Genomic DNA, 269498 nt, shown 5'->3' with positions numbered 1-269498 from the left:
ATTTAACTAGTTCCACATCCCCACCCTATTCTCATAGTATTTTGCATTCAATGCCATGTACACTACGTTAGAAAAAAGTGTTCACTTATGTTAGTTAAATCAGTTCCTTCCTGTTCTTGACTCTAATGTGAGATGTGTCATACTGTTTTCCTGAGGCACACAGTTTTGACAGAGACCAGGGGGCTGGACTCTACATTTCACAGCCTCAGGCCTGCCTTGAAAGCATTTGATGCTGTCACTGAGTTTCAGAACATTCTGCTTCCTATTTATTGTTTTTAGCGAACTCAAATCTATAATGATATATCATAATGTTAAGAATCAGCTTTTTGCAGGTCTCTGTTGGAGCTATCGAAACATAGAATAAAGAAATATGAATACTGAATGGCCTGGGCAAAGTGGATGTTGGCAAGGTGTTTCCATTGGCTGGAGAGATGAGGACCCAAGGGTACAGCCTTAGAGTAAAGGGAAGAACCTTCAGAACAGAGATTAGGAGAAACTTCTTTAGCCAGAGAGTGGTGAATCTGTGGGATTCATTGCCGCAGAGGGCTGTGGAGGCCGGGTCGTTGAGTATATTTAAGTTCTTAATTGCCAAAGGGATCAAAGGTTGCAGGGAGAATATGGAAAAATTAGTTTGTAAAACCTATCAGTCATAATTGAATGGAGAGCAGACTCAATGGGCTAAATGGCCTAATTTCTGCTCCTATGTCTTATGGTCTTATGGTAGGCCATTTGGTTCACCAGGTCTGTTGTGTCATTTGATGTGATCACGGCTGATAATCTGTCTCAACGCTAATCCAGATTCTCTGTTCAAACCCCTTGATGCTTTTATTGTTGAGAAATTGATCTGCTTCTTTCTCAGATATTTTCAGTGACTCAGTCTTTATAGCCCTCTCTGGTAGGAAATTCTACAGATCCATGACCTTCTGAGAAAAGAAATTTCTCCTCTTCACAATCCTAGGGAGGAGAATCATACCTGTATCCAGTCTGTCTGAAAAGCACAGCAGGTCAGGCAGCACCCAAGGAGCAGGCTTTTTGCCCGAAACTTTGATTCTCCTGCTCCTCAGATCCTGCCTAACCTGCTGTGCTTTTCCAGCACCACACTCTCGACTTTAATCTCCAGCATCTGCAGTCCACACTTTCACCTTGTAACCAATCTGTCCAGCCTCGTCAGAATTGTATAGCTTTCAATGAGATCACCTTACATTCTTCGAAACTCCTGAGAAATCAGGCCCGATCAACACAATCACACGTCGTACGACAAACCTGCCACCCCCAGAATCATTCTGGTGAACTCTCCCTCCCCTCCCTCTATACCAAGTGTATTTTGTGTTCGGTAAGGAGACCAAACTGCAAGCAACGATTCAGGTGTGGTCTCAACAATGCAGATGAGGTGCTGAACAGATGCAGAAAAAAACCTTTTCTCCTGTACTCAAAGAGTCTTGCAATGAAGGCCAACATTCAGTTACCTTCTTAACTTCCTTCTGCAACCACATGCTTGATTTCAATGACAGTGTACAAGGCCACCTGGGTCCCTATGTACTTCGACATTTCCCAATCTATCAACATTTAAGTAACAGGCCAGCATTCTGTTTTCCTACTGAAGTGGATAACTTCACACTTACTCATGTAATACTGCATCTGCCATGTATTTGCCTACTCACTCACCTTGTCTCAATTGCCTTGAAGCATCATCACTTCCTCCTCATCACTCATGATTCCTTCTAATTTTCTTTCATCCGCAACCGTGGAAGTATTACATTTGATTTCCTCATTCAAATTGTTGATATTTATTGTGAATAGCTTGGGCCCAGCACTACTACCACTAGTCGCCACCTTCCATCCAAAAAACTATTATATCTACCCTCTGTTTCCTGACTGCCAAATAATTTTCAATCCATGCCAGTATATTAACGCCAACCCATGTACTTAAATCTTGCACAATAACTCTTACGTGGAGATGTAAGTAAAACAGTTCAGCAATGGCTGCTTGCTACTAAGCATGCATGTCTTTTCTCATCACAGTGTTACAGAAAATAATGTCTATTTGCATGAAATTTCTTCTCCATTTGAGAAATTCAGGACTGAAAAACAGGGTTGTGGTGGAGGGTTGCTTTTCAGACCAGAGGCCTGTGACCAGCATTGTGCCATAAGGATTGGTGCTGGGTCCACTGCTTTTCGTCATTTATATACATGATTTGGATGTGTGCTTAATAAGTTTGCAGATGACACCAAAATTGGTGGTGTAGTGGACAGCCAAGAAGGTTACCTCAGAATACAACAGAACCTTGATCAGATGGGCCGAGGAGTGGCAGGTGGAGCTTAATTTCGATAAATGTGAGGTGCTGCTTTTTGGAAAGGCAAATCAAGGCAGAATTTATAGACTTAATGGTAAGGTCCTGGGAAGTGTTGCTGAACAAAGAGACCTTGGAGTGCAGATTCATAGTTCCTTGAAATTGGAGTCACAGGTAGACAGGATATTGAAGAAGGCATTTTGTATGCTTGCCTTTAATGGTCAATGCATTGAGTATAGGAATTAGGAAATCATGTTGCGGCTGTACAGGACATTGGTTAGGCCTGCTTTTGAAATACAGCATTCAGTCTGATCTCCCTGCTGTAGAAAGGATGTTGTGAAACTTGAAAGGATTCAGAAATGATTTACAAGGATGTTGCCAGGGTTGGAGAGTTTCAGCTATAGGGATAGGCTAAAGATCAGCGCTGTTCAGAAGGTCATAGTAAAAACAAAACCGAAATGTTAAGGAGAATCACAATAAATGGAGTTGTCTTAAAGAGACTGGGTACATTAATGTAGGAAGATCGGAGAAAGATCCTGTCAGTATCATGTTAATCATTTGCTTCAAACAGAAAATCTAACAAAGGGAGAGCACCTTCCAAACCCATGTTCAAACACCACCTAAAACAACAAGGCTACCAGAGACATGGGAACACCCCACTTTCAAGTATTCCTCAAAGTCATGCAGATCTCCAGTTGGAATTTTGTTGCCATTGCTTAGTTACAGCTAGGTCACAATTCTGGTAATCACTCTCGAAAAATTCTGTGGTTGTACTTACATCAAATGGACTGCAATAGTTATATGCAAGCATCCAAATTAAGAGCAGGAGTAGACCATTCGGCCCCTCAAGCCTGCTGAATCATTCGATAAGATCATGGATGATGTGTTTGTGGTTCTTCTACTGGGCCCCTGAGCGTCCATCCACTACAAACACATCCAAAAAAAAGTCAACCTGACCTAACTTGTATCAAGTCCAATTGACTCTTTGTCTCTTTTTTTTCAAACACATTCTGAGTTCACCAATTCATGAGACTTACTGGACAAGTTATCTGTGCAATGTTTGCTCGTGGTGAATTCCTAACCCTAGCTAGACTACAATTACTGAGACAAAGTTATGGCTGGCAAAAGAAGTAGGGAAAAATCATTTTGGTAAGGTAGCCATGTAAGTCTTGGAAACATATTTCTATCTGCCTATATTAATGCACCCAGTCTCTTTAAGACAACTCCATTCACGTGCTTCTCCTTAACATTTCGGTGTTGTTTTTACCATGACTTTCTGAACAGCGCTGACCTCTCTTAGTTTCAGGCCTTGTCTTTCATGATTCATCTTCACTTTGTCTTGCTACCTCTTGCTTTGCTGTCATGGAGATAAATGCAGCTGATGTCCAAAAAGATGAGAAAAGTAATTTACAAAATTGAAAAAAATTAAATCAATATACAACTAAGAAAAATCACACTTAAAAATATATAGCAAAAACAATAATGTTATTTCATTCTGACCAGTTAATGCACAAATAACGCAGTTTCAAAGCAAGCTTCAGCTTAATATCATTATTTTCACTTGTTTGAATGATTCAGGTGAAATTGAGATAATTAGATCTTGTGGTGGGCAGAAGCGTGTTGCTTTAAGGGAAGAACAATTCTTTTCCCACATTCTGTTCAGTAATGATATCTACATAACAAACTGTTCACAAGTTGAACAGATAATTGTTTCTGTAGAATCAAGGCGCAAAAACAATACAAGATTAGGTATTTAGTGACTCCTAGTGGAACAATTAGAAAGTTTTGAAAATGGTCAGGACTGAGCTGGGCCAGGATGCATGAGATTTGGCCAAACAGTTAATAGGAACAATCTATTCATGTGGGAGAATCTCGGGTTTCAAGGTCTGTTATCATCTTCTCAAAGAGCAAACCCAAATTGCCAGCAGTGCTCATATCGTCAGAATTAACGTTTTGCTTATTCTGCATTTTGGACTGTGGATTGTAAGTTTTCAATTTATAAAGGAGTGTTTTGGGATTACACTTGTACTGTATGTTTAAAAGTCTTTGCATTTATGTTATAGGTAGATGGTTTAGTTTATTCTATGTTGTCTTCATTTCTTTTGTTCATAAACTTCTGTTATATTGTTAAAGCCACATCTGCAACATTGCATGCAATATTTCAGTAAGAGACCATTTCATTAAAACTAGAACAAATCAAATCAGGTTCCTGTCTGGGATATGACTTGTCAGGTAATAACATCAGGTGGGAATATGACAACACGTTCATGATGTGGTGCGGTAACACTGATTGATGGAGCAACCTGAAGCAAGAGAGTTATATTGCAAAGGTCAGTATTATGTGCAAAGATCAATATTACTTATAATACTGTGTAAATAAAATTATTTGTTGTAACTCCTGGGAGTCAGCCAGTAGTCATTCTGTTGTCTGCTTGCTGACATCACACTACATCATAAACCAGTCATCCATCCAACTGAGCTAACCAATCTCACACTCACTGGGGTTACTATGAAGGAATTTTCTTCTCAACCTATCCTGTAGCCTGAGGTGTGGTGGCCCTCACGTTAAAGCACCACCAATCTTTCTTTCTGCCTCTCTCCGTTATGAGACAGTAGATCTATGATACAATCAGACAATAGACCCTATACCTCCTTTTACCCTTAAGTCAGGTGTAAGGCAGATGTTGAGATTGTAAGGAGATCAGCCAGTTGGACTTCATAGAATATGAGTTCCCTGATTGGGCCAGTTAGTCTGGTAATCTGTCAGACATCCTGACACTCTGAGAGCTTCTGTGAGTCAAGGACTTTCCATGTGTAAATAAAGGGTGATGGGAATACAGTCTTCTATGGAGTTGTTTCAATGGTGATGAGAGTAAAGCACATTCCTGAAGAAATTTATCCGCAACTGTCATTTTTGCATTTCTGGCCTCATGCCATTATTTGGGAGCTTGACTTGCTTGACCCTGCTGTCAAAGGCTGGGTCCAGTATGTGGAAAGAATGTGTTAATTCTTCCAGGCAAATGACATTGGGGCAGATGAAAACCAACAAGTAATTCAACTGACAGCTTGCCGCCCCACAGCTTTTTTGGTTATTTGGAGTCTAACTTTCCCTGAGGCACCAGAGTCTGTTATGGACTAGGCCAGACCACTCAAAACATTCTTAAGCAGGTAGTCTGGACCATAACTTAGCAATTTATTTCAGTAGGTGTACAGTAAAAATTGCCCAGATTAAGTTAGTCAGATTGACTACCAGGTTTAAAACAGACAAAAATCTATTCACAAAATTACATAATGAAACACGAAGAAAAGAATAAAGAACCCCTACAGAACTCAGTCTATCCAAACTAGACTTAAGTATGCTGCTATGAATATACACAACAGTCCCAATAAGCAAATTCCCTTAAAGACCAGTATAAATGGAATACATGCTTACATGTTGAAGTTAAAAGAGAGAGAGAGAGAGAGTTTCCACACAGCTCCCTGTTGAACTCCCAACCAATACTGAACTGAACTAAACTGCTCAGCTCAGGTAGAGCTGACCACTCCTCTTTCATTATACAAGTCACCTCTAAAACATGACAACTTTGGCCTGAAGTCTCAGCAGTTTACATATAAACAAAAAGGCCTCTCAATACCCTTTAATCTCTGTACCAAACCAGACTGATTGGAGCTTGGCCTGGTTTAGTACCCTCTGGAAAACATCAAGGACAAAATATCCTCGAGCCAAGGAACAGCTTTTAGGAAAAAGGATCTAGCTTTGTTACAATACTAAAACCGTTAAAGTTAATTCAATTAAAGAATATTATGATCTCAAAGCACCTCTAATTCTGAGATGCTATCATTTTTACTGAGCAATTCGAGAACCGGGGAATCTGTATCAGGATTTTTAACTAGGTTAAGATGACTGGCAGAGGCATGTGACTTTGGTTTAACCCTAACGTTTGTGCAAGAGCTTGGCTAGTCAAGAACATATACTGGGGAGCCTTTACTGATTTAGGGTACAATGTCCATTCTGGTGTCTTATGAGAAGCAGATGGTTCAGTTACTGCTGATTGTAGTAAAAAGTTCGGCCCAAGTTTGACTGGCCGAAACTTGTTGATGGAGATTCTCAGGTTGATACTCAACTTGCTTTATGGCAGTATGCACGCGTGGCCAAAGATGGGAGTTGCACCCAGGTCTTCTGATGTAGACTAGATGAAAGTGAGGACTGCAGATGCTGGAGATCGGAGTCAAGATTAGAGTGGTGCTGGAAAAGCACAGCAGGTCAGGAAGCATCCGAGGGCAGGAAAATCGACATTTCGGGCAACTTAGAGGCAAGGTCATTACCCATTGTACCACAAGACTTCCTCTGGTTGGCATAAATGGCTTCAACATGAATCACAATGAATATAGTTTGAGATGTCCTGGCAACTCCAACTGTTACTAACTTTACACTAAATAATTTGACCAGCGTTTGTAGTTTGGAAGCAAGCTAAATTAGAATATCATGTCTTTTTTATTCATTCATGAGATGTAGGGAGATGAGTCAAAATATATTGCCATGCCATAATTGATCTTGACAAGGTGGTGGTGATCTATCTGCTTCATCTGCAGATGTATACCAACATGTTGCTAAGCAAGAGGATAAACTTTAATCTAGCAACCATGAAGAAACGGGGAAATATTTTCAAGTAAGGATGTTATGTAACTTAGAGGGTAGCTTACAAGTGAAAAGTTTTGGTGTGCATTTGTCAGGCAATGGAGATGATGGGCTTGGGGAAGATGGTGGTGTAGGGGGAATGTCACTGGGACAGCAGTCCAGAAACCCAGGGTAATATTCTGGGATTCAAAGTTTGTGAGAAGATTTGTAGCTCGGGTGCTTGTTGTTGTGGTTCTGTTCGCCGAGCTGGGAGTTTTTGTTGCAAACGTTTCGTCCCCTTTCTAGGTGACATCCTCAGTGCTTGGGACCCTCCTGTGAAGAGGAAGAAGAACACCTATACAAGGTGCTCACCAAAAACAGATACCCGTGCAATTTTATCAACAGATGCCTAAGGGAAAGACAACGAAACGAGGACATGCCACAGCCCAAAGGACTGGCCACACTATCATACATCAGGAGCATTTCTGAACTGACAGCCAGACTGCCGCGACCACTAGGACTCATAACAGCACACAAACCAACAGCCACGCTCAGACAACAACTCACCAGGACAAAGGACCCAATACCCAGCATAAGCAAAACCAATGTAGTGTACAAAATCCCATGCAAGGACTGCACAAAACACTACATAGGACAAACAAGAATTCAGCTAACAACCCGCATCCATGAACACCAACGAGCCACGAAACGACATGACCAGCTATCCTTAGTAGCCATACACTCAGATGACAAACAATATGAATTCGATTGGGACAACACCACTATTATAGGGCAAGCCAAACAGAGAACAGCCAGGGAATTCCTAGAGGCATGGCACTCATCCACAAATTCTATCAACAGACACATCGACCTAGACCCCATATACCGGCCACTGCAGCGGACAGCAACTGACAACCGGAAGCAGCAGATTCAAACCATTATAAATGCCCGAGGAATCAGCACAGAAGCGCTTCACAGGAGGCTCCCAAGCACTGAAGATGTCACCTAGAAAGGGGACGAAATGTTTGCAACAAAAACTCCCAGCTTGGCGAACAGAACCACAACAATAATATTCTGGGAATATGAGTTTAAATCCCACATTGGCAGCTGGTGGAATTCAAATTCAACCAAAATAGGGAAAATAAAAAAAACTATTCTCAGTATTATTGACCATGAATTGCAGTAAATTCTTCTGGTTTGCCAATATCCTTAGGTCAAAAATCTGACATCCTGACCTTATCTAATTTATACATGGATCTGGACTCATAGCAAAGTGGTTGGTTCTGAATGTTTGCAAGCTATTCAATTCAAGGGCAATTAGAGATTGCAACAAGTGCTGGCCTTTACATTAAGAGACAAAAAGAAAGTGATGGCAAATCACCCTCTCTTAATTGCAACACTGTGCCAGCAACAGTGGATAGATACTGATCAAGTGGGTTACTTTGTCCCAGATAATATTGGCTTTCTTGATATTTGTTAGAGCAGCATTCATCCAGGCAATCGGAATGAAATCCATCACACTCTCCACACTTGGAGATGGTGGACAGATTTTGTGGCATCAACAAGTGAGTTACCCGCTGTAGAATTCTTTTCTTTTGGTTATGTGTCTATATGGCTGGTCCAGTTAAATTTCTGGTCAGGTGTGATTCTTAGCAAGTTGTTTAAATTAAAATAAATACAGGTATAAATCATTGAATAAACCCAAATTAACGTAGTCAGGCATAGAGATATTTAATCTTTTTTGCTGAGGTGAAATATCAGGAATTTCGCTATATCGATGCTAAATAAACCAAAACCACTGCTGTTAAGCAGAATTTGGTATTTCCTAGCTACATTGATACAGAGTATGAGCTGAAATGTTCACCAAGCAAAAGGTTAGTGCTGCAAAATGTCATTGCTGAAGTCTCAGAGTCTGGGATAAAGAAGAATGCAAGCTACTTTTTTGCAGCACTGTCAAAATGAACAGCAGTAGAGAAGTAATCGAAACGGTAGCATGTTATTGTAGTCTGCAGTAAGCAATCTGTTACCGCAAGGATGTGTTTTGAATTCACTGCTGTTTGTCATTTTTATAAATTGAGTAAAAAATGAGATCTGCAGATGCTGGAGATCACAGCTGCAAATGTGTTGCTGGTCAAAGCACAGCAGGCCAGGCAGCATCTCAGGAATAGAGAATTCGACGTTTCGAGCATAAGCCCTTCATCAGCAATTATTCCTGATGAAGGGCTTATGCTCGAAACGTCGAATTCTCTATTCCTGAGATGCTGCCTGGCCTGCTGTGCTTTGACCAGCAACACATTTGCAGCATTTTTATAAATTACCTGGATGAGGGTGTAGAAGGATAGGTAAGTAAATTTGTGGATGACACTAAGGTCGGTGGAGTTGTGGATAGTGCCAAAGGATGTTGCAGGTTATGAGGGACATCGATAAGTGCAAAGCTGGGCTGATAGGTGGCAAATGGAATTTAATGCAGAAAAGTGTGACGTGATTCACTTTGGAAGGAGTAACAGGAATGCAGAGTACTGGGCTAATGGTAAGATTCTTGGCAGTGTAGGTGAGCAGAGAGATCTCAATGTCCATGTACATAGATCCCTGAAAGTTGACACTCAGGTTGATAGGGTTGTTCAGCAGGCAGACAGTGTGTTAGCTTTTATTCGTAGAGGGATTGAGTTTCGGAACCATGAGGTCATGCTACAGCTGTACAAAACTCTGGTGCAGCTGCATTTGGAGTATTGTGTACAGTTCTGGTCACAGCATTGTAAGAAGGATGTGGAAGGTTTGGTAAGGTTTAAAGGAGATTTACTAGGATGTTGCCTGGTATAGAGGGAAGGTCTTACAAGGAAAGGCTAAGGGACTTGAGGTTGTTTTCATTAGAAAGAAGAAGGTTGAGAGGTGACTTAATTGAGACATATATAATAATCAGAGGCTTAGACAAGTTGGACAGTGAGAGCCCTTTTCCTTAGATGTTGATGGCTAGCACGAGGAGACATAGCTTTAAATTGAGGGGTGATAAATAAGGACAGATGTCAGAGGTAGTTTCTTTACTCAGAGAGTAGTAGGGGCGAGGAACGCACTGCCTGCAACAGTAGTAGACTCACCAACTTTAAGGGTATTTAAATGGTCATTGGATAAGCATATGGACGAGAATGGAATAGTGTAGATTAGATGGGCTTCAGATTGGTTTCTCAGGTCAGGGCAACATCAAGGGCCAAAGGGCCTGTACTTTGCTGTAATATTCTATTAATTTGGTTATTAGTTTGCAAAGCAAGAAGGGGGATATTTTACCCTATGCACTGGGGAGTTGTTGCATAAAGGGATTAACACGTCAAAAAGACCAACATGTTATAAATCTGACATGACTCCACTGATTTCTGTATTTAACCAGTGTGTGTTTGGAGGCAGAAAGGTCAACCTTTACAATGTACAAAGGAGAAACTCGATGGGAGTCCAATTTACACAGCTGAGAGAAAGATTGAATTTGCTTGACTGATATATTTATGTAGTCATAATAAGTTTTGCAGTGATCTCTTTTTTTCAATGTCTCAACATTTATTTACAACTATTACAATGTGTGAAGAGCTCAAAGCTTCTGTTGTTGACACTTTCACTGCTTTGTTTCATTGACACATTTATAGAGTTGGAGGAACATTAGTTTTTCTCCCCATGAATTGTGAATGTGTTTTATTTTCTACTACACTGGGTGCTAGTATTGGAGTTATCCTTTCTGAAGAAAGTGTGTACTGGGTGAATGGGCATGAAACAGTCGTGAACTGACTTAAAGGTTATGAAAGTCATTGGGGTGAGCAGACTCTTGAGTTGAAAGAATAAAACCTTTGAACTTACCCTTCAAAAGGTTCCTGAATACAGACAATGGTTCACAATTCCTCCGAGAAGCATCAAACAGAAGTCACAGAGAAACTGCCCAAACACCACAAAACTTGCAGGGGAGTTTATAGGCGCCAAGAATTGGAGTGGAAATACCAGGATATGGTGCTGCCCATACATTTAAATAGCACAAGAGTTCATAGAATCATCATAGAATCCATACACTATGGAAGCAGGCCATTCAGCCCATTGAGTCCACACTGACCCTCTGAAGAACATCCCTTCCAGACCCACACTCTATCCCTGTAACCCTGCATTTCCCATGGTTAATCCACCAGCCTGCATATCCTGAAAACTATGGCCAATTTATCATGGTCAATTCAATGAACCTGCAGATCTTTGGACTGCAGGAGGATACCAGAAACGCCTGGCAGAAACCTACACAGATATGAGGAGAATGTACAAACTCTTCATAGTCACCTGAGGCTGGAATCAAATCTGGGCCCTTGGACCTTTGAGGCAGCAATGCTAACCACTGAGCCACCGTGCTGTCCCATGTTGTTCCTAGTTGAGATGTCCCAGCCAGTTGCTTCATAAAGATCTCCTGGGATAGGCAATGATTCATCCTGCCGCATCCTGAGAAAACAAAGTTGGCTTTTCTCAGCACTGCAATAAAGTGAGGCTTCATAGGAATTAGCTTTTGCAAAAGGGATGATATCGAAGGTTTCTATGGGCACATCATATTTTGGAGTTAGTTAAGCAAGTGGAGAGATATTGTGGTTCAAAAAATGTATAAAAGCCCAAAAAGAACTCCCAACAGATGTTCTAGAATATCAATACCCAGGGTCAAGACTTGAGGACATGGCAAGAACTACAAGACTGAAAGAAGACATACAAATTGGCAATGTCAGTGAATGCAGCTTCACATGATACCTCCTATCCAACACATCACGAGACCCTCTCATGCTGATCAATGCAATCACCCCATGACTTCACCAGCAACACTCCCTCCCATTCAGGACTCACATCTATCATCCACATACTCCACCTCATCCTCATAATTATGGGGAAACAAGAAAATGCAGAGAAGCTGATTAATTACCTTTTAGTATTTAATACTCATCTGTCTTCATGGCAGAAGACAGTAATAGCATTCTAAAACTACTAAATAACCAAGAGGCAAAATGGCAGGAGGAAATAAATGCAATAACTATCACTATAGAAAAGGTGCTAGGGAAACCATTGGGGATAAAGATTGATATTGCCCTGTACTTGATGGATGCATCCAAAGATATTACAACAAGTAGGAATTGAGATCGTAGAAAAATGCCAGAGGATTGAAAAGCTACCAATGTACTACCTTAATTCAAAAAGGAAGTGAGGCAAAAAAATGACAACTATAAGTGAGTTTTCATTATACATGTTAATGGGAAAATATTAGAGTCTATTTTAAAGGATTTAATAGAGCATTTAGTAGATCAACCAGAGTCAATATGGCTTCAGGAAGTGGAAATCATTTCTGACAAATCTACTCAAATTCTTTTAGGAGGTAACAAGCAAGATAGATAAAAGGGAAGTAGTGGATGTAACACATTTAGATTTATGTAGATGTTTGACAAGTTATCACACATGGGGCTACCTAATGAGAGACAATGATGTTTGGTGTAGTATATAATCAAGGATAGTGGACTGGCTAACTAGTACAAGACAGCAAGTTGTGATAAAGGTGGCATTTTCAGGATGGCAGCCCATAACTAGTGGAGTGCCACAGGAATCAGTGCCAGGGCCACAATTATTTCCAATGTATATTAATAATTTTGATGAGGAAAGTGAATATATTATTGCTAACTTTGGGGATGATGCAAAAATAGGTGAGAAGGCACAAGGGATGACAAAAAAATTTTGCAGAGGAATATCGTCAGGTCAAACAAGTGTACAAAAACTTTGTAAATGGAATACAATGTGGAAAAATGTGAGGTAATAAATAAGAAAGAGGAGAGAAGCTGGATACTATTAAAATGGAGAAAGACTGCAGAAAGGTCCAGAACACACAGATTTGGGAGTCCTCGCGCATTAATCAGAAAAAGCTTGCATCCAAGTTCTGTAGTTAATTGGAAATGCCAAGAAAATGTTGGACTTTATTTCAAAAGGAATGGAGTATAAAAATAGTGAAGGCTTTAAAAACAATCACAAAGCACATCACAAAACTGTGAAGTTTTGGGTCCCTTATTTAAGGAAAGATATACAGATATTTGAGGCATTCCAGAGACGGTTCACTATGTTGATCCTGGCAATGGAGATATTTTCATTTGAGGAGAGGTTGAGGTGGTTGGGCCTGCAAACATTGGAATTCAGAAGAATGAAGGGAGACCTTATTAAAATGTACAAGGTGCTAAGGAGACTTGACAAGATAGATGTGGGGAGGATGTTTCTCCTTATAGAAGAGTAGAGGACTAAAAGGGCACAATTTCAGAATAATTCGTCTAACTTCACAGAAGGAATTTCTTCTTTCAGTATGTAGCCAATCTTTACCACAGAGAGCTGTAGTGGTTGGGTAATTCAAAAGATTCAAAGCTGATGTTTAATCAGTAAGTGTTATTTAGAAAAAGCAGGAATGTGGATTTTAAGATCATCAGATGAGCTAGAATCTTATTGAGTGTCAGAGCAGACATAATGGGCTGAATATTTTACTTCTATTCCTATATTTTAATGTCTTCTTGTCTTATAATGTGGAGGCACTTATAGCGATTAGATTAGATTATTTAGTGTGGAAACAGGCCCTTCGGCCCAACACGTCCACACCAACCCTCCGAAGAGCAGACCCATTCCACTACATTACCCCTTCACCTAACACTACAGGCAATTTAGCCTGGCCAATTCACCTAACCTGCACATTTTTGGACTGTGGGAAGAAACCCATGCAGACACAAGGAGATTGTGCAAACTCCACACGGCCAGTTGCATGAGGCGGGAATTGAACCCAGGTCTCTAATGCTGTGAGGCAGCAGTGCTAACCACTGTGCCACTGTGTCCCCCACTGGTGGAATTTGTACTTGGAAAGTCTTTGTGGTACTACAGAGGAAAGGTTCTTTGGCAATTCATTGTAAGTTAAGGTGATGGACAAATGCTTTTGCAGATGATTCAGATGAGGATCTCAATGCGGCAGGATACGGGAGAGTGCTAAAAAGCATAAGGACCTTTTTATTTTTCATCTTTTTAAAAGCTGTGGATTGAAATGAGAAAGAACTGTTTTGAAACCCAAGGATTTACAAGGATGGCTGAATATTTTGAAAGCAAGGAATTTGATACCTTTTGTGAATGCTGTGTGGCTGAAGGTTCCAACAATGTGCAGACGTATTGGAGCTGTGGCATGTTTACAAGGGAAGTTGATTAATTTGTGGACTAGGAACCAGTTATCATTGATTAAGGTTCTCTGTTTGCCAATAAGGCAATCATTTGTCAAGTAACTGAACAGTATGGGCTACGTGCAAGTTAGTCAAAGTCTGCTCAGACCATAAGAGAAACAACAGATCTGAATAAGCCAAAAAGTTTGTTCAACATTCTCTGCAGTAAGACACCTTAAACCTGAAGGGAATCAGCTTGTCTTTCTGAAGATCTTTAAAGTTGTGGCTTTGAATCAGACAAGTGAGAGACCTTTCTAAAGTGAGCCAGTCACACAGTACCTCTTGCAAACCAGAGGAAGTATTCAGAAAAAGAGAGGTTGAGGAGAAACCTTCAGATCAACAAGAACAAGCCCAAACAGATCTTGTTGACAAACTGTTTTACCAATTTTCCCATGATCAATTGTTTCCATATTTATGATGGTCTGTCTGTACCTGTAAGTGGTGAGTTTATAAGAGGTCCAGAGTTTTCATTTGTAAAGTTTACTTAATTTAGTTTAATTTTTTTACCTATGCCTAGAATCTAATGTCCTGTGAAAAATAATGATTTCTTGTTAAGCTTTCTGTTGACATAAGTCTGAAAATCCAGTAGTTTGGGAATTTTGTATATTTCTTTTAAAAGTTTTAACGTTTGTGGCAAATTCAGGAATCGTGGGACTTGGTTTTCACTGTGCTATACCAGTGAGTCATAATAAAGTTTGGGGGCTCTTGTCTGGATTGACTTGGATTGGATCAGATCAGATAGGATCAGATCAGATTGAATTGGATTGGATCAGATCAGATTGGATTGGATTGGATCGGATCAGATGGTTGAGTTAGCAAGTAAACTGGAAGAAGCATTGCCTGGCAGAACTAAAAAAGCAGAAGTAATTTAGGTACCATAATAGCTTTTGGGTTTATGGGTAATACAGAGGAGGCTGAATAATGAAACGTTAGAACTAGGTGATTCACATTTATCATGAAAAGCTGCTGGAGCATAAGAAGAGAATGAAAAAAAAATCTACAGATGGCAGAAAAAGACAAAGAAAGAGCACAGGATGATAAGGAGAGGGGAGACAAAGATAAGGGGAGAGCTGAGAAAACTAAGGAGAGAAGGAAATGTATGCTTCACCATCAGAAGAGATTTCTTGGGATTATGAACCTATAAAGTCAATGACATTGGCTGCATACAAGTTAGGGCCTGAGGGATACAGGAAAGGTTCTGGAATTTAAGGAAACAGCCTGGCCAAATCTATCTTAAATTTAAAAGGGTTAAACAAGATAATTTTGATAGGTGGTTAAGACTATTAGAAGCTGAAATTCTGTATGAAGTTCTGAAAGAAATTATTCTCTTAGTGGAATTCGAAAAAACACAACCTGTCATAAGAATTCATGTAAAGAATCAAAGGGTTGTAACTGCTAGATGGGTGACAATAATGACTATAAGTTAATTTATTAAATTAAACCATTTTTCCATCATATTCATAAATTTGAAAATGGGACTGACAGGAAAGCAAGTGGCCAAGATAAGGAACAAAGAGTTAATAACTCCCTAAGGTCTCCTGCTCTGATCAGAAAGGAGGGTGGAGGTGAAAATTAGAAGCCAACATGTTTCCATTTGGAGGTATTCTTTTGCAGTAGAAACAGACCCTTCAGTCCAACCAATCTGCACTGACCAGATATCCTAAACCGATCTAGTCCCATTTACCAGCGTTTGACCTATATCCTTCTAAACTCTTCTTTTTCATGTACCCATCCAGATGCCTTTTAAACGTTGCAAATATACCAGCCTCTACCACTTCCTCTGACAGCTCATTCCATGCACACACCACCATTTACGTGAAAACTTTGCCCCTCAGATTCCTTTTAAATCTTTCCCCTCTCATCTTAAATCTATGCCTCTAGTTGTGAACTTGCCTACCCAGGAAAAAGACCTTGGCTACCTATCCTAGCCATGCCCCTCATGATTTTATAAACCTCTATAAAGTCACCCCTCAGCCTCCAACGCTCCAGGGAAAATAGCCCCAGTCTATTCAACCTCTCCCTATAGCTCAAACTCTCCAATCTTGGCAACATCCTTGTCAATATTTTCTGAACCCTCTCAAGTTTAACAACATTTTTCCTGTAACAACGAAACCATAAATGAATACAGTATTCTAAAAATAGCCTCAGCAACGTCCATAGAGCTACAACATGACATCCCAACTCCAATACTCAATGCACTGATCAATAAAGGCAAGCATACCAACACCTTCTTCATCACCCTATCTACCTGCAACTCCACTTTCAAGGAACTATGCACCTGCACCCCTAGGTCTCTGTTTGGCAACATTCCATAGGACATTCCTGTTCGCAGTAGAAGTCCTGCCCTAGCTTGCCTTACTAAAAAGCAACACCTCACATTTACCTCAATCAAACTCCATCTGCCACTCCTCAACCCATTGACACAAGTGATTAAGTTCCAGGAAATCATTAGCAGTTTGAGTATAAAATGATTGAAGTCAACTGTGGATCATCTGTAGACACAGGGAGAAACAACAGAGAATACTGAAGAAACTCAGCACGTCACGACTGTTCTGAAGAAGAGTTATTCTGAACTCGAAACCTTAATGAGTCAATGAGAAGAAAAAAAATAGGGTCTGGGCTGACTTCACAGATGCATGGGTAGTGAATCAGTGGGTAACTCAGAGTAAATGTATGACATTAGCTAGACATGATATGGACATTGGAGAGTCAGGACCAGGAGAGAGTATCATCATTGGTTGAACTGAAATTGAAATTAACACAGAGATTCAGTACATGCTAGAAAATCACTTGATTGAATCTAGACAAAGTAGCTAGAGTACAGCAATGGTCTAGGTTCCTTAACTGGATGGATCAAGTAGACTTCATGTAGATTATAGAAAGCAGTTATAAAGAGAGATTCATACTGAATTTCACAGCTAGTATGTGCTGATACATGGGAAAATCACACGAGACAAGTGGAAGACCCATCTAAGCAATTACTGTTGGTTGATTTATAAATAAGGAAAAAGTGAGGACATTCCTGACGAAGGGCTTATGCCTGAAATGTCAAGTCTCCAGCTCCTCAGATGCTGTCTGATGTGTGATGCCTGTCCCACCACATTTTTTGACTCTGGTTTATTCATAAATTTAGCCAAGATGGAATTTGGAAAAGCAGGAACAACTTGCCTGGAAATATTGTTGAAAGTGAGGACTGCAGATGCTGGAGATCAGAGCTGAAACATGTGTTGCTGGGAAAACACAGCAAGTCAGGCAGCATCAAAGGAGCAGGAGAACTTATGCCCAAAACGTCGATTCTCCTGCTCCTCTGATGCTGCCTGACCTCTGCGCTTTTCTAGCAACACATTTTTCAGCTCTGGAAATATTGTTGGACAAACACTTGTGTTGCCAAGGGTAGCAAACGTGTAAACACTAATAGAACTCTCTGTTCCTAAAATTAAACAAAATGTCATGAGGATTTTAGGATGGTGTGGACTTTGCAGGAAATTCGTGTGTAATTTTAATACATTAAGCATGCCTTTTTCAAACCTTTACATGAAATAATCAAAAATAAAATGGTCAGAAAAATGTCAAGTAGCCCTTGAGAAGCTGAAGTCAGTCATAATAAATGAGCCAGTGTTGGGTGTACCTGATTTTCCCAGACCTCTCAAAGTGGCAATTGATTCCAGTGACTTAGGAGTAGACACTGTCTTGTTACAGGATGATGAGTCAGCAATAGAGAATCCAATTGGAACTTCTGTAATAAATTTAATTAATACCAGAAAATGCAATCTACTGTGGACAAAGGAAATTCGGAATTGTTGTTAGTTTTTCAATAATTCAAAGTTTAAATCCAGTGCCATACAATGCCAATTTACACTGATTGTAATCCACTAACCTTCATCGAAAAGTTTAAAAATTGGAATATGGGACTAGTTAGATGGAATCTTTTGTTACAACAATTTAATATAAAAAATATTCTTAATACAGGAAAAGAGAATGTAATTGCGGATGCACTGTCCTGAATGTAAAATGTTGGTATAAATGAAATAAATAAATGTTAAGATTGCTTAGGGTTGCATAGGGAATAAGAAGAATGAATGAATTTAAATCTTGTTTTTGTCACAGAGTCATAGAATCCTACAGTTTAGAGACAGGTCAAAACTAGTCCATGCTGACCAAAATGTCTGTTCACGCTAACCGCATTTCCCTGCACCTGGCCCATGTCCTTTGTATATTCCATGTTTTGTAATGAAATGCATTTTTGAAAAGGCATTTTAAAACTGGTGGACTAAAATCAGAAAGGTAAAAACAATGACTGCAGATGCTGGAAACCAGATTCTGGATTAGTGTTGCTGGAAGAGCACAGCAGTTCAGGCAGCATCCAAGAAGCAGCGAAATTGCTTGATCAGAAAGACCTGGCTTTAAACCCAAGAATTTACAAAAACGGCTGCACTCTCTCTCCTGTAGTTGGAATCTACTGCCTGTAATAAATAATGATATCTTGTTAAGTACAAAAACCTGACCTTGCTTTCTATCAACCTCAGTCTGAAAATCAGGTAGTCTGGGCATTTTGCGTGTTTCTTTTAATATCTTTAACTTTTGTGACAGAATAATGGAGCTTCATTTACCATGTGCTACTTCAGTGACTCGTGACAATAGCATGTACAGTAAGATACTGGGTGTGCAGACTAGACTGTTACAGCCTTGTATCACCGTTAATGAGCTTGGAATAAACTCCTTCCAAACTAGCAGGGGGTATTGAGCATGGCATTTGTTCAGCCCTGCTCCATCTCCCTGTAAGGATGCAGGTTCAGGGTACCTGCTGCTGTTGTTCCCATATACTACTGCAGTCTTTTGTGTGAATAGAACATTTATTCCACCTTGCCCTCTCCCCACAATTGCCATCAATCATGAGGATGCAGGAAACCCAGGTACTCACTAATAAACCATATGTAATAGCTGAAAGATTGATACAGTCTGTCATCCACTAGAAGACAACACCTTCAAAAAAGGAGGAACAAAATGAAAAATAGAAAACAATTTTAAAAGCCCATTGACAAACATTATTCATTTGGTAATCCACAGAGGGGTTTTTTCTGTCAAGCTCTTTTTGAGGTTTTACTTTGTAAACTAAGTGTGGCATATCCCTGATGATTCATCCAAAGATAATCTAAATGTATTCAAAAAGAGCTTACTTACCAATAAGCAGGCCTTTTTCCATTATGCAGCCAAACTGGTTGGCATGTTAAAGAGAACAGCTGATTTCCATATTATGTGTTATCAGCAGATGAATAAAGCTATAATTGCTGTCAACATTTTGAACGATTGGTTGCTGCAGGTAAGATGGAAGCACTTGAGGTATCCCTGAAGACCATGTTGCTAATATTTTATCTTCATGAAAGACAACTTGTCTCCAGCATGATTGATACTTGTGTGTTGTCACTTTACTCTCCAGCAATAATTTCCACAAAATTGAAATTAACCATGGTCTTAGATTTCTGTTGCTATCCTCTCCCTGTGGCAATGTTTACTTGTTCAAAACAAGCAAACTTAGTAATGAATTAATAGCAGTTCAGATGGTATATAAGCGTAGCGTTTCTTAAAGGGAGGATACTGGCCATAGAAGAAAATATTTTGCATCTAGACGATGTTCCGAACTGCTTTATGGCCAATTAATTATTTTGGAAGAATAATCAGTCTTGTAAAATAATCAGTTGACCAGAAAGCAGTTCAGAATATTGTCTGGATGTATAATAATCTCCCTTTAAGAAACCCTATGCTCATATACCATCAGAGCTGCTATTGTAAAATATTATACACAACTACACACAGAAAGCTCACAAAAAGAACAATGTGATATGATAGACAATTAGTCTGAAGTGATATAATGTGTTAATGTTTCAAGGCTGGTATGACCCTTGTGTTTTGAAAAAGAGTCATTTCACTCTGTTTCTCTCTTCCCAGATACTCCCAGATCTGCTGAGTTTCTCTAGCATTCTCAGTTTTTGTTTCATATTTGCAGCATCTGCAGTCCTTTTCTTTAATATCACTGCATTGTGGCTAACACCCTTAATACTCCATTGTTATCTAACAGCAAAGAAAATCTTACTGAGGCAAACACATGTAACTACAAAAAGTATAATTTCATAACATAGAATTCCTGGATCGTAGTGTGTTCTATCATAGATGCTTTGCATCTTATATTGGGAAATTGAACTTTTGTTAGCACTATAGTATTGAAAAGCTGTGCAATCCTTACTTTCTTACTGCAATTACACTGTGTATTATTGAATGATGGTGATTAGGTTTGTCTTTATGTCTGTGTCCTAGCCATGACTGAGATGTGGTTGAATTGATGTTAAATATCCTGCAATAGCAGGTGGAAACATTCAAGACATTACACGATATCTAGAGCACAAAGTCCTTGTAATGTAGAATTGGAATTTATTGCAATTTACTTATCAAATCCCATTAACTCTTAAGAAGAAAATCGAAGTTTTCACCAACATCCAACAAGCATTTATCCCTCAACGAAGATCTCTAAAACCAGGTTATCTGGACATTAATTCATTACTGGTTGTGGGGAACTTGCTGTGTTAATTCTATGTTAAGTCTGACTACACTTCAAATGTATTTCATTAGTTACAATGTGTCTAGGGACAACTTAGATATGTGAAAGGGTGCTATATAAATGCAAGTTTATTCTTTCTTCAATACGACTGTACTTATTGGTTACAGAAGTAGTCAACTCGACTGCATTGCAGAATTGACAGACCAGCAGACCTCACTTCCAACCAGCTCCACTGACAACCTTATTGGCGGTCACACTGCAACATTAATCGAACCAGCTAACAATTGCATTTTTCATGCCAACAGAAGTGCATTTCTCCGGCAAATTAATTGGTATTCCAGCGCAAAAGATATAACACCAAGCCCTCTCATCAATTTGTCGACCTCCTGTTGAAAACTGAGATTTGAAAGAAAAGGCTGTATTCGAGGGAACAATTTGCTGGCTAGCACATTACAGTCCTAAAAATAGCAACTGATGAGGAAAGCAGGAAAGTATCCCCTCACTCATATTTTGCTGTTGCAGCCTCTCCTCACAGCTTCTTGCATTACCTAGCAGATTTTTTGCAGCAAGCAGGCTGTGGTTTGCACAAAGCTTCAATGAAAATGTGACCTGAGAAATGCACATGCATTTTACACTGAGCGTATTTTCTAGCCTGAATATGCTGCAGCCAACCTAGTTGACAGAAAGTGAAATTGCAGGGATGAGATTGATTTATGTCACGCTTAAAAATAACAATTTGTATTTATGCACTGCCTTCCATGGAATAAAAATAACCCCAAGGCACTTTGCTGGAGTTCTATAAAGCAAGATTTGACTCCAAGCCTCAGATGACATTAGAGCAGATGACCAAAAGCCTAGCCAATGAAATAATTTTTAAGGTATGTCTTCATTGGAGAAACAAGCTGAGAGGTTTAAGGAGGGAGTTCTAGAGCTCTGTCTCACCAACAGAACAGACTCAGCAAAGGTGGTAGTACATGTATACACAGTGGGGATGGGGTTGACCCTCAACATTGACTTTTGACCCTATGAAATCTAATAGCATCAGGTCAAACAAGGACAAAGAAACTCCTTGTTGATGATTAAGTACTGCCACCTCCTCTCCCCAGGGATTAATCAGTTCTCCATCAGGTTGAATGCCATTTGTTTGTAGGATTGGGTAGGGATTTTCAATGTCCATTATCAAGAGTAGCAGAGCAACTGACTGAATGCTAAAGATACAGCTGCTGGAATGGGTCTCTGGCAGGTGATGAGGGAACTAACAAGTGAATCATAGAATCACTACATTTGGCCCATCGAGCACACACTAACCCTCCAAAAAGCAACCCATCCAGACCTAGCCCTCTGTGCTGTCCCTGTAACCCTGCATTTTCCATGGCTAATCCAGCTAGCATGCACACTCCTGGACACCACAGGCAATTTAACATGGCCAATCCGCCTTAACCTGCGCATGTTTGACCTATGGGAGGAAACCAGAGCACCTGGAGGAAATCCATGCAGACATGGGGAGAATATGCAAACTTCACACAGACAGTCACCCGAGGATAGAATTGAGCCCAGTTCCCTGGCGCCGTGAGGCAACAGTGTTAACCACTGAGCAACTGTGCCACCCAGTGGGAAAAAAAACATATTTGACCTCAGCTTCAACCTCAACCCTCTACCTGCAGCAGATGCATCTATCTATCAAGTATTGGTTACAGTGGCCATCAAACAGTCCTCGTGGATATTAAATCCCACCTTTACATTATAGATAACCCTTATTAGTAACTCAACACGAGGCATCCATGAGGTGCTATGGACTATCAACAACAGCAGAATCATCCTCAAACACAATCTATAATTGCATGGCCCAGCATATCCCCCGCTTCGCATCATTATCAGGCTAGGGAAACAACCCTGGGTCAATGAATATTACAGGTCAGTATGCCAGGACCAGCACAAGGTATACCTAAAACTAAAGTGTCAGCCTGATGAAGCTTCAACAGAGGACTATTTGCAAGCTAAACAGTGTAAGCAGCCTGCGATACACTGAGCTGGTTCTGTGGGAGCTTGACCCCATCCCTTCATGCTACTCCTATTGTTCGCACTTTAAAAAAAAAACCAAGGCCTCACTAGCTGTTTACTTCATTGGCTTGGAATAGACCACTCAGTACCTCTGTCTCAACCTCTCTTCATTAAAAAACTAGGACAAAATACACTTCTTAAAACCAACGTATCATCACACTTCCCAATCCATTTATATCCTCTTGTAATCTAAGCTTCTCCTTAATGACAACCACATGGCCAATCTTCATATCATTCTCAAACTTACTATCCCTCACATTCTCATCTATATCATTTATATATATCATGAACTATAACAGACCCAGCGCTGAACCCTGTGTTATGCCACTGCACATTGAACTGCAGTCACACTAATAGCTTTCTACATCACTCTCTGTCTTCAGCTACTGAGCCAATCTTGGATCCATCTTGCTAAATTACCCTTAATCCAAGTGTTTTTACCTTCTTTATCAGTGAAATCGTATAAAAGACTTTGCAGAAATCTATATAAGTCACAACAACTGCACTAGCCTCATCGAGTTGCTTAGTCACCTCCTTGAAAATCTAACCAGGCTATTTAGATTTGAGGAAAAGTGTGGCGCTGGAAAGCACAGCAGCTCAGGAAGCATCCAAAGAGCAGGAGGATCAGGCATAAGCTCTTCATCTGGAATGTGGGGGGTGTGGGGGGTGGGGGTCAGAGGGGGCTGAGAGATAAATAAGAGGGGAGTGTGGGGCTGGGAGGAAGTAGATGGGAAGGGGTTAAATGGATGCAGGTTGGGGGGGGGGGTAGGACAGTTCAAGAAGGCAGTGCCCAATTGAAGGGTTGAATCTGAAATGAGATGGGGGGGAAGGGAGATGAGGAAACTGGTGAAATTGACTTTGATGCCGTTTGGTTGGAGGGTCCCAAGGTGGAAGATGAGGTGTTCTTCCTAGGATTTGATGATGGAGGAGACGAGGGACTTGCATGTGTCCGTTGTTCTCGATGTGATCTGCTCTACACCAGGGACACAGGATGCCAACTCACAGAACATTTTGGAGAACATCTCTGGGACACAAGCACTAAACAACCTCACTATTCTATGGCCAACCACTTCACCTCCCCCTCCCACTCTACCAAGTCCTGGGCCTCCTCCACTGCTAAGCCCTAGCCACCTGATGTCTGGAGGAAGAACACCTCATCTTTCGCCTTGGGACCCTCCAGTCACACAGCATCAATGTTGATTTCACCAGTTTCCTCATCTCTCTTCCCTCCAACTCATCCCAGATCCAACCCTCCGTCTCGGAACTGTTCTCTAGAATTGTCCTACTTGTCCATCTTCCTTCCCACCTATCTGCTCCACCCTCCGCTTTGACCTACTACCATCACCTCCCATCTTTATCTACCTATCGCCTTTCCAGCTACCTTCCCCACAGACCTAACCCCTTCCTATTTGCCTCTCAAGCCCCTTCTGCCACCCCCCTTCCTGATGAAGGTCTAATGCTTGAAACTAGGAGAAAGTGAGGACTGCAGATTCTGGAGATCAGAGTCAAAACGTGAGGTCCTGGAAAAGCACAGCAGGTCAGGCAGCATCTGAGGAACAGTAACTCTTCATTCCAGATGAAGAGCGCATGCTCAAAATGTCGATTCTCCTGCTCCTCGGATGCTGCCTTATAGGCTGTGTTTTTCCAGCACCACATTTTTTGACCCTTATGTCCGAAACGTCAGTTCTCTTGTTCCTCAGATGCTGCCTAATCTGCTGTGCTTTTCCAGCTCCACACTTTTCGACTCTAATTTCCAGCATCTGCAGTCCTCACTTTCTCCTATTTAGGTACAATCCCCTTCTAATAATGCCATGATGACTATCCTGATTAAACTTTGCCTCTGTAAATGGAGATTAATGACATCCTTCACTATTTTTTCCAATAGTTCTCTGACGACTGATGTGAGATTCACTGGTCTGTAATTCTCTGCTTTATCTCTACCATCCTTCTTGAAAAGTGGAGCCACATTAGCTGTCCTCCAGTCCTCTAGCACCTCTCCTGTGGCCAGAGAGAAATTAAAAATTTCGGTTAGAACCTCTGTGATTTCAGCCATCAACACCCGTGGCATCATGGGCAGAATTCTTCTGGACCTGGGTATTTGCCCACTTTTATACCAGCCAATGTTTCCTCACTCCTCATGTTAACTTGCTCAAGAATGTCACAGTCCACTCTCCCTAATTCTGTACCTCGATCCTGCTTCTCCAAATTGAAGACATATACGAAGTACTTGTTTAACACTCTATTAATATCCTTCCGCTTTTGCATGAACAACATGCAGGCACTGATACACTTCCTGAACAGACATGTATAAAGTTGTGAGGGACATAGACAGGGAGAAATATTTCCTTTAGTTAAGGTGTCAATAACTGATGGGGCCTATTTTAAGGTAAGGACCAGGAGGTTTAGAGGGGATTTGAGGAAAAATGTTTTCTCTCAGAGGGCTAAGGGTAACTGGAACTCACTGCCTAAAAGTGGCAGAGGCAAGAACCCTCACGACATTTATGAGCTGTTTAGATGAGCACTTGAAATGCCTTGGCATACAGCACTATAGGTCCGGTGTTGGAAAATGCAATGAGAACAGACAAATGTTTGATTACTGGTGGAGACATGATGGTGTGAAGGCCCTCTTTCTGAAAATCTAAATTCTATGAACTCCATTGCTCTGGGATTTTCCAGTCAGGAGAAAAAAAATTAAGTTCCTGCAACTGACTTCTGTCTCCTTTCACCACTCTGACGCTATTGGTCTTCAAAATCAGGAATCAGGCCCTTCGGCCCAACAATTCTACACCGACCATCCCCCATAACTCTATTTTTAACTCTGACTAATGCACCTAACCTACACATCCCCGAACCCAATGGGCAATTTAGCATGGCCAATTCACCTAACCTGCACATATTTGAACTGTGGGATGAAACCAGAACAGTCAGAGGAAACCCACACAGACACAGGGAGAATGTGCAAATTCCACAGTCACCCGAGGCTGGATTTGAACCGAGGTCCCTGGTGCTGTGAAGCAGCAGTGCTAACCACTGAGCCACCGTGCCACCCTAAACACCATTCTGCCATGTCTTCTATCTATCTGAAATGTATTTGTCCTCACTTTGTCTGAGAAGAACTGTCCACCCTTGGTTAGTAAAACTGTCCAAATGTTGATTCTGATTTCAAGTCATGGTATACCGTAGCAATATTGTACCACTTGGGATCATTTTACTGGACGAGATTGGTTGAATGTCTCCTCAAGAAAGTCTAAGAGCTTTGCCCTACCTTCCTCCTCTTAATGAAAGATCAGTCATGATGAGCAAGACACAAGGGTTATGTTTACAATGACTGAATCAAAATGTCCACATCTCTCAATGCACCAATAAGTAACCTTCTGGCAAATAAGTTACAACACACTTGCAGAGCAATTTCCCAATCCCATACTTGCTTCACCATTCAATTCCCTGCATCGTTGAAAGCCTTCAGTTTCATTTTCTTGACAGAGTCATTAAACCAGCTTCTCAGTCCTGTGGTATCTTCCAAGAAGAAGCTATGAATGGTTCCTTACCATTTTCCTTCGACTCTGTAAGATCCTTGTTGAAAGGTGTTAATATAAATTGGCCAGATATGATAAAACTAATTTCACTCTAAAGAATGATCAAGACAAGTAACCGTATTAGAAAGGTGTCTTTGCCATTATTCACACCTTTTCAATCATGTTCCTTTCTTGTTTTATCCAAATTGACGTAACCAGCAATTGCTTGACACTTTCTGCTCAAAGCAGTTCTCTCGTACTGGGCATGGTCCATCTTTGTATCACTCACTATTTGACAATTACATGTATCAGACCTCTCTTTGACTTAAGTTGCAACTGCCAGCTGTTCAAAAACTTGATCACATGCTGTCTGAGAGTAGTCATACTTTTTGTTATCTCTGGGAATCAAGTCATCCTGCTGTCATTCTGCATTGATATCAGGATGACTTTCTTTCCAGCTATACATTTCCATTCAATATGTTGAAAAATAGCCAGTATAGTTGATTTAATCAGAAGTAAAGAACCATGACTGTATGGAATGAACATTTGAAAGGTGCATGTCTTAGCTATTCACCATATTGTTGTAGCTGTTTAAGAACTGAACAGTCATATTGCTTTTTCCATTCTAAAAAGGAGATGTGGCAACTAGTGGTTACAGAACATAATTATAGAGTCTTACAGCATGGAAACAGATCTTTCGGTCCAATCAGTCTATGCTGAATTTAATTCCAAACTAGACTAGTCCCACCTGCCTGTCCCTGGCCAATATCCCTGCAAACCTTCCCTCTTCATGTACTTATCCAGGTGTCTTTCAAAAGTTGTAATTGGCCATAGGAAGCTCATTCCACATGCAAACCACCCTCTGTGTAAAAAAATTGCCCCCGTGTCTTTTTTAAATCTCTCTCGCCCCACCTTAAAAATACATCCTCAAGTCTCGAAATCCCCCATCCTAGGGAAAAGACACCTACCATTAACCCCATCTATGTCCCTCATGAGTTTATCAACTTCTATACGGTCACCTCTCAACGTCCTATGTTCCAGTGAAAAAAAAATCCCAGCCTTCCTTTATAACTCAAACCCTCCATTCCCAGCAACATGCAGACATCTTGAAGTTTGTCATCAAAATCAACTATTAGATTGTGAGTTGGGTCTTTCCAATCATTTGATATGGTGTCTGGGTAAGCCTGCCACTTAATCTCTGCAGAGCCTCACACATAGTCTTGTGAGTTCTCACACTCTGGTTGTAACAATAGTCATTAAGAACACATAGACAGTTTAAATTCAGTCAGCATGTCTTGAAACTTGGGTTGGCCAATCTTTTCCCAATGCCAGCTATAAATTCCATTGCAGTGTGAATGCCCCCATGTGAAAAATAAGTCTCTGCATGAAATAGCGTACCTCCCAAAAGTGTCCTGTACAAATATTACAGCAATCTTGCCCTATCCTAACTTGTTCACAATAACACTGCATCATTACAAGATTGTGTTCATTGCACTGAGCTCTTCTGGGTTGGCATTCATGACTGAGAGGTAGACGATCACTTTACTTTCATGTGATTTCTGAATAGTTTAGAACAATATTTTCCATGAGATGTTCACCTTTTTTTTTAAGATGGGAACATTCATTTTTGGAATAAATTATCTTAAATGAATAAATACAATTCTTGAGACTCTGATCACAGGTTTATTAAGGTAAATATAGATTTAGATTTTATTGTCACATGCACTCGAGTATAGGAATACATCAGGACAATACAAAGTTGCCATTCTGTGGCACCATCTTGGTTACAAAATCAGAACCTTTACAAAATGGCAGAAATAAAAGAAAGCCAAAAGGTAACAAAAACACTCACATCTTAAAGTCTATAAAGTCTTGTTTCCACAAAGGTGTTTGGAACCACCGAAGCAGGCACCCAGACCTAGTCACGGTCTGAGGTCTCGGTCAGCCTGTGAGACTCGCATTGATCACCGGGAGGAGCCATATTCTTGCTGTCGCTAACATTACCACCGCCTCCAATCGCTGGAGGAGCCGTATTCACCCCACTGCTAGCCCCATACGCTGGGAGGAGCTGTGTCCTTGGTGCGGTGTCCAATCGCTGGGAGGAACTGCGTCTGCCGCTGCCTCTGACTGCTGGGAAGTTGCTGCTATTCTATGCACGGCCCACTCTTGTTGCTGATGTTGCACTGTCTCCGGTTGACAAAAGGAGCTTGGGAGGCACTGTATCTACCACAACAGCCTCCAATTGTGAAGAGCAACCACATTTACTGCAACCGCCTCTGATCCCTTTGATGAACCACAACTGCTGCCTCAATTGCTAGGAGGAACTGCGTCAGCTGTCGCCACCACCTTAGACTGCCAGGAGACTGCCGCCATTCCACACATGGCTCACTATTGTTGCTGTGCTGAAGCTGCTGATTAACCCACTGCAAAAGGCTTGAAATGGAAGATAAATGAAAGAAAAAAACCAAAAGCAGACGGAAGCGGGGCGACCCCTGGACTTAAGGGTCCACACGCAGCCCTGTTGGCTCCATCGCCATAACTGGTAATGCCAATACCAAAAAAGATAGGAATATATCAGCATTTATTGCTGTTTCTACATTTCAACCATTTTTGACTATGAAGTACATTGAAATGTTGTGGAAGTTGTAAAGGTGCTATATAAATGCAACTTTACTTATTTCATTCTAATCACCAAAAAGTTCAAACTTTCTATATAAAATAAAACATAAATAAAATGGACTTATGTTCACAGATCTAAAACCCTGAATTAACTTGCTAATTAAGGCACATTAAGTGGTCATTTCTCAGAAAAACAGAATCAAAATGTTCCAGATGCCGGCATCTGAAAAAAGCAGAAAGTTATGTAGGAATTCAGCGGGTCTGCTAGCATCTGTGGAGAGGTAAATAAAGTTATTATTTTGAGTTGGATTATATTGAACTTGAAATGTTAACTTTGGCTCTCTCTCACCAATTGCTGTCAGACTTGTTGAGTTTCTCCAGCTGTTTCTGCTTTTGTCATTTGTCACAATCTTTTGCTTGTCAGATTTTCCAACATTTGGGTGAGAGATTCTTATTCTGACTCTTTTAGCAGGTCACAAAAGGTCGCTTCCTCCCTCTCTTTGTGGGGGTTAGCCAGGGCACGTCAATACCTGTATCTGACCCATATCGCTTATCTAATCTTTTGTTTAATTGCTATTTGTGAAGTCTTGCTATATGCAAACTGCCTGTAATGTTTATTCACACTGCAAATGTTTGCAGTTACAAGAGCCAGTGAAGTGCTTTGGGATGACATAAAATTGCAAACTCCTTGTCGATAACTCAGCATCATTTAAATTTGCAAGTTACAATGTACCAGCTGAAATATATTTAACCAGGACCAGAAATCACTTGAGTGGCTGATTAGCTATTTCGGTGAGATGGCCAGCATGTGGCTTCCAATAATGACAACAACACATATTTGAATCAAGTTTGCCTCTTCACTTTGCCCCTGAGAGTGGAAGGCACTGGGAAAAATAATCACCAAGAAAATGGCTTGAGATTAAGCATCAATGTACAACAGGGCAAGGGCCAGGCTTCAGGCAGACTGATGGAAGGGTCTACATAGAATAGCATAGCACAGGAACAGGTCCTTTGGCCCAACATGTCTGTGTGAACCATGATGTCATTCTAAATTAATCCCATCTGCCTGCACATGGTCCATATCCCTCTATTCCCTGCCTGTTAATGCCTCTTAAATATTGTTATTATATCCACTCCTAACACCTTATTTCCCTGGCAGCACATTCCAGGCATCTATTACCATCTGTGCTCACACATCTCCTTTAATCTTTTCCACTCTCACTGTAAACCTATGCCCAGTTTTGACATTGCCATCCTGTGAAAAAGACTCCAACTATCCACCCTGTTCATGCCTCTCATAATTCCATTTCCTTCTAACAGGTTGCCCCTTCGCCTCTAATGTTCAAGTAAAATCAGCCTACATTCGTTCAACCGCTCCTTATAGCTAACACACTCCATCCAGGCTACATCCTGGTAACTCTCTTTTGCATCTTCTCCAAAGCCTCCACATCCTTCCTATGATGTGGGGGCCAGACTGCACACAATACTCCAAACGTGGCCTAACTCAAGCTTTAGACATCCGTAACAAGATTTGCTAACTTTTATTCTCAATGCCTGACAATTGAAGGCAAGCATGCCATATGCTTTCTTTAGCACCTTATCCACTTGTGTGACCACTTTCAGGGAGCTCTGGACTTGCATCCCATGATTCCTCTGTATATCAAAGCTCCTAAGCACCCTGCCATTTACTGTACAGTTTCCTCTTGCATTTGACCTCCCAAATGCATCACCTCACACTTGTTCAGATTCAACTTCACCTGCCATTTCTCTGCCCAACTTTTCAACTGATCTTATCCTGCTGCATACTTTGACAACCTTCCTCATGATCCCAACTCCAACAATTTTATGTCGCCTGCAAACTGAATCAGATCCACCTACATTTTCAACTAAATCATTTTGACGTGTTCCAAATAACAGTGCTCCTAGTACTGATCCTTGTTGGACACCACTGGTGAGGTTCTGGAATTGATCCCACTGATATCTTTGGCCAGTGCAAATTATGATCCTAATCCATGTTGGATTTACGTCTTCTCACTTCCTTTTGCTAACATCTCTCCACTCCAAACCTAAATACATTCTGCTCCCAGATTACATCATCCATGTGGCACTCTATTTATATCCCACATTTAAATCATCACATTACATTACTGAACTGCCCACGGCATGTTGAAATTACACCATATACAAAACACCCCCCTATACCTCAAATTAAAGGCCTCAAATATACCACAGACATTCAACACCCTGTTTGCTGATATCTCAAAGCACATTGCTTAGAATGCACCATCCATGTGGCACCCTATTTATATTCTCCATTTAATCTCCAGGTTACACTACTGGACTGCCCACAGCACGTTGAAATTACACCATACACAAAACGCCCTCTACACTTCACACTAAAGACCTCAAATATACCACAGACATTACACACCCTGTTTGTTAATATCTCAAAGCACATGGCCAAGGTTATACAACCCACATTACCCATTGTTTAAACTGGACTCATTGTAACTCCTGTATGTACACCATATATAGACCCCCAATTATGCCAAGTTCATATCACCCAAATTTCACCCCTTATTTCTTTCTCGCATATCATGCCCTTGCACAGACCACTCACATTACCATCTATACACCTCATGTATACTTCAATTATACCAACCTGACAGTGTTTATACCACTCCTCATTCAATACACCCCTGTGCACACCCGCCCACCTTTTGAATCAAGACATATACTTTTTCATTAAAAAAACCTTCATATTCATAGTTCCTGAAAGAGTTTGGTTTTGCAGAGTAGCATGGGATGGAATAAACAAGCATTGGAGTTTGACCCTGTCCAACAAACAAACCAAAGGTTTTCCTCACTTGTGCAAGACAATATTTACATATATTCTGGATCAGTGGTGCTGGAAGAGCACAGCATCCAAAGTGCAGCGAAAGCGACGTTTCGGGCAAAAGCCCTTCATCAGGATTTGCATATAGTTGATGCACAGAGGGTCCTTGTGTATGCCATTCATGTTAACCCATGTACATTGTTCAGACTGTGTATATTCAGCCACATTTACACCGCAGTATACCCCACAGGATGACCCAGATTGCAGCCCCGTTGTTTATTCCACCACATGTTACACTCTCCACCCGAACATGTGTACTTTGGGGCTGGGTTACAGCTCATCTGCCTCTTTCCCTCCTCCCTATTCCAGTGTCACTTCCTGTGGGAGGAAGATAAGCCCCGATGCCGTCTCTCGCCCCGTGCAAAGTCCGGGCAGAGAGCGGGGGCTGGTGTTGCAGACTGGCTGCCGGGGAAGGAGCAGGGAGCAGGGAGCAGGGAGCAGGGAGCAGGGAGGGATCGCTGCTGCTGCACCCGCCGCCGCTGCTGCACCAACACACCGGGACAGGGGAAGGGCAGCTTGCCTGCACCGCTCCTCTCCTCTCTGCTGAGCCATGGGGGCCCGGCTCCTGTTCCGTGCTATCATTATGGGGCCTCCCGGCTCGGGCAAGGGGACCGTGTCCGAGCGCATCGTCAACACCTTCGGGCTCAAGCACCTATCCAGCGGAGAGCTGCTGCGGACCAACATCAAGAATGAGACAGGTACCCGCTCGGGTTCTCTCTCTCTCTCTCTCTCTCCCGGAGGAGAGCGGTCCTCCAGCTCTCTCTCTCTCTGTGTCCCTCTCCCTCCATCCCTGCCCATTAGGCTCAGTGAAGCAGTCCCGTTGTTCTGTGGGCTGTACTGCATTCAGTCTTCCCCGGAGCATCACTCACTCCACTGTAAAGGCGACCAAGTCTTCATTCCTTGTGTAGCATGTTTGGCTGCAGGAATTTCTGATGCCATTCCTTCTGCAGCCTCCCATCTATAGAGTCCATCTACCAGGCCCGCTGTCGAGGAAAGGCCGCCAGCATTCTCAAATATCCATCTCACTCTGGCAATGTTTTCCTACAACCTCTACCATCAGGGAGAAGCCCGAACACACACACACACACACACACACCAGCTGGTTTTGCAACAGTTTCTACCCTCCTGCTGTTAGAATACTGAATGGACTCACAAACTCTTAACAATCGCCTGTACCTGTGTTTTTGTTTTTGCTGTGTATTAGATTAGATTAGATTAGATTACTTACCGTGTGGAAACAGGCCCTTCGGCCCAACAAGTTTACCAATTGTTTACTTATCTATGCTACTTAACTACGCGATCTGCTTGTATTGCTTGCAAGACAAAGCTTTTCACTTTGCCTTAGTACACGTGACAATAAATTCAATTCAATTCAACTCAATTCAATATCTTTTGCTGCAGGTCTTTCTGATGCCATTCCTTTTGCAAAGGATTGTTGCTGGATTCATAATTTATATAAATGATATGGATGTGAACGTAAAAGGTAGTTAATACGTTTGCAGATGACACCAAAATTGGAGGTGTAGTGGACAGTGAAGAAGGTTACTTTCGATTACAACGGGATTTTGATCATCTTGCAACTGTACAGAACATTGGCTAGGCCACTTTTGGAATAATGTGTGCAATTGTGGTCTGCCTGCTACAGGAGGGATGTTGTGAAACTTGAAAGGGTTCAGAAAAGACTTTGTTGCCAGAGTTGGCGGGTTTGAGCTACAAGAAGAGGCTGATTGAGCTGAGGCTGTTTTCCCTGGATCATAGGAGGCTGAGGGGAGACCTTACACAGGTGTATAAAATTATGAGAGGTAAGGATAGGGTAAATAGACAAGGTCTTTTCCCTGGGAAGGGAGACTCCAAATCTAGAGGGCATAGGTTTAAGGTGAGAAGGGAAAGATTTAACAGGAACCTAGGGGGCAACGTGTGTGTGTGTGTGTGTGTGTATACAATTCCATTATCTGGACGGGTGTATGCATAGGAAGAATTTAGAGGGACGTAGGCCAAATGCTGATAAATGGGACTAGATTTATTTAAGATACCTAGTTGTCATGGACAGGTTGGACCCAAGAGTCTATTTCCGTGCAGTACAGTTCTATAACTTGATGACTTGAGAAGAAAATCCTGGGGAGAAATTATGTGAAGCCCAGACTGAAAATGAAATGACATAGTTTAATAATGGCCACATTGAACCTCATTAGACCGTTTATTCTGCCAAGTTTAAAGAAAAAGAACGATGCTGGAACTGCTCAGCTGGCCTGGGAACATCTTTGGAGAGAAGCGAGAGTTATCATTCAGGTCATGGTGATCTTTCAACAAGAAATTTTTACTTGAAACAATACTTTTTGGTTTTATTTTGCTCCCTTCAGTGTGCTGAGTATTTTTCAGCATGTTTAGCTTTTATTTCAAATTGCCAGCATCTGCAGCAGTTTGAGTTTGTGTTGCAATTTTTTCTCTTCTCTCAGTGGCAGTATTCTTGGTCTGAAATTTGTAGGTTAAAAACCCCTTGATTCAGTCTTGCATTATTAAAGGAGCACTGTTGGTTAAGACAGTAAGAATCATAAAATAGAGTGCAGAAGGAGCATGTTGAATCTACGTCAGCTCTATGGTGACTGTACATGAAAAAGATTGTTTATTTGAAATTTTCACAATCTGCAATATTTTGCTTTTCTGTTAGCTCTGCCAGTAACCTTGCCAATATTTATCATGAAAGCAAGTTATCTCAATGTTGTTTATAGGAGTTGCTGACAGAAAATTGGCTGCTGAATGTCCTACACATCAAAAGTGATCATGTCAAATTACTTTGTTCTTGCATGGGATGTTGGTGTTTCTGCCATTTTCCCCATTTGATAACTCATTCCTTGTTGCCCTTGAACTGATTGACTTCCCAGGCCATTTCGGAAGGCTTAGATAAAGAGTCATCTAGACTTGAAATGTTAGCGTGCCTTCTCTCCATGGATGCTGCCTGGTCTGTTGAAATCTTTAGCATTCTTTGTTTTCAGTACAGACTCCAGCGTTTGCAGTAATTTAGTCCTGCATTTTAGAAGGTAGTTAAGACTCAACAATATTGCTGTGGATCTGGAGCCACATGGGTGAGGATGGCAGATTTCCTTCCCGAAAGGATGTTATTGAACCAGATGGGTTTTTACAACAATTGGCAATAGTTGCATGGCTGCCATTAGCTGAATTTATAATTCCAGATTTTACTGAATTCGCATTTCACCACCTGTCATGGTGGGATTTGAACCCTCTCCCCAGAACATTAGCCTGGTGTTAAGATTATTAGTTCAGTGACATTGTTAGTGTGCCTACAGGTAGTTCTTCTATAACACTCGTTTATTAAATACGATTTGTCTAACACGATTTATGAATTGCCGGCCATTTTTCCTATAAAGGGAAATCCCGTTCACTGTTACACAATTCTCATCCCCATCAGTAGGTGTAGCGGTGTGCGGAGGACTGGACTCCGCATCGGCATCGTGCAATCAGTTAGCTTGAGCGCTTTCCAATGAAGAGCTTCATGAAAGGTTTTGTGAAATGTTTGGACTGGTGGACTTGGAAAAGCATCATGAAAATGTCTCTACAGCCTGAGGAAAAGAAGCTGGGAGCAGTCTGTTAACTTAATAACTTAAAACAGTTGAGATGAGTGAAATTTTACTAACAGTAAAAAAAATGTATAAGTAAAAGGACAGTGTTGTGAGCAGTTTGAAACTTAGCTTTGTTGTTTGTATGAAGAGCTTTTTTTTCTCTCATGTAAACTCATGTAAATCTGTTTCAGTGATTAATCACTCTGGTAACCAACTGCAAAAAAAAAATCAGTACGGGGGCTTGGACATGGGTGGTCAGAGTCAGGAAACTCTACACACAGTGGGTGAGGGAGAGAAAGGTGGGTGGCACACTGTTGCTTTTGGTTCATGTGTGGAAATGTCCGAAGGGCATGAGCAAGCTGTGCAATAGAGATTCAGGGATAGTCAGGGTCAGATGTTAATGAGGATATGAGTGGGGAAGACGTTGCAGGAAATGGCGGATACAGTAGCAGAGATAGTGAGTGTGAGGTATTAATGAGAAAATGATGGCAGAGTGGAGGAAGTCGTTGATCTTCTTCCTACATTCTGTGCATTTTCTTTAGAATACTTAGTGTGGAAACAGGCCCTTCGGCCTAACCCACCCAGACCCATTCCCCTACATTTACCCCTTCACCTAACACTACGGGCAATTTAGTATGGCCAATTCACCTCACCTGCACATTTTTGGACTATGGGAGGAAACCGGAGCACCCGGAGGAAATCCACGCAGGCACAGGGAGAATGTGCAAACTCCACACAGACAGTTGCCTGAGGCCGGAATTGAATCTGGGTCTCTGGCACTGAGAGGCAGCAGTGCTAACCACGCCCAGATGGTTGAGACTGCACTGGACTAGATGGTAAACCTGGTCCAGGTTGGCATGGTTCCAGTAGGATGGTCTTCTCTGTTAACCTGGAAGAAGAGGACATCCCGCCTCTGCCTCACCCCATCCCCATCAGCAGCATCTTCATCTCCCGGCCCAAAGAGAGACGCTAATTTTCCATTGCAATGTCCAGGACCAATGTCAGGAACCATGCAGGGTAGCTCTGATCTGACAGCTCTTGTCTGGGCACACCATATCATTTTAAAGATGGTGCTGCACCACAGAAGTTGGACAATTCTGGGATATCCAGGAAGAGGTGAATTGTTTTAGGAATGGCATGATGGTGATAGAATGTGTGAGAGGGGTACCAAAGGATGGAGTAGGTAATAAATCAGGTGTTAGATGTCCCAAGCACCATGATGTGTGACCCTCTGAGAAACTCATCAAAACTGACTCTTAGCAAAAGAAATTGAATATTCAACCCTTGATCTATGAAGGCAGGTTTCATTCTGGGATCTGACTTGTACAGTGTTATCGTTGGATGGGATCAGAAGATTGGCTAGAATGTAGTGCAGCCCGCAGGTGTAGATGCTAATCAGGAGAAATCCGTTGAAGATTCTGATGAATTGCAATGCAGAGTACCATACAACAGTTCAAACTTTACTTAGACTGTGCTATCATTTGTGTTAGGCTAACGACTATTTTTATTTCGTTTTCTTTTACTGGTACTTTTGGTGACTTGCCCAAACCTGTTTTTCCCGTCGGCCCCTTTATTTCTTTTGCACAATTTTCTATAACACTGTCGCACGGGAGCACAACTGTGGCATTATGTGCTTGGGGACGTCCTCAAGTTGTGAAAAGTGCGATGTAAATATAAATTCTTGAATTGAAACAAGGTTTTGTGTTTCTGTGGATATCGTGACCTGATATCTGATTTCTGTCATATGTTTCAAAGTAAAAAATGCAATAGTTGCAAGTTGAAGGTTGTGTAAATAAATGTTATCAAAACTGTGTAAGGACATGCTAAACCACTTTTTCTTTAAAAGAGAAACATTTTCAGTGAGCCTTGTTTTCTAAATCTACTTTATATTGAAATAAATGTGAAGGATTTTGTAAAGGGTAGCAATAATTAGCTTCAAAATTGGATTACTATGCTTGTGTGTTTATTTCAATCCAGCTTTTGCAATAGGTTAGTAAATTGATTATTGATATTTGAAAAACGGAATTGAGGAAAAGGTACCTGTGTACCTTCACAACTTCCTTTATTCCTATTTCACACACATACTACAGTTCCCGAAAGGAAAAGCATAAGTTTGCTGAGCACTGAGCATTTGAATAGAGGAGCAATGCAAACGCTCAAAGGCATTTACAGCGCAGAAGGAGGCCATTCAGCCCATCCTTCTATATCACTTAATAAAGATCTGACTATGCTTACCCATTTTTCAGCTTTTGGCCAGTGACTATCTAAATACTGTTTAAATGTTTTGAGGGTTTCTGGGTCAACCATCCTTTCAAGCAATGAGTTTCAGACTCTGACCACCTTTTGATTGAAAATGTTTATCCACCACTCTCCTCTTAGCTTTCTGCATCTTCCCTTAAATTTATGCCTCCCCTGGTTATTGATCCCTCGAGAGGGTGGACAGGAAGGTACCTTTTCACTATCTATGTCCCTCATAACCTAATGCATCTCTCAGATCCCCCCTCAACCTTCGCTGCTCCAAGGAAAACAACTTCAGCCTATCCAATCTATTCTCAAAGCTCAGATTCTTTACCCAGGCAGCATCCTGGTAAAGCTCTGCTGTGTTCTCTCTACTGTAATCACATCCATCCTTGTGCTGCCTTAACCTCTATCTATTTGCTCTGCTACTTTCAAAGATCTGTGCATATGCACACCAAGGTCCCTCTGATCTTCAGTAGTTTCCAGAGTCCTGCGATTCATTGTGTCATCCTTTTTTTTTGTCTCCAGTGCAATTCCATTTGTTATTTCTGTACCTACCATCACAGTTCTTTGATATTCTCCTGGAGTTGATGGCTATCTCTCTCACTATTTCTCACCTCATCAACAAATACGTGCACCATTTGTACAGAACACTGGTGAGACCACACCTGAAATATTATCTACAGCTCTCCCTACCTAATGATAGGTATACTTTTTTTAGATTCCCTACAGTGTGGAAACAGGCCCTTCAACCCAACAAGTCCACACAGACCCTCCGAAGAGCAACCCACCCAGTCCCATTTCTCTCCGACTAATGCACCTAACATGATGAGCAATTTAGCATGGCCAATTCACCTGACCTGCACACCTTTTGACTGTGAGAGGAAACGGGAGCACCCGGGGGAAACCTACGCAGACACTGGGAGAATGTGCAAACTCCACACAGACAGTTGTCTGAGGCTGGAATCGTATCTGGGACCCTGGTGCTGTGAGGCTAACCACTGAGCCTCCGTGCTGCCCAATGAAGGGAAATGAATCTCCAGTTTTTCATTATTACCAGAAATGCTCAACGCATTTCAACATTAGTGTCAACGCGTCCTTCTATATGGGTTATGGTGATGTAAATCAGAGTGCTGTTATTTGTTAATTAGAAAGAACAACAGCTGTATGCAGCACCTTTTGTATAGGAAGGCTCAAGATGAGTACAGACAGCATTCCCAAGATGAGCCCTTCACTTGTATTTGTTGTACTATTGTTGATGAGAAGCTAATCTCAGCAAGAAGTTCCCTTTCATAACCTTGTCTGCTAGAGTGCTTTCTAGTTGATGAGATGCAGCAGGTTAGCATTAGCTTAAACATCATTTGATAAAAATATTAATAGTGATTCCAAGGGCGAAGTTATTTAATTAATGATCTATAGCCTATCTAAAGCTGTATGGCCCCCACAATTTATGGAAATGGAAGTTGTACTCTAATTAGTAATTCCATTAAAATATCCATTGGAACCTGGAAATTATTAAGCAAGAAAGACCACAGTCCAACCACTAAGTCCTCGTGATAGTTGGCCTGGAATTTAATGGCAGAGTGCTAGCGTTCACCATTATTAGTTTACAGAATGTGACTGCATTTTTAGGACTTAACGCAAAAGCAGATAGATGCAGAATTCTGAATTTGTGGTCCGTCTTTCAGTTTTCCACCATTGTGGTGAATACTCTTGTTTTACCACTGACTGCAAATTCCAGACTGTTGGTTCAACATAGATCTCGGTCTTTTTTCTTTGTTCATTTGCGGAACTGGTTAGGGATGTGCTTATTATCCATCCCTAGTTGCCCTTAAGATTCATGTTGCAGCTCACTACTTCTTTCTCAAGGAAAGTGAAGGATGGACAATAAATATGCTGCTTATCAGCGTTGCCCTCACCCTGTGAATAAATAAAAACTGTACTGAGCAAGCATGCTACACCTAATTACTTTGCCTTAATTGCACATGCACTGGAGTTTTGAATTTTCTGAAATAGATTTATCTTGTTCATTTGAATGATGCAGTGCTAACTGCTTCCATCCAGTAATCGGTTCGATTTGTTGGATAAGTTGATCTAAAACATTTTCTTCCTATATTGTCTTGTGCCAATTAATATTGATGTATAATATATGAAGAAGATGGCTGTCTTGTGAGCGATACCGTTTCTCTTGTCTCACCCCAGAACAGAGTATAACTCCTTATTTCTAGGTATTTAGTTTTCATTATTGTGTGATTAGTGCGAGCATTCAATTTTGACTTTACTGCATTACAAGCTTCTTGAAACTAAATTATTTTCTCCCAAAATGTGTGTTGCATCAAGGGGATATGATGACGAAAGGTCAAGGAAACCACTACAGTTCCTTTTGTGTGAAGGGGTGAAAGCAGTTGTGTTCAGTGCTACATTCCACGCACTAATCTCTCCTGCACAATCAGAACTGATGCAAGTTCTGTCCTTATCTATACTGGTATTATTGTTTTAATTTCTAAACAAAAATAGCCTAGTTATCAGCAAACAGCTGAGAAAACAACCAATTTTGCACTTTGCTTTTGACCCGAAGAATAAATTGAATTATCTCAAAGTGCTGAGGTTGCTGGAAATCTGAACTTGAAAGAGGAAGTTTGGAGACACCCCAGTGGGACAATGTCTGTGGAGTGAGGAAAACAGAATTCGGTTTTTAGGTCAATGATCTTTTGTCGGAACTGGAAGAAGTTAACTTTAACTAAGTACGAAGCCATTGAAAAATAGAAGCAAAGCGTCAAAACAGAATTTCTGTGATAGGGTGGCAAACAGGAGTGATTAAATTAGAAAACTAATGGCGTTGCCTTCACAGTGTTTGAGCTACCTTTACAACTTTTACCTGGTTTAAGTAACAGTTGAAAAGCCTTTGTTCAAGGCTGAAGGTTTCTATGCAGGATGAGAAAAGGACTTGTACGCGCAAAACATTGGCCCAAAAATGGATTGTCTGTAAGTTGTATGGGAATATTGGTCATTGACTTAAAATAGTACTATTGGTGTCGAATTCTGCTCCATTCTGGAATCTAGGATTTAAATTGAACTTAACATCCCCATTCTAAAATTTGAAGTAATGAATACCATGCATTAAATTTATAAGTGAGTCACTACAAGAAGGACCTGTAGCTATAGCTGTGTTAAACATTGCATTCTTTCATGTTAATCCTGCCAATTAAACAAATGATGATTTTCCAAACCGTGCTGTTCAGGTTTGTAATTTTAATGATTGAAGTTAAGAAAGAACTTAGGCATTAGTTTTGAAGAGTATCCTAATGAGCAGAAATGTGGGGGATGATGTGGTTAGACAGCAGGGCCATAACGTACTGTGTGCCAGCAATTGCTATTAACAACATACAGCCTCAGTCAGAAGGTTGAGAGTTCAGGCCCTATTTCAGAGAATAATCAAAGCTAGTACTTTAGCACAAAACTATGGCAATGCTGCATTATTAGATTTGATGTCTTTCCAATGAAATGATAAACTGAGGTCATATGTATAAGAAAATTTTCTTGTTCAATATATTGATGTACCTACGTGAGGAGGGGCAGAACAGTTGGGAAATAAAGCAGGGCCAGCGACTGAGGTGTCAGTAGGGGGAGCATTTGGGGCAATTGATTCTAATTCTTTTAGTTTTAATGTAGTTATGGAAGAGAATAGAACTGATCAAAAAGTTAAACTTCTAAATTGGACAAAGGCCAATTTTGACAATATTGGACAGAAACTTTCAAAAGTTGATTGGATGAAGTTATTTGCAGGGAGAGTGGCAGTTAGGAAGTGGGAAGCCTTTAAGAATGAGATAACGAGACAGTATGTTCCTGCTGGTGTGAATTGGAAGGTTTGTAGGTGTAGGGAATGCTGGGTGACCAAGAGAAATTGAGGCTCTGGTCAAGGAAAAGGAGGCAGCATGTATCAGGTATTGACATCTTTGATTGTGTCAATCCTAGGAAGAGTATAAAGACAATGGGAGTATACTTATAAAGGAAATCAGGAGGGCAAAAAGGGGACATGAGGTACCTTTGGCAAATACAGTCAAGGAGAATCCAAAAAGATTCTATAAATACATTAAGGGCAAAAGGGTAACAAGGAAGAGAAAAGAGCCCCTTGAAGATCAATGTGACCATCTATGTGTGGAGTCACAGGCGATGGGTGAGATACTAAATGAACATTTCACATCAGTATTTACTGTGGAAAAGGGCATGGAAGCTAGGGAACTTTGGGAAATAAATAGTGATATCATGAAAGGAGTTCATATTACAGAAGAGGAGCTGCTGGAGCACACAAAGTTTGATAAAATCCTCGGACCTGATTGGTGCAGAACTCTGGGAAGCTAGGGAAGAGATTTGTTGGGACCCCTTCTGAAATATTTGTGTTATTAATAGCAATGGGTGAGGTGCTGGAAGACTGGAGGCTGGCTGATGCGGTGCCATTATTTAAGACATGCTAATAGGAAAAGCCAGGGAATTATAGATTGGTGAGTATTATGTGAGTGGTGGGTAAGTTGGTGGAGATTTTGAGGTACAGGATTTACATGTATTTGGACAGGCAAGGACTGATGGGAATAGTCAGTGTGACTTTGTGTGAGGGAAATCATATCTTACTAACTTGGTTGAGTTTTTGAAGAAGTAACAAAGAAGGTTGAAGGCAGAGCATTAAATGTTGTCTGTGAGGACTTCAGCAAAGCATTCAACAGGTTCTGCATGGTAAACAGGTTATTAAGGTTAGCTCATATGGGATCCAGGGAGAGCTAGCCATTTGGATACAAAGTTGGTTTGAAGGTAGAAGACAGAGGGTGGTGTTGGTGGAGGGTTGCTTTTCAGGCTGGAGGCCTATGACCAGTGGTGTGCCACAAGGATTGGTGCTGGTGCTTTTCATCATTTATATATCTGATTTGGATGGGAATGTAGGAGGTATAGTTAGTAAGTTTGCAGATAACACCAAAATAGATAATGTAGTGGACAGTGAAAAAGATTATCTTGAGATGTTAAAGGGTTAATTTGTTCTACTGACCGGCAAGAAATTGGAGGTTAGGGTGGTATGTTTCTCTGTCTTGCAGGTGGAATGTAAAAAAATTTACATTGCCATCACCTGTTGTTCAGAATCAATAAGAACATTGCAGATAAAATTCTAAGCACACCCAGCAGTTTAAAAAAACAATTTACACCAGATCTTGCCATTAAGGAATGATCTAAATCATTGTTTCTGGAAATAATCAAATCACTACATTGTGTCTTGAGTGACATGTGACTATGGGGGGAGTGGCTGGGGGTGTTTTGTGGGTATTACTGACTGTGACGTAAAATCTTGTATGAAGGAAAAACTAGTCCCTTTGTTCAGGGAAGTTGCTTGACATGGCTCTGCAAACATTGCAAAGTGTGTTAACGGTTCTTCCAAAGTTTGTACTTAATAAATTTTGACTGTTCGCAGAAGTTGGAATATTGTTGTTGCATCAAGTGTGTAAGAATCTCAAGAAAATGAACCTAACAATCGCGGAATACAACGGGACCTTGATCAGAGAGGACATTTGGCTGAGGACTGACAGAGTTTAATTTAGGTAAACATGAGGTGGTGCATTTTGGTAAGGCAAATCAGGGCAAGACTTGTACAGTTAACGGTAGTGTCCTGGGTGCGTTGCTGAACAAAGAGACTTAGGGGTGCAAGTGCAGAGTTCCTTGAAAGTGGAGTCACAGGTAGATTGGGAGGGTGAAGAAGACGTTTAGCATGCTTGCTTAATTGGTCAGTGCATTGAGTTTGGAGTTGGGACATCCTGTTGTGGATGTACAGGACATTGGTGAGGCTCCTTTTGGAATACTGTGTAGAATTCTGGTCACCCTTCTATCGGAAGGATGTTGTTAAACTTGAGAGGGTGCAGAAAAGATGTGCAAAGATTTTAGGGAGCTGGAAGTTTGAACTGTAGGGAGAGGCTGCATAAACTGACACTTACTTCCCTGGGGTGCAGAGGCCAAGGGGTGACTTTATAGAGGTGTTAAAATCAAAAGGTGCATTGATAGGGTGAATAGCAAAGATCTTTTTTCCCAGGGCAGGTGAGTTCAAAGCCAGAGGGCATAAATTTGAGAGGAAAGTTTTTTAGAAAGGAATTGAAAGGGTAACGCCTTCTTGCAAAGAGTGGTGCGTTTATGGAATGAACTGCCAGAGGAAGTGGAGGCTAATACAATTACAATATTTAAAAAGCATCTGGATGGGTATACAAATAGGAATGATTTAGAGAGATATGGGCAAATTGCTGGCAAATGGGATTGAGTTAGATTGGGATGTCTGGTCAGTGCAGATGAGCTGTACCGAAGGGTCAATTTCCGTACCGTACAACTGCCCTTTTCAGGTGGAAGCAAGAGCTGACACCACTGTATTCCGATATAAACAGAGTTGTTCTTCTGGTATATTGATGAATACCTCTCAAGGTAACACTAATAAAACAAATGGTCTGATCACTTCTGTGAAATTAGATCATTGCTGTATGTAGGACATTGCTGTGTGCAAGTAGGCTGTCAACTTGCCAGCATTGTGAGAGTAACTGTACATCAGAATTGCATAATTGGCTGTTTAACACTTTACATCTGCCATGAAAGTTGCTACATAAAGTCCACCTATTTATTTTTGTCTGGGTTAAAGTACAGATTTCTAGAAACAGTTTCAATTGACTTTAAATTTAGTTTCTTTACCAAGTGTGAAGCCATTGGGACCTTGTGCATCACAGTGTCCCATTGATGTGCTTCTTGCTGCATTACCCAATCTGAACTCACCTGGAATTATCCCATGGTCGTAATAATTGGCGTCCTGAGACCCTGAGTGGCAGTGGTTAGCCATGCTAAATATAAAACAGTTTCCCACAGTGCAAACCCAGGGACCCAGTGATCCAGGAAGGAACTTGGATTAATGAAACGGGCAGATTCAAGTCATGGAGGTGGTATATTTTGTTAGAAAGCATGTAGAAAGGCAATATTTTGCTAAATGCAATTTTCATAGGAGTGTACAAAAACTGATTGAATGTTGGTTGTATGCAAGTCTTTAAGGGCAAATTAGGTTGAGAATATATATATGGAATTAGCAGTATTAAAAGTGGGAAGGAGTACAAATCCAGAATGATATGTATGAAACCTTCATAAAACTCTGGTTTCGCCTCAGCTGACATGTTGTTCAATTCGGGAAAGACGATTTAGGAAGGATGTCAAGGCCTTGGGGAAGGTACAGATACAATGCACTAAAATAGTACCAGGGATTATGGAATTCAGTGCTATGGAGAGACTGGAGGAAGTTGGGATTTTGTTCCTCTTAGCTTAGATAACACTAGATTTAGTAGAGATGTTCAAAATTCTGAGTGGTTTTGACCTGAGGAACTGTTTTTAGTGGCACAAATGTGGGTCACCAGAGGACACTGTTTTTAGCTGATTGGTCAAAGAACCAGAGGTGACATGAGGAATCTTGTTTTTTTTGCGCAGAGAATTCATGTAACCTGAAATGAATTGGTGATCGGAGCAGACTTAGAAATAACTTTCCAAAGGGAATTGGATATGCAATTGAAGGGAAAAGTTGTAGGCTGTGTTGAAAGGGTGCTGGAATTGCGACCAGTGGGATAGTGAATAGATTTTCCAAAATGGCCAGCACAAGTATGATGAGTTAACGGCCTCCTGTGCAGTATCAATATAAAAGTAGTGAGGTAATGTTCAGTTATGTAGGCTATTGGTTAGACCACATCTGGAGTACTGCTTATACAATTGATTTGAGAAATGGTGTAAATGTGTTGGAAGCAGTTCAGAGAGAGTGTATTGGACTAATATTTGCAACTGGTGGATTGTCTTATGAGCAACGGTTGGACAAATTTGGCGGGAGTCTGATAAGGTAAGAAGTGACTTGTTTGAAACATTTTGAGGGGGTCTTGAGAGGATCAATGTGAAAAATATTTTGTGGGAGGATCCATAATTAGAGATTTGAGAATCTTGGAAAGTTTCTTCCTCCATAAGGCAGTGGAAGCAGGATCCTTGAATATTTTTAACATCAAGTTGGACAGATTCCTGGGAAGCAAGGGGGTGAAAAGTTATCAAGGGATAGGAGGGAATGACCTAGAGGTCAACAGCATTCGAACAGGCCCTTCACTCCAGTTTGTCCATGCTATCCAATTTTCACTAATCGACTCATCCCATTTGTCCAAATAGGGAAGAACAGAGGGCGTTCAAGGGACCAAGTGATTATTAATTCATTTGTTTGTTTGTATGCCACTAGAGGTGATTAAATTTGTTTTGACTTATGTGCATTTATATAATTTACTAAATTTGGGCACAGGCTCAAGGGGCAGAGTAAGCTATTCTTGCTCCAGTGATAGAGTCACAGAGTCATAGAGATGTACAGCATGGAAACAGACCCTTCAGTCTGACCCATCCATGCCGGCCAGGTATCCCAACCTAATCTAGTCCCACCTGCCAGCACCCAGCCCATATCCCTCCAAACCCTTCCTATTCATATACCCATCCAAATGCCTCTTAAATGTTGCAATTGTACCAGCCTCCACCACATCCTCTGGCAGCTCATTCCATACACCTACTAACCTCTGTGTGAAAAAGTTGCCCCGTAGGTCTCTTTTGTATCTTTCCCCTCACTCTAAACCTATGCCCTCCAGTTCTGGACTCCCCTACCACCGGGAAAAGATTTGTCTACTTATCCTATCCATGCCCCTCATAATTTTGTAAACCTCTATAAGATAAACTCTCACCCTCCGACGCTCCAGGGAAAACAGCCCAGCCTTTTCAGCCTCCCTGTATAACTCAAATCCTCCAACCCTGGCAACATCCTTGTAAATCTTTTCTGAACCTTTTCAAGTTTTACAACATCTTTCCAATAGGAAGGAGACCAGAATTGCATGCAATATTTCCAACAGTGGCCTAACCAATGACCTGTACAGCCGCAACATGACCTCCCAACCCCTGTACTCAGTACTCTGACCAATAAAGGAAAGCATACCAAACGCCTTCATCACTATCCTATCTACCTACGATTCCACTTTCAAGGAGCTATGAACCTGCACTCCAAGGTCTCTTTGTTCAGCAACACTCCCTAGGACCTTACCATTAAGTGTATAAGTCCTGCTTAAATTTGCTTTCCCAAAATGCAGCACCTCGTATTTATCTGAATGAAACTCCATCTGCCACTTCTCAGCCATTTGGCCCATCTGGTCCAGATCCTGTTGTAATCTGAGGTAACCTTCTTCACTGTCCGCTACACCTCCAATTTTGGTGTCATCTACAAACTTACTGACTGTACTTCTTATGCTCGTATCCAAATCATTTATATAAATGACAAAAAATAGAGGACCCAGCACCGATCCTTGTGGCACTCCACTGATCAGAGGCCTCCAGTCTGAAAAACAACCCCCTCTGTCTTCTATGTTTGAGCCAGTTCTGTATTCAAATGGCTAGTTCACCCTGTATTCTGTGAGACCTAACCTTGCTGACCAGTCTCCCATGGGGAACCTTTTCGAGTGCCTTACTAAAGTCCACATAGATCACATCTCCCGCTCTGCCCTCATCAATCTTCTTTGTTACTACTTCAAAACACTCAATCAAGTTTGTGAGACATGATTTCTCACGCACAAAGCCATGTTGACTATCCCGAATCAGTCCCTGTCTTTCCAAATACATGTACATCCTGTCCCTCAGGATTCCCTCCAACAACTTCCCACCACCGAGGTCAGGCTCACTGGTCTATAGTTCCCTGACTTGTCCTTACCACTCTTAAACAGTGGCAGCACGTTAGCCAACCTCCAGTCTTCCGGCACCTCACCTGTGACTGTTGATGATACAAATATCTCAGCAAGAGGCCCAGCAATCACTCCTCGAGCTTCCCACAGAGTTCTAGGGTACACCTGATCAGGTCCTGAGAATTTATCCACCTTTATGCATTTTAAGACATCCAGCACTTTCTCCTCTGTAATATAGACATCTTTCAAGATGTCACCATCTATTTCCCTACAGCCTATATCTTCCATAACCTTTTCCACAGTAAATACTGATGCAAAATACTCATTTAGTATCTTCCCCCATTTTCTGCAGCTCTACACAAAGGCTGATCTTTGGGGGGCCCTATTCTCTTCCTAGTTACCCTTTTGTCCATAATGTATTTGTAAAAACCCTTTGGATTCTCCTTAATTCTATTTGCCAAAGCTATCTCATGTCCTCTTTTGGCCCTCCAAATTTCCCTCTTATGTATACTCCCACTGCCTTTATGCTTCCTTCTTTTTCTTAAACAAACTCTCAATTTCTTTAGTCATCCAGCATTCCCTATACGTACCAGCCTTTCTTTTCATCCTAACAGGAATGTACTTCTCTGCACTCTCGTTATCTCACTTCTGGAGGCTTCCCATTTTCCAGCCGTCCCTTTACCTGCGAACGTTTGCCCCCAATCAGCTTTTGAAAGTTCTTGCCTAATTCCGTCAAAATTGGCCTTTCTCCAATTTAGAACTTCAACTTTTAGATCTGGTCTATCCCTTTCCATCACTATTTTAAATCAAATAGAATAAAGGTCGTTGGCCCCAAAGTGCTCCCCCACTGACACCTCAGTCACCTGCTGTGCCTTATTTCCCAAGAGTAGGTCAAGTTTTGCACCTTCTCTAGTAGGTACATCCACATACTGAATCAGAAAATTTTCTTGTACACACTTAACAAATTCCTCTCCACCTAAACCCTTAACACTGGCAATCCCAGTCGATGTTTGGAAAGTTAAAATCCCTCCCCCCCCCCCCCCCCCCCCCCCCCATAACCATCCTATTATTCTTACAGATAGCTGAGATCTCCTTACAAGTTGTTTCTCAATTTTCCTCTGACTATTAGGGGGTTTATTATACAATCCCAATAAGGTGATCATCCCTTTCTTATTTCTCAATTCCACCCAAATAACTTCCCTGGATGTATTTCTAGGAATATCCTCCTTCAGTACAGCTGTAATGCTATCCCTTATCAAACATGCCACTCCCCTTCCTCTCTTGCCTCCCTTTCTGTCCTTTCTGTAGCATTTGTATCCTGGAACATTAAGCTGCCAGTCCTGCCCATCCCTGAGCCATGTTTCTGTAGTTGCTATGGTATCGCAGTCCCATGTTCCTAACCATGCCCTGAGTTCATCTGCTTTCCCTGGTGGGCTCCTTGCAATGAAATAAATGCAGTTAAGGGCTTTTGCCTGAAATGTCGATTTTCCTGCTCCTCGGATGATGCCTGACCTGCTGTGCTTATCCAGCACACCTCTAATCTAGACTCTGATTTCCAGCATCTGCAGTCCTCACTTTTGCCTATCTTGTCACTGCCTGTCCTGACTGTTTGACTCGCTTCTGTTCTCAACTGTACGAACCATTGTAGTTTGATCGCTTTCACTCCAGTCACTCTCTGGATGGAACATGTTTAAGGAGTTTGCGAGACATTGTTTGTTCACCATGCTCCATGCTAATGGAATGTTATTCTGTAAAAAGCACAGTTGCCTACTGGAAAGTGCACAATTCCCTCACTCAGTATTGGGTAGCTCAGCACAACATGAAGTGTGTAATTGATGGTAGACCAGTTCCATGGGTCATTGTGACTATTCAGGGCTGGCTAAGTGCTGTACATTGCTTTACAACACTGACCCATGTTAAATGTAAGGTGCAGCACCACCATTAGCCAGCACCTTCAGGAGATGAAGTGGAGAAACCTGGAAAGAGATTTTGACTCATTATAGTAAAGCATCTTTATTTTGGATATAATGGTTATAACTTAATTCCACTTTTGGTGTGTTTTTCAGAGTTTGGTTTGCTCGCCAAGTCTTTTATTGATGAGGGAAAACTGGTGCCAGATGATGCAATCACAAAAATCATACTACATGAACTGAAGCAAATGACCCAGTACAGCTGGCTGCTGGATGGTAAGGATGTTTGCAGAGTGGACAGAGTTCCAACAGTGTACTTGAAATGCATTCACACAAAGTTAAAATGCTTTTATGCAAGTGTGTAGTATATAAAAGCATAGGATATTGAGGTATTTGCTGCACTGCCCAAATTTTATTAATAAATCAGTAGTGTCATGTCTCAATTTGTGGGCTGCAAATTACAACAAGTAGAAGCCATCAGTTTTTTTTTTGGCTATTTGGCAAATGATTGGTTAGCTGAAATGGAGTCATTTAGCCTCTCCTTCTCTGGCAAGCACAGAGACATGCAAACATGCAAACATGCATACACACACACACACACACACACACACACACACACACACACACACACACACACAACTGGAGCGCATGTTGACACTGTTTATGGAAAACCAGTTTTCTAAGAGAGAGAGAATTGGAGGTGTGACAACTGGTTAATTATTCAGGTTTCTAAGTTCTCTTCTTTCACACCTCAATTTGTGCTAAACTGAGTGATTGGCTTTTTGGAGATGTTAAACCAACATTCTGCAAAGAATCAGGCTGGGTGGGAATGAAACAAATGAGCTCAGGCCAACTGTGTTAAAGGTCTTTGATCTTGAGGCAGTAACTCCTACTGCTGCCAAGTCATCAAGTGCGCACTAACCCCATTATTCGTAGTTCCTGAGGGACTGCAGTTTACTTCAAGAGGGCATTGGATGATTATTTGGATAGAAATAGTGTGCGGTGGTATCAAGAAAAAGAAGGAGACTGCAATGAGGTAACAATGCTCACTTGAAGAATCAGTGTAGGCTCGATAGGACGTAAGATTCTATGATTCTGCGGAAACTGGGTTTGTTGCTAATTCCGAGTTAGGTGGGATAGCAAGCTGGGGACGATAGTCAAAATGAATGGGCTGCCAGATGGCAGAGAGCGTATAATGTGGGATGTGTAAAGTTATTCACTTTGGTCGTTTCAATAGAAAAGCCAAACACAATTTGAAAGGTATGAAAATGATAAATGTTGACATTCAGAGAGACTTGGAAAGGCTCATATAAGGAACAGCTGTTAGGAAAACAGATTGCCTGGTTGGCTTTCTTTGCAAGGAGATTGGAGTACAATAATAAAGGAAGTTACTGTACAATTAAGAACATAACATTTAAGAGCATGATGAGAACATTCGGTCTGCTCCATCAATCAATAAAAAATACTTTAATTGTAGAAAGGAATAGGCTTGTAAGAGACAGTTTGGGTTACTGAGTTGTTTGCAGAGGTTAACTTATCCTATGGAGAGACTGAGTCTGAAGAAGGGTTGGACCTGAAACATTGACCTCTCTATCTCCTGATGCTGTCTGGCTTGCTGTGTTCTTCCAGCCTCCTGCCTGTCTGTCTATCTCCTGACAAAAGCTACCAGGCCTGCTGAGTTTCTACATTATTCTCTGTTTCAGAATTCCAGCATCTGCAGTAATTTGCTTCTATTCACCCTGAAGTTAACATGTTTGCAGAGACATTGCTTCCTTTCTTAAACCACACCCTATCCTCTCCACCCACAAAATAAGAGGGAGAATGGGTTAACTAAGTAATGAGTATGGAGTTGAGCTCTTGCTTAGTGAATAATGTCTACTAGGAGCTCCATCTTCAAATGAGGCAGCAAATTTTCGCACAAATTCCCACATTTCAGAATTGAGATCAGTGACCATCTAATCTACGTTAGGGTTATTAGGTGGAGCCTAATTGTTGTCCAGAATCTCACCAAATAGTGTTAGTGATCTTTTACACACACCTGTGTGTCCATGTATTAAGGTTTCACCAGAAAGATCGCTCCTTTAGTTTATTTAGTACAACGTTGAAGTGTCAGCTGTATTGTTTATGATTTAAATGCAAGTGTGCAGCACTGAGTCAAGGCCGATTTAGATTAGATTCCCTACAGTGTGAAAACAGGCCCTTCAGGCCAACTAGTCCACACCAACCCTCCGAAGAGTAACCACCCAGACCCATTCCCCTATCCTATATTTACCCCTGACTAATGCATCTAACATTATGGGCAATTTAGCACGGGTAATTTAGCACGGCCAATTCATCTGACTTGTACATCTTTTTTGATTATGGGAGGAAACCGGAGCACCCGGAAACCCCATGCAGACACGGGGAGAATGTGCAAACTCCACACAGACAGTTGTCAGAGGTGGGAATTGAACCTGGGTCCCTACCACTGTGAGGCAGCAGTGCTAACCACTGATTCACCGTGCCGCTCCATCAGGATATATCAATCTCTCTTTCTCACATGCTGTCAGGGTAAATAGGTCTACTGAGATAAACTCAAGTAGTTTTGCAAGTTCAAAGTTTGGAGAAGATTTGTAGCTCGGGTGCTCGTTGTTGTGGTTCTGTTCGCCGAGCTGGGAAATTGTGTTGCAGACGTTTCGTCCCCTGTCTAGGTGACATCCTCAGTGCTTGGGAGCCTCCTGTGATGCGCTTCTGTGATGTTTCCTCCGGCATTTATAGTGATTTGTATCTGCCGCTTCCAGTTGTCAGTTCCAGCTGTCTGCTGCAGTGGCTGGTATATTGGGTCCACGTTGATGTGCTTATTGATTGATTGAATCTGTGGATGAGTGCCATGCCTCTAGGAATTCCCTGGCTGTTCTCTGTTTGACTTGTCCTATAATAGTGGTGCTGTCGTAGTCGAACTCCTGTTGCTTGTCATCTGCGTGTGTGGCTACTAAGGATAGCTGGTCATGTCGTTTCGTGGCTAGTTGGTGTTCATGGATGCGGATCGTTAGCTGTCTTCCTGTTTGTCCTATGTAGTGTTTCGCACAGTCCTTGCATGGGATTTTGTACACTACATTGGTTTTGCTCATGCTGGGTATCGGTTCCTTCATCCTGGTGAGTTGTTGTCTGAGAGTGGCTGTTGGTTTGTGTGCTGTTATGAGTCCTAGTGGTCACAGTAGTCTGGCTGTCAGTTCAGAAATGTTTTTGGTGTATGGTAATGTGGCTAGTCCTTTGGTTGTGGCATGTCCTCATTCCGTTGTCTTTCCCTTGGGCATCTGTTGATGAAATTGCGCGGGTATCCGTTTTTGGCGAATACATTGTATAGGTGTTCTTCTTCCTCTTTTTGCAGTTCTGGTGTACTGCAGTGGCCCTTTTGAACAGTGTCTTGATGCAACTTCTTTTGTGTGTGTTGGGGTGGTTGCTTTCGTAGTTTAGGACTTGGTCTGTGTGTGGCTTTCCTGTATACCTTTGTATACCATGGGCTCACCCATCTCTGGACTCATAGCAGAAGCGGTAATGCAAACAGTCTTACCGCAAATTCAACCCAAACCCTGGGTCAGATATGTAGATGATACCTTTTGTAAACATTTAAAAACACAGAAATAGAGAACACACACCGGATCATCAACGCCACACTCACAGGAATCCGATTCACTGGAGAGGAAGAAAAGGACAACCAACTCCCATTCCTAGATGTGATGGTACAGATAACATCGAACGGAGAATTCACCACAAAGGTATACAGGAAAGCCACACACACAGACCAAGTCCTAAACTACGAAAGCAACTGTCAGGCAGTTTGCTCCTTCTCCCATTTAATCAATTTCTAGAAGTCATTATTCTGCATAAAGAACTCTATAGCAGTGTTCTCTTTTTTGCAGTTGTGTAATAGGCCAGGTCTAGGGGAAAGAGCTGATCCTTTCGCAATTCAAATTAGCACCAAAAATGTTTTCTTTGCGACAGTGGAGGATCTGCTGATGCTTGAGTTGACACTCTCTAATGACAATGGAGGATTTGTTTGTACTTGCTTTCCTAATCCCACATAACCGGAGGTGACGATTGAGTGATTTTGAACAGGCATCGAGCAAGATTTTAAAATCATTCTTGGTCTAGGCTCCTTGTGCACACCATGTTGCCATAAACGGGGCTGCACTGGTGACTGGCTGAAGCCTTAAATTGTCTGGGAAGATGTGTGTTTAACAGGGCCCAAAGGAGAGAAAATAAATATTCCAAAATGATTAATTATGTTATATATTTTAGTAATCTTCAGAAGTAAATTGAGAGAAATGTAGTTCTGGTCTCTCTTTCTAGAACTCGAATCCACAGTCTTTTGAATCTGGATCAGGTTCATCCAAGTAGTCTGTATATAGGGCTAATTAGCTGAAAATGTGTTGCTGGTTAAAGCACAGCAGGCCAGGCAGCATCTCAGGAATAGAGAATTCGACGTTTCGAGCATAAGCCCTTCATCAGGAATGAGAGAGAGTAGCCAAGCAGGCTGAGATAAAAGGTAGGGAGGAGGGACTTGGGGGAGGGGCGATGGAGGTGGGATAGGTGGAAGGAGGTCAAGGTGAGGGTGATAGGCCGGAGTGGGGTGGGGGCGGAGAGGTCAGGAAGAGGATTGCAGGTTAGGAGGGCGGTGCTGAGTTGAGGGAACCGACTGAGACAAGGTGGAGGGAGGGGAAATGAGAAATCTGAATTCATACCTTGTGGTTGGAGGGTTCCCAGGCGGAAGATGAGGCACTCCTCCTCCAGCCGCCATGTTATGTTCTGCCGGTGGAGGAGTCCAAGGACCTGCATGTCCTCGGTGGAGTGGGAGGGAGAGTTAAAGTGTTGAGCCATGGGGTGGTTGGGTTGGTTGGTCCGGGCGGCCCAGAGGTGTTCTCTGAAGCGTTCCGCAAGTAAGTGGCCTGTCTCCCCGATATAGAGGAGGCCACATCGGGTGCAGCGGATGCAATAGATGATGTGTGTGGAGGTACAGGTGAACTTGTGGCGGATATGGAAGGATCCCTTGGGGCCTTGGAGGGAAGTGAGTGTGGAGGTGTGGGTGCAAGTTTTACATTTCCTGCGGTTGCAGGGGAAGGTGCCGGGAGTGGAGGTTGGGTTGGTGGAGGGTGTGGATCCCTATTCCTGAGATGCTGCCTAACCTGCTGTGCTTTAACCAGCAACACATTTTCAGCTGTGATCTCCAGCATCTGCAGACCTCATTTTTTACTATAGGGCTAATTAAAAAACAAAGTTCCTCCTTAATTCAAAATATGTCTTGTTTACAACATTTTTACAGCATAAATAAGCCTGGCAAATAATAGTAATGGCAATGAGTAGTTTTTCACTGCCAGATTAATAGCTATGGCTAAGTTAAGTGCATCTTTTACACTCCATAATGTATCACTGAAACAATCTTTATCGTTTGCCTGTGAGTGCAGTACTGTTGTAGTTATTTAGTATTAATAAATGCAAGCTCCTTTTAAACACTAGAAAGGCCAAATGCCGGCAGATGGGACTAGATTAATTTAGGTGTTCTGGTCGGCATGGATGAGTTGGACCAAAGGGTTTGTTTCTGTACTGGATAACTCTATGACTGTGGAAGCCTGTGTCTCTTTATAGTGGCATGGCAGTGTTTAAGATATGATTCATTGCACTGTCTATTTCTCACCATGATTTTAAAGGGTTTCCTAGGACACTCCCACAAGCAGAAGAACTGCATAGAGTTTTCCAGCCAGACACGGTAATTAACTTGAATGTCCCATTTGAGACGATCAAAAAACGACTGACATCTCGCTGGATTCACCCAGGCAGTGGTAGAGTGTACAATACTGACTTCAGCCCTCCTAAAGTAACAGTTAAGTATCCACTTTAAAATTAGTCGGGTTTTATAAAGCGTATGATGTTTCACAAATCTGTAGAAAATTCTTACTTTCTTGTCTGTGACTTGTTAGGAGTTAGTTATGTTTGCGTTGCATGTCACTGAAACATCCTTTATGGCTCTGTACAGCGGAAGTATAACACCTCGTGTTATTTACTTTGAATTCTAGTCCCTTTAATTTACAGTTCAAAAATACTCCCTCAAAAAGCAGTTAAGCAATTTGGATTTTATTGGATAGTAAATATAGGTTAAAGTATCCTCTAGATGGGGAGAGGCTGAGAGATCCATGTTAGAAATCCCAAATGTACCGAACAGGTATAGACGTAACTCAAATGGGCAATGGAATGTTGACCCTTGTCTCCTAGGGACTGTAATTCAAAGGAGTGGGAAGATAGATTTCCATCTTTATGGCATGTTTCATAATTGCAAGGCACTTCAAGGTGCTTTACAATACGTGCTAACTTTGTTTGAAGTTTACTAATTTTTTGATGTACAAGAAATGAAAGATGCCACCAAAGATGACCATCTGATTTGGTTGAGGGATAAATATTGGCCATAGCATTGAGAGGAACTCTACATTCTTGTTTGAATAGCGTCATGGAATCTTACCTACCCTGTTGAGTGCAAATGAGCCTCAGTTTTAAAAAAACTCACCTGAAAGATGAATATTACTACTTGTGCAATATTCCCATAGCTTCCTCATCCAAGGGTGACACCTATTGTTTATACAGAGGAAAGTTTAAATTAATCTGTCAAACATGTTGAAAACTAAGTATTGGATCCCGCAAACTGGAAATTCAGAAACTGGTGTAAAGCATCAATGGAATCACAGAAGTACATGGGCAGGGCCTGGACCAGGGGAGAAAAGACAGAATCAAGGGAGGGGGGAAGAGAAGTTTTGTGGGGCAGGAGCAGGCTGAAGCAGTGGGTCTGCCTGGGCAATCCTGTCTGTGGACTTCCAGGAGGTAGAAGTGAGCACTGTGGGGCTGGGATCTATCAGCTTGGAGGCCAAGGGGGGTGTGGGGAGATCACCAGAATTTCCAGTCTGCACCCTCCAGTCACCACCTCTTTACCATGGACATGCAATCCCTAACACATCCATCACACACCAGGATGGTCTCGGGACTCTCCACGTCTTTCTGGGGCAAAGGCCTGAACCATCTCCACCCTAACCCCACTCTTCTCCACTTGGCTGAGCTCATCCCTGAAAATCTTCTCTTCTAACTCCTCTCATTTTCTTCAGGTCACAGGGTGGCCATGGTCCCATATGGGCCCAGCTACGCCTGCTTTGTGGGGGTTTGTGGAACATTCCTTGTTCCAGATCTATTTTGGTCCCCACCTACAGTTCTTCCAATATATTGATGATATCATCGGTGTTGCTTCCCTGTCTCATCCGGAATTGAAAAAGTTAATCGATTTCGCTTCCAATTTCCACCCCGCTCTCACTTTCACCTGGTCTATCTCTGACTCCTCCCTTGCCTTCCTCAACATCTCTCTTTCAATTTCTGGGAATAGACTGGTCACAAATGTTCCATATAAACCCTCTCACTGTCTCAGCTACTTGGACCCTGCATCCTGTAAAGACTCCATTCCATTCTCCCAGTTCCTCAGTCTCCGTCGCATATGTTCCAGTGAGGCCAGTTTCAACAAGGGAGCCTCCAGACTGTCCATCAGCTTGCTCAACCGAGGATACTCCAGCACTGTTGTTGACAGGGCCCTCAGCCAGATGCAACCCATCGCCTGCACTTCCACCCTTACCCTCTCTCCCTTGTCCTTACCTACCATCCCACCAATATGCATAGCCAGAAGCTCAATTGCCACAATTTCTGGCACCTCCAACAAGATGCCACCACCAGACGCATACTCCCCTCCCCTTCCCTCTGTCCTCCGCAGGGACTGCTCCTTCCATAATACCTTGGTGCACTTTTGCTTCACTCCCAACTCCAACCCCAACGCATCCCACTTAGCCTCATAGCACCTTCCCCTGCAACTGCTGAAGTTGTAACACCTGCCCATTTACCTCCTTCCTCCTTCATATCCAAGGGCCTCGAGCATACCAGCAGGGTGAAGCAGCACTTTACCTACACTTCTCACAATCTAGTTTAAGCACTCGTTGCTCACAATGTAGTCTCCTCTGCTGGGTGACCACGTCACAGAACATCTACGTTCTGCGCGTAAAAAAGACCCTGAGCTTCAGTTACCTGCCACTTCAACACCATTTCTATCAACATTTCTGTCTCAGGCTTTCTGTAGTACTCCAGTGAAGCACAGTGCAAGCTGGAAGAACAACACCTTTATTTTCCCTGTAGGGACCCTGCAGCTCTCCAGATATTGAGTTCAGTAACTTTAGGGCCTGAACTCTGATGTCCTAGCCCCCTACCACACCACCTTCCGTTAGCCACTGACAGTCACCGTTAACAGCCATTCGTCCTCCCAGCCAGATCATTATCCACTCCTTCATTTGTCCAACTGTTCTTCTCTCTATTTGGGTTCTATCCCCATTTATTGTTTACTCTTTACCCCCTCCGCCATCCCTATCTTATGCATACAAAGTGACATTTTCCTAGCTACCATCATTCTACCTACAGAAAGTTGGGTGGGGGGTGGGGAGGAAGGTTGCAGAGAAAGGGAGGGGGAGAGAGTACACACAACCCTTTTGAAAGTGACTGAACAAGTTTCATAGGCTATTAGAAACGCACGTGGGATCTTTGAATAAGGCTAAGTTGTAATGATCATTTATAAAACATAGATTAGGCCTCAGCTGACATATTATTTAGTTTTGGGCACCACAGTTTAGGAAGGACATAAGAGCTTGGGTATATCACAGGAGATTTGCTAGAATAGTACCAAGGACAAGGGAATTCAGATATATGGAGAGGATAGAGAAATATGAGTTAGCAGAAAAGATTAAAGAGAGATCAAATAGAGGTGATCAAAATTATTTGATAGAATAAGTAATGAGAAACTTACTTTGCATCAGTGTTCATTGAGGAGAGGGACATGATGAATGTTGAGATTAGAGATAGAAGTTTGATCTCGTTGACCTAAGTAGGGAAGATGTGTTGGGTAGACTCGTGGTTATTAAGGTGGACAAATCCCCAGGATCAGATGGGCTCTTTCCCAGGTTTCTGAGGGAGGCAAGAGAGGAAATATCTGAAGCCCTGACAGATATCTTTGTGGCATCCTTAAACACAGGTGAGCTGCTGGAGGTCTGGAGGTTGCTCATGTTGTCCCCATGTACAAGAAGGGTATTAGGGATATTCCGGGTAACTACAGACCAGTGAGCCTGACGTCGGTGGTGGGAACATTGCTGGAGAAGGTACTGCGGGATAAAATCTATTTTATATTTGGAAAAGAATGGGCTTATCAGTGATAGGCAACATGGTTTTGTGTAGGGGAGATCGTGCCTTACCAACTTAATAGAGTTCTTTGAGGAAGTGACCAAGTTGATAGATGAAGGAAGGGCTGTTGATGTCATATACATGGATTTAGTAAGGCGTTTGATAAGGTTCCCCATGGTAAACTAATGAAGGAAGTGAAGTCACATGGTGTGCAGAATGTTCTAGTTAGGAGGATAAAGAACTGGTTGAGCAACAGGAGACAGAGTATTAGTTGAAGGGAGTTTCTCAAAATGGAGAAAAGTGACCAGTGATGTTCCACAGGGGTCAGTGTTGGGGCTACTGTTGTTTATGGTATACATAAATGATCTGGAAGACGGCACTGTTGTATGATCAGCAAGTTTGCAGATGACACAAAGATTGCTGGAGTAGACGGGGGAGTTGGGTGGAGAAGTGGCAGATGGAGTTCAATCCAGGCAAATGTGAGGTGATGCATTTTGGGAAGTCTAATTCTAGAGCGAATTAAACAGTAAACGGAAGAGCCTTGGGAAAAGTTGTTGAGCAGAGAGATCTAGGAGTTCAGGTCCATTGTGCCCTGAAGGTTGCACAGGTGGATAGAGTAGTCAAGAATGCATATAGTATGCTTGCCTTCATTGGACAGGGTATTGATTAGAAGTGCTGGCAAGTCATGTTAAAATTGTACAAGACATTGGTTTGGCCGCATTTAGAGTATTGTGTACAGTTCTGGTTGCCACATTATCAAAAGGATGTGGACGCTTTGGAGAGGGTGTAGAGAAGGTTTACGAGGATGTTGCCTGGTATGGAGAGTGCTAGCTATGAAGAGAGGTTGAGTAGGTTAGGATTGTTTTCATTAGAAAAAAGGGGATTGAATGTGGACCTGGTTGAGGTTTACAAAATCATTAAGTGTACAGACAGGGTGGATGGAGATAAGCTTTTTCCCAGGGTGAAGGATTCAATAGTGAGAGGTCACGCTTTTAAGGCGAGAGATTTAAGGGGGATACACGTGGCAAGTACTTCACACGGAGGATGGTAGGTGCCTGGAACGCGTTGCCAGCAGAGGTGGCAGAGGCAGGCATGGTAGATTCATTTAAGGTGCACCTGGACAGATGCACGAGTAGGTGGGGAGCAGAGGAATACAGATGCTGAGGAATTGGGCGACAGGTTTAGATAGTAGATTTGGATCGGCTTAGGCTTGGAGGCCAAAGGGCCTGTTCCTGGGCTGTAACTTTGTTTTTTGTTCTTTCTTAAACTATTTCCAGTGACCTGTGGTTTGATAACAGTGGAATACAGATTTAAGGTGATTGGTCAGAGAAATTGAGCTGACCTGAGGATCCACATTCTAAACAATGAGTCGTGATTTGAGATGCAGTTCCTGAAAAGATATTGGAGATAGATTCAATAGTAACTTTCAAAAGCGAATTGGATAAATACTTGAATGTATAAAAATCACAGGCAGTTATGGTTAATTTAGTTCTATCAAACAGTTCAGAAGTCACATGACACCAGGTCACAATCACTTTAACTGACAAAGGAGCAGCACTCTGAAAGCTTGTGATTTCAAATAAACCTATGGACTCTAACCTGGTGTTGTATGACTTCTGACCTTCTCTACCCAGTACAACACCAGCACCTCCACGGTAAATCAAATAGTTGGCATCGAAACAATGTTCTGAATAGCAGCCTCCTTTGCAGTTCCATTTCATAAAATTCTTCAGTTACATTCTTTGTTTTTGTCATCTATAGAGATCTGTGACTTTTTAAAACTTCCCTACATTTGTATTCATTTCCTAGTAAGCATGGAAGCCTGTAACCTGATCTCAAAAATGGCTCCCATAATAGTCCTCTACCCCATTGTATCATTAAACACATCAGCAGTTCTACCTGAATGGAAGATTTATTAGCTATCGTTAACCCCCAAATCTCTTACAACATAGAAATAATGGACAATCAACAACTATTTACAATCTAATACCTCCTTTGGGACTTTGTGAGATTCAAATCTTACACCTTCTTCCCAGTAAAACAATGTAAGCTTTCCTTTGATCTTGAACAACCAAAGCCATCTAACATGCAGATTGTAGAACTTGTCACATAGCTCTCCTCACTTATTCTGCATTTAAAGCTATAGTCCCAGAATATTATAACCTTACAAAACTCATAACTGTAACAATTTCAAACAGTTGATTTCAGAAACTGTCTTGTGCAATCACCTGCTGCAGCCACATGATCATGTATCATTAGTGTACCTGGGAACATGCTTGTGGTATGGCATGTAACTTGATAAGAGTGTTCTTCTAAGGGGGATATGTTAACTGTTGGCGGGCAGTCAGGATGAAAATCTGAACTATTTTGTCTTTCCTGATTCTGTATTATTTAATAAAGGGACTTGATGATCTCACTGGTGAACCTTTGATTCAGCGTAATGATGACAAACCAGAAACTGTCACTTTGAGACTCCAGGCATATGAAGAACTAACGCAGCCTGTTTTGGAATACTATCGGTAAGTGGGGAAATTCTCTTTTAGTGTGAACAATGAAAAGCTGAACTCCTTGTAAATTATGCCCCTTGGGTATTCATGAGATGGAATAGTTCAGAATATGAGCAATTTAAAAAAAATACAGGCATTTGTAAATTTTGTACATATTCAACAGGAAAGAAATGGTTGAGAGGTCAGAGTGTCATTTGTGGAACAGAAGAAGGCCTTTTGGCCCATTGAGTCCCTGCCTTCTCTCTGCAGAGCAACCCAGTCAGCCCCTCATCCCTGCATCTTCACCATAAATTTGCAATTTATTTTCTAAGTGCACAACAAATTTCCTTCTTTGGTTGATTCCCCATCCACCAACCTTGTAGGCAGAGAACTCTAACTCAATAACACTCTTTTTCTAAAAGGCAAATCTTTCTCACACTCTCCCTGCGTCTATTGCCCACAATGTTGAATCGGTTTCCTCTAGTCCTTTTACAATCCGTCGTTTGGAAGAATTTTCCCTTATCTACCTTTATTTAAACCCATCAAAATCAGTTTGTTCACTTTGATCAATTCACCCCACTGTTGTTTGCGTCAGGAACTACAAAGCTAGCCTTTCCAGGCTAATGCTGTAATTAAAACCACTTGACCCTGAAGCCATTCAATTCTATAAGCCCAAATTTTCTTAGCTCACCTTTTAGCTTGATTGAGATCCTGATGAAAGGTTCCGACCTGAAACTTCAATGCCCCTGCTCCTCTGACGCTGTTTGACCTGCTGTGCTTTTCCCAGCTCCACACATTACCCACTCTCGACTCTTTAGCATCTCCAGTTCTCACTACCTCCAAGGTGTTACCTTGTCAAATGCTTTCATGAAATTAACCTCGACAACATTGCATTCCATTTACCAACATTCTCTGTTACTTCACCAAAATATTTAATTAAGATAGTTGAGCACAATCTGCCTATTACAAATTAACCCACCCAGACCCATTTCCCTCTGACTAATGCCCTAGCACTATGGGCAATTTAACATGGCCAATTCACCTACCCTGCACATTTTTGGACTGTGGGAGGAAACCAGAGCACCAGGAGAAAACCCATGCAGACATGGGGAGAATGTGCAAACTCCTCGGAGGGTTGGTGTGGACTGGTTGGGCCGAATGGCCTGTTTCCGCACTGTAGGGAATCTATGTCTAAAATGAGTGATAGAGCGTACAGGGTTGAGAGCATGAAAATTGGCCCTTGGTCCATGCCACCCAGTTTTCACAATTTAAACTAGTCCCATTTGCCTACATTTGGTCCACATCCCTCCATGCCTATCCCATCCACGTACCTGTCTAAATGTTTCTTAAATGACAAAATTGTATTCAGTTCCACCACTACCTCTGGCAGCCTGTTCCAGACCCTCAGCACCCTCTCTATGAAAAAATTGTCTCTCTGGACCCTTTTATATCTCTTTCCCCTCTCATCTTAAAATCTATGTCCTCTTGTTTTAGACTCCTCTATCACGAGGAAAAGCTGTCGGCTTTCTATCTTACCTGTGCCTCTCATGATTTTATGTACCTCCTATAAGGTCACCTTCGAGTGTCCTACGCTCCAGGGGAAAAAGTCCTGTCCCAGCCCATCCAATCTCTCCTTATAACCCAGACCTTTCAGTCTGGGTAGCATCCTAGTAAATCTTTTCTGCACTGTTTCTAGTTTAATAATCTTTCTATAGTAGGATGACCAGAACTACATGCAGTACTCTAAATGTGGATTCATTAATGTCTTGTACAGATGCAACATGACATCCCATCTACTGTGCTGTGATGCTCTCGATAAAAGCTACCATTCTAAAAGCCGTCTTCGTTGCCGGGTCTACTTGTGACTCTTATTTTTAAGGAGCTTAGTTTGAGCTATGAACCGGTACCTTTAGATCTCTTTGTTCTATAACAATCCCCAGGGTCCAACCATGGACTTGCAAATCCTGCTGTGGTTTGCCTTACCAAAATACCTTGCATTTGCCTAAATTAAACTCCATCTGCCATTCCTCAGCCCACTGGCCAGTTGATTAAGATCAAATCACCCAATCTTCCTTGCTACAAGGGGTACAGACCTAAGATCTGTGCTGACTTGATTAACTCAAACTTCAAGTACCTGTTGACCTTATTTTTTCCAAGATTTAAGATCAAAAATGCTTCTACTAATCGCAAACTAACTGGCTGTAGTTGCTCGGACTCTCTTTGCCTTGTTCTTGAAGAATATTTGCCCCTGTCCAATCTTTTGGCATTTTCCTTTATCTGAGAAGCTTGAAAGATCAAAGCAAATCCTTCCACTATCTCTCTCTCTCTCTCTCTCTCCACCATAAGACATAGGAGTGGAAGGAAGGCCATTCGGCCCATCGAATCCACTCCACCATTTAATCTGGCTGATGGGCATTTCATTTTCACTTATCCACACTCTCCACGTAGCCCTTAATTCCTTGCAAGAAATCTCTGCCTTGAAGACCCCCAATGTCCCAGCTTCTACTTCGCTCCACGGCAATGCATTCCACAGGCCCATCACTCTCTGGCTGAAGAAATGTCTCCTCATTTCCGTTCTAAATTGACCCCATATAATTTTAAGGCTGTGCCTATGGGTCCTAGTCTCCCCGCCTAACAGCAACAACTTCCCAGTGTCTATCCTTTCTAAGCCATGCATTATCTTGTAAGTTTCTATTAGATCTCCTTTCAACCTTCTAAACTCTAATGAATACAATTCCAGGTTCCTCAGCCATTCATCGTATGTTAGGCCTACCATTCCAGGGATCATCCGTGTGAATCTCCGCTGGATACACTCCAGTGCCAGTATGTCCTTCCCAAGGTGTGAGACCCAAAATTGGACACCGTATTCTAAATGGGGTGTAACTAGAGCTTTATCAAGTCTCAGAAGCACGTTGCTGCTTTTATATTCCAACCCTTCACATCCTCCAGCCACCTAAGCATGTGGCTTAACTGTCCTATGCAAAGCTTTTCCAAGATTTGAAAGCTTTCCCTTTCAAATTTTACACTATCCATTGCCTCCACTTTCTTCACTTAGATCAGTATTTTGTCATGTTCCTCTACCTTGGTAAATAAAGATTTGCCATTATCTCGCACTTCTCATTACCGTAAACTACTTTGAGGTGACTCCCTGTTGCAGATAGATCGCCTGGCTGTCAGAATGAACACAGCAAAATACACAAATGGCATTGTTATAATGGCCAAGGTAACCTTGCTTTTTGAGATGTTAGATCAATATTGGTCAGGACGTGGAAACTAAATCCCCAGCTTGTCAACATAGTGTGAAGGGATCAATTATTTGCACCGGAGTATGCATCTCCAGCATCTGAAAACAGTGCAGAACCCCTTTAGTCCTGTAAAGAGCCAATCTTTAATTTTATACTCAAATTCACGAATGGGAGTTTAATCTGACTCACTTAGAATTATACCAACTGAACTACAGTCTATTTTCTGTGACTGTGAATGAAAGATAATTTTTGTGTTTTATAGGAATAAAGGCATTTTAGAAGTCTTCTCGGGAACAGAAACCAACAAGATTTGGCCTCATGTGCAGGCTTTCCTCAGCAAGAAGATACCAACAGTTTCTTAAAGAATGCAGCTGTAAACAAATAGCAGAGAACCTGGTGGCACCTTGACTGGTCATCTCACCAGCTCCAGAAGGGAGAAAATTTGAAATGGTCTTTTGATTGCAGTCTTAAAAAAAAAATTGATTGTGGATTTTTAAAATGAGTATTTCTCAGAAATACAAATTTAGTTTTCAAAAAAGGTTTTAGATTTTTCATGTCTGACTGGAGTAAACCTGCAAAACTTTCTTAATTGAGAACTGCAAAAGGCTTGTTTACATAGCTGATCATTTTGTACTATTGATTCTATTTTAAATGACCAATACTTGACACGACTAATTAAAACGGAGTTGGAAGGGCATGCTCTGAATGGTTAACCAGAAACATTTGAATTTGGCACTTTTCCAAATGAGAGAGGAAGAGAAGAAATAAGTCTTTACATGTGGTCACATTGATACCTGAGGGCAACAAGTCATTCAGTTGATTGAAAGTGAGGCAAGTTACTCTCCAGCAGTTGACCAATTCATTTGTGCTTTCTGATTTCACTTCTGTGGAAGTTCTAAACTGAAATCTGATATAGGACAGAAAATCAAGTTCTTGGTCACTCAGATTTGTCCTCAATCATGTCCAGTAGCATAACTCCCTTTGTTGAGTGGATGTACTGTACTTGTGTGACTGACCATACCCGATTTAGCCCAGTGGTAAGGGGAACTGATTTTCACACTTTGTATACAAACAATAGATGCATAGGAAGGTGCAGTGGACTAAGGAAGGGGAAACTGTTAACCCTCACTTATCTGTGAAGGATTTCCAGTATTTTTAATTTTATTTTCAAATTCTAGTACATGCAGTGTTTTTTCTTGAGTACATCAAATACATAAGGTGCAGCAGGAACCTGTGTTCTTTTTAAAATGGAGAAAGCAGCATTACAAGGTGTGTTTTTGTACTTGGACAATTAAATCTAAATGTACATAACCAAGTTTTACTCTGACCAACCTTTTTAAAATTTTAGAATTGTATAGAAAATGTTTTGGATGAAAGCAAGTCACTAATCTTGTTCTTGGTAAATTACACTTCATGGGAAGAAATAGTGAGATCTGTATTATTGAATTGTGCTAACTGCCTAACTCCATAGCCTTGATAGAAGCATAAAAAAATTGATGTTTTGAAGGAAGGCAGCTTGTGAGTGGCCTCCTCCAGCTAATCTACACGGGGCATTTTAGGCAAGGTGGTAACTAAGCAACCAATCGAGCTTGTTTCGGTGTCCTCCCAAGCTTTGAACTATCTTCACAGTTCCAGTCTCCTATCACAGCAGGAAATCTGAAGGCAATGAAAAGTACTTTACAAAACACAATGATTATGGGGCCTTCTGTCTATGAAATGTCACATCTTGTGCTAAGTCTGGTGATTTTGGCTCTGATGCTTCCTCCTGCTATATGCTTCTCACCTCTTCTAAGCAAGAACACACATTTTATAGGTTCTATTTTTTGAGTAGCCCAGGAATATCCAGAATGAGCGTAACCACAGGACCATGTATTCAGAGATGCAAGTTTTATTGTTGAATGTAAAACATTTCTGGACTTTTTTGACATACAAAAGGATGTTGTTTGTGCTTTATGCTGCAATATTTTAATTTTGGTAAGTATTTCAATTTTTGACCTGTTTTTTCTCTTGCAAAACATTAAACAGTTTTCAACATCCTCTATTCCATAAAGCCTGGACTCAACAAAGTCGATCGATTTTGCTCTTAAATTTTAATTGGCCCAACATCCCCAGTTTTGAGGGAAGAGTACTCCAAAATGTTTTCATCCATGTGTGAGAGATTTACTTAATTAGTTAATCCATTTAGAATAAAATCAAGATATCGCCCCTTACTCTGGGTTCTGCAACCAGAAGAAATAATTCTGGTGCATTTGCCCTGTCTTTCAAATTCTTCTATCATCCACATTCTACTTGTTTTGCAGTAATGAACATGCTATCTCATTGGTTGTCTCACTGTGCAATTTTCTATCTTCATTGACAAGAATATTTCACTTTTGCTACTAATGAGTACTATTCAAATTCCATCTTTTATCAAGATAGCAAGGCAAAGGCTAAAAATTGAAAGCGGCATAATTCAAAGAAAAATCAACATTTTTAAGCATTACTAATGTAGAAGAAATCTTGGTCTTCACTGGTTAGATATAGGAACCTTCTTCATATAAATGATTTTTAAAGAGTTAAATAAAATAATTAGTCAAACTAAGCTACTACCAGATTCCTATGTCATGACTAAATGTTTATGTACAATAGATCAATAAAATCAAAAAGGCATCTCAATTATTTGATCTTTGATTTTGTGTATGTCTCTCACATCGTTACAGTAGGATATTTATAGTGCACACAAAAATAGTTCAGGGCTATTAGTAATTTGGTATCAGAATTGAAGCAAATAATACTGCTCATTCATGAAATACTTTTGAAGTATTATACAAGTGGCTGCAGTCTGAACACAGCAAAGTCCCACATACAATATTATTATAATGACCAAGATAACCAGTTTCTTTTTTAAACAAAAACAGAAATTGCTGGAAAAGTTCAGCAGGTCTGGCTGTACCTGTGGAGAGAAATCAGAGTTAATATTTTGGATCCAGTGACCATTGCTCAGAAATAGTTCTTCCAGTTTTTATTTATTTCCCTTTGAGACGTTGATATGACAGATCAATATTAGCCAGGGCTAGACTCTCCAGCTGTACTGTTAGTGCAAGTTTTGATTATTATGCTTTGATTACATTATTGAAATGTAAATTTGATCAGGATATAAGAAAGTGATCCTATCTGAACTATAGTTTATTTAGACCAATTTCGCTGGAGCATGTTTGTGACACATCTTTTTAGGATTGGAGGACAACCTGAAAGATGGATACTACTTTCAGCAGATTCTGAAGGCATGTATTCTGAGATGCAGATGGTTAATTATAATAGCTCTTGGTAAGTCAACTGAAGAAAACAAGTACTTTAAAAAAATGTTGTGATGCTACAATTGAAATTAATCCTGGCCAAATGAGAGGATAAGATCAAGTGTTGGCCAAGACAGAAAACAAACAGTATTAGGAACATGTAGAAGACTTTTCAAAGACATCTAAATGAAAAAAAAATTAAGTAAAAGCAAAATGACTGACAAAAGCAGTAGAAAAAGTAACAAGTCAAATTATGGTGAGCATCTTCAAGGTTTTCAAGTAGACAAAAATATAAATTTTACACAAGTTTTGGTATAATTTTGTCATTCTTAGCATATTAAAATATTCTAAAAATATGGAATTTGAAAATGAATAATTGGCTATTCCTTGTCCCTTGTTTCCCTTGAGGTGGCGGCTTCCTCCTGGAACAACTGCAATCTGTTTGATGAAGTTACTTCCATTGTTAAGATTGGAAATTTCAAGATTTTAACCCAGTGATAATGAAAAAAAGCCAAGTTAAAAATCACACAACACCAGGTTATAGTCCCAACAGGTTTAATTGGAAGCACACTAGCTTTCGGAGCGACGCTCCTTCATCAGGTGATAGTGGAGGACATTATTCTAAGGCACAGAATTTATAGCAAAAGTTTACAGTGTGATGTAACTGAAATTAGATATTGAAAAATAAGTAGATGAAAGACTCAACAGACAATCAAGGTATTTTTCAATGTCTAATTTCAGTTACATCACACTGTAAACTTTTGCTATAAATTCTGTGCCTTAGAATAGTGTCCTCCACTATCAACTGATGAAGGAGCGTCGCTCCGAAAGCTAGTGTGCTTCCAATTAAACCTGTTGAGACTATAACCTGGTGTTGTGTGATTTATTAACTTTGTACGCCCCAGTCCAACACTGGCATCTCCAAATCATGAGAAAATGCCAGGGGTTCAAGTCAGGATGGTGTGTAACTTGATTCATGTCCCTATAACTTATGTGCTGCAGGTGATTAAATATGCAGGTTTGGGGAATACCGAAGGTTTGATGAATCTGCATACTGCCTCCTGTGGATAGGATACACTGCAATTACAGTGCACCAACGATGGGAGAATGTTTAAGCCAGGGGGTGCACAGCCAGAACATCCATCTGCTGGTTTTCTTTCCTTACATTTCACTTCCTGTCTGCATAATACTGTTGTTTTGATTTTAACATTCTCTTAGTCCTGGCCTTTAGTTGATGCTACTTCTGCCTTGTGCCACTATTAAAGTTCTAAATTGGAGGAAGGCCAGGTGCTCATAATATTAGGCATTAACTTTCATCAGTTGTAAAAAATGAGATAATGAGAGCTCAGAGACTATATGAAGGCTGGTAAGTGTAGGGAATACTGGATGATTAGAGAAATTGATGATCTGATGAAGAAAGAGGAGGCAAATGTCATGTATAGACAGTTGGGATGGAGTGAATCCTAAGTAAATTACAAAGGCAATAGGAGGGAAATCAGGAGGACAAAAAAGAGGCATGAGATAGATTTGGAAAGTAGAGTCAAGGAGAATCCAAAGGTGAATAAATACATTGAGCAAAAATGTAACTTGGGAGAGAATAGGACCCCTTAAGATCAATGTGGCTGCCTATGTGTGGAACTGCAGGACATGGGTAAGATACTAAATGAACATTTTGTATCAGTATTTACTATGGAGAAGAACATGGAATTTAGGGAAGTTGGGGAAATAGTGATGTCTTGAAAGGAGTTCATATTACCGAAGAGGTGGTGGTGGATCTTAAAACACAGAGGTAGATAAATCCCCAAGGCATGATCAAGTGTTTCCCAACGTTATGGGGAGCTAGGGAAGAGATGGCTGGGGCTCTTGCTGAGATATTTGTATTATCATCAGCCACAGGTGAGGTGTCAGAAGACTGAGGTTGATTAATATAGTGTCATTGTTTAAGAAAGGCTGTAAAGAAAGCCAGGGGAAGCTAGCCAATTGAATATAAAATTGGCTTGTAGCTTTTTGGACTGGAAACCTGTAACTAGTGGTGTGCCACGAGAATTGACGCTAGGTCCACTGCTTTTCGTCATTTATATCAAAGATTTAGATAATACACTGAATACAGTGTATCATTAGCAAGTTTGCAGTCGACACAAAAGTGTTGTAATGGATAGTTAAGATCATCTCAGAGTACAACTAGACTTTGATCAGATGGGTCAGGGAGTGGCAGATAGAGTTCAATTTAAATTTGACGTGTTTTATTTTGGTAAGGCATAACAGGGCAGGACTTGTAGTTAATGGTAGGGCCCTGGGGAGTGTTGCTGAACACAGACACCGAGGGATGTAGAGTTTCTTGAAAGTGGAGTCATAGGTATAAAAGGTGGTGAAGAAGGCATTTAGTATGCTTGCCTTCATTGCTCAGAACATTGGGTATTGGAGTCACAAAGTCATCTTGCAGCTGTACAGGTCATTGGTGAGATTACTGCATATAATTCTGGTCACCCTGACAAGGTGCAGAAAAGATTTGTAAGGATGTTTCCACAGGTAAAGGGCTTTGTCCATAGGGATAGGCTGGGGCTTTTTCCTGAAGCACGGAAGCCAAGGGGTGACCTTATAAAGGTTTAGAAAATCATGAGGGTCTTGGATAGGATAACTAGCCAAAGTCTTTTCCCAAACCTAGAGGGCATAGGTTTAAGGGAAATTGAGCAAGATTTAAAAAAGACCTGAGGACTAATGTTTTTACAGAGGGTGGTGGATGTATAGAACAAGCTGCCAGAGGAAGTAGTGGAGGCATTTATGACATTTAAAAGCTATCTGGATGGATATATGAACAGGAATGGTTTCTAGAGATAAGTACTAAATGGAACCAGATCAGATTGGTATGTCTGATTGACATAGACGAGTTGCACCAAAGGGTCTGTTTCCATGCTGTGTGAATCTAGGACTCAATGTTGAGAATTAGATGTCATGTGTTCAGCTATGGCTCCCTCTATTGTCTGAAGTGGAGAATCTCATTTATTGCCATGTGGTTCTCTAATTGAAGAGGAGTGTTTTGGAATCTTTCTCAATAAATCAGTCATAGTTTCAAGTCATATCAGAAATTTAACCACAAACAATTTGATTTATTGATTTCTTTCATGATTCCTTTTCATGCCACTCAAAGGCTCGTTAATATGCCGAAGCAACGTGCAGTCAGGATCATGTTCAGACACCACCATTTCTGGTTAAAGTGTAGTTTCAGTATTATCACACTTGCTTTAGGTCAAGCCAAAAAAAGCTTCCTGAAGGTGATACCTAATAAATTAGGTATCTCTATGTTCACTATTTCACCGCCTAAATGAATGCATCTGTCGTATACAAGAAGGATTAGACTATTACGAACAATGTAAAATGCAGCCATTTTATTACAATTACTATCTTTAAAACAAATTTGACATTCAGCTAGAACCAATTTAACGTTGAACTTCTTGTTGCAATTTAGAAATGCCTAGAAGCAAGTCACAACTTGTGATGGTGCAAAAATGCAATTTGAAACCAATCCAAAAAGCATTGCTTTAGATTATAGATATATCCCTCAAACATCCGATCATAAACCATTCTGAATTAATTTTAAAATAACATATATTGATGAGAAGACAAAGTAAATCAACTGCATTTATATATTTTCTGAAAAGATTTCATAGTTATTAAACGAAGTTCACTGATCCAAAGCATCTCTTATTCATCTGCAACTTTCAAAATTACCAGTGCTGGGTGAAGAGAGCTTGTAAAAAAAAGTTTCTTGTTTCAATACCAATTGGTAACTAGGTTTTATTTAAATGTACATTAAGTAAACTAATACAAAAAAAGTTGGTGAGCACTCTTATGCATCAAAAGTGCAGTTTACTTCTATATATTTGTATGGAAAGAATTGGCATAAAATGACCACAAACTGTTAGATAATCAGTAGTTATGACTTATTTAATGCAAGATTAAGATAACCAAACTGGTAAAGGATTAGACGGGATTAAGTTCTGGTGTAAAGTCATTGGCCTGAAAAAGTAACTTTCTCTCAACAGATGCAGGTCGACCTGAGCATTTCCCAGAATTTTCTGTTTTTCTTTGATTTGCAACATCTGCACTTTTTTTTGGTCAATGTTTGAAACTCTCTGTAAAATGTGGATATAGGTTTGCTTGCTGGACTGGAAGGTTTGTTTTCAGATGTTTTGTCACCATATTAGGTAACATCTTCATTGAACCTTTGGATGAAGCCCAGACTATGTTACCTAGTATGGTAATGAAACCTCTGAAAACGAACCTTCCAGCTCAGCAAGCAAACCTACCTCCAGAACCTCAACCTCAGCTACAAATAGTCTCAAAATTCATTATCAGTGTAAAATTGATGGCTGGTAGTTCATACTAAAGCTTATTTTAGAACTGTTTCCTAACTCCCACTCAAGCATCAGGGTCTTCATTTAATTGGATACCACATTGCACTGTTATAACCTTAGTACTCTGATTCAAGTTTAATTTGTCCAGTTGTTCTGCAGATCATGTGCACATTTCTTCATGAAGTACACAGTAATTTTTCATGACTGAGCATAATTTTAGACAGTCAAGTTGCACAAGTCTTAAAATCTGTACAAATTCTTGGACTACCATCACCACTGCACAGAATTTCATGGACAACATGAAAAATAAATTAAGAAAAAGTGCTGGAGTAACTCAGCAGTTCTGACAGGACCGGTGGAGGGAGAAACAGTTAGTGTTGAATCCAACAGCTTTTGGAAGTGTTGGGATTCTGTCTACTGCTTCTTGCTCCACATATGCTTCTAGCCTTGCTGAGGTGGTCTGCCACTTTGTTTTAATTTCAAATCTTCAACATTGACCTCACTTTGCTTTCCAGAAACAAACCCAATTGTAACTCAAAAGTTTCATTTTTTTTTATAAACAGGTTAATTGGAAAGCCAAGTTAGTGCATCCCAGTTACTCGAATTTCTGTGCTCCAGTGATCTAGACCCACGATGGGCAAGATGAACAGCTGTGCAAGGATACTCTGACAGCATAGACAAGCTGAACTGGTTTATTGCATCATCAACATTCCTTAAACGTGTCCCAGGACTTGCTGTGTTGTAATCTATTATTTAATTTTTAACAACAAAAAATGAGTCTTTTAGATTTCGTTCCAACAAATGGTGCACTTTTCCAGTATATAGGTATTAACTGATCTCTGCTGCTCTCATACTTAATGAAACAGTCACATTCCTCTGCACATTCAGTCTGCATTGTCTTCATTAGTAAGGCTGAAATAATGTGTGCATAAAAAAAAATCGGAGTTAGTTCTTTGCACATACTTTGACATCAATACCACCCATTTGGTCAGCTTAAGATTTAATCAATGGTACACCTTTTGCTTATACAAGATTTCTTTAAGGAAACAGATCTGTGTTAAGTCATCAATTGAAAAGATTTTTTTAAAAAATAACTAAACATTATCTTTTGAAATAAGGACATTTGAACCTACCATTAAAGAGAAGTAATTTCTCCCGTTTCCTAGCAATATTCATTTGATTTTGCTTTAAAAAAAAATGTAGGTTTCAGTCTGCAATGTTTTGGTCGACTTCCAGTTGTTTCTCAGGTCGGGTACCAAAGACTGTTTTCTCCATCAATATTGGTGATGTTAAGTCCGAGTGGGGAAATCTGCTTCATGCTCAACTTTGTTTTTATTAAAAAGAGAATAGTTGTTGTGTGGTGAAAGTTAAAGGCACCAGCCCTACACCTCCCTTTTCTGTTTGTGAAAAACTTGGATTTGTATACGAAATGAAATCTCTCTGACTAGGCTGCCACTGTTTTCAGGAATGTAGCAAATACTGTATACCTCTAATCACCACAGTAATAAAGGAGGCCAAAATATGCACACCAGTTAGATACACTGTGCAATCTCAAGTGACTCTTAGCAAACTAAGCCAGAAGGTATCTTGAAGTGTATGTACTGGGGAAGCGATTAGGTAGAAGGTGATTAGCAAATCCTTTTTCAGAACAGCCGGCATTTGAATGCTTCAAAATCATACTTTTTTTTAGTTTTAAACAAACCTTACAAATAAAGTGCAGCATCCACACAGGCAAGTCAACGGTTACATACAAAAACAGGCTTTTCTTCCACTGTCGTGAAATTTTTTATGCAATCATCTAATTGTGTTATTGCCAAACAGTTAAGATATGTCCATTTTAGGTTCTTCATTTCTTTCTTCTTTGGCTTCTTTAGTATTATAGATCCTTAAGCCTGCATCTATACAGCGCTGCAAGTAGTGCTCAGCAACCTAGGGTAGATAAAAATGCAACTAAACTCATTGGCAATACAAGTGCATTGTTGGCAAGACAGTGAGGATAAAGAACTAGAAAATGTGATAGAAAATCAAGACAAAGTCACCGTGTGGAATGAAATTTACAAAAAAAAAATCAGGAATTTTACTCTCTTCATATAATATTCAAAACTTAGCTCCCATATGAGTATTGATTTTGAAGTTAGTGATGAGATGTAGAATAGGCTGCTGGCAGACACTGATTGTGTACTTGTCCAAGGTTCTGTTGAGTGAACGTCAACCAAAACCCCGTCTGCCTGTTCAATGTGGTGTCCAAGATCTCTCAGCTCTCAAACAGGAGAGAGTTTCAGTTTATTGGCCACTGTTTATCCCTTCAGTCAACCTTCCCAGAATGAAAAAAGGTACCATTTGTTGAATCTTAAAATGCAAATATTTGCAGCTACATTTGCCTCTGAACAGTGGCTGCGTTTCAAAGCTGTTTCATTACGGTATGAAAAACACTGCAAAAATGTAAAAATAATGTCTCTTCTTCAGTAAATGCTCTACAAATTGTATCAAATTACACAACGTAACTCTCCTCTGATTTCCTGTCCCTTACAGAAATGGAGTTGGGAATCAAGGATGCAGAATGAAGGAGCAGCATCGAATTTCTATTCAGTACCCCACTGATAATTGGATGAGTTGGACCAAACAGTGCGTTTCTGTGCGGAATGATTCTTGCTGTCTATGACAATAGATGGTGAGATCAGACAGCAATGACACACACCAAAGCCCAGTTACTCCAATGATTATGATGTCAACACATGAGTTCAAAGGGTCCTTAATCCAAATTTTTAGTTTGCTTTCTTAAAAAAATAACAGCAGACAATCTGGGGCAAACAGAACCCCATCTTTGTGTGGTTTAAAGAGAAGCAGACAGGAGGCTAAATCACAAGTAAGAGAACATTTTATAAATTCTGATCAAGGTTAAATAATGGACATTCTTAAAACATACCTGTGGGTCCATGTTGCTTAGCGTGTTCTGAAGGACATGGACGTCTTGCAACTGGAAACACCGTTTGAGTTCCTACAAGGCAGATATAAGCCACTGTAAAAAGCGCTGATCACCACAATCCCAACTATCTGCAGTTTGGGATGTAGGTTACTGATTGGAAGCACAAGATCTATTAAATTTCCCCGAGTGTGGTGCTGGAAAAGCACACCAGGTCAGGCAGCATGTGCGCAGTAGGAGAATCTACGTTTCAGGCAAGAGTCCTTCATCAGAAAAAGAGGCTTATGGGCCAATGGGATGGACAGATAAATGGGGGTGGGGAAGGTAGATGACGGCACAATAGCTAGATGGAGGTGGGGGTAATAGTTTGGAGAGAAAGGTGGAGCGGATAGTTGAAGGAAGATGGACAGGTACCTGACAATCTTCCTTCCCACCTGTCCGCTCCACCCTCCTCTCCAACCTACCACCTTTACCTACCTCCATCTACCTATAACGTTCAACTTCCCTCTCTCCAGCCCCAGGCCCACTCCCCTCCCATTTATCTCTCCGCAGCCTCGGCTCACAAGCTCCATTTCTGATGATTTTTTTTTGCCCGAAACATCGATTCTCCTGCTCCTTGGATGCTGCCTGACCTGCTGTGTTTTTCCAGCTCCACACTCTTGACTCTGAGCTCCAGAATGTGCAGTCCTCACTTTCTCCTGTTAAATTTCCCGGTCAAGGAATTAAAGCTGTACAAAGTTCAGAGAGAGATAGGCTTGAAGGAAGTGTGAGGTTGAGGTAGCAGTTCTCTGATGACGTGCAGGAAATCTAAAGTGATGGTGGGGTAATAACAGGGATCGTCAAATTAAATGGTTTAACATCCATTCATTCTTTCCCAGAAAGAACTGCATTTCAAACAGCAAAAGAGGAGGAAGGTACTGCATGAAGCCAAATGCTGCACAAAAAAAAATTGTTAATCAAGACAGGATAAACTAGAGACAATAAGGAGAGCACAATGGGTAAATACGTGTGTTCCTTACAATGCAGGAGGCAGATTATTGACAAGAAAATAAATAAGAAAGCTGGATCACATAGTTTGAATAAAAAGACACAAATAGACTTATAGGGTCACACAGCATGGAAACAGACCCTTCAGTCTGCACTAACCAGATATCCTAAACTGACCTAGTCCCAGTTGCCTCCATATCCCTCCAAACCCTTCCTATTCAAGTACACATCCAGATGTCTTTTAAATGTTGTGATTATACCCACCTCCACCTTTTCCACTGGCAGCTCATTCCATAAACACACCACCCTCTGCATGAAAAAGTCATCCCTTAGGTCCCTTTTAAATCTTTCCCCTCTCACTTTAAACCGATGCCCTCTAGTTTTGGACTTGTCTCCCTTGGGACAAAGACTTTGGCTATTCAGCCCCCTATCCATGCCCCTCAATTTTATAAACCTCAATAAGATCACCCAGTGCTCTAAGGAATAAAGCTCCAGCCTATTCAGCCTCTCCTGATAGATCAAACCCTCCAATCCTGGCAACATCTTTGTAAATCTTTTCTGAACCCTTTCAAGTTTCACAACACAGTCCAGAATACCTATTTTGAATGTTGCAATGTTGAATTTTTGGTTTGCTGAATCGAGCAATCATATTTGTTTATTCATGAAAGGAAAATCACACATAGATCATTAATATTAAATTTCTTTACAAGCACAAGCTGTAGTACAAATCTGCAACCAGATGAATGTAGGAAAATTGAATATAGTTTTATTTTATAAATTGTGATTTGTGCTTACCAGTGGCAGAGATTCAAACACTTCCATCGGAGGCAAACCATGAACATTCAAATGATTCAAGTGCTGAGCCACATTATGCATTGATACTGTTTCTGCAGTCTTGGTTTCTGCAAATTCTCGAACCCGTTGAATAAACTCTGCTAGTTCATTGTTAAATGCGTCCATATAACCTTCTTCAGCTATCTTTATGGTGGGGGGAGATAGTGAGAAACAGAAAAGGTAATGTCAAGTTTACCTTTAGCTTAACCAAATTAAGTATGTTAGGACAGCAGTGAGCTTGTTCCCAATCCCCCACAACTGCAAATGCCACACAGTAGCTTGAGCAAGACATCACTGGAGCTATAAGCCACTGTAGATACAAAACAACTTATCAGTAGCAATAAATTTAGTTTGTGTTGGCGAAGAAACAGCACAGTCTTGTGGGATCAAATTATTGCGGAATCTGAACTGAAATCAAAAATGCTGGGGATCACAGGGGTCAGGCAGCATCCACAGAGAGAAAGCAAGCTAACATAGAGTCTAGATGACTCTTCATCAGAAACGATAGTTTGCTTTCTCTCCATGGATGCTGCCTGACCCACTGTCATTGCCAGCATTTTTCATTTTCAGAACAGTACAAGCATGATAGATTCCTAAAAGCCACAACAGCTTTAAACCCAAGGAAGTCCATTTGGCTCATGAAGCCCATTCCTTACAAAGTACTTGCATTTTAGATTGCCACATACTGAAGGGATGAGGTGAGGGGAAAAGATAGGGTAGTGGGAATCTGGGACACTCTGCCTGTAAAAGGTGGTGGAGGCAGAAACCCTGATAACACCGAAGTATTATTTAGATGTGCATTTGCAATGCCAATGCACACAAGGCAATGGGTGGAAAATGAGATTAGAATAGTTGGATGGTTGTTTTTGATTGGTGCAGACTGGATGGCTTGAAGTGTCTTTTTCTACACTGTAGACTTTTGAGTCTATATTCTAAAGGAATTAGTGCTGTATAACCTCGACAAAACTACCCAATTCTGTACTGGTCAGGGCCAGCAATAGTAGAAGAATGGACGGAAAGTTTCCACTAAGATTCATACATCCACAGGCTTTGAGGATGCAAAGCTGCATTACATATTGGTGGCAGCAGTTTGGCAACACTTAGACCAGTTTTAACATACAGGATACAGAATGAATATTATGGCAAGAATCACTACCATTTGTGGAGAAGGAGATCTAAAATGGAAACTTGTGCTCTTCCCTCACCCCCTTCTTTAGATTCTTACTTTTGCTTTCTCAAAAAACTGTCTGAAGCAGCCACGAGGATCTTGCTGAAGACTTCTGCCCAGTTCGATAATGAACTGCATCACAACAGTTTGGTGTGCCACCTGTTCCATCAGTGCTTGTTTCTGTAAATACAACAAGGAAGTCGGTCACTGGAGAGCTCCAGTCAACAAGTTCCCTTTTTGGAAGAGGGCACAGGGAACCTGTACATTAAACCCCTCCATTCCTTTCCAATTAAAAGTGAAACCTCTGCAGCACAGGATTGGGTTTGCACTTTGCTGTGAAAGGATACAAGCTTTACCAGCAGTACCACTGCATTATTGGTCAGTTTTCATTCCATTTATGTGAAGTGTTTCTTACATTTGGACCTCAATGTCACACACCTTTTTATCACCAGGATAAAATACTTTCAATAGTGCCCAATACGGGCCATGAGTTTGCTCCCTATTATAACATCCCCACTAGTCTGAAAGCCCTATTTGCATTCATCTCCTCTTTTGGGGGGGGGGGGGGGGGTTGCTAATGAGGTCCACATTCTTACTCAAGAAATGGCTTTTTCTGTTACACTGAAATGTATCCAAGTAAACCACTGCTTACCAAATTTGGTAAAGAGAGCTTTTCTTAACCCGAGGGAACAATGTTGACTTATTGGGTTTTAATCAGGTTCTAATTCATCAATTTGAGAGTGGAAAGATTTAAAAGGGATGTAAGGGGCAACGTTTTCACACAGAGGGTGATGCATTTATGGGATGAGGTGCCAGAGGAAGTGGTGGGGTTTGGTACAATTACAACTTTTAAAAGGCATCTGGATGGGTACATGAATATAAAGGGTTTAGAGGGATATGGGCCAAATGCTAGGAAGTGGGATTAGGTTAATGTAGAATATCTGGTCGGCATGGACAAGTGGAGTCGCAGGTATAGATAGGATAGTGAAGATGACGTTTGGTATGCCTTCCTTTATTGGTCAGAGTATTGAGTACAGGAGTTGGGAGGTCCTGTTGCAGCTGTACAGGACATTACTTAGGCCACTGTTGGAATATTGCGTGCAATTCTGGTCTCCTTCCTATCGGAAAGATGTTGTGAATCTTGAAAGGGTTCAGAAAAGATTTACAAGGATGTTGCCAGGGTTGGAGGATTTGAGCTACAGGGAGAGGCTGAACGGGCTGGGGCTGTTTTCCCTGGAGCGTCAGAGGCTGAGGGGTAGCCTTATAGAGGTTTACAAAATTATGAGAGGCATGGATGGGGTAAATAGGCAAAGTCTTTTCCTGGGGGTCGGGGAGTCCAGAACTAGAGTCATAGGTTTAGGGTGAGAGGGGAAAGATATAAAAGAGACCTAAGGGGCAACTTTTTCACGCAGAGGATGGTACGTCTATGGAATGAGCTGCCAGAGGATGTGGTGGAAGCTGGTACAATTGCAACATTTCAGAAGCATTTGAATGGGTATATGAATAGGAAGGGTTTGGAGGGATATAGGCCAGGAGCTGGCAGGTGGGACGAGAATGGGTTGGGATATCTGGTCAGCATGGACAGGTTGGACCGAAGGGTCTGTGACTCTATGACTAATCTTTACCTCTGTCTCACTGAATTTTACTGCATAGATGATAAAGTTTTCTTTCTTGTTATCAATTCCTTTTTCGCAATAGATAGGAAATGCTAGTGATGACATAAAATGTGGCATTTCCTTTTCTGATCCATTACGAGATCAAACAACCTGGCACAACCACTCAAAAGATAGCACTGTTGGTTTTGAGGGACAAAAGCAATCATTTGACAATTAGCCAGTTCAGAAAAATAATTTGCCATTTTCTTTTAATAATTAATTGAAATGTAATACCCCAATTTTGCAAATAGAATCACAATGATAAGAAAGTCTATGCGGAGGTGGGGGGGTAGATCTGGAAACAAAATTTAAAGATGAAGCTTGAATCATTATTTCACAAGAGATTCTATAAAGATAACTATATCATAAAGTTACTGAAAGAAAATCAATTGCTGGGTCAAGCGGAATGATCTCAAACTGGGCTCCCAATATAAGACTTCACACCAGATATACTATCTGCCTGAACTTACATTAAGTATTAAGTCTGAGACATGTTGGCTGTTATAGATCAAATGTATTAAAGTACTTCACTCATACCCAACCATATGATCAATAATCAGCCTTGCAGAATAGATATCAAATGCTCACCCTTTGTAAAAAGTTCAATAAAGCAAGCTAAATTAAATTCTTCAAAACATTTTAAAAACATAGCTTTGAATACTGTTGGAAAGTTGGGCATGATGGAATTGATTTCAGTTGTACTATAACAAGTGGTTACTGGATGTAATGCAGTTGAGTGTGCTTCAATTACCTTAATTTCTTACATTTGAACTAAATAATACAGTAATTTTTAAATGTTACTTCCATCACAGGTTGTCACACAATAGGTTCACCAGATTGATTCCTATTATGGAGGGATTGTCCAATGAGTAAAAGCTGAGCAGGTTGGGATTCTACTCCCTGGAGTTTAGAAGAATAAAAAATGTCTCAGTGAAAGGTACAGGATTCTTAAGGAGCTTGACAGGGTAAACGCTGAGAGGATGTTTTCCCTTATGGGTGAGTAGAAGACTAGAGAACATGGTCTTAGAATTAAGGAATGCCAATTTAAGATAGAGATGATGAGGAATTTCTTCAGAGGGTTGAGAGTTTTGGAGCTCCTTGGTACTGAGAGCTGTGAGGGCAAAGTCCTAATGTATATTTCAGGCCACAATAGATAGATTCTTCATCATTCGGGGAATCAAGGGATATGGGAAAGGGCAGGAAAGCAGACATGATTCTCTTGAATGGTTCAGCAGGTTTGAGGGGCTGAATGACCTACTCCTGTTCCTATTTCTTGTGGTCTTTTAAAGGCAGCATCTGGACTATTCAATGAAAAATAATTAAACATTTTTCCCCCAAAAAGCACTTTTGTACTTCCAGAATACTTCCAACATTTTGTTTACATTTTCTCTCGATAATGTTTGCAGCATTTTGTTTTGTTTCATTTATAGTCATAGAGATGTACACTATGGAAACAAACCCTTTGTCCAATCCGTCCATGCCGACTAGATATCCCAACCCAATCTAGTACCACCTGCCAGCACCCGGCCCATATCCCTCCAAACCCTTCCTATTCATATACCCATCCAGGTGCCCTTTAAATATTGCGATTGTACCAGCCTCCACCATTTTCTCTGGCAGCTCATTCCATACACATACCACCCTGTGTATGAAAACGTTGCCTCTTAGGTCTCTTTTATAACTTTCCCCTCTCACCCTAAACCTATGCCCTCTCGTTCTGAACTCCCCAACCCCAGGGAAAAGACTTTGTCTATTTATCCTATCCATGCTCCTCATAATTTTATAAACCTCTATAAGGTCATTCCTCAGCTTCCGACACTCCAAGGAGAACAGTCCTAACCTATTCAGCCTCTCCCTATAGCTCAAATCCTCCAACCCTGCAGCATCCTTGTAAAATCTTTTCTGAACCCTTTCAAGTTTCACAACATCTTTCCGATAGGAAGGAGACCAGAATTGCAAGCAATATTCCAACAGTGGCCTAACCAATGTCTTGTACAGCCGCAACATAACCTCCCAACTCCTGTACTCAATGCTCTGACCAATACAGGAAAGCATACCAAATGCCTTCTTCACTATCCTATCTACCTGCGACTCCACTTTCAAAGGAGCTATGAACCTGCACTCCAAGGTTTCTTTGTTCAGCAACACTCCCCAGGACCTTACCATTAATTGTATAAGTCCTGCTAAGATTTGCTTTCCCAAAATGCAGCACCTCGCATTTATCTAAATTAAACTCCATCTGCCACTTCTCAGCCCACTGGCCCATCTGATCAAGATCTCGTTGTAATCTGAGGTAACCTTCGCCGCTGTTCACTACATCTCCAATTTTGGTGTCATCTGTAAACTTACTAACTGTACCTCTTATGCTCACATCCAAATCATTTATATAAATGATGAAAAGTAGAGGTCACAGCACTGATCTTGTGGCACTCCACTGGTCACAGGCCTCCAGTCTGAAAAACAACCCTCCACCACCACCATGCTCTGTCTTCTACCTTTGAGCCAGTTCTGTATCCAAATGGCTAGTTCTCCCTGTATTCCATGAGGTCTAACCTTGCTAATCAGTCTCCCAAGGAGAACCTTGTTGAACGCCTTACTGAAGTTCATATAGATCACATCTACCACTCTGCCCTCATCAATCCTCTTTGTTACTTCTCAAAAATCTCAGTCAAGTTTGTGAGACATGATTTCCCATGCACGAAGCCATGCTGACTATCCGTAATCAGTTCTTGCCTTTCCAAATATATGTACATCCTGTGCATCAGGATTCCCTTTAACAACTTGCCCACCACCGTCAGGCTCATTGGTCTGTAATTCCCTGGGTTGTCCGTACCACCTTTCTTAAACCACATTAGCCAACCTCCAGTCTTCCGGCATCTCACTTTGACTATTGATGATACAAATATCTCAGTAAGAGGTGCAGTAATCAGTTCCCTAGCTTCCCACAGAGTTCCAGGGTACACCTGATCAGGTCTTAGGGATTTATCCACCTTTATGCGTTTCAAGACATCCAGCAATATGGACATTTTTCAAGACGTCACCATTTATTTCCCTACATTCTATATCTTCCATGTCCTTTTACACATTAAATACTGATGCAAAATTTTGTCCAAGCTTGTTCAATTGAATATCAGTCACTAACTCACCCTGTGGAAAAATAAGCAAAGCCCAGAGAAACTAACATTAGCATGGATTAACCTAAATTAGAAAATTTTTTTTGCTCTTGCCTTACCTCTTCCTTTTTTAAATTAAAACACCAGTTTATTAGGTAGTTTGCCGTATCTTGACAAATGAGGTGAGGGTGATCCGATAAATATCTCTGGCTATCAACCCATCGCTTCAACATGCCTGCAATGAGAGATGAAGAGAGAAACTTCACTGAAAATTTTTGAAGTTTGAGAAAATGACACAACATAATCCAAACATTTATTTTGCAGAAAGAAATTCTGTCCATTCCACTATCAAACAGTAATTAGGAAATGGAAGCTTGGTTAAATAGATTTCATGGCCAATAGAATTGTTTGAAATAATGCAGTGTTGTGGTTTCAACATAATTGTTTCATTTCCTAAATGAGGAGTATTCCTGAGAAAAATGGTACTGCTTTGATAGTATTCTGTTGTAACTCTGTTATGGTTAGGGATTACAGATGCCTAAGGGAAAGACATTGGAATGAGGACATGGCACAACCCAAAGGACTAGCCACGTTACCATACATAAAGAACATTTCTGAACTGACAGCCAGACTACTGCGACCACTAGGACTCATAACAGCACACAAACCAACAGCCACACTCAGACAACAACTCACCAGGACAAAGGACCCGATACCCAGCATGAGCAAAACCAATGTAGTGTACAAAATCCCATGCAAGGACTGCACAAAACACTACATAGGACAAACAGGAAGACAGCTAAACGGTCCACATCCATATACACCAACTAGCCATGAAACAACATGACCAGCTATCCTAAGTAGCCACACACGCAGATGACAAGCAACATGAGTTCGACTGGGACAACACCACTATTATAGGACAAGCAAAACAGAACAGCCAGGGAATTCCTAGAGCCATGGCACTCATTCACAGATTCTATCAACAAACACATCAACCTGGACCCAATATACTAGCCACTGCAGCAGACAGCTGGAACTGACAACTGGAAGTGGCAGAGACAAACCACTATAAAATGCTGGAGGAAACAACATAGAAGCGCTTCACAGGAGGCTCCCAAGCACTGAGAATGTCACCTAGACAGGGGACGAAACGTCTGCAACAAAAAATTCCCAACTTGGCGAACAGAACCACAACAAAAAGCACCCGAGCTACAAATCTTCTCTCAAACTTTGAACTGCAACAGCTTATATTTGGATGGCTTCCTCCATAGACTAAAGGCTGTATGTGTGTTTCTTCATGGATTCTATTAACTTTGGGTGTATGTACTACATTCTTAGAGGCAGCCCTGTCTGGCTAGTCTGTTCTTAGTCCCTTTTGCTTCTCCTTTACTGAAAGTGATGGAGTATGGTAGGATAGAGAAGCTGGCGTTTAGTATGCTTTCCTTTTTTTGGTCAGAGTATGGAGTACAAGAGTTGGGAGGTCATGTTGCAGCTGTACAGGACTTTTGGAATATTGCATGCAAATCTGGTCTCCTTCCTATCAGAAGGATGTTGTGAAACTTGAAAGGGTTCAGAAAAGACTTACAAGAATGTTGCCAGGGTCGGAGGATGAGAGCCATAGGGAGAGTTCGAATAGGCTGGGGCTGTTTTCCCTGGAGCGTCAGAGGCTGAGGGGTGACCTTATAGAGATTCATAAAATCATGAAGGGCATGGATAAGGTAACTAGACAAGGTCTTTTCCCTGGGGTGGGGCAGTCCAGAACTAGAAGACATATGTTTTAGGTGAGAGGGGAAAGATATAAAAGAGACCTGAGGGGCAACTTTGACATGCAGAGGGTGGTAAATGTATGGAATGAGTTGCCAGAGGAAGTGGAGGAGGCTGGTACAATTGCAACATTCAAAAGGCATCTGGATGGATATATGAATAGGAAGGGTTTGGAGAGATATGGGCTGGGTGCTGGCAAGTGGGATGAGTTTTTGTTGTGATATCTGGTTGACATGGATGAGTTGGATTGAAGGGTCTGCTTCCATGCTGTACATCTCTGTGATAAATTAAACCAAATTATACTGTAAACCCTTTATTCATACTATTATATACATTGTTCTAAACATAGCTCTCTAGTAGTATTTCTCTTCATGTTGTGATCATCTGTCTCCTTCTGTTCATATCAGACTAACAGCATTACAGTCATCACTAACACATTCATTTCCCATTACAGTACAGGCACAGCCAACATTACCCAATCAAATTAGTGGCTTTCCAGCTCACTTTAGGAGCTAGATCCATAAAAAGGAAGGACAGTCAGTCAGTTCTCTTGTTATTGTTTTAATGATATCAATGTTTTAAATTGTTAAGTTAATGTTCAAAAATGGAATGTAAATGGTCAAAATGTTTCGTGCTCGGAAGTGAGACCTCTGGATCATGTCTGGCAACATGATTTGCAATTTTATGCTCTGAAGCTGTCATAAGCTTATCACAATTCAACAGTTGAAGCTAGTTTTACTCAATGGTCAAAATTCACTTAAATTATTGTATGTTGCGGCAAGTTAGATAGTGGCATAGAGAAATCTGTGATAGCAATGAATAAGTTGCAGCCTTTCAGCTGGCAAACAATTAAATGCTTGATCAAAGAGGCAGGTTTCAAGGGAACTCTTAAAGTAAAGGGTAAGTGGAGAGGAGAGATGAGATAGCGATTTTCAAAGGAGTTCAAGACATGAATGCCTGAAGGCAGATCACTAAGATTGAGGAAAGCAAGTCCAACAAGGAGAAGTCAGAGGTTGGGAACCACAGACATTCTGGAGAGTTATCGGGTTGGAGGTGGTTACAGAAAAAGGGAAAGGAAAGGCAGTGTATGGATTTCAACAACTTAAACTGTGAATTGGGAACCAATTTGGCTAAACAGAAAATGCAGCAAATAGGAACCTTACTACTCCAAAACTCAGTGCAACTATTTTTAAAATTCCTATAAGTATAATCTTAAGATGCAACTTATGACAAAATACATGATTTCACTAATTTATCACCTATTGAATATTCAAGGTGGAAGAAAGAGTCAATCCTCACAGCTCAGTTAATTAGTATTTTCACTGACAAATGAATTGACTTCAATCTCTCTTCAAATTTGCAAAGAAGCCAGTATTTCCATGGCCTTATCTGGCAAACCATAACCATCAGTACAACTATTCCCTATTAAATTAGAAATTCACTTTCACGACAGAGACTGCGCAACATATGGTGTGCACACATTACCTTCCCAAGACGACACTGGCAGAGTGTGCCACTCCTAACTCACTTCAACAACTAGAAAGTTGTTTACTTACCAAAGTGCCTGATCTGCTGGTGATATCTCTGTACAAAAGTTACATTTTTCCCATCTTCCTCTATTTCTTTAGATTTTTTATTGATCATACTCTGTAAAAAGGACAAATGGAGAAAGAAAATTAAACCTTTAGAAGTTCAGCAGTTAAAGATATGACACTAACTCTACCCCAGTGAACAAATAAAAGTTTGATTATCGGAAACAAAGACACCGCAGATAATGAGTCAGTGCAGAAGAACTAAGAACAATAAACAGTCATGAGAAACTGGAAATTCCTAAATTCTTCTGGATATAATTTTCACCTCCCATTCATGTTCCCAAAGGGTGGATGCAACATCGAGGGACTAAGGGGCTGTACTGCGCTGTAATTTTTTATGTTCTATGAAAGATGACGGTCATATTAACATACACTGGAACGAGTCTGTGATTAGAAACTATCCTGTTAATGAGAGATTTCTTTGCTCCAACAGTTCATAATTCATTTAAAACGTCAATACCACCAATGATGCAGCATTCTCTCAGAAGCAGTCTAGATTGTCAGCCAGGCTTTTTAGGTGCAAACTACATATACCAATTGTTGGCAGAATGATTCTGATTGTGCAGTGATCTCCTGTCAGTTTTGATCTTAGATACTCAAGTCACAAACTGATTTGATTTTAGAAAAGTCAAATGCCTTTTACTGTCCCAGAGTTTTAATTAACAACACAGACAGAAAGTCTACCTTGAATTGCAGAATCAGTAATACTTCAACTTTTGATTTGCAGCTTCATAGTTTATTTTAAAAAAAATATTAGGTGCAAGCTTACAAGCTGCGACGGAGGTCTTTGAATTCAAATTTTAGCAATATAATCATGTTGCAAATATATACTATACCTTATTAAAACCTTCCCTACTGTTTGTATCAATGTTCCATGAACTTAGCCTCTCATTCCAGGTCAGCTCTTCCTCCTTTTGCCTCCATTCCTCTTCTTTTTGCTTCAGTTCCCAGAATTCAACCTGTGCTTTGGCCCGTTCTTGTTCCAAAGACTCGGAATTGTGCAGTTCCAAATCACAAAGTCTCTGTTGAGCTTCAGCGAGCCTCCAGCCACATTCCATTGTCTTCTTCACCAACTCCTGTTGCGTGTGACAAACACTATCTACTCCACCCATGTGAACCTAGGAATACATATGCATCAGATTAACAAGCATCAAAAGACCGCAAATTATTTAAACTGAAGGATCATACATACAATTTGCAGGATGGAACATAGAAATGTTTGACCCACCATATCTTGCCAACTCAAAAACAATCTCAGGGTGTTATGCAGTTAATTAAATACTTATGAAATGTAGTCACTGCAGCAACTTTTCACTGAAGATCCTACAAACAGCAATAATTATATTAGTCAAAGAACACCAAGGAAATGATGCTAACACCCTGGCTTGAACACCTACTTTCACCACGTAGCATGGATTCTTTTATGCCTACAAGAGTGGAAGACAGAGCCTCATTTTATCTTCTTATCCAAGAGAAGACAATTTCAAAACTTCATGGTTTCCCCATCAATGCTGCACTGAAATGTCATCTCTTTCCACATTCTGTTAGTGCCTCTAAAAGAGGATAGCACACACAACTTTTATAGTTAATCTTGTGAACATCAAGGCACCCAAGTCACAGCAACCGTATGCTTGTAGTCACTGTGCAGCCATCACACCCCACAATTAGAAACATAGCTTTAGGAGTATGCCATTCAGCCCTCAAGCCCGTTCTGCCATTCCACTGGATCATGGCTTATCTGTAACTTTGCTCCCTATTCCTTAATACTACGACCTAAGAAAAATCAATTGTTCCACCATCCATAAACTTTTGGGGAAGAGGAGGAATTTTATGATTTTTATCACAATGCAAAAATATACTTCCTGAATTTGCTCCCAAGTAGCTTAACTTCAATTGCTCCTTAATCTGCATTGCCCCAGTGGAAGATGATTTTCTACTTTTCAGTTACTTTTGGTTGGTTTGGGGAGGGGACGCTGTTTCAGCAAGAGGCAGTAAACTGATTAAGATTAGAGTAGTTTAGATTAGAATAGATTAGATGAGATTACTTACAGTGTGGAAACAGACCCTTCGGCCCAACAAGTCCACACCGACCCTCTGAACCCAGACCCATTCCCCTACATTTACCTCTTCACCTAACACTACGGGCAATTTAGCATGGCCAATTCACCAGGCACTTCAATGTCTATCATTTCATAATTAGAAATCAGATCAAGCAGTCAGTTTACATGTAACATAATGCATATCAATGCTGATGTCACTGATGCATTGCACTGCATGTCTGGATCTCATTTTTAGGTGGACATAAAAAGTAATCTCACATTCCTTTAAATACAGATTACATACACGACAAACATCATTAAATTTTAAAAACTCATCATGTAACATGGGCATTGCTGGCTGGGCCAGCATTTACTGCCCGTCCCTAGATGCCCTTGAGAAAACTGGTGAGCTGCCTTCTTGAACCACTACAGTCCAGCTGCTGTGGGTTGACCCACAATGCCATTGGCGAAGCAATTTCAGGACTTTGACCCATAACGAGTCAGGGAGACAAAAAGTGCAGTCACAGTCAAGTTGACAGTCCTTTGCAAGCTAAGTTGTATAAAATGCTGAATTGGATTATAAGTTGATCCAGAACTAAGAGCAGAATGTCAGGGGAAAAAAAAGCAGCCTGGTATTGGAAGACAGAGCACAAGGATTGGCAGTAGGCCATGTTACAAGTAAATATTCAATTTAATTTGATGACTTAAAATAGATCATATTAGTTAAAAACATGAAAAGTAAGTCAATTAAAACCAAGAACTTCAATTAATAAAGTTCGATAAAGATGGCATTGCAAGTGGTGTGTCATAACTGCAGCAGCAGGGATGTTCCTGAATAGAACACGTCTGCTGTGTCTGCATGACAAAAAACTTCCAGCTCTGAGCTGTTTTTAGAAAGAGAGAAAATATCAAATGCCATGCTTGCACATGAACCAGAAATTTAACATACAGTGACAGCAACTCATGAGGAATGCAAATGAAGGTTTGCATAAAGCTTTGTAGCTTAAGTGTCGGTTGCCATAGTTGTGGGTATGTTTGCTGAGCTGGGAAGTTGTATTGCAGATGTTTCGTTCCCTGTCGCGGTGACATTTTCAGTGCTTTGGAGCCTTCCACAAATCCAACTCAAACTCTGGATCAGGTGCATGGACGACACTTCCGTTATTATTAAGAGAACAGAAATCAAGAACACACACCGGATTATCAACATCAACATCAGATTTACGAGGGGAGGAAACCAACAATCAACTCCCATTCCTGGATGTGATGGTAGAAAGAACAGAGAACGGTGGATGAAACACAAGTGCACAGAAAAGTCACACACACAGAGACCAGATCCCAAACTACAATAACAACCACCTGAGCACACACAAGAGAAGCTGCATTAGGACCCTGTTCAAAAGGGCGATAACACTCTGCAGCACTCCTGACCTCTGAACATAAGAACACTTCTACAGAGTCTTCATCAAAAATTATTATCCCTGCAACTTCATCCACAGATGCTTAACATACAAACAACATGACGAGGACATGCCACAAACCTAACTCACTAACCATGCTACCTTACATAAAAAATTCCTCTGAACTGACAGCCAGACTTTCCTGACCACTCAGATTTCATGACAGCCCATAAACTGACAGGCATGCCCAGACAACAACTCACCCGAACAAAAGACCCTATACTCATCATGTGCAAGACAAACATAATTTACAAGATTCCATGCAAAGACTGCATGAAACATTATATAGGGCAAACAGATAGGAAATTAGCAATCCGCATCCATGAACACCAACTAGCCACTAAATGCTGTCCCTAGTAGCCATACACACAGATGACGAGGACCACACAATGATCATAGGACAAGCTAAACATAGTTGGAGAATTTCTAGAAGCATGGCACTCATCCACGAACTCCATCAACAAACACACAGACCTAGACCCAATATACTGGCCACTACAACGAACTACAGGAACAGAACCAAATACATTCTAGAAGAGACAGTACAGCAGCACTTCACAGGAGGCTCTGAAGCATTGAAGATGTGAACTGGACAGGGGACAAAATATCTGAAAATCAACTTCCTAGCTCGGCGAACATACCCTCAACTGCAGCAGGAATGCAAATCAGTGATGGTTTTATGGCAAAGGATTGGACTGTGGCAAAAAAAAACATTGCAATATCACATTACTTTGGTGAGGCCATACTGCAAGTTTTAGTCTCGGCACATAACAAAGCATAGGCTTTTGTTTACCCAGAATGCAATGAAAGTTCACTATATTTAGTCCAGAGATTGAGGGGATTATGCCATGATGAAAATAGGCCCACTCCTTGACATTGTGGAATAAAACGGTGATCACATTGAAACAAGATTCTGAGAGGGCTTGACAAGGCAGATGTCAGAGATAAGGATGTTTCCCCCAAATCAAATTTGTAGGAGGCTATATGACTTTCATTTTCTGAAACTTGAAACTTAAATGGAATTTGGACTGCTGAAACTGAAATATGGCACAGTGGCTCAGTGGTTAGCACTACTGCCTCACAGCACCAGGGACACAGGTTCAATTCCACCTTCAGACAATTGTGTGTGCGAAATTTGCACATTGTCCGCATGGGCTTCCTCCGGGTGTTCGTGTTTCCTCCCACAGTCACAAAGATGTGCAGGTGAGGTGGATTGGCCATGCTAACTTTGCCCATAGTGTACAAGGATATGCAGACTAGGTGGACTAGCCAATGGAAATGAAGGGCAGGGCAGGCCATGGGTGTCTTAGTGAGATGCTCTTCGGAGTATCATTGTGGACTCAAAGAGCCAAGTGATCGGATAGTCATTTACAATGTGAAAATTGAAGTGCTGGAAATTATTGGGTTCTGTCAGACAATGTTGCTTTTTCAAAGCAAAAACTGAGGTTGAGACCAAACAGCACCAAGAATCTTTCCAGTTCAGGAAACTCTGTCTGGCAACAACTCTGATTGGTTGGATTGTTGTGATAAGAAGTTTTAAGTGACAAGAACAGCAGAGACTGAAAAATCACCCAAGGCCAGCAGGCAGATTGCAACACCCTCTCTTCATCTCTCCCAGAAGGATTAAAAGAAAGAAAATATCCAAGTTCACCAATCCACTACTGAATCAAGGAACACCACTGGACAGACAACAGCATGGTCTCATTTTGCAAATCAAGAGGACTGAGAGGAAAAAATGACTTCCCACTTCAGACTGTATTTGTGATCTGTGGAATTTTATTTATTCTGTCTTATTTCATTGCACCCATGGCATGTACATGAAAGCAATTTATCCCTCTTAAATTGTAAGTAAGTTTGGGTTTTGAAAGGGTATAGTTTAAGATGCACAAACTAGAAATCTGTTTTTTACTGTCACTGTTAAGGTTAAATATTAACAGTTATTTTTATGGTTATGGAGGATACCTGGTGTAATGTGTTTTTGACCTGAGTAGCAGGCAATCAGGCAAATTGGGATCTTTTACACACTTATACATCTTATTGATCAGTAGGACATAATTATTGGTGCTTTATTCTCACTGAAGTCACAAAATGACTCTAAAATTAGGAATCTTAGTCTGACTATACCAGCCATTTGAGAGTGTTACAAATCTATGGAATTCTCTATCCCAGGCAGCTGTGGATTCACAAACCTTTATTGTATTTGAAGCTGCAAGCAATAAATTTTTTGGCTACTAAAGGCATGAAAGGATATGTGTATTGCACGGAAATTACAGTTGAAGGTGACACTTGGCCACAATCTGAAGTGACAGAATACATTCAAAAGGTTATAGGTCCTCAAAAAGCATTTTTTTGGCTTGAATTTTAACAACATTCCAAGCAGAAGTGGGGAAATATCCATAATCTAATATCTCAGGACCAATCCATCACATTTGCTGTGAGAGTGAGCATGCAGAGGTGGTGCGGATCTGGATATAGTCGGCTTACTAAACCAGTTTGGGAGCTCTTTTTAAGAATCAAAACCATGGTGTTTGATTGGAATCAGTAAACTACGTGGACATGGAACAAAAACAGAACACTGGAGAAACTCAGCAGGTCTGGCAGTATCTGCAGAGAGGGAAAAACAGAGAGATATCAGTGACCCTTCTTCAGAACAGGTTCCACCGAAGGGTCACTGGACTCAAAGTTAACTGTTTTTCTCTCTACAAATGCTGCCAAACAGGCTGTGTTTCTCCAGCACACTTATTTTGTTTTAGATGATTTCCAGTATCCACAGTTCTATCTATGTGTTTACGAGGATATGAAAGTCAGAATTCCCTTACTTAGAGAACTGGAAAATTTCACAAAGCCCATCTTCATGCCAATTAAAAAAAAACCGTTGTCCAGCTTAAGTCCACTTGCCAGATATTGCTCCATATCCTGTGGATCATGACATCTTGGGTTTCTACCTCTCACACCCTTTCAGGCAGTGAGTTCAAAACCCCCACCACTCTCACAATGAAACAATTATTTGTCAAGTCCCCTCTCATCTTCCATAGCCAAGGATTATTGACTTGTTTGCAAACAGGCGCAAATCCTTTATCCAGGCCACTCAGTTTTCTTTTACATCTGACATAAATATCCCCTCAGCCTCCTGCTCCAAAGAAAGCAACTCAGCCGAGCAATTTTTCTCTCTTAAAATTTTCCAATCCTGGCTTCATTCTCAGGAATCGCTACTGCATCCTCTTGAGTCATCGCATCCTTGCTGTGGTGTAGTGACAGAACTGTACACATTGCTCCAACAGCAGTCCAAATACCATTTTGAATCAATGCTTCCTTAATATTTACCCCCATTATGATCCTAGTTTGAGGTTTGGAAACTATTTTGACCCCTCATTAAGGGCAGGAAGAGGGGGGACAAACATGGGAGCTGTGAGTGGAGTACTGCTGGTAGCTCTCAACTTGGTCAGATCTCACTGGGCATTTCTGCATCACAGCTGAAGTCCAAAATTCAGCAGAGGACCTACTTGCAGTCTCAATCCCCAATCTGGAAAGCACTGTTCTATACAGTTCTAACAACCTCCAGGCTCATACTGTATGCCACAATCAATAAATGAAACCCAGACTATGCTGTGTTATTTACTTGTGCTGGTACCTTCAGGAACCTGCAGGAAAGCACTCCCAAGATCCTTCCAACCTTCACAACTGACTAATTATTGTATATTCTTTGGCCTTACTGCCCTCCCCAGATGCATTACACTGCTGCTAAAATTTAATTGACCACTTTTCTACCCCACCTAAACTATCGTCCTACATCTTGCTGCAGTCTACTGTTTTTTAAGAATCAAAACAATGCTGTTTGACTGGAGTCTGTCACATAGATACGGGATAGAAACAGTGCACACAAAATACAGCAAGTTTGGCAGCATCTGCCGAGAGAAAGAAGAGTTAGTGTTTTCAGTGACTCTTCTTCAGGATCTGTCTGGATGCTGCTAGACCTACGGAGTTTCTCCAGCACGGATTTTCTTTCAGATTTCCAGCATCTGCAGTTCTTCCCTTTTTTGCCTCTCTCTCTCTCTCTCCAACCATGCAGTTAATTTTAAATCATCAGCAAACATCTAAAATCATGTCCCCAACATTTTTGCCTACACTGATATTTATATCTGAACTCAAGTTTTCCCCAAATTATTGTCCATTATGCTACATCTACACCGCACAAGTTGAGAACTGTATTTAAATACTGGGCTGATCTTCCTTTGTTTCTATGTTTTCATTTTCAGAATAATAGTTGGGAAACCTATTGTTCGCCTCTCCAAGTGAAAGGTATGGCCAGTATGGTTCAACCTTCTGTCCTATTATGGTTGTGAACCTTCCAGCTCAGCAAGCAAACCTACATTCAGAACCTCAACCTGAGCTCCACATTTTCTCAAAACTCACTATGGTTGTTAATATTCTAAAATCAAAGGAAATAAGTTGATCCCCTCAAGGCATTAACCTCTCAGTCTTTATTTGATTTCAGAGAATTCCAAGCCCAAATTTCTCAAGTTTTGGTGTCCAAAATTTAATTCTAGTAGGCATTTTTGTGGTTATTATTCTGACCGATGCATTTTGAAGCTTTGTATTTCTTCTGTTAATTTAAGTTGTATGATTGGCCATGATCAAGAGTCTTCCCTAAGCAGATATCCAAACCTTTTCAGGAAGGCATACCATTTCACTTTTACTATTCGATGCAAACAATAAAGAGGTTGGTCTACACCTGTCAAATCTCTTTGACAGATGGAGCCAGTTCTATACAGCTGATCATTCTTCATTCCATCACTCCAATGCCCCCCCTCCCCAACCATCTCCAATAAATTAAATAGTAAATCTAGCCTTTAGTTAAAAAAAACACATCGTCATTTTCATTACAAAACAAATTTCTGATGTTTTCAAGTTTCAATCAAGCCCAAAGGGTTAAAGGAGGAGCACTTTGAAAGACTGCGATTCTAAATTAACCTGTTTGACTATAACCTTGCATCTAGGTTAGAGTGGTGCTGGAAAAGCACAGCAGGTTAGGCAGCATCCGAGGAGCAGTAAAATCAACATTTCAAGTAAAAGCCCTTCCTGATGAAGGGCTCTGGTTTCCAGCATCTGCAGTCACTGTTTTTCCCTAGTTGATTATAACCTTGTGTTGTGTGACTTCTGACTTTGTCCACCCTGGTCCAACACTGGCACTTCCACATTATCATTCCTAACATCACCACTGCAGTGTGGTGGTCTACATACTTCACAAAGTGTTTTTTTCATTATTTGGATTCCTCAATTTTACCCATATATTCTATGTTTTCTGATCCAACATCTTTTCCTAACATGGTCACTCAGTTCAAGGTCAATTAGGGATGGGCAATAAATGCTGGTCCAGGCAGTGATATGCACATTCCACGTTAAAAAAAAGTGAGGGGAAACATCCTCCACATCAAAAAATATTATCTCAGGTAATATTTCATGAAAAACAAGACCTGCAGTCATTAACAGATGCATTCTAACACCATGCTGTCAGCTCTGCTTAAACAACAAGCCACCTAATTCCTTCTCTATTACTCACCCACCCTGTATAGTTCTCCACATAACTGCTGGATCAATGCCCCCGGATATTAGTTTTTTTTAAAAAAATACCAACAGCAGGACACTGGCTGTGGCCAGCCAGCTCAAGAGCCAGTTAAACATTAGCTTTAGCCCTCCCCCTTAACTCCAATTTAAGCATCTTGCAAGGATATTTGTTCCAGCCCTAATCAGGGACAATCCATGAATCAGAGATTCACCCTACTGTATCACTTACTGGCCACACATTCACTTGTGTTATCACCCCAACTTCTACATATATTAACGAATGGAAGTAAAGGAGGTTCCAGGCTCTGATCTTTACTGTTTTTCTCCTCGTAGCTCTATGTCATCCTGACCTTTACAAGTAAAAACACGACAGTTCTGCGGGAAGCTTTGTCATTCTTTGTCCACGGTTTTCAACAACTTCTGGCTGGGGGAGGGAGGGTGGGGGTCTGTCCTCCTGCTCTGGCACCAGAGACAGTGCAACGCGTTCAAAGGGAAGAGGGGCATCAGTGGAGGTTGACCAGGGGGTAACCTGACTCGGGGGGGGGGGGGGGTTTGCGGGTCAGGGACGGGCTGGAAGGTGAATGACGGTTCATGTGCGACCAGCTCCTGGTGAAGAAGGGCAGTACCTGACTGGGACACGCCATGCTGGGGAGGGGCTTATGCCGCTGTCCTTCTTCCTCCTCCTCCTCTTCTTCTTCTTCCTCCTCCTCGTCGTCTTCCTCTTCTTCTTCGTCGTCGTCTGAAGTGGCTGCGGGAAAGCCAGGCCGGTAATCCATCATCATCATCATCATCATCAGCAGCAGCATCATGGAGGCCCCGGGCCTGGGCTCGATGCAACAAAGCGGCCGGGGGCACGTGATCGGAGCGGCATGCAGTCACATGACCGCCCCGGCCCTCCTCCCCACGCGCCTGCGCAGTGGCACCCAACTGTATCCAGCTGCTCTCAGAGATACAATGATGTGGAGGACTGGAGTGATCAAAGTTACAGACCATAAGACATAGGAGTGGAAGTAAGGCCATTCGGCCCATCGAGTCCACTCTGCCATTCAATCAAGAGTGTGCTGATGGAACACATTTTTTGACTATAAATTCTGTGTCCTATGATCCTGCTCCACTAGCTACCTAACGAAGGAGCAGTGCTCCAAAAGCTATTAGTTCCAAATAAACCCTTTGGACGATAACCTGGTGTTCTAGATTAGAGTGGTGCTGGAAAAGCACAGCAGGTAAGGCAGCATCCGAGGAGCAGGAAAATCGACGTTTCGGTCAAAAGCCCTTTATCAGGAATAAGGATCACCAGGTTATCATCAACGAGGTAAAAACAAGGACTGCAGATGCTGGAGACCAGATTCTAGATTAGAGTGGTGCAGGAAAAGCACAGGACTATCTCGGCACCCTGCCTCTATTCCTGATGAAGGGCTTTTGCCTGAAACATCGATCTTCCTGCTCTTGGATGCTGCCTGAACTGCTGTGCTTTTCCAGCACCACTCTAATCTAGAATCTGGTCTCCAGCAACTGCAGTCCTTGTTTTTACCTAGTTGACTATAACCTGGTGTTCCTCATTCCTGATGAAGGGCTTTTGACCAAAACGTCAATTTTCCGGCTACTCGGATGCTGCCTGACCTGCTGTGCTTTTCCAGCACCACTCTAATCTAGACTCTGATCCCCAGCATCTGCAGTCCTCACTTTTGCCTGTAACCTGGTGTTGTGTGATGTTTAACTTTGCGAAAGTGAGGACTGCAGATGCTGGCGATTAGAATCGAAAGAGTGGTGCTGGAAAAGCACAGCCGGTCAGGCAGTATCCCAGGAGCAGGACAGTCGATCTTTCAGGCTTAAGCTCTTCATCAGGAATGGTGGAGGGGGGGTGCTGGTAACTGGGAATGCAATAGGTAGATAAAGATGGGGGTCAAACAGGAGATTGGAGTGGATAGGTGGGAAGGAAGATGGACTGGTAGGACTGTGCAAGAGGGCAGTGCCAAGTTGGAAGGTTGGATCTGGGATAAGTGGGGGTGGGGGGATAAGGAAATGAGGAAACTGATGAAATTGACATTGATCCTGTATGATTGAAGGGTCCCAAGGCAGAAGATAAGGCGTTCTTCCTTCAGGCCTAGAGTATGGCGGGGAGGAGTCCCCGTACTTGCATGTCTTTGGTAGAGGCGGAGCGGGAGTTAAATTGTTTGCCCATAGGACGGTGAGGTTGTTCAGTGTGTATGTACCAGAGATGTTCTCTGAAACATTCCACAAGTTGGCATCCTGTCTCCCCAATGTAGTGGAGACCCCATTGAGAGCAACAGACACAGGAGATGACATGTGAGGAAGTACAGGCAAATTTCTGTTGGATGTGGAAGGATTCTTGGAGGCCTTGGATGGAGTTGAGGGGTGAGGTGTCTGAACAGGTTTTGCACATCTTGTAGTGGCAAGGGAAGGTGCTGGGAGTGGAGGATGGGTTGGTGGGGAGTGTGGACCTAACAAGAGAGTCACGGAGGGAATGGTTTCTACAGAATGCAGACAGGGTGGGTAGGGAAATATATCCCTGGTGGTGTGGTCTGTTTGTAAGTGGTGAAAGTGGTGGAGGATGATGTGATGTATCTGGAGGTTGGTGGGGTGGAAGGTGAGGAGCGGGGAGGTCTGTCTTTGTTGCAATTGGAGGGGTGGGGTTCAAGGGCGGAGATGCAGGAAGTGGAGGGCATCATCAACCACATGGGAGGGGAAATTGTGGTCTTTGAAGAAGGAGGCCATTTGAAATGTTCTATGGTGCAATCAGTCCTCCTGAGAGCAGATATGACGAAGGTGGAGGAAATGAGAATAAGGGATAGCATTTTTACAGGAGAGAGGGTGGGAGGTGGAGTAGTCCAGTTAGGAGTCGGTGGGTTTGCAATAGATGTCTATATTGAGTTGGTCACCGGAAATGGAGGTGGACAGGTCCAGGAAGGGGAGGGAGGTGTCTGAAATGGACCAGGTAAACTTGAGGTTGTGGTGGAAAGTGTTTGTGAGGTTGATGAACTGTACAACCTCCTCATGGGAGCATGAGGTGGCTCTGATACAGTTATTGATATACCAGAGGAAATCGTTGGGGAATGGTGCTGGTGGAGCTGCGGAAGATGGACTGTTCCACATACCCTATGAAGAGGCAGGCATAGCTGGGGCCCATGCAGGTACCCATGGCTACCTCTTTGGTCTGAAGGAAGAAGGAGGATTTGAAGAAGAAGTTGTTGAGGGTAGGACCAGTTTCGCCAATCAAGTGAATATGTGGGTGGATGGGTACTGGTTGGGTCAGTGAGAGTGGAAGAAACGGAGAGCTTGCAGACCTTCATTGTGGCAGATCGATATGTACAGGGACTGGATGTCCATGTCGAAGATGAGGTGTTGGGGGCCGAGGAAACGAAAGTCATGGAGGAGGTGTAGGGCATGGGTGGTGTCCCAAACATATGTGGGGAAATCCTAGACCAAGGGGGGCAGGATGGTATCAAGGTATGCAGAGATAAGTTCGATGGGGCAGAAGCAGGCTGAGACGGGTCAACCAGACCAGTCAGGTTTGTGGATTTTGGGTAAGAGGTAAAATCAGGTGGTGCAGGGTTCCCAGACTAAGAGGTTAGAGGCTGTTGGTAGGAGGTTCCCTATGGTGATGAGGTTGTGGATGGTCTGGGAGATGATAGTTTTGTAATGGGAGGTGAGGTCATGGTCGAGGCGCAGTAGGAGGAGGTGTCCAAGAGTTGGCGCCTGGCTTCAGCGGTGTAGAGGTCGGTGTGCTAAACTATCAGTGCACCTCCCTTGTCCACTAGTTTGGTGATGGGATTGGAGGGCCGCATGTTGCGAGGGTGAGAGGAGTGGGTGAGTGGGGTGGACAGGTTAAGGCGGTCAGTATCACAGCGGCAGTTGGAGATGAAGAGATTGAGGGTGGGTAACAGCCCAGCACAGCTTGTCGGTGGTGGGAGAAGAAGTCCTTGAAGGGTGGGAGTCCTGGTGGAAAAGGTAAGCACGAAGGTGGCAGAAGAGAAGTTCGATGTTGAATTCAATGATTCGGGAGCGTAGAGGGATGAAGGTGAGGCCTTTACTGAGGACTGATTGTTCATCCCCAGTGAGGGGGAGGTCTTGGGGAGGATGGTAAAAACACAGCAGGGCTGGGAGATAGGACCTGGTGTAGGGCTGGAGTTGGAAGTGGGGGCGGAGACTGTCTCTGGAGTGGGTGTTGATATGGGATCGTGGGTGACATCACCAATGGAAGTGACGCTCACCCGAGGGGCACAGAATGTATAGTAAAAGACTATATGACATCCAACTGATAGGATATATTGAATAAACCTGGATTACTGTCAAGACTTTCATCCTTTCGAATGGTTTGCAGGTTTCAATTCATTAAAATGTAAATCCCAGAACTTCTTTCAAGTCACATTCCTGGGATAACTTAAGGTGTTATGAGAAAAGTGACATCTCAGCTCAGACAATGAATTAAAGCTGTGGGGTTAGAGTCTGTGTGTATTCCAATCTTGAGTCAGACTGGTTCTATTTACAAAGTAGTCATTTCTAAAATGTCACATGGATTGACTGCCTATAGATTGTGTGCTTTTTGAACAAGGCTGAGGAGTGACTTTATGAGGGGCATGGGTACGATAGACAAGGTCTTTTCCCTGGGGTGGGGGAGTCCAGAACTAGAGGGGATAAGTTTAGGGTGAGAGGGGAAAGATATAAAAGAGACCTAAGGGGCAACATTTTCACGCAGAGGGTGGTACGTGAATGGAATGAGCTGCCAGAGGATATGGTGGAGGCTGATACAATTGGAACATTTAAAAGGCATTTGGATGGATATATGAATAGAAATGGTTTGGAGGAATATGGGCTGTTTGCTGGCAGATGGGACTAGATTGGGTTGGGATAGCTGGTCGGCATGGACAGGTTGAACCGAAGGGTCTGTTTCTGTGCTGTGCATCTCTATGACTCTATGACAATTCTGCAAATGCAAACTTACCCCATAGACTTATATGTGTATGTGCATGTGGGGGAGGGAGAGAATGTGTGTGGCATCGTTGATGGATTTACTAAAGAAGAACACTAAACTTTGGTGTTCTTATTGTTATTATCAGGTGCATTTTACAGTAAAAATACTATAAAATACAGTGAAATGCTTTCATATGTCGTCACGAAATGACAAATAATTTAAGAAAGATGTAGTTTGAAGAGTTTCCATTGGTCCTAAGACAACTTGTTCCTGTCAAAGATGCCGGGGCTGCACTCCCTCCACAACTGCTTTGTTGGGGCAGAATGACTAAAGAAGTCACTACACCCAGAGTCTATTTCTAGCATCAAACAGTTTATTGATGTTATATTAGTGGGAAGAAACCTCTGGGGGTCCAGAAGACTCTTCCCTGAACAAAGGCAAGATATACATTTATTTTATCCCACCATTAGCAATTACAGACCAATGATATTATTAATTACATTTGCACCCAAGTAAATTAATCATGTAACTGTATGGTCAGTGATGGGCAGTCTTATGGACAACGTCAGGTATTCCCATGATCTCTCAGTGTTTACTAGATTTGTTATCCTTGGACCTTTACAATGCATCTTATTCAATCCACATTCCAAAGTCTTGCTGATTTCTGCATCATTTGTAATTCAACTCTCCCTGAAAGCAGTGTCTATGGCTGTCATACAGTCAGAGACATACAGCATGGAAACAGACTCTTCAGTCCAACTTATGTGGACAGGTATCCTAAACTGAACCAATCCCATCTGCCTGGTTTTGGTCCATATTCCTCTGTGTACCCATCCAAATCTAATCTAATCATCAAAAACATGTCTTTTAAGTGTAATTGTATTCATCTCTACGACTTCCTCTGGCCCTCAATGATGTGTATGTGGGAGATACAGGTATATTTCTGGAAACTGCTGCTTTGATATGAGATTAAAATACCTGAATTAAGACAGAGTGGTAGTGTTCCTGCCTCTGGACCAGGCAACTTGGGTTCAAGTCCCACTTCTTTCAAAGGTGTGTAATAACATTGCTGAGCAGGTTGATTAGAAAATAGGTTAAGAATGTTATTGAATGTTATTACATTTTTTTGGAATTCTAGCAGGTTAGCAAGGAAACTATGTTGTGAACTGACACATCTAATATTGTAATTATGTGTCAATAAATAAACCAAAGAAAATGAGCAGAAATATGTTGCATGAGCCAAATTATCCCAAACGTTACTGGTCATTCCTTTCTGAAAGACCAAGGAGGTGTTGTATTTCTGCCAGCCGACCTTGCCAGATGTTTCTGCCTCTTTGAATTCAACGCTTCTCTACCATGGCTTCTAAATTCTGTAAAGTGGGATCATTTCGAAGACCAAAGCTCTGTAGCATTTGTTGACTATTTTTACAGTAAAACTTCCTGCTTATTGTTTAATAGTTCCAGATTCTGTAATATAATGTGATACCTGGGTGCCAACTGCTGGTGGCTTGTGGTTAAAGTAGAGTGCTGCCACCAAGCCATTATTTTATATGTATATGATACAGTTGGTTTTGGTAATTGGCCATCCCCAGCAGTTGATAGTTAATGATGCTTCATAAGTATTAGACCCTGAATGTCAAGGGTCGATGATTAGATTCACTATTGTTAGAGATGGTCATTGCCTGGCACATATGTAGTATGAATGTGTCACTTTTCCACCTAAACCTGGATATTGCCTGGGTTTTGCAGCTTATGAACACAGTTTGTTTTAGTAGTTGAGGTGTCATGAGGTACTGAACACTTGCAAACATCAGCAACATTCCCAGTCTGGTCTTATTATGGAAGGAAATTCATTGATGAACCATCTGAAGGTATAAGGGTCCAGAGGAACTCCTGCAGGAAAGTCTTTGGCTTAGACATGTAACTTTCAAATACCACAACCATCTTTCTTGTGTCTCATTGTATAATTTCTGTTACACTCAACCTCACAAGCTGCTCTTTGCATGCCTCAGCAATCTGCTCTGCCAACTACAGTGCTAGTAACCACTGAATGCAATCCCTAACCAGCTATTACTTATGTTGTTGATCTTCTTTGACTAAAACAAAAAAAACAACTACAGTTACTGCTGCAATGACACTCATGGAACAGTGTCCTGAATAGACCACCAATGTCAAATGGCATATAATGGACAAATTGCTTCTAAATGCCAGAATTAACAACAAACAAAGCATTATCAACAATATGCTAGCAATAATTTCACCTTGTGCACATAAATTGATCTGGTTTGAATTTTTATTGTCATTGAATTGAAGAGCAATTCATGGCTTAAATTGTGCTAGTATGCCTTCTGAATATCATTGAATCACATAATTGTTATGGTCCTGAAATAGGCCATTCAGCCCATTGTATCTGCAATGGTTCTCTGAACATTTTGATGCCTGTTCACCAGAGTCATGTATATTCTTTCTATTTAAATAATCATCTTGTGCTCTCTTGAATGGTTCAGAGTAACCTGCCTTCACCACATTTCCAGACACTGCATTCCAAACCTGGTACACTTGCTCTGAGAAAAAAATTATTCTCAACTTGGAATTGCTTCTTTTGCAAAACATTTTCAAACAGTGCCCTCTGGTTCTTGATCCTTTCATAACTGGGAACAGTTTCTTCCAAACAATTTTGTTGAGATCCCTCAAGATATCAAAAACACATTTATCGAAACTCCCTTCAGTCTTTACATCTCCATGGTAAACAGACCCAAAGTCTTGAAACTATACTCATAACTGAAGCTTCTCATTCACATTTCTCCCTGGGACCATTCATGTAAACCTTTTTTGCACTGTTTCCAATGCATTCATATCCTTCCTCACGAATGGTACATAGAACTATATATAACATTTCAGTTGTGGTCTAATGAATGTTCTATATAAGTTCAAATTCAGCATAACCTCCATAAAATTCCTCATAATGAAATCTAGGATATTGTATTAGATTAGATTAGATTAGATTACTTACAGTGTGGAAACAGGCCCTTCGGCCCAACAAGTCCACACCGACCCGCCGAAGCGCAACCCACCCATACCCCTACATTTACCCCTTACCTAACACTACGGGCAATTTAGCATGGCCAATTCACCTGACCCGCACATCTTTGGACTGTGGGAGGAAACCGGAGCATCCGGAGGAAACCCACGCAGACACGGGGAGAACATGCAAACTCCACACAGTCAGTCGCCTGAGTCGGGAATTGAACCCGGGTCTCAGGCACTGTGAGGCAGCAGTGCTAACCACTGTGCCACCGTATGCTTTGTAAATAGTTCTCCCTACCTGTACTGCACCTTTAATGAATAATGAACGTATACACCCAGATCTCTTTGCTCCTCCACACCCATCAGAAAAGTGCTCTTTGTTTTTTTTCGTTGCAAAGTGCGTCACATCATGTTTCTCCATATTGAATTTCATCAGCAATGTATTCCCACATACCACCAACTTGTCGATGGTTTTTTGAAATTCTACACTTTCCTCCTAACAGTTTACAATTCTTCAATGTTTTTGTGTTGTTTGCAAACTTTGAAATTGTCACTTGCACACCAAGATACAGGTCATTTATATGTATCAGGAAAATTAAGGGTCCCAATGGGAAAGTCCGCAACAGACCTTCTTCAAGTCTGAAAAGTACCCATTAACCATTGACCCTGACTCCTATTACTCAGCTGGTTTTATATCCTTGTTGTTGCAGTCCATTTTATTGCAGGAGCAATCACTTTCTGCACATATCTAGTGTGTGGCTTTATATCAATTGTTTTTTGGAAGTCCATGTCCACCACATCAATACCCTGACCCTCATCAATCCTCTCTGTTACCTCTCCAAAAACTTCAGCAAATTAAATAGATATAATATCCCTCGAGTAAATCCATGCTGACTCCTTTGAGTAAGCATTTTTTTCACGTGACTATTAATTGTATCCCTAATAATTATTTCTGGTAAAAGTAAAACTGACTATCATTATGAAGTTATTTGAGCAAGGGAGTAATGTTTACAATTCTTCATTCCTCTTGCACCACTCTCAAATCTAGGGTATTGTATATAAGGCCATGATTTTGTACAGATAAATATATCTGTCCCTTTCAGAATTACTACAGTGCATATTATTATTAGTTACTAGGGATTCTTCTGATGCAGAGTGCAAAGATGAATCAAGCAACAATATCGGTTTTCATTAAGTTTGCTCTGAACGAGTTACTATCCAACCATTTAGCAGCCTTCAACATTTCCTCACTCAATTAATGATTTATTACATTCCTGAAGGAAGAACTTAAAATAAGAACTAAGGCATAAGACTCTATCAATCTGCTTCACCATTTAGTAACATCATGGCAGAACTTGTGTCACTCCACTTTCTTGGTCTTATCTTCTTATCTCTCAATTCACATAGTACCAAAACGAAATCTGTTGATCTGTCATGAACATTCTCATTGTTTGAACATTCACAGCTTCGTGGAGATAGAGAAATCCAAAAGAAATTCACAGTCAAGCCTCTAAGTTATAAAATTTTTCCTCATCACAATCCTAAATGGTCAACTCCCTATCTTGAGATAACTTTGCTAATTTCACAAATTTAGGTGGTCTAGATGTTGAAATTTTTTTCCACAATGCATTCGGTTTTGACTTGACTTCAGGACTGTTGATGTTGATTCTGATCTTGACCTTGATTGGTCTGTGAATATTTCTCTGCTGAAAGATTTTCTGTCTCTTGATGTCCTTTGCCGAGGATGGCATTCATGCTAAACCCTGTAGCTGGTCCATTCTTTACCTTATCATTAGGACACTTAGTCTCTAGGGTGGCACGGTGGCACAGTGGTTAGCACGGCTGCCTCACAGCACCAGAGACCCGGGTTCAATTCCCGACTCAGGCGACTGACTGTGTGGAGTTTGCACGTTCTCCCCGTATCTGCATGGGTTTCCTCCGGGTGCTCCGGTTTCCTCCCACAGTCCAAAGATGTGCGGGTCAGGTGAATTGGCCATGCTAAATTGCCCGTGGTGTTAGGTAAGGGGTAAATGTAGGGGTATGGGTGGGTTGCGCTTCGGCGGGTCGGTGTGGACTTGTTGGGCCGAAGTGCCTGTTTCCACACTGTAAGTAATCTAATCTCCTGGATTTCCTTCACAGAGGAACTCTTCCCTGCTAACTAAAGTAGTTGGCATATCCATTACCTGAGGGATATTGAATTTCATGAATTTCCAATGTTAAAACAAGTGCAGTCTTCCTTGCTCTATCCTGAAACTTTGGAACAAGAAATTGCTCTTTGATTCAAACTGGTGTTCTCTTTTTTTCTCTAGTATCCTTCATGTACATACAGACAATTTCTTATTTATGACCACAAACTGCATTTACGGACATTGCTCTGTCTTCCAGGGAGTCCGATGCAATTCATATCCTTTTTTTCAAATAAATGTTAAATCTTAATCTGCAGATTAATCTGATATTAAGTAAATTAACTTTTTGATTTGGTTTAACATTTTCATCCATCCTCCGTGGATGTCTCCTTGGTAATCTGGACACTTGCACATCCTGAGTTGTGTTATTGAAGGAATGCTGTTCACTCAGCACCATTGTCACTGGCAATGGCAATGCTGCTTTGAGAGACAATGGATTGAAATGCTCTTCAGGAATGAAAAGCATTTTTTAGCCAAAGTGCAAAGTCAGCTATTTCGTTCCTGTTAATCATATGAAACAAATCGCAGAAGCCAGCATGGATAGTCTCAAGAGTCCTTTTCCTACCTTCTGCAGCAAAGATAAAGGTTTCCCGTGTCTTCTGATGTTAAAATGGATGTTTTCCCATCTTTCCCGGCCGAAAATACAATACACGTTTTTAAACCAAACCTTAATAAATCTTCCGACTGAAATGTTGGTATAAATTATACCTCAAAGTATTCTAAATATCTTAAAGTTTTTCTAAACATCTTCTTCTGTTCATTTCGTTCTTCAGATCTTTTTGAAATTTGCTCTTTGTTGCCTGAATTAAACTACTACTTTTCTAATACTGACAGCAATGGTACGAATTAATTTCTGGCCTATGTTCTGTCTCACTAACCATGCCTCGTGGAACCAAATTGTGATGGCACTGAAGTTCATTTTGAGCTGTAAGTAGTCCCTTTACAGACAGGTCTTCTACACTGTTAATGAACAGTACCTTCCCATTGCTCTCAGGCATCTCTGCTTTACTCCCAGAGCTCACAATTGCTCCACAAAAGACTTCTACTCTTCCCAGTGTGACTAGCTTTTATTCGGTTGGCAGAGGGGGTGGGGTTGCCTTGTTAGTTAAGAACAAAATTAAATCTGTGGCACTAAATGACATAGCGTCAGATGATGTGGAGTCTGTGTGGGTGGAATTGAGGAACCACAAAGGCAAAAAAACCATAATTGGAGTTGTGTACAGACCTCCTAACAGTGGTCAGGACCAGGGACGCAACATGTACTGGGAAATAGAGAAGGCATGTCAGAAAGGCAAGGTCACAGTAATCATGGGAGACTTCAATATGCAGGTGGACTGGGTAAATAATGTTGCTAGTGGATCCAAAGAAAGGGAATTCATGGAATGCTTACAGGATGGCTTTTTGGAACAGCTTGTCATGGAGCCCACAAGGGAGCAGGCTATTCTGGACCTAGTGCTTTGCAATGAACCAGACTCTATAAAAGATCTTAAAGTAAGGGAACCCTTAGGAAGTAGCAATCACAATATGGTAGAGTTCAGTCTGGAGTTTGAAAGAGAGAAGGCAAAATCGGATATAATGGTGTTACAGTTAAATAAAGGTAATTATGCGGGCATGAGAGAGGAACTGACAAAAATAGACTGGAAGCAGAGGCTAGCGGGGAAGACAGTAGAGCAAAAATGGCAGGAGTTTGTGGGTATAATTGAGGACACTGTACAGAGGTTCATCCCAAAGAAAAGAAAGATTATCCGGGGAGGGATTAACAACCATGGCTGACAAAGGAAGTCAGGAAATGTATTAAAGATAAAGAGAGATCCTATAAAGTGGCCAAGAGCAGTGGGAAATCAGAAGATTTGGAAGGCTACAAAAACAAACAGAGGATAACAAAGAGAGTAATACGAAAGGAGAGGATCAAATATGAAGGTAGGCTAGCCAGTAATATTAGAAATGATAGTAAAAGTTTCTTTCAATACATAAGAAACAAACGACAGGCAAAAGTAGACATTGGGCCACTTCAAACTGATGCAGAAAACCTAGGGATGGGAGATAAGGAAATAGCAGGAGAACGTAACAAGTACTTTGCGTCAGTTTTCACAGTGGAAGACATGAATAATATCCCAACAATTAAAGGGAGTCAGGGGGCTGAGTTGAGTATGGTTGCCATTACAAAAGAGATAGTGCTAGAAAAGTTAAAAAGTCTTAAAATTGATAAATCTCCTGGCCCCAATGGGATACATCCTAGAGTTCTGAGAGAGGTGGCTGAGGAAATAGCGGAGGCATTGGTTGAGATCTTTCAAGAGTCACTGGAGTCAGGGAAAGTCCCGGATGATTGGAAGATCGCTGTTGTAACCCCCTTATTCAAGAAAGGATCAAGACAAAAGATGGAAAATTATAGGCCAATTAGCCTAACCTCAGTTGTTGGTAATATTCTAGAATCCATCATTAAGGACGAGGTTTCTAAATTCCTCGAAGAGCAGAGTCTGATTAGAACAAGTCAACATGGATTTAGTAAGGGGAGGTCATGCCTGACAAACCTGTTGGAATTCTTTGAAGAGGTGACAAGTAGGTTAGACCAGGGAAACCCAGTGGATGTGGTCTATCTAGACTTTCTAAAGGCCTTTGATAAGGTGCCACACGGGAGGCTGCTGAGCAAGGTGAGGGCCCATGGTGTTCGAGGTGAGCTTCTGGGATGGATTGAGGAATGGCTGTCTGACAGAAGGCAGAGAGTTGGGATAAAAGTTTCTTTTTCAGAATGGCAGACAGTGACGAGCAATGTCCCGCAGGGTTCAGTGTTGGGGCCACAGCTGTTCGCATTATATATTAATGATCTGGATGAAGGGACTGGGGGCATTCTAGCGAAGTTTGCAGATGATACGAAGTTAGGTGGACAGGCAGGTAGTACTGAGGAAGTGGGGAGGCTACAGAAGGATCTAGACAGTTTGGGAGAGTGGTCCAGGAAATGGCTGATGGAATTCAATGTGAGCAAATGCAAGGTCTTGCACTTTGGCAAAAAGAATAAAAGCATAGACTACTTTCTAAACGGTGAGAAAATTCGTAAAGCCAAAGTACAAAGGGATCTAAGAGTGCTAGTCGAGGATTCTCTGAAGGCAAACATGCAGGTTGAGTCCGTGATTAAGAAAAAATGCAATGTTGTCACTCATCTCAAGAGGGTTGGAATATAAAAGCACGTTGTGCTACTGAGACTTTATAAAGCTCTGGTTAGGCCCCATTTGGAGTACTGTGTCCAGTTTTGGTCCCTACACCTCAGGAAGGACATACTGGCACTGGAACATGTCCAACGGAGATTCACACAGATGATCCCTGGAATGGTAGGTCTAACATATGAGGAACGGCTGAGGATCCTGGGATTGTATTCATTAGAGTTTAGAAGATTAAGGGGAGACTTAATAGAGACGTACAAGATAATACATGGCTTGGAAAGGGTGGACGTTATGAAATTGTTTCCGTTAGGCGAGGAGACTAGGACCCGTGGACACAGCCTTACAATTAGAGGGGGTAAATTCAGAACAGAAATGCGGAGACATTTCTTCAGCCAGAGAGTGGTGGGCCTGTGGAATTCATTGCTACAGGGTGCAGTGGAGGTCGGGACGCTAAATGTCTTCAAGGCAGAGATTGATAGATTCTTGTTGTGTCAAGGAATTAAGGGCTACGGGGAGAACGCTGGTAAGTGGAGTTGAAATGCCCATCAGCCATGACTGAATGGCGGAGTGGACTCGATGGGCCAAATGGCCTTACTTCCACTCCTATGTCTTATGGTCTTATGGTCTTATTCCTTTCCTAGCCCATGTGGCTTTCCCTACTTTGAGGTGAAACTTTGCTCTGGAATACAGCTATTGCCTGTGGTTGTTTGGACAGATGTTGCCGGCTGCTTTATGAATCTTCTTGACATGGAAATGTACATAATGAAGTAATAGAGTCACAGAGTCATACAGCATGGAAATAGATCCTTCGATTCACTCATCCATGTCGATCAAATTTCCCAAACTAAACTAGTCCCACCTGCCTGGATTTTGTCCATATCCCTCTAAACCTTTCTTTTCATGTACTTGTCCAAATGTCTTTTAAATGGTATAGCTGTACCTGCATCTACCACTTCTTCTGACAATTCATTCTACACATGACCCAACCTCTGAGAAAGATTTTCACCTTGGATCCCTTTTAAATCTTTCTCCTCTCACCTGAAAAATATGCCCCTTAGTTTTGGACTCCCCCAATTTGGGGAAAAAGATCTTTGTTTTTCACCTTATATATGTCCTCATGGTTTTATAAAACTCAATAAGATCACCCCTCAACATCTCATGTTCCAGTGAGAAAATTCCCAGCCTATTTAGCGTCTTTCAATAACTGAAACCCTCCAGTCTCAATGTCCTGCATAGCCTCAACATTGCACCTCAACTCCTATACTCAATGGACCTTGTTTACCTGGGATGCAACTTTGAAAGAACTATGTTCCTGAACCCCTGGGCCTGTGTTTGACAGCAATCCCAAGGACCCTACCCTTAACTGTATAGGTCCTACTCTCGTTCACTTTGCCAAAATACAGTACCTCCATTTATCCAAATTAAACTCCATCTGCCACTTCTCAGCCCATTGTCCCAATTGGTCAAGATCCCTTTATAATCCTAGATAACCTTCTTCACTGTCGACTATACCACATATTTTGGTGTCAGCCACAAACTTAATAATAATGCCTCCTAAATTCTTATTTGAATTGTTTATATTAATGACAAACAACAGTAAACACAGCATCAATCTCTGCGGAACACCACTGGTCACAGGTCTCCAGTCTGAAAAATAACCCTCCACTATCCTCCATGTCCTACCTCAAGACAATTTTGTATCCAATTTCCAAGCTTAGCCTGATTAACAGTGCTTCATCAAGAATATAATGGAATGATCTAAGGACCAAAAAAGTTAGCAGATGTGTGGATTGAGTGAAAAAGCAACTGAGCTTAAATTTTGACATGCTTACAGTTTTAAAATTTTTATTACACTTTAATGAAATGGATTTGAAGGTTCTTTGTTCTTCCCCGCCAACAGGTGTGGAATATTATGATAGCTTTTATTTAATGTTTACAAATTTGAACTTGAAGGATTGTAGAGATTTTTAAAGAGTTCAAGGAAAATAATCAATGGAACATTTTTTTAAAAACAGGTTATTTCCAGAAACGCATGTTCCAGATAACTGCTTAATCATGCTTGATCGAACACATTTGTTTATTTTACTTCTGGGTTTTACAGCTGTTCTGTTTCAATCCTGTTTTCAGCCTTGGAAATGATTTTGGAATGCTAGGAGAGGGAAGCTGCTAAAGAACAAGCTTGTGTTCATCTTGTCTTTCCTTCTTCTGGTGAAATCTGTGCGAAATCCAACTGTTCTCTGAAGACAGACTGGAAGATATCACAATATGGTCTTTCCTCAACAAGCCAAGATTTCAGAGGCTACTGCCTATGTTTAGTGGCCCCTGTCTGTACATTCTAGATCATAATGACAGCTAAACATTTCAAACCTTATTGTCTTCACCTTCAAAAACCAATATATTGGCCAAAAGTATTTCCCATTCTCAATTCTCCATCTCCCATCCCCGTGAATCCTTGCAAAGAGAAATCAGTTTTTCATTTTTCACCTGGTGTTTGTGTGTTGTTTTTGGTTCAGATTCATTACAAAGAGCATGTAATGCAGTTTTACATCTACATTGAAGCTTTCTTTAATCAATCAATACCTGTCCTGAAAGAAATCTGGTTGAAAGATCTTTTTTTTATTTCATGTCTAATGTAGAGAAATCATACTACTGGTTATATTAGGAACCAATGTTATGACCCATGGGAGTACCAAGACTAGAGAAAGTCAGTGTATTCCACCCATCTCAATCATAACAATGTATACTTACATTTCGAGCTCTCCATTTCTGACCTTCTACACTGTTTCAATCAAACTTAAAACATGAACAACACTATAACTAAAGTTTGTTTGCTCAATCACTGTTTTGGAAAACTTCACACAAACAACATTACTGCAGACATCTTTATGGCAGAGAATGTTATTAACAGGAGATTTGTATCAGAGATCCTTCAATGGAAAAAAATACTGGCAGATGTGCTGTGAATTTTGATGGGGTGACAGAATAAATGGAGATTTCTGGGTTAAAAGGAGCAGAATGGATGTCACATTGACAGTGATTTGATGACTCATTTACATGGACTCCCAAGTCCATACCCTTTCATGCATTTCCATGTTTATAAAGTCAATGTCATTGCTGTGCTAACATGAAATGGCTACCATGAATGAACCGAAAATGGCTTATTGACTGACCTTTTTGGAATCATTTGACTTGGCTTTGCAGAATAAAACAGACCTCACGCTTTGTGTATTATCATTCCTCAGCCTCCTGCAAATGAAATACACTGAGATTTAAACCAATGTTTTTTGGATGTTCGACTGAGGAGGGACAGTATATACTAACTGATGCAGTGTTAATCTGAATACAGGAACAGAGAAGTCTTTCCTTAGACTCTAGAGATCAGTCAGCACTGGAAAGGGCAAATGTGTTAATTCATACATGCTTGCACTGCAGAAATGTCAAGCCTGCTTTGCAGGTAGGATATGGAGAATGCTTTAGAAAGAATATGCAAGTTTCAATTGATTGAGATGCAAATTTCAGAATCTGTTTAAAGCTACTGCCCCAAGATTATTAAATATTTCCAGTAGTGTGTGTCTAACTTTCCAAACTTCAAACAGGCAGAGCAATAGAAATAGAGAAAAGGTGAAAAAACACAAGACTTCCTCAGGTCCCTAATACAATCTCCTGGCAGTGGCTGGCTATATATCTTTTATATATCTTCAGAAATATTTTTCTTCCTCAGTTGAATGAGTTCTCTCCATCACTGTTATGTTAAGAGATTAAGCAACATTCCCAACCATTGTCCAATTGGGCACCGAGTGGTTGATGTGTCGTGTTGCTAACTAATCTTCCTTCTTTGCTGAGTCTGAGGGTTTATCTAAATAACAGTGGTTGGAATCTTAAGAACTGACACTTGTCTTATTCAACAAAAGACAGATTATTATATTATAGCAATAGGTATACATTGCTATGTTATAGTAATAGGTTGCAATGACTAATTAGGCATAATTAGTTAAGACTATGAAGGGCCAACAAATGATGCTTCTGCCCTCATCAGGCTCTTGTGCAAGACTGCTCAAGTTTCCACCCATAACTGTGTGGTTTTATCAAATTGAATAGAACCCAATGCAACTTCACAACAGCAACTCTTTCAGAAACATTACCTTACACAACAATACTCACAAATTACAAAGCACTGTAGTTTGGAAGATGTGTTGGCTCTTAGTTACATAGAACTTACATTTTGTATTTTAGATTCTAGTGATGTGCCAGATAGCCTAAATATCTAGATCCTCAATGTCCTTGTGCTGGATGGAGCACAAAAACATCCAGGTTACCATTGACAATTGCTGCTGAGTGACTTTGACTTGGGCTGTACAGCGAATGTTTATGAACTTGGATGATGATAGGATTGGACTTGTGTGAAAGCTTCCTCTTTATTTCTTGTTTAATAGATATTTTTATTGGAAATTTAACATTTTTACAAGTTTACAAAAATAAAAAAACTCTCAAGTACAAACATTGATATACAATTAAATCTTAAATAAATAATAACCAAAATTTAACGAAAGAAAAATACCGAGAAAAAAAAACTCAACTAACTACTAATCTAACCTACAACTAACCAGAGTGTATAATTTAGTCTCTAACATTATTCAAATAAGAGAAAGAGAAAAAAAACCAACGGATAACACAGAAATTGGATAGTGAGATACATGCTTGGAATATGTTAACACCAAATGTAACAATACCCGTATTCGTGCGGGATTCCTCTCCCAAGGGGCCCCGGACCAGCCAGGTTCGCAGTCTCAATTAAACAAAAGCCCTTGTTAGGATGGCCGAAATATCTGTATTGATATAATTCAAGAAGGGCTGCCATATTTTATGAAATAATTCGGTCTTTTGGTGACCATATTTGTAAGGAAGTCAAGGGGAATATATTCCATAATTAATCTGTGCCAATTTGAAAGTCCAGGGAGGCCCTCAGCCACCCAGTTTACCAAAATATTTTTCCTTGCACAGAAAGAGAGAATAGAAAATAATCTCTTCCTGTGCTTATCCAGAGAGGGTAAGTTCGAAAAGCCCAAAAGGAGAGATACAGGGTCCACTTTAATTTCTGTACCTAAAATTTCTGTCAGGGTACTTGCTACTTTAGTCCAGTACCTACGGATTGTATGACAGGTCCATAGGCAATGTACAAGAGTTCCCACCTCTATTTTACATTTGGGACACATTGGAGATGCTCCTGCCTTAAACTTTGCCAATTGATCCAGTGCTATATGGGCCCTATGAAGTTTCTTCAGCTGGATAGCCTGAGTTCTGTTGCAGATGGTGATTCTTCTGGCGTTTTCCCAAATGTCATTCCATGTTTCTATAGAGATTTCTAGTCCCAAATCCTGATCCCATGTTTTAAGCAGATTGTCCATATCTCCCGATACTTCAGCATGTAGTAAATGATAAATAGTACTGACGGAAGATACCCCCATTGGCTGTAGTACTCTACATTCTATCTGATTTATAAAGACTATCTAATAACGTAGTCTTCTTCTGCATATAATCTCAAATTTGAAAGTATCGGAAGAGGTCTTCATTAGGTAATCCAAATTTCTGACGCAGCTGTTCAAAAGACATCCAACACTTCTCCTCTGTAATATGGACATTTTTCAAGATGTCACCACTATTTCCCTACATTTTATATCTTCCATGTCGTTTTCCACAGTAAACACTGATGCAAAATACTCGTTCAGTATCTGTCCCAACTCCTGCGGCTCCACACAAAGGCCGCCTTGCTGGTCTTTGAGGGGCCCTATTCTCTCCCTATTCTCTTTTGTCCATAATGTATTTGTAAAAACCCTTTGGATTCTCCTTAACTCTATTTGCCAAAGCTATCTCATGTCCCCTTTTTGCTCTCCTGATTTCTCTCTTAAGAAGATTCCTACTGCCTTTATACTCTTCTAAGGATTCATTCGATCTATCCTGTCTCTACTTGACATGTGCTTCCTTTTTTTTCTTAACCAAACCCTCAATTTCTTTGGACAGCCAGCATTCTCTATAGTTACCAGCTTTCCCTTTCACCCTTACAGGAATATACTTTCTCTGGACTCTCGTTATCTCATTTCTGAAGGCTTCCCATTTTCCAGCTGTCCCTTTACCTGCAAACATCTGCACCCAATCAGCTTTTGAAAGTTCTTGCCCAATACTGTCAATATTGGCCTTCCTCCAACTTAGAACTACAACTTTTAGATCTGGTCTGTCCTTTTCCATCACTATTTTAAAACTAACAGAATTATGGTCGCTGGCCTCAAAGTGGTCCCCAACTGACACCTCAGTCAACTGCCCTGCCTTATTTCCCAAGAGTATGTCAAGTTTTGCACCTTCTCTGGTAGGTACATCCACAAACTGAATCAGAAAATGTTCTTGTACATACTTAACAAATTCTTCTCCATCTAAACCCTGAACACTATGGCAGTCCCAGTCGATGTTTAGAAAGTTAAAATCCCCTACCATGACCACCTTATTATTCTTAATTTCCCTCTGAGTATTAGGGGATCTATAATACAATCCTAATAAGGTGAACATCCCTTTCTTATTTCTCAGTTCCACCCAAATAACCTGGATGTATTTCCAGGAATATCCTCCCTCAGTCCAGCTGTAATGCTATCTCTTATCAAAAATGCCACTCCCCCTCCTCTCTTGCCTCCCTTTCTGTTTTTCCTGTAGCATTTGTATCCTGGAATGTCCAGTCCTGTCCATCTCTGAGCCACATTTCTGTAATTGCTATGATATCCCAGTCCCATGTTCCTAACCATGCCCTGAGTTCATCTGCCTTCCCTGTTAGGCCTCTTGCATTGAAATAAACACAGTTTAATTTATCAGTCCTACCTTGTTCACTACTTTGTCCCTGCCTGCCCTGACTGTTTAACTCGCCTGTGTTCTCAGCTGTACCAGTCTCAGATTGAAATCTTTCCTTACTATCTCCCTGTGGCTCCCCCCCCACCTCCCCCAACCCATCTTGCTAGTTTAAATCCTCCCAAGCAGCTCTAGCAAATCTCTCTGCCAGTATATTAGTCCCCTTCCAATTTAGTTGCAATCCGTCCTTCTTGCACAGGTCACTTCCACCCCAAAAGAGATTCCAATGATCCAAATATGTGAATCCTTCTCCTGTACACCAGCTCCTCAGCCATGCATTCATCTGCTCTGTCCTCCTATTCCTGCCCTCACTAGCTCGTAGCACCAGTAGTAATCCAGATACTACTACTCTCGAGGATCTCCTTTTTAAATCTTCCAATCTGGATCAGTATTCTTGTTTCTGACTGAGCTCAGACTAAAAATTACTCACTTACCTTTGGTGAAGTCTTTTAGACTGCTTGATCAGGATGTAAGGCTTTGAATGGGTTACTGTTGAAGAATACCTTGGGCATCATTCACTATGATGTTGCCATATGGACTTGGGACAAACAATTTAGGATCACAAAGGCATAAATCCTACCTTTTTGGTCTTCCTCATGGTCTCTGTAACAATGTTTATCACATCCATATAACTTGTACCCAGTTGCGATCATGGAAGAAACTGCATCCTATTTTCGACAAGAGACTCCTCTCCTTACACGACCAAATAGTTTTCCTCCACTGCAGAAGACCAAAGAGGCCCGAGTAGGAAAGAGAATATTGACAGCAAATCTATCAGATGGACAGGGATACACCATGTTGAGCAGTGGTGAGGATTCATCTTACAACATAAGTGAACTTTCATGCGAGGGAACTTCCCATTCTCATACCCAGCAGTGGAGAACATTGACCCTGCAAACAAGTGAGGGGGTAGGGTGCTCCATGGGTAAGGGATAGGGTGCTAGGAAGGTGGATACTGGGGGCAGGGTGCTAGGTGAGTCAGCAGTACAGACACCAGGTGGATGCCAAAAATAGTGCCAGGTGGGGAAGTGGCAGGTACTTGCATAAACTAGTGGTGCCATGTGGATGATGCGCTAGGGTGCCAGGAAGGTGAGTAGGTTGGGTGTCAGGTATGTAGGGTGATACAGTACCAAATGGGTGAAGGATACATATGCCAAGTAGGTGGGAAGGGGCATGAATGCAAGTGTGCGGGTAAGGTATTAGGAAAGACTGGGGATATGCAGCTTCAGGTTGTTTCAGTGGGGGATCTGGCTCCAGGAGGGGGACATTGGGTGCAATTCAGATCTGAGGAGAAGTTAGAGGATTGGTGACAGGGGAGTAAGGGGTTGGGGGTTGGGTTCATGGTAGAGCTGAGTTGGGAGGTGGCTCAGTTACAAAGGGATAAGGGCATATACAGTGATGGGGGAAAGTTAGGTTTTTGGGTTGAGAGTGGAGATCAGGTCTGTAGGGATGTCTTGACCGTGTCAAATCTGGGGTGAGGCAAGTGGAGGGTTGGTACAGAGTGTTGGAGCCATGAGAGTGGTGTCAAGTCTGGGCAGGGCTGGTTGTGGAGGTTTTGGGTGCACAGGGAGTTGAAGGTCAGATTGGGTTAGGGTTTGAGCCTTGTCTGGGGGAGTTCAGGGTTGGGATCAGGGGCCAAGGTGTCTGCATGGGGGTGTTGGTGGGGGGATGGTGGCTTCAGTTTTATGTTAACCAGGCATTATAAGAGTTTTTAATTTTTTGAACTTTGTATGGTTAACTATTCAGGTAGCTCAGTCAAAACCCTCCAAAGGCTCTGACTTTAGCTCAGAGGTTGGGGACTTTGTCAGAGAGTTCCAGATGCTGGGTGAGTACCACGAGAAGTTTCAGATTTGTCAGGACATCCACACGTTGCTGATATATAACTCCTCTCTGCATTAATGCAAAAACTATCCTCCTATTGAAACTCGATATTGATATTTCCGGTTTCATCTGAGTTTAGATGTATTTCAGAGGACTGGAGAATGATCAAAGTCAGACTAAATGTCATTTTTTTCTCCATTAAAGTATTCTTAGACACAACAGAACTCCTTTTCCTCCGTCACCAAATCACCATGGTATTTTTTTCATCTGTTAACCACCACCAGTAAATTATTGAGTTTCCAGATGAATAATTTATGTACAAAGCCAGTTAAGGGCATAATATCCAATTTTAAAAGGGGAAAGAGCTAATTGGCATGACTGTAGGCTGCTTAATTTCACATCTGTGGGAGAAAAATGATTTGGAGATGCCGATGTTGGTCTGCGTGTACAAAGTTAAAAATCACACAACACCAGGTTATAGTCCAACAGGTTTAATTGGAAGCACACTAGCTTTTGGAGCTTCGCTCCTTCATCAGGTGATAGTGGAGGACTCAATCCTAACACAGAATTTATAGCAAAAATTTACAGTGTAATATAACTGAAATTATACATTGAAAAATACCTTGATTGTCTGTTGAGTCTTTCCTCTGTTTGAATACCATGATAGTTTCATTTCTTTCTTGTGTAAACCACAAAACCTTTTTTTTAAAAGTTGTATTCTCGGGTTAGCTGTTAACAATGGTGATAGCTAGACAATATGTTGAAGGTGTTAACCCCCTGTGTTCTCTGTCTATGCCATGATGTTTAGATTGATTCTAATAAAAAAAAGTGAGATAACAGAGTTTTACATGAATTCATGAAGTTTTTGAGCAAAGTACAATGTAACTGTGCAAGTATAAATTCACCCCACAAAATATATGTGTGCATGTGGATCTTTGTCTGTCTGTGTGTGACTGTCTGTCTGGGTTGGGGGTTGTGAGTGTGAAAATGTGTATGTGTGTTTGTTAAATGAGTGCAGAGTGTCTTATGTCTGTGAGGGGGTGCGTGTGGGTGTGTGTGTGCGTGTCTGGGGTGGGGCTTGTGAGTGTCTGTGAGAGAGAGTGTATGTGTGTGTCATGGGTGTAGAGCGGTCTAAATCTCTGAGAGGATGCCTGTGTGTGTGTGGGAGTGTGTGTGTCTGTAAGGGTGTGTGTGGGTGTTTGTGTGTGTGTGTGTGCGTGCCTGTGTATATGTGTGTCCGTGTGTATGTGTGCATAGGAGTGCCTGTGTGTGTGTGGGTGTTTGTGTGTGTGTGTGTGCGTGCCTGTGTATATGTGTGTCCGTGTGTATGTGTGCATAGGAGTGCCTGTGTGTATGTTCATTAAATACAAAGGTTCATTAACTACAAAGATGGTGTGTATTTCACTGCAGGAGTTGGGTTGCCATTGTCAAAAATGGCCTTCGCAGTTACGCCCAGATGGTTTACCAAAAGGAGTTTGCAGCATATTCTTGTTTTAAATGCAGGGTGGAAATTGGCACCATTATAATGGTGCATTGACCTCACAGGATTCAATTTATTGCTCAAAATTTCCAATAGGTCGTGGAGTTAGTAACTTCAACAATTACTTAGGCCAATCCAGAAATTTTGGAGTTTTCAACTACTTCACTGTTCATCTTGCTGAAACAATTGAGTGGCTAATTATTATAACTGTCATAATGTAGAAAATACATCAACAAATTTGCACACCACAACACCCACAAACAGCAATGACGAGATAATATTTTTTTTCAATGTTGATTGAGGGATAAATATTGATCAGCTACCTCTCCTCTTTTATACCTCTCCTCTTCTTCAGCATATTGGCATGGGAGAAAAACATCTGATCTGTTAAGGTAGTTTGCTCACTGAGCTGGCACGTTTGTTTTCAGATGCTTCATCACCATGTTAGTGAACCTCTGGTGGATCGCTGGTGTTCTGTCCCACTTTCTGTTTATATGTTTTGGTCTGTTAAGGTGGGTGATATCATTTCCAGTTCTTTTTCACAGAGATTGGTAAATGGTAACCTTCTCAAAAATCACAAAGTCCGATCTGTGTCTGAAAGGATGCAAGGGTCCAATCTTCAGGCCAATGGGCCTTGGTGGGTGAGGGAAGGAATTTGCTAAGCACCTCAGTAACGTACCTTGTCCTCTATTTCAGTTTCCAGGTCACTATGCAGTGGAACAGAATATGAAAGGAATTTGTTCATTTGGAGAAAAATGTCCAAATACTTATAGGATCCTTGTCACTCAGGGATACTGATGTGAATCTGATGTTTTCATCTTCTGTATAGCATGGAGTTGACAGAAATACACTGTGACAGCTGTGAGATGCTCCTTGATTGCATTTATCTTGTTGATGTCCTTATCCACAATTGCCAGCTAAATCCAATTAATGCAGGATACCACTATCTCAACAAACAGTCCTGCAATCTCATCCAAAATCTCAGTGGTCTCATTCCTCAACTTGGCACAGAATATAGCCCTGCCTTCAACAAAATTGTCTTGCACCATCAGCTGATACAGAGTGCAGCATAAATGTTGATTTTGAATGACCCATCAGTGAGTAGCAGATCCTCCAGATGGGATTTCATTGTTGGCGTCATGAATGCAATGAACAGGATGCAGTTCTCATGACTCTTTTCCGGCGTATCACATATGGCATCCATGCTGGCATAAGCTGTTTTAATGCAGGAAAGTAAATTCCTGAACATACTATAGGAACATCAAATTGAACAAACCTGGCTGGCAAGGTCTAATAACTGACTGCCACCGGAGTCAGTGCTGAGATCTCAAAATTTTTGTCACAATTCCTGCATAAAATCTAATGAAAGGACAAACGGTTTGGTGGCTCAATGTGATCATGGCACAAAGCTAAGTATGAAAGTTAGCAGTGAAAAAGACATCAGAAGGTCATAAAATTACATAGATAGGTTAAGCGAGTGGGTAAAGATCAGGCAAATGGAGTACAACATGAGGAAATGTGAAATTGTCCACATTTGCAGGAAAAATCAAAAAGCAGCATATTATCTGAGTGCTGAGAGATTATAAGCTGCGAGAAGTAGATGGATCTGGGTGTCCTCATGCATGAATCACAAATCATTAGTTTGGAAGATGGTGGCAGATCAGGGAGGGAAGAAATGAAATTGAGCAGTCGATGGTCATTGATTCAGATCCACAGCAAAGGAATGGACAAGTTGTAGCACCAGGGAATTTCTCACAGATAACAAACTGTTTCACTTGAAGTTTTACATTGCAGATGAAAGCTCAAAACTATTCACCCCAAACAGAACTTCACTGATTTCAAGATTCCGATTCTTCTGGTGGAGCCAATAAGTGAGTGTTTATGGTACATGATGATGTTACTACACAAGTAAATGTACATGATGCTGTCACCATGCCTGCTTTGGACCTGTGAAAATCACATTGTCCCCAGTGGATGGGCTGGCAGTGGTGCTGTGATGATGGAACAGACTGGATAAACTGTGTGTCTGCAGGTGGATGCAATGTGAACCATCTAATCAGTATTAATGGACTGAGCTTTAGATAAATTGACCTATTATTTTGAATGGGGACAACAGTTGTAGACTCTGCTGCTAAGATTGCTAAATAATTTATTTGATTGTTGAACCACAAATTATATCAATCAGTAAGACCAACAAGAACAACTTGCATCTAAATAGTGTTTCTAGCATACTAATACAATCCAAAGCATTTCTCAATAGCATTATCAAACAAATTTGATAGCAGACCACAAAAGGAGATATAAGACCATAAGACATAGGAGTGGAAGTAAGGCCATTCGGCCCATCGAGTCCACTCCGCCATTTAATCATGGCTGATGGGCATTTCAACTCCACTTACCCGCATTCTCCCCGTAGCCCTTAATTCCTCGAGACATCAAGAATCTATCAATCTCGGCCTTGAAGACATTTAGCGTTCTGGCCTCCACTGCACTCTGCGGCAATGAATTCCACAGGCCCACCACTCGCTGGCTGAAGAAATGTCTCTGCATTTCTGTTCTGAATTGACCCCCTCTAATTTTAAGGCTGTGTCCACGGGTCCTAGTCTCCTCGCCTAACGGAAAAAATTTCCTAGCGTCCACCCTTTCCAAGCCATGTATTATCTTGTAAGTTTCTATTAAGTCTCCCCTTAATCTTCTAAACTCCAATGAATACAATCCCAGGATCCTCAGCCGTTCCTCGTATGTTAGACCAACCATTCCAGGGATCATCCGTGTGAATCTCCGCTGGACACGTTCCAGTGCCAGTATGTCCTTCCTGAGGTGTGGGGACCAAAACTGGACACAGTACTCCAAATGGGGCCTAACCAGAGCTTTATAAAGTCTCAGTAGCACAACGGTGCTTTTATATTCCAACCCTCTTGAGATAAGTGACAACATTACATTCGCTTTCTTAATCACAGACTCAGCCTGCATGTCTACCTTTAGAGAATCCTCGACTAGCACTCCCAGATCCCTTTGTACTTTGGCTTTACGAATTTTCTCACCATTTAGAAAGTAGTCTATGCTTTTATTCTTTTTGCCAAAGTGCAAGACCTCGCATTTGCTCACGTTGAATTCCATATTGGAACAAATGTCCTAAAATTTAGTCAAGAAGGTTGGTTCTAAGGAGTGGCAAAAAGGACCAGGGAAGAGAAGAAAGGCAAGTAGTTTAGACAGAGAATTCCAGAACTAAGGATCTATGCAGCTAAGGACACAGTTGCCTATGGAAGAGAAACCACAATTTTGATGACATAAATTAGAATTACATAAATGTCTTAGAGAGTTGTAGATTAAAGGAGGTTTAAAAGACAGCATAGGGTGAAGAACTGCATGTATGAATTTCAAAACAAGAATAAGGATTTTCAAATCAAGACTTTATTGCACTAAGTGAAAATGTGGTTGTTGAGCATTGAGTGATGGGTGAACAGGCCTGAGCGCAAGTCAAGACAATGACAGCAGAATTTTGGATTAACTCAGGTTTATGGAACACAGAAGATTGGAGGCCAAGCAGGAAAGCATTGGAACAGTCAGGTGTAGTGATAACAATACATGGATGTGGATTTCTGGTGAAACAGTGACAAGAAGTGAAGTAGAACCTCAGTACTGCATCTGCTTCTAACATCTTTTGTTAATACACAGTCTTATCATTAAATCAGCTCTTCCTTGAGGTTTCTTTCCTGCTTAGTTGATGCTCTGTAACATCAAGCTGATAAAAACAAATCTTTTTTATCTTATTGAGATGGTGTTAGGCTAACCCAAATCAACAACCTGCTCAGAACACTCTGTTCACATTTTGAAGTAATGATATATTCCAATACTGCAGCTGAGACAGTCCAAAACAATTTACAATATTCTTAAGTAAACAATTCACAATATAACCAGCGATATATCCCTTTCTTGTTGTGTTCCATCACTTTGTATATGTATATTTATCTGCATAAATCTATTAATGTAGATACTTTTAATCAACATGTGCACACATGTTATGACACAGATGGGACTTGAACATAGGTCTTCTGACCTAGAGGTAGGGACACTACCACGGCATCCACGGATCCTTAATGCCATTAGTGTAGAACATTTGGACTAGTGTGAAACACATGGCAAGGATTTGTGATGACCTTGTTAGGTCTGCCTATCTTAATTGAAGCAGATCCAGAAAACAACCCCATTTTGGGAAGGGGGAATGTTATTGGGTTATCATCCATCCTAGGAAATAGAAGTTCAACAAGTTGCAACTGATTGATATACCACTTTGGTGTTTGACTAAATGTTGTTATGCTACATTTTAAAAATGTTCAAAATCACACACCATCAGGTTCTAGTCCAACAGATTTATTTGGGAGTACAAGCTTTCGCAGTGATACTTCTTTGTTAGGTAGCTAGTTAGACGGAGCAGCGCTTTGAAAGCTTGTACTTCCAAATAAATCTGTTGGACTATAATCCGGTGTTGTGTAATTTTTAACATTGTCCATCCCGGTCCAACACCAACTCCTCCACATCATTTTTAAAATGTGACAAATTAATTAACACTACTTCCAAATGTTGCCTGTCATTGTGTTCCAAGTTCATGATGAATGGCAATTCATGATGGGAGTTCTTGGAAGGATTTTCAATGAGCAGATGAATGATTGAAGGACTGGTATAGATAAGATGAATAGGAGAAAGTGAGGAATGCAGATGCTGGAGATCAGAGCTGAAAATGTGTTGCTGGAAAAGCATAGCAGGTCAGGCAGCATCCAAGGAGCAGGAGAATCGACGTTTCGGGCATGAGCCCTTCTTCAGGAATGAGGCAAGTGTGCCAAGCAGGCTAAGATAAAAGGTAGGGAGGAGGGACTTGGGGAAGGGGCATTGGAAATGCGATAGGTGCAAGGAGGTTAAGGTGTGGATAATAGGCCGGAGTGGGAGTGGGGGAGGAGAGGTCAGGAAGAAGATTGTAGGTTAGGAAGGTGGTGCTGAGTTCGAGGGTTGGGACTGAGACAAGGTGGGGGGGAGGGGAAATGAGGAAACTGGAGAAATCTGAGTTCATCCCTTGTGGTTGGAGGGTTCCGAGGCGGAAGATAGGCGCTCTTCCTCCAGCCATTGTGTTGCTATGGTCTGGCGATGGAGGAGTCCAAGGACCTGCATGTCCTTGGTGGAGTGGGAGGGGGAGTTGAAGTGTTGGGTCATGGGGTGGTTGGATTGGTTGGTCCGGGTGTCCCAGAGGTGTTCTCTGAAACATTCCACAAGTAGGCGGCCTGTCTCCCCAATATAGAGGAGGCCACATCGGGTGCAGCGGATGCAGTAAACGATGTGTGTGGAGGTGCAGGTGAATTTGTGACGGATATGGAAGGATCCCTTGGGGCCTTGGAGGGAAGTAAGGGGGGAGGTGTGGGCGCAAGTTTTGCATTTTTTGCAGTTGCAGGGGTAGGTGCCGGGAATGGAGGTTGGGTTGGTGAGGGGTATGGACCTGATGAGGGAGTCACGGAGGGAGTGGTCTTTTCGGAACGCTGATAGGGGAGGGGAGGGAAATATATCCCTGGTAGTGGGGTCCATTTGGAGGTGGCGGAAATGACGACGGATGATATGATGTATATGGAGGTTGGTGGGGTGGTAGGTGAGGACCAGTGGGGTTCTGTCCTGGTGGCGATTGGAGGAGCGTGGCTCAAGGGCGGAGAAGCGGGAAGTGGAGGAGATGCGGTGAAGAGCATTGTCGATCACGTCTGGGGGGAAATTGTGGTCTTCCTCCAGCCATTGTGTTGTTATGGTCTGGCGGTGCAGGAGTCCAAGGACCTGCATGTCCTTGGTGGAGTGGGAGGGGGAGTTGAAGTGTTGCGCCACTGGGTGGTTGAGTTGGTTGGTCCGGGTGTCCCAGAGGTGTTCTCTGAAACATTCCACAAGTAGGCGGCCTGTCTCCCCAATATAGAGGAGGCCACATCGGGTGCAGCGGATGCAGTAAATGATGTGTGTGGAGGTGAATTTGTGGTGGATATGGAAGGATCCCTTGGGGCCTTGGAGGGAAGTGAGAGGGGAGGTGTGGGCGCAAGTTTTGCATTTCTTGCAGTTGCAGGGGAAGGTGCCGGGAGTGGAGGTTGGGTTGGTGGGGGAATGGACCTGACGAGATGAATGGCAGGTATCTACCCCCTAAGCTGGGAGATTTCAAGACAAGGGGCATACCTGTAAATTGCGAGGAGAAAGATTTAGCAAAGACACGGGGCAATTGTTTTCTACAGAGAGTGGTTCCTCTGAGGAATGAACTTCCAGAGGAAATTGTGGATGCAGATACAGTTATAACATTTGAAAGACGTTCAGATAAATACGTGAATATGGAGGTTTATGGGCAAGTGCAGACTGGTAGGACTAGTTTAGTTTGGGATTATGATCGGCATGGACTGGTTGAACTGAAGGGTCTGTTTTCGTGCTATATGACTCTACAATTGTTTCCTGTAAAGGAAAGGAAAATGATCTCAGTTTATCATTTGTTATATCTCACACCTGATGAAGCTCCAGAATATCAGGGCACCACCAGCAATTGGAGCATCATTTTAAATGGATAACCTGGTCAGGTGCCTCACCTTCATTGCCTTCTCTTCTCTGCTATCTTCATGTCAGTGTGATTGGTTCCTAATGGGGACCAGCCAGGAAATTGATGTCAAAGGTCAGCCATGATCACAAGGAATGTGGTGCGGCTGCACATTTATAAATGAATAGCTCTTGTAGTTTATAAAAATAATTGATGGGTGCAGCAGAAAACAATCTCAATGGCACTCTGCAACTTGGGAATTTAGCCAGAGAGTCCACATACTCTCTTTTCAATGGAAAAATGTAATTAATTTCATGACTTTGGAAAACAATCCATTAATCATCTGCCTTATGCATTCATCTGCATTTGACAGCAAAATCCTCAATATGTATGTAGTAGTGCCTTGCCAAGTCCCAAAAGCAAACAGTTAAAGATTGTGGTCATTTAGACAGTTACTGGTAATGTGTGGCTGCTAGCTGCAGCAGGTTGTGTATTTTTTTTGAGACATTTTCCTCGGAAGCTGCAAACAATTACCAGCTCCTGACATGACGTCAGTCTCCAGAGAGCTCAAGGAAACTCAGCCTCCTTCTGTAAACCACAAGATGTGGGGAGACTTCGTTCTGTGGTTGACTCTCCTATGTAACTCCCTCTGGTGCACCTCACTCTTTTTGATCGTACCATTGCACTCTGTCAGATAGACTGTGGTGACCTTCTGCTTCTTGTGTCCCGTTGCACACCTCCAAATCTGTAGCAGGTAGTGATGGAACCAAGAAACGGGAAAAAGAAATTGACTACATGTTCAATGAAATGCCTTACATAAATGCAACCGTCCAAGACAAAAGACTCTATGACATGATTCCTGTCCTGATCCTGCCAGTTTGAAAGCCAACAAGGTTGAATGAATTTCCATTCTTCAACAGATTGCCCAAGGTTTACCACAGGAACCCAGATGGCACCTGCTACAAGTGACATTTTATTCAGATGAGCCAGACACAACTTTAAAAATATGCAGCTGAACTTGTTTGAATTAAAGTTAACGGCAATTTGCAATCCTTTTATTCAGTCAACATTGCCACTGGCAAGGTCAGCATTAATTGCTCACTCCGAATTGCCCTTCAGGTGGTAGTGATGAGCCATTCCTTAAGCTGCAGAAGCCATTGTGGTGTAATTGATCCCAGACTAGTGTAAGAAATGGAGTTCCTTGGAGAAAAGAAGGTTTAGGGGAGATTTGATAGAGGTGTACAAGGTGATTAGGGGTTTAGATAGGGTAGACACTGAGAACCTTTTACCGCTAATGGAGTCAGCTGTTACAAGGGGACACAGCTTTAAATTAAGGGGTGGAAGGTATAGGACAGATGTTAGGGGTAGATTCTTTACACAGCGGGTTGTGAGTTCATGGAATGCCCTGCCAGTAGCAGTGGTGAACTCTCCCTCTTTATGGTCATTTAAGCGGGCATTGGATAGGCATTTGGAAGTTATTGGGCTAGTGTAGGTTAGGTAGGATTCGGTCGGCGCAACATTGAGGGCCGAAGGGCCTGTACTGCGCTGTATTTTTCTATGTTCTATATTTGAATTCAGGTTGGTGTATGACTGGGAGGGGAATTTGCAGGAGGTGGTACTCCCATGCACATGATGTTTTTGTCCATCTAGTTTGCCAATGGCCTTGATTTGGAGGTTGCTGTAAGTGTGGTGAGCTCTAGTGGTGTTTTGAGTGAATACTTAAGATGGTAGAAGTTCGTTTCTTATTCATTGCAGAATCCCTACAGTATGGAAGTAGGCCATTCAGCCCACACCAATCTTCCGAGGAGCATCCCACCCAGACACAACACCCCTACTCTATCCCTGTAACTCTACATTTCCCATGACTAATCCACCTAGCCCACACATCCTTGGACACTTTGGGAAATTTAGCATGAGCAATTCACCCAAACTGCACATCTTTGGAGTGTGGGGGGAAACTGGAGCAGCCGGAGGAAACCCACGCAGAAACTGGAAAAATGTGCCCACTCCACACAGACAGTTGCATCCCTGGCGCTGTGAGGCATCAATTCTAACCACTGAGCCATTGTGCTGCCCCTACTCTTGGGGTGAGTTGAGCTTCTTAATTGTTTTTGGAACTGCTCATCCAAGCAAGTGGAGAATATCCCAACACAATTCTCACCTGTGCCTTGTTGATGATAGACAAGTTTTTAGAAGTCAAGGGATCTCATGAGGTTGTTAAAGCTAATGACTACACACTCCCATTCAATAATAAAATCTTTGACTTTGGCAAACATGGTTTTCACTGACACTAAAACTGCTTCTAGTAATCCAAATGTGATCATGATGTAGATACGTCGCTCTCCTAATAGACATGCAACCCAGTCATTCTGGGAGGTTAATTCCTCCCTTTTTCTCTCACTCTGAAACATTCCTCTCCCTCTCTCACATTCACTGTCTTTCTCTCTCTCTCTGTCACATTGCCCCCTCCCTGTCACATTCCAACCCTCTCATTCTGTTGCATTTCCCACTCCCTGTCATATTCTCTGACTCTCTCTTTCACTGTCTGCTGTCACACTTCCCCTTTTTCTCTCTCTCCCTCCATCATATGCCTCTCCTTTTGTCACATTCATGCTTTCACTTGCGTCGCTGGTGTAGTGGTATCATGCAAGATTCCCATTCTTGCGACCCGGGTTCAATTCCTGGGCGGCGCACTGACTATTTTGAGAAACAAACTTTTAAGGAGATCTCAGTTATCTGTAAGAATAATAGGGTGGTTATGGTAGGGGATTTTAACTTTCCAAACATCAACTAGGACTGCCATATTGTTCAGGGTTTAGACTTAGACTTAGACTTAGACTTAGACTTACAGTGTGGAAACAGGCCCTTCGGCCCAACAAGTCCACACCGACCCGCCGAAGCGAAACCCACCCATACCCCTATGGAGAGGAGATGGAGAGGAATTTGTTAAGAGTGTACAAGAAAATTTTCTGATTCAGTATGTGGATGTACCTACTAGAGAAGGTGCAAAACTTGACCTACTCTTGGGAAATAAGGCAGGGCAGGTGACTGAGGTGTCAGTAGGGGAGCATTTTGGGGCCAGCAACCATAATTGTATTCGCTTTAAAATAATAATGGAAAAGGATAGACCAGATCTAAAAGTTGAAGTTCTAAATTGGAGAAAGGCCAATTTTGATGGTATTAGGCAAGAATTTTTGAAAGCTGATTGGAGGCAGATGTTCGCAGGTGAAGGGATGGCTGGAAAATGGGAAGCCTTCAGAAATGAGATAACGAGAATCCAGAGAAAGTATATTCCTGTCAGGGTGAAAGGGAAGGCTAGTAACTATAGGGAATGTTGGATGACTAAATAAATTGAGGGTTTGGTTAAGAAAAAGAAGGAAGCATATGTCAGGTATAGACAGGATAGATTGAGTGAATCCTTAGAAGAGTATAAAAGCAGTAGGAGTATACTTAAGAGGGAAATCAGGAGGGCAAACCGGGGACATGAGATAGCTTTGCCAAGCAGAATGAAGGAGAATCCAAAGGGATTTTACAAATATATTAAGGACAAAGGGGTAACTAGGGAGAGAATAGGGCCCCTCAAATATCAGCAAGGCGGTCTTTGTGTGGAGCCACAGAAAATGGGGGAGATACTAAATGAATATTTTGCATCAGTATTTACTGTGGAAAAGGATACGGAAGATATAGGCTTTTTTTTAGATTAGATTACTTACAGTGTGGAAACAGGCCCTTCGGCCCAACAAGTCCACACCGACCTGCCGAAGCGCAACCCACCCATACCCTACATTTACCCCTTACCTAACACTACGGGCAATTTAGCATGGCCAATTCACCTGACCCGCACATCTTTGGAATGTGGGAGTAAAACCGGAGCACCCGGAGGAAACCCATGCAGACACGGGGAGAACGTGCAAACTCCACACAGTCAGTCGCTTGAGTCGGGAATTGAACCTGGGTCTCAGGCACTGTGAGACAGCAGTGCTAACCACTGTGCCACTGTAGGGAAATAGATGGTGACATCTTGCAAAATGTCCAGATTACAGAGGAGGAAGTGCTGGATATCTTGAAACGGTTAAAGGTTGATAAATCCCCAGGACCTGATCAGGTGTACCCGAGAACTCTGTGGGAAGCTAGAGAAGTGATTGCTGGGCCTCTTGCTGAGATATTTGTATCATCAATAGTCACAGGTGAGGTGCTGGAAGACTGGAGGTTAGCAAACGTGGAGCCACTGTTTAAGAAGGTAGGTAAGGACAAGCCAGGGAACTACAGACCAGTGAGCCTGACCTCGGTGGTGGGCAAGTTGTTGGAGGGAATCCTGAGGGACAGATGTACATGTACTTGGAAAGGTAAGGACTGATTCGGGATAGTCAACATGGGTTTGTGCGTGGGAAATCATGTCTCACAAACTTGACTGAGTTTTTTGAGGAAGTAACAAAGAAGATTGATGAGGGCAGAGCAGTAGATGTGATCTATATGGACTTCAGTAAGGCGTTCGACAAGGTTCCCCATGTGATTAGCAAGGTTAGATCTCAGGAAATACAGGGAGAACTAGTCATTTGGATACAGAAGGTAGAAGACAGAGGGTGGTGGTGGTGGTGGTGGAGTGTTGTTTTTCAGACTGGAAGCCTGTGACCCGTGGAGTGCCACAAGGATCGGTTCTGGGCCCTCTACTTTTTGTCATTTACATAAATGATTTGGATGCGAGCATAAGAGGTACAGTTTGTAAGGTTGCAGATGACACCAACATTGGAGGTGTAGTGGACAGTGAAGAGGGTTACCTCAGATTACAACAGGATCTGGACCACATGGACCAATGGGCTGAGGAGCGGCAGATGGAGTTTAATTCAGATAAATGTGAGGTGCTGCATTTTGGGAAAGCAAATCTTAGCAGGACTTATACACTTAATGGTAAGGGAGTGTTGCTGAACAAAGAGACCTTGGAGTGCAGGTTCATAGCTCCTTGAAAGTGGAGATGCAGGTAGATAGGATAGTGAAGAAGGCGTTTGGTATGCTTTCCCTTATTGGTCAGAGTACTGAGTACAGGAGTTGGGAGGTCATGTTGCGGCTGTACAGGACATTGGTTTGGCCACTGTTGGAATATTGCATGCAATTCTGGTCTCCTTCCTATCGGAAAGATGTTGTGAAACTTGAAAGGATTCAGGAAAAATTTATAAGGATGTTGCCATGGTTGGACGATCTGAGCTACAGAGAGAGGCTGAACAGGCTGGGGCTGTTTTCCCTGGAGCGTTGGAGGCTGAGGGATGACCTTATAGAGGTTTACAAAATTATGAGGGGCATGGATAGGATAAATAGGCAACGTCTTTTCCCTGGGGTCGGGGAGTCCAGAACAAGAGGGCATAGGTTTAGGGTGAGAAGGGAAAGATATAAAAGAGACCTAAGGGGCAACGTTTTCACACAGAGGGTGGTATGTGTATGGAATGAGCTGCCAGAGGATGTGGTGGAAGCTGGTAAAATTGCAACATTTAAGAGACATTTGGATGGGTATATGAATAGGAAGGGTTTGGAGGGATATGGGCCGGGTGCTGGCAGGTGGTACTAGATTGGGTTGGGATATCTGGTCGGCATGGACGGGTTGGATCGAAGGGTCTGTTTCCATGCTGTACATCTCTATGACATTACCCTCCTCTCTCCCTCCCTCTGTCACGTTCCTCCCCTCACTTTCACTCTCTCAAATGCTCTCTCTCTTTCACTCACTCTCCCTCTCTGTCACATTCTCTCTCTCTCATACCACCTTCCCTTGTCTGTCACATTCGCTCTCTTTCATTTCTCCTCCCTCTCCCTGTCACATTCCCCCCTCCTCTGTTCCATTCCCTCTCTCCCTGTCACATTCTCTCTCTTTTTCATTCCCATCTTCTGTCTGTCACATTCCCTCTCTCGGTCACATTAACCCTCTCTTTCATTCCCCCCTCCTCCATCCCGTCACATTCTCTTTTTCCCTCTCCATCACATTCCCTCCCTCCCTCTCAGTCTTTCTGACACATTTCCACTCTGTCACATTCCCCCACTCTCTGTCACAATCCAGGCAAAAGTGAGGACAGCAGATGTTGGAGATCAGAGACAAGATTAGAGTGGTGCTGGAAAAACACAATAGGTCAGGCAGCATCCGAGGAGCAGGAAAATCAACGTTTCGGGCAGAATCCTTTCATCAGGAGCCCTGCCTGATGAAGGGGTCCTGCCCGAAATGTTGATTTTCCTGCTCCTTGGGTGCTGCCTGACCTGCTGTGCTTTTCCAGCACCCCTCTAATCTTGTCTCTGTCTCAATCTGTCTCTCTTTCTCCCTCTGTGTCAGATTCCTTCTGTCTTTCTTCCTCCGTATCTCTGTCACATTCCCTCTCTCCATCCCTCACTCTCCCTGTCACATTCTCTCCGTTCCCCTCTCTCGCATTCCCTTCTTCGTCTCTCACTGTCACAATCCCTCTATCTCTCCCTTCCTTCCTCTGTCACATTCTATCTCTCCCTTCATCTCTCTGACACATTCCCTCTCTCCCTCTAACTCATTCCCTCCCACCCTCTCGCTGTCACATTCATTCTCTCCGGCCCTCCCTCTCTGTCACATTCACTCTCTCTGGCCCTCCCTCTCTGTCACATTCACTCTCTCCCTCCCTCCATCTCTCTATCATATTGACTCTCTCCAGCTCTCCCTCTCTGTCACATTCACTCTCTCCCTCCCTCACATTCTCTCTCTCTCTGTGTCACATTATCTCTCTCCGTCCCTCCTTCTCTGTAACATTCCCTCCCTCCCTCTGTCCCAAATTCTCTCTTTCCCTGTCACTCTCTCCCTCCCTCTCTGTCACACTCCCTCCTTCCCTTTGTCACATTCACTCCCTGTTTCACATCCCCTCTCTCCCTTCCTCTGGCACACTCCCTCTCTGTCACATTCCCTCTCCCTCCCTCCCTCCTCTCTGTCACATTCTCTCTCTCTCTGTCACATTCTCTCTCTACCTGTCACATTCCCTCTCTCTCCCTCCCTCTGTCACATTCCCTCTCTCTCTCTCTGTCACATCCTCTCTCTTCCTTCTTCTGTCACATTCCCTCTCTCCCTCCCTCCCTGTCACATTCCCTTTCTCCCTCCCTGTCATAATCCCTCTCTCTGTCACATTCCCTCTCTTCCTCCCTCACTACCTGTCACATTCCCTCACTACCTGTCACATTCCCTCTCTCCCTCCCTCTGTCACTTTCCCTCCCCCGTCACATTCCTGCCCTCCCTGTCACATTCCCTCCCTCTCTGTCACATTCCCTCCCTCCCTCTCTGTCACATTCCCGCTCTCCCTGTCACATTCCCTCTCTCCCTCCCTGTCACATTCCCTACCTCACTGTCATATTCCCTCTCTCCCTCCCTCCCTGTCACAATCCCTCTATCTGTCACATTCCCTCCCTCTCTCCGTGTCACATTCCATACCTCACTGTCACATTCCCTCCCTTGCTGTCACATTCCCTCTCTCCCTCCCTCCGTCACATTCCCGCTCTCTGTCACATTCCCTCTCTCCCTCCCTCCCTCTGTCACATTCCGGCCCTCTCTGTCACATTCCCTCTCTCCCTCCCTCCCTCTGTCACATTCCGGCCCTCTCTGTCACATTCCCTCTCTCCCTCCCTCCCTCTGTCACATTCCGGCCCTCTCTGTCACATTCCCTCTCTCCCTCCCTCCCTCTGTCACATTCCCTCTCGCCCTCCCTCCCTCTGTCACATTCTGGCCCTCTCTGTCACATTGAGGGTCAGGCAGCATCCAAGGAACAGGAAACTCGACGTTTCGGGCCAGAGCCCTTCATCAGCTCTGGCCCGAAACGTCGAATTTCCTGTTCCTTGGATGCTGCCTAACCTGCTGTGCTTTAACCAGCAACACATTTTCAGCTCTGATCTCCAGCATCTGCAGACCTCACTTTTTACTCTCTGTCACATTCCCGCCCTCTCTGTCACATTCCCTCTCGCCTTGCCTTCCTGTCACATTCCCTCTCTCTCTCCCACTCCCTCCTCCTCTGTCACATTCCCTCCCTCCCTGTCACATTCCCTTGCTTCCTCCCTGTCACATTCTCTCCCTCCCTCCCTGTCACATTACTTCTCTCTCCCTCGCTCTGTCACATTCCCTCTCTCTTTGTCACTTTTCCTCTCTCTCCCACCCTCTGTTCAATTCCCTCTATGTGTCACATCCCTCCCTCTCTGTCACATTCCCTCCCTCCCTATCACATTCCCTCCCTCTCTGTCACAATCCTTACCTGTCACACTCCCTCCCTCCCTCTCTCTGTCACATTCCCTCCCTCCCTGCCTCCCTCCCTGTCACAATCCCTCCCTCCCTATCACATTCCCTCCCTCTCTGTCACAATCCTTACCTGTCACACTCCCTCCCTCCCTCCCTCTCTCTGTCACATTCCCTGCCTCCCTCCCTGTCACAATCCCTCCCTCCCTGTCACAATCCCTCCCTCCCTATCACATTCCCTCCGTCTCTGTCACAATCCTTACCTGTCACACTCCCTCCCTCCCTCTCTCTGTCACATTCCCTCCTACCCTGCCTCCCTCCCTGTCACATTCCCTCCCTCCCTGTCACAATCCCTCCCTCCCTCCCTATCACATTCCCTCCCTCCGTGTCACAATCCTTACCTGTCACACTTCCTCCCTCCCTCTGTCACATTCCCTCCTTCCCTGCCTCCCTCCCTGTCACATTCCCTCCCTCCCTGTCACATTCCCTCCCTCCCTCCCTATCACATTCCCTCCCTCCCTGTCACAATCCTTACCTGTCACACTTCCTCCCTCCCTCTGTCACATTCCCTCCTTCCCTGCCTCCCTCCCTGTCACATTCCCTCCCTCCCTGTCACATTCCCTCCCTCCCTGTCACAATCCCTCCCTCCCTATCACATTCCCTCCCTCTCTGTCACAATCCTTACCTGTCACACTCCCTCCCTCCCTCCCTCTCTCTGTCACATTCCCTCCCTCCCTGCCTCCCTCCCTGTCACAATCCCTCCCTCCCTGTCACAATCCCTCCCTCCCTATCACATTCCCTCCGTCTCTGTCACAATCCTTACCTGTCACACTCCCTCCCTCCCTCTCTCTGTCACATTCCCTCCTTCCCTGCCTCCCTCCCTGTCACATTCCCTCCCTCCCTCCCTATCACATTCCCTCCCTCCCTGTCACAATCCTTACCTGTCACACTTCCTCCCTCCCTCTGTCACATTCCCTCCTTCCCTGCCTCCCTCCCTGTCACATTCCCTCCCTCCCTGTCACAATCCTTACCTGTCACACTCCCTCCCTCTCTCTCTGTCACACTCCCTCCCTCCCTATCCCTGGCCCCTCCCCCTTTCTCGGTGACGTTCCTGCGGAAGCGGTTCCTCCTGATCCGGCTCGCGGCGGATTCCCGGCGAGTCTAACCGCCCCCACCCCCACCCCCTCCCCCCCCGGGACCGTCACCGTGACCCGTGTCCCCCCTTCCCCGGAGTGTCCCTGTCCCCGGCCCCGGCCCAGGCCCCCGCTGCCGCAATGTCCATCTTCCAGTCGGCCTTCGATTTCCTGGCGGGCTCCCCCGGGATGGCCGCCGGCCGCGATCACAACGACTTCGTGGGTCAGACCGTGGAGCTGGGGGACATGAAGCTGCGGATCAAGCGGGTCATCGCCGAGGGTGAGTGAGCCCGCGGGCCGGCCACAGGCCGCCAGGAAAACCCGCTAAAACACAGGCCTCACTCCGGCCTAGAGCCCGAGCCGGAAAGCGGCCGATTTCCCTGTGGGGGTGGGGGGGGGATGTGTGTCACAGAGCCCCGGGGGGTGGGGGGGGAATGTGTGTCACAGAGCCCCGGGGGGTGGGGGGGGGAATGTGTGTCACAGAGTCCCGGGGGGTGGGGGGGGGAATGTGTGTCACAGAGCCCCAGGGGGTGGGGGGGGAATGTGTGTCACAGAGTCCCGGGGGGTGGGGGGGGGAATGTGTGTCACAGAGCCCCAGGGGGTGGGGGGGGAATGTGTGTCACAGAGTCCCGGGGGGTGGGGGGGGAATGTGTGTCACAGAGCCCCAGGGGTGGGGGGAATGTGTGTCACAGAGCCCCGGGGATGGGAGTGTGTGTGTCACAGAGCCCGGGGGTGGGGGGAATGTGTATCACAGAGCCCTGGGGGTGGGGGGAATGTGTGTCACAGAGCCCCAGGGGGTGGGGGGGGAATGTGTGTCACAGAGCCCGGGGGTGGGGGGAATGTGTATCACAGAGCCCTGGGGGTGGGGGGAATGTGTGTCACAGAGCCCTGGAGGGTGGGGGGGTGTGTGTCACAGGGCCGTGGGGGTGTGTGTCACAGAGCCCCGGGGGTGGGGGGGAATGTGTGTCACAGAGCCCCGGGGGTGGGGGGAATGTGTGTCACAGAGCCCCGGGGGTGGGGGGAATGTGTGTCACAGAGCCCCGGGGGTGGGGGGAATGTGTGTCACAGAGCCCCGGGGATGGGGGGAAATGTGTATCACAGAGCACCAGGGGTGGGGGAAATGTGTGTCACGGAGCCCCGAGGGTGGGGGGAATGTGTGTCACAGAACTCTGGGGGTGGGGGAATGCGTGTCACAGAGCCCTGGGGGGTGGGGGGGGATGTGTGTCACAGAACTCCGGGGGTGGGGGAATGCGTGTCACAGAGCCCTGGGGGGTGGTGGGGGGAGGAATGTGTGTCACAGAGCCCCGGAGGGGTGGGGATGTTTTGTGTCACTGAGCCCTGGGGGGTGGGGGGAATGTGTATCACTGAGCCCTGAGGAGGGTGGGGGGAATGTGTGTCACTCCGCCCCAAGGGGGTGGGGGGGTGCCTGTGTCACAGAGCCCTGGGGGAGGGGTGTCTGTGTCACTGAGCCTTGGAGGTAGGGGTGTCTGTGTGTCACTGAGCCCCCAGGGATGGGGGAATGTCGGTGCCTCTCATCCCAAGGGATGGGTGAATGTCGCTGCCTCTGATCCTTGGAGGTGGTCATTGGGGGATGTCGATGTCCCTGATTGTGGGGGTGGGGAATATACAGTTTATTTGATCTTGAGAAGTGGAGAATAAAATATTGGTGATCCAAGGGTTTGGGATACGCAATGTCACTGATCCCCACACAAAATGGATATTGGGTGTCACTAAAGGAAATCAAGAATGGCAGTGATCCTTGGAGGTCATGTATGTTTTGCATCGTTGATCTCCGTGGATGAAGATATTCTGTTTTGCACTTCCCACGATGCAAATATTCATTGTCAGTGATCTTGAGGCTAGGGGTAATTGACATCTGTGTGGATTTTGCGTGTCACTGATGCCCCTGCGTTGCTGTTTGTGTATCAATGATTCCCTCTTTGGGGATGTTGAGTGCCTGTGATTCCTGAGGTAGGCGTGTTCAGTCTGTCATTGGTCCTTTGACATGGAGATATTTCCTACGGACTCCTCCAGGAATAAACATTATTTGAATGATTTTCTGTGGTTGTGAGACCTTGGGTGCAGGGCAGTCACTATATCAATAAGTTTCAGACATGAGTGCATGTTCCAAGTCTGGTATCGAGAATCAAAAATTTAAATTGAGTCACTGATCACTGGAATGTCGAGTCGTAGAATACAATAGCAATGTTTTGTAACTTGTACGGTATTTATGAAAATAATACAGGGTGATGTATATAAGTTCCTACAATTCAGTACCATTTTAATTACAGAATTATAAAGAGAAATAATTGAGACAAAGTTAGGACAACGTTAGACAGACTAGGCAACAATAGCTTTGTGATTCTAAGGAATATGTCGAGAAAATCCTTATTGCAATCCTGAGATGGTGATGATAAATGTAATTGGAGGAACAACATACAACCTCTCATGAAGTATTGTAAGTACTTAAGCACTGCAGTCTGATGCTGAATGATCATAAATCTCACTCCTAGTTTCTTCCCACATGCAAAGTTTGTTTTGGAAGCAGTTTTTGGTTTTCTTTATAATCTCTTACATAAACTTTTGGTTTCCACCATCCCACCTCTTTTTGTGGGAATTGAGCGAAGCATTGGTTCCTGTAATTGCATAACACCTGTGTTTGTGCAGGTTCAGCTTATTTGGTTTACATTTTTTTGGTATCTAATTGATGTCATCTGTTTTAGCTGTCTTCAAGAAGGCATCTTGTCACAATCTTTTGGGCAACAGTTGAGTATTTTGCCATTGTGGTAATATCTTTTGGAAGTGAAATAGTATTTCCTGTCTCTGATGTGTTTGAAATCTGAGTAACTTTAAGCTGTCCAATAACATTTTGAGAACTAACTTTTCCTTGCCCTCCCTGAATATCTGTAAAGCACTTTTCCTACTGTTTTCTCCCTATGGCCATTTGCTTATTCCTGATGTATGCTCCCTTTGATGTCAGTTGTCATTTGTCACCTCTCTCAATGGCTGCAAGTTTTGACACAAATTTCTTCCTTTTCTCTCTGTGTTCCACAAGGGCATTCCCAACAAGGTTTACTGGAATTGAACAAGAACAACTTCTCTTGTCCCAAGTTAAAAATCACACAACACCAGGTTATAGTCCAACAGGTTTAATTGGAAGCACACTACCTTTCGGAGCGTCGCTCCTTCAGGTGATAGTGCAGGACTCAATCCTAAGACACAGAATTTATAGCAAAAATTTAGTGTGATGTAACTGAAATTATACATTGAAAAATATCTTGATTGTCTGTTGAGTCTTTCATCTGTTTGAATGCCATGATAGTTTCACTTCTTCCATGTGTAAATCACAAAACCTTTTTTTAAAAGTTACATTCTCAGGTTAGCTGTAACAATGGATGATAGCTAGAGGAACTGTAAAACCTGCGCCCACACCTTCTCCCTCACCTCTATCCAAGACCCTAAAGGAGCCTTCCACATCCATCAAAGTTTTACCTGCACATCCACCTATATCATTTATTGTATCCATTGCTCCTGATGCGGTCTCCTCTACATTAGGGAGGCTGGGCACCTCCTAGCAGAGCGCTTTAGGGAACATCTCCAGGACACCCGCACCAATCAACCACACCGCCCTGTGGCCAAACATTTCAACTTCCCCTCCCACTCTGCCGAGGACATGGAGGTCCTGGGCCTCCTTCACCGCTGCTCCCTCACCACCAGACGCCTGGAGGAAGAACGCCTCATCTTCTGCCTCGGAACACTTCAACCCCAGGGTATCAATGTGGACTTCAACAGTTTCCTCATTTCTCCTTCCCCTACCTCACCCTAGTTCCAAACTTCCAGCTCAGCACTGTCCCCATGACTTGTCCGGACTTGTCCTACCTGCCGATCTCCTTTTCCACCTATCCACTCCACCCTCTCCTCCCTGACCTGTCACCTTCATCCCCTCCCCCACTCACCCATTGTACTCTATGCTACTTTTTCCCCACCCCCACCCTCCTCTAGTTTATCTCTCCAGTCTTCGGGCTCTCTGCCTTTATTCCTGATGAAGGGCTTTTGCCCGAAACGTCGATTTTCACTGCTCCTTGGATGCTGCCTGAACTGCTGTGCTCTTCCAGCACCACTAATCCAGAATCTGGTTTCCAGCATCTTCAGTCATTGTTTTTACCTATGTGGAAGATGTTTGCCCCCCTGTGTTCTCTGTCTATGCCATGATGTTTAGATCAATTCTAATCTAAAAGTGAGACAACAGAGTTAGCCCGAATTAGGCACACTGACTTAGTACAGGCCTGAGATGGAATCTCATTCTTTTTATGTTTATATGACATATGCTTCACGTATTTTCATTGAATTACATTTTTTGCACTTTGCTGGTGGTTCATGCATTTAACAGAAACTGTATTGGTTTGCACTTTGGCTGATAATGATGGTGAAACTGTTAGTGCTCATCAATATTGCACCTGTGAAACTGGCAGCAACTTTGGAAGCATTTAATAGGAGAAATATGAACGTTGCTAGTAATTTTATGCATCATATGGGAAGTGATATTGAAGCCCCCTGCTGTCTAACAATCAACTTAAAATCACTGAATGGATGAAAACCTAACTTTTTGCACTGTTAGCCTCAATGTAAAACTCTTGGAAAAAAAACACCTAGATATGTATCGTATAAGCAGTGTTTGTAATGGCATGTGAAGTTCATAATTCGTGATGAACAGCCTCACTGGCTCTGAAAAACTCATTTTACTTTTATGAAACGTTAGATTTCTCTTAGAATCAAAAGAATATCCACATGTTGAAAATTTTTAAGAAAACTTTGATATTTAATTTCTTTTAATCCCATGTGCATGTCTGATGACTTAATTATATCTCTGAAATTTAATTAATATTGAAAGATTTGTTTTATATACATTTATAAAATTGAAGTTCATTTTATTTACTGATTGCTTGAGTGTGATTCACTGCTTAGCCTCCTTGATAAACACCTGGATGCCATGACTTGGCATCAAACTAAAAGTAAAATCACAAGAAGGAAAATCAATTCCACAAAAATTTATGGAACTTTGTGGAAACTTCCGTCCCAGTTAATGGTGAGACTTTATTGCTGACTGTGAAATCTAAATTGTATGTAGGTCAAAGGATGCATATTAATGGTGAGCACTGCCTTTCTTGAATCGCTGGAGATATACAGGAAGCTTCTAGGTTAAAAAGTTATGTGATTGTTGCAATTGTACTATTTAAAAAACAAAGAAGTTAAGGAAAAAAAAGCATACATCACAGTTTTTGTTTACTTTTTTTAGTCTAGTTGGGAAACATTGTTTACCTCTTAGCCAGCAGTGCTAATTACTGGAAGGACTAAGTTAGATCAGCTGGAAATATTAAGGGATTTTGTTATCACCAGGATTGCTGAACTAGAAGTGATTCAGTTTCAAGCATGCTGTCAGTCATCCTCCTACTTTTCTTCAATAACTGACCCCATTTTCCTGCAATGTTTGCAGTTATTAAAAAAATGTTATTTTGCCATAAGAGTAAAAAATGAGGTCTGCAGATGCTGGAGATCACAGCTGCAAATGTGTTGCTGGTCAAAGCACAGCAGGCCAGGCAGCATCTCAGGAAAAGAGAATTCGACGTTTCGAGCATAAGCCCTTCATGAGGAATAAGAGAGAGAGAGCCAAGCAGGCTAAGATAAAAGGTAGGGAGGAGGGACTAGGGGGAGGGGCGATGGAGGTGGGATAGGTGGAAGGAGGTCAAGGTGAGGGTGATAGGCCGGAGTGGGGTGGGGGCGGAGAGGTCAGGAAGAGGATTACAGGTTAGGAGGGCGGTGCTGAGTTGAGGGAACCGACTGAGACAAGGTGGGGGGAGGGGAAATGAGGAAACTGGAGAAATCTGAATTCATACCTTGTGGTTGGAGGGTTCCCAGGCGGAAGATGAGGCGCTCCTCCTCCAACCGTCGTGTAGTTGTGTTCTGCCGGTGGAGGAGTCCAAGGACCTGCATGTCCTCGGTGGAGTGGGAGGGAGAGTTAAAGTGTTGAGCCACGGGGTGGTTGGGTTGGTTGGTTCGGGCGGCCCGGAGGTGTTCTCTGAAGCGTTCCGCAAGTAAGCGGCCTGTCTCACCAATATAGAGGAGGCCACATCGGGTGCAGCGGATGCAATAGATGATGTGTGTGGAGGTACAGGTGAACTTGTGGCGGATATGGAAGGATCCCTTGGGGCCTTGGAGGGAAGTGAGTGTGGAGGTGTGGGCGCAAGTTTTACATTTCCTGCGGTTGCAGGGGAAGGTGCCGGGGTGGAGGTTGGGTTGGTGGGGGGTGTGGATCTGACGAGGGAGTCACGAAGGGAGTGGTCCTTGTGGAATGCTGATAGGGGAGGGGAGGGAAATATATCCCTGGTGGTGGGGTCCGTTTGGAGGTGGCGGAAATGACGGCGGATGATACGTTGTATGCGGAGGTTGGTGGGGTGGTAGGTGAGAACCAGTGGGGTTCTGTCTTGGTGGCGGTTGGAGGAGCGGGGCTCAAGGGCGGAGGAGCGGGAAGTGGAGGAGATGCGGTGGAGGGCATCGTCGATCACGTCTGGGGGGAATCTGCGGTCCTTGAAGAAGGAGGCCATCTGGGCTGTGCGGTGTTGGAATTGGTCCTCCTGGGAGCAGATGCGGCGGAGACGAAGGAATTGGGAATATGGGATGGCGTTTTTACAGGGGGCAGGGTGGGAGGAGGTGTAGTCCAGGTAGCTGTGGGAGTCAGTCGGTTTATAATAGATGTCTGTGTTGAGTCGGTCGCCCGAGATAGAAATGGAAAGGTCTAGGAAGGGGAGGGAGGAGTCTGAGACAGTCCAGGTGAATTTGAGGTCGGGATGGAAGGTGTTAGTAAAGTTGATGAACTGTTCAACCTCCTCGTGGGAGCACGAGGCAGCGCCGATACAGTCATCGATGTAGCGGAGGAAAAGGTGGGGGGTGGTGCCAGTGTAGTTGCGGAAGATGGATTGTTCCACATATCCTACGAAGAGGCAGGCATAGCTGGGGCCCATGCGGGTGCCCATGGCAACATTTTGCCATAAGAGCCCAAGTAGGCCATTCAGCCCATTGAGTCTGCTCCTCCTTTTAATGAGATCATGAATGATCTGGTAATCTTCAACTCAATTTCCTGTTCTCTTCCCCATAGTCCTCATATCTCGTACTGATTAAAAATCTATCTTGGCCTTGAATGTATTTAATGATGCAGCCTTTGCAGCCTTCTGTGATAAAAAATCCATAGATTCACCATGCTCTGACAGATAATTAAATAGTTCCTGTCTCAGCAATGATCCCTGTGACACAAAACAAGTTACAGGTTATCTCCTGAAAGTGCCCTCTTAACCCCAACCCTCTGTCTTCTATTAGTTAGCCAATTCTCTATCCATGCGAATATACTACTTCCAACACCACAGGCTCTTATCTCATTAACTAGCCTCGTGGTACTTTATCAAACATCTTCTGGAAATGCAAATCTATATCATTCACTGCTTCTCGTTTATGTATCCTGATTGTTACCTCCTCAAAAGATTCTAATAATTTTAATATACTCACTACAGTTATCTCAATTAACTGTTCACCTAAATTATTGTTAAAAGTGCAGTCACTGACACTCATTTGAAATTAAAGAGTACAGATGTTATTGGTTTAATACTTTTCACATGTAATCGTGTGTGTTTAGAATATTGAATAGCTTTACTTACAAGGTCATTATATTGTGAGCAAAATTTGCTTTGCTGAAATGTAATGTAAAATGGAAACAAAAGACTTGCATTTTTGTTGTGTTTTTCATAACTACTAGCCATCTCAAAGCACTTTACAGACAATGAAATATTTTGAAAGCATACTTGCTTTTGTAATGAAGTAATATGAGTCTAATTTTGCATGCAGCAAATTCCCACACAACTACCTGATGAAAGCTAATGCTTCCACATAAACCTGTTGGACTATAACCTGGTGTTGTGTAATTTTTAACTTCCCAAAAACAGGGATGTGACAATAATCATACTGTCTGCTTTTTATGTTATTGGTTGAGGGATAAATATTGGTCAGGCCGTGGATGGTAACATTGTTCAAATTGTGTCATATGATCTTTTCAATCCATCTCTGGGGACAGATAGAACTTTGGTTTAATGTCTCATCTGAATCATGGCACCTGCAACAAGTCCTCAGTTCTGCACTGGGGATACCATTCCTAATTTCTGTGCTCAAATCCTGGATTGGGAGTTGTGACTCAGCAATGAGTGCCACCAACTAAATCACAGCATACTCTCAAGTTGGCTGATTTGAACAAATGATTTTTTTAATTACATTGCATCGTCTGAAGAATTTAGCTTTTATTATACATTCTAATGATTTATTGTGATCAAGGCTGAAGAACATTTAGTCACCCCATTTTGGTGAGAGTGGTGCTTGTGAAATTGCAATTAAAGGCAAAGCAGAATGCTTGGTAACATGAAGAAGATTTTAATCATTGGGCAGATAACCTGTTAGATTAAGAGGAATGTATTTTCTTTGACCAATTACTTTATTTCAAAAGAGCAATACCGTAATTGAATTAGTGTATCTGGAAATAACAAACCATTTTAGTTACTTAGAGTCATAGAGACGTACAGCATGGGAACAGACCCTTGCAACATTTAAGAGGCATTTGGATGGGTATATGAATAGGAAGGGTTTGGAGGGATATAGGCTGGGTGCTGACAGGTGGGACGAGATTGGGTTGGACTTGATTGCGTGTTACTGAATAGTTTCCGATTTAGATAATGAAATGGGATGCAATTGGTTTTAAAGCGGGTGTGATCAGTTGAAATGAAATCACTTGAATATGAACAAAGTTTGTCAAACTTTCAATTATCAGGCAATGAATTGTGATTTAGAAATTAAGATAGTATCTTAATATAATTTGGTATTTACGTTTTCCCACTGTTGTGCACTGAACTGAAAATAATCTAACCTTTGGCCTTGCAGTGATGGGGTTTGTCATCTAGGCGAGCATTTATTGCCCACCCCAGGGCTGTTAAGAGTTAGCCACATTGCTGTGGATCTGGAGACCCAAGTAGGCCAAAACCAGATCAGGATGGCAGTTTTCTTCCCTGAAGGATAGTGGTGAGTCAGATGGGTTTATCCTAACAATCAGCAAGAGATGGAGAAAGTGAGGACTGCAGATGCTTGGAGATCAGAGTCGAGAGTGTAGAGCTGGAAAAGCACAGCAGGTCAGGCAGCATCCGAGGAGCAGGAGAATCAGTGTTTCAGGAATGAAGGGCTTATGCCCGAAACGTCTATTCTCCTGCTCTTCGGATGCTGCTTGACCTGTGCTTTTCCAGAACTACACACTCGAATCGGCAATGGATTCACAGTCATAATTAGATTCTTAATTCCAGAATTTTGTTGAATTCAAATTTCACCATCTGCTGTGGCAGGATTTGAATCTGGGTCCCTATAATATTACCTGGGTCTCTGGATTAATAGTCCAGTGATAATGCCGTGAGACCATCACCTCCCATTTGCAGCACTTGTGCTTGCTGCTGAATGTGGAGATCTAGATTTCACACAAACAGAAGAGAATGGGAGCAGCTTCATGTCAATGGAGAAGGACTAATGAAGAACTTTAAATCATGTGGAGAATTTTATTTTGCACGAATGAGTTGTGAACTTTATTCCATGCAATTTGGAAACTTAGATCGCTCTTTGCTCTCTCCAAGCATTACTTTGGAAAAGAATAATGAAGCTTCAAGTATTGAGTTAGAACAAGTTGGATTAAAACAGAAAGTGCTGGAGAAATGTAGAAGATCTGGCAGCATCTGTGGAGAGAGAAATAAAGTTAACTTTTCAAGTGCAGTAAAACTGTTCTTCGAAACAGTTGAAGTTAAATGTTAATGTTAATTCTGTTTCTCTCTCCATAGATGCTGCCAGACATGCTGAGTTTCTTCAGCACTTTGTTTTGATCTCACATTTCCAGCATCCACAGTTTTTTTGCTTTTATTCCAGGTTGCGTAAACTTGATTTAAAGAAAGATCTATAAGAGGTGTTTAAATGATACAGGGATTTGATGGGGTAGGTAAAGAGAAATCAATTTTTCTTCTGGGAGAATAAAGAAAAAGGAACCACAATCTTAAAATTAAAGGCAATTAGGACTGAAATCTGGAAGCATGTTTTCACACACAGCGAATGGAAACTCACTGTCCAAAAGGCTGTGAATGCTGGCACAGTTGAGGTTTTTAAAGGTGTGGTTGAATGTCTTGTGAAACATGTTAGGGGTTGGTCAGCTCAGTTTGCTGGGAATGTGGTTTGGGTTAGAGTGCTGTTAGCAGGGTGGGTTCAATTCCTGTACCGGCTGAGGTCACCATGAAGGCACTGCCTTTTCAACCTCACCTAAGGTGTTGTTGACCCTCGGTCAAACAGTTGTTGCTGTTTAATGAGAGAGGAGCCTACTGTGACTTTCACTACACTCAGTTTTGTCAAGAAATTTTGAACAAATTTGGATAAATGGTGCAATCTGTTGTAGAGAGAATCGGACTTCAGGGATTGAATGATCTATTTCAGTTTCTAAAATTTTGGTTATTTCTTGCTCTGTTTTGCATAATATCTTATGGCTGCTGGCATAGTGATGGTATTAAACATGAAATCATGCAGGACATTAGGTCTCTAATTTTTACAGAGTGACCTTCAGTGGGCTGTAGAAGAAAGTGAAAGAGCACCAGGTAACTCATGGGTCTTTTGGGTTAGCATTTGATCATTGCTGTTCTTTAACTCAATAAGCAAAGTGCACCTATATTTGTAATTGAAGCTTCTTAAACTAACTGCAAAATTCAATTAACGTGATAGTTCTGACAATATTAAAGCTTTGAGCAAAAGAGGACAACAGAATGTGAGGTGGCAGTGCTAGCTACAGGATCTTGCACTTAATGGAAGAGACTTAGCTCTCCTAAAGGTATTGATTCCCTGCAGAGTGAGGTTAGGAACTTGTCAATGCTGATTGTACCTGATGGTGTCTTGTCTAACAGAACAATATATGTGAGTATGTTAGATTGTTGAGGGAAGAGGAACGAGGAAAGGTGACAGGAAGCCTGACTTCAGGCCGTTCCTGAAGAAAGGCTTATGCCCGAAACGTCGAATCTCCTGTTCCTTGGATGCTGCCTGACCTGCTGCGCTTTTCCAGCAACACATTTTCAGCTCTGATCTCCAGCATCTGCAGACCTCACTTTCTCCATTTTCCTCACTTAGTCAATTTTCAAATGACGTGTATAATATGCAAGCAGTTTTTAACCATGTGTAGACTTTATGTTGTACAATACGACCTAAAGTACTATGGAATCACAGTTCAGTTTGAAGCCACTCAACCCATGGAGCCTGTGTTTGCTTTTTTAAAAAAGAAATTGAGAAATAATCTCCGTTCCACACTTGCTGCATTGTGCTCCATCATCTGTTTTACAGTTTTCTCTGAAAGGATGTCATGGTCTCTGTCTGAATTATCCCAATGATTGCAACTAGTTGGTAGCATTCTGTTCAACGTAATTGCAGCTAAACAATCATCTGTGTTGGCTTTTCTTCAGGCTCTTCTTCCATTGTCAGTTGTGTTCTCTAAGGATCTATTTTTGTCTCCTGCTTATTTCTACATGTTGTAACTGAAGAACACAGCATCAGTACACGTTTCCACATGTGTACTGATGACATCCAGCTTAACCACAGCACCCCTCTCCACCAATCCAAACTGTCGGACTGCATTAGCAGTATTCAATACTGGATTTTAAATTTTTAAAAATTTGACCGCAGGCTGTAGATGTTGCTGGCCATGCCAGCATTTATTGCCCCGCAAGCAGTTGCATGTCAGCCACATTGCTGAGAGTCTGGAGTCAGGTTTAAGCCAAACCAGGTAAGGATGGCAGCTTCCTTCCCAGAAACAGCATAAGCAGCTATTCCTTTCAACTAACTGTTGGAAATTCTGAAGTAATTGTCTTTGGACCCTGCCTCAAACTCTGCTCCTTAGTCAGTAAATACATGCCTCTGCCTGAGTCTGAACCAGACTTCTTCACAACCCTGATTGTTAGATAAATTCTGGCCACACATCTTTGTCATTGTTAAGATGACTTATTCACAGCTCTAATACCTGATTCTACCTTACTTTAGCTGCTGCTGAAATCATCAGGTCATCATGAAATTATCATCATCAAATCTGTGCCTCTTGATTTGACTATTCTAGTGCTTTCCTCACTGGTCTGCTCTCAAGCGTCATATGTAGCTAGTATGATCATATTGAAAGCTCTGTTGCTCATGTTCTCTTGCACCAAATCCCAATCACCCATAACTGGCATACTTATTGGCCCCGGTTAAGCAACATAGAGTCAAAGAGCACAGAAACACACCCTTTGATCCAACCAGTCCATGCCCAACATAATCCCAAACTAAAATAGTCCCACCTGCCTGCTCCTGGCCCATATCCCTCCAAACCATTCTTATTCATGTACATATCCAAGTGTCTTTTAAACTTTGTAATTGTACCCCACATCCATCACTTCCTCAGGAAGTTCATTTCATGGACGAACAACCATCTGTATAAAACATTTGCGCCTCATGTCTTTTTTTAAATCTCCTCCCTCCCTAAAAATGTGTCCACTAGTCTTGAAATCCCCCACCCGAGGGAAAAGGCAACTACCATTATAAGCTTCTATAAGGTCCCCTCTCAACCTTCTATGCTCTATCTTGATTGCAAATTGTCATCCTTATTCTCAAATGCTCCCATGCCCTCCATATACATACTTACACATACCTTTTCCGAAGGTTCTGCAGTCCTTTAGTTGTGGTCTCATGTGCAAACCCTGATTTCAATCACTCCATTTTTGACAGTTTCCCAAACTTTAAAATTCCTTTCCTAAACCTTTTTATCTCTTTCTCCTTCAGGAGATGCCACGTGCACTTTGGTCTAATATTGCTGTATGTAGCTCAATCTCAAATTTTATTCAACTGTGCTCCCATGATGTGGCTTTAGGATGTTTTCTTACGTATAAGGGCCTGTATACATAAAGTAGCAGTTATTCAAAGGAATAGTTTAGGCAGAGTCTGTTACTTTAAAAGGATTCAATCTCTTTCCATTATGTGTGTGAACACGTGTATCCTTTGGAATTGTTATTGGTTGCTACTGAAATAACTTCTTATTTTAAAATTATTTCTCGGATAATTAAGTTAGCTTCCTATTGTTATGTAGAGGGATTCTGGTCTATGTATCCCTTCTTTCTTGCTGAACCTCTCTGATTTGTCATCTCTTTTTCTTCCTTTGAGACTCCCCTTTAAACTCACCACTGTAACCAGGTGTATGACCAAACAACCTACGTATCGTGCAATGTACCTCTATGGAGCACTTAGCAATGCTATAATCCCAAACTAATCTCCACATTCCAAGACCTAGGTTTCTGCTCCATCCTCTGCATGTGGATCCTTAATTTCCTTACTCACAGACAACAGTCAATGAAGATAAACAACACACCTCCTCCCCGACAATGCTCAACCCTCTACTGTACTCCTTATACACACATGACTGTGCGGCCAAATTTTGTCTGAAATCCATCTACAATTTTGGCACCAATATTGTAGGTTGGATCTCAAACAATGCTGCAACATAATACAGGAAAAAGATAGAGTGGTTGGTCACTTCTTAAAAATATAATAGTCTCTCAGAACAAAGAACAAAAGAGAAGAATAGCAGAGGGATAAGCACTTGGGACTTTCAAGCCTATGCTGATCATCATGCTCTAACTGAACTGAAAAATGAGCATTTTGCCCTTATTGCCCAAATGAATATTCTGTCCGTATCCCTTTATTCCCTCCCTATTCATGTAACCATCCAGATGCCTGTTAAATGTTGTCAATATGCCTGCCTCCACCACCTCTTCTGGCAAGACGTTCCAGGCTCCTACCACATCTCCCTTAAACATTCCCCCTTTCACATTGAACCTGTGCCTCCTTGTAAATGAAATTTCAATCCTGGGAAAAAGCCTCTGACTATCCACCCTATCTATGCCTCTCATAATTTTGTTGACCTCTATCAGGTCTCGTCTCTGACTCTATCTTTCTAGTGAAAACATTCCTAATTTTTTTTAACCTTTCCTCATAACCAATCTCCTTGAGTCCTGGCAGCATCCTGATAAACCTTCCCTGCACTCTCTCCAAACCTTCCATGTCCTTATGATGGTCAAGAAGGCACAACAGTGCCCCTTCTTCCTCAAGAGGCTAACGAAATTTGGCATGTCCATAAGGACACTCACCAACTTTTAAGGGTGCACCATAGAAAGCGTTCTATCTGGGTGCATCATGGCTTGGTACTGCAACTGCTCTGCCCAGGACCATAAGAAACTACAGAGAGTTGTGAACACATCCCAATCCATCACGTGAGCCAACCTTCCACCTATTGACTCCATTACACTTCTCGATGCCTTGGAAAGGCACCCAACATCATCAAAGACCCCGCCCCACTAAAATCCTGGTTATAATCTCTTCCAACCTCTTCCGTCGGGCAGAAGAATAAGAGCTTAACAAATGTGTGAACCGGTTTGAGAACAGCTTCTTCCCCGCTGTTATCAGACTTGTGAATGGACCTCTAAAATTTCAATCTAAAGTTGGCCTTGCTTTTTGAGCACCTTTGCAGTCATAACTTTGTATTCCTCATAATGTTCAGTCAGCCTGTGATCTTTGTTATAATCTGCCTGTACTGCATGCAAACAAAACTTTTCAATGTACTTAGGTACATGTGACAAAAATAATATTTCAAATCAGTGCTTTTCTACATTAAAGATTGGGGACGTTAAAGTGAAGATTGGAGACAATATTTCATCGTCACTAACACTCAACACTGGAGCCCCCCAGGGATGTGTACTCAGCCCCCTACTGTACTCACTGTATACCCATGACTGCATCGGCAAATACCAGACTAATTCCATTTACAAGTTCATTGATGACACCACCATAGTCAGTTGAATCTCAGATGGCGACGAAACAGACTAAAGATGGCAGGCGGAAGTCCTGGAAAAATGGTGCACTGAGAACAACTAGCTCTCAATGCCAGCAAAACCAAGGAACTCATTATTGACTTTTGGCGGGATGTTACTCATGCCCCCCTACACATTAACAGCACAGAGGTGGAACAGTCAGGCTCCTGGGCGTGGTCATCCACAACAAGATTTCTTGAATTCTTCATGTGGATGCACTGGTTACAAAGGCCCAACAATGTCTCCTCTTCCTCAGGCAGCGAAGAAAGTTTGGCGAATACCTTTGCCAACTTTTAGAGGTGTGTCATCGGGAGCATTCTGGATTGTATCATTACCTAGTTTGGCAACTGTGCCATTCAAGATCGGAGATTGTTACAGAAAGTGGTGAAATCGGCCTGGACAATCAGAAAGCCAACCTCCCATCTATAGAATTCATCTACCAGCCCTGCTGTTAAGGAAAGGCCGACAGCATGCTTTTTTTTTGTAGATATTTTTATTGAAATTTAACATTTTTGCAAATTTACAAAAATAAACAAAACTCTCAAATACAAACATTGATGTACAATTAAATCATATATACAATAGTCATAATTTAACAAAGAAAAGAGAAAGAAAGAAAACAAAAAAAGAAAAAAAGAAACGAAAAAAGAAAGAAAAAAAAAACTCAACTTTCTACTAATCTAACCTATAACTAACCAGAGTGTATACCTAAGTCTCTTACATGCTCGGAATGTATAAACATCAAATATAATAAAACCCGTATTTGCGCAGGATTCCTCTCCCAAGGGGCCCCGGAGCAGCCCGGTCTGAAATCTTCACTAAATAAAAGCCCTTGTTAGGATAGCCGAAATATCTGCATTTATATAATTCAAAAAGGGCTGCCATATTTTATAAAATAATTCAGTCTTTCGGTGCACCATATTTGTGAGGAAGTCAAGGGGGATATATTCCATAATTAATCTGTGCCAATTTGAAAGTCCAGGGGGGCCCTCAGCCACCCAGTTCACCAAAATATTTTTCCTTGCACAGAAAGAGAGAATAGAAAATAGTCTCTTCCCATGCATATCCAGAGATGAGAGGTTCGAAAAGCCCAAAAGGAGAGATACAGGGTCCACCCTAATTTCCGTTCCTAAAATTTCTGTCAGGGTATTTGCCACTTTAGTCCAGTATCTGCGGATTTTCTGACAAGTCCACAGACAATGTACAAGAGTACCCACCTCTATTTTGCATTTAGGACACATTGGAGATGCTCCTGCCTTAAATTTTGCCAGTCGAGCCGGAGCTATATGGGCCCTATGAAGTATCTTTAGTTGGATAGCCTGAGTTCTGTTACAGATAGCAATTCTTCTAGCATTTTCCCAAATGTCATTCCACATATCCTCAGAGATTTCTAGCCCCAAGTCCTGCTCCCATGTTTTAAGCAGGTCATCCATGTCTCCTGAGACTCCATCATGTAGCAAATGGTATACAGTACTAACGGAGGATGCCCCCGCTGGTCATAAGACATTACGTTCTCTGTCTGATTTATAAAGACTATCTATTAATGTAGTCTTCCTCTGTATATAATCTCGAACTTGGAAGTATCGAAAGAGATCCCCATTAGGTATTCCGAATTTCAGACGCAGCTGCTCAAAGGACATCAGGATCCCATCTTTAAATAGGTCCCCTAAGCATGAGATGCCCCTGGATCTCCAGAGTTTAAAGGTGGCATCTGTAATCCCCGGTTGGAATCCCCATGCGCCTACTATTGGTGCATGGGGGGATGTTTTATGTGAGTTACCCTCATTTTGCCGCATTATATTCCAGGCCTTAATTGTGTTTAATATTATGGGATTTTTACAGTGGTCTGTAATGATTTTCCTCTTATCTGAAAATAAAAGGTTAATAAGTGGGTATTTTACTTGGGAGGCTTCGATATCCAGCCAAATTGATTGTGGATCAGATGAAACCCAATCAGCTATGTAACTTAGTAGGGAGCTTAACTGATATTTCCTAAATTCTGGGAAGTCCAGTCCTCCCCTTGCCTGTGGAAGCTGTAGCTTCTTCAGCTTAATAAGGGGCCGTCTATGGTTCCAAATAAAGGAGCCCAACCAGCCATATCATTTACGTAGGGCTAGCCTTGGCAGCATCAGCGGGAGCATTCTCATAGGATATAAGAGACGGGGCAGAACATTCATTTTAATTAATGCTATTCTCCCTAGCCAGGAAATCGGAAGGTCTCTCCATCGCTGGAGGTCCTGCCTTATCCTTTCCATTAATTGTACAAAATTAGCCCTATACAGCTGATCAAATACTGGCGTGATAAAAATACCTAAATATAAGAAGCCCTCCAGGGACCAACGGAAGGGAAAAGGGGATCCGTCCATTAAGTGGGGTATCATAGCCAGACCACCCATTGGCATGGCTTCCGATTTTGAAAAATTAATTTTATAGCCTGAGAATGCACTAAATGTATTAATAACTTGAATTAGACGAGGCACTGACATTAAAGGATTACTGAGGAATAAGAGAACGTCATCTGCATAGAGGGTAATTTTGTGTTTACCTGTACCAATCCTCAGGGCCGTTATATTAGGATCAGTCTGGATGGCTTCTGCTAATGGTTCGATTATCAGTGTAAACAACAATGGTGAGAGAGGACATCCTTGACGGCAGCCCCTACCCACACTGCAGCCATCCGATCTTAACCCATTAGTAATAACAGCAGCTTTGGGGTCATTATACAATGTTGAAACCCATTTGGTAAACACCTGTCCAACGCCAAACCTTTCCAATGTGTAAAATAAATATGACCATTCAACCCTATCAAATGCCTTTTCCGCATCCAATGAAATTACTACTCCTGGTATCTTTCCCTGATGACAGGCTTGGATCATATTCAAGACCCTTCTGATATTATTGGATGATCTGCGGCCCTTAATAAATCCCGTCTGGTCCTCCTTTATAATATATGGCAGTACCCTTTCTAGTCTTAGTGCTAACATTTTTGAGAGAATTTTAAAGTCTACATTTAGTAAGGATATTGGTCTGTAAGATGCACAATCTTCTGGGTCTTTTCCTTTTTTGAGGATAAGAGAAATATTTGCTTCTTTCAGCGTGGGCGGGAGACAGACCTGACTATGCGCAAAATTATACATATCCATAAGTGGGTCAACCAATATTCCTGTAAATTCTTTATAGAATTCAGCTTGAAAACTATCCGGGCCCGGTGCTTTTCCGCTCTGAAGTTGCCTAATTGCCTCAAGTATTTCTTGGACTGTTAAAGGGGTATTTAGGGCCGACACCTGTTCCGGAGTCAGGCCCAGGAAGGTCAAATTTTTAAAAAATGACTGCATCCTCCTAATCCTATCTTCACAATCCTGCGATCTATATAGTTCAGAATAAAATTCTTTAAAGGTCGCATTGATCTTTTTATGATCATGAGTCAGGGTACCTGTACTTGATGGTCGGAATAGTTTGAGGGGCTTTCTTTTTCTTTGCAAGAAATGCTAAGTATCTACCCGGTTTGTCGCCATATTCATATAATCTTTGTTTCGCAAATAATATTTCCCTTTTAGCCGTTTGAGTAAGCGCGGTGTTTAAAGCTGTCCTAAGAGCTGTAATCCTCTGCAATTTTGTGATAGAAGGTCTATCAGCGTATGCTGTTTCGGCTGCTTTTAGGCGAGCTTCGAGCAGACGCTGTTGCTCTCCCTTCATTTTCCTCTGGTTCGCTGAATAGGAGATGATCAAACCTCGTGCATAAGCTTTGATGGTCTCCCACATCATTGACGGATTGCTAGCCGTACCAGTATTAATTTCTAAAAAAGTTTTAAGTTCTTGGGAGAAGTACTTTAAAATTTTGCTATCTTTTATCAGGAAGGGGTCCATACGCCAATGCCGAGCAGATGTCCCATTGTTCTTTACCTTAGTTTCCATGTATACAGCGGCATGGTCAGAGATTGCTATAGTACCTATTTTACAGGTTGCTATAGAGTTTAGAAAAATCGATGGGGCAAAAAACATATCAATTCTTGTGTGACATTTATGTGGATTAGAGTAGAAAGAAAAATCTCTACCCTGTGGATGGAGACATCTCCATACATCTACCAATCCTAATTCTTTATTCAGGTCCGCCAGTTGTCTAGATCTGGGAGATACTCCAGCGGCACTCTTGGGAATCCTGTCTATTTCCGGATCCATAATACAATTAAAGTCTCCCCCTATAATTGTATGACGGGCACCAAAGGCCATCAGTTTTGAAAAAGCTTCCGTTATGAATTTAAAGGGGTGTGCCGGGGGGCAGTATACATTTAAGATCCCATATTCCTCTCCATTTATGAGGGCTTTAATCAAAATATATCGTCCAGATTCGTCTTTTATCTGATTTAGAATTTTCAAAGGGAAGTTCTTCCGGACAAGGATAACGACTCCCCTGCTTTTTGAATTAGAAGAGGAAAAAAAGGCCTGATCAAATCCGCCCTGTCGTAATTTTAAGTGTTCTTTATCCGACAGGTGTGTCTCCTGTAGGAGAGCTATATCAACTCTCTCCTTCTTAAGATTTGATAATATTTTCTTCCTTTTAACTGGCGAATTACTCCCCCTGACATTCCAGGTGCACCACTTAACCGACTGTTAAGCCGTAATCATCTGGACAGATCCGAGACCCCTCGGGAGGGGAAACCCTATCTAGAACATCCCGAGCATGGAGCATACAAGATTTACAAAAGTAAAGATTCTCTGATACACTCAAAACAATATAACAAAAAACTCTTTCTAAGTATAAAAAATATAAAACATTCCGAATTGGAGATTTTCTCCCTTGTTCCCAGGGAGCGTCACTTCCTCTCCCACAGTCCATCTTACCCTCTTCCAACCAGTGCCCCACCCTTGACCCAGGTGTTCCTCAATAAAATGAGGAGAATTCAAATATAATATAAAGCTAGAGTTAACAGTGAACACCCCACCCCCACCCACACCCACATCTAAATATATTTGGGAATATTAATACCATATATAACTATAAGATTACAATCTCAACATGTAATACTTAAATATAATACCACAAAATAACAGGGGAAAGAAAAACAACCCCGCTCCTAAAAACAGAAGTAAAATAGAATAAGGTAACCACCTCTCCCCATCAACATTAACCAAACGCCCCAACATATATATATATATATATATATATATATATACATACACACACACATAGGGGGAAAGATAAGAAAAGATGAAGGGATGTAAACCAAAATAATGGGAAAGGCAGACCAGCGTCCACAATCTCTTACAGTTTATTTAAGAGAGTCCAAGAATTCCTTAGCCTTCTCCGGTGATCCGAAGTTATATATGGATCCTTCGTGGCTAAGGCGTACCGTCGCTGGATATCGTAAGGAGTACTGGATATTTAAGTCCCTTAAACGCTTCTTCGCCTCATCGAATGCCTTCCTCTTTCGGACCAAAGCTGGGGAGAAATCCTGGAACAGCATGATCCTGGATCCTTTGTGGGTCATAGCTTGGGGATCTTTTCCCAGATTTCTTGAGGCTTCCAGGAGCATCTGCATCTCCCTATAGCTCTGCAACTGGAACAGGACCGGGCGTGGGCACTGAGTTGAGCCGGGCCCAGGTACTGTGACCCGGTAGGCCCATTCTACCCTTACCTGGCCTGATCCATTATGCAGATTTAAAAGTTGTGGCAGCCAATGCTGTAAGAATGCTGTCAGCTGACATCCCTCTTCCTGCTCGGGCAGGCCCAACAACCGAATATTTTTTCTACGACATCGATTTTCGAGGTCATCAATGTGGTTTTCTAGGTTCTGGACTCGATTCTCGAGAAAACGGATGTGGTTGGCTGTTGATTTTATCCCAGTCTCTGAGGCTGCGGCCTTCGACTCCACCTCTCTGACTCGGCACTCCAATTCCTGAATGTCTCTGCCCTGCTTCTGCAGCTCGGCTGATAGTGCTTCTCTGCTCTGCCGAGACTCATCGATAAAAGCATCAATCTTCGCCTCCCACCTGGCAAACATCTCCTCAAAGCTCATCTTCATTGGTAAATCTCCTGAAGTAGCTGAAGACACCTTTGTTGCAGATGAAGAGGGAGAGGGTGGGGGAGGGGTCCCTGCTTTCTTAGAGCCGCCTGTTCCCTTCCCTTTACTCATTTTCCATCTAATATTAGACAATTTAAATGTACTAATAGGTAACTATTTAAGGTTAACAACTATTATAAATGGTTTAGTGAGTGTGGTGGGGGTGGATAGCCCACTTTTCCCAAGTTTTGGGTAGAGCACTGTGGACTCAGTCTTGCTGGGTCGCCGCCATCTTGGATCCCCCGCCGACAGCATTCTTAAAAATTCATCCCATCCTGGCAATGTTTTTCTACAACCTGTACCATCAAGGAGAACAAAGTTAAAAATCACACAATACCAGGTTATAGTCCAACAGGTTTATTTGGTAGCACTAGCTTTCGGAGCACTGCTCCTCCATCAGGTTCTCCACAAACACCTGATGAAGGAGCAGTACTCTGAAAGCTAGTGCTTCCAAATAAACCTGTTGGACTATAACCTGGTGTTGTGTGGTTTTCAACTTTTGTACACCCCAGTCCAACACTGGCATCTCCAAATCATCAGGGAGAAGGTACAGAAGACTGAACATGCACCAGCCGGTTTTGCAACCGTTTCTACCCTACTGTTGTTAGAATACTGAATGGACTCTCAAACTCTTAACATTCACCTGTACTTGTGCTTTTGTTTTTGCCACTGTTTACTTATTATTTACTATGCTACTTAACGATGTGATCTGCTTGTATCGTTGGCAAGGCACAGCTTTTCACTGTGCCTCGGTACACGTGACAATAAACTCAATTCAGTTCAGTAAAGGTGCTATTTAAATGAAAGTTGCTGTGAAGTAATTCAGAGTTGGCAGTTTCAAACACATTCAAAATAAGTCTCAGATAAACCTTTTTCTTTTCTCTGGAGTTGTTACACCTGTTTCTGTTGGTGAGGCGTGTTCATGTCTTTTCTTGTCATTGACATTAACTTGTCTTCCTGATGTTGAACTTACTCCTACTCAACCTAATATTGGGAAAATATTTCCACTGGTGGAAGAGTTGGGAGCCAGAGGACATAGATGTGAAGTAGTTGGCAAAAATAAAACTGACAATACGAAAGATGGACTGTTCTTAGACAGTGAATGACTATGGTGTGAAACACTTTGCCTGAGAGTATAGTGGAGGCTGATCAGAGTTAGCTTTCAAAAGGGAATTGGATAAGAACTCGTACCCCACCTGAAGACAACACCAATCAAAAAGCAGTGGGGAAAGTGTAGGTCTGTGGTAGCTGTTGAATTGTTCCTACAGAGAGCTTATAGGTTAGATAAACTGGCCTCTTTCTATGTAGTAACCATTCTGCTCACCGTAATTTTTGGCATAGATAAACTGATTAGTGGGCTAACAGAAAACAGATACTGGATAAATTGATCATTTTCAACTTGGGAAACTGAAACTAATGGTATAAAAGCAAAATACTGAGAATGCTGGAAATCTGAAATAAAAAGTAGAAACTGCTGGAGAAATTCATCATGTCTGGCAGCATCTATAGAGAGAGAAACAAAGTTAAAGTTTCAAATCCAGTGTGACTCCTCTTCATAACCAGTGGGATTCTACGGGGGCCAGTGCTGGAGTCTTGCCATTTAGAATCCATGTTAATGTCTTGGATGAAAGGTATTTTAGGCACTTATTTGACAATGCAACCATAGGTAAGAAAGCAAGCTGTAATGAGCTGACAGATTCTGCAGAGATATGCAAAACCTTTAAGTGAATGAGAAAACATTTGACAGAGTATACTGTGGAAAACATGAAGTTATCTAATTTGATAGGTAAAACATTTAATTGGATAGATATTACAGAATGCTGTGGCACTGAGGGATCTAGATGTACTCAAAACATGAATACATAGCATCCAGATCGAGCAAGTAATTAGTAACTCAAATGGAATGCTGGTCTTTATTGCAAGAGGGTTGAAATATAAAGGTTGGGGGAAACCCTGCCACCACCATACGAGCATATATGAGGCTGCATTGGAGTAGTGCTAACAGCTTTGTTTCTTTGCATTGGAGATGGTTCACGGGAAGTTTGGTTCGTCCATTCCTGAGATGAAGGAATAAAAACTGAAAGAAACTCAGCAAGTTTGGCAGCATTTGCAGAGAGAGATGGAAAGTTAACATTTCAACTTTGATATGACTTTTCATTTTACACACCTGAGAAAAAGGAGTTGTCTTATGAGGAAATTGAATCAGTTGCATCTATACTAATTGGAGTTTAGGTTAATAGGTGATTTTTTGAAACACAAAATTCAGAGGGGGTTTGACAATATAGTCTCTGAGGATGTTTCTCGTCAGAGAGGAAACTTGATCGAGGGTGCCGCCTGCTTTCAGATTATGAGGTCACCTATTTAAGATGGAACTGAGGGGAAATTTCTTCTTTCAGCAGGTCTTGAATCTTTGAAATTCTGTACCCCGTAGACCTGAGGACAGTGAGTTGTTGAATGTTTTCAAAGCTGAGATAGGAATCAAGGATTATGGGGAAAAGACAGGAAAGTGGAATTGAGGCCAAAATCTGATCTGATTTGATCTTATTGAATGATGGAACAGAATCAAAGGGCTGTTTATAGACATTCCACTGTGCTGCTTTATATTGTGACCTCTTGCCAATTGATTGGAAGCTGGGAAAAGTGAGTCTATCTTAAACACCGTTGGGCAAATGCCCCACTAAGTTTATTTTTAAATGTGACTATAATTGATAAAATTATGGGCACTATCAACGCAACTCCGGGTCTTCCTGATCCCTGGCACAGAGTTGCAAACCAGAGTACAACCATTACAGTTTTTATAGTTTTTTTTTACTTCAAAGAGGTACTTTACTTTGAGAGACAGTGAACATGATAACATATCTTTTTTAAATAAATGTCAAAAGATTAAACTAAAATTAATTAGGATAAAATCTATTTTCTTCCTCACCATTTCACTGTTCCTTGATTATGGTTTGTTTTAATCTGTGCTGATTGGTTGCCAGTTGATTGGCCATTGTAGCCTGAGCAATACATGATTCACCACCTGTCTGTGAGAAGACTCCAACTGTGATGCTAAGTGAGAATGTAGAATATAGATTACAAGAGGGACAATTATAAACTGGAATCATGTTCAGCCATTTGGCAGTGTAGCAGTTATACTTACTCTTGGTCAGCAGTTTTTAAGAAGAATTTCTGTGTTGTTGCTTCAATATATCTTGGATTTGATTTCTATTAATCCATAACAACATGACTCATACAGGAAGCCAATACGCACCGACAGAGATAACACAAATTGCCTTGTGATAATGACCATTCGGGCCATTTTTAGTGGCTTTGATGGAAAGATAAGTATTAGCCATGATATCAGGGAATACACCTCTGTATCCAAGATGTCATGGCAGACCCACGCTTGTGTTAACATCTGAATCAACATGGTCCAGTTCTGCTTGTGGTATTGACAGTGTGAAATTGAATATTGATACCCAAATAAGGTGTGAGAGACATACATGATGCAGTTCAGTACATTAGAAATTTTGGTTTTTGATAACTTTAAAAGCTTAAAGACACACTAATTACTATTCCATGATGAAACAATTCTTAACTATTTGTGCTGCCATTGATCATAACTTTCCTGTTCAAAATTAATGAATTTACTCCACAGTTATTCACTTAATGAACCTTGGCAGTGACCAGATCAATGACTTGTCAACAAGCCTGAAACTGTGTAACATTCAGAAAGTTAATATGATAGCTAATCTGACAGTGTATGAACCCATTGAAGTAACAAAGCGGGAGAATGGCGATTTGTTTTGATTTCCTAGTTAGCAGACCTCATTGGACAATGCGAACTGGTTGTGTGTTTCTCTCAACATGTAGCAAGAAAATGAATGGGTGAGTGAATGATCCAGGATTGCTCTTACTCATCCCACTCACTAGAATTGAAAATTGGATAGCAGTACGTATGTTGGTTCTTTCAATAGAAAAATATGGTGCAGAGAGAAAAATAGGTTTACTAGGAATGATTTAAAATATAAAACCAATTCAGGTGAATGGTAGTACTACTCACAAATTGGCTTCATATTTAGCTCGTTTCTCTTGCACCCATTCTCTCTCCTCACCAGACAGCATTTTTTATTGAAACAACCAACGTACCTCCTGCTGGATGAGAAATCTAGTTTTGGAGTTCATGTGACATTCACAAATCACTTGCTGTCTTATATATATTGAAAGCTTATATATTCACTGAATATTAACTTCAAAATCGCTGGGCTGGGAAAAAAGAGACAAGACTCTAAATAGGATAAAACGTGGTTCTAGCGTGCCAACATTTGGTTTTGTGTAGATGAGATGAGCGACCAATCTGCATGTGGGAAGAAGTTGGTAATTTAAACGTTTTGTGTCTTTGAAGTTATGATCCTTTGCTTTAATGTAGATTGAATGATTAGACATAAAAGGTGGCCAGGTTTCCTGGGTGCTGGGAAACTCAGCATCTTAAAGGAGATGAGAAAGGCTGAATGTCCAGGGTTTGGGCCTTTACAGCTAGTTGATGGGAGTGGGCCAGTTGATGCAGGAGTGTTTTCTTTCGGCTCAACAAGATAACAATAAACTTTTGCACAGCAACCTGCCTCTCTTCCCCTCACTATCCTGAATCATCACCTAGCATGATTATTTGGATCTCACCTGGAGCATTTTTCCATTATGTTTCTTGCTCTTGCAGACTTTGATTCAGTGAAACAAGCTCCTTACTAAAAAGACTTCAACCTATTATTGGAGTGTTTTTGAATGATGTGCTTAAGGGAAAAAAGAGTAAACTAGTGCTGTAGCTAAATTCTATAAGATGTTTGGGAAGTCTGCACCTTTAGATTTCCTGACCACTCAGTGATTTTTGGGTCTGCTCAACTGAGATGTGGCATGGTATCTAGTTCATGAGTAAAACTGATTAAGCCATTTCACAACTGCTCACTGCTGTGAAATTGGGGCCTTTTAATCACATTGATTTTTTTTGTATTCATTTATGGGATGTGGGCATCACTGGCTGGCCACCATTTATTACTGCCTCTAGCTGCTATTGCAAAGGTGGTGGCGAGGTGCCTTTTTGAACCATTGCAGTCCACGTGCTGTAGATTGATCCATAATGCCATTTGGGAGGCAATTCCAGGCACTTGACTGAGTGGTAGTGAGGGAACTGTGATACATTTCCAAATCAGGATGTTGAGTGGTTTGTAGGGGAACTTTCAGGTTCCCATGTATCTGCTGTCTTGTCCTTCCAGATGGACGTGTCATGAGTTTCGAAGTCCAAACTTCTACTCTAGATTGTTGATAAGTTCTCACTCTGGGAATGTTTTTCTGCTTTAACAGGTGGATTTGCCTTTGTCTATGAAGCACAGGACCTTGGTAATGGAAAGGATTATGCTTTAAAGGTAAGTGATGTGCTGACATTACTTTAAGACACGTTCTTGAAGACATTTTTGAGGCGTTTGTATCACTTCTGCAGTCATTGCTGAGAGTGAAGTGCACTCTCATCAGTTGTTCTCTATGAAATTGGATCATATCCAAACCCCAACTTGGTCAAGGGCTGACAGTTTCTAGATGAATTAGTTGTGTCTTCTAGTGCAAATTTTTAAAACATTTGTGTTTTGTGGTAGACTCTGAGTTACATGTAACAGGAAATCTCCAATGGTTTTGGTCTATGTTTTCTTGTGGTGGTCAGTTAAGAATTGGAGATTTGAATGATGTGTTCTTAATTTACAGCTCAATGTGAATGTATTATCATCATTGCATGTAAATGAAATTGTGCTTGCAGCTCAGTTTGATCAAGTATGTCAACTAATAGGGAAATTTTTAAAGAGTCAAAAAGCATTCACCTCAGAAACAAACCATTTGGGCAGACTGGTCCATATTAGCATAAATCTCAATTCTTTCTCCCTTATGTTTTTTCCTTGCATCCCCTTAAATTCATCAGTTTTCATCTCAGCTAATCCTTGTGGGAGTGTCTTTCACATTCTCACCATTCACAGGGTGTGAAATAGCTTTTGGTTTTACTGTTTGATTCTTCCCTACCATTGGAAGCATTCTCTTTACATTTAACCTATTCATTCTATCCTGATGACATCATCTGGCAGTCTGATATTAGCTTGTAAATCTTTGTTTCACAGTCTCCGTGATCTCTAATCTTTTTTTATAGTATGATTACCAGATCTATGCCTAATACATCGAGTGTGGTCTAACCAATGTTTGCTACGTAACTGCACTAATTTTCAATTCTGTATTTATAAAAATATTCTGTAGCACTTGGGTTGCCTTGGTTAAGAGCTTATTGACCCATGGGAATTTTAGATTTAGTATCTATACTTGGTGATTCTTTTGACTATTTCATTTAGGCTCTTATTTTCCAGGTAATATTGACATTCCTTATTTTTCTTACCGCAGTATAATAACTCATTTACTAATGCTGAAATTCACTTGCTAATTTACTGTCCATTCTGCAAGTTTTTTGATGTTACCTTTTAAGTTCTTGCAATCCTCCCTCTCATGTGACTACTATTTCCAATTTGGTATTGGCTGGAAATTTAGCTGAAAGTTCTGATGAAAGGTCATTAGCTTGAAACACTAACTCTGCTTCTGTCCAATGGTTGTGTCTGACTAGCTGAGTTTTCCCTGCATTTTCTGTTTTAGATACTATAAATTTGGAAATGGTTTTTGATTCCATAGTCTGAATGAATATGATTTGTAAACAACAGAATATAGTTCTCAACCCTTCAAGATCCCAACTTTGCAATTTCTGCCATTCTGAATAGCTACTCTTTACCCTACTTTCTGCTGTATTCTGTAACTTCTGTTTATCCATTCTGCTACTTGTCTCTGACCCGAAATGCTTTAATCTTTATTAGTCTATTACATGGTACCTTTATCAAAGCTATTTTGGAAATTCAGACTTATTGCATGACTGTATGACCTTGTCTATTCTCTAAGTTATCTCTGACTAACTCGGTGAGATTCGTCAACCAAGGCCTTCCCTTTTAAAATCTGACCACTTGTAGCAGAAGCTTAAACTTATTGCAAAAATATTTTCTGAAAAATTATTACTTGGAAAGTTATTTTTCTGTTTAGTCTTAGTTTTTGCAAACTATTTCTGTAACATTAGATGAATAACCTTTGTGTGCTGTGGCTAGAATTAATCTGTGTAGCTTCTGTCAATCAGAAACTACATCATTGATGTATTGTTAAGAGATTTATTCCCAAATATTATTCTTTAAAAGATTGTGAACATTAATATACCTTTAAACTTTTAACGACATCCTAGGTACAACAGGAACAATGTTCTATCTGCAAGGAACATTAGCTGTGATAGAGTCATACAGTCTTGAGAACATTCTGAGAAAAGTCAGTGGGGTAGGACTATTGTGGAGCTGAGAGAAAGAATTTACAACTTCTCTGAGCAAAATGTGAGTTGAAAAATGGTTGGAGGTCATCTTTACAGCTTGGAGAGAGATTTTGAGGAAGATTTTCTTTTTATCTATACCACTTACCTGAAGCAGCAGGAATTCCGCCAACTCCAATTGTCACAGGAAGATTTTTTTAATTGTAAAGATATTCATAAAATAATCATTATATACATAAACAAGGTACTAAAATAGTTCTATACAGTCTTTTGCATGACGAAAACAATGCATATTTAAATTTGACATTTGCTGCTCATGCAGGACATTTTTACATACATCTTTGAGGCAGCAAGACGGCCTGATAACTGAATAGATCCTTGTTTTACTTCAGTAGAAAGACCATGGATTATGGTCTTTCCCCACTGCACCTTGGCAGCAGCTGCCCCAAGCTTTAGTGTGTCCCTGAGCCCACTGTCCTGGACCTTGGACTGTTGCCAGTCTGCAACACTCGGTTGAGGTCAGTCGTTTGCAGTGGAAATCCAGCAGGTTTTGGGCAGACCAAAAAACATCTCTCACAGAATTGATGATCTTCCATGCATAGTTGATGTTTTTCTCAGGTTGTGCCCTGGGGAACAGACCTTCGAGCATAGTCTTGTGTCGTGGAGTTGCTTGGGATGAACCTCAACAAAAACCACTGCATCTCTCGCCAGATCTTTTTTGCAAAGACACATTCCAGAAGGAGATTTGTGTTAGTCACCCCCCCCTCACAAACCCGCAGCCGCTTCAAGAGCAGTGTGTGGTGATAGAGAGAATCGAGTGTACATAAACAATATTGCAACTAGTACACTTCTCACCACATCAGACTACATCTTAGTGCCTGTTGTAAAATTTGGTGATGAGGCAAGTTACTATGACAGTCTGCTCAGGGAGCCACCTGACAGGGTCAGCACTCTTCTTTTCCCACAGAATCCTGTGCACACTATGTGCTGATCACTGCCCGATAGACTTGTGTCCAAGATGTTTTCCTTCACAGTTTTTTTCATAAGGGACAGGCCAAGACCAACTACTTGAGAGTGTTCTGCAGGAACAAGGCCAGGCCTATCCTTCATTCAACTGTTGCAGAAAGATGCAGCAGTGACAGCAGCTTGTGTATGTGCAATGTAACTTTGGAATCAGAACATCATTTGAGACAGTCAAAGGCATATCTTAAAATTAGTTCAATTAATAATTGACCAAAATACTTCAAAATTTACACTTTGTAGGAAGTCATTCAGTAGTACAAAACTTGAGGCACATTTTGTTGAAGCTTTCATGTTGCACTCACCCGAACAATTCTCAAGATTTAGTGAGAAAACCAGCATTTATAATGTGCGAGGAAAGTGGTTGACTTTGATTACAAGAGGTGTTGCCATGGAGAACAAATCAATTAATGATGATTGAAAGTTAATCATGAGTGCCATAATGACACGAAAGTAGAATACACTGTTCAGTGCAGTACGGAGTACAGTGTTTGACACTAAATGATACAAATGTTTGTTTTGACCTTTCTTTGGTGAAGTAACTGATTCCAGAATCTTAGAAAATAGGAGCAGAAGTAGCTGTGGAGCCTGCTCTGTCATTCACTATGATTGTGGCTGATTATCTAACTCTACAATTTTATCCCTTTAGCTCTAAAAGCTATATGCAACTCCTTCTTGAAAATATTCAGTATTTTGGTATCAACCCCCTTTTGAGACATCGAATTCTACAAACTCACTGCTCATTGTGGGAACAAATTTCTGATCTCAGCAAGGGAACTGTACTGTGCTGTGGCTCAGTTTGTTTTAACTCCCAATTTGACTACACCATCATCTTTTTTAACCTGTGTGTAACTTGCTTTGCTGTCAGCCTGCTTGTGCAGCATCCAGATCTGGATGTCCTGCAATTTTGGAATGTAGAAGCAGAAATGGACCATTCAGCTGCTGAAGAGTGCCATTCTAGATCATGGCTGATCATCTATCTGAACTGCATATTTCTGTGCTATTTCAATTTCCCTTGATATCATTAGGAACTAGAAATCTATCAATCTCTGTCTTGACCTTAATAACAGCTTCTGCAGCCCTCTGGAATAGAGAATTCCGCAGATTGATCACTCTCCAAGTGATGTTCCTCCTCATCACTGTCCTAAATGACATGCCTTTTATTCTGAGACTGTCTTCTGGTTTGTGTTCCCACAGCCAAGTAAAACATGCTCTCTGCATCTCTATTTATCCCTTTAAGAATTTGATGAGTTACTCTAAGATCACCTTTCATTCATCAGAATTCTAGAGGACAGTCCTGTCATCCCACAAAATAGTCTGATGAACATCTGCTGCATTCTCTCTATGGCAAGTGTGTTCTTACTTAAGCCGGAGGACAAGAACTGCACACAACACTTCAGGAATGCTCTCACCAGCGTCCTGTACAGTTGAAGCAAGACATCTTTACCCCTATACTCCAGTCTTGCGATAGAGGCTTACTATATGCCTTCTGACTTGCTTGCTGCACCCACATGTGGTGTATGGACGTGTCACTCGGGTCCCTTTGAACATTGACACTTTGCAGTTTCTCACCCTTTAAGAAATATCCTGCACCAATGTTTTCTCCTCATGAGGTGGATAATCTCATATTTATCCAAATTATATTCCACCTGCCATTCTCTCACTTGTCTGAATCCTCTTGAAGCCTTTTTGCAACATCCTCAAACTCAGATTCCCTCCACGTTTTGTAATATCTGCAAACTTGAAAGCATGATGTTCAGCCCCCATTTCAAAACTGTTTGCATAGTCTGTGAACCGCTGGGCAAACACTGATCCTTGCAGTATCCCATTGGTCACCGCTTTCCAACCTAACAATGATTTGTTTATTTTTACTCTGTTTCCTGTCTGTTTAAGCAATCTTTAGATAATGCTAGTACATTATCACCAATTCCATGTCCTTCATTTTTGGTTTCTAATCTCCTGATTGGGTGTTTATCAACAGTCTTTTGAGAATCCAATTAAACAGCATCCATTGGCTCCCCCTTAACAAGTCTGCTTGTAGCATCTTGAAAATCAAGTTTGTCAAAAATGATTTCCCCTTTGTAAATGCACATTGACTCTGTTCAACTGGACAGTTATTTTCTAAATATCCAGTCGTCACATGCTTTCTAATAGGTTCTAGTATTTTCTCTACTATGGTTGTCACACTAACAGATCTGTGGTTTCCTTTTTTATTGATCTTCCTTTCTTAAACAGTGAAGTTACAATGAAGCAACCTTCCAATTTGCAGAAACTGTTGCGGAGTTAATAGAATTTTGAAAGATGACCATATTGCCTCTATGTATGCAACCATCTATTCCAATATTCAAGAGTGAAGACCAGTGAATCCTGGGATTTGTCAACTTTCTGACAAGTTAATTTCACCAAAGCTTTTTTTTTAAACCAATATTAATTTCTTTCAGTTTGAGTCTCCCACAAAACTTTTGGATGTTAATTATTTTAGGGAGTGCACTTCATCTGTGCAGACAGATACAAATTGCCTATTTAGCTTAAAATACAATATTATAGAGACAAACACCAAATCTTCAACTTTTGCTGCAAGGATCATTGAACTCTATGAATCCCACTGCTCTCCTCCCTGGTCACTATCTCAGGCTGGATCAGAACGTTTGCAGCAACAGTTTGATATTAGATTCTGAGGTGAGCCTTCCAACAGAGAATTTCTACTTCTGCTACATTGACCAATTCCATCCATTCCTAATTGCATCTGCAGCTGTAAACCTTGTCTGTCCTTTTGTATCTCCACACTCAAACACTCCTATGCTTTCCTGATTGGCTTTCCAGCTTTGAACTTCAAAGGCTCATTCTACCATCATCCCTATAACCTCTAATGTGCATTGACATTATGTATGCTCACGCGTTGAATTCAAAATTTTATGAGCTGTAATATCCTCAGGCTATGCTACCCTCTGAGTCTTATGCTTTTCTGCAACTCTAGCCTTTTTAATCACCTTCCACTCTCTTTGCCCACAATACTGGTAGCCTCATTGTTGGTCCTCTAGGTCCTAACCTCTGGAACTACTACCTTCACCCTCTCTTGTGTCTGTATTCCTATTTTCTTCTTTAAAAAGCCCTTCCTTGAAACCTGCCTCATTAATCAACTTTTAAGATCCTGAATTTTAAAAAAAAATTGTTGAAGAAACTTAACAGATCTGGCAGAGTCTGTAGGGAAAAAGCAGAGTTGACATTTGGAGTCCAGTGGCCCTTCTTCATAACTAAGTCATCTCTAATTGCTTGTTTTTGATTTATGTCTCATTATGGATCCTTTGTGTGATGCACCTATAGGTGTCTTCCTACATTAAAAGCACTGTATAATTGCAATTAATCAACTTAACCACGTGATGCAGATTGCATTGAGCAAATTAACTGTGCAATTTTGTTGGCTAGATAACTTGTGTAGTGACTTGCACAAGTTGAACGTCAGTTACGCAGGAAATCTGTGATATCTGGTGTGTTAAACAATTAAAAGTCAAGCATACTTTGCTTAATTGCTGAACTTTCACATGATCACATTTTGCTTTACAGAGACTTCTGTCAAATGAAGAAGAAAAGAGCAAAGCAATCATTCAGGAAGTTTGCTTTATGGTATCCTTTGTAGTTACTTGAAGTTTCACTGGTTTTTATTGTAAGTGATTGCTTGTTTAGCAAGAGACTTCTGAAATGCTCCATGTTTGTGTAATGTTAGCCTTGCCTTTGTTTAAAGTCATAGCACTTAAAGTATATCTTTTCTGATTTTTGTCCCCTTTTCATGGGTAATAGAGGAAACTATGTTAATTCACACAGCATTCACTCTAATCACTGCTTCTGTTTTTAACTTTGAAAGCTTTCGTCCTTACTGATTCTCCCCTCTCTGTACCTTATCTCAGCACAAAAGGAAATGGGTAAAGTGGTTTTCCCTCGACTGTCTCCATTCTGTCATGTTATCCTGTCCAGTAGGTCTTGAAAGCATCTCAGTAAGTATTTAGTTTTAATTGGTGGCACTCTTGTCTTTGAGTCAGAAAGTTGTTGATCCGCACTCTGTTCCAGAGATTTAAGTGCATTACTGGAGGATTTCTGCATTGCCTTTGAGATGAGATATTAAACTGAGCTCAGTCTGCTCAGATGAGCGTAAAAGATCCCATGGTATACTTTGAAGAAGAACTGGTGAGTTCTCCACAGATATGTCAGAAACAGGAGCAGGAATTGGTCATGATGTCACAGTCGTTATTTATTCTTCATTCAACACAACCAGAAATAACTTATCCAGTAATTTATTTCATCACTATCTATAACGATTGTGTGCCAATTTGCTACATTTACCCATATCACACAGCTTCAGAGCTTTTGAGGCTGTAAGTAGCTTTGAAGCAATACCAGTTTTTTTTTCTCCTTCATGCAATTTCATTCTTCCCCCAGGGAGGTATTCCACTTAGCATTTCTTTACAGCTGCTACATGGCAGTTATCAATAACTTCTCAGAGAAAGGACTTCAACCTGTGTTTCACTTTCCAAAAGGAATAACCCATATATTTTTTTTTAATGACCATTATTTTTATGTTAAGTCAAATTGAAATGAATGAAAGCATCACAGAAAGTTTTTTTTCAATTTGTGAATTGTTACTAAATCCTTATTTGTTCAGAGATCATCTGGCATGATGGGTAACATTCCTGCCCCTAAACCAGAAGCTCTGTGTTCAACTCCAAACTCAGGACTTGGTGGCCAAGGAAGGCGCATTTATAACATGGTCGGAAGGTTAGGTGTAAAAGGAATCCACTTGCCTTTCTGTGGCTTACATAGAGGCCACCAGGACTCTGGTGTATAGTCTACACATGTAGCGGCTGACCCCACTGATGTCGACATAATGTCTGTGAAGGTAGGAAGTGACCCTTAATTCACGATTTATGGGGTCAGTTGGGCTTCCAACGAATGGTCCATCTGCCAACTTTCTCAATGCTACAAAATGATGTGGCAGCAGGAGGATCTTGTAAAAATGTAAACCTATAAATTTCCTATTGCTCAAATCTTAATATGATTACATAATATTTTTTGCATCCACAGAACCAGTGCAGGAAGTAAACTTGTTTTTCTTTTTCAAACATGGTGAGGGTATTGGTGAAATATTGGTTTGTATAATTTTGTTTTTATAGAAAATCTCCTGCAATTTAACCATACAAGTTGCTTTGACTGACTTATGGTGTGTGGGCATGACTTTGTTCAAGTTAGAATATAGCTGAAAATGTGTTGCTGGAAAAGCGCAGCAGGTCAGGAAACATCCAAGGAACAGGAGATTCGACGTTTCGGGCATAAGCCCTTCTTCAGGAATGAGGAAAGTGTGTCCAGCAGGCTAAGATAAAAGGTAGAGAGGAGGGACTTGGAGGAGGGGCGTTGGAGATGCGATAGGTGGAAGGAGGTCAAGGTGAGGGTGATAGGCCGGAGTGGGGTGGGGGCGGAGAGGTCAGGAAGAAGATTGCAGGTTAGGAAGGTGGTGCTGAGTTAGAGGGATTTGACTGAGAGGGGGAGGGGAAATGAGGAAACTGGAGAAATCTGAGTTCATCCCTTGTGGTTGGAGGGTTCCTAGGCGGAAGATGAGGCACTCTACCTTCAACCTTCGTGTTGTTATGGTCTGGCGATGGAGGAGTCCAAGGACCTGCATGTCCTTGGTGGAGTGGGAGGGGGAGTTGAAATGTTGAGCCACGGGGTGGTTGGGTTGGTTGGTCCGGGTGTCCCAGAGGTGTTCTCTGAAACATTCCACAAGTAGGCGGCCTGTCTCCCCAATATAGAGGAGGCCACATTGGGTGCAGCGGATACAATAGATGATGTGTGTGGAGGTGCATGTGAATTTGTGGCGGATATGGAAGGATCCCTTGGGGCCTTGGAGAGAAGTAAGGGAGGAGGTGTGGGTGCAAGTTTTGCATTTCTTGCAGTTGCAGGGGAAGATGCCGGGAGTGGAGGTTGGGTTGGTGGGGGGTGTGGACCTGATGAGGGAGTCACGGAGGGAGTGGTCTTTTTGGAATGCTGATAGGGAAGAGGAGGGAAATATATCTATGGTGGTGGGGTCCGTTTGGAGGTGGCGGAAATGACGACAGATGATATGCTGGATATGGAGGTTGGTGGGGTGGTAGGTGAGAACCAGTGGGGTTCTCTCCTGGTGGCGGTTGGAGGGGCGGAGCTCAAGGGCGGAGGAGCGGGAAGTGAAGGAGATGCGGTGGGGGCATTGTTGATCACGTCTGGGGGGAAATTGCGGTCTTTGAAGAAGGAGGCCATCTGACTTGTACGGTATTGGAACTTGCCCTGCCCGTCCAACCGCCACCAGGAGAGAACCCCACTAGTTCTCACTTACGACCCCACCAACCTCCATATCCAGCATATTATCCGTCGTCATTTCCGCCACCTCCAAACGGACCCCACCACCATAGATATATTTCCCTCCCCTTCCCTTTCGGCGTTCCGAAAAGACCACTCCCTCCGTGACTCCCTCGTCAGGTCCACACCCTCCACCAACCCAACCTCCACTCCCGGCATCTTTCCCTGCAACTGCAAGAAATGTAAAACTTGCGCACACACATCCTCCCTTACTTCTCTCCAAGGCCCCAAGGGATCCTTCCATATCCGCCACAAATTCACTTGCACCTCCACACACATCATCTATTGTATCCACTGCACCCGATGAGGCCTCCTCTATATTGGGGAGACAGGCCGCCTACTTGCGGAATGTTTCAGAGAACACCTCTGGGACATCCGGACCAACCAACCTAACCACCCCGTGGCTCAACACTTCAACTCCCCCTCCCACTCCACCAAGGACATGCAGGTCCTTGGACTCCTCCATCGCCAGACCATAACAACACGAAGGTTGAAGGAAAAGTGCCTCATCTTCCGCCTAGGAACCCTCCAACCACAAGGGATGAACTCAGATTTCTCCAGTTTCCTCATTTCCCCTCCCCCCACCCTGTCTCAGTCAAATCCCTTGAACTCAGCACCACCTTCCTAACCTGTAATTTTCTTCCTGACCTCTCCACCCCCACCCCACTCCAGCCTATCACCCTCACCTTGACCTCCTTCCACATATCGCATCTGCAACGCCCCTCCCCCAAGTCCCTCCTCCCTACCTTTTATCTTAGCCTGCTGGACACACTTTCCTCTTTCCTGAAGAAGGGCTTATGCCCGAAACGTCGAATCTCCTGTTCCTTGGATGCTGCCTGACCTGCTGCGCTTATCCAGCAACACATTTTCAGCTCTGATCTCCAGCATCTGCAGTCCCCACTTCCTCCTCCATGTTAGAATATAGGCAACAGAGTTTTGAGTGAGCTCAAGTCTACGTACATTGTGTATTGAGAGGCTGGGCACAATAGCATGGAATAGCAAAGTTACATTGTAATTGCATCAAACAGCACAGTAAGTTGCATGCTTTGTATCACCCTTGTGTAATTTATGTTTGTGAAACTTTGAACAAATAGTTCTTGTAACATGGATTAGTGTTTAACTTGGGACATTAGCTTTCTGACTCAGTTACCGCTTGATTGCACATGATATTTGTCGTGAAGTTGAGACTTGTTTTCTTCAGGTAGATGATTCCACTGTATCATGGCTGTGTCATTAAAGCCCACCTACAATCTTTATGATAAAGTTCATAATATACCTAACAGCAGCAAAGTGGAAAGACTTGTTAAATTTGTTGAATTTTGCTGACACATTACTGTGTGTCTGATGAGATAGATCTTTTGAGATTTGAATTGAAAAAGAGATAATTTGTCTTGATCAAATGAATTAGCGAAAAGCACTGTATTAAAAATTCAAGATAAATCTAGAATTTTCATACTGTTGTTTATCTTCAATGCTTTTTAAATAGCTACTTAGCTTTAGGTATTGTTGGTACTTTGACAAACAAATAGCAGGAAAAACTTGTTTTTTGCCTTAGAATCGCTATGAATAGAGTCATTCATCTCTGGATCTAAAGGCCTGTGAGTAGAATAAGGATTAGAGTTGCACTATTCAAGCAAGGCTGGCTACTATTCAGTTTATTAAATAACACATTGTAATGGATTGTGACATTTTTTTTTCATTACTGGCTTGAATAAGTGTTTTGTAATTAATACTGTAACTGTTCCAAACCGTGACTGGTTAATGTTCAAACACTAGCGTCTATCCATTCAAGCACTCTATATATGAGATAACATTGAAGTCCCCATGAGTTCTCTACCTTGTTTGAAATGTCTAATTTTGGCAACTAACACTCAAAGTTGAACGTTAACTTTGTTTATAAACTGCTTTACCTAGTCTGTGAAGTTTTGTAAAGACCATTTAAGCAGGTGGTGGCTAACTGGTAATGTCTCTGGGCACTCAATCCAGAAGTCCAGACTAATATTCTAGAGACATGAGTTCAAGTTTCATGATGGCAGATGACGAAATTTCATTTTAATATTTGGAATTAAGAGCTCGCCTCATGCCGACCATGTAACCATCGTCAGTTGTCTTTCGCTAATGTTCTTCAGGGAAGGAACTCTGCTGTTTCCCACAGTAATGTGGTTGATACTTAACTACCTTTTGGGAAATCAAGGATGGACAATAAATGCTGACTTAGTCAGTGACCCCACAATATGTGAATGGGTAAAAAAATGTCAGATCTGTTATCAGGAATCTCTGAGCAAATTCCATCCTGCGCCTGCCAAAAACATGTCTCCAAAGTTGTAATGATACAAGTCCAACTTCATGTCTGTTCCAGACAAACAAAATACTGTGATTTTCTTTATAAATTGGCACTAAGTGAGGCTTCATGTTCATCATGCAGAAGCTACTGGCAGAAATTGGAAGAGTCTTCTATCATTCAGTTACTTTTCAGCAAGAAATTATATTTGTTTAGCTGGAGATGTTAAGCCGTCTATGTTTTAGTTTGTGTGTTCCCATGAGAAAACATTTTGAAAAAATGGAGCAGACTGAGTGGGAAGGTGTAAAGAATCACTTAATGCCCTATGTTGTGAGCAGTGTAAAGCTTTGCTTGGCATAGAGTTTCTTGAATCCATAAGACCACAATATATAGAAGCAAAATTAGGCCATTCGGCCCATTACGCCGAATTTGAGCATGGCTGATATATATCTCAACCCCATTTTCCTGCTTCTTCCCTTAACCCCTTAGTAATCAGAAATCTATCTCTGTCTTAAGTACACTTGATGACTTGGCCTTCACAACCTTCTGCAGCGATGAGTTCCACAGATTAATAATCCTCTGGCTGAAGAAATTCCGCCTCATCTCAGTTGTGAAGAGTCATTCCATACCCTGAGGTTGTTTCCTCATGGAAAATTCATCTTCGTGTCTACTCTATCCAAGCCTCTCAGTATTCTCGGAGTTTCAATCAGCTGGCTCCTCATCCTTCCAAATTTCATCTTGTAGAAGCCACGCTTCCTTAACCAGTCCTCACATGACAAGCCCTTCATCCCTGGGATTATTCTTGTAAAACTCCCTTGGGCACTGTCCTTCCAGTGTATTCTTTATCTGATACGGGGCCCAGATCTGCTCACAGTATTCCAAATCTGGTCTAACCATAGCCTTATTTTGTCTCAGCACTAATCTCTGATCTTGTATTTGAGCCCTTTCAATAAGATTGCAAGCATTGCATTCGCCTTCCAAAAGAATTCTGAACTAGGACTGAAGTCCCTCTGTGCTTCAGATTTCCAAAACCATCCTCCCCATGTAGAAATAGTTTTCACGTGCTTCTTATGAAACTACATAACCTCACACTTCCAACATTGTATTCCATCTGGAACTTGGCCCATTCTCCAAGCTTGTCCAAGTCCTTCTGCAGCCTCCCTGCTTCCTCAGCCTGTTCCCCCCACCTATCTTTGTGCCATCTGCAAACATAGCCACAATGGTCTCTATTCCTTTGTCCATAACCTTCCTGTTTAAAATGAATAATTGCTGTCTCAACCTGGACTCCTATGGAACTCTGTGAGTCACTGGCTGCCAACCTGAAAAAGACTCCTTTAATTCCACTGTCTGCCTTCTACCAGTCAGCCAATCCTCTGTCAATTCTAGTACCTTTCCCCAAACACCATGGGCTCTTATCTAGCAGCCTCCTGTGTGGCACCTCATCAAAAGCCTTCTGCTCATCCAAAGAGATCACATCTATTGACTGTCATTTGCTCATTACCTCCTTCAAGGATTCTGTCAGTTTTGTCAGGCACTGGTATTCCTTTCAGAAATCTGTGCCGTCTCAGCTCTGTTTTACCATTCACTTCTAACTATTTTGCAATTTCGTCCTTAGTAATGGATTCTAAAATCTGACCAACAACTGAGGTCAGATTAAATGGCCTATTGTATCAGTACTGTGCCTTTGAGAGGAATTTGCTCTGCGCTATTGCTCTTGCAGAGAGGTGTTACCAGTGCTGGCATAATGTCTGCTCCGGAAGCAGTAGGTAAACAGCTTTGAGTGCCTTGAATGTTAAATTAGATAAAAGAGGTATGAGTGGATAGAGTCAGGCTGACATAGACTCAGGGTTTTAGTTTTGTTTTCATTAAAGTTGGTGTTTGAAGCTGATAGATACAGCTGTCTCTCTGCTACAGCAGAAGCTTGAGTTCTGTCTGCTGCTGGATTATTTATTTCGCTGTTCAGTTTTCCTGAATTGGAAGAGATAGCAAGTGAGGTAAATCTGTTTTGCTGAATTGCCTTTGTCAAGATTATGTTCATGGGATGCTGCTATATTGGACCAGTTGTTGATTAGTAATTCAATAATAAGTATTTCAATAGAGTTAAAGTTATGCTAATTCTTTTTTTTATTTGTATTTTAACTGTGTTGCAAGAAGTGTTTTGCCTAAAGCCTAGTGGTGAACCAATTGAATCACATCTAGAACACAGTACTTTGCACTTGCCTTGAAATAAGATAAAAGTTAAGGTCTAGGCTATCTCCTTGACACTTTTTTTCAAGGGGTTTGGTCTGGTCCACAACAAAATAATAAACAGGTATGTTACGTGAGCTGTTTTCCAGTCCTGATTCCTGAAAGATCATCAACTATGGCTCTAAAATCTCCTCAGCTCTCTCTATCAGGTTTATGGAGGTGTCGTTCATTTGGTCGGGGTGATTCATCCCCCTCAGACCTTTCAGCTTTCCTAGCATCTTCTCCTTAGTGATGGCCACTTCATTCATACCTGTTCCCTGACTCTCTCGATGTTCTGGTCTGCTACAGGTGTCTTCCACCATGACGGTGGATGCAAAGTACCTATTCAAGTATACCTTTCCCACCTCTGTGGAAATTATGCCAGTTTCGATGCCAGTGACAACATTTCAAATGGGATCTATTTACCCATGCCAGAATATTTAGATTAGTAGAGAGACAAGTGCAAATAACACATAGCTAGTTGAGAATGTGTCTTCTGTCATCATTTCTGTCAGTATCTTTTACCTCTGCTGCACTTAATTCCTTTTACTTTACAGAATAGGTGTGTACTCATGGGAAGGTTGTTCCAGCTGATTAGTCCTCTCAACATTTTGTTTAAATTCATGCCAGGTTTCAGTGAGGGAAGTAAACTGCAAATCGAACTCCAGAAGTCTTTGATCTGCTGAAAATAAATAACATTGGGATATGGTATTTTTGGGGTATACATTTGTCCATGCTCAGTGCTGATTTAAATGCATGAAGTTGCACTGTGAAAGGAGTTCTTTCACTGTGAAAGAAATGACAGAATACTTAGCTTGTTGTAACATGGAAATGATGTAAATGTAATCAATAAATTTCTTTTTTTGAGGCAGCCAGTACTTAGAAGAACAACATTAACTACTTTTCTTGATTTTCTACTCTGTGAGTTGGAGTTTGACTTTTTGTTATAATCTACAATAGGCTAGGACCCTATTTAACCATGCAGCTTTGTTTAATATTGCAGATGGTAGTAGAAGGAACAGGTCTTCAAGGCTGGACTAAGATTAAATGTGAATCTGGTGTCTTTTAGCATGGACCTAAATTATATGTGAGATTGAATGATTTGATGGATTTCAATCATAGAATAAATACAGCATAGAAGAAAGCTTTTCAGCCTCTCAAGTCCATGTCAGTTTTCTTGAAGAAATATCTTCATAATTGCTACCTTTTACCCAACCATGCAGAGTAAATGCAGGTTGTAAAGGCTCAGAAGCACACTTGTTGTGACTCAAGCTTTAGTGGATACTACAGTTCTTTTGTCTTTGATTGTATATTACTCATTAATATACCTCTCTAATACTGGGTGCTTACTGCATGGACCACATCCTCATCTTGAGCAGTTTTGTTTAAGATTAGATTGGATTAGATTCCCTACAATGTGGAAACAGGCCCTTCGCCCCAACAAGTCCATACCGACCTCCAAAGAGTAACCCACCCAGACCCATTTCCCTCTGACTAATGCACCTAACACTACGGGCAATTTAGCATGGCCAATTCACCTGACTTGCACATCTTTGGAGTGTGGGAGGAAACCCACGCAGACACGGGGAGGATGTGGAAACTCCACACAGGCAGTTGCCCGAGGCTAGAATTGGACCCGGGTCCCTGGCACTGTGAGGCTGCAGTGCTAACCACTGAGCCTATCTACTAATCTAAAGATGATTAAGAGTTTTTGTCATTTTGTGACCCATAACAACCATCAAAATAAATGGTTATTCAGATGTACTTGGAAAACATATTTGTCCTGATTATCCACACTTCACTGAGGCTTTAAGTTGGGGTAGACCAGCAATGTTATAAAGAATGCAGAGTTGTCACAAAGTTGTCGCATTTTCCTCATGTTCTCCAGTGTGCACAATAGTTTCAAAAGATTACACATTCTTATCAAAGACTAACAAACGTTAAATGTTTACACACCTTTTATAGCTTAATGAACTATATAATCCTTAACCAAGCAACTTCAGAAAAAGCTTTCAGGGCATCCAAACGTTGTACAGTTTAACTCGGCAGCTTCCATAGGGAAAGAAGAATCTGATACTGGACAAGGAGAATATCTTATACTCACTGAACTATGTAAAGGTAAAGTTAAATATTGGAATGGATATAAAATAAATTTGCTTAATACTTTGTAGATGTTATTTGGTTGATGTTTAGTCTGACTAGATTCAAAAAGATAATTGGTTTTTGTATAGAAATTTACAACTTGATGCAAAACAGCTGTTTAGCGGCTTTGAGGAAGGATCCCCGCACTTGGAATGTTAACCTTGACTTCTCTTCTTAGGTGCTGCCAGATCTGCTGAGCTTTTCCAGCAACTTCTGTTTTCATCTCTGGCACCTGCAGTTCTTTCCATTGCTATTCAACAGTTGCTCTGTTTTGTTTCTAGGCCAGTTGGTTGAATTTTTGAAGAGAGCTGAAGCAAATAGTCCACTGCCATGTAACACAGTGCTGAAGATATTCTATCAGACCTGTCGTGGAGTGCAACATATGCACAAACAGAAACCACCAATCATTCACCGAGATCTCAAAGTATGGAACAGCTTTTGCACCCTTAGCAATGTCAAAATAATAATGCATTTCTGAATGATACAATGATTATATAAATTAAATTTTCTTTTAGAAAAGAGCAAGAATCTGAGTTTTCTTATTTCTGGCTTAATTCTTCACTACATTCTTTTTTTAGATTTCCAAATGCTCATAGCAAAATGTGGCAGTACAGAATGAGAAGGTTCATCCATGCCCTCGTTATCTCAAGGCATGACTATTTCAAGCACTCTTTGCTGGTTTCCCACATTCTAGAATCTAAACTGAGATCTTTCAACAAGTGACTTAATTCGTAATAAACTATGTTCACTTGTCACTTATGTATTGGCTCCTGCTGAAGCAAAGTATTGATTTCTATTTTCTCATCGTCAGATCCCTCCCCAGTTTTGCCCTGCCTTTTTCTGTAATATCCTTTGAACCCACAAATATCCATCATGCTTGTAATGATGTGTTTTGCCAGTTGTAATTCTTCCGCTGTTGTTGCCTTCTATTCCTGGATACTGAGGTGTGAAATTTCCTTTCGACACCTTTGTGATTAAGAGCTTGTAATTCCAAGTTCCATCATTAGTCACCTTGCAGCCACACCTCTTTAATGACTATCATTTCAGATGTACTTATCTCAGTAGAAAGTCGGTTAGTTCAGATGGCTGATTTGCAATGGAAAGTGACACCAACTAGTGCAGGTTCAATTCCTGGACTGGATTATTTTGCCCAATTTGTCTGAGGCATGGTGATCCTCAAGTTAAACCACACCAGTTGTCTTTCTGTAATGAGGGAGAAGCCCTCTGGTTCTCCGAAATTATGTCAGTTTTAACATTTACCTTAATAATTTCTACTTGAGCTGACAAGTCATCTCTTTTATTATAAATGCTGTGAACATTCAAGTACAGGTCCTTTAGCATTTTGTTAATGTTTTTGCAAACCATATGTGCTGTCATGCTTATAAATTTGTCAGCTTTGTTCCTTCCTCCCACATTCTGATTATTATTACCTTTATTACGATATTTCAGTTTACCTTATCCATTTCCTTTAATTGCTGCTTCTTCCCACACATGATTCATTGCACCAACTATTCTATTTGGAGTACACTAGTTAAATAACTCAACAGAACCCTAGTGTTCACGTTCATCTCTTGCTTTCCATGTGTCCCATGAATTGAAATAATTTCTCCCACACGAGTCTTTGAGCCATACGTTCAACTCGTTAATTTTATTTATCCTATGCTAGTTTGTTGGTGAATCCTCCAACAATGTCACAATTATTATCTGAAGTTCTACTTTTAAAACTTAGCTTGTAACAACTTCCCGACGAAGAACCTCTTTTCTAGATTTATCAGTTGGTGCTTAGATGGACTGTTCCTCCCACTTTTCTCTCCAACATCAACCAGTTATCTTAAACCCTAGCACCAGCTAGACAACACAGTCAACAAGACTCTCGCACCTGGCTGCAGAGAACTGTGTCTGTCTCCCTGATTTTACTGTCCGTTACTACAGCTATCTCCTGTTTACTTCAGTGAAAGCAAAATATTGCAGATGCTGGAATTCTGAATGTAAAAAAAGAGTGTTGGAGAAATTTAGCAGGTCTAGCAGCACCTATAGAGAGAAAAACAGAATTAATGTTTTGTGTCTGAAATAACTATTCTTCAGAGCCCAATTTCAAGAGAGTTTTGAAAAAGAATAATTATTGACTCAAAATATCAACGCTGTTTTTCCCTCCATAGATACTGACAGACAGCTAAATTCTGAATTCTCTGCCAAGAGAAACAGGTTCCTCTTGTCTACTCTTTCTGCCTTCGGTTTTGTATCCCTCAATCATGTCACCCCTGTGAGATGTTGTGTTGTAGCTATCTTTACTAACTCACTCATCAGCTCACAATATTCATTAATACTGTGTTTCTATTTATTCATTCATACATTCATTAATTCACAACCTTTTAATAATCCATTGTTTACTGTAATACAAAGAGAGAGAAAAATAAAATTAAAGTTTTGAGTCTGTAATAATTCTTCTTCAGAACCCCATTTCAACAGAGCTCTGAGAAAGAATCATCATTGATTCAAAGCAACTCTGTTTTTCCCTCCACAGATGCTGCCAGACTGCTAAGTTTCTTCAGAATTTTCTGTTTTCATTCCTATTTACTGCACTTGTTGCAGTGGTTACTCATACTTCAGCGTCATAGTTAATTCACTCGTCCACCTTGTAAAAAAAAACGCCCCACCATCTGCAAAAGTTGCAAGAGTTTTGAACTTGTTGAACAAATGGTGAGGCTCCTCCTGTTCTGTCTGTTGGATTCCTGTGCCTGTCCCTGACCCTGGACCTGGTCCAAATCGGCCAGCCCTAGCTTAAGGGTGGGATCTTAAGCAGTTGATGTAATTTACCTTTTCAGACTTTCAAAAGGCATCGAAGCAAATGTATGAAAGGAAAGTGCAATAGAAATGTATGCTGAAAGACTGTAATAAGTAGCCAAGCGAGAAAAGATTAGTGAAGTATGTAGCCTAAAATAAGACTCGTAAAGATGAATTTCTTTTCTCAGAAGTAGTTAATCTATGGAATTCACATATTCAAGGCAGAGGAGGGCACATTTTTAATCATTGTGGGATTAAGGGTTATGAGGACAATGCACGAAAGTAGAGTTGTGGATTATCAGGTCAGACTCAATGGGCTGAATAACCTATTTTTGCTCCTGCATCTTAATAGTCTTACAATTGAGCGGATGACTTCTGTACAATCTGAGAATGAATAGAAACTGCTGGTACTGTGATTCTTTCTCTTCACTCTGCCAAATGTTGAGATATTTTGGAATTACTGACACGTATAAAATGTTGTTCACCTAACAATTTTGGTTTGACGTACTAATGATTTGAACTCTCTGACAGAACTCAATTGTACCTTTTTTATATTTGTCTCTTAAATTGATTCCCAAATCGAAGGCTATGATTTAATTTCACATTGAAAGCAGACTTGTGGAGCTTTCAGATTCAGTATTTTTTCCATCTTTCTGTGCAGTTGATGCTTATGGAATGTCCTAATATCCAGAGGATAACACTGTTATGAATAAAAGCATTTTTTTGTTTGTACATTGCAGCAAAAGTAAGACACAGCAAAATCAAAATGCATAGACCTTTTGGAACTTTTCCCCGTATTGCCTTGCAAGTTATGGCTGTAAAAGTTAAGGTTGCATTAGTTTTATTTAAAGCATCACCTGCCATAGACATTTCAACTAAAATTCTGACTCTGTTGTATCACAGTGTCATATTTGCTGGTCTTAATTTTGTTCCACTGTTTCTTCTTTAATACAGGTCGAAAACCTCTTGGTTAGTCATCAAGGCACAATCAAACTCTGTGATTTTGGCAGTGCCACAAGTATAGCACACTATCCTGACTACACATGGTCTGCACAGAAAAGAGCAATGGTGGAAGAAGAGGTACTTTAATTATTAATTGAGAATATGCACTGAATGTCACAAATTTCTACTGTAACTTTGACTAAAGAGAAAGTATGATGGAAACCAATGGGGATAACTGGCAACCAATATATATCTTTGAATCAGTGTCACTAATGTGGCTTGTTTGATCTTAGCTGTGTCAAATCTTGCTGGGTACATATTGGCTATTGTGTTTCCCTACATTACAATTGAAGACATTCCAATGTCCTTCCAGGTCAAAGAGTTAGAGAGAAATACAGCACAGAAACAGACCCTTCAGTCCAACTTGTCTATGCCGACCAGATATCCTAACCTAGTGTAGTCCCATTTGCCAGCACTTGGTCCATATCCCTCTAAACCCTTTGTACTTATACACTCATCCAGATGCCTTTTAAATGCTGCAATTGTACCAGCCCTCACCACTTCCTCTGGCAGCTCATTGTATATACGCATCACCCTCTGCATGAGAAAATTGCCCCTTAGCTCACTTTTATATCTTACCCCTAAACCTATGCCTTCTAGTTCTAGACACCCCCACCCCAGGGAAAAGACATTGTCTTTTTATCCTATCCATGGCCCTTGTGATTTATAGACCTCTATAAGGTCACCCGAGTAAAAAATGAGGTCTGCAGATGCTGGAGATCACAGCTGCAAATGTGTTGCTGGTCAAAGCACAGCAGGTTAGGCAGCATCTCAGGAATAGAGAATTCGACGTTTCGAGCATAAGCCCTAAGGTCACCCCTCAGCCTTTGACACTCCAGGGAAAACAGCCCCAGCCTATTCAGCCTCTCCCTATAGCTCAAACCCTCCAACCCTGGCAATATCCTTATAAATTTTTTCTGAACCCTTTCAAGTTTCACAGCATCCTTCTGATAGGAAGGAGACCAGAATTGCACGCAATATTCCAAAAGTGGCTTAACTAATGTCCTGTACATCTGATACATGACGTCCCAACTCTTATACTCAATACTTTGACGAATAGAGTAAAGCAAATCAAGCTCTGCTTCACTATCCTATTTATCTGTGGCTCTTCTTTCAAGAAACTATGAACCTGCACTCCAAGTTCTCTTTATTTAGAACACTCCGAAGAACCTTACCGTTAAGTGTATAAGTCCTGCCCTGATTTGCTTTTCCAAAATGCAGTACCTCGCATTTATGCAAATTAAACTCCATCTCCCACTCCTCAGTCCATTGGTCCATCTGATCAAGATCCCTTTGTACTCTGAGGTAACCTTCACTGTTCACTACACCTCTAATTTTGGTGTCATCTGCAAACTTACTAACTATAACTCCTATGTTCGCATTCAAATCATTTATATAAATGATGAAAAGCAGTGGACCCAGCACCAATCCTTGTGGCACTTCACTGGTCATAACCTCCAGTCTGAAAAACACCCCTCCACCACCACCCTCTGTTTTCGACCTTTGAGTCAGTTCTGTATCCAAATGGTTAGTTCTCCCTGTCGACCATGAGATCTAACCTTGCTAACTTGTCTCCAATGAGGAACCTTGTCGAACACCTGAATGAAGTTCATATAGATCACGTCCACTGCTCTGCCCTTGTCAGTCCTCTTTGTTACTTTATCAAAAAACACAATCAAGTTCCTTCTGATATAATGCGCATTTTGTTAATGTGGATTTGCTGTAATGTGATTGACAAATTAGGGACACTTTCTAAAATGCAAACTTTTAAAATATGTATTGGCTGTAAAGTGATTACATTGCCAACACTTTAATGGCTGTTTCTAACGCACAATTTTTCTGTAATGCGGGGTTGTGCAAGATTGCAACCACCGTGTTAGAGAAGAACTACCTGTAACTAGTTGCCAAAGGATTTAGAACATAAGATGATAAAAGGTGCCATATAAGTAAAACTGCTTGAATATTTTTATTACAATAGTTTGTAAAAGGGAAAAAGAAACTAAAAAGATGTAAGAAGAAGGATGAATGGTTTGAAATGGGAGCAAAGATAATGGAGAACAAGAGAATGGCTGAGCAATTAAGCAAATACATTGCCTTATGTTATTAAATCAGAATGATAAACAAATATCCAGGAATGTGAGGGAATCAAGGGTCTAATGGGAATAAGTTATTGAAGGAAATTAGTTACCGATTTTGAGAAATTCGTAATTGTGAAACTTTTGTACAGGATATATAAATGGGACTGAAATCTGATAGGTTCCCAGGTAACTGAAAGATGTCCCCAAGGAAGCAGTGTATGTGTTGATTGTCATCTTCCAAAATTCTGCGGATCCTGAAGCAGCCCTGTCAGATTGTAGAGTGGAACTCATTATTTAAAAAAAAACGGAGAGAGAAAACAATGAATTACAGATCAGTTAGCTTGCATCAGTCCTGTGGAAAATGCTAGTCTGTTATGAAGGGCATGATAACAGGATACTTAGAAAACATGAGTGGGATTAATCAAAGTCAACATGGGAAATAATGTCTGACAAACTTGTTGCCATTTTTGTAACTAGTTGTAACTAGTGGATTACATAAAGGAGAATTAGTGCAACTGATATATTAGAATTTTCAGGATGCTTTTGATAAAGTTCTACCTCAGTGAGTTTGCAAATGAAAATATATAGAATTAGGAGTATAGTGGGATGAATTGAGAATTGTTTAGTAATTAAGAAACAGTCAGAAAGAATAAATGTGACCTTGTTGAATAGAAAGCAGTGCTAGTGAAGTACCGCAGGGACCAGTGCTTGGCTCCCAGTTATTTAAAATATATGTAAACAATTTGAATGAGGAAATCAAAAACAGTATTTCCAAGTTTGCTGACACAAACTCAATCGGAATGAGTAGTAAAGAAGATGTAAAGAGGTTTCAAGGTGATTGAGATAAGTTAATTGAATGAGAAAATGCATGGCAGATGCAGTATAATGTATGTAACCGTGAAGTTATTAATTTCAGTGGTGTCATGGCTGTGCTTGGAAGAGTGTGCTGGAACTTGAGACCCACTATTCCATGAGTTGTCACAGATGTGAAAATATTAAAGGGAAGAGAGAGACCAAAGTGAACGTAGGCCCCTTCGAGAAGGAGGCTGGGGAAGTAATAATGGAGAGCTGGGAAATGACAGAGGAATTAAATATGTTGCATTAGTAGTAGTAGGAGTAGCATATAGCGCTTAGCAATAGCATTCCTGAAATATTAAATAATCAAGGGGGACAGGAATTAAATACAGTAATTATGTCTGAAGAGAAAGTAGGGAAACAAATGGTGTGACATGATAAGAGCTGCAAATGTGTTGCTGGTCAAAGCACAGCAGGCCAGGCAGCATCTCAGGAATAGAGAATTCGACGTTTCGAGCATAAGCCCTTCATCAGGAATAAGAGAGAGAGAGCCAAGCAGGCCAAGATAAAAGGTAGGGAGGAGGGACTAGGGGGAGGGGCGATGGAGGTGGGATAGGTGGAAGGAGGTCAAGGTGAGGGTGATAGGCCGGAGTGGGGTGGGGGCGGAGAGGTCAGGAAGAGGATTGCAGGTTAGGAGGGCGGTGCTGAGTTAGAGGAAACCGACTGAGACAAGGTGGGGGGAGGGGAGATGAGGAAACTGGAGAAATCTGAATTCATACCTTGTGGTTGGAGGGTTCCCAGGCGGAAGATGAGGCGCTCCTCCTCCAGCCGTCGTGTAGTTGTGTTCTGCCGGTGGAGGAGTCCAAGGACCTGCATGTCCTCGGTGGAGTGGGAGGGAGAGTTAAAGTGTTGAGCCACGGGGTGATTGGGTTGGTTGGTTCGGGCGGCCCGGAGGTGTTCCCTGAAGCGTTCAGCAAGTAAGCGGCCCGTCTCCCCAATATAGAGGAGGCCACATCGGGTGCCCCTGGATCTGACATAACACATAGGAGTCCTTGCGTTTGAATTAAAAAAAAACATTGAAGTTCAGCAGGTAATAGAAAAGGTAAATGAAAAGTCGCCCACAACTTTATAGGAATGTTTTGCTAAAACTTTACAAGGCACTCGTTAGATCATGCTTGGAAAACCATATTCGTGCCCGAACTAAATAGTAGCATACTAGCAATGCAAGCTGTCCAGAGAAGGTTTATTGGATTGGTCTTGGGTATGGAGGGGTTTTCTTCTGAGGAGAGGTGGAGTAGGTTAGAGTTGAGAAGAGTGAGAGGCAACCTTACTAAAACAGATAAAATTCTTAAAGGGCTCGACAGGGTAGTTCCTAAGAGATTCTTTCCACTTGTGGATTAGTCTAGGACCAGAGGACATAAACTGGGTGAAAGGGGCTCCCCAGTTGGAACAGAGATAAAGAGGAATTTCTTCGCTGAAGTTAGTGAATCTGTGGAACTCTTTACCTTCTACATAACTAATCTGATGATGTTTTTGGTCAGTGGATGTTCATGTTGGAGGATTCAGTTATGGTATGACTATCAAGGGGAGATGGTTGCATTTACTCTGGTTGAAGCTGGTCTCTCCCTAGTGCTTGTGTGCATAATTGGACTAGACACTTACCAGTTCAAGCCTGACTGTTGTCTAGGTCTTACTACGTGATATGTTGGACTGTTTCAGTACCAGACGCCTCATAAATGGTGTATAATGCTGTGCATCATCAGTGAATGTAACTACTTCTGACCTTATGATGCATAGGAAAGGACAATGATGAAACAGTTGAAAACGGTTGGGCCTGGTCCATTACCCTGGTTGAGATGTTTAGCCTCCAAAATCCAGGACCCTCTTTCATTATGCCTGGTTGGCATCAATTAGTGGTGAATTTTCCCCTGCTTTCCATTGAATTCAATCTTACTAAGGCCTTTTTATTTGATCATATGAATCAGAATGACAAGTTGGCCATTCAGCCCCTCAAGCCTCCTCCACCATTCAATAAGATCTTGACTGATTTGATTACAATCTCAAATCTTCATTCCTGCCTACACTGGATAACTTTTCATGATATCTATCTACCTCTCCACATCATCTTTGTCATGGCCTCTCAGGAGTTTATATGTGTTATTCAAGTCTCCTCTTGCTCTTCTACAGCCAAACCTGTGAGATTCAAGCCTAGACTGTCCAACCTGTCCTCAAAAGACGATCTGCCCATTCCAGACATTAGTCTGGTAAACAGTCTCTGAACTGCCTCCAATGCATTTATGTCCTTCCTTAAATAAGGTGACCAATTATGTTCACAGTACTCCAGGTGTTGTCTCGCCAGAGCCCCTTTTAACTGAAACATAAGCTGTCTATCTTTGTATTCAATTCCCTTTGCGATAAGTGATAATATTCTATTTGTTTTCCTAAGTTCTTGTTGTACTTGCATGCTAATTTTCTGCAATTCATACATAAGGACACCCAGAACTCTCTGCAATGACTGGACAATTTCCCATTTTTCCCTATATTATACTTCATTTCCCATATCTTTGATGACTTACTTATCCTATCTATACTATTTGTAACTATCTTGTGTCGTCTTCACAGCTTGCTTTTCCACCCATCTTTGTGTCATCAGCAAATTTGGCTGCATACCTTCAGTCCCTTGAGCCAAGTCACTTACTTAAACTGTCATGATTTGGAGATGCCAGTGTTGGACTGGGGTGCACAAAGTTAAAAATCACACAACACCAGGTTATAGTCCAACAGGTTTAATTGGAAGCACACTAGCTTTCGGAGCGACGCTCCTTCATCAGGTGGTTGTGGCAACTACCACCTGATGAAGGAGCGTCTCTCCGAAAGCTAGTGTGCTTCCAATTAAACCTGTTGGACTATAAGCTGGTGTTGTGTGATACTTAAACTGTGAGCACTTCAGGTCCCAGCAGTGATCCCTGTGGCATATCACTTATTACACCTTGTCAGTCTGAGAGAAAAAACACATTTACACCGACTCTCTGCTTCCTGTTGCTTCCAGCCAATCTCTTATCTATGCTAATTGGCCACCCCCAAGGCATGAGTTCTTATTTTCTGCAATGCACCTTGTTAAATGCCTTCTAGAAATCTAAATGCTGTTACTCCACTGGTTTCCCTCCATCAACAGCACGCATCGTCTCCTCAGAGAATATTAACCATGGTTTTCCCTTCAAAAATATCATGTGGACTCTGCTTGATTATCTTGAAGTTATCCAAGTGCCAAGGTTTGACTTATTTAGTAATACCTTTTAACAATTCTCTATAGCAGATGTTAAGCTAACGGCCTGTACTTTTCTGTTTTCTGCCTGTTTTTTTTGAATAAAGGAATTACATTTGCTTTCTTCTAATCCATTGGGGCCATCCTCAAATCAAAGGAGTTTTAGGGAATTACAACCAATGCATCAACTGTCTCATTAACCACCTCATTTAAGATCCAAGGATAAAGTCAATCAGGACCCCAGCACTTGTCAGCCTACCCCTTCAACAATTTACTCAGTGCCACTTGTCTAGTGATTGTGATCTTCCTGTGTTCCTGCCACCCTTACATTTCATGGTTTATAGCTGCTTCTGGGATATTACTAGTATCCACTCTCATGAAGACTGATACAAAGTAACTGTTGACTTAATCTATCATTTCCTTATTTTCATGGCACACTCTCAAGCCATCTCTTGAGTTAGCCTTTTGTCTATGTTTGGTCCAAGGCTGTAAATGAGGTCTTGTGCTGAATGGTCCTGAAGTAACCCAAACGGAGCATCGGTGAATAGAACTAGATAGACAAGAATATAACGTAGAAGACTATGATGGTATTCAATTTTATATAATAGAAAAGCAGAATTTTTTTTCAAAGCAGTCAAATGTAAATGCTGATAATCTGAGCGACTTTGACTTACTTTTGCAGTAAAACCAATAAGTCAACATGCAGGTTCTGCCAGTGATTAGGAAGATAGTGGCATGCTGGTCTTCATTGCAAATAAATTTGAGTAGAAGAACAAGAAGCTTTTATTAGAATTGTATAGTATTTTCATGAGACCACACTTGGAATGCTCCACCTTCTGCAAAGTACTTAATTGTGTTGGAGATGATAGAGCAATGATTCAATGGATTGCTTCCTGGAATGAAAGACTGAATAAATTAAGCATATATTCTCTGGTGTTTAGAGGAATGAGGGGATCTACTGAAATGTGCAAACTTCTGAAGCAGCTTCACAGAGCAGATGCTGAAAGGTTGTTTACCCCAGTGAGCACATCTCAAACACTGGAGTGTAGTCTCAGGAAAAAAGGATGATAATTTAAGATTCAGACATTTTTCCCCTCAAGTAATTGGGGATTCTTTGGAATTCTGTATCCTGGAGAATTGTGGATATTAGTTCATTGGACATATTTGAGGCTGAGATTATCAGGCATTCGATCTCAGAAACCTAGGATTAAGGGAACAGTTGGTAAATGGAACAGAGCCAGAAAGTTAGCTGTGATCATATTGAATGACAGACAAATTGTATGGTCCATTTCAGCTCCTACTTATTTGTTTATGTAAATATTTTTAACAATGACTTCCTGGCTTGGTTCAACATATTTAAAGGTCAAAAACTGTGATCAATAAGAGGCTATAAAACCGACGAAAGTACAAATTTCCTCTTCACCACTTATTATTCCAACTCTACATCAAAGTATTCTTTGCAATACAGCAGATATTTGAGGTCAGTTATATTCCAATGATTAATACTATTTATAAGATCTGTTTGAAATGTATGTTTGATTGAATTACCATTCATCTTTTTTGACTTAGTGGAAAGTCTTGAGTTTAAAGACTTATTTCAGTTACTTTTATTGTATTATTGTGAAAGTGAGCAACTGGAAGCACTTGTGCCTCTGAGTCATGGTTCCAGATTCAAGCTGCCAATTGAGGCTTGACTTATAAAAATCAAGGCTGAGTGGTTGGCACGGACCGAAGAGTCTGTTTCCATGCTGCACAGCTCTATGACTCTATGACTCTGTATGTAGTACAACATCAGAGAAAGTTGCGTTGTCAGAGGTGCTGGATTTGTGATGAGAAATGAAACTGAAATCTGTCTGTCTGCACATGTGGATGTAAAAGATGTCATGGCACCATTTTGAAGAAGAGCAGAGAAGATACCCTAATGATGTTTTAGACATCGATATCCATATGTTGAATTAGGCAGCAAAAAAAGTTTCTGAGATTTATGAAGGGTTTATTGTAAATATATAATATGGTACAAGTAGTTGTTCACATTTTCCTGTCCAGAAACCAACACCCTGCTAGAGAAGTGCTCAGTTTTTAAAATGTGAATAGATCTACAATCAAACCTACCTAATCATTTAATTAACAAACACTACCCACCAGGGAGAGTGCAGCCAAGAGCTCAGCTCTCTTTGTTTGCTTTTTCACTCAAACTGTTATTAGCAAGTTTACTGACACACTAAATCTTTGGAAGGGTTCAAACTCCCCAGCCACTGCTTTTTGATGCTTCAGCTGCTATTGTCAACGAACTTCAAAGTAAGGGCTGGGGTGGTGCTGTAGGTGCAATTCCTTTCAGTATTGTTTTCACGCAGGATCCACAAGGACAGATGCCAAGTGCCAACCTCTTCACCTTGGTCTTCCTGTAGAAGAAATAGGTGTACCTGGTTTGTTGATCTTGATCATTTTCACCATTTTGCAAAGCTGGATCCGTAGCAGTTTAATTATTTCTTCATGATCCCGATCTGCTTTGTCCACTTGGTCATCTTCCTGTTGGAGCAGAGCAGAGCTGTTTTTGTTGAGAGCTCAGTTTTTCTAATACAATATATGTATAAAACTTCCACCAAATCACCTGTGTTGCTGATTAAATGACTAATTGACACGCGCCCGATCACAGCTCTTAATATTTTCCAATCAATCTGTTCACAAATATTATTACATACTTCTGGAACAGATGGGACTTGAACCTGGACCTCCTGGTTCAAAGGTTAGGACAGTACTCCTGCACCATGAGGGCTTTTAAGAGAACGTTACTTGTTTTTTTTTAACTAATTGATTTTTTCAGAGATGTTGTAACATACCTTTGGGGCAGGTTGGATTTGAACCTGGGTATCCTCTGACTATATGTCAACCCTGGAGCTGATCTATTAAAGGCGCAAGCATGCATTTTGTCCAATATCTCTTTGTAGATCAATATCCGTGCTTCTGGTTATTGTTCTGTGCTTCAGTACCCAAAATGGAGCACATTACTCTAAGTCTGGTCTGGTCATTGTTTGTAAAAGCTTAACAGAGTTTGTGGGATTCATATTTCATAATTTTAGACTTCTGTTTGTATGTGCTGTTTTGTATCCTCTAGCCTTATAATCTCTAATGGCAATTGATTTACAGTTTAAAGTAAAATGGAATTATGTTGTCAATAATACTTATAGTAACTAAGCATCAATGTATATTTCCATTTCATCCATGATGAATAATGAAACATGTGCACATTTTTTTGTCTTTGTTTACCAGATTACAAGAAACACAACCCCAATGTACAGGACACCAGAGATAATAGATCTTTATTCCAACTATCCAATCAATGAAAAACAGGATATATGGGTATGTTTGCACTTGTTAATATTAGAGTAATTCACTTTTGTAATCATTGACAAAATATAGGCATTGCTGATACAGCTAGATTTATTGCACATCCTTAATTGCTTTTCAAAAGTGAAATACCTTCTTGAGTACAACTGAGTGACTTGTTTGAGCAGTTGAAGGTTAACAATATTGGAGCCGTTGGCAGGCTAGAGTGGATAAGAACTGTAGACATAGAGATGTACGACATGGAAACAGATCCTTCAGTTCAACTCATCCATGCTGACCTGGTGTTCTAACCTAATCTAGTCCCATTGGCCAAGTGCTGGCAAATGGGACTAGATTAGGTTAGGATACCTGGTTGACATGGATGAGTTGTGCCAAAGGGGCTTAGATTTCTTTCTTGAAAGGATATTAGTGAACCAGATGTGTATTTACAACAATCTTGTAGCAGCATGGTCACTGTAACTGATACTATGTCTCGATTATAGACTTATTCAATCATTCGAGTATAAAATATCTAGCTGCTATGGGAGAATCTGAACTCGCCTCCAGATTATGAGATGCGTCAAATATGGTCTGTCTTTTGGTTCTTCTAGTGTTTCATGATTTGTTTGGAAGATTAACCTGGTCTAGATAGCTTGCATCTCGGGTTCTTTGAGGAATTGGCAAGTCTTTTTGCTATCTTCACTGCCAATTCCTCAAAGAACCCGAGATGCAAGCTATCTAGACTAGGTTACTTATCCATACAAATGAGAGTCAATGTTTCCAGTACGCTTTGCCTAGAAATTTTCTTCCCATCATTACCACTGTCATCTCCATATCTTCAGCTTTTTTGTCAGCATCTTCTTCCTTATAACAGATGCCATTACTTGGTAAGGGTACTGACTTTGCCCTGTGGCTCTAAGCACAAATTACTTTCTTGGATCCCAATAACTCCCACTCCACCTTATAAACCTGCTTGCTATGTACAAGCCATTTGAAACATTTTGGAGTTACGTTTATTTTAACTGCCATTCTGTTCTCATATTTTCAGATTCTCCCTCTGCCAGTCTTATTTCACCTTTACTTTCTCTCTTAGCTTGTTGTATTTGGCTTGATTTTTCAGTTGAAGAATTCACCTGATATGCATTCATCATAATCTCCGTGTCCCATCTACCATTGGTTCCTTCTTAGCGTACTTGAATGATTCCCTGCTTTTTCCATTGCTTGTCATTGTGTCAGCTTTTGCTTTCCTTTTACCCTGGCTAGATCCCTTCTTGTTCGATCAAAGGCAAGTTCCAGTTCTATTTTTCCTCGTTCTTCTCCATTACTAATCTAAATGTTTGGTACAGCGATTGCGCTTTCCAATATTTCTGCCGCGGACCTCTTACTTTGTGATAATGCCTTCTGATCCTAGGTTTTCCCAGAAGAGGAAACAGTCTCCCCACATTTACCTAGTCAAGCCCCCTAAGAATCTTATATGTTTAAATAAGTTTGTCTCCCACTGTTCTAAACTAAAATGAGTACCATACAAAACTACTCAAGCTCTACACATAAAGTCTAGAATCAACCTCGTGAGTCCAATGCCAGTGTATCTTTACTCAGAAAAGGGGCTAAAACTGTTCTTGATATTTAAGCTGTACTCTAGCAAGTGACTTACATGGTTTGAGCAAATCTTTCCCTTTGAAATAAAGACCATCATTCTAGTTACTTCCATATCTCCTGCTGAACTTGTTTACTAGCTAGTGAGATATATGCATGTAGACTCGCATATCCCTCTTTGCTGCATTTTTATACAGTCTTTCTCTATAACAGTAATATCCAGCTCTTTTCTTTATGCCAAGGTGCACAACCTGATGTTTTCCTGCATTATATTCAATTTGCCAGCATTCAATTTATCTATGTCTCTCTGTAGACTGTGCCGGTCCTCACTACTTGCCTTCTCATCTATTGTGGGATCATTTGAAAACTTGGTGATACATTCGGTCCTCTTACTAATTCACTAATGTATGTTGAAAAATTATTAATCTCTGTGGCACTCCACTAGTTACTGGTTGCCATTGTAGAAAATGCCTCCTTCACCTAACTCTACCCAGTCCTCTTGGCATGTTACTGTTCTACTCCAAATACCTTAGATTTATCTTATTAATTAATCTAATGTCTAGTACCTTGTCAAACACCTTTTGGAAATCTAAAAACATCACATCTTCTGGTTCTCCTTTATTGGTACTGTGTTACATGCTCAAAATGTTTTGTCAGGCACCATTTCCCCTTCATGATACCACACTGACTCTGCTTGATTATATCATGTATTTTTAAATGTCTTGTTATTGCGTCTTTTATTGTAGACTCTAACATTTTCCCAATGACAGATGTTAAGCTAACTGGCCAAAAGTTCCCATGTTTGTCTCTTTCATGTTTTGAATGTATGCAGTGCCAGTTTTCCACTGGGACTTTTCCTATCTGAGTAGCTGTGTTCTTGAATATGCATCTCATTTGGTCCAGGAGACTCATCAGCTTTTACCTGTGAGCCCATAAGATGTATGACAGTAAGTAAACCATTGGGCCTTTGAGTCTGCTGTGCCATTCAATGAGATCATGGCTGATCAGGAATCCTTAGCTTCACTTTCCTGCCTTTTTCCCCTATAACCATTTGATTTCATTACTGATTAAAATCTATCAGTTTCAGTGTTGAATATACTTAATGACCCATTGTCAACTGCTCTCTGCAATAACGAATTCCAAAGAGAGAAGAGATTCTTCCTTATCTCTGTCTTAAACGTACAACCTTGATTTCCCACAAGGGCAAAAATCACAAGATACCAGTTTATTGTCCAACGTGTTTATTTGAAAACACTAGCTTTCAGAGTGCTGCTCCGTAATCAGGAGTGAGTGAGAGAGGAAGACCTCAGGTACAGAATTTATAAGGAAAAGATCAAAGGGTCATACAACTCATGCAAACGGATTGAGCACACCTTAGAAGGCTCTTAAATCTTTAATTAGTTAGAAAGAAGGTGTCACATCCTTTATGTTGATAATACCTTAAGTTATCTTGGGGCAATGACTTGGAAGAAATTCTAGGACTTGCACTTAATCAGTCGAAACCTGCACCTCCATTCTGACTGACCTTGTCCAACTCAGCCCAACACTCTGACATCTCCACATTGTGGGTCCCACAGGGAGAACGACCTTTCTGCATCTGCCCTGTCAAATCCCCTAAGAATCTTGTATGTTTCAATGAGATTGCTTTTCATTCTTCTATATTCCATTGAGTACTGGAACTATCTATTTGAACTCTCCTCGTAAGACAGTCCCTCTTTGCTTATTTTCAGCCCAGTGGACCTTCTCTGGATTGCCTTTAAGCCAGTATATCTTTCCCTTTGATAAGTGGCACAAAACCATTCACAGTATTCCAGGTGTAGTTTGCCAAGTGCCTTGAATACCTAGCATCTTAGAATCCCTATCGTGTGGAAACAGACCATTCGGCCCAACAAATTCACTCCAATCCTCCGAAGAGCATCCCATCCAGACCCTATCTCTGTAATCTTGCATTTTCCAGGGCTAATGCACCTAAACTACATATCCCAGGACACTATGGGTAATTTAGCGTGGCAAATCCATCTTGCTTGCAAATTTTTAGATTGTGGGAGGAAACCGGAGCACCCGGAGGAAACCTACGCAGATGCTGGGAGAACGTGCAAACTCCACACAGACAGTTGCCCGAGGTTAGAATTAAGCTTGGGTCATTGGCGCTCAGTGCTAGCCACTGGGCTATGGTGCCGCAAAACCTCCCTAAATCAAAATAGGTAAATTTACCTGCAGGCATATACCTGCTGATAATTGCAGTTGTGCTTGGAGTTATCGTGCTTAATTAAGATACAGCTTTAATTGAAATGTATTTTGTAACTTTCTTTAGGCTTTAGGTTGTATCCTGTACCTTTTGTGCTTTAAGCAGCATCCATTTGAAGATGGTGCTAAACTTGGAATAGTAAATGGAAAGTACTCGATTCCTGTGAATGATATCAGATACACTGTTTTTCATGACCTTATTCGTAAGTATCATGTGTAAACTAAATTATTTTTTGCTTTGATGTTCTGGTTTCATTTTGCAAGATATATTACTGATTCATTGAATCACAAATAAATATAAATTATTATTATTCTTTAACAGCAATGAACTTGGGTATGGGAGGTTAATCTTCTGCTGTGAATACTTTAATTTGTAAAGTAGCTGGAATAATCAGGGTTTTATTTTACGAATGACACTCTTTACCTGTTGAAAAATGTGATAACATGGAATAAAATACATCTAGTAACAGCAACATTGCATTTGTATAGTGCAATATGGAAGATGTGGAGGAGAGGGAATTCTGGACTATGCTGAGCAAGCAACTGAGAGAGGTGCCATTAATTGAGTGAAAAAGGCTAGAGTTGTAGAAAGAATTCAGAGTGAAGTATTGTAAAACTGGAGATAGTTGTAGATACAGGGAAAATTGACACTATTCAAGAAATGAATTTCAAGAATAAAACTCACAACTTGGGGGTGAAGAATAGTGCATAGGTTGTGATGGAACCCAAATTGCTGGATGCTTGCCAGATCAGCTGTGAAATAGTCTTCTCTGAAGTTGATGCAGGTATGAATGCAAGTTTTGACTACAGTTGAGCTAAGGTAGTGACAGAGGCAGAAACCAGGAGGTGTGTAGAAGATGGACAAGATTTGGGAGGCAACAATATTAAGAAACTTGGGCAGCCAAAGGAGATTATCTCTTGCTGTAACCGTTTTGAGAATTTCTTTGGATGACAGTGGTTTGAAAGGACTTGTAACAGTACCTGAGGAGAGAGACCGTTTACAGTTTTATCTTGAGGCCCGAAGGGGATTAGGAATTTTTAGGAAGATTCTTCTGCTTCAAGAGAAAACAAAACTTTGTCAACTGCGGAACATAACTATTTAGCTCTTCAATTCCACCATTTTGATAGGTCGCAGTTTATCTGCAGCCTAAATCCAGTGATCAGTTGTTGGCTAGCAAGCAGGAGATTTTATATATTTGGATTTTCAGATGGCGTTTGACAGGGTACCACACATTAGGCTACTTAATGAGATAAGAGCCCATAGTGTTGGAGGTGGCATATTAGCATGGTGAGAGATTGGCTAACTAATAGAACACAGAGAATTGGTATAAGGAGAGAGCATTTTCAGAATAGCACCCTGTAACTAGTTGAGTGTCACAGAGATTGGTGCTGGGGCCATAATTATTTACATTATATATTAATGATTTAGGTGAGTAAACTGAATGTGTTATGGCTAAGTTTGCAGATGACCAACAATACTGGAAAACAAGTGATGAGGATGATGCAGAGAATCTGCAGTGAGATATGGACAAGTTAAAAGAATAGGCAAAAACTTGGCAGGTGGAAAATAACTTGGGGAAATGTGATGTTATGAACTTTGCGAGGATGAGTAGTGGAGTTGGATATTATTTTAATCAAGAAAGATGAGAGTTAATTATAGAACAAAGTGATTTGGAAGTTCTTGTCTATGAATAAAAAAAAAACTAGCATCCAAGTTAAGCAGATCATGGGGAAGACAAGTGAATGTTGGTCCTACAAGAATTAGGGGGATTTTGCTAAACCTATTCAAGACACCAGTCAGACCACACCTGGAATACAGTGAGCAGTTTTGCGTCTCTTAGCACTGGACTTAGATGCAGTCCAAAGAAGGTTCACTGGGCTTATAACGAGTAGGGGGTACTGTCTTTTGAGGAGAGGCTGAGTAGACTGTGTTCGTACTCATTGGAATATACACAAATGACCTTACTGAAACATTCATTCTTAGGGGACATGGCAAGGTAGATGTGGAAAGGTTGTCTTGGTCTTGAGGCTGGAGAAGGAGTAATGGAGAGCTAAGAAATGGCATGGAAACTAAATAGGAAGACACCAGTAGCATATCAGAACTTCACAAAAGTCAGGGGGTAAAGGTGAGTATAGTGACCATCACTAAGGAGAAGGTGCTGGAGAAGCTGGCAGATCTAAACATGATTAATCACCTGCACTTGATGGACTACGCCCCGGGGTTCTAAATAACAGCTGAGGAAGTTATTAGAGGCATTGATAGTGATCTTTCGGGAATCTCTGGAATCAGGGAGAGTCTTAGAGGACCAGAAAGTATCTAGTTTAAGAAGGGAGGGAAACATAAGACAGGAAATTATAGGCTAGTTAGCCCGACCTTGGTGGTTGCTAAGATTTTAGAGGAGAAAGTGAGGACTGCAGATGCTGGAGGTCAGAGCTGAAAATGTCTTGCTGGAAAAGCGCAGCAGGTCAGTCAGCATCCAAGGAGCAGGAGAGTCGACGTTTCGGGCACGAGCCCTTCTTCAGGAAGGGCTCATGCCCGAAACGTCGACTCTCCTGCTCCTTGGATGCTGCCTGACCTGCCGTGCTTTTCCAGCAACACATTTTCAGCTAAGATTTTAGAGTCCATTATTAAGGATGAGATTGTAGAGTACTTGGCAGTGCATGTCAAATAGGGCTTAGTCAAGACACCTTTGACAAGTGGGCAGCACAGTGGCTCAGTGGTTAGCACTGTTGCCTCACAGCGTCAGAGACCTGGGTTCAATTCCCGCCTCAGGCAATTGTCTGTGTGGAGTTTGCACTTTCTCCCTGTGTCTGCGTGGGTTTCCTCCGGGTGCTCTGGTTTCCTCCCACAGTCCAAAAATGTGCAGGTTAGGTGAATTGGCCATGCTAAATTGCCTGTAGTGTTAGGTGAAGGGGTAAGTGTAGGGGAATGGGTGGGTTGCACTTAGACAGGTCGGTGTGGACTTGTTGGGCCGAAGTGCCTGTTTCCACACTGTAAGTAATCTAACCTAAGGGGAGGTCATGTTTGACAAATATGTTTGAATTCTTTGAGAAGGTAACTATCAAATTAAACCAAGGAGAGCCAGTTGGTGTGATCTGTTTGAATTTCCGAAGACCTTGACGAGGTGCCACATGGGAGTCTGCTAAATAAGCTGAAAGCTCATGGTGTGAGAGGCAAGGTACTGGCATGAATAGAGGATTGGCTGATGGGCAGATTGCAGGGTGTGGAATACAGAGGTCTTTTTCAAGATGGCAGCTGGTGACTAGTGGAGTTCCGCAGGATTCTGTGTTGGGACCACTACTATTTACACTATCCATTAACGATCTGGATGCAGGAACTGAAAGCATTGTTACTAGTTTGTAAATGATACAAAGATAGGTGGATATGTATTGTTGAGGAGGCAGGATGTTGCAGAAGAACATGGACCTGCCATGAGGTAGGCAAAAGATTGTCAGATGGAATACAATGTGGCAAAGTATGAGGTTATGCACTATATGAGATTTAGATTGTTTTCTAAATGGGGAAAGGTTTTGGAAATTTAAAGCACAAAGGGATTTAAGATCCTCGTTCAGGATTCTCTTATGGTTAACATGCACGTTCACTTGGCAGTTAAGAAGGTAAATGCTGTGTTAGCATTGAATTTGAGAGAGCGAGAATACAAGAGCAGGGATGTAGTACTGAGTCTGTATCAGGTTCTGGTGAGAACACATTTGAATTATGGTGGGCTCCGTATCTAAGGAAGATGTGCTGGCATTAGAGGAGAGGTTTAAAAGAATGATCTGAGGTTTAAGGGCTTGTCATATGAGAACCAGTTTAGGGCTTCTGGATCTGTATTCGATGGAGGGGGATCTCATTGAAACTTAGAGAATACTGAGAAGCTTGGATGCAGTGTATGTTGAGTAGCTGTTTCTACTAGTAGGAGAGACAGGACCTGAAGATACTGCCTCAGAGTGAAGAGACTACCGTTAAGAAGTGAGATGAGGGATTTCTTCAACCAGTGGATGGTGAATCTGTGGAAATCATTGCCGCAGAAGGCTGTGGAAGCCAAGTCATTGATTGTATTTAAGACAGAGATAGATAGATTCTTGATTAGTAAGGGCATCATGGAATATGGGGAGAAGACAGGGCAAAGGATTTGGGAAACATCAACCATGATCAAGTGAAGGAGCAGACTTGATGGTCAAAATGACTCCAATTCTTCTCCTATATCTTATGCTCTTAAGAACCTGAGCACTGTGTACCATGGTTGCCTATGGTGGAGCAATTATTCAGGTGAATAGAGAAAAGTGCAAGAAGCCATAAATAGAGGAGTGCTTTTGTGGGGTTGGAGGAGACAGCACGGACAGAAATCAAACATGAGCATTTTAAAATCAGTGCATTGCTTGTTTGAGTGCAAATGTTGATCAGTCAACCATGGGGATTATGGAGAACAGTACTTGCTGAGAATGTAGGTTTGTTCTGCAGAATTTCAGATAACCTCAACTTTATGGAGAATAGAATATGGGGCAACTGGACAGGATTGTTGCAGAATCATGAGTCTAGAGGAAATGTAAGTCTGATTGGGTGTTTCAGGAGCAGATGAGCTGAAATAATAGCAAAGCTGAATCATATTATAGAGTGGAAATAGGTGGTCTTTGTGATAGTGTGAATATGATGCTTGAAGCTCACCTGTAAAATGAATGATCTCTCGACCTCCTTGACTACTTTTTGCTCGCATAATTTAGTCTGTTTGTGGCCCTTTGTAAATTTCTGCTCCCATCCATATAACTCTGTGCTATTGACTTGATGTAATTTGCAAATCTGGTATGCAACTCTCAATTTCATTGTTCAGATCTTGAATGTACCTGTGAAAAGCCAAGGCTCCAGTACAGATCCTTTGCGACTGCCACTCTTCACCTTCTGCCATTCGGAGAATGAACTGTTTTTTCCCCACTTCATTCTTTCCTACTTCCTATCAGGGTGAGGCACAGTGGCTCACTGCTGCCTTACAGACCAGGCACCAGAGTTCGATTCTCATCTTGGGTGATTGTGTGGAATTTGCACATACTCTGCGATCTGCGTGGGTTTCCTCTGAGTGCTCTGGTTTTCTCCCACAGTCCAAAGATATCCAGATTAGGTGGATTGGCCATGCTCAATTTATCATAGTGTCCCAGGATGTGTAGGTTAGGTGGATTACCATGGAGAATGAAAGGTTAGAGGGATAGGATAGGATGAGATGCTGTTCAGAGGGTTGGTGTGGACTTGATGGGCTGAATGGCTTGCTCCTGCCCTGTGATGATTCTATGATCCTAATTATTACCTTTGCTCTAAAGTTATTTCCAAGTCTGTGCACATTTTGTGCAAATCTTGTGCCAAGCCATATTAAATGCATTTCAAGAGTCAGTTTAAAGAACATCCCTGTCCACAGTGCTATTCATGGCCCCAAAAGTTGAGTTACTTCTGATCCATATGCTGAGATCTTGGATCACATATGTTATCCCTTTTTCTCTTAGTTGTGGGTGAACTTTTGGCTATTCCAAGCAGGGAAATGGAGTAATAAAAAATTGGCAGTATATTTAAAATAGGGTGGGACTGCAATCAGAGACCTGCATTCATTTTATAAAACACAAAAGAACTGAAGTGTGTCATTTTGCTTAATGTTGGCTGAAGCAGATTGAGGTGATGATGGTCAGTTTTCATCTAGGAGAAAGTGAGGACTGCAGATGCTGGAGTACCAGAGTTGAAAAATGTCATGCTGGAAAACCACAGCAGGCCAGGCAGCATCCGAGGAGCAGGAAAATCGACCGAAACATCGATTCTCCTGCTCCTCGGATGCTGCCTGGCCTGCTGTGGTTTTCCAGCACGACATTTTTCAACTCTGGTCACTTTTCATGTTTTGATGTGATATATTACTGTTAATTTGTGGTTATTAAATATTCAGGGTACACTTTAGATTTGGAAAATACAATCCACATTGATGTTTGAGTGCAATGTTGCAGGAGTAATGAACTGTAAAAGATGCTGAGTCTCAATTTTCTGATCATTTCAGTGGAAAAGATCTCAATGTACTACTCATGTGAAAGCAAAGGAATTCTTCCAGTATCCTGGCTGACCAACACAGAGAAAGCAGATTGATACGGTGTTATCCTCCACAGTAGGCTGTATCTCAAAATTGTTCATTGTTGTGTAACACTACAAAACAGTGCAAGTATGGGAAGGACGTATAAATACAATTTTACTTATTTTCATTTAAGCTGTGATTCCTAATTTGCAGTTAGTAAGTGGAATCTGTGGAGGAAATTAGAGTGAGTCCCACTATAATGTTTTAATCATATTTGTTGGTTCATATTGACTGAAGGTAGCATGATGACCTCGATATTCTTCCTTTTTGTTGTAGGTAATATGATGAAGGTAAATCCTGAAGAGCGATTGACTATTACAGAGGTCGTGAATCAACTGCAGGAGATCGCTGCTGCTAGGAATATTAATCTTAAATCCCCAATTACAGAGGTAAACATTCATACTGGTTCTCAAAATTCATTTAAAGGCACATTCAAAAGAGAATTTGAATATAAACAGTTAAATGGACTATTGTATTATATTGCTTAATTCCATGGTTTATTTATTTTTGCTAATTAAAAAACAAAAATGTTTGACTGCAGGAAAACAGAAACCTTTGAGTGTGCTGCAGGTCATAATGGTTATATTAAAAAGTGACAGGGTTGGCATATGATCTTACTGACCAAAGGCTTTGATAAGTTGATTTGCTGGCTCATGTGTGTTAATAATCAGCTCATCAGCAACCAGAGCAATGATTAAAGTAAGCTGTTCACTCTATTACTTACATGGTTACTGAGTCTGTTCATTTGAGTCTGGTGTTTTAGGACTGAAAATATCAATTGATATGTATATGTTTTGATCTGATTGCAATGAAGGAGATGTCACTGTGATTTCCTCTGCTTTTGATATCTGAAAATAAGCTTGCATCTTCAGTTTTTGAAGATCAAGCCAGTGGTAAGATGATCTGATCACTATTTTATATGCTGTTTAGATGGTCTGATGGGCATGTTTTGGTATATCGTCAGCTGTAAGAGTTGGAAGAATTGACACTTGTGATGTATGGCAACATCTGGGGAGCAGAAGAGTTGACGTTTTGGGCATTAGCCCTTCATCAGGACTGCCTGAAACATTGACTACTGTTCTTCAGATACTGACTAACCTGCTGTGTTTTTCTCGTGCCACACTTTTCTGCTCTGACTCTCCAGCATCTGCAGTCCTAACTTTCTCCTACTTGTGATGTATGATGTGTGATTTACGTGTACTTTAACATCTATAGTAGAGTTGAATAAATAGTATGTGGGTTTTGAACTGTGTGAATGAAGGTATTTTTGGAGCCATAGGTTTTTGAAACCAGTATATGAGTGTGTGTTTCTGGATGCTATTGGAGAATTATTTGTATTGGAAGAACTTTACTCGTTGACAGAGGAAACTTTGAAGAGTATTTGTTGACTGTCACTTAGAATAATCAGTGACTGATGTTTGGCTTGTTTATGGAAACCTCCTGTAGCTTGGAAAGCTTTTGTTCTCAGAAGTCCTACTGTAAATTAGACATTTGAAACAATTTCTTGTAGAGAAAAGTTACCTTAAAAAGTTGGGAAATAGATTGCCTGAGTGTGAGCTTAAGTTTGGAATTTTCAGATAAGAAGAGTTTGGTCAGAATCCTAAAGGGTTGTTTAAAGTTGAGAAACTCTAACCTTAGTTGTGTGAATACTCAAGGAAGAGGCTATTTGTCTGTCAAGACCTGGAATTAAAAGCACCAATTAAATTAAACTTATAGAGATGACAAAGACTTGATTTTTTTCTGGTATTTGATTACTGTAAAGGGAGACTGTTGGGATAGATGGAAAGTATATTTTAATTGTGTGTCTAAAATTTTTAAGTTGTCATATGTAATTAGCTTGGTTTATTTTATCTTTTCTTTGCTTCTGTTTTATTGTTAAAATGAAATCTGTATCATTGCACCCTTGTCTTTCAGTGAAAGACTACCTCATTAAATTAAAAAAAAACAAAATATGATCCATCATGCCAGATTTCAATTTAGGATTTGACTTGCCTAATACTCTATTAAGGAGTGAAACTGATCTGGAAAAGCTATTATGACCCAGTGAGCTACCTATTTGTGTAGCTGCATTGATCCAGTCTGGAGAGAATTTTGTTACCTAGACTATCCTGTTGTCTGTCTGATGTTGGTGTGTACAAGACAAGTAGCGTGAGTTGAATATGGGGAGATGATAAAGGTAAGAAGAGGGACTTCCACAAGGAAATAAATCTAGAAGTTTCCCTTTTTATTTTATCATTTCAAGTTTTAAAGGTAGAATAGCCAATTGCAGAAAAAAAAATGTTTTCTTAAGTTTAGGTTCCACTGGGGCCTTTAAGATCCTGACCTCATTGCAGGCTTGTTTCAAATATATCTAAAAGAGCTGAATTCCTGAGCTGAGGTATGACTATCCTTGATATCAGTACTGCATGTGACCAAGAGTAGGATCAGAGAACTGTGGCATAACTGGAGTCAATGGGAGTCAGTTGCAAACTCTCCACTGGTTGAAGCCATACCTGGCTCAAAGGAACTTGGTTGTTGCTGTCAGAGTTTAGTCATCTCGGCTCCAGAATGTCTCTGCAGAAATTCGCAGGACAGGGTTCTAGGCCCAACCATCTTCAGCTTCTTCAAAGACCTTCCCTCCAACATAAAGTCAGAAGTAGGGATGTCTGCTGCTGATTGCATAATGTTCAGCAGTATTCATGACTCATCTGATTCTGAAGCAGTCCAAGTCCAAATGTAACAAAACAAAATCAAGTGGTGAGTAAAGTTTACGCTGCATAAGTGCCAAGCAATGACCATTTTTAACGAAAGAGAATCTAACCATCATCCCTTGACTTTCAATGGCAATATCATTGGTGAATTCCCCACCTTCAACATTCTGGGCATTGACCAGAAACTCAGCTGACATAGTCACAATAAGTACTGTGGCTAAAAGAGCAGGCCAAAGGCTAGGATTTCTGCATTGAATAATTTATGATTCCCCAAAGCCTACAACCGTTAACAAAGCACACAAGGCATAAGTGTGATGGAATACTCACCACTTGCCTGATGAATGCATATCCAACTTGTCCATCCAGGACAAAGTAGTCCGCTTGATAGGCATCATATCCACAAATATTCTTTCTCTACACCACCGATGCTTTGCAACAACAGTGTGTACCATCTACAAAATGCGGTACTGAAACTACGCCAAGGCCCTTGCATAGATCCAACGTATGACCATGATCATCTAGAAAACCAATGCCGCCATAGTTTTCAAAAAGCTGTGCAGTTGCAGCCTAAGCGATGTTCTGCACATGGTGATTGATGTTGACATGTTAAGAAAATTAGAGGAAACTCTGAACGCCACCACCTGCAAGCTTCCCTCCAAGCTACTCACTGTCCTGACTTCTAAACATAATGCCTATCCTTCACTGTCACTGAGTCAAAATCCTGGAACAGCATTGTGGGTCTACCTGCAGCACATGGACTGCAGCAGTTCAAGAGGACAGCTCACCACCACTCTTCCAAGGGCTGCTGGAGATAGGGCGATAGATGCTAGCCCTGCTCAATTCCCATTAGTAACCAAAAGAAAGATGGGAAAGATAGGATTATCCACATACCATTTTTGACAGGCTTTTATCTTTTTTAAATTAATGGACTATTCCATTATTCTATATTCAGTATATAATACATGTGGTGTATCTGAATTGTGAAGGATGTGTTGTATTTACAGTCTGTTAATTTTTTACTCTGCTTCTCTATCTAAATTATTGAAGCATTTGAATGGGGAGAGGTCTAGCTGTTAATGTGCCCCTCTAATCATTGTGTGACTGTATAGTCACTGCATAAGCATCAGGTTCACCCTGTTGCAGTGATATAAGGTGTTGTTCTTTCTTGTCATGTTTAAACAGCAGTTTAATATTCTTTGTTATGCCCAAAATAATGGTTGAAAATTCTTAACAAGTCGTTAATCATATGTATAGTTTTGCATAGGTTGTTGTAAATTGTTTTACGATCATCAGTGTTGACTTCTGGTTTTGATGTGTTCACTGTTTTCAAGTACTTCAGTTATCGTTTGTTAGTTGGATTATTTTTGCTGTTGACTGTGTATCAATTTAGCTGGCTATTGATGTTCAATTCTAGATATGCATGCACAATATCGAGTGATAGCTGGCAATGATTACGTAATTTGGAATATCCCAACAACCAGAAGTCTTATGGTATTCATTTTCTTGGTTCTTAATTTAAACTTAGACAGTGCTTGCACATTGATTGGCAGTTGGTGCAGAGTGTAAGTATCTCTCACACGCACTCACTGATTTAGTTTTTTTTCTCTCCCACTCAACTACTGAGGAAAAACAAATCAATTTTATATTGAAAGTACAGGCTTGTCTCTATCACCAAGTAAAGAAGTAGGATGAATATTGATGATGTACCTTGGTATCCATATCATGTAGAAAATGTGCTGTTTTAAATCTTTACTAATTGGGTCAGGTACAAAACAAGCTGACCTTATAGCTTCATTTCCAGAATGCTAATGTGCTGGAATTGTTTTGAATGCTTGAATGTACTTGCTGGGAGGTATAAACACCCTTTGGACCTTTGGAATAAATGCACTGAATCACAGCTTTGTGCAATCATTAATTTGTTAATCCCAAAGAAATCCATTTCTGTGTCTCAGAGTACTGAATTGCACCAATGCTCCACTTACATGAAATCAATCCCACTTCACAGACTGATGCATTTTCTGTCCAACTTTAAACGGGACAATTCACTTTTGTTGGTCAAAAAGTATGTAATTCATGCACATTGGTTTTTATTGTAAATTGTTGTACAGTAAGAAATTTTAGATATTTGCAGATATGACTAGTTAAAGGGACCAGTACAAAATTATTAAAGTTTGTCGTTTTATTGTTATTTGCCCAAACAGCGGAATTATTTTGTTGATAAATATGTTGCATAAAAAACTGTGTTGAATTTATAGAAGTGCAAGTGCTTTTTTTTCAAACTGTTTTACTGTTTCTGATATGATTCTGAAGGTAATATGCTCATCTTTAAACTAATCACCTTAAATGTCAAGCAGGCATAGTGTAGTCAGCTGAATATACTGATCATGCTGGGCCTAAAGCCAAATTGGATATCTTGCTGGATCTGCTTGTAAGTGTAGGCAGCTGAGTATTGAGATAGAACTAAGCAATGCTCTGTTTGTTCTGATGAGAATCATTTTGGTTCTGCGACTCGATAGCAGAATAATTTGCAACTGGTTGCTAGGAATTTCTGTTTTCTTTGTTGTGCTGGTGTATGGATTATTCTTTCATGAGTCTGCTGCGTTCTTATCTGAGAAGGATCACTTGTGATGGTTATCAATCCTTACAGCTCCTGGAGCAGAATGGAGGGGTGGCCAACAGTACGATGGCAAGTTCAGCGCCACAGTGGAACAAACCAGCAGGACATCTGAACAACATGCACAATGCAGGTATGTGACCTAGTTATTAACAAAGGAGGCATAAAGGAATCATGAATAAACTCTCCATTGTGCCATAGAAATATATCTAGTGCAGCATCACGTAAATTCTGGTTAAAGCTGTACAATTTGTTTCAAGTTGATGCCAACTCTAATCATCTTGCAACTAAACTGGATTTGGTCATTAAAATCCTGGTGTCTGATTCATTTAGGCTTACGACTGCTTCTTGGTTTTACAAGTCAGGAAGTGCATGTTGAAATCGGGTCACCAGCAGCAAAATTAGTCCTGATGTTATATTCTCATTTTGATTTGATCTTTCATGTTTATTGTGCTTCATGTTGCTGATTAATAGGCAAATTAACAAACAGAACAAGTTCTGGTTTGTTTCCCTTTTGAAATTAGAATTACAATGACAGGCTACACTCAATGGACTGATTAGCGTGTTAGACAATATAGCGCTGTTAAATCATCCTAAAACTAAGATCACAATGCATGTTATTTATACTGGGCTTTTCAAAGAAGTCCAGTTATATTCCCTTCTCTTTCTGTCATGCTTCTCAGCGTAATGCAGTGGCAAAAACTGGGCAATTGCACATTGCTTTAGATTGCTACATTAAGCTGACCTCCATTGAGGTTTTACCTGGATTTCAAGCAAATTTTAAAAAGAACACAGTCTTCATTAGGGTTCATAATTGAATTTTGAAGAAATTGGATAATTATGCAGTAAAGATTAAGTGCTTCATGAACATTTGATTTTAATACTGAGTAAAAATAAATGGGTAAAGGCCATTCGACTCCAGCATCAAAAGAAACTCTTCATTCTAAACAGAGATCTACTGTTTCAACAGTCTGTCTGATTGATTGTTTAATCAATGACATTAATTTGCACTTAGGCTTCTTACCATGCGTGATCATAAAAGTGCGCTATGTACTTGAAGTAAAGTAAAAACCTTTTGCTCTTCCCAAACTAACTAATATCTGTTAGAACAATCTAAAGCAATGTAAAAATGACTTTATTAAAAAAAAGCTAGTCTCTATCACTCTGACGTTTATAGTACAACAGTGGCAAGAAATGAAAAATGCTGAATCAGTATAAATGGTTTGGGAACACAGTGGGTTGTAAAATCATTTCACAAATGCGAGTCCTAACTTCTTTCTTCAATTACTTCAGTCATCTTTAATCTGTAAGGCCATTATTTGATTATTAATCAACAATTATTTCATTAATATGTTTCAAGATGTATTAATAAGTAATTAAGTGGGCTTGGATGCTGAAAGGGCACATTGTGCTATGGTTTCTCATATCTAGGATACCTCTCTTATCCCAGCATCTTGTCTTTTAATTTTATTATGCTGCATCAAGAATGGTGAGCTAAATAAACAGAACTAAAAAAGTATATTGGTCTGTAAATTGGTGGAATGCACTAGGCAAAAAATATGTGTTTTCTGGTTGTCGTCAATGCAGTACGATATCAGTCTATGTCTGCCTGGAAAGAGATGCTCCATTTTGCGCCACCGTGATCATTGTTATGAGAAGAAGGTTCGGCATTAAACATCTCTAATTTCATTCAAATCAATAAGAGCCTATTTAGATATTTCTGAAAATTTGTAGTTGCTGTTTTGGAAGTGTTATATAGACAACATCTGGCATAGTGCATAGGCTGTGCACTTGTTAACCACTGTTTCAATTGGATTGTAGAATACAACTCACAAACAAGTGGTCTTTGTGATTTTCCTGGCGGGATGTATAGCATACTTTCATTAAAGGCCAAGGGACTTAGGGCTGTTTTGGCCAATTCTTTTGTATAAAACTTGAATTGCTTGGCCCATGCCTGTATAAAAATGCAGTTTATTTCAGAGATTTTTAACTTGTGAAATAGATTGAGTTACGATTGGAAATGTTAATCTTCCAGTACAGTTGTTGGATTAAAAAGTGTGGCGCTGGGAAAGCACAGCTGGTCAGGCAGCATCTGAGGAGCAGGAGAGTTGATGTTTTGAGCGTAAGCTCTTCAACAGGAATGTGAAGAGCTTAGGCTCGAAACGCCGACTCTCCTGCTCTTCAGATGCTGCCTGACTGGCTGTGCTTTTTCAGCACCACACTTTGTGACTCTGATTTCCGTCATGAGGTATCCTCACTTTCTCCCAGTTATTGGGTTAGTTGATTCTACAAGTTGACAAATATTTGGAAACACTCCAAAAAAAACTTCATTGTATCAAGAATATGTGCTAAGTAGAAGGCAGTTTGTAGGCAGTGAGCAAAAGTGCACTTGGCAATTGAAGAGTTATTGGTACCTAATGGGTTATCTATTCACCTTATTCCTTAGGTGTTGAAAATGATGTATCGCATCATGGAGGGTTGTTTGATATTCTCAAAGGAGGCACGGAGCGCTTCCTGACTAACATCAAAGATACATCCTCAAAGATGATCCAGTCAGTTGCCAAGTAAGTCAAAACGGTTGCTGAGCAGATGTCTTACTACATATTCCCTAGGATCATAGAGTCACTACATTTCACTATGACTATCACACATTCACTGCTTTTCACTGCGACTGTTGCGCAGAGTTACAACATTTTACTGCAGTTATTCCACTGAATCACTGCATTTCATTTTGACCATTTCACAGAATCACTGCATTTCACTGCAGCTGTTCCACAAAGTCACCCCATTTCATTGTGGCTGTTTCCACAGATTAACTGCATTCGATGCAGCTGTTCCAGGGAATCACTGTTTCTCTACAACTGTTCTGTTGGGTCACTACATTTCAATGTGACTATTCCAGAGAGTCACCACATTTTACTGTGACAGTTGCACGGAGTCACTACAATTCACTGCAGCTATTCCACAGAGTAACTACTTTTTGCTGCTGATGTTCCACAGAGTCACTACTGATGGACGCAAATGCTCTGTTGGTAAATTCCCAGGGATTAAAATGATAGTGAAAGTCTTAGAATAATTAAATAGACTATCCCAGTAATGTTCTACTAAATTTTTTTCCCATTTCCCTTTCCTATTGCAAGAATGTGTTCTTAGTTATTGGCAACTTTGGTAAGTTACTGCTGAATGAATGTTACTTCTTGCTAATCTGTTACTCTAGATACCAACTGTCGAATTGAGTTTTGCCTATCTTTTCATGGGTTAAATTTATTTATTTACTGAATGAATTTTATTCACAGATTATTCTAATTTCAGCTATCTTTCTTTTGCATTATAGATTCTGTTGCATTGTCATTGTGAAATCTTTATCATTAATCACTGTAGAGATTTCACTCAATGGCTACAGATATATTAGTACCCTTTCAAAAAAGCCAATTGTTATCAACAGACTACAAGATTAAATAGGCAAACTCATAGCATCTAACAGTCCCAATGTAAATATCGATAAATATATCTTGTAGAATGAAGATTTTTTTTTTCAACAAGCGTTGTACTTTAGTTGATGTAGTACTTGATTTGTAGAAGGACTGATGGATAATATAGTAATGCATATTAGAATGGGACTGATGTACATGGAGGGCATCTCATGTTTTTTCAAACTTTGGTTGCATAGTTCGGGACTGAACATGTGATGTAATATCTGCTCATTAATGGGTTTTGATTGTTCTTTTGGATCACGTTTTAAGGACTCAAATAAAAATGACAAGTAATTGCTCGGTAGTACAGAATATAAAAATTGTTGAAAAGAGACATGAAGTTAATGCTTTTTTGTCTTGATTTTATTTGGACTGAAATTCAAGAGAAACAACTTTAGAAAGGAAACATTAATTTACTCATTATGAGAAGAGAGTTATGATTGGCTGGACTATCGTTGGCATACAGATCTGGCAGGAACTGCTGCCTCTCAGTCTTGGCTAACTGTTAAATTCAAATAGGCAAGTCAACTCTGATTGACAGTTGCCATGGGGGTGTACCAAGGAACAGGTGATGCTAGCTGTTTCATGCTGACACTTTGCAGTTAACACACTAGTTATATTCTCAGTTAACAGGATCCTGCTTCAAGCCAAAATGATATTCTGCCTGCCACACAAGTGAATAATGAGGTGTATGACTTTCAGTGTTAGTGTGATATAAGTCATGCCTCCCAACAATGTCAGACACACCACATCCCTTTGGTTGTCCACAGAAGGCAGTGTATCGGTTGCCTGTGCCTGTGAAACTCAGAACTTAGTGTCAATCATTTTGATGTATTTTTGTTCTTGTGCATCATTTGCCGAATAACCCTGATTGTACGACGAATTGCACCAGAAACCAATTTGAAATTCTGTCTGCCTGGGAGCATTTTTATGCGCCAGAAGCTGCAGATGTTCTCCTATAGTGCTCGGTTCTTGGTAGAAAAAAGAAATATGTCCACACATTGTGTCTTTTTCAATGAGGAAAATAAAAAATTACCAAAACCCTACTGCTATCCCTGGCAAAGCCATGCCAACTCAGACAACTTGTCTGGTTTGAAGGTAATCAGGTAATGCAATTGACAATGGACTGTTCCTGCCACATTTCCATGCTCAACCATAGATCAGTCAGTCCACATTCTGTCCTCATGCTGCATGTATTTTTTCTTTGGAATTTAGTGTTGCAAAGGTTTTGAAAAAAGTTAGGAAGTAGTTATAGGATGTGACTAATAAGACTAATCGAGTTCTATCCTTTATAATGAAAGAATTTGAAAGTAAAAGTAAGCATGTTATGCTTCAGTTATACAGCACATTAATGAGACCATATCTGGAATACTGTGGGGAGTTTTGGTTTGCTTATTTAAGAAAAGATATATATTTGTTAGATGTGGTTCCCAGGAGGTTTACTAATTGATAACTGGAATGACCAGGTTGTCTTGTGAGGAAAGACCTGGACAGACCTAGTTTGTCTGGCATTTAGAAGTAAGGGGTGACTTGATTAAATTATATAAGATCCTGAATAGTTTTGACAGTGTGGATGTGGCAATGATGTTTTCCCTTGAGGGTGAGTCCAGAAAAAGGTGGCACAAATTTTACGTTAGAGGTTGCCACTTTAGAACAGAGATGAGAATTTTTTTATTCCTGAAGGTCCAGCAACTTTAAAATTCTGTGCCCCACAGGATGGTGGAATTAGGGTCATTGCATGTTTTTAAAGTGGAGAGAGGTAGATTTTGTTAGCCGATGGAATGAAAATATATCAGAGGTAGATAGAAATGTACAGTTTGAAATACAGACAGATTAGCTATGACCTTATTCAATGATGGAGCAATGCAAGGGGCCAAATGGCTGACATCTGCTCATAGTTCATTTGTTTGTAAAGTTGGTTTTCTTGCTTTGAGTGTAAGAAGAAAAGCCTTGGCATCATGTCTTTTTTTTAAGCAAATTAAGTGATAAAACAGAGAAAATTATTTTATGTTTGATTTATTTGTATCTCACAAACATTTAAATAATTGCTATATTTTTGATAAAATTCAGAGTAAAATGTAGTTTGAATTTAGCCTTTTGAAACAAGTGTAATCAAGTCAATTCATGCTGCATCATCTTGCCCAATTTCAAACAATGAAAGCAGAAATGTTTACAGCTACTTTGCTAAAGCATGTGGGTGGAGGCATGTGAAGACAGAACTGTGAGAATAAGTTAGAACTTTCTTTTTCCACCTCCTCAATATTTTCTTTCTGCTTGACCTTTTTTTATTCCCACCCATTAATATGTTAGTTATTATTGTTGTTCATAGTTAAGGCTACTGTTCTGCTGATAAGTCGACCAGCATGATTTTAAAAAAAATCTGAACAGAATACTTGGTTTCTATTTGCTTTCCTCATTTGATGACAGTCCATTAGAGAGCCATGTTTGCCATCTCTAAAATTGGATGTGTCAATCAAAATAACATAATTTGTATTGTCCATACTAAATGCATTGTTCCAGTTGGCAGGACAATGAAGATAGTATTTGCATTTCTTTTCCTTTTGCCTTGGATTGTATTTTGTTTTTCATTTAGTTATTTTTATTTAGTTTATTGGTGAATGTCATGCACTTTTTGTTTCTCATTGTGAATGTTGCTGCTTATTACTGTTGGTGTTTTGAGTATTCACTCAATTTTTTTCTTCCTTAACATCTCTGTGCCTCTGGTAGCAATCCCAGGTAAATATTTTAGTTCCTCTGTGTGCTGCTAAGCTATAATTTGTAATAACTGGATTTTGCACTCTTTTTGGTGTTCATGAACTGTTGTGCCTGAAATTGAAGTCTCAACAGATGTTTGCATGTGTCATGTTTTGAATGCCTACAATTTAAACACTCTTCACTTAGATTTGTATATTAGAGATTAGTGACAGAAGCAAGAAATGGGCTAGATTCATCAATTTGCAAATTGTAACTGACCTTGAATTCTTTATTGTGCTTATGAGTCGCTGATCTCTTTAAAAAGTTCTTAGTCAACAGTTTAAGTTGCCTTGATTCGGCATATACAGGTATAGATTTATGAGAAAGACCGCATGTTTTTGCTTATTCTCCGTTTTATAGTTTTGAATTATTTTGCACTGTTGTAGAGAATTTTGGAGTGATGAATTGTGCAATTGTAATTTTGAGCATCCATCATCAGTATCAGGCAGCTCTGATAAGTAATTCCAACAGAACACTTTTGATATGAAATCAGGCTGATTGCACTAGTCAGTTTTGACAGTCTTTGCTGTTGCTAGAGTCAAATATTCTGACCTTCATTGTAAAATAATATTGAAGACCAGGAATAGTTTACAAGTTGCATAAAGTTTTTGACATTTTACAGCCACATAATTTAGGAGATTTAAAATTCATGATTTAAAAAAAAATCAATGCATTACCAAGACGTCTGCTTCTTTAATCTAGTTACTAGAGAGTCTAATTGTGTTACTGTGCCATTTTCTGTATGTATTGTAGCGATTAAGTATAATTTTTATGAACTGTGCCAGGGTCTGTAAAATTTAAAATTGAGCTTAGTTCTATGTATCTGACGCTGTTATGGCTTGTGTTTGCAGTTAATGTTGCCTGTTTTAAATACATAAAATGCAGTGTTAAAAATAGAACCCTGTAGGGCTGAGAAGCTTTGTGTTGTTCACCTTTTATGTGTGCTGTGCCTTCACGTGTAATTAGCCTTTCAGAACTAATTAACTTGCATTTTTGCCTGGTTTTGTTCAAGATCGGTTTTATCTTTGTTGACTTTTTAAGCATGATTTTGCACATTCTGGTAAGCTTTGAATCCAATGTGTTGGATTCAGCATTTCTGTTTTATACTGAGCAACAATATCAAATACAGTGCCTTTTCGTAACTTTTTTTTAGAGGATAAAAGTAAAAATGAATGGCTACCAAGCTGTGATTGTAGATTGGAGCTGATGAGTTTGCAACATCTTGTAGTTTCTCATTCCCTTTTGGAGACAGGAGATCAATGAGGTTCCTTTTTCAAAGAGATCTAACTTAATTCTACACTGTCTTGATAGAAGATGGTAGGTGAAATGAACTCACAGTTTTGCTCAAATTGCAACTTCTGTCATAATGTAGGATGCCATTAACTGCACACAGATTGTTTTTCGGGTGCCACATGTCGTATATGAGAGTGCGGTGCTGGAAAAGCACAGGTCAGGCAGCATCTGAGGAGCAGGAAAATCGATGTTTTGGGCCGGAGCCCTTCATTAGGAATGAGACTTCAATCATCATTCTTGATGATGGGCTCTGGCCTGAAACGTCGATCTTCCTGTTCCTCAGATGCTGCCTGACCTGCTGTGCTTTTCCAGCACCATACTCTCAACTCCGATTTCCAGCATCTGCAGACCTCACTGTCTCCCACATGTCATATATGCTATGTAATGGAACTAACGGGGATTTCACTTATTCACTTCAGCTGTTGTATATCAATTGATAGTGAAATATGCAGCTCAATATCTTGGCAGCAGTCATGATGCTCTTATTCTGTGGAGGTCTGTTGTGCCAGGTACAATTTAATGCCAACAGCAAACCAAATACTGGTTACAGGACAACATAGATTGCTCATGATTTTGAATGATACCTAATCTCCCCAACCCCCTTCCCACTGGCTGAGCCACATCAACTGATCGACTGGTGCCCTTTGAACCACTCCCTTTTATTTGTCATTATGAAGGCTCGTGAGCAGTTGCCTGGATAGCAGTCTTCACATTTGAGCTTCTTAACATCATAACAGCTATTTCAAACATCATTTTTAAGTATGCAGAAGCAATGTGGAAATATAGGAAATTCATAGACACAAAAATAACTCCTGTTCAACATTTTGGAGTTCAGTGTCATCAAATAAATACATCATATACTGCTCTCACCTTCCCCCCCCAACTCCAAGGATATGTGTTAAAAAATAATACTTTATAACCTGTTCCTTGAAAGTTATTTTGTCATTTACTACTAGTGACAACTGATATATTTTATTGAATGAACTGCTGAAAAATTGCAAGCTGGTTTAAATATTAGTTGAGGGCGCATCTGCTCCTCAAAACTATTTCTCTTACCTTTGTTCTTCACTTGTGATACCCTTATCTATAAAAAAAAGTCTGTTGATCTCTGTCTCTAAAATTGCCCCTTTTTCCAGTATCCACAGTCTTGGTGAGTTGGAGCGGTGGTGGCTCAGTTTCATTATTATCTATGACAGAGGGCCTGCCCTGAAAGGACATATTTCTGCCAGATGGCACTTGGAAAGTTGTGTGCAAACACTTATGGAATGCTACAGAGAGAACTCATATTAAGGGTCAGTCTGAGGACCAGAATTACGTTTGACACATATGACCTCGAAATTTTGTATTGGAAGCAAAGTTTAAGAGTGGCACAAAACCTAGAAATGTCGTAAACAATAAGCTGAATATTAAAAGACACCAGGAAGATATAAACTGGTGAGTTGGACAGAACACAAGGCAACTAAATTTAATGCAGAGATGGATAAAGTCATGCATTTTAGGAGTAAGAAGAAGAAAGGAGAATCTAAACTCTGTGGTGCATGTTTTAAAGAGCGCAGGAATGGAGTGCTGGCGGTTCGCACACATGAAGCTAAGGTAGTTTGTCTAATAGTAGAGAGAATGGGTTTTTCAAAAATAGATATAGAATAGGTTCTTCAAAGTTTGTGAGAAGATTTGTAGCTCAGGTGCTCGTTGTTGTGGTTCTGCTGCTGAGCTGTTCGACAAGCAACGTGAGTTCGACTGGGACAACACTGCTATTATAGGACAAGCCAAACAGAGAACAGTCAGGGAATTCCTAGAGGCATGGCATTCATCCACAGATTCAATCAATAAGCACATCGACCTGGACCTAATATACCAGCCACTGCAGCAGACAGCTGGAACTGACAACCGGAAGCGGCAGATACAAACCACTATAAATGCCGGAGGAAACGTCACAGAAGCACTTCACAGGAGGCTCCCAAGCACTGGGGATGTCACCTAGACAGGGGACGAAACGTCTACAACACAAATTCCCAGCCCGGCGAACAGAACTACAAGAGTAGGTTCTGTCATAACTCAAATGAAAATTAGATATATATTTGGTGAACATTAATTTGCAAGCATACCCTGTATTTATTGCTATCAAGTGTTTTAATTTTGGCTTCTTGTCCAAGGGTATTTAGCTTTACATTATTTGCCTGTAAAGATAGTGGTTGCAGATTGTCTAATAATTGTCAAAACTGAATTGGATATATACCTGAAAGGGAAAGAGTAGTCGGGATATGGGGGGAAAGGGCAGGGAATGGGACTAGCTGGAAGATGCAGTGATCCAGTACAGACACGATGGGCTGATCTGCACCCTTATGTGCAATTTCAACAGTTGAGCTGTATCTCTTACTCTTCCCTCCTGTGCAATCTATTCTTATTTGCTGTTTCTATGTTTTTTTGACTAGCTATGCTAAAGGAGATTTGGACATTTCATATATTACATCAAGAATAGCCGGTAAGTAAGAAAATCTTTCTATTTCAGGATAAAGTTTGCATGCATATGAATAAGCCTGTCTGATAAAGGCCTATGAGCAGTACATTACTTTTCTAGAAGCCAGCCGAGAATCACTTGCTCATTCCTAGATTTTGTGGCGCAACTAACTGTATTATCTCATTTCACGTTTTGTTAAATATTATAAATTTAAAAATGCAGAAATGAACTTTAGAATTGTTGAAACAAAAGCAAAATTGCTGAAGAAACTTAGCAGGTCTGCTGGCATCAGTGGAGAGAAAACAGTCAATGTTTCGGGCCTAGTGACCCTTCTTTTGAATGAGTTCTAGACCTGAAATGTTGACTCTTTCTCTCTACAAAAGCTGCCAGGCTGGCTGGGTTTCTACAAAAATTTTTGTTTCAGATTTCCAGCATGCTTTTTTTTTGGTTTAGAATTGTTGATCCTGTTTAGAATATTTTAAAACAAAATTTGATTGTCAAAGCTCCAGTGTCCATCACACTTTGACAAAATGTGGGAAATTGTTTAAAAAATAAAATACTTATTTTGCAATGTGTTGTTCTAATATTTCCGATTATGTTATATATACTGAGCATTTTGTCTGGTTTACTTTGAAATCTTGAACGGACGATTCTTATTTCTCTTTTGCTTATGCAACATGTGACCACCTAGCAGGTCCAAAGGAAATTAGTGGGAAGTGTTCTTGAAAATACATAATTATTTATTAATTATACGATTTACAGAAAACACACTTAAAGGTTGATCAACAATAAGCAGGTTTGAATTAGCTCATTAAATGTTGAGCAATAATTACAGCATAGCATTCTAATTACAAATTTCACATGAATCTTTTCTACAGAGAATAGTAAAACATCAGGGAGTACAGCCAGTAACCTAATTAAGGAGTTCTGATGTCATTTGAATTAATTGTAATTTGATATCATGCAGGTCTATGCTTAGAATTTGTACTGTATTATATTTTTCCCCCAGTTATGTCATTTCCAGCTGAAGGTGTTGAGTCTGCAATCAAAAACAACATTGAAGATGTTAGATTGTTTCTGGATTCCCGCCATCCAGGACATTATGCAGTATACAATCTATCACAACGAACCTACAGATCCTCCAAATTCCATAACAGAGTATGTTTTAACAAATCTAAAAAGTGAATTGAAATTAGCTGACTTCAATGCACTGTTTAACTTTGTATTCTTCAGTTTAAATTTTTTCCACAAAAACCTCATTATTTTGATAGATTTGAATGATGATGTGTAATTAATGATTGTTTCTGTCATTTATATGTTATGTTACTCAGTTCAATGTGTTTGTATGTGTGGTATGACTATAGCTATTCAGTTAAACCATTTCTACAAATGAAAGGCCACTGATTAAAGTGGACAGCATTCAGTTGGACACCTTTGTATGTGGGAATTATTCAGCCAAATTGTTTTCAAATGTCCATTTAAAGTAGTGCCTCTTTTTAAAGTGACCATGCTGGTAATGTCCTTAACACCATGCTGCATGTCATGTCTTGAGAAATGTTAGGAAAATCAAACAGCATACTGGTTTATTGCATGGAATGAAAATACCTTAACATTATTTTAGATTTTGAATGAAATATTATACCATTAAATTTCACATGCAGTTTGGGCAAGAATATGCCTAAAACTAGTGTTTTTTACTTTTAATAAAGGCAAGGATGTGAAGATGGAACTGGATAAGGGAAACTGGGAAAATAGGTGAAATGTTGGTTAGTGCAAACACAGTGACAGCCTTTTGAGATATTTCATAATGTTCAGCAAAGTGAAAAAAGCTCTCGGCAGAGAATGCACAATCTGTAACTAATTCAAGAAGTTAACAACAGTGTCAAATTGAAGAAAAGGGTGAATACTCTGTAGAGTTTCAGGGTAGGTCAGAAAGTTGTTCAGAATTCTTAAAAAAAAGCAAGAAATGGTGGAAAAAGCATCAAGGAAGGGGAAATCAGAGTACTAAGTCTTTCCTTTAAGTTGCCCAACTTAACCTCATTTTGTTTTAACATCCTTTTCACAGTCCCAGCTTACCTTTATTATTTCAGCTAGGAATGCACAGTGCTGCACTCATGGTAAACCATTTCAAATTGTAGCTGAAAATGTGTTGCTGGTTAAAACACAGCAGGTTAGGCAGCATCCAAGGAACAGGAAATTCGACGTTTCGGGCCAGAGCCCTTCATCAGGAATGAGGAGAGGGTGCCTGGCAGGCTAAGATAAAAGGTAGGGAGGAGGGACTTGGGGGAGGGGCGATGGAGATGTGATAGAAATAATTAATTTCTTTAATTATTTGAAAAGAAAATGGTAACCAAAGTGGGTGTTTACTCTCTAGAGAATGAATCTGAGGAATTAATAATGGAAAACAAGGAAATGGTGGAAACCTCACCAGCAGGTGTATTCTCTGTAGGTGACTTCGAAGTCCTCCCAAAGATGCTTAAAAATCAAAAAGATGAAGTAGACAAAGGAATTTAACCCAATTAGAATTGTATTGAAAGGTTTACTAAGAAAGCTTTGAGAAATAAATCGTGCTGTGGGATATCCATCTGAAAGGGAAGATGGAGGTTTCAGTTTCATGTCTTATCTGAAAAGCAGCATTTCTGATGGTGCAGCACTTCCTCACGACCGCGCTGAAGTGTCAGCTGGAGGTTGTGATCATGATGCTGAAGTTAGATTGGGATTCTCAAACATTCTAACTATAAAGGCACATAAGTCCTCTCCAAAGAAAAAGACTCCACTGGTTCAAACTGAAATGTACATCTTTTTGTAGAAATGTGATGCTTGAACTTGATAATTAAATAAAATTACTTTCATTAAATTAAGCTGATAAAAATATTTAGGATTCAATTTACATATTTGTATTTAGTCATGAAGTTGTAATTTAGATTTTATTAAAATTCATAAATATTTCATAAAAACATTTGCTCTTTTTAATAAATGTAGGTTTCTGAATGTGGCTGGCCAGCACGTCGTGCCCCAAGTCTACAAAACCTGTACAATATTTGCAGGAATATGCACATATGGCTGAAACAAGATCACAAGAATATTTGTGTTGTCCATTGCCTTGTAAGTTGTGTACAACTGTGTTTATGTGAGACATTAGAAGTCATTGTTGGAAAAGGGTAATTGTACAAATACTTATAGCTTAAAAAAATGTTTTTTCATTTTGTTTAAACTTGTCGAGTAAGGCATTTCAACCTCAAAATAAGTTAAATCAAGAAGTAACTGTTCATATAGAGTGCTAGATATGGATCTCTAGACAGTAGTGGAAGCAATAGTCCTGAAATAATGTAAGAAATAATTAAATGTGACAGTTGAAGAGTTGTAGCATTTTGCTGATTGTAAGAATTGAGATGAACTAATAAGTGTTCTGAAACGTAAGTAACTTTTGAAAATTACAATAATCCAATATAAATAATTTATTTCTAAGGAAGTGAAGGACAATTTATGTCATGTTTAATTTCTATATTGTTCCTTGTGCAGAAAGCCAGCTCATACCTTAAAATACGCAAAGGAGAAAATAATTAGATTTTAAGCAGGAGGCAAGATAGGTGAGAGGAGAGGCAAAGGTTTAATTGATGTTTGCAGCAGTTTTAAAAGCAAGATAAAGGTAGATAACCCTGAAGGAATTCAAATAAAATTCAGCAGATAGATAATAGCAGAAAAAGTGAACACAAACGGTGGAACACAGTGAATGGGCAGGCGTGAGAAGCTTAGAGTGAGAGGATTAAGAGTGCATATTTAATTCATATGGCAAGAGAATATCACTAAGGTGAGGCAAGACAAGGATAGAAGCATATTTGAAAGTGAGAGCAAGAGCACAATTGCTACCTTTTCCTAGCTACTATCACTTCTGAAGAAGAGTCACTGGACTTGAAATGTTAACTTTGTTTTCTGTCCATAGATGCTGCCTGACTTGCTGAGTTTCTTGAGCAATTTCTTTTTTTGTTCAAGAAATTTGAAATCTGTTTGCTGGGGTTTTGAGTTGTAATGCTTGGAAAAGATTGAGTTGATAAGAGCGCAGAACTTTGTGAGAAATAAACCATAGTATTGGAATACATTTACGCCTCTAGAGTACAGGGGCAGTGAACCTGACCAGAAGACTTCGAAAAGTTGGATGTTTAGGTGTTAAGGATATGGATTTGCTCTTGAAGGAGACAATGGCAGTTGCTTTTGTAGCAGTGGAAGGGAAATAATTTTAGTACAAAGTGGATATAATTAAGACAAATCTGGTTGATCGGTATGGCACGACTTTATGTTTTCTGACAAGTCTTTGGCTGTGAAGTTTGAGCAAGTCCTAGCTGTAAAAGTACTAACTATATGAATACTGCCAGAACTGACTAGGCAGATTTAATAGAGGAAATAAAATGGCTGAATTGGTGTTATTTTTGTATTTACAAAACTTTGGTTTATGGAAACTGTTAGGTAATTGATACGATGTGTTTAAATTAGGTTTTCTGAGATTTGGAATTGATATAATCTTTGATCAAAAGTGTGGCACTGGAAAAGCACAGAAGGTCAGGCAGCATCCAAGGAGCAGGAAAGTTGTGGTTTCGGACATAAGCCGTTTATCCCAGGTAGCACCACACTTTTTGACTCTGATCTCCAGCATCTGCAGTCCTCACTTTCTCATAATTTTTGACTAATTGAAGTTTGGGCAATGTCAGTGCAGTTCTTTGTGAACCACAGAGTTGTCCTTATTTAATACAAGGTTGACATGATCATGGTTGTGCTGTGATGTTATAATGTTTGCAGTCCTGAACTTGGAAATTTCAGGCACATTATTAGAATCTGCTAAAGGGAGAATCACACTGTTGCTTATGCTGACACAAGGTCACAAGAATGGGGAAAGGCATCGTATCCTTCGATGAAATGGAAGAATTCTTCAAGGATTTAGTTAACAATATAAGAGGGCAGTTACTGACAAAATAGATTGCCACCTGCAGTGCTGATTAGTTGATTTTCATTAGGTGCTGGGCATTGGCTTTGACTGCAAGATTGAGTAATTTGTGTGGTGGATGAATGAGAATCTGTCCATCTTCTGTTCTAGCACCTTGAATTGCCCTTCAGATTGGGACGCAATGGCTGTTCTAGTTCTGTTGCTCCATTAATTTTATGCCTTAAATGATGAGTGTCTGATATTAGGTCAAACGTGCTCAGCTGTTGATTTTTATTCCTATCTTTCACAATAGGATGGCCGAGCAGCATCTGCAGTAGTGGTCTGTTCTTTCCTGTGTTTTTGTCGGCTGTTCACCACTGCTGAAGCTGCAGTCTACATGTTCAGTATGAAGAGGTCACCACCTGGAATCTGGCCCTCTCATAAACGGTATGGTTTAGTTTTACTTTAATAATATAAAGCTTGAATTGTATTAAGTGTATCAAATGTCGTTCAACAGAGCTATCCATTTGGTTGTCCAGATCTTTCTTACAGTAGAGCCAAAGAGTACAAAATTGCAATTATGCTGTCTTATTAATTGGAGCACAAGTAATACATAAAATATTGAAATAAGAATAAGCCATTCGGTCCCTTGAGCCTGATTCACCATTTAATGATTGAATGACTCCCAGTGTCAACTCCATATTCCCACCCAATAGTGATTTCCATTGATTTTAAGAGCACAAAACTCTTATTGATGTCAAGTTGGAATGAATTTACTAATTGAGTACCCCATATCTTCTGGAAGAGAGAATATCAATGGCTCTCAAACTTCTGAGTAAAGGCATGATTTCTCGGTCCAAAATAGCTATTGTCCTGGATCCCCTGTGTTCAGAATGTCCAGGCAGGAGATCAACCTGTAAATAACTGCATTGTCAAGTGTCTTCAAAATCTTAAATGTTTCAGTATGATCAGATCTCATTCTTCTAAACTTCAGAGAGTGTAGCCCTAATGTATTTACTCCACCTGCATAGGATAGTCCCCCATCGCAGGGGTCTATTTAGTGGATCTTTGTTGTTATGCCTTTAGGTCTAAATGTACTGTTCTTTGGATAAAATTGCACACAGTACTCATGGTTTGTTTTCATCAAAGCACTAAATGATTGCCACAAGACTGAATTCATCTCCTACTGATGGGACTGTCTGATTGGTGGGATGAGTGTTTGAGGAACATCCAATTGGGAGAAAAATGGGAACTGATGCTGGCTGTGTAGCCATTATGTACCTGAATGGAACATAATCCCCACTTTCCATTACTGATATCCCTCACTAATTGAGGACAAAAATAAATATCAAGAGTGTACAAAAAAGAAGGCAAAGAAATTGGATTTCCTTATTTTGTAGGTGTTAATAGATTTTTAGTTGAGCTCCTATTTTGTTAACAAAGACTGGAATACTCATAATCTGGCAAAATATTAATTACTGTCTTTCATTTGGGTCCTGATTTATTTAATCTTAGTTAGACCATCAAAGGGTAGATTGATTGTACTTTATCACAGAGCAGAAGACCATCACGTTTGTCAAGTTTTAAATGTCACCAGTTACAGGACTAGTGTCTGTTCACTGGACAGTGGAATAATGTTAAACTGGGAGAAAATATCATATAAAATGGTGGGACTTATCATTGGTTTTTATTATGCTACAATAAGTCAATGTGCATTGCTAAATATTAACTATTCAACTTAACATATGTTTTTGATTTATTGAAACAATTCATGTAAATCCATGATAGAAATCTATCATAGAGTTCATAAATTAATTAGTTTACTAATGAATTCAATTTATGAATTGATTTTTAATTAAGACATCTATTTTAAGCCCTTATTTGAAAACTAATGCATTTGTCCATTTTTTTTTGAAAAAGGGGCCATAGTTACGAATTATTGAACAAATGTACATTCATGCAAAATGGGCTTGATTCGTTTAGTTCAGTAGTGTAGCTTTTGATGAAGTGATTAACTCCTCCTTGAACATTTCCTGATATATTAAAATGTAGTTACAATTAAGGTTTGTTTCAATAATTGTAATAGTGGTCACCAGATTTGCAGCTCACAGACTAACTAATCCATTCTCCTTGTTCTTTGAAATGCAACTTATGGTCTTTCTTTCAAAGATCTAATGTATCACAGGGAAGTGACTTTCTTACTAATGTAAACTTACTACTAAGTTATTGACAAGACTCTGCTATATGTTGTGACATTTCAAAAGTAAAATAAGTTCAGCTACATGACAGTTTTGTAACAGTTAAGCTAATAAATTGGTTTGTTCATAAATAGAATTATTCATGGAAACAGGTAGTGTGTGTACTATTGAAGGATCCAGTTATAGAAGTCTATAAGCAGCTCATGATGGTGATAATTGAACTACTAAATCATACAGTAGCTCTGAATACTCCTTATAAAACCTTAAGACCTGTGTTCTTCCAAGAACTAAGTGGACTCAGTGAAAAACTATAAATTCTAGTGTGAATTATGCAATTATAAAACAGTTGCTGGAGTTTAATTCAGCTAGTGCTATTTGGCAACAGGATCAGAAATGACTTACAGTGGATGATCTTACATTATTTGTGTTCTTGATTCCTGAAGCTGTTTCTTTTGTGGTAATTTTTAACAGTCTGTCTTGATAATATTGTAGGTCAAATATACTGTTCACAAAACAATTAACAAGAGTATAGCAACTTCAAAGGAAATTGCTCTCCCTCCTTGCTGTCTTAAGAGAATGGCAACACAAAGTCCTCCTCTGGTTGTTAAGTACCACCCTCCACCCCTTTTGTCAATTTCTTGCCCAAATTGTACCATGTACCTAAGGAATGCTAAGACTTTTCATTCCTTTTGTTGTTACTTTCCAACGGCACGCTTGTCGCAATACTTCACTGTCAACCACTTAGATACACACAGTTCCGGAGCTCATTACTGCCTCAGCAGTGGTAAATATTGTGTACCTTTCCTGGGTATTAAAACTTTTAAAACAACTGTACAGGTGGATTTAGCACTCTGTGGGAAGCTAGAGAAGTGATTGCTGAGATATTTTTATCATCGATAGTCACAGGTGAGATGCGGGAAGACTGGAAGTTGTCAAACATGGTGCCACTGTTTAAGAAGGGTGGTAAAGACAAGCCAGGGAACTATAGACCGGTGAGCCTTACCTCAATGGTGGGCAAGTTGTCAGAGGGAATCCTTAGGGACAGGATGTACATGTATTTGGAAAGGCAAGGACTGATTAGGATAAACAATATGGCTTTGTGCGTGGGAAATCAGGTCTCACAAACTTGATTGAGTTTTTTTAAGGAGTAACAAAGAAGATTGCTGAGGGAAGAGCAGTAGATGTGATCTATATGGACTTCAGTAAGGCGTTCGACAAGGTTCCCCATGAGAGACTGATTAGCAAGCTTAGATCTCGGAATACAGGGAGAACTAGCCATTTGGATACAGAACTGGCTCAAAAGTAGAAGACAGAGGGTGGTCGTGGAGGGTTGTTTTTCAGACTGGAGGCCTATGACCAGTGGAGTGCCACAAGGATCAGTGCTGGGTCCTCTACATTTTGTCATTTACATAAATGATTTGGATGCGAGCATAAGAGATACAGTTAGTAAGTTTGCAGATGACACCAAAATTGGAGGTGTAGTAGACAGCGAAGAGGGTTACCTCAGATTACAACAGGATCTGGACCAATGGGCTGAGAAGTGGCAGATGGAGTTTAATTCAGATAAAGGCGAGGTGCTGCATTTTGGGAAAGCAAATCTTATCAGGACTTATTCACTTAATGGTAAAGTCCTAGGGAGTGTTGCTGAACAAAGAGACCTTGGTGTGCAGGTTCATAGCTCCTTGAAAGTGGAGTCACAGGTAGATAGGATAGTGAAGAAGGCGTTTGGTATGCTTTCCTTTATTGGTCAGAGTATTGAGTACAGGAGTTGGGAGGTCATGTTGCAGCTGTACAGGACATTACTTAGGCCACTGTTGGAATATTGCGTGCAATTCTGGTCTCCTTCCTGTCGGAAAGATGTTGTGAAACTTGAAAGTGTTCAGAAAAGATTTACAAGGATGTTGCCAGGGTTGGAGGATTTGAGCTATAGGGAGAGGCTGAACAGGCTGGGGCTGTTTTCCCTGGAGCGTCGGAGGCTGAGGGGTGACCTTATAGACCTTATTCCTGATGAAGGGCTTATGCTCGAAACGTCGAATTCTCTATTCCTGAGATGCTGCCTAACCTGCTGTGCTTTGACCAGCAACACATTTGCAGGGGTGACCTTATAGAGGTTTACAAAATTATGAGGGGCATGGATAGGATAGATAGACAAGTCTTTTCCCTGGGGTCAGGGAGTCCAGAATTAGAGGGCATAGGTTTAGGATAAGAGGAGAAAGATATAAAAGAGACCTACGAGGCAATGTTTTCACGCAGAGGGTGGTACGTGTATGGAGTGAGCTGCCGGAGGAAGTGGTGGAGGCTGGTACAATTGCAACATTTAAGAGGCATTTGGGTGGATATATGAATAGGAAGGGTTTGGAGGAATATGGGCCGGGTGCTGGCAGGTGGGACTCGATTGGGTTGGGATATCTGGTCGGCATGGACAAGTTGGACCGAAGGGTCTATTTCCATGCTGTACATCTCCATGACTCTAGCATGCCTGGGAGGCATCTTGTCAAAACATGGTTCCTACCATAAAACAGGTAAAATATCAGAAATGAAAAAGTGTTCGCCAGAACAAAGAAAATGCTGTGCATAGGAATGAATGGAGATCATAAGAAAATAAATGTCATGACTGTGACTTGGATTGCCTAGTTGTAAGGGGCCGATGCAGCAATCTTAAGAAAAGCAAATATCCAAAGATGAGGAATTTTGTCAGAGAGAGTTCTTGGAAAGGATCTATGAAACAGCTGAAGAGAGCAAAGAAGAAATTTTCAGGATGGTGGTGGAGATAAGATTGTTAGTGAGTATTATCAAAATAAGCTACAAACTTGGATTGGACATATTCTTCTGTTTTAGAATGAGGTAAAGAGGTGATTAAAAGAAAATGAGAATGATTTATACTAAAAGGATGAAAGCGAATATTGATTTTAGACAACTTGCAAGAGCCTCCTGTTTTCAATTTTGAGCAGCTGAAAAGGAAAGCTTTCAGACTGGGTGTGAAGAACTCAGCAGGATTCCTGTGCTTGACACATAAACACAAAAACATGCTGAAAGCCTTAAAGATAGAGTGGAAAATAAATGAGGGCAAAGCAAACATAACACAGTAAAGGTATATAAAAGCAGTGAGAAAAATATTCATAGACAATGAAAAAAGCACCAGTCATTGAAGGTTGGTGGCAGATGTATACATAATGAGGAAGCAGGAAAGAATAAAGCGCAGAGGCAGACAGGAAATTAACTAATTCTGTTTTTATTTATTTCTCCACGCGCGATTGTAGAGGATGCCTAGTGTTGTCATTCTGTAAAGCATTGCTGACTTACTTCTAATACCTCTCTGACCATTAAACAAAAAAGGGACAGCTGTGAAATAATGAGAACAAAATATTATTTTTGTTAATTGTGTTAATCATAATGGCTGAATGTAGACATGGCTTTGATCAAGCATAGTAGAGGTGGAACTTCAAGATTGACTTGTCTGTATTCTACTGCCAAAATGTATTATATTCAGTTCTGTTAGTGCTGTGAATTAACAGAAGTGCTATATTTTATAACTACGCTACTAGATAATTTGTAACTTATTCTTTTTGTTTTTAGATATGTAGAATACATGTGTGACATGATGGCTGAGGAGCCTATAATCCCCCATAATAAAGCCATTGTGATCAAATCAATTGTAATGACACCAGTTCCTTTATTTAATAAACAACGCAATGCTTGCCGCCCGTTCTGTGAGATATATGTGGGTGATGATCGAGTAATGACCACTTCTGAAGAATATGATAAATTGAGGTAACATTTCTTACATGTCTCGTCTGTAATTTTTTGGCAGTTTATACAGTGCTGCTCATAATATTGAATTTAGTGGTTGAAAGGGAATATTTCAAGTAAAGGACTAAATTTCTGCATTTAGGTAAGATTAACTTCAAAACAATGTGACAGTTTGTCCACAGTAAAAAAATTGATGAATAATCTTACAGATGGTCAGTGGTAGATATTCAAAACATAATGTAGGGTACACAGCCAGTTTATGCACCTCAGGAACAAGAATTGTGCTCATTAAACTTGTTAGTTTATCAACTTCATCTTCTGTTAACTACCCCTTTTCTGTACCATTCCTATTTATGAAATACCCTGGAATTTAAGGTTAGATGTGAATGTAAGCTGTTACATTTAGTCAGTTTAAATCAGCATTGTAATAGTATGATGGGAAAGTTAGTCTCTTGTACAGAAGAGGGAAATGACTGATTCACATTCTTCAGGCCTGATACCCAAGCTCTCCTTTTGCAAGTGCCTATGTGTTTGCTCCAGGGTCAGACAGGTTTAGGGCTTGACCCTATAACACTGTTAGAATAGCCCATCAATATTACATATCTTCTTGTCATTGTACATGACTTGACAATAGAGCAAATGGTAAATCAATGCCTTTTCTCCATTGAGTTTGTCAGACTGTTCCACATGAAAATTACTAATCTTAAATGATTTGTGATGTCAGGTTTTTTTTTAAATGGAGTTAAACAGAGTCTTATTGTATTGTGGGGGAATATTACCTGGCATGTGTTTATTTCAGGGAATTTAAAATAGAAGATGGCAAGGCAATAATTCCACTGGGTTTAAATGTCCAAGGTGATGTCCTCATTGTGATCTTTCACGCAAGATCGACACTTGGAGGAAGACTACAGGCAAAGGTACAGAAAAATTAGACAGTTCTTCTTGATTCAATTATTCTGTTTGTGGTAACAATGCTTGATAACTGAGTAATATAAATTGCCATTTGCGCACATTTTGGACTCCCAGGCAACTCCATCCAGAATTGATACCATTGTGCTGCCATCTCTGGTAGTTTAGTCCTACTGGTGGGACAGAACATACCCAATCATGATGATGCCTGGGATATTGTAAGGAATGATCATACAGGTATGACTGTCAAACTGTTGGTTGTCTATGGGACACCCCTCCCAGTTTTGGCCCAAGTTGCCAAATGTTATTAATGAGGACTTCTCAGGATTAGTTGGCTGGGTATGCCATTGTCATTATTGGTGCCTGTGTCAATGTTGGGTGGTTCATCCAGTTTCTTTCCTTTTTGAATTTTATGTAGCAGTTTCGTGCAACTGAGTGTCAATTTCTGAGGGCATTTAAGAGTCAGCCATATTATTGTGGTTCTGGAGTCACATGGAGGCTAGACCAAGTAATGACAGCAGGGGTAGCATGGCGGTTAACACTGCTGCCTCACGCTGCTGACTACCCTGGTTCAATTTAAGCCTTCAGAGACTATATATGTGGAGTTTGCACATTCTCCCTGTGTCTGTGTGAGTTTCCTGCAGGTGTACCAGTTTTCTCCCACAGTCCAAAAACGTGCAGGTTAGGTGGATTACCCATGAAAAATTTGCCTATAGTATCTTGGGATGTGCAGGCTAGATGGATTATCCATGAAAAATGGAGGGTTACACGATTGGTATGGACTTAATGAGCAGAATGGCCTGCTTCCACACTGTAGGGATTCTATATTTTAAAAACAATGTTGCCAAAGGGAGGGAAGGTGAGCCAGATGGATTTTTTTTTTGCCAGTGAGAGGCTCATAGTTATCATTGCTGGGACTAGATCTTAATTCTACCGTTATTAATTACATGAATTTCAATTCCCTCAGCCATTCTGCTGAGATTTAAACCTCTGTCCCCAAAGTATAAACCTGGGCTTTTGGATTGGCAGTCCAGTGACATCACTCTGCCTCTGCCTCAGCTTAAAATTAAGAAAGTCTTGACAATGTACTGAGGAAATCATAGTCATTACAAAATCATTTAAAAATTATGATTAGACAAAATCAGCATGATTTTATGTAAGGGAAATTGTGCTTGACAAACTTATTCAGTCTTTTGAGATTATAGTTAGTGAAAAGAGCAATCAGAAGATGTGATATATTTAAATTTTCAAAAGGTGTTCATTAAAGCGTGACTCAAAGGGTTAAGAAGGTAGATAAAATCTTGTGAATTTGATTCTATATTAAACATGGAAGAAGAATTGGTAGTAAAATGTTCTTGTAAGTGGGATATCTAGGCCATGTTAGCAAGCTACAACTCGTGGAGTGCTGGAAAATTACTGCTAGGGCCTCAGCAATTGATTTTTACTGACTTTGGTGAAGAGGTAGCGTGTGTTATTTCTCAGCTTGCTGTCAAGTGAGGCGAAAATTCAAGCTGTGAGAAGGACACAAAGAAGTCACAAAGGTACGTAGACTGGTTAAATGGAGTGGAATATGGATAAGTGTGACTTCAGTCATGGGGATAGAAAGACAGAATATATTTTAAAAGTATGAAACTTGTAAATGCTCATCATATGGATGTGCTGTACAAGAAATGTAAAATTAGCTTGAATGCTCAACAAACAATTCAAAGGGCAAGTGCCACGTTGTTCTTTATTATAAAAGAATTAAAGTGCAAGATTAAGGGCATCTTGCCATATTGTGCATTGCTTTGGTGAGTTCAGACCTGGATTCCATTGTACAATATTTAAGTCAAGATGTACTTGTTTTGAGGCAGTACAATAATGATTCGCCATGTTCACTCCAGGGATGAGAGGTTTTTCCAATATGAGAGGATGAGTAAATTGGCTGCATATTCTCTGGAGTTCAGAAGAATGAGTGGAGATCTTATTGAAACACTCGAGATCCCGAAAGGGGCTTGACAGGATAGACACAGAGGTTATTTTTGCTGGTATAGAAATCTAAAACATGGAGACTCAGTCTCAGGATAAGGAGCTAATAGTTTAGGATGGAAATGAGGAGAAGGTTCTTCGCTCAAAGCAATTCCCCACCCAAGAGGGCTGTGGTTGCACCATCCTTGAATATATCCAGACTGAGTTTGCCAGATTTTGTGTGCCTCATGGAATCACGGGATATGGGGAGCAGGCAGAGAGAATGGAATTGAATTTGAAGTTCAATCAGAATTATTTTGAATGGCAGAGGAAGTTTAATAGGCTATTAAGTCTACTAAGTCTTCATAATGATTGGACCTGCCAGTATTTTTTCAAACAGATTAAGGATGTCCCTCAGTGGCACCAGGGCAGCAACAAACTGAGTGAAATTCTCAATCCGCTTACCAAAGAAGGTTATCACCCTCAAAATTATCGATTTACCTACAGTTACCACTTTATATGGCCCCCCCGCCCCACACCCCTCCCCACCACTTTGTCCATCTTTTGAGTAGCCTCTTGCTATTAAACTGTTGGAAGATTTTCAAAGTAATGTATAGTTTTCCATGGTTGTTGAGGTAATGGACTAGAAATTTGAGTGCTGCATGCCAGAATTTGAAAGACCTCAAGAAATATGCAAGCATTGACTGACCATTTTCTTTCAGATGACTTCAATGAAGATGTTTCAGATTCAGTTCCACACTGGATTTGTGCCTCGGAATGCTACATTGGTCAAATTTGCAAAGTAAGTATTTGTTTTTCTCTCAAAATCAAGTTAATAGTCCAGATATTTCGATCAGGATCGGAAACCCCACTTCTGACCTGAGCAGATTAAAAATTATCAATATGCCTTTAGTTCCTGCCCAGGGGCCACCAGTTACAAACCTTTCTGGAATTGCAAATCCAGCAGCACACAAGATGTTTGTAGAAACCATACCCTATTTTGCAGTAGTAAGAGTGCAGTGTTTTATGATTTAATTGTTCAGCAGCGCAGCCAGTCACTCTAATAACTTCTGTTAAAAGTCCAGTATGTAAGTGTAACATTAAGGTGGCCAGTGAATGAAGTATGTAGTGTGCTAGATGGGTCTGAACAATAGCTTTCCAGGTGGGTGGGCTGCCAGCGTATCAGGTAGGTCTGAGTGTGGGGTTGGGGAGTGGGAGGCTGGTTGTGGGGTCTAATGACAGGGAGTTCTAGATGGATGGGAATTTCCCATAAAAGCTTTCAATTTCCCAGGCAATTCCCACAGAGTTTGCCATGTCTAAGATTCTCCTGATATGTGACTTCTATCTACACTGCTTTAGCGAATTTGGCCATCAGAATATCTGGATTAATATATGCCTTAACTATATTCACCTATTTATATTATAAATTTCTGTTCAAAGGTTTTTTTTTTCTGAAGATTGATTGTGCAGTTGTTCAATTTAGATATATTTTCTCTTTCTCGGCATAGTATTTAAATGTTGGATTATTTTGGCTAACCCAATTTATTCTTAATTCATATTTGATAATGGAAATTTCTTTGCACTTTTCCTTTGCATTGATTTGATTTTACTGGATAAAACCTTAGCGTGGACAGTAGTGTTGAGCGTAAATTGTATGCATCAAGTTTCACTATGGAAACTGTGAATGGATATATTCCTCTGGATTGACTGTATAGGATGAATCTAGTACTTTCAAACACAATTTGTGATTATGACAGTAATGAGGACTGAAGTGGTCTCCTGGGCTAATTTTGATTGTCTAATGGGATTGGAGAAGAATTTTCCAGATTTCTTTCTTTCTAATAGGTTGGTTTTTTTTGCGTCTCTCAGGATATTACACTGTTTATGACGGGTGTGTTGAGTATGTATACTGGGATGCTCAAAGAGGACTGATTCAGAAAATCACTTGAGTTTCCATACTTTTGATTTCCCTACATCAGGATTCACAAAAGCTTTTTCAGCACTCCACAAGAAATGTGTTTCACTTCGTCAAGCTCATTGTTGTGCAGTACCATGTGCTTAATATCTACTGTATATAATTATCATAAAAGTACTTGAAAGAGTTGACTTTCAATCAGCCTAAGAAGACGTCCTGTTATTTGTGCATTCAAAAGATTGAGTTGCTGCAGTTAGAGAGCAAGTTGACCAAAATCATCATGACTTTAGAGGCAATCACTTTATTGTCCTTTGAAGCAGTAGAGAATGTTCAGTTGGCAGAAAATAGCAAAGCTCTTTGTAAATCTGCAAATAAGGAGGGCAGTTACAACTTTGTCAAGAGTGTAAAATGAATGATGGTGAATTGGATGCTTGTTACACACATTTGCAAGTTTCCCTTGACTGCTTTGAAACTTTGAAATCAATTTCATATCATCACCCAAAGGTGAAACCGCCCCAGAAAATCATGCTGGGCTTGAGAATTTTCAATCTTGTGAGGAATGATAGGAAATAATTTATTTTATTCATAGAAAAGAATTTGTTTTTAGAATTGTTGAGATTTCTTTTTCCCCTGTTCTATATGTAAAAGATTGAGAATTTGATATAGACAATAGACAATAGGTGCAGGAGTAGGCCATTCTGCCTAACGAGCCTGCACCACCATTCAGTATGATCATGGCTGATCATCCTTAATCAGTATCCTGTTCCTGCCTTATCTCCATAACCCTTGATTCCACTATTTTTGAGAGCTCTATCCAACTCTTTCTTAAATGAATCCAGAGCCTGGACCTCCACTGCCCTCTGGGGCAGAGCATTCTACACAGCCACCACTCTCTGGGTGAAGAAGTTTCTTCTCATCTCTGTCCTAAATGGTCTACCCCGTATTTTTAAGCTGTGTCCTCTGGTTCTGCACTCACCCACCAGCAGAAACATGTTTCCTGCCTCCAGAGTGTCCATTCCTTTAATAATCTTATATATCTTAATCAGATGCCCTCTCAGTCTCCTAAACTCAAAGGTATACAAGCCCAGTTGCTCCAGTCTTTTAGTGTAAGGTAGTCCCGCCATTCCAGGAATTGACCTCGTGAACCTATGCTGCACTCCCTCAATCGCCAGAATGTCTTTCCTCAAATTAAGAGACCAGAACTGCACACAGTACTCCAGGTGTGGTCTCAACAGGGCCCTGTATAGCTGCAGAAGAACCTCTTTGCTTCTCTACTCAATCCCTCTTGTTATGAACTGAAAAAGTGTTGCTGGAAAAGCGCATTGGGACAGGCAGCATCCAAGGAGCAGGAGAATCGACCTGCTATGCTTTTCCAGCAACACATTTTCAGCTCTGATCTCCAGCATTTGCAGTCCTCACTTTCTCCCTCTTGTTATGAAGGCCAGCATGCTATTAGCCTTTTTCACTACCTGCTGTACCTGCATGCTTATCTTCATTGACTGGTGTACAAGAACACCCAGATCTCTCTGTACCTCCCCTTTACCTAAATTGATTCCATTTAGGTAGTAATCTGCCTTCCTGTTCTTGCCACCAAAGTGGATAACCATACATTTATCCACATTAAACTGCATCTGACCACTCACCTAACCTGTCCAGGTCACCCTGTAATTTCCTAACATCCTCATCACATTTCACCCCACCACCCAGCTTAGTATCATCAAAAAATTTGCTAATGTTATTGCTAATACCATCTTCTATATCATTAACATATATTATAAAAAGCTGCGGTCCCAGTACTGATCCCTGCAGTACTCCACTCATCACTGCCTGCCATTCCGAAATGGAGCCGTTTATCACTACTCTTTGTTTCCTATCAGCCAACCAACTTTCAATTCAAGTTAGCACTTTGCCCCCAATACCATGCGCCCTAATTTTGCTGACTAACCTCCTATGTGGGACTTTATGAAAAGCTTTCTGAAAATCCAGGTCCATTACATCTACTGGATCTCCCTTGTCCATCTTCAGAGTAACATCCTCAAAAAGTTCCAGAAGATTAGTCAAGCATGATTTCCCCTTCATAAATCCACGCTGACTCTGACCTATCCTGTTACTACTATCCAGATTTGTCGTAATTTCATCCTTTATAATAGACTCCAGCATCTTTCCCACCACTGAGGTCAGACTAACTGGTCTATAATTTCCTGTTTTCTCTCTCCCTCCTTTCTTAAAAAGTGGTACAACATTAGCCACCCTCCAATTCGCAGGAACTGATCCTGAATCTATCGAACTCTGGAAAATAATCACCAACGCATCCACGATTTCTCGAGCCACCTCCTTCAGTACCCTGGGATATAGACCATCAGACCCTGGGGACTTATCAACCTTCAGACCTAACAGTCTCTCCAACACCAATTCCTGGCAAATATAAATTCCCTGAAGTTCAGGTCCTTCAGCCACTGTTACCTCAGGGAGATTGCTTGTGTCTTCCCCAGTACCATCTGAAGTACCACTTCAATTCTTCTGCCATTTCTTTGTTCCCCATAATATATCCCCCTGTTTCTGTCTTCAAGGGCCCAATTTTAGTCTTAACCATTTTTTTTGCCTTTCACATACCTAAAAAAGCTTTTACTATCCTCCTTTACATTTTTGGCCAGTTTCCCTTTGTACCTCATTTTTTCTGTGCGTATTTCCTTCTTAGTAATCCTCTGTTGTTCTTTAAAAGCTTTCCAGTCTTCCGTTTTCCCATTTATCTTTGCTATGTTATACTTTTTCTCTTTTAACTTTATATGTTTCTTAAATTCCCTCGTCAGCCATGGCCACCCATACCTCCTCCTAGGATCTTTCTTCCTTTTTGGAATGAACTCATCCTCCAACTTCTGCATTATACACAGAAATATCCACCATTATTCCTCCACTGTCATCCCTGCTAAGGTATTGCACCATTGAACTCCTCCCTCATAGCTTCATAGTTCCCTTTATTCAACAGAAATATTGTCACTTCAGATTGTACCCTCTCCCTCACAAATTGCAGATTGAAGCTTATTGTATTATGGTCACATAATGGCTCCTTCACTTTGAGGTCCCTGATCAATTCTGGTTCGTTGCACAATACTAGATCCAGAATTGTCTTCTCCCTGGTCGGCCCCAGCACCAGCTGTTCTAAGAATCCATCTCGGAGGCACTCCACAAAGTCTCTTTCTTGAGATCCAATACCATCCTGATTCTCCCAGTCTACCTGCATGTTGAAAACCCCCATAACAACTGTAGTAACATTTTTGCGACAGGCCGTTTTCAGCTCCTGATTCAACTTACATCCGACATCCTGTAGGGGCCTGTAGATAACTCCCAAGAGGGTCTTTCTACCCTTAGTATTTCTGAACTCTATCCACACTGACTCTACATCCACAATTCTAGATTCCCCGCACAAGGGACTGAATATCATCCCTTACTAACATAGCCACCCCACCCCCTCTGCCCGTCAGTCTGCCCTTACGATAGCACGTGTAGCCTTGAATATTTATTTCCCAGGCCCTGTCCACTTGAAGCCACGTCTCAGTTATCCCCACAATATTGTATCTGCCAATTTCCAAAAGAGCCTCAAGCTCATCTGTCTTATTTCTAATGCTTCGTGCATTCATGTATAGTATTTTAAACTTGTTACTGCCCTCACCCTTCCCATCAACCCCTATTTCACTCAACCTTACAGCATGATCCGTTTCTGAGTTTTCTGCCTCATTGATACAGTTGTTTTCCTTCAATTTTCTTCTTAAACATCCAGTTTGTCCCTTTCCCCCACTACTTAGTTTAAACGTAGCTGTTTTGCAGTAGCAAACCTGCCTGCCAGAATGCTGGTCCCTAACCTATTAATATGCAAACCGTCTCTGTTGTATAATTTATGCTGACCACAAAACATACCCCAGTGATCCAAGAATTTAAATCCTTGCTTCCTGCACCAGTTCCCCAGCTACACGTTCAAGTCCATTATCTCCCTGTTTCTGGCCTTGCCAGCCCGAGGAACCAGAAGCAAACCACCTTGGAAGATAACCATCTTGGACGTCCTGCTTTTCAGCCTTCTTCCTAGTTCTCTGAAGTCCCGCTGTAGTATGTTCCTCCTCTTCTTCCCGACATCATTTGTGCCGACACGTACCACCACCTCTGGCTCTTCACCTTCGTCCTTAAGGATTTCCTGCATTCTGTGATGTCTTTAACCCTGGCACCAGGAAGGCAACACACCATCCTTAAGTCCCATCTGCTGCCACAAAAACCCCGGTCAGTTCCTCTCACTATGGAGTCCTCTATTCCCACGGCTTTGTGCGATGTCCGACTCTTCCACTCTGCCTCTGTGCCAACTTTTGATTGACAGACCTGGCCGTCTCGCGGACTGGCAGTGTCATCTGTCTCTACTGTTTCCAAAAGATTTAACTTGTTCCTGACAGCTGCTTCCCCCGAAGTCTCTTGCACCTGGCTCCTCTCTGCCTTCCTCGTCGTCTGCTCTCTTCTGCTCTCTTCTGGTACGATTGGTGTAATAACCTCGCTGAAGGTCTTGTCCAGAAAGATCTCATTCTCTCGGATGAGCCTAAGGTCCTCAAGTTCTTTCATCAGTGCTGCAATATACTCTGTCAGTAGCTGAACGTGCACACACTTTCCACACTTATATGAGCCAGACACATCAGAGTCGTTGACCTCCCACATCAAGCATATAGCACACTGAACTAGCTTAGCAGTCATGTCTTCACCCCCTTCACCTGTGGCATTATCACTTCACTCAACCTCCTTGTCAAAGACTCCTGAGCTAAAGCCTCACTTTTCAATCCACACGAACTTCCTTGGACCCTCTTTCTGGGGCAAGTCTGTGGATTCTTAATTTGCTATCTTGTTGTAAGTTTTGTGGCTATCTCTAAAGTCATGAGGAGTATTGAACAAGAGCTGAAATTTAAACTTGGGTGTTGGGGATTTCATTGATTCTGGCCAGCCCACAATTGTATTAAGGTGATGGTGAGTCTATTCATTGACCTACTGCAGTCCTTCTGGTGATTGCACAGTGAGGGAGTGGTTTAAATCCAGTTGGGGCACTGACCAAATAAACTGCCTTGACCTGGATGGTGTAAAGCTTCTTGCATTGCTGCAGCTGCATCAATTCAACCACACCTTGAAAACCACCATTGAGAAAAATGGTTTTATGGTAACAGAGTAGTTATGTCACTGGATTTGTCTTCCAAAGGCTTGGATACATGATCTGGGGATGTTAGTTCAATCTCAGTATAGCAACTGGGAAATCGAATTAATTTAATGAAATATATCTGGAATAAGAATTCAGTATCATTAGTGAGAAGATAAAAACATCAGATTGTCTTCAAATGTTATGGAAGAAAATCTGCTGGTCTATATGTGCCTCCATACTTGCAGCAATGTAGGTGACATTCAACTGTCTTCTGAAGTAGCCTATCAATCCACTAAGTTGTGCCAAATTGCAAAAAAAAAGCATAATAAAATTAAAACTTCGACTCACCCAGTCCAGTCGGCCTTACCAAAACTTGCTCATGAGCGTAGAGTCATAGAGATGTATAGTCTGGAAACAGACCCTTCGGTCCAACTTGTTCGTCCATGCTGACCAGATATCCCAACCCAATCTAGTTCCACCTGCCAGCACCCAGCCCATATCCTCCAAATCCTTCCTATTCATATACCCATCCAGGTGCCTTTTAAATTTTGCAGTAGTACTAGCCTCCACCTCTTCCTCTGGCAGCTCATTCCATACACATTCCACCCTCTGCGTGAAAATGTTGACCCTTAGGTCTCTTTTATGCCCTCTAGTTCTTACTAACTATGCCTCTTATGCCCACATCCAAATCATTTATATAAATACTGAAAAGTAGTGGACCCAGCACTGATCCTTGTGGCATTCCACTAGTCACAGGCCTCTTAGTCTGAAAAACAACCCTCCACCACCACTGTCTGTCTGTGTTATCTCAAATTTGGTAGAGATACCCTCAGACTAGTCAAACGCATTCTCACAGAAACATGACTTCCAACCAGCATTGCAGGCACCTCCATCATAATTATGTTGGGCCACATTTTGGCTGAAGATGATTGCAAATGTGTTAGCCTTTTGTAGTAATATGCTAAGTTTTGCTATTATCGAGAAAGGGAATAATCCTAGATCCCCCTCTTCCCATTAATTTTCCAACATTTACCACCTTGCAAGGCTGCAGCCTTTTATCTGATTATTGTAAGATTGTTTGATTCCTCTGGAATGACTTGTGTCGAAAGTATGTTGCTTCCACTGTTTAGCAGGCATTTGTTGACACCTGTACCTTCACCAGCTTAGAACTGTATTTTTAGGTTTACTTTGTATGCTGTTGTGCACTGCTCATTGAACCATGGTTGGTCCCCATGTAAGAAGCAATAACCCCAATTTTCCCATCTTATTCTGTGGTTGATCTTCTCACCCATTGTGCCTATTGGAGGTGAAATTTGCCAATTCCCTGTGGTGTACCACAAGGATCTGTGCTGGGACCACTGCTTTTCCTCATGTTTATAAATGATTTGGATGTGAACAAAGGAGGTATAGTTAGTAAGTTTGCAGATGACACCAAAACTGGAGGTGTAGTGGACAGCGAAGAAAGTTACCTCAAAATACAATGGGATCTTGATCTGATGGGCCAGTGGGCTGAGGAGTGGCAGATGGAGTTTAATTTAGGTAAATGTGAGGTGCTGCATTTCGGTAAAGTAAATTTGGGCAGAACTTATACACTTAATGGTAAAGTCCCAATGAGTGTTGCTGAACAAAGAGACCTTGGAGTGCAAGTTCATAGTTCCTTGAAAGTGTGTCATAGGTAGATAAGAGAGTGAAGAAGGCATTTGGAATGCCTTCCTTTGTTGGTCAGAGCATTGAGTTTGCGAGGTTATGTTGCGGCTGTGTAGGACGTTGGTTAGGCCACTTTTGGAATTTTGCATGCAATTCTAGTCTCATTCATATAGGAAGGAAGTTGTGAAACTGTGAAAGGGTTCAGAAAAGATTTATAAGCATGTTGCCAATGTTGGATGACTTGAGCTACAGGGAGTGGCTGAATCGGCTGGGGCTGTTTTCCCTGGGGCATCGGAGGCTGAGGCGTGATCTTATAGAGGTTTATAAAATCATGAGGGGCATGGATAAAATAAATAGACAAAGCCTTTTCCGTGGGGCGGGCAAGTCCAAAACAAGACTATATAAAACACTACCTAGGCTCTCATCCTTGTTATCAAATCCCTCCATCTCTGTAATCTCCTGTCATTTGTAACCCTTCGCAATATCTGTGCTAATCCAATCTTTTGCATTCCCCATTTTAGTTCTGCCAGTGCTGGTGGCAGTGCCTTTAGTTGTCTAGGCTGTAAGTCCTGACAGCTCTGTGGCTTTCTACCTTGCTTCCTGTCTGTCTTCCTGTATGTGATTATTTGACGCAATATTTTGTTGTATGGCTTGGTGTTATATTTCACCTTGGAATGCTCTAGTGGATATTAACAGTGCTATATGTGTGTCAGTTCTTGTCAAATGATGCTGATAAATTGCTGATTCTGTGTGGCAGGTATGATCTTGATGCATGTGATATTCAGGAGAAATACCCAGACCTCTTCCAGGTAACTCTGGAAGTAGAGGTGGAACCTCGAGACAACATCAGCAGCAATACACCACCATGGGAAAACTTACTGACAAAAGGACTCAATCCCAAGATTCTTTTCTCTAGCCGTGAAGAACAGCAAGAAATGTTATCTAAATTTGGTAAGCTTTGGTCATTCAAACCAATATCCAAGGCTGCACCTTTATGCAAAACGTGGAATGGAATTTATGTAACCATGTATGTGAGACAAATAATAGTTACAAAAATTAGGAAAACATCAATAGGATTGAAGTATATTAAATGCACTCGTACTAAATGTTCTGTTTTGGTCTTCACAATAGAGTGGTAAGCTACAGTGTCACAAGTACCAGAATGAATGAAAGAAAGAAAAGAAATACTGAGATTATCTAAACAGGAGCATTGAAATGTCGAGATTGTTGATTTAAGGTTGGATAACTTTACAGACTCTGAACTGTTTATTCCCAAGGAGGTTAAAAATGCTAGAAATACAATAATTGTAGTTTACCAAAATTCATTTCTGTTTTTTGGGAGGCAGACTGAAAGTTAGTTAACAAGATAAAGTTCAACACAAGTCGGTTCACTGGTTTATTTTACCTGAAATGTTGAAATAGAATAGGAGCTATTTGATTGAGATCTATTTCTTTTTACTCTTTATGAAAAGCAAAATATGACTTTGCCATGTTATGAGGTTAACTCAATTACCAAGTAAGCAAACCCTAAAGTAATTGGTATTAAGATATTCTCTTCTGAAAAGCAGTCAATGGTTTACCAATCTCCCTCATTAGCTGAGGGAAAGCTACAAATCCCTAGTTGATTCACATCCTTCTTTACAAGGAAGAGAGAAGGTGATAAGAGCTAACTTCACTTCTTCCTCAGTTCTTTTTATGGAGGAGAGGCTTACTGAGTTTCCAAAATTAACCTACAAAGCCCTGTCCTTGATGCAGAGACCTCTCAGCACCAACAGTGCATGTCAGTTAAAGTCAAAATGCTCGGTGAATTGAATGCAAATCTGTTCTATCTCACAATATGACCCCAAAGTCTGCATGTTGTCCCAATGTTATTGTGTATAGAAAAGTATATAGTTTTAATGGTTGTCTCATTTCTCCCTGCTATATTCAGTGTTGACAGATTTTATTTTACTATTAAGCCAGAAGTTTTACTGGTCATCTGGGAACTAAGTTAGCTTTTCGTAACTTGATTTTTTTAATCAGTTACGTGAGATAAACTAAACCAAAACATTCCCAATAAATGAAAAAGTTAAAACTCCATCTTTATTACAATCTGTGCAATTGTAAAGGTAGGATTTGAGAGAGAGAGAGTGAGTGCAGATGAGTTCATTACAACACTGAAGAATCTGCAGGCGGAACATTGACACATGCAGTTTAAAGTAAAGTGTGATTTAATGCCCATTAGGTGCAAGAGTAGCAGATGAAAGTACAATCTAAAGCAGGAGCTCTATAGATGATTGTTTGATATAAGTTTAAAATTAAGCAGGTTCACAAAGTGCTAACAGTTTTAGAAGCTGCCATTTTAGAGCTGCCAGCATTAAGGAAATTTTAATCGTGACATTTATGCTCAGAGTAATATAACTCTCAGTGACACGCTGCATATTAGAGTAGCGTAAATTTCAAAATGCAATGAATGGTTTTCTTAGTGATTTTTCGTCAAAATTTATTCACATCTTTGAAGGGCAGATTGATTTTTTTTTCAGTACAATTTTTATAAATAGAAGCATACAGTGAAAAAACTAAGAAGTTTTGCTAAACCTTTATAAGTTATCAAATGGAGCGCTGTCCAGTTCTGGTCACTATTCTTTCGGGGCAGGGCAGGGTGCAGAGGAAATGTACATAACTCGTGCTGGGAATGAGTGACTTCAGATATGTGGAGGGATTCGAAAAGTGAAATCCTTCCCATAGGAGCAGACGAGGTAAAGGACAAATGTGTAAAATTATGAAGAATTTTGACTGTGTAAGTAAGAAAAAACTGTTCCCAATGACAAGGGTTGTAAGCAGTAGAACATAAGATAATTGTCAATAAGTGGGAAATGGTGCAAAATTGTTTTACATAGTGAGTTGCTATGATCTAGAATTCAGTACTTGGAAAGATGATGGAAACAAGTTCAGCTTTGACTTTCAAAAGACAATTGCATAAAATTGAAAATGAAGAATTTATAGAGCTATGGGAGAAAGGAAGGAAAGTGTAATGAATTTATAGTTGTTTCAGGGAGCATACTGAATCAAATAGCCTCCTGACAATCCCAGCTGAAAGAATTAGTCCTGACATGTTTCCTCAACAATGAACCATGATAATAGAACATTAGGATATTCTGTCATTATAATTTCAGTGACCCGTTGTTCCAACAATCTCTGTTGCCCCACTCCTTCTGTACCTATGGACGTATTTGACACAAGTATGAATCCTAGGCAATGAAATACGTATCAGCAATTTGTGAAAGAAAATGTCTTGGTAGAGTTCAAAAAACTTTTTATACCTACTTCCAGCATTTTCTCTGAGACACTCATGACTGTATTAATGCTTATTAATCACTCAAAACCATATTACAATTTGTATTAAGTTTAGTTCATGACTTTGTGTTATACAGGTCAGAATGGCATATCTCTGTAAAGAACTTCCTCAGGCGACATCTACTTTGGTTTGATTTTGAATCTTGCTGTACTACACTGCCACTATCATGATCCTATGTTTATTAGGTGGTAATTCTGAAATATGTGAGCAATATTTGCTCATGGAAATTATTCTTAATTTTTAAAAAAGCCTGTCGGTGTGGGAAAGATCTAATTTTTGAAAATTCTGAGATTCATGTCTTTTTTCTCGCCATACAAAGGAAAGCCTGAACTACCCAGACAACCAGGGTCGACAGCGCAGTATGATGCAGAAACTCCTAAATCAGACCATGCTTCACAGAATACCAGTGAAGATGAGACATCACATCAAAACAGTGACACCTCCAACAGCTTTTTTGAAACATTAAATTGGGAAGGTAAATGTTGGAAGTTCATGATAAATTGATCAAATTTCACCTTGTGCAGTATGTGGTGGTTTCCCGTTTTCATAATTCCCTGATTTTCATTTCAGAGGATATTTATTTAAAATCAGATTTTCACTGTTGTTGCTAAAAGAAGAAAGACCTTGCTGTTACAATAACTTATTGAAAAATTGAGTATTCCTATTGTCAAATTCCCAGCAAAGCAAAGCTGCTAAGCTATCAGTTTTATGTCTCATGGACCAATATTGGACTAGCTTCACATTGTCTTCTTTATATGGAGTGCAAGCCTTGATATTGACTTAGCTTCAATGAACTAATATTGTTCAATCATTCTGGTTCCTGAATTTGAATGTGCATGTTGCTGTTTTTGTGAAATCAGCTAAATCTGTATCAAGGCTTTGCTCTTGCACAGAAATTTTTCAAATAAAAAACCAAATATGTAAATAATTATTTCATTGCTACAAATTAAGCAGAGACTTTTCCTGGTGACCGTAAGGAGATTAAAAAATCTGAGGTTGGCTAATGTTGAACACCATTGATAAACTGAATTTGTGCAGTGCGTTAATTTATTTGGGGTGGGACAGGGTAAAGTTTACTTCTCTAACTGAAAGCTTACCTACTTTACACCATCCTACACTCTTAGCTTATTTTTTATAAATTTTTAAATTTATTTATATGTTTCTGCTCTGAAATCATGTCAATGAGGCTCTGGAGCTCTTTGACACACACAGGATGTCCTAATTGGTTTACTGTAGAACCTTCTATGAAGCTAAGCAGCATGAACAAGGAATGATCCCTGGTTGAGTTGAACTGTAATGTTCCCATCTGACTATGGATATTGTAAGGAGAAAGAAAACTCATTTTCCTGAGCTGTACAATTAACTGTGGTGCCCATCATGGTTAATTAAGGCACCGACTCACTAACCAAGGTGACATCAAATAAAATAGCTTGGTGCAATAGCAAAGCCATTGCAGGAATATGGTGTTGCTGGCTTGGCCAGCATTTATTGCCCAGGATTTTTGACCCAGTGGCAGTGAAGGAATGGCAATATATTTTCAAGTTAGGATGATGAGTGATTTGGAGGGGAACCTGATGATGGTGTTCCCATTTATCTGCCCCCTTATACCTTTAAGTGGCCTTTATTATGTGTTTGGAAGGCAATGTCTAGGGAGCTTTGGTGAATATCTGCTGTAAGTAACCATCAATGAAGAAGAAATTGAAGAGTAAATAATAAATTTGCATTGAGTGATTTTAATATTTAATGTGAAATAGCTAGTTAAGTCTGATACTGTGTTTATTTAGCAGAAGCAAAAGAGGACTCCCGGGCTAGTGATGTACAAACTCCTGATGAAGGTCATCCAAGCTTGGTGGATGAAAGTGGACCATCAGATGATGATTTTGCTGCTTTTTCAAGTGAACGTAACACTGTGAAGATGGATGAGCCAGAGAGCCCTATTCAACCAGAACAAACAAACACCGTAAACTTTTTCTTTGAAGCAGATGTTGAAAGTTCAACAGACCAAACTGCAGAACCTTCCACTGAGGACAATGTGGATTTGCTGGGACTAAATAATGATGCCCAAACTGACCCTGCACCACCGACAGTGGAAATGCGAAGTTCACCTAGCAATGCTGATTTGCTCAATGATTTATTTGCTGGCGGTCCAGAAGAAATACAACAAGAATTCTCAGCTGATCTAATTGGGGGAGGAAATGATTTCTTTTTCAGTGGGGCACCTCCACCACCAGTGGAACCGGTTCCTGTTGCTCCTGTATCTAATGCTTCAGCAGGTAGGTGCTCCTGTAGATATTACTACCAGATAGTTAGAACTGCCAATACAGGGTGTCTTTTTCTTATACGGTAACTTGATAGGTTTACATTTCTAAATTGAAAAACCTCTTCTGTCTGGACTTGTAGACAGCAAAAAACTATTTGCTTGTCTTCCCCTCCTCCTCAAAGGTTTTGCGCTCTCATAGTTTTTTTATATCAACTATTTTCTATTAATATAAACTGTGGATTTCTTCATGGTAACTTGTGTTTTGTTGGAGATACATCTCAGCTGAGTAAGCATTTATATTTATCTTGCCCCTTTTCCTAAACTTAGGATTCTTTGCCTGTGGTCAATTTTTTTGTAACAAATTACTCATAAACTTACTTCACCAAGTCAAGTAGGTCTGATTGTAGAGCAACCCTGGGACTTGATCATATGACCAAAACCAAGTGTACTGAAGTTGCCAGAATGCATCTGTAAGCCTGAGGGAGCACGGTGGCTCAGTGATTAGCACTGCTGCCTCACAGCACCAGGCACCTGGGTACAATCCAAATCTCAGGTGACTGTGGAGTCTGCATGTTTTCTCTGGTGGGTTTATGCCAGGTGCTCCGGTTTCCACTCTCAGTCCAAAAATGTACAGATTAGGTGGATTGGTTATGCTAAATTGCTCATAGTGTCCAGGGATATGTAGATTGGATGTATTAATCATGGTAAATGTGGGGCTACAGGGAAGTGGGGAAGAGTGGGGCAGGAGGGAGGGGAGGTATCCAGGTGTGATGCTCTTTGGTAGATTGGTGTTGATTTGAAGGGACCTCTATCTGCACTGTAGGGATCCAGTAATTCATGTTTGTGTTGACAGTCTTAAATGAAGAAAGCTGGGTACTCCAATCTGAATGTTTCATAATTTTGGCAATGTGAGTTACATGCTAAGTAGGGTTAGGGTTAGCTTTGAAATTTGTGCAAGTCATTTGGAATAATTAAGAACTGTCCCTTATATTATTTTTATTAGAGGAGTCTTTCTTTCATCGTTATCTGTCACTACATAATTATCAACAAATAAATGGGTTAAACTCAAGAGACAACAAGAGTTAAAACTTGAGCAATTTGTTACATGAGCAGACAGAGTGTTAACCAGAAGCCCAGGATCCCAGTTTAGGAAGACCAAGGACAAGATGAACAGTAACACCAAGTCAACTACATTAAAATGTATCTCCACTGAAACACAAGTGGTCATTTAATTTCATTTAATCAAAACTTGTGCTTTTGTTTGCAGATATCTTGTTCTTTATTGACCTAAAAGGTTTAGTTTCTCAATTTTAATTAATTTCTGATTATTATAGTCCTTGTTAAGTTTACAGGAGATGGGGAAACACTAAATGAGTATTTTGTGTTAGTGTTTACTGTGGAGAAGGATACGGAAGATATAGAATGTGGGGAATAAATTGCAATATTTTGAAAAAATGTCCGTACAGAGGAGGCCGTACTGGACACCTTAAAACGCATAAAGGTGGATAAATCCCTGCGATCTGACCTAGAACTCTGTGGGAAGCTAGGGAAGTGATTGCAGGGCCCCCTGCTGAGATATTTGTATCATCGATAGCTACAGGTGAGGTGCTGGAAACTGGAGGTTCAGCTAACCTGATACCACTATTTGAGAAAAGTGGTAAGGAAAAGCCAGGGAACTATAGACCAATGACCATTTGGTAGTGGGAAAGTTGTTGGAGGGAATTTGGAAAGGCAAGAACTGATTAGGGATCATCAACATGGCTTTTTTGCGTGGAAATTCGTATATCATGAACTCGATTGAGCTTTTTGAAGAAGTAACCAAGAGGACTGATGAGGCAGAGCAGTCGACATGATGTGTATGGACTTCAGTAAGGCGTTCAACAAGTTTCCACATGGTAGACTGGTTAGCAAGGTTAGATCACATTGAATACAGGGAGAAGTAGCCATTTGAATACAGATCTGGCTCGAAGGTAGGAGACAGAGGGTGGTGGTGGAGGGTTGTTTTTTAGATTGATGGCCTGTGACCAGTGGTGTGCCGTAAGGATTGGTGCAGAATCCACTGCTTTTTTTGTCATTTATATAAATGATTTGGATTTGACGATAAGAGATATGATTAGTAAGTTTGCAGATGACACAATAATTAGAATGATTTGGAGATGCCGGTGTTGGACTGGGGTGTACAAAGTTAAAAATTACACACCAGGCTATAGTCCAACAGGTTTATTTAGAAGCACTAACTTTCGGATCGCCTGATGAAAGAGCAGTGCTCCGAAAGCTAGTGCTTCTAAATAAACCTGTTGGATTATAACCTGGCATTGTGTGATTTTAACTTTATACAAAAATTAGAGGTGTAGTGAACAGCGAAGAAGGTTGCCTGAGAGTACAAAGGGATCTTGATCAGGTGGGCCAATGGGCCGAGCAGTGGCAGATGGAGTTTAATTAGATAAATATGTGGTGCTCCATTTTTTTGAAAGACAAATCAGAGCAGGACTTATGCACTTCATAGTAAGGTCCTGGAGAGTGTTGTTGAACAAAAGGACCTTGATGTGCAGGCTCAGGACTCCTTGAAAGTGGAATCGCAGGTGGTGAGGATAGTGAAGAAGGAGCTTGCTTTCCTTTATTGGTCAGTGCGTTGAGTACAGGAGCAAATATATATTCGAAAACACTTTCCACGTATGTGTTGTGTTGGGCAAATTAATGCTTTTGGGTCAAATGTTATTTTGATAGTTAGTCATCCATTACGACTCTTGTGGTCTGGAATAACCTGTTTGAATCTATCAGTTGAGGATTGGTTGCAATTGTTCAGAAATCTTCTATACCCTTTTAAGACGTTTGTTTCTATTCCAAATTAAATGTCACATCAAGGAAGGTATCCACAAATCCTCAGTGCTCACCTCATCGTTGACTTTAATTTTAATTTTAGGGTACCATCCAGTTTTATACTTCCGTAAATCAACAGACAGAAATTGAAGGCCCAGATTTTTCAATGGGCCTATTGTTATTCCCACAAAGATAAGAGTTAAAGATCCTGTGGAACCTGCATTTTAGTCGACTCTGTGAGAATTGCCCAGGAAGTTGAATTTTCTGCTGGGTAATTCCGCTATGTGTAGATCCCTGCGAATGTCTCCATTTGAAAGCAAGCTCTAACTAAATTAAACAGATATTGAGGTAAAATTTTCTACTCCAAATGTAGACTAAGGTTGAATAGTTATTCAACTGATGCAATACTTCCATGGCACACTCCGTTTCCCTCAGATCACTTGCATTCCCCATACCCTGGCTTGATACCCATTTCCTCCCTGTAAATGCACTCCCTCAATCCCCCACTGATAGACGTGATACCCATCTATGCCCCTGTCAGACGGGTTTTCTCATATCCACTCCGAATCTCCTTAGATACTACATTGCTTTACCTGGTCCCTTTCATACTAGTACTTTATCCAGCTGGCACTCAACTCACCTGGCACTCTGCTTACCTGGCTCATTTGATTGAGATTGCCACTTCTCGGAAAATCTGACCTGAAGCATGTGAAGATATTAGCCTCGTTTTATCATCAGTTGTCCTAAAACCTTAGTCGAACTGGTCTTAATCAATCGTTTGTAAATATGACTCTTTGACAATTCAGTAGAGTATAGCTTCTATCTGGTCAGCTCCTCAATTTTTAATTCAATCTAAGATTTATCAAAACCATTAATGTGCAGTATGCGTTTCACGTGGATCCTTGACTAATAGTAGACATTGTAATGAAACAGCTACAATTGCCTGTTAATTGTTTTCTCTCAGACTCTTTTGATCCATTTGGTGCTGCATTTCCAACACCCAAGACTGATCAAACTGAGCCAGACTTATTTGGACAGTTTTTCACTCCTAATGCTCCTGCTTTTTCATCCTCAAATGGTATGCCACATCCATCATCGAGTTCAGATTTCTTCAGTATGGGTAAGTTTATCGTGGTAATGTTTAATTCTTCCTCCATTGTTTGTCTTCCACTTATGATATTCAATAGAGGGGCTGTGCCTACAAATCATATTTGTTGTCCACCTTCTCTCCAGACTTCCAAGTTTTATATTTTTATGATCTCAGTTTAATGTGTACTTTCATTTTCACAAAAAGAAACAGCAGTGAAAAGTGGAATTTGAATCTAAGCAAAGTCTGCAGTTAGGAGTCTAATGATGGCCACGAAACCATTGTCAATTGTTGGAAAAACCTATCTGGATCACAAACGTTCTGTAGGGAAGGAAACTGCCATCATTACTTGGTTTGGCCTATATGTGACTGCAGACCTGCAGCTGTGGGCTTGCCCTCCAGGCAATTAGAGTTGAAAAGTGGGGATTCATAAAATGGACAAAAAAAAGTTGAGAGGTCTTTGTAAATGTGTCTTCAGAAAAATTTGTGGAACTACAAACACTCTTGGGTATTTTTGGGAACCGTGAGGGGGATAGTGATAGATTTTAAGAGAACATAGACTGATATAATGGATGGAAGTTAGGAAATAAAATTTAATGGCAGGGATGTATGAAATGATAAATTTTTGAAGGAAGAATGAGGAATGGCAACTTAAAATGAAGAATACATCTTTAAAATGGTTGATTAAACAAAGGATGTATACTACCTCAAATTGTCAAAGGTGATAAAGATTAATAAGGGATTCTCGGTTTTGTACCTATGTACTTAAAATACAATACCAGGAAGTGAGCAAACACTTGTTCATCCTCAACTGGTGTTATTACATTTAATATTGGGCTGCAATACTGGGCTCTTAGGAAGGATGTAAACTCATTCAAGACGTTGTAGACAAGATTTATGAAAATGATTGCAGGAATGGGAAACTCTAGCTTTGTGGAATAATTGTGAAGCTGGGTCTATTCACGCAGAGTCATAGACACTTCAGTCCAACTCCTGCATGTCGATCAGATATTCTAAATTAATCTAGTTCAATTTGTTAGCATTTGACCCATATCCCTCTAAATGCTTCCTTTTCATATACCCGTCCAGATGACTTTTAATTGTTCCAGCCTCCTCCACTTCCTCTGGCCACTCATTCTGTGCACGCGCTACTACTTTTGTGGAAAAGTTGCCCCTTAGGTCCTTTTTCAATCTTTCCCCTCTCACCTTAAACCTATGTCCTCCAGTTTTGGACTCCCCACCCCAGGGAAAAGACTTTTTCTGATTACCCAGTCCATACCCTTCATGATTCTATAAACCTCTATAAGGTCATCCCTCTGCCTCAGACGCTCCAGGGAAAAGTAGCTCCAACCTATTCAGCCTCTCTCTATAGCACAAACCCTCCAACACTGGCAACATCTTGTAAATCTTTTCTGAACCCTTTCAGTTTCACAACATCCTTTCTATGGCAGGGAGACCAGAGTTGAACACAGTATTCCAAAATTGGCCTAACCAATCTCCTGTACAGCCGCAGCATGACTCAATCCACTGTCCAATAAAGGCAAGCATACCAAGCGCTTTTTTCAGTAACCTGTCTATCTGGACTCCACTTTCAAGGAAGTATGAACCTGCGCTCCAAGATTTCTTTGTTCAGCAACACCGAATCATTAAGTGTCCTTACAGAGGATTTGATATGATTGTTAAAAATCATGGCAGGTGTTGACTGTGTGGATAGAGATAAACTGTACCCATTGTTGAATAGGTTGAGAACTGGAGAATGGGCAATAACAACTTGCAGTGAGAAAATGGCAGGAAGTGACATTAGCTGAGTTACTCTCATTAAGTTAGAATCATAGAATCCATACAGCGTGGCAGCAGATCCATTAAATCTACACCAACCTTCCTCACAGCATCGTATCCTATCTCTGTAATTCTGATTTTCCCATGAATAATCCACCTAATCTACTCAACCCTGGACACAATGGGGTAATTCGGCATGGCCTATCCACTTAACCTGCACGACTTTGGCCTTTGAGAGGAAACTGGAGCACCGGGAGGAAACCCATGCAGACGGGAAGAATGTGCAAACTGCCACCCGAGGGTGAAATCAAACCTCGATCCCTGTGAGGCATCAGTGCTAACCATTGAGCCACTGTGCTGTCCCTTGACAAAGATGATGGACTAAATGTTCTAAAATGTCAAAATTCTACCATCGTTTGTGGTCTAAGGTGTCTTTATCCCTTGGCGAATTGCAAAATCACACTTTAAAATATGTATTAAGCTATCATTTTACCTGATAAAATACAACTGAGCGAACGAGGATCCAAGATGGCGGCGACTCAGCAAGTCTGAGTTTACAGTGCTCTTCCCAAAACCTGGGTAAAGTGAGTTACTCACCTCCACCACACTTACCAAACCACCCAAAAAAATTTTCTAACCTTAATTAGCTGCTTACTATTATATTTAAGCAGTTTAATATTAAGTGGATAATGAGTAAACCAAAGGGATCCCGCAGCTCTCCGAAAACAAAGACCCCTCCCCCACCCTCCTCTCCTCCTCCGGCTGCAGCTGATGTAAAAACAGGCCTTGAAGAGATGATTGCCAGGCTGGAAACGACACTCGTCAATTTCATTGCAGAATCCAGACAGAGATGGAATGCATTCGAAGAAAAGCTGCAGAAACACAGCGAGGCTCTCGAGGAATTACAGGGCCGAGTGGAGGGGGCGGAGCTAAAGGCCACGACCTCCGAGGCTGCAGCACAAACAGCTGCAGAACAGGTGCGAGCTCTGGAGCAGAGAGTCCGGGCCTTTGAAATCTACATGGATGACCTGGATAATAGAAATCGGAGAAAGAATATCCGTCTTCTGGGCCTCCCTGAACAAGAAGAGAAAGGACAGTTAGCAGTATTTCTGGAGCGATGGCTGCCCCAGCTTTTAAACCTGGGGGCTGAAACTGACCGGGTAAGGGTGGAGTGGGCCTACCGGGTCGCAGTACGCGGATCTGGCCCAAACCAGCGCCCACGCCCGGTCCTGTTCCGGCTGCAGAGTTATAGGGAGAGGCAGATACTCCTGGATGCCTCCAGAAATCTTGGAAAGGATCCTAAAGCCATGATCCATGAAGGATCCAAGATTATGTTATTTCAGGACTTCTCCCCGGCTTTGGCACGAAGGAGGAAGGCGTTTGATGAGGTGAAGAAATGTCTAAGGAACTTGTTTTTCTTTCTTCTTTAGTATCATTCCTTTGAATTTTGATGATTATATATTTAAGATCTATTTTTATATTAATGTTTGTGCTTGAAAGTTCTGTTTATTTTTGTAAATCTGTCAAAATATTAAATTTCTAATAAAAATATCTTAAAAAAAAATACAACTGAGCATTATAATTCACACCCTTCATCTATTTAGAGTACAGTTTTAAAAACAGCATTTGTTGACATGGCTTGCTGTAATTCACACTGTTTGATGGTTGCTTTGGGTGTAAATGATTGTGTTGTCTTTAGTTATCATGAGTATTTAAATGGTTCTTAGAAAATGTTTGAATTAATATAAATCTGCACATTATGCTTTCTTGTAGGAAACTCAACACCTGAGTTATCAAAAGTATCGTCATCTGCCAGTCAACCGGACCTCATGGGGGGCTGGAATGCGTGGCCTTCCAGCAGTGCTGTGCCCCAACAGAATAACAAGACAGCATTTGCAGAGACAATGCAAAGTAACATATGCCTGTTTTGATTTTTTTTTGTAAAACTGCATCTTGGATATCTTATGCTTCTCCTTTGAAAAGAACAGATGTGAGATGTGCTACCATTCCTTTGAAAATGCATAACTTGGAATTTCAGCTTAAATTTTAGAATTCTCACCTTTATATTAAAGGGTTTGATACTTCACAACTAAACACTGGATTGAATTTAAAAAAAAATACTTGAAACCACTGATCAAGAAGCTGATTCAGCTATCCAGTCATATTGAGGCTAAATACACACATCCAGTTTTGGGGATATTATAAAAAAGAAAATTAAATATAGTAATTACATTTTATAATGCTTTTCACAAATTCAGTATGTTCCAAATGCTTTATAGCTACTTTAGTACTTTTGAAATGTTGTAACTCTGGTCATGTAGGCAATGTGCAAGCCAATCTGGACACTGTAGTGGCCAAAAAACACAACCATTTTAATCATTTTAGCTGAAGGATATATGTTAGCCAGGATATTTGAAGAATCCCAAGCTCCTGTTCAAATGGTGTATGGGATTGTTTATGTCTGTCTGAGAGGACAAATGGGGTCTTAGTTTAATACCTCATCTCAAAGGCAGAATATGTAAAAGTGTTGTCAATTTGCCTGAGTAAAAGAGATAGACAAGAAACCGCTCTCTTAGCTATTTTGAATAAATCATTGAATATTGGAAGAGGCATCAAACTTTCTAAGTATGTGCTCTGGTGTATTGATTATTCACTCTTATGATTTACAAATATAAATACACATTTATCTGCCTATTTATAGATTGTGATGTTAAAAAAGTGCTATTTATAAAGTTCTACTTCTTTAAGAAAAGCCTTTTTTTGCTGATATGATAATTTAACATTATTCTTACATTGGCCATCAAGTTAGTTTTGATTAAACAAGTATGTGGTATAGTCCACAAGATCTGAGTTTTGCCTGACCAGATAATGTAATATAACTTGCACCATTAATATTGTATTTCTCTATTTCATGACTGCTGGACTGTAACTTGTAAGTAACTCATGTTGGATTGTTCCTAATATAGGCTCAACTTTTGCTTCATCATCTGGTGCTGCCTCCGGTCCTCCTTCAAATGCATCATTTAGTCATTCAAAATCTTTTGATCCATTTGCTGACATTGGTAACCTTGGTTCCAATTTACCAGGTAATGTTCCTCAACCATTAATACAGAACCAACAGATCCAGTAAATAAAATAATTCTCATTGCCTTTGGGATCTTGCATTTAGTCATTCATAATTGACATGTTAAGTGTGTCATAAGATAACAGCCTTGCAATGTAAATATTTTTGAGATTGATCTGTTCAGACTATGTTCACAGATTTTATTCCTCCCTTCTTCACGCTTCAGAGAAGTCCCAAGTACACTTCAAGTAAAGCCCATCAACATATCCTGCTACAGCTTTCTCACTCATGTGTTTATCTAACTTCATATTTAAATGCATTTGTTATTTGCTTCATTACTTGAATAATACTCCACATTCTAATTACTCTTTGGGCAAAGAGGTTTCTGCCATATTTTGTTTTGAACATGTTCATGATTACCTTATTTTAACTGCTGCTAGTTGTAGTCTCCACTGCAAATTAAAGTTTTATTTATACTGACCTTATCAAACATTTTCATAATTTTTTAGACCTCTATTAGGTCACTCCTCTAGTTTCATTTTTCCTGAGAAAAGAGCCCTTTTTTCATTTTACTATATTTTTTAACTTGATCCATTGTTCTGACCATCTTTGCTCAACTATCTTCTTGTAAATTTTCTTTGCAACTTTCCAGTGCTTCTGTATCCTTAAAATTTGAAGACCCAGTATGGTAAAACAAGATTCTGCCCAGGTTAATAATAATTTACCTGCTATTTAATTCAGTTGCTCGAACCACAGGTTTGTTTCTTTTTATAGCTTCAAGTGATTTGTTCATCAGATTCTTATATTCTTCTGTACCATTTAGTTAATTAGTTTTCACAGGATTATTTCTTATTCTTCCTATCAAAATGCTTCACATTTATCTATTTGAAACTTATTTGCAGTTATACAGCATCTCTGACAGCATAGTATTGTCTTCCTGTATAATCTTCCAGTCCTCTGTGGTATTGATTATCACTCCCGCCCCAAAATTTGTGTCCGTAGCAAATTTTGATATTGTTCTCCTGAGTCTAAATTATTAATGTGAGTAACAAAGTCCATCTCAGTACAAATCCTATGCTTTATGAAACATGACACACATGTTTGGGATGCTATGTAATCTGCTCTGTTTCACGCGAAGACAAAGAATAGATAAATAATATGACTTCTATAGTTGATTTGTCTTTATAGTAATGATCATTCTTGATGCTTCTACAGGTTCCTTGAGTGGAGGATTTACAGCCGGAGGAACATTCGCTCCGAAGCCGGCGCAGCCAGTGGGCAGCAGTTCATGGCAGTCTGGTAGAACACTGGGCAGCAATACTACTTCACAGCAACAGACTCAGCAATCAAAGCCACATCAGCCTAGACCAGCAGCCCAGACCAAACCTAACTACAATTTGAATTTCAGTGTCATGGGGAGACGGGAGGAACGAGGCATCCGAGGGCCTGGATTTGGTAATTTTTCTTCTGTTTTACATTTCAACTGTTTCTTTTTAAAAATTACTTATCAAACTGCAGTTTATTTTTAAGCAAGGTGGGCAAGCTGCTTTTAAAACATATAGATTAACAAAGGAATTCAAATATGGACTTAAACCATTTGGCCAACCTGCTGCATGTTTGTGCTTATCCTCCAGCACTGGTCAGAAAGGAGAGATTTCCTTTGTTTGGTGGAATTCCAACATTTGCATAATTGAACTTTGCCCTTTTATATGCCCTTGTCTGGCCTGTGGAATGGCCCATGGCAAGACAAGCATTCATTGCTCATTTCTAATTGTGCTTGATAAGGTGGTTGTGAGTTAAAATTAGACCGCACTGAACAATTAAACAAAAAGGAAAGTAATGTTTCGACCTATTTGAATTTTACATATTTGAAATTGCTCAAAAGCATTTGCATTTTACCACAGATCATAAAAGTTCCTTGAATTACATGATACTTTGTCACAAAAAACACTCACTAGTCCCTCGCATTTTTCCTTTATTTCCATATGCCTTTCTTCTTTTTCCTTAAATACCATCAAATCTATTCTTAAATTTTGACATTGTTCCTGTTTCAATCATTCATTCCGTAGCACATTCCATTCTCAATCTTCTATGTTGAGCAATGTTTCTCTCTAAAATTTCACACTTTATTCTTAAATATATGCCCCTCCTGTGAGGTCACCTCTTTGAATTCCTGTCTCTGTCTAATCTCCCCTCCACTTCCTGTTTTAAGCAGTTATTTCAAAGCATTCTGTAATCTCCACTGTTCTATTGAAAACTACTTCAATGGTTAGAATAAGACTTTCTTTTACGTAATATAATTTACTGCAAGTAACTGTTCATAGTAAAATCTTGTTATTCCATTGATTTTCTTTTCCTCCCTTCTGCAGGACCAAAACCAAAAGTTTCTGTAAATGACTTTCAGGACTTGTTGTCGGAACAAGGATTTTCTAGTACAGCGGACAGAAAAGAACCAAAGACTATTGCAGAATTACGAAGGGAAGAACTGACTAAAGAAATGGATCCCTTAAAACTAAAGGTTTGAAGAATATGAACATGTTGTGCAGAACTAGGAGAGGGAGTAGTCAGTTCAGCTCATTGAGCCTGACCTGCAATTCGATATGATCATGGCTGAGGTCATCTTGCTCTTAACTCCACTTTCTTGCCTCACGCTCCATAATCTTTCAACCTATTGCTCATTAAAAATCTGTTGATCTCCTCCTTAAACTTATTCAGTAACCAGCATGAACTGCACTCTGGGTACTGAATTTCACAGATGCTATGTAATTTCTCCATATGTCTGTTTTAAATCTGGTACCCCTAACCCTAAGACTATGACCTCTCGTTCAAGATTGCCCCATGTGAGGAAGCATCCTAGCTTCGTCTATTTTGTCAATCTTCTTTAGCATCTTATGTACATCAATTCGATCTCCTCTTGTTCTTCTAAACTCCAGAAGCTATAGGCCTAAATGCTCAATCTCTTTTCATGAGACAAGCCCCTCATCTCTGGAATACATTTAGTGAACCTCCTGTAAACTGCCTTCAATAACAATTATATCCCTCCTCAATTAAGAGAACTAAAATTGTCCACAATACTGCAGGTGCAGTTACTAATGCCTAGTACAGTTGTAGCAACACTTCCTACATTTATACTCTATTCCTTTAGCATTAAATACCAAAATTTCCAGATGTACCTGCATACTAGTTTTCTGTGGTTTATGCTCGGGCGCTCTCATATCCCTCTGCACTAAAGTACTCAGAAGTTTCCGTCCATTTAGATAATGTTAGCTTTCTACTCTTCTGACCAAAATGGAGAACCTTAAACTTCATCTGCTAAGTTTTGGCCCATTCACCTAACCTATCCAAATACATTTGTAAAAATGTTATTTCTTCATTGCAATGTACTTTCCCACCTATTTTAGTGTTGTCTGCACCTTTGGCTATAGAACTTTGTATCTTGTATTTCTGCACTTATTAAAAAATTTTGTCGTACAGGATTAATTCTGCATTTGATGTGGAGTTGATGCCCTTGAGTTTACAAATACAAGTAGAATATCTCTTTTAACTCAGGTTGGCTCACGCCTATCTGGGTTCATGATGAATGTGCTGTGTCCCTATTGCATTCCAAATTTGTGATGTGGTTTTACCGATCATCATATTGTAAAGTAGTGGTGAGCAGGCTTTGTTTTGAGTACTGAGTTGTGCTTCAAATTCATAAGTCCAGTTTCCTCCACATTAGTTGTGGAAATTTAACTTCAACTACTTAAATTAATCTGGTATAAAGAGCAAAATCTCAGCATTAACCATGTTGGAACTGCTAGATTTTCATAAGAACCCATCTGGTCCACTAACATCCTTTAGGGAAAGAAACGTAATGTCTATACTTCATGTGACTTCAAACTCACAAAAGCTTGGTTGACTTGTAACTGCTAAGGAAACCACTCAGAATGTATCCTCTCCTCCAGAAATGTTTAATGGATATGAAATTGGATAGACGACATGGCTCAACCTAGGCACTGGATAGGACAAAGATATACCCTACCCAATAGACCCTGCATGGGTCCTGCCCACTAACATCTGAAATGATGTGCAAAAGCAGGCTGACATAGTTATATTGAATAATGCCCTACAGTTAGTGTCCTAGACTCCACTCTCACTGTTACTGGGTATGTTCTATACCACCAGCAGGACCTGGTAGAGATGTTGGCATAGTGCCAAAAGATTGGGAGAGAATGATCTTGGTTGTTCTCATTTACACTTAACCCCATGAAGCCTGAATGGCATCAGGTCAAACCTTCTACTAAGTATTATATACTGCTCTCCTTAAGTTGATGAATCAATATTTCTCCATTTTGAGCAGCAGTGGTTCTACATAGTGAATTTCAATGTTCTTCACCAAGAGTGACTCAATAGTATCACCACTGACTAAGCTGCCCACATCCAAAGCACAATATCTGCCAGACTTCGCCTGCAGCAGGTAATGAGAGAATCAACAACAGGAATGCGTCCTCACCAAACTAGTTGTTGAAGATCCATCTCTGCTGGTCTTGTAAGAGTAACTACACAATTTTTTTTCAATTAGATTACTTACAGTGTGGAAACAGGCCCTTCGGCCCAACAAGTCCACACCGACCCGCTGAAGCGCAACCCACCCAGGCCCATACCCCTACATTTACCCCTTACCTAACACTACGGGCAATTTAGTATGGCCAATTCACCTGACCCGCACATCTTTGGACTGTGGGAGGAAACCGGAGCACCCGGAGGAAACCCACGCAGACACGGGGAGAACGTGCAAACTCCACACAGTCAGTCGCCTGAGGCGGGAATTGAACCCAGGTCTCTGGCGCTGTGAGGCAGCAGTGCTAACCACTGTGCCACCGTGCCGCCCAATTTTCCTTGGGACTAAGTCCTTTCCTTATACTTGAGCACACCCTTCATCTTATTGCATTGTGTGTCAGTACCACTGTGCTAAATAGGCAAGATTTAGAACAGAGTTGTTGCCTGGTTACCTCCTTCGGCGAGTTATTAGCTTGGCACAAAGACGACGAGTCAAGTCTGTATCAACTGACCAAAATCTTTATTACTTCAGTTAAAACAGATATGCAAATCATACTTCTTGGTTAGGAAAACGTTCACAGCAGACACGCAATTCATACAAAGCTAAAGTCCAGCATGCACCCTCTAAGCTGATGTTCCTGCAACAGTCAATAAAAATAAAAGCTAATACCCAAGAATAGAAGCTCATACAGGCCAGATAGTTTACTCCTCGGCCTTGGAGTCCTCTCCGCACTTTCAAATGTGATGTCCATACTTTGCAAAGGTTGCTGTCAGGAGTTTTCACTGATGGCACACTGAAATCCTTCATTTTTGATCCTTTTCCCTTGTCTTCCAGAATCATGGTATCTTGTTCTGATTGGTTCTCAGCTCATCTGAAGGTGGTGTCTTTCTACTGTAGGCCCTTTCCATGCATTACCTCAATACTCTTCCACCAAATACGATTTCCCCCTTATGCTACTCCGCAGAACTGAACCAGCTCAAACCAGCCAAACAAGCCAGCAGCTAAGGCTCAGGGAACTTAAGTTCACAGCTACTGTCTTTGTGTGAGCAACCTCTGGCCAACAGGTTAAGCTTAGCATCCATGAGGCACTGTGGGCGATCATCAGCAGAATTGTATTCAAGCATAATCTCTAACCTCATGGCCTGACATATCCCCCACTCTGTAATTTCCAACAAGCCAACAGCCCCAGTTCAGTGAGAAGTGAGTCCATCAGGAACAGTGCCAGCATACTTACAATGGAGGTGCCAGCCTGGAGAAACTAAAACACAGTATCACATGCATGTTTAACAGTGGAAGCAGTCTGCTAAGGGCAGAGCTGTGTGATTCCACAACTAATGGAACACTTGAAAGTTCTGTGGTCCTGCCACATCCAGTTATGGATAGCACTATTCAATTAATCAACCAGCGCGAGAAAGAGGCTTCAATGACTTTTTTTTAAAAAAATCGCTAAATATGATGGCAGCTTAATGGAGATTGTGAAGAGAGATTGATTTATTGACTAGCTATTTCCAACTGTAATTGGTAAAATATTTGTTGATCTCAATTCGTTATTTGCACCTAATGTTAAAAATGCACAATATTTTCAAATTCATTATGAATCAATTTGTTCAGTTAAATAATCTTCTGGTGCTATGGTATGATTGGTGGTTTCAGTTGTCAGTTGCTTTTACAAGGTGATGCCTCGGCAGTGAGAAATGTTATTATACTGCTGTTCTGGGCTTTGTTACATTGTTTTATCAATGCATCCTTGCAGTCAATGAAATTCATAATACAACAGGGTAAAGAGGAACATAGGAGCAGGAATTTGCCATTGATTCATTGGGATTATTCTTCCATTCAATCAAATTTTAACTGATATGCTCTTCAACTCCTTTCACTCACCTTTGGTCCATATCCCTAACATGGTACGAAGATCTTTAAGCATTGTCTACTTAAGTTTTAATATAGGTCACTTTTTTTTCAGATACCTAGTTTACTTCCATTGCTATGTGATATTTTTAACCATCATAACAAAGATGAAAATGTTTGCAAAATTCTTGTTGCTTATTAGGTTACATATTGAAATTTTGATTCTTTGCTAGATCCTTGATTGGATTGAAGGAAAAGAGAGAAATATAAGGGCTTTATTGTCAACTCTGCACACAGTACTGTGGGAGGGTGAAACTAAGTGGAAACCTGTGAGCATGGCAGACATAGTGCACCCAGACCAAGTGAAGAAGGTCTATCGGAAAGCTATACTTGTAGTTCACCCAGACAAGGTAAGGTCAACAAAATGGCATCATCAGACAAGTCAATTGCAATAAATTTAAAATCTGGAAGTTCATTAATTAACATAATAAAATGTCATTAGTACTTTTTAAAAGTTTGAAAGGAAATGGAATACTATTGTTGAATTTAACTTGATCTTTGCTTTGTTGCACCAACAAGAAAAAAGTAGAGTTAAGTTATATAAATGATTACTAAATCCTTGTGGGATCCATCAGAACAGTTTTTGTGAGCTAGGTTCTGCCTGCAATGTAATTTGCTTCTGATATTCTAAACTTACAATGAAATAAAGCATATTTTCATTGTTATGAACTGGACACTAAACTATTTTCTTAAATTAAGGCTACAGGTGAACCTTATGAACAGTATGCTAAGATGATCTTCATGGAACTGAATGATGCTTGGTCAGAATTTGAAAACCAGGGATCAAAGGCACTGTTTTGAATCATCGAACTTCTGAATATATTTGACAAGGCTGCTCCAAGTGCTATGATATTGTGTTTTTATCTTATTTTGGAACAGCTCCTGCAAAAGATATTCATATCTTCAGTTGTCTTAAAATTTCATCCTCATGAACTGCAGAGTTGTAGTTTAAAAATGTGTGGATTCTTCCTACAAACTCTTCATTGATACACTTGCTGCATCATTATGACAATCTTTTTTCTGCTGCAGGGTGATGACAGTGCTTAGACACCCTCTTAAAAACCACATTTATATCTTTAAATCATTGCAATGAATATTCTTTTGAAATGTGTTTGAAAATCTAATCTGTTTTGACAGAGGGATTAAACTACTAGGTATAAATGTTGGAGAAGGATGCAGAGGAAGAATTTTGTATGAAGGCATTCTAAAATGTATAGTGTAGCTTTATTAAATTTAATGAACATATTCAACAGTTCCTTACCTTTTAAAGGTTGGAGATGAAGCATTCCTGTTAGCATGTTCAGCCCACTTGGCCACCTTCTGTAGTCTTTGTTCATGTTTGCCATATTTTGTCTGTAATTTTATCATGGCTTTCTTTGGTTGATTTCAATTAACCTTGAGCCATAATGTTATTGGCTAGAAGGAATTTCATTTTGTTAGCCCATGTAGACTATGCTTGTCTTTCTGAAACTTGAAATTCTTTTCACCAAGCTCCAGCTTTCTCATTTTAATGTTGATTTCTGTAATAATGTAAATTTAATGTTCATGAGTGTATATTATGTGCTATGAATTAGGGCGTTGACCTATTTTGAAGCATTATGTTCCTATTTTAGATTTCAATGACTATTGAAAATGGTTGTGCACCATGATTTAAGGTTTAGCATGTAAATGCTACAATCTTGACATGAGTCTTCAAGTGTCATCTGGCACCTGAGAGAAATGATTTGTAATAACTTGTGAAGTAAATGTTAATTACCTTTTCTTTGTAAAAATTGGAAGTGTTTGCACTTTACACTGAAGCCAATATTTGGTTGACTGTCCACTGAATGCTACTTTCCAAGATGTGGAATTTAGAAAACTTATCCTTTGTCGTGTACATAAAGGAGAAACTCTCCTGATATACTTTCCGTTCACAGGTCCTGTTTTACATGGTCATTGTTTGTCCAAAATTAACCGAGAATTCCTTTTCTTCTAAAGAAAGAAATGCATGAATAGTGTCGTTGTTCAGAATTAGTAGAATTCCAGTATCAAAGTCTGTTCTCTCCCATTGCTATTCAATTTGGAGTGTGATTTAATTCATTCACAGGTAACTAATTTCTGCACATTGAATTTGGCTTGTCCCAGAAATGGTACAATTTGACAGAAATCAGGTTTGCAATTAGATTAACTAAACAAATGTTTCTTGTTAAGAAAGGGTTATGAATGCAGCAAATTTGTCAAAAGATGAAAACTAATTACTTGACTGTTGGTTAATGAAGAAAGGTGAGAGAAAATCTGTATTACAAATATTTAGAAATATTCTGTATTAAAATCTGGCCGTATAATGTGGTATTTCTAATATTCCATCAGTATTTTAAAGATAATTTTAATTTTTTTATTACTTCTCTGCACCTTTTTGTTGCCTCTATGTGTCATACTTCAGGCAGGAGTATGAAAAGACATAGGTCTGAATTGTTCACTCCTGCCAACAGTGCCGTTGTGTGTTCTAAAGTGTGTCTACGAGATGATTCTTTAAAGTCTGGACAGCGATTCTCAATGCTGTGTGAATCTTGGTTTAGCAAACTGTTTGTTTAAAACCCATCAAAACTGAATTTAAAGTACCAGCTTGACTGAGAATTCAATCCATGTGTTCAATGTGGGACCAGAGACCCTGCTGACTAGAGCTTACACATGCAGCCTGAGATTGCACAGTATTTAACAAAAACAAAATAACATTTTTGATATGATTGTGAGGTTAACCTGAAGAGTAGGTATATGCCATGTGAAAATTCTGACATGTTTACCAAGTAACCTTTTTGCTTGAAGATTACAATGAACAAAAATAATGATGTGGCTTACAAAATTGATTCACAACTGAACTGTTTACATGTGCAGTGAACGTTACTATTGAAGTTGAAACATACACTCATAGTACCTGTGTTTGGGTATTTAAAATATAAGGGCTGAAAAGCTTGCTGAGAAAGTACATGTCAAGTCATAAGGATCTTGATTTTTCTTTACATATTTGTATATCTTGGCAAGTAGTTGCTTAATGAAGGATGCATTGTGTAATTTTACCTGGGAACATATAGTTGAAATAGCAAATGATGCATATTAGGAATTTTGTATTACTGATGAGACACTCCTAAAATGGCATGTGAGAAATTGGGCATGACTGCCATTTAAGGCATTCGGAGAATAAATTCCAAGTGCAAAATGAGATACGTTTCCTCTTCTATTGACTTTAACTTATAGAAAATGATGATTTGGTTGCACAATTACTTTTAAATCTAACATAGTCTTAATTTGTGTGATTCTTCTGGGATATATTGAAGGGACTTGCAGAAAATATTCTTATTTTGGACAACTGTTTGAAAATATGTTACACAAGTTGCATTTTTTAAAATATGGAAATATTGTATTATCTATAGATTGTACAACATATATGTATATATAGAACGTAAATTGAAACCCCAGACATTCGAAACAGGGATCCATGTAATAAATACAATATAGAATCTGTTGATTTAATCACATACATCTCTGTCTGGAAATATGAATATCTGATCTGTGAATTGCATTTATGGCTAATAAAACAGATTGATTTATTCGATAGTTCATGACCTCACTACTCCAGTTTGTCTGTTATTTTGTGTCGGATATAACTTTCCTTTTATTTGTGCATTGAAATCATGATTTTTTTTCCCTAATTTCTGTTCTTATCAGGGAATGATCAGTTCAATTAATTGAAAGGATGAGTTAACTATGTTGATAACTTACTCTAAATAATGTATTTGTATTCTGGATTCTCATTTGGAGGAATGGTTAATTGCAGAATGTGTTGTGCAAAATATTGCTTGGCCATGCTTCGATTTCTTTTATACAAAGCAATTGGTCATAATGGTCTAACAAGAAACACTGTTGGATTTGCTGCTGCACAGAAATAACGGTGGCACTGTGGTTAGCACTGCTGCCTCACAGCACCAGGGACCTGGGTTCAATTCCCGCCTCAGGCGACTGACTGTGTGGAGTTTGGGTAAGGGGTATATGTAGGGGTATGGGTGGGTTGCGCTTCGGCGGGTCGGTGTGGACTTGTTGGGCCGAAGGGCCTGTTTGCACACTGTAAGTAATCTAATCTAATCTAAAAAAAACTATTCTAGCCCTAGCCAGGCAGCAGGCTATTCTGGACCTGATAATATGCAATGAGGCAGGATTAATCAAAACTTCATCATATAACCGTCTCTTGGCAGCAGTGAACTGAGCATTGTAAGATTGAATGATTTAAACCTAAACAAAACTTAATATAAGGGCATGAGGCAGAGTTGGCCAAAGTGGACTGGAAACTAGATTAAAAATATTTGAGATGCAATGCAAGACTTTTTGGTATTAACAGCACAGCAAAGACGTATCCCAGTGAAAAAGCAACACGCTTGGAGGGAAACCTATCAAATAAGGTCAAATAAGAAATGGGGCTTATTGGCAAATTGAAAGAAACACCATGCAAATCTGTGAAGATTCAGAAGATAGGATTTTTTTTGAAGAACCAGCAAATAATGCCAAAATATATATTAAGGAAAAAGAGGGTATGAAAGAAAATTAGCCAGAATATAAAAAGTTAGTGGGACAAGTATAATACGACATAAAGACACATAATACAGTCACAATAATACAAGTACTTAAATAGGAGAAGAGTAACTAAAGTAAGTGTTTACTTTCTAGTTAGCATTGGGAATTGATAATGGAAAAGCAGAAATGGTGAAAGCGTTGACTGATATTTTGTGTCATTTTATACTGTTGAAAATATAAAACTTCCCAAAGATATTTGAAAAGCAAGAAATGAACAGGAAAAAGGAACTGAAAACAATCATCACCAGGGAAAGGGTAGTAGGAAAACCATCCAATTTTAACATTGATAAGCCTCTGTTATGGCGTGATGGCTTGCTTCCTATGGCCTCAAACAAGGTGGCTGCGGTGATAGCAGATGTAGTGGTTTTAATCATTCGAAATTCCTTAGTGTTGGAATACTCCCAATGGATTAAAAAATAACCAAAGAAAACACTATTATTCGTGAAAAGAGGGATACCGAAACTAGGACACTAGTCAGCTTAGCTATCATCTACCATGGGGAAATTGCTCAAATCCATAATTAAGGAAGTTATAAAGGATACTTAGAAAATCATAACTGGGTCAGGTAGAGTCAACATGGTTGCTGAGGCCTCGGCTATTTACAATCTATCAATGACTGGATGACGGAACCAAATGTCTGGTAGCTAAATTTGTTGGTGATACTGAAATAAAAAGTAATTAGGTTTACTGCAGCCTTGCAGGGCCTTGGTAAAAGTACATCTGGGGTACTAAATTCATTTTGGTATTTTGATTTGTAAGAAGATATAATTGTTAGTAGCAGTTCCAAAAAGCTCTACTCAGTTAATTGTTGGGATAAATGGCTTATCTTTTGAAGAAAGGTTGGGCCCTTGTCCACTGGAGTTGACCTTATTGAAACAGAAGATCCTAAGGGGACTTGATAGGTTAAACACTGGAGGTTATTTTCTCTTATTGTGGAGATAAGAATACAGTTTAAGACAAATTTGTTTTTGCTCAGAGTCATTTATTATATTCACTCCTACAGAAAGCAGTGGAGGCTGGTTCATTGAATTTATTCAAAGCTGAGTTGGATAGATAGTCAAGGAGTCAATGGCATTGGGGCAGACACAGCTGGAATTGAGGGCGCATTTAGACATAAGCTTATTAAATGGTGGAACAGGCTCAAAACCGAATGTCTTACTCCTTTTCTTATATATTCATTACCCAACATCGTCCATAGTGAAATAAAGAAATGAATAAACAGAGTAACATGCTGGGCATTGTTTACTGCAGAAGCTTATTTCATGTTGTTTGCAGTAATTTGTCAATTTAAAAGCTCCTTCATTTCCTTTCTTCTGCTTGATCTCACCTAAGCCTGAGAATGTATTACTTATTCAGTTGACTATTTTTGTTTCTTTAATTATTATGTTTCTACAATAGTGAGAAATGACAACAGTGATGCAATTTATATATTTTGCATATATGTTTGTGGAGGAGTGGTTAACTTCATTGAGTTAGCAGAGTAATAGTTGTGAGTTCATGATTCATATTGAACTTGGGTTCTTAAACTAATTAGCTGTTTTTGTTTGTTACTGACAGACCAGTGCACCCTCAGAGGTATGAACTGTTATGTTGGACATTAGAACTGTGGGATACTTTAATTCCACCTAAGACAGGGCCTCAAGTTTAAACGGCAAATAGTAGGGCATTCTCGCAATAGGAACAATCAGCATTGCTCCCTGAATTGAAATTAAAATAGTTTCATTCTTTAATCCTGCTGTTTATGCACATTTTGTGAATACAGTTTCACAGCTGGGTTTCCTGCATTTCAATAAAAGATGTATTTTGAAAATAATCCACTAATTATGAAGCACTTTGGGATGTCCTCAGGATAAAAAGCATGATAGATTCAAGTTAATTCTTTATTGAGGAATTTCCATTGGTATTAATTTTTAGAGAAACACCTATTTGCTTTAGCCTAAAGCCAGTCATGAGATAAATATACTTAAAATAATTTATTGAGTGATTTGGGAGATGACGATGTTTTTCATTCACTGTGGTGAAGGTCTATAAATCACCACATTAAAGGGTAGTAGAGGAAGCAATCCTCATGATTGTTTAAAACATATTCTTTTATATGCATGTAAAGTACAGTACTGTACAAAGCAACAGACTATACCTGGAAATGCAGAGTCAGGCTGAATAGCTAACTTTTGTCTGGCAGATAGGATGGACTAAATGGCTTTATTCTGTGCTGTGAATTAACATGATAGCCTCATGTGTGTGGATTCCCTATTGCTCACTGTTAGGTAGAGATCTGTAGATTTTTTAGAAAGATTTTGCACTGATAATGCATTGAGATAGAGTTACAGAGCATATCATCCACAATTATATTGAATGCTTTAGCAACCTCTAAGGGGTGACTGCCTTCCTGCTCTGACATTTATGTTTTGTTAATTTAAAACAATGTGGAAATGAAATACAGATCTATACAGCAACAGGTTTTGTGGATGATTCTCAGATTTCAAAATGCCTCCTGAAATTTTCAAATATGAAAAGATGAAGAGTGAAATAGCTAACAGAAGAGTGGAAAGTAACAACAGTACAAAGAAGAAAGAAAAAGAAAGGTATATAATAAACATGGGTCAAAATTTTACAGCAAGCATAAACGCATTTGCTGTAACTTAATTATTAATTGAATTCCAATGACATTTCACATTAGGAGAACTCAATAACTTTCAGATGACAGATTTTAAGGGATATATTCAGACCATGGTGTGAAGGTATAATTCCACCACTATTTTTAGAAGTACCCTCTGATTTAATTTGATAAAATAATGAAACTTATGACAATTCAGGAGGTAGAAAGATGATGTTTACAGAAAGACAGTTTCATCCTATGACAGGGGTTGGCAAATATAAAACAAGAGGCAAGCATTCAAAGTTTGGGAGAAGATTTGTAGCTCGGGTGGTCGTTGTGGTTCTGTTCGCCAAGCTGGGAGTTTTTGTTGCAAGGCTGGCGGGGTGGGTGATGAGATGAACCTGTTTGATGAAAGAAAGATTTGGGCAAGATGGTACTCCTCTAATTCCAATTTATTTCACAACCCTCAAGCTAAATGTAGCTTAGTTACATTAATAACAAGGAATCAGATATGGGATCCTCTGAGCTTAATATGATCAAAAGTTAGGTAATGGTATTGGAGTATAGATCAGCCATGATCAAGTGAACAGAGGAATAAATTTGAAAGACTAAATACCCTGATCTTCCTATTTTCCCTATTGTTCCATGTTTTCCAGGCCCCTCTGAATACTCAATTAGTCCTGGGGAACTGGAAGATTGCAAATGTAATACCATTGTTTAAGAAAGGGTTGAAAAAATTCAGACCTGTCAGCTTGACATTAATAGTGTGAAAAGTGATGGAGGCCATAATACTGGATAAGGTAAATAAATATACACTTAGAGGAAAATAGATTAATACAATACCATCAACATGGCTCTGTCAAGGGCGGGTCATGTCTCTCAAATTTAATTGAGCTCTTTGAGGTGACAAGTGGTGGATGAGGTTAGGGCTATGGATTTTACATATTTAGACTTTCAGAAAACACTTGAAACTGTGCCACATAGCAAGTTATTGACAAATTAGAAATATCTGGATTGACTAGTCATTGACAACATGGGATAAGAACCATATTACAGAGGAGGAAGCGCTGGATGTCTTGAAAAGTGGATAAATCCCCAGGACCTGATCAGGTTTACCCGAGAACTCTGTGGGAAGCTAGAGAAGTAATTGCTGGGCCTCTTGCTGAGATACTTGTATCATCGATAGTGAGGTGCCGGAATAATGGAGGTTGGCTAATGTAATGCCACTGTTTAAAAAAGGTGGTAAGGACAAGCCAGTGAACTATAGACCAGTGAGCCTGACGGTGGTGGGCAAGTTGTTGGAGGGAATCCTGAGTGACAGGATGTACATGTATTTGGAAAGGCAAGGACTGATTAGGGATAGTCAACATGGCTTTGTGTGTGGGAAATCATGTCTCACAAACTTGATTGAGTTTTTTGAGGAAGTAACAGAGAATTGACGAGTGCAGAGTGGTAGATGTGATCTCTATGGACTTCAGTAAGGCGTTCGACAAGGTTCCCCATGGGAGACTAATTAGCAAGGTTAGATCTCACAGAATACAGGGAGAACTAGTCATTTGGATACAGAACTGGCTCAAAAGTACGAGAGGGTGGTGGTGGAGGGTTGTTTTTCAGACTGGAGGCCTGTGATCAGTGGAGTGCCACAAGGTTCTGTGCTGGGTCCTCTACTTTTTGTCATTTATGTAAATGATTTGGATGTGAGCATAAGAGGTAGTTAGTAAGGTTGCAGATGACACCAAAATTGGAGGTGTAGTGGACAGCAAAGAGGGTTACCTCAGATTACAACAGGATCTTGACCAGATGGACCAATGGGCTGAGAAGTGGCAGATGGAGTTTAAATACGAGGTGCTGCATTTTGGGAAAGCACATCTTAGCAGGACTTATACACTTAATGCTAAGGTCCTAGGGAGTGTTGCTGAACAAAGAGACCTTGGAGTTGCAGGCAGGTAAGACAGTAAAGAAGACGTTTGGTCTGCTTTCCTTTATTGGTCAGAGTATTGAGTACAGGAGTTGGGAGGTCATGTTGCGGCTGTATAGGACATTGGTCAGGCCACTGTTGGAATATTGCATGCAATTAGAACATAGAAAAATACAGCGCAGTACAGGCCCTTCGGCCCTCGATGTTGCGCCGACCGAAGCCTACCTAACCTACACTAGCCCAATAACCTCCATATGCTTATCCAATGCACGCTTGAATGACCATAAAGAGGGAGAGTCCACCACTGATACTTGTAGGGCATTCCATGAACTCAACCCGCTGAGTAAAGAAAATTCTGGTCTCCTTCCTATCGGAAAGATGTTGTGAAACTTGAAAGTGTTCAGACAAGATTTACAAGGATGTTGCCAGGGTTGGAGGATTTAAGCTATAGGGAGAGGCTGAACAGGCTGGGGCTGTTTTCCCTGGAGCGTCGGAGGCTGAGGGATGACCTTAGAGATTTACAAAATTATGAGGGGCATGGATAGCGTAAATAGGCAAAGTCTTTTCCCTGGGGTTGGGGAGTCCGGAACTAGAGGGCATAGGTTTAGGGTGAGAGGGGAAAGATATAAAAGGGACCTATGGGGCAACTTTTTCACGCAGAGGGTGGTATGTATATGGAATGAGCTGCCAGAGGAAGTGGTGGAGACTGGTACAATTGCAACATTTAAGAGGCATTTGGATGGGTATATGAATAGGAAGGGTTTGGAGGGATATGGGCTGGGTGCTGGCAGGTGGGACTAGATTGGGTTGGGATACCTGGTCGGCATGGACGAGTTGGACCGAAGGGTCTGTTTCCATGTTGTATATCTCTATGACTCTAAGTTGGCTAAAAGATAGGATCCAGAGAGGATGTATACGTGGGTATTTCTCAGATTGGCAATGATTTGAAAATGATATCCCCCAGGGATCAGTGTTAGGATCCTTGTCTTTTCTGATTTATGTAAACAATTTGAAGATGGGTTTTGGGGTCAAAATTTGCAGATGATAAGAAGCTATGAGAATAGTGAATTGTGAGTATGATGCTATTGGCAGACGTTGACAAGTTGGCCACATTTACAGAGGGTGGTTTATTTGTGAGATGAGCTTCCAGAGGAAGTGGTAGATGCAGGTACAGTTATCACATTTCAGAGACATTTGAACAGCATATGAATAGGAAATTTAGAGGGATGTTGGCCAAACGCAGCAAAATGGGATTAGTTTAGTTAGGAAACTTGAATGGCATGGACGAACTGGACGGAAGGATCTGTTTCCATGCTGTATGACTCTAAATGGGCAGAAACCTCAAAGATGAATTTAAATACAGAGAAATGTGAAGTAATGCATTTTGGTAGGAGAAATGTGGAGAGACAATGGAGGCTTAACGGTACAACTTTGAGGGGAGTACTAGAGCAGAAGGACCCGGGGTTAAGTGGATTCTCTGATGTTTTCAGGCAAGTTGAAACAGTTTTTAAGGAGGCTTGGATTTATAATTTGAGGCATAGAGTATAAAAGTAAGGAAATGATACTACAAATCTGGTTAGACTACATTTAGAGTATTGTATCAACTTTAATATCCGTTTTTAAATAAGGTGCCCAAAGTCATAGAGAGAATTCAAAGGCGATTTACTAGAATGATATTTTGAATGAGAGATTTTATACTTGAGAAATTGGGCTCATTCAACTTGGAGCAGAGAGGATAAAAGAGGTGACCTTACTGAGGTGTTCAAAATTATGAGCAAGTTTGACAGGATTAAAAAAGCTATTCTGTTTCCACTAGTTAGTATGTCAGTAACCAGGGTCATAATTTCAAGATCGTCAGCAAGAGAGTTAGGAGTGAGATGTGAACAAACTTTTTTA

General features: G+C 40.8%; 3 protein-coding genes and 1 non-coding gene across 7 annotated transcripts; 3 read left to right on the top strand and 1 right to left on the bottom strand.

The window, feature by feature from the left end:
- The first annotated feature begins 32109 nt into the window (after positions 1-32109).
- On the top strand, positions 32110-66824 carry ak3 (adenylate kinase 3). Its single transcript, XM_060840176.1, has 5 exons — positions 32110-32477; positions 49399-49518; positions 54930-55102; positions 60868-60986; positions 64461-66824. Exons 1-5 carry the CDS (start codon positions 32330-32332, stop codon positions 64558-64560), a joined length of 660 nt encoding a protein of 219 aa, XP_060696159.1. The 5' UTR covers positions 32110-32329; the 3' UTR covers positions 64561-66824.
- Positions 66825-71250: 4426 nt separating this feature from the next.
- On the bottom strand, positions 71251-95807 carry cdc37l1 (cell division cycle 37-like 1). Of its 2 annotated transcripts, none has more exons than XM_060840154.1 (8): positions 95555-95807; positions 86704-86985; positions 85832-85922; positions 82628-82743; positions 77798-77920; positions 76534-76716; positions 74755-74826; positions 71251-73757 (listed from the first exon to the last, which is right to left on the bottom strand). In XM_060840154.1, exons 1-8 carry the CDS (start codon positions 95735-95737, stop codon positions 73650-73652), a joined length of 1158 nt encoding a protein of 385 aa, XP_060696137.1. In that variant the 5' UTR covers positions 95738-95807; the 3' UTR covers positions 71251-73649. The 2 variants fall into 2 exon arrangements, with proteins under 2 accessions (XP_060696137.1, XP_060696146.1); XM_060840163.1 differs by having other exon boundaries at positions 71251-72740.
- Positions 95808-127584: 31777 nt separating this feature from the next.
- Positions 127585-127655, top strand: trnag-ccc (transfer RNA glycine (anticodon CCC)). Its single transcript has one exon. It is a non-coding gene; the product is annotated as a tRNA-Gly (tRNA).
- A 6646-nt stretch (positions 127656-134301) lies between these two features.
- Positions 134302-262074, top strand: gak (cyclin G associated kinase). Of its 3 annotated transcripts, none has more exons than XM_060840133.1 (28): positions 134302-134587; positions 160691-160752; positions 167298-167357; positions 176625-176739; positions 177045-177187; positions 180502-180627; positions 189958-190047; positions 193925-194060; positions 200235-200347; positions 205296-205395; positions 207709-207826; positions 215215-215264; positions 216250-216398; positions 218223-218345; positions 220472-220605; positions 225933-226127; positions 226906-227023; positions 229685-229764; positions 238443-238636; positions 241342-241497; positions 242810-243295; positions 247067-247222; positions 250742-250879; positions 251935-252054; positions 253248-253487; positions 254402-254550; positions 258654-258830; positions 259180-262074. In XM_060840133.1, exons 1-28 carry the CDS (start codon positions 134449-134451, stop codon positions 259279-259281), a joined length of 3969 nt encoding a protein of 1322 aa, XP_060696116.1. In that variant the 5' UTR covers positions 134302-134448; the 3' UTR covers positions 259282-262074. The 3 variants fall into 3 exon arrangements, with proteins under 3 accessions (XP_060696116.1, XP_060696125.1, XP_060696107.1); XM_060840142.1 differs by having other exon boundaries at positions 242807-243295; positions 259187-262074; XM_060840124.1 differs by having other exon boundaries at positions 242807-243295.
- Positions 262075-269498: the final 7424 nt, after the last annotated feature.

Source organism: Hemiscyllium ocellatum, chromosome 2 (assembly GCF_020745735.1).
Source record: "Hemiscyllium ocellatum isolate sHemOce1 chromosome 2, sHemOce1.pat.X.cur, whole genome shotgun sequence".
NCBI classification, from domain to species: Eukaryota; Metazoa; Chordata; class Chondrichthyes; order Orectolobiformes; family Hemiscylliidae; genus Hemiscyllium; species Hemiscyllium ocellatum.
Note: the sequence above shows the minus strand (reverse complement) of the source record. Positions and strands in the feature narration are given on the sequence as shown.

What these genes read in the sequence shown, in the direction of transcription:
- gak (XM_060840124.1), top strand. Translation starts at nt 134,449, where the DNA reads ATGTCCATCTTCCAGTCGGCCTTCGATTTCCTGGCGGGCTCCCCCGGG. An exon ending in ACTCACTGAACTATGTAAAG is followed by an intron (nt 176,740 to 177,044) that starts GTAAAGTTAAAT and finishes TTTTGTTTCTAG; the next exon opens with GCCAGTTGGTTGAATTTTTG. An exon ending in TTCAGATTTCTTCAGTATGG is followed by an intron (nt 247,223 to 250,741) that starts GTAAGTTTATCG and finishes GCTTTCTTGTAG; the next exon opens with GAAACTCAACACCTGAGTTA.
- ak3 (XM_060840176.1), top strand. Translation starts at nt 32,330, where the DNA reads ATGGGGGCCCGGCTCCTGTTCCGTGCTATCATTATGGGGCCTCCCGGC. An exon ending in CAACATCAAGAATGAGACAG is followed by an intron (nt 32,478 to 49,398) that starts GTACCCGCTCGG and finishes TGTGTTTTTCAG; the next exon opens with AGTTTGGTTTGCTCGCCAAG. An exon ending in CCTGTTTTGGAATACTATCG is followed by an intron (nt 60,987 to 64,460) that starts GTAAGTGGGGAA and finishes TGTGTTTTATAG; the next exon opens with GAATAAAGGCATTTTAGAAG.
- cdc37l1 (XM_060840154.1), bottom strand. Translation starts at nt 95,737, where the DNA reads ATGATGCTGCTGCTGATGATGATGATGATGATGATGGATTACCGGCCT. An exon ending in AGTTTTTTGAGAAAGCAAAA is followed by an intron (nt 76,717 to 77,797) that starts GTAAGAATCTAA and finishes CCCACCATAAAG; the next exon opens with ATAGCTGAAGAAGGTTATAT. An exon ending in TGTTTGAATCTCTGCCACTG is followed by an intron (nt 74,827 to 76,533) that starts GTAAGCACAAAT and finishes TCTGCCTTGTAG; the next exon opens with GAACTCAAACGGTGTTTCCA.